The 260,604-nt window shown below is 39.1% G+C and overlaps 1 protein-coding gene across 50 annotated transcripts; it reads right to left on the bottom strand.

Annotated features, from left to right (window-relative positions):
• Nucleotides 1-17,060: 17,060 nt before the first annotated feature.
• Nucleotides 17,061-221,739, bottom strand: SORBS2 (sorbin and SH3 domain containing 2). 50 transcript variants are annotated; one of them, XM_070460042.1, is made up of 28 exons: nucleotides 158,814-158,869; nucleotides 114,919-114,968; nucleotides 109,565-109,657; nucleotides 106,503-106,529; nucleotides 106,140-106,264; nucleotides 104,717-105,358; nucleotides 96,974-97,009; nucleotides 93,815-93,953; nucleotides 89,872-90,044; nucleotides 84,798-84,864; nucleotides 83,843-83,887; nucleotides 81,140-81,326; nucleotides 78,926-79,040; nucleotides 71,233-71,391; nucleotides 70,462-70,545; nucleotides 68,436-68,492; nucleotides 63,993-64,042; nucleotides 60,651-60,838; nucleotides 56,783-58,363; nucleotides 54,400-54,488; nucleotides 52,987-53,033; nucleotides 43,237-43,351; nucleotides 42,314-42,442; nucleotides 40,982-41,185; nucleotides 26,120-26,209; nucleotides 25,430-25,479; nucleotides 21,551-21,657; nucleotides 17,061-19,198 (listed from the first exon to the last, which is right to left on the bottom strand). In XM_070460042.1, the coding sequence occupies exons 2-28, from the start codon at nucleotides 114,926-114,928 to the stop codon at nucleotides 19,137-19,139; spliced, it is 4,671 nt and encodes a 1,556-aa protein (XP_070316143.1). In that variant the 5' UTR covers nucleotides 114,929-114,968; nucleotides 158,814-158,869; the 3' UTR covers nucleotides 17,061-19,136. The 50 variants fall into 50 exon arrangements, with proteins under 50 accessions (XP_070316143.1, XP_070316147.1, XP_070316157.1 ...); XM_070460026.1 differs by lacking the exons at nucleotides 17,061-19,198; nucleotides 21,551-21,657; nucleotides 25,430-25,479; nucleotides 26,120-26,209 and adding exons at nucleotides 26,704-35,626; nucleotides 37,394-38,170; nucleotides 190,050-190,189; nucleotides 221,123-221,739; XM_070460022.1 differs by lacking the exons at nucleotides 17,061-19,198; nucleotides 21,551-21,657; nucleotides 25,430-25,479; nucleotides 26,120-26,209; nucleotides 158,814-158,869 and adding exons at nucleotides 26,704-35,626; nucleotides 37,394-38,170; nucleotides 117,217-117,286; nucleotides 190,050-190,189; nucleotides 221,123-221,739.
• Between the last annotated feature and the right edge of the window lie 38,865 nt (nucleotides 221,740-260,604).

Here is a 260,604-nt window from a genome sequence, read left to right as displayed (position 1 = left end):
CCTGTAATGAGTTTTGTTACCAAGATGCCTGCTGTTTCCATGCCTACAAGTCCTGTTTTCCAAACTGGCTGTTCTCAGGCTGGCAAGAGTGAACTGATTTAACTCCAGAAACATTTTCAACTTCCTGAAAGCTTCAATGGCCAGGGGTGCTCCCACAGATCCTCTGTGTTTTTTTTTTTTTTTTTTTAAGTTTCTGCTTTCTTTACAGACATGACGATTTTCTGTAACGATCTCTAAAATGTAGCATCCATCAAGGCTGTTCTGTGGTTATCAATAAAAAACTCCCTATCTCCTCCCTGCTCTTCCTTTCCAGAATCTCTTGAATGCTTTGATCTCCAGCTGCTTTTTCGGTCATTTTGGCTTCCAGAGCTTTTACCTGTTCTGGAGGAACATGTCATCCTTGAACTGCCTTGTCAATGACTGCCCATGGCATCTGACGCCAAAGACTAAAAATAGCAAGATGAAGCCTAAAGCATTCTCCAAGGAAGTAAAATTGAATAACGTAACTAGATTATTCTTGGTTATCTTGCAGATATCCATGTAACCAGACGTCTGCAAATGGCGGTGAGATCATTTCTAGCCGCCCTTTAATCTGTTGTCAGCTGGCTTCTGAAAGCTTCTTCGAGTTTTTTTCTTTGTTTCCCCCCCAAGCCAAAGGCAGCCAGCAGTACGTGAAACTTTCCGTACTGGATTGTCCTTTTGACTTTCACATGGACCTTTGTCAGGTCCCTTTTCCTTTCTTTCCTCATTTCAGGCTTGTTTTGGGGGTGGGGGGAAGGGAGCGTTCTACGTTTTCACAGTGGTTGCTAGGAAAGCATCTTCTCTGTTTATAGGCTCCTAACAAATAGTGACAGCTGAAAGACAAATATGGTATGGTGTTTGCAGGAGGAGGATGGAAGGCGGCCAGCAATTAGCAGCTCCAAGCACCAGCACTCACAATGAGGCCTTTGAGAGTGGGGATTGGCATTATGCTTCCACAGATTGCTTGCAATAATTTAAAAAGGTGCTTACTGCATGCCTTCAATCACAGACTTATTTCCAGAAATCAGCCAGGGTTGTATAACTTGATAGGGTTGTAAAATAACGTAGTCTTTTCTTTCTCAAAGAGGCCTTTGCTTATGAATGGGAGCCAAATCTCCATTCTCCAAATCTCCAATATCCATTTTCAGAACAGGGTTCTTGAACCTTCTAGTCAGAAGCTGGAGTGTCACCAGCCAGAAAAGGTAAGCCAGGTGTAGTTTCATTCATGTTCACCCTTTGTTTGGGAAACTTTACTCCATTCTGGTGGAGTAACTCTAGAGCAGGAGTTTGGAAAAGCATTATGCAAAGAAAAGAGAATATGCAGTTGTCTCCCTATCTAATACTGATATCTCATAGGTATTTGGGTTCTTCACTTCCTAATTTTACAGTATAAAAGAAACAGTTGTGTGTGTGTTGCTCAGTCGCTCAGTCATGCCTGACCTTTGCGACTCTACTGACTGTAGCCTGCCAGGCTCTTCTCTCCATGGAATTCTCCAGGTAAGAATACTGGAGAAGATTGCCATTTCCTCTTCCAGGGGATTTTTCCGACTCTGGGATTGAACCTGCATCTCCTGCATTGCAGGTGGATTTTTTACCACTGAGCCACAAGGGAAGCCCTCAAAAGAAATGGTTCAGGTCAGTCGCTCAGTTGTGTCTGACTCTTTGCGACCCCATGGACTGCAGCACACCAGGCCTCCCCATGCATCACCAAGTCCCGGAGCCTGCTCAAACTCATGTCCCTTGACTCCATCCATTGATGCCATCCAACCATTTCATCCTCTGTCATCCCCTTCTCTTCCCGCCTTCAATCTTTCCCAGCATCAGGGTCTTTTCCAGTGAGTCAGCTCTTCGCATCAGGTGGCCAAAGTATTGGAGTTTCAGCTTCAGCATCAGTCCTTCCAATGAATATTCAGGACTGATTTCCTTTAGGATGGACTAGTTGGATCTCCTTGCTGTCCAAAGGAATCTCAAGAGTCTTCTCCAGCACCACAGTTCAAAAGCATCAATTGTTTGGCGTTTAGATTGCTTTCATAATAAAGTCCAACTCTCACATCCATACATGACTACTGGAAAAACCAGAGCTTTGACTAGATGGACCTTTGTTGGCAAATAAGGCTTCTGCTTTTTAATATGCTATCTAGGTTGGTCACAACTTTTCTTCTAAGGAACAAGTGTCTTTTAATTTCATGGCTGCAGTCACCATCTGCAGTGATTTTGGAGCCCAAAAAAATAAAGTCTGTCACTGTTTCCACTGTTTCCCCATCTATTTGCCATGAAGTGATGGGACAGATGCCATGATCTTAGTTTTCTGAATGTTGAGTTTTAAGTCAATTTTTTCACTCTCTTCTTTCACTTTCATCAAGAGGCTCTTTAGTTCTTTTTCACTTTCTGCCATAAGGGTGATGTCATCTGCATATCTAAGGTTATTGATATGTCTCTGGGCAATCTTGAATCCAGCTTGTGCTCATCCAGTCCAGCATTTCTCATGATGTACTCTGCACATAAGTTAACTAAGCAGGGTGACAATATACAGCCTTGACGTACTCCTTACCCAATTTGGAACCAGTCTGTTGTTCCATGTCCAGTTCTAACTGTTGCTTCTTGACCTGCATACAGATTTCTCGGGCAGCAGGTCAGGTGATCTGGTATTCCCATCTCTTGAAGAATTTTCCAGAGTTTGTTGTGATCCACACAGTCAAAGTTTTGGCATAGTTAATAAAGCAGAAGTAGATATTTTTCTGGAACTCTCTTGCTTTTTTGATGATCCAGTGGATGTTGAAATTTGATCTCTGGTTCCTCTGCCTTTTCTAAATCCAGCTTGAACATCTGGAAATTCATGGTTCACATACTGTTGAAGCCTGGCTTGGAGAATTTTGAGCATTACTTTGCTAGCATGTGAGATGAGTGCAATTATGCGGTAGTTTGAGTGTTCTTTGGCATTACCCTTCTTTGGTATTGGAATGAAAACTGACCTTGTCAGTCCTGTGGCCACTGCTGAGTTTTCTGAATTTGCTGGCATATTGAGCGCAGCACTTTCACAGCAGGAGGGAACACAGCCCCACCCTTTAACAGAAAATTGAATTAAAAATTTACTGAGCATGGCTCCATCCATCAGAACAAGACCCAATTTCCCCCTCAGTCAGTCTCTTCCATCAGGAATCTTCCGTAAGCCTCTTATCCTTCTCTGTCAGAGGGCAGACAGACTGAAAACCACAATCTCAGAAAACTAACCAATCTGATCACGTGGACCACTGCTGCTGCTGCTGCTGCTAAGTCACTTCAGTCGTGTCTGACTCTGTGACCCCATAGATGGCAGCCCACCAGGCTCCCCTGTCCCTGGGATTCTCTAGGCAAGAACGCTGGAGTGGGTTGCCATTTCCTTCTCCAGTGCATGAAAGTGAAAACTAAAAATGAAGTTGCTCAGTTGTGTCTGACTCTTAGCAACCTCATGAACTGCAGCCCACCAAGCTCCTCTGTCCATGGGATTTTCCAGGCAAGAGTATTGGAGTGGGGTGCCTGCCTTCTCCGACATTGACCACAGCCTTATATAATTCAATGAAACTATGAGCCGTGCCATGTAGGGCCACCCGTGATGGACGGGTCATGGTGGAGAGTTCTGACAAAGCATGGTCCACTGGAGAAGGGAATGGCAAACCACTTCAGCATTCTTGCCTTGAGAACCCCATGAACAGTATGAAGAGGCAAAAAGATAGGATACTGAAAGGTGAACTCCCCAGATTGATAGGTACCCAGATACTACTGGAGAAGAGTGGAGAAATAATTCCGGAAAGAATGAAGAGATGGAGCCAAAGCAAACACAACACCCAGTTGTGGATGTGACTGGTGATGGAAGTAAAGTCTGATTCTGTAAAGAACAATGCTGCATAGGAGCCTGCAATGTTTAGGTCCATAAATCAAGGCAAATTGGAAGTGGTCGAACAGGAGATGGCAAGAGTGAACATTGACATTTTAGGAATCAGTGAACTAAAATGGACTGGAATGGGTGAGTTTAAGTCAGATCACCATTGTATCTAGTACTGTGGGCAGCAGTCCCTTAGAAGAAATGGAAGAACCCTCACAGTCAACAAAAGAGTCCAAAATGCAGTACTTGGATGCAATCTCAAAAATGACAGAATGATCTCTGTTCATTTCCAAGGCAAAGAAATGGTTATCTGAGATAAAATAGGATGTGGGATAATACTTACTGGAAAGGAGGCCGTAGAAGACCGATGAGGAAAACAAACAGTGATGTCAAGGAACACAGACAATGATGCGTGATGGAGGGGATGATGACAGGACCTCTTCTAATGTCCTTCACACATACATCAACTTTACACTCGTTCACACCCCCGCCCCGCACCCCCAGCCCTAGCGGTAGGTCTTGTAATGATTTCAGTTTACAAGGGAACAGAAGAAGGCGTACATTACTTGTCCAGGATGTGCAGTGGATGGTGGAGCTGTGGACTGAATCCAGGCGGCTTGATTCAGAACCATGGCTCTCTGTTGACTCCGTTGGGAGGCCTCCATTCTCCAAGCCTCAGCTTGGGTTCACCGTCTTTTAGTTTGATCAACAGCACTTTTGGTTCTGGGGAAACTGCCCAGAGAAAACTTTTCTACCGATTTAGTAGGAAGGACACCTAGCTTTCCTGTCTTCTTTTTCCGTAAGCCTCTTCTAAGGGGACATTACGTATGTAAAATTCTGGAATGACTTTAGAGAAGACATATTGATAGGACATGTTGATGTGGAAAGAATAATAAAACTCTCAGTGTTAATTCTTTTCCCAACTCAGTGTACCATTCACAATCTGAACGTCTCAGTTCAGTACCACCATCTTCAGATTTTCATGAACCCACAAGTGCCTGGATTTATTTTTTCTGGAATCTAAATTATGTCAGAAACCATCCACAGGCAGGTGATATCAGGTAATCAGTGGAGAAAAATTCAAGTACATATTGGAAAGATATCATTCCGTTGAAGAACTGAGATACATATTTGTTGACAGAATTGATTAGGCAGGGTTTGTCCTTGGCTTCAGGATGAAATTCAAATTTCTCATTGTCAAGGGCCGTACTTGCCTCTTCATCCTCTGGTGCAGTGCATGAGTCTGCAAATTCAGTTCTCTCTGCTTTAATCCCTTCTTGGCCTCTTCACTTAGGAACCTCTAGTGTAAATTTTCTCCTTTACTAACTCAGGTTATTAGGCAATACTTTAAATACGCACTTAAAAAGAAATTTGAAGAGTTTCAAATTCAATACTGGCTCTTGAAACTGGGGTTGAATGGAGACTTCTTTTCATTTTATACCCATATGATTATTTTGTAAAATTTACATATTATTATTTTTGAAAAGAAATCTAACTGATTTAAAATGACAAGGCTTTAATTATTTTGAATGTTTATGGAGTATACTTTAATTATTTCTAACTGGAGGATAATTGCTTTACAGTATTGTGTCAATTTCTACTAGATATCAACATGAATCAGCCATAGGTTTACCCATGTCCCCTCCCACTTGAACATCTCTCCTGCTGCTCTCCCCATCCCACCCCTCTAGGTTGTCACTGGACCCCTGTTTGAGTTCCCTGCGTCATACAACAAATTCCCACTGACTATCTGTTTTGCATATGGTAATGTATGTTTCCATGTTAGTCTCTCCTTACACCCCACTCCCTCTTTCCTCCCCTGCCAGCTGTGTCCATAAGCCTTTTCTCTACGTCTGTGTCTCCACTGGGGTATGGAGCATATTTTTTATGTGGCAAGGATCTGAGGGCGGCCTTGGGAAACTCCTCCCCTGGGCAGTGAGGGGCAGTGGAATTTTTATCGTGTGAGAGATGATACCCGTGCAGTGGGTTATGATACAGCCTGCTCCCCTGGCAGCAAGATCCGCTTGTTATGGGAGCACAGAAAAAGCAGTGGAGAGTGAGAAGGGGTGGCAGCATTAAAGAAAGGTTTGCAGAGGAGAGAATATTTTAGTTGGATTTTGAAGGATGTAGTCACCCACTCAAACAATATTGTTGAATGCCTATTCTCTGTAGGCTCCATGGCAGGTGCAGGGTATGAAGAAGGGAAAAGGCCCACCCTCTGTGTGGATACAGAAGCCAAGAGTTGGCATTGGTGGCTGCCGTGGGCAGTGATCTGGGTGGTGGGAGGCAGTGTCGGGCTCAGATGTCAGCGGCGAGGGAAGCCATCGTCTACCCAGTCCAGCGACGACCAGTTGTCCCGAGGGGCACAGATCCAGAGTCCAGCCTCATCAGGCTGCCACCCTGCAGAGGCCAGCGGAGGACGACGTGGCCCCCACCATTGCCAGGAGGATCCTCAGGTTTCCTGTGTACCCAGAGCAACTCGGGAAGGAAGAGGGAAGGGGAGGGAAAACTGGTTAGCCAGTGTGCTTTGTGCTTAATGAGTCTTTATCAAAATTAAATTGTCTTAAACCAGAAATGTCTGAGATGCTCATTGCTAAATTTGAGCTGAAGTAAATTTTTACTGCTGCTTGGGGCAGTTTGGTTGGCTACACAGTGTATGATCCAACTGATAAGAAATATCTGAAATAGGCAAATTCATAGAGACATATACACCATGGAATATTACTCAGCCATTAAAAAGAATTCATTTGAATCAGTTCTAATGAGATGGATGAAACTGGAGCCCATTATACAGAGCAAAGTAAGCCAGAAAGATAAAGACCATTACAGTATACTAACACATATATATGGAATTTAGAAAGATGGTAATGATAACCCTATATGCAAAACAGAAAAAGAGACTCAGATGTATAGAACAGACTTGTGGACTCTGTGGGAGAAGGCGAGGGTGGGATGTTTCAAGAGAACAGCATTGAAACATGTATATCTAGGGTGAAACAGATCACCAGCCCAGGTTGGATGCATGAGACAAGTGCTCGGGGCTGGTGCACTGGGAAGACCCAGAGGGATCGGGTGGAGAGGGAGGTGGGAGGGGGGACCAGGATGAGGAATACATGTAAATCCATGGCTGATTCATGTCAATGTATGACAAAAACCACTGCAATGTTGTAAAGTAATTAGCCTCCAACTAATAAAAATAAATGGGGGAAAAAAAATTCATAGAGACAGAAAGTACCATTAGGTACCATCCTAATCTGGTACCATGTTGCTTAACAGATTACATATAGCTTTACATTATTTCTACCAAAGAATAAACTTCTTAAAAAAAAAAAAAAACACAACTGGTAAGCATAGATAGCTCTGCAGAAATAAAGCAGTCCACAAGGTGTGTAAACTCACTGAGATGACACTTATAAAATAAAAAATTTTGGGTTAAGTCAGTGTTTTATCTTTCTGATTTCTCTTATGCTTCAAAGAGAACAAATGACATGTTATGTTCTAAATCAAAGTGCTTCTTATAGCTATTAAGTATACTGATTCAGAACAAATTTTTGAAAATTTTCATTTTTACTTTTACGTCTATTGATATTGTTATCACAGAAAAATTATATGTGGAAAATAAATTACCATCATTCTTTTTTAAGAGCAAGACTGGAAGTGGGCCATTTCTCATATTGTTTTTATTATTCCTGCAGTTGGCTTGGCTTGGAGCCGCATAGTTGTCACGGACCCCACCATTTCCTTTCATCCTTAACCCGGTCATTGGCCAAGTCTTGCTTATTTTATTTTTGTAACCCCTCTTACACGTTTTCCACTGCTGCGGCGTTACTGTAGACTCTCCTTTCCCTCACCTGGACCAGCATGGCTGCTGGCTTCTTGGCATCCATATTGCTCCCTCTGAAGGCTCCAGGGTCATCATCTTAAGCTTTGTGTCATGTCACCCAGGTCACTTCCCACACGCTCTTCACCATGCTTTCCTTGATTAAATCTTCATTTTCTGTCATACTTTGGTCTGTCTTCTTTACACAGCTGTATCATCTCCAACATTTCTTCCTTCTTTTTCTGTGTGAACTAGAGAGTTTACACCTTTAAATGCTTCTGAAAAGAAGAAACATTCTTTTCTTTTTTTGAAGCTCCTTAATCATATACCATTCATTTTTCCTGTAGGATGAGAGTTATCCTTGTCAGCTGCTTGGAATCCTTTCCGGAACAAGACAGCAGAGAAATAAACTACGGACATGGGTGCCTTAATTATTTATCCTGGTCTCCAGAAAGTGTTACGCCCATAGCAGGAAGATTGTGCGTTGCATAATTACTTCTCTGTGAAGCAACATGTGTATGTAGAGAAAGTACATGAAGTACACAAGGCATTTTCTTTCTTCTTCATCTTTATTGTTTTTAGAAGACAGTATTTTATTTTATTTATTTTTTGTCTGTGCCACAGGGCATGTGGAATCTGAGCTCCCTGACGAGAGATCAAACCCATAACCCCCTGAACTGGAGGTGCAGCGTCTTAACTACTGGACTCCCAGGGAAATCTAAGACATTTTAGTTTTTATCTCTCAAATTTTGTCTATATTTTGCACTGATTTCTCTTAATTCCCTTCATTAACATTCAGTTTCCTCCAAGTCTCTGTTCATCCTTTCCTGGCATCTCTCTGCTTTATCTAGGTATGTAGTAATATTTAGGCTGACTCTTTGTGTTAAATAGCTTTATTATGGAGATAAAATTTTAAAATATTAAAATTTTTGCTTTCTTCAGTCAAAAACCTTTGCTCCTTCTGCCCTCAGTATTCATTTAAATATGATTTCTATAGGAGAAATACCAAGAGAAAGGCCAAGTTAACAGTCATTATTAATATGATTGAAAAACAGAATGATATAAACTATTGTCTTGCAAGCATTTCCTTGAAAAAGTTTTCCTGCTTCCCATTATCAGATTAATAACTGACCATAGAGGCTTCAGATTAATTGAGCATTAACTGAGCATAGATGCTTCAGTTCAGAGAGATTTTTAATAACGCAGAGAAGACTGCTCAGTCATTTTAGTCGTGTTTGACTCTTTGCGACCCCATGGACTGTAGCCCGCCAGGTTCCTCTGTCCATGGATTTTCAGGCAAGAATACTGGAGTGGGTTGCCATTTCCTTCTTCAGCAGAAAAGAGACCCCTGCATATTTAACTGGAGTAGGTAGAGGGGAAGGGGCTGGGTATAATGGAAGAAAAGGAAAAGCCAGGCCATATTCTTTCCTGGGAAATGAAAGAAAGATGGAGAAGAAGAGAAAGGATGAAGAAAGTGGGATGTCTCTTGGTTCCCACTGGAGGCCTATGCTTTCAGGTGAATTAACTTAGCAGTTTGAACCTCAGGCACATCACAAGTAAGCTGGGCAAAGCAGTGTGATCAAGCAGACGGGGGGCCCTGGGTTTGGGTTTTGCTATGCCACCATTATTCTTTATCCGATAGGCTTGCAGAGTTGACAAGGGACAAATCTACAGTGGTGCACATGATGGTAAGGTGAGGTGACCTCCGAGGCAAAGGCTGAAGGAAGGGCATGGCAATTGTTCAGTTAGCCTGCAGAAGCTAACACAAGCCTGAGTCAGCCAGGAAGTGACCATCTGGAGCAAACCAAGGCAGATCAGATCGCTAGCCACACCATGCTCAGATTTCAGCCCCGAGGGCCAGGGGACACCCAGGGGACAAGGGACGCAGCCCTGGAGACTAGAAGAGGTAGAGCACATCCTCTCCCAGACACTGGATCTTTCCCACCGTCATGAGGATGTTAAACGCTCCTCCTTCCCATTCACCTGGGAAGGAAGCCTAGGAGGGGAGGCTCGCCTGAAGGACCAAGCGTTTTTATCCTGATGAATGATTCTTTGGGGAAACGTTTTCTGTAAAGACTTCATGGACAGCTCAGAAATGAAAGGAACTCAATGATTCCATTGATTTTCTTCATTTTATCAATGAGGACATTGACCTTTTGGCCAGTCCAGTAACTTTCAGTGTCACAGATCACATGAGGAAAGAATTCAGGCTCCATAGTGCTGTTCTAGACGTCTAGTCTGATTGTATGTCCATCACCCCCAGTCCCACTAGGGTTTCTGCAGATGGACTAGATCTCTGTGTTGGAACTGCCTGAGTAACTCATGGTTGGTAGCACTTTATCCACATTTCCTGCTCTGTTATTTTTCTGTTTCTAGCTTTTAACTCTGTTTTTATGTCATTTCCTTCTTAAGAACAATTAGCTTATATGACAGTTTTTTGTTTTATACAAAATATGCTTTAAATATTATTGATCTAAAATGTTTTTTAATGCTATATTCTGACTGTCTTCTTCAAACATCTAGACTCTGAAACTTAGTAGTGCAGGCAAGAGGTGTATCTACAAGTAAATCCAAATATTCGCTGCTAATTATAATCAGCCAAAATGGTAACTTCAAAAGGAAAGGAAGGACAAGAAACTAACCTTTATTTAGGGTCAACTGTGTGTTCAATTTTGCCTGTATATTTTTATCTCATTTACTTCTCAGATAAGCTTTATGTGATTTTTTAAAATTGTATCCATTTACAAGCTAACTGAATTTGTCACCAGTTCAGGGCAACTTCCTTAGAAACCTAAGCGAGTTTGAATTTGAACGATGTCCTTTTCATACTGTTTTACTGATTTGTGTTGGCAAAGCAAGGCATTCATTCTCTTATACTTTTTCTTTTGGTTAATCCTGAATTCCAGAATGATCCTCAAAAAATATGCCATTATCAGCACCTGCAGAGTCAAAAAGTTGCCACTTATGAATTTGAAGCTTACACCATGTTTCTTGTTGCTTCTTTAAATCTTTTCTTGCCGGGAAAAATAGCTCCTGAGGTAGGAAGATTATTCATGACCCCATTTAGAAAGCAGGTCATCTCATCTATGCATCATCAGTGTTGAGAAGTGTGCTGTGGTTTTCAATACAGCTGTCTAGTGATTTATCTTTAATAGTGAAAGAAATACCAAGCCCATTAATCTAGGGGCAGATGTCTGCTAAGCTTGTTGTCATATCGTCTGACAGCTGACCAAAGGCTAACTGTTTGTTGGGGGGTGGTGGTGGTAGTGGGAAGTCTAGATAGCAGTAGATCAGAGTTCATAAGCATTTTGAGATTCCTCCATTAGAAGAAAGAAGGAAGGGAAAGGGAGAGAAGATGATATTTTAGGGGCTTCATTGTAAATACTTTGAACAAATAGTACTAGTGTTTTTCTTAGGGAATAGATCAAAGATCAACTTGCTAGTTCCAACTCATTTCTGTCCACCAGTAACTATCTTTGTTAGCTGATGAGTTGGGGGAAAATGCCAGTAATTCTAGGCAGAAGCTTATGCTATCAGCAACTCTGATAAGCTATCTAACAACTGCCTGGTTTGTACAGGAGCAGACTTCGAAGGAGGGATTTTCTTACTAGCAAAGTAAGCCTACAGATGGTCAACAGACACATGAAAAGATGTTCAACATCACTCAACATTAGGGAGATGCAAATCGAAACCACAATGAGGTATCACATCACACCTGTCAGAATGTTTTTCATTGAAAAGCCAGGAAATAACAAGCGTTGGTGAGGGTGTAGAGAAAAGGGAACTTTTGTGTACTGTTGGTGGGAAGGTAAATCAGTGCAGCCACTTTGGGAAACAGTATGGAAGTTCCTCAAAATTATTAAAAAATAAAACTACCATCTAATCCAGCAATTCCACTTCTAGGTACTTACCTGAATAAAACAACAGTAATTTGGAAAGATATCCACACCCCCATGTTCATTGCAGCATTATTTACAATATCCAAGACCTGGAAGCAACCTAGGTGTTGCAGACAAATGCATAAAGAAGATACAGTGTAAATATGTAATGGAAGATTACTCAGCCATAGCAAGACTGAAATTTGTGCTATTTGTGATGACATGGATGGATCCAGAGGATATTATGCCAAGTGAAATTTGACAGAGGAAGAAGAATACCACAAGATCTCACTTACATTTAGAGTCTAAAAAACAAAACAAATGAACAAATAAAAACCAGACTTATAGACACAGAGAACAGATGAAGTGTTGCTGATGGGGAGAAGGAAAGGGGACAGGGCGTAGTAGGTAAAGGAGATTAATGGTTGCAAATTTTCAGTACATGATAAGTCATGAGGATGTAGTATGTAGCCGATAGTAATACTGTAATACAGACAATAATACCATAATAATTTTGAAGGTGATGAATAGTTACTAAGCTTGTTGTGGTGGTCATCTTGTAGTGTGTTTGTCCGATCACTAGGTTGTACACCCGAAATGAACATAATACTGTACATCAACTATGCTTCAGAAAAATTTTAAAAAGTAATCAAGCCTCATGTCCCAGGTCTGGCCTATGGTGACACACACATGTTCTGAATAGCTCTATGACTATGTATTTGTTTTGTTTTGAGTTAAATATCTTCTATCAATAATGAGTCCCAAAACGAGCCCAGTGCAATGATCAACAGGAGTCGTGTCTGGCCATGTCAGAGCTCTGGGTCTCAGGCCCCTGGGGAGGTTAGTTGATATTTTGACAGCTTGCAGTCAGGAATCTTCAAGCCAGGATGCCTTGAATGTGTGGTCTTGATATCCTCTTCCTTGTATCAGAGCTCATCTGCAGAAGAAAATCCAGGGGCACAGGCTCAAATATAGACTAGTGGTTTTGAGCAATGACAGTAGAAAGAGTACTATGGGTTGACATTGCATTAGAGACCCAATAAAGCCAATATTTATACCAGTCTAATCTTGAGACCAGTTTTAGTTGACATGGTTAAATAGTGAGTGAGTCTTTAGAAAAGGTATGTTGATTCATTGCCATTTTGTCTGAGGGAATTTCTCTAGGATAAATATTATCTGTAAACTCTTGAGCTTATACCTCATCATGGCATTATAAGTACTTACACCCTCAGGAGAAACATTGGTGTTTCATGAGTATCCAGTCAACAACTTCTGGAGCCAATAGCACCCCCATTTGTGACAACCAAAATTGTCTTCATATATTGCCTGATGTCCCCTCGGAGAGGGACAAAATTGCTCTTGGTGAGAAGCACTGTGCGAGTGCATTATGAACATGTTTTAGATCTAACTTTTCTGGAATATATCTACTTTCAAAATAAATTATTATCTGTTCTCTCAGTTTTGATTCAAAACCTGTGCACTCAGCTAACTCCCAGGACAGTTGGTATGTCATATCCAACTCCTCTGTAGTCCATACATTTCTCATTTTAAGCTCTCTCTTCCTCTAGCCACCCCCTTAGCTATAAAAATGCCTAATGCATGTGATGGTTTATGGCAGGGAGATAATAACTATTATTCCTTCTCTCTCTTTGTCTTTTCTTTCTTTCATCTACCAATTCCTTGGATTGCAGCAGATTTTCTAGCCTAGTGGTAATTCTGTAGTTCTTGCCTTGGCTTTGTGTTCATTATTTTCATGAATCCTGGGGTTGACTTTGACTTTTTCTCACCGGTTTTGTAAACCTTGGTAAGGTTGAATTAAAGCATGGTTTATTTATTTCAGAGTCCTGTTCAATGTTTCAAGTAATATGAAAAAGTATTTTCATATTTTCAAAGTAATTCCACTTTTTCACATACACACACACACGTATGCACACACACACAATAGGCTAATACACATGTGCAGGAAAACATTATGGAGGGATATGTTCCAAATGATCATCTTTACCCTAAATGAGATCCTTAGTGATTCAGTGTTTTTTCTTTCTGCTCATTTATATTTTCTAATTTTTCCTACAATATGCATTTTGCTTATAAATTAAAAAAGACAAAAATGTTTGCAAAGTCATTCTCAAGCTTTCTGTCTGATCAGTGCGAGTTGACACTCACCCACGGGTGTTGTTAATGGTAACCAGAGTTTTGTTTTCAGTGGCGCTTATTTTTGGAAGACACTAGGACAACTGAGTCACCCATCGTATTTTAGGGAAAAGGATGAAACAAGAAACCCCAAAGGAACAGGTGAAGATTCGCTAGGCAGATTTCTGTCTTGTACTGAAAGTTTTTTGGGTCAAGATATATGTACGTGCATGAGCTCAGATGGAACTTTCCTGAGCCATGGCGGGGCTGAATTTAGCCGTGAGCTAAGGCTCTCAGTCACTCAGACTGTCATCCAGCAGAGAATGGCTAGCGTATCCTGGGGCTTTGTTTATTGAAAAGAGGTCCAATGAGCACACCATGTTCTTAGAGCATGCTGGCCTTGCTCTTCTCCAAATGGCCTCGCAGTGCTAAGCATCTCCCTGAGCAGCATCAGCTGCTGATGTGACTCACTGTCAGCAGCCTCCAGGACCCTTCGTGAATCACAGCTCACCGGCAGGTCCATGCTCAGCTGAGACATGCCAGTAACTGAAGTTATAGCCTCACTGGTTACTGTGTACTTTTAGAAACCCAAATTAGCTTTCCTCAGGGAAACACTATGGTGGTGGGCAAAAGCAGACACCTCTCTCTTGTCATCTTGGGCACAGCTTGATGCTGCTATGAGTGGCTGGCTGTTGATGATGGCGGAGTTTGCAAGAGAGAAGTGATAGGGAGGGGGGAGCTGGGTGGATGTAGCTGTTTGACTCTTGAGTGCACATGATCTGATCAAAAGTGTTTAGCACCAGGCTCAGCTGGCTCAGAAGGAGTACAAGCTTGGTAGATAGACCCCAGAGTCTGAATGCAGCTTCCATTGCTTATTTTGTATTAACTTCTCATAGCCTCAGTGTCCTCATCTATAAAATGGGCACAGAGAAGATTTCCTCTTAGATCTGTTGTGAGGATAAAGACACAGAATGCTTGTAAGTGACAGTCTGGTATATAGCAGACATTCAGCGTTCCTTTCTCTCTAGTTGGTGTCCAGGTTTGTGACTGACAATTCGAATAGACCAGAGAGCAAGTATTTCAGGTTTTGTGGGTCAGGAGGCAAGACTGAGGATATTATGTACATATTTACATTACAGAGAGAAAACTAATTTCTACCAATTTTGAATTGATGAAATCCAAATATAATAACAGGATAGAGGTTCTTTAATATAGACCTACCAGTGAAAAGAAAGGGATTCTTTTTCTGGGGAGACAACATTTGACTTAACTGGGGCTCAAAGTCAGTGCTCCTTATTATCAGATCGATTGCCCATGTTGATCTGTACAAACCATTCTTAACTTGCAGACCAAATACACACAGGCAGCAGGCTGAATTTTGTCCGCAGGCCATAGTTTACAGTTTCTTGTAGACTCTCTACAGCTAATGCTGGTCTCTACTTGTGCTCTAACCCAATCACCCATGAGGAGTAAATAATTTGAAATCATAATTGCTAATTAATAAACAATAATTGGAGGGCTACAATCTGGAAAGGAAGATGAAATAATTCCATCTGTAAATAGGCTCTTGGAAGCTGACAAAGTGCTTATTTTATCTGATCCATTTGTGGCTGAAATCAGGAAAACAGTAGGAAGAAATGATCAGGCCACACAAACTGATCACCTACACACAGAGATCAAGCGTGGATCATCACGGAAACAGACACTCTATCAGGTTCTTTCTGCTTCTTATCAAATAAGAAGTGGACATGCCTATTTGTATTCATCCCCACCCCCTCCGTGCAAAGGAGGGATTAAAATTTGGCAGATAAAATATCAGAGGGTCCCTTCCTGCTTTCCTTCCCCTGACCCGGCTGGCCAGTTGGTGCATGGGTGTGAGTCCACAGCCCACTGAGGCCGACGAGTAGAGACAGTGCTCTACGGGGCTTGTGTGTTGGTTTCACAACAAAATGGATCCTATTCTACCTACCAAGGCAACCATTAATGGCATAAATGAGGAATTTCGTTGATGATCATGCATTGACATAAAATTAAGTAAAATAGGTCACTAAGCATCAGTTTTGGAGCAAAAAATAATTCAGCATTCGACCCAGAGTTCTGGCATCCACAGTGAGGAAGCACGGCAGGAGGGCTGAACGCGGGTTATGGCCAGTCTGGATCTGACAGCAGTGCTGGCATGGCTGTGTCAGACGTCTGGGCAAAATGCAAAGCTGTTTAGGGATTCTTTGTACCATTTTCATTCTTTTTTTTTTTTTCGCCTGTGCCATGCGGCATACAGGAATCCCTGACCAGGGATCAAACCCATGCCTCCTGCACTGAAAGCGCAGGTGTCTATCACTGGTTAAGAACCACAGGACCCCCAGGGAAGTCCCTGTTTAGGCATTCTTGAGCTTGGGCTTTGGCAGAATTGCTGCTGCATCTCAACAGATTCTGCAGAGAATCACAGATGATAAAATTCTCCAGTCGGACAAGGAAGTCCAGATTTTGATGCACGTGGTTTTATAATCCCAGATTTATATATTTAGCGTGCCGATCATTTGGCAGATTCTCTTGCAGAAAGTTCACCAACAGCATCCTGCGTTTGATCAGATTCACCTGGTTAAATTTCCCATAAATGTTCTCACAAAACCAGGGACTAAAAGAATAATACAGGGTGTATTCTTCCTCCAATGGGAACATACCTTTGTGGAAAGCTAATACATGGTGGAAACTGCCCAGTGGAATAGAGGGGATCAGGGTGGGTGTTAAGGTGAAGCTGCGTGATAAGACAACATTGATAACTAAACTGCCAACAGAGGAACGTCCGTGTTTCAGAGTATGCGAGTGAGTGATCTGGAAGATCTAGAAGCACGTAGAGCCTGAAAGGACTCCAGTTTATTAGAAAGTATCCAAGTGGGAGAGCTAGCTGCTTACTATCTGTTGAGATAAAGGAATGACACCCCATGGCAACACCTAATTTGAGATTCATTGAGCACTTGTGAGTATTAACCGTTTGCCATGCCAATGGTGATAAAGCTTTTTTGGGGCAAGGATATTGAACTGAAGATAGTTGAATTTGTAAAGTGCTTACAACTTCTTGTAATTAACTTTTCCTTAGACAAATAGCTATTTTTGAGGCAGAAATATTTTAAAATGTGTTGTTTTAGCTGAAGAACAATCTTTAGCCAAAGGAGCTTTGGTGATGGTTTTAAAAAATATTTCTTCTCTCAGCTGATCCAAATGCATCTTTTCTCCATTTGTGCGTCAAGAGAACACAGAGCAAATGCATTTTATCCGAGTTTATCTAACAGGTTGGAATAAAGTACACAATTCATGTAAGGATAAATGTCAAGAAGAAAAGCTGAAGTATATGTCCAAGCAAAATTTATTAGATGTCTATTCAAGAAAAACACAATGACCTTTGCTTGTAAGAATTTGAAGTCAATTACCTAAAAGCTTGGTATGAATATTTTTCCTTTTAAAATCAGATACAGAGAGTAGAAACATTAATTTTTCTTAAGTATGACAGGCAACAGATATTGAAGTCTTCTCTCATAAATGGCATCAAAGGTAATTATTCATTTATCAGCAAAGCTGCATGCAGTTGACCTAATTTCAAACCCAAAGCCTTTAAAATATAAAGCTGGCTGTGAACTTGACAATAATCAAGGTAGGCTACTCAAAGGTGTTTCTTTACCTTCTTCCTAGTGAAATTCCTCTATAATCAGTGTTTATATACATTTTAATTTGGCTGCTAAAATCTTATATTCATAAACTTTTGCATAAGTGCTATCTTACAGAATCGCACTGTCGAGTCATAATAATGATTTGTGGGAGATGTAAAGGATGATCTGTTGAAGGTGTTTTAGCTTAGTTTAAATGAAGGATAAAGACCAAATTAGGAAATTCCCCTGTCTTCTCAACAACTAAATAGTCTGTACAAAAAAAAGAGCAAATGTATGTACAAAATTCTAGAGTCTACGTACATTGTGAAAAGATCAATCACTGTCCACAGAAGAAATGCTGTAAAAAGTTTTATCTATAAGGTGCTGAAGATCCAAATATGAATAGTTCTTATGCAAAGTCATAAGAAATACAAAGCTAGTTCTCGGGGTATGCGTAATTCAGGCACTGTTAACCACATTAAATCTTTCAGGTCCCAATAACATCTTGTAGGTTTCTATTTCAGGGCAGAAAATATAACCTGAATGATTTAACATTGTCTCTAAAAAGTGCCTAATATATTCTGAGGAAATAGTTTACACACACCAGGAAAATCAGGCTCAACATATTCCTGTCCTCAAATGTAGCCAGGATTCTGAGTTCCAGAGAAGAAAAATAATTATCATAGTAAAAATAATTGTATTGATCATAATCCTTACTAAAACCAGCCTTAATACTTGTGATGCTTCCAAAGTACTCTATTTCTATAAAATAATGTGTGAGATTCTTCTACATTTCCATAAAACGTACAACATAGCATATGGATTGTCCTCATACAATCTCAGATGTGTATGTGTACACACAGTGAAATCTTACCTATGAATATTGCTTACACATATTTTCAAGTGTCTATGTTAGAATAATTTTTTGCCCCTGTCACTAACACTGCTTTTATTTAACTTTTATCAGATAAATAAAACACTAAGAGCTCATTGTTCATGATGCTGATTATTACATTTTAATATAAAATAGCAATGCAACTTTACAACACAATAGTTATTTTTTTTTGTAGTCTAGCTAAACCTCTTATATTCTCATGATTACTACCAAAGGCTCTTATTCACTTACTGTTTGCACTTCTAAAAAGTACAAGAAGAAAACCTGCAGGAAAAGACTCCTATTGGAAACTCACATTCAATTCAACAAAATCACACTCATTCGAATTACTTTCCTACTCTTGCTTTAGATTTTGTAATCACTGTGCATTTTACAACAAATAAGTGCAGGCAAACAATAGTTGAAGTACAGTTGTCATATCGTGTAAACCAGGACACTAGGCAAACTCGTGAAAGGAAAATATACTGCCAAGCTAAGAAGGTGAAAATGCAAACCACAGCACGTAGTAAGAGACAATCTTCTGGTTGCCTGAAGGGAGAACAGCTTCCAAAGTGGACCAGGGAGCCTCCAAGACACTTATTTTTTTGCCTCAACTGCTCAACCCTTATTAAGCATAGGGTTTTCTTTCTGATGCCACACATCCACTATTCCAAGTTTAGAGCAGAAAGCAGGAATATGCACTTTCACATGGAGGCTAATCCGCCCATCTTCCCCAGGGCGTGGCAGTTCAGTTGCTGGTGGTTTGGTGGCAGGTGGAGATGGTGATAGTGGGTGACTTCTGTTGGAAACTGGAAGGCATTATAGCAGGAGGCCGGCGGGATCTCTCAGGCAAGGTTATGCAGATGTGCTGCTGAAATGCGGCATAAATAACCAGGAGAGTGATTCACAGCCTCTTGACATAGTTTCCGGGAAAAGTACCAAAGAATTTGGTTCTTCTAGAGGTTCCTGAAAACAGAAATGATAAATGAAATGGGGCGGGGGGTAACAACCATGAGATATCAGTTCATCAGTTCAAGTGGGCTTGAAAACTCACTAAGAGAGCAAGCCCTCAGTTTGGAAAAGAAGAGAGACTCATTGAAGGGATGGGACAACAAAGTCGGCAGTCTAATCTCTACTGCCCGATGTCTTCATCACTTCTTAAGCTTAAAGGCTGCACTCCCATCAGTTCAGCTGAGTTCAGTTCTGCTGGCCAGTCGTGTCTGACTCTCTGCAATTCCATGGACTGCAGCACACCAGGCTTCCCTGTCCATCACCAACTCCTGGAGCTTGCTCAAACTCATGTCCATCGAGTCGGTGATGCCATACAACTGCTCCCATCACACCAGGCTAAAGAGAAAAGCTCAGCCTCTTGGTCTGAAGGGAGAGACAATCTTGCTGAGGAGTTGGGTTTTTAAGAACAAGGACACTTGAGTATGATGGGGCTCCATCACTGAGGCTGCTAGACAGGAGTGAGGAGCAGAAGAGGAAATGCATGTGGGTACAATCTTCTCAATAAAGATGGGGCTGGCCGTGGGATAGGATGGACTGGAAAAGGCCCACAGCAAGGCTTGGTTCTGTGAGCAGGAGGTCTGTCACGGCTCCTTAGCACAGTGTAACACAAAGGCTTTATCAGGGATGCCATCACCACCCTGTTTTGTTATTTCATAGAAGATCATGCTAAATACCACAGCATTCATTTACAAATAGCCCTGCCAGGGTCCTTCATAAAATGTAGAAAATTTGAACAACTTACTAAGTCACTAAAGGAAAAAAGGCATACCACCGTTAGCGGGCGAGGGTTCTATCATTGGGGATGTTTCTAATATAAGGAGTAAAACCAAATGCATAAAGGACCATCATGATGATCGCCTTTGGATTCAAATATAATTCCTTTGAAGCTTTTGGGAAGAGCAAGTGTATCAAATTCTTCCTTAGGTTTTCCAGCTCACATAGAGTGAACACAGTCTCTGTACTTCCCTTTCTCATTTACCCTCTAGAGCTTACTGTTCTGGTTTGATGACTGATCTTCTTTATCCCTGTGCAGGTAAGCCATTTTACTCTTCTCAGTGGGGAATTAATATAAACAGGCAGAGGCTTGTGGCTGCTAATGTGGCCTTTTTCCTTTATTTCCCGGCAGCTGGCCTGTCTACAGAAAGCCTTCATACCTCCAGCAGTTGTATCCTTCATCTTCCTACATCTGTTTCCTTTTCATCTCTTTCCTCTGTGACTTAGTATATGATACTCTTATCTACAAAAATTTTCTCAGAAAACCTCTAGTTTTCTTTCAAGATGGTAAGAATGGGGCTGTTTTGTATGTGGTAAGAATGGAACTTCTCTCTACTTGGACCACATATTGAAGCTAAGGTGGATCAGCGGACTCTTAAGAAAAGCTATGACAAACCTAGACAGTGTATTAAAAAGGAGAGACTTCACTTTGCCAACAAAGGCTCCTCTAGTAAAAATTAAGGTCTTTCCAGTAGATGTGAGAGTTGGGTGATAAAGAAGGCTGAGTGCCTAAGAATCGATGCTTTTAAACTGTGATGCTAGAGAAGTCTCCTGAGAATCCCTTGGACAACAAGGAGATCAAACCAGTCAATCCTAAAGGAAGTCAACCCCAAGTCTTCATCAGAAGGACTGATGCTGAAGCTGAAGCTCCAATACTTTGGCCACCTTATGTGAAGAGCCGACTTATTGGAAAAGACCCTGATGCGGGGAAAGGTTGAGGGCAGGAGGAGAAGGGGACGACAGAGGATGAGATGGTTGGATGGCATCATTGACTCAGTGACATGAGTTTGAGCGAGCTCTGGGAGATAGTGGAGGACAGGGAAGCCTGGCATGCTATAGTCCACGGGGTCGCAGAGTCGAACGTTACTGAGTGACTGAACAACAACCAAGGGCACCTCCAGCAGACCTAGTCATGCATGAGTTGTTCGTTTCATCTGTTTTCTCAGAGTAGACCCTCACTGCTGATGACCTGCATTCTCTGCTGAATAGAACATTCATGTTTCTCGTCTAAGGGACAGCTCATTGTTGTTCTCAGATCCCAGCCTTTACTGGTTGGTGCCATTTAGAGAAAATTTCTTCTTTCAGTTGACTTGGAAATAAAACCAGCAGGAAACCACATATACCTGAAGCAGTAATACTAAACTCTATTCAAAATGCAGTTGCCCTAGGATTACATTAATGCATATGGATGTATGAAAGATCAAAGGCATTAGGAAATCCAAGAAAGCTTGACTATCACTTCCAACCATGCACGGGAGCAAACATAAGCAAATTATAAAATGGCCAAATGCCTGAAAGGAAATGTACACATACCCACAAACCATCCATCATCACATTTTTCCATCACATCAATGACATCACTTTCTCTGAGCTCCAGCTCATCTTCATTCCTAGGAGTATAGTTATACAGAGCCTGAAACCTTAAACAAGACAAATGCACGTGTTAAAAAAATTTTTTTGCACCTCTATGAAACTACCGAAAGAATATAATATTTATTTTACTTTGAACCTATCCTTGACATGTTAATTAGGTAGTATAAGTCTTTGGTAAGGTTGTAAAGTAAGTAGAGGTAGTTAAGCTTTCATGAGAATTAGACCACACTAACAGCATCTCAGAACTCACAATGAGGAAAATTTATGGAAGATTCTAATATCCATGAGTTGTATTAAAACATTTTAACATTTATAAATTTGACCTGCACTTCAATTGTACAGTCATAGATAGTGATCATTTGGACATTAAATAATAATACAGAATATAAGAGAAGTGGTATGTGTACTTTTCAGCTATATAAAACAAGAAGGAATTGTAGTTTTAACTAGTCATATTCAGAAACAAGGAACTGCAACTTGCAAGTGGATTTTTCAAATGATTCTAAATCGAGATGTACAAAATGTCTCAGGTAAAGCTTTTATATTGCTATGTGGAAATTACTATAAAAGAGAAGTTTATTTATTTTTTTTTTACTGGGAGGAAGTCTTTAAAATAGTTTAATTTCATAGTTTGCATCAGTGTAAGTGGTTGTCTCAGGCAGTAGATTTAGAGACATAAGTTCTTTTTTAAAATGGGCCCTGGAAAAGTTGTTCTTAATGTAAAAACTCTCTCTTGAAATAACTGTATGTAAAAGTATTACTGATAGAATGCTGCCACTTTTCTTTCTTTCTTTGAATTCTTTGAGAGCATATATTTTGGTGGCATCAATCAGTAATAAACTCAGAGAATTTTGGGTAATAAAATAGCATGCATACTAATATGGACTGGCATTTTGGAAGGATACCAATTCTAGCAGTTTAGAGGGTCAGGATGCATTTGATATGCAGCTAACATGAAAATGTCATATTACTACTAAAATAATACCAGTATTGTGAGGGGGATTTTTTTTAAAATGAATTTGTTTCTGCTGTTCTTCTTAACAGTTAATGTATTTTTGCCAAAGTAGGAAATAAAAATCACATTTCATGGCACTTTGGATTTTTTCAAGCTAACTTTAAAAGGTTGATAATGGATATTGCTCAGGAACCAGAATGATTTATTTTGATTACTTTAGTCAAGAGAATCATCCTTTGGTAGAACAAAACTATTCTCTCACCTGAACTCAAATGTCATGTGACAAATCAGAGACAGGCTGTATTGGCTTCCCTGAACTTTTTCCGATTGGGGAAGGAGTGAGTCTGGATAAAGCTGGACTGGGGGAGGGTGTACTGGGGAAAGACCTGATAAGATGTGATGTCTAACAGCCTCACCTAGAAAACATTATCTTCTCTAGCCTGAGAGCAAAGCCTGAAATTCCAGTGTTAGAGATTTCTTCCCCTGTTAACATTTTTTTCTCCAGGTAAACCTTATTAGCCACTTGGGGTTTTGAGGTCTTCTATGGAGAAAGGATTCTGGTTGTGGGGAAGGGCTAAGAAAGATAGCCTAAATCCTAGAGCAGTGGCAAAATAGACAGGGAGGTCTTGAGTACCAACATTCCTTAATTTGGATGTTTGCATGGGGTGAACCCTGATTGGAGGAGTCAGATTATTTTGTTGTTCGATTTGAAGATGCTCAGGTGAAAGAATGGTATCTTTTTTCCATCCCTGGGGGAAGTTAGTTTCACTGCCATTCCTTTTCCGGTCTCACATTTGAGAGAGAGAGGCATTCCTGGGCTGCTAAATCTATAGCTATACATTGCATCTCTCACTTTGGGAAATGCTAGATCTCTAAGCTCTTCAGCCTTCAGCCTTCACCCAGGCCCATCTCCAACCACTCTTAGAAATAGGCCTATTTAAGGCCATAAATCCCAGCTGCTTGAAGAATCTCAAGGTCCCAAGAGCAGAAAAAAAAAAAAAAAAAAAAAGAACTGGCACGAACTCCTACTTCGCTTTAACATGATGAAAACCAGTGTGCTTGTCAAAGTTTACTTACCATTCTGGTTTAATTAGACCACCAAAAAAAAAAAAAAAAAAAAGAAAATTGGAAGTTTCATGGAAACATAAACAAACCTTTCAGAAATCCTCCTGCCTCTGTTGGCTTTCAAAATCAGTGTTGCATGACAGGAAATGCAGTCAAATTACAATTTTAAAAAATGCTATTTTGAAGGATGTGTTGGTGAGATGAATGATGGTGGTGGGGTCAGGATGCCTCAAAAAGAAATTTGTCTTTAAAACAGGAAATGGTCGGCCAATCATGAAACTCTGTCTATAACTTGCAGCTTTTTCTGTAACAATTTTTACCATACTTCTGAATTGGAGTGACATGATAACATTTTGTTCCTATTTTCAATCAAAACCTATTTCTTAAATGAGAGAGATTAAGTGATACCCTGCAGTCCATGGGGTTGCAAACAGTCGAACACCACTGAGCGACTGAACAACAACCTATCCTTGGCATTGTAATCAAATAGAAACTTAATAAAGAATTTTTATAATGTTCAAAGCAGGACACTGAAAATGTGCCTCCCACCTGTGAGCTCATAAACACGTGTGAGTATTAACTCCATATGACATGAAAATGTAACATCACCTATATCCTAATTCCTAAGTTGATTAAAAGTTGCTAATACAATGCATTGATGATGCAGTGCAGTAAACCTAATCAGTCTTGGATTTATCCTCTGTGATTCATCTCATAGTCAATTGTGTAAAAAAGAACACGAAGTCAACCTTTAGAATTATGAGTTATAAACTTTTTTTCCAAACTAAATGAAATTTTAAATGATCTGTTCCTCCAAACCTCTTCATTAACAAAAATTTCTTTCTAGCTGTACCCAGTGATGGGTTAGAGATGGTTTCTGAGGCCTGAGCTTTTCGCTAAGCACCAGATATGTGAGCAGTGAGGAGGGCCTGATGGCTGGGAGGTCACGAGGCTCTGCTGGTTTGCAGTGCTCCAGCCTGGCCTGCTGAAGTCCATGGGGTCACAGAGTCGGACTGGGCAACTGAAATGAATTGAGGGGAATGGAGCTTGGCCAGCCGGCAGGGGCCGCACTGTGTGTCCTCGGGTCAGCCCGACAAGGTTTAGTAATGCTCCTTCCCAGGGGGCTCACTCCTGACTCAGACAGGCAACAGTCAACAGGAAGTGGATAACCTCTGAATGTCTCTCTTGGGCAAAATGAAGCAGAAAGGCAACCTTCAGGGCGGCATGTGACACCTTCAGGGTTGATCTGACTTAGTATCAGAAAGGAGGTGGGGATTTGAAAGAAAGTGTGAACAGGCATTTTCCTGGCCCTCTGGGTTGTAAACATCACATAACTGACAATGCATGACATTTCCAACATTCTGGAACTTTGTAACTATGTCACTAACTTATCACTGTAGGTCTACTTTGACATTCTCTTGCTTTTCAAATATGTGTAAAAACAATGTTAGAACATTTTCAGTGTCTTAAGGCTGCAGTTACTAGAATCTACATGCTGAGTAGCACAAGGAGAGAGACAGATTCATAAATCTTAGGAATCACTGCAGCATTGGAAGGTTTTTCTAGTGCCTAAATCAATCTTTGCAAAATCATGGATTTTTTTCAAAAGTAGCTTCTGTTCTCTGTTGTGAAAGATGGAAGTTATTGCAATTACTCTTAATCTGGGAGGTCTTATCTCATGTTAGTTACTCTGGTCTCTTTCATGTGCAAAGTTGTACCATCCTCGCTTATGGTACATCAGTGGTCCATTATTCGGGTCAAGGTTAGTCTCAAATTTAGAAGATAAGAAGAATACTTACGGTTCCCCCCCACCTTGAATGTTTTCATGAGTAAACACAGGACGCTGTGGCTGAAATGAAATGATTTTCAATGTAATCAATGCTTAAACTGGTACTAATTAAAAGATAATTTGGATAATGGCATGGCACTTTTCTTGACATTTAATATTTCCTGTTGTAAAAAACCAAGAGGAAGAAAAGAAAAACCAAATAAAGGGTTTCTATAGGATTCATAATTAAAATATTTTGAAGGGTGCTTTAAATTAAGTAGAAATAACCAAAGTTCAAATGTTTGAACATATCTGCAATCTTGTCTGCTCAAGCTTTAAGGAAGACTCAGGGCTCAGTCCCATTGATTTTTCAAAGGCCAGGAACATGGCAAGAACATAGACACCAAATAACTAGACTGGGGAGTCTGGACATCTTCATTCAACCTTATTCTTCAGCGTTTTCTCAAACAAGCAAAAAATAAACCACATGTAGTCTTAACAGCAAAGTATCCACATTCATTCTAATATACTTTTCCTTCACAGACAACATTTTCACATACAGTACAGAGGAACATGTCAAGAGGCAGACATGCCATGCTACATTTGAATTAACACTCTCTGTTCTCAATGTGGAGGAAACACATGCATTTTTAAAAACAGAAAACAGAGAGTTTTAAATTGCATGTAACAAACAATATCCAGGTAACACGTAACATTTTACCTGAGAAGAGAAATACTGGTAGAAATTCCCAGTGCACTGAACTCTCAAAAGAGTTTCTTTTCTTTTTAAACTAAGCATCAAGACCAGTATCTGTAATAGATACTTATAATATTGGAAATGACAAGCCTTTGAATCCCATATATCCACATAAATACTTCAATGAATGAAAGTTAACATGTTTCTTGAATATGTAAACTCAATGTCATTTATACCAACTGTCTAAATGTTACCTTTTGGGGGGGGGGAAATGCATTACAGTTCATTCACAACACACTTCAAAACCATTCTCTTATAAATGATGGCTACATGGTAAAAATGAGATAAATCAGAATCTGAATGACAAATTGCATGGCAATTATAAAAGTGATTCCTTATTGATGACTAGATTTTAGATCCCTGACATTAGACTTCAGGGTCAGTTCCTGGATCCCAGAGTTATAAATGGATAACTGAGAGACTGGGAATTCCCCCCTGCAAACTGTCCATCAAACCTCCACTGGTTCAAGAATGGAGGGTGACTTTGGGGTTTCTTTCAGTCTAAGAGTCTATAAGCTGCTCCCTTCCTGCATTCTTTATCCACTTCCTTCCCATCCAAGCTGTCTGTCTAGCATAGAAGACTAGGTGCTTGTTACTATACTACTAAAACTTCAAGCTTTCAATTAATAGTAATTGGAAACTACTATTTACCAGCGGTATTCTTAGAAATTTCACTCAACAGTCTATGCATGGAATATATAAGTGTAAGATTAAAGAGTGGATAAAAATTGTTGGACACATGTATGGCTTAAGAGTATAATACTTAGCCTGTACATAGATATAAAATAACTAACAATGTATTTATTATTAAAATTATAAAATATACTATTTTAAGATTGATTAAGACTAAATCAATTTAATTAAACGAAGAGGTAAAGTTAAGTCATTCTTAAGCCTACATTTCTTCAAGTTTTCGTTCAGTCATATATATATGATATATTACATATATATCTTATATATATATAATTTTATGCAGAAGTAAGATTTATATTTATCAATTGCTATTTATGTTTTGCAATAATTTCCAGTCTCCTTTTCTCAGTCTTCTTGTTCATTTTAAATCACTGCAGAATAATGTTCCCTCACATAGGTATATATATTTGATTGTTTTAGTCATCTCTCTCTCTTTTTTGCTTTTGAAATTAAGATTGGTCTTGCCTTTTTCACTATCATATATATCAAAGCTATAAACATTTTTATACAAAGAGATATTTTCTTCTTTTGAGCTATTCCTTAGAACACATTTCCAGGAGTAAGATTTCAGGCCAAAGATTATGCATTCAAGTCACATGATATTGAAAATGTTTGTATTAGTTACTCAAAAATACTACATTTAAAAATGTAACTTAAAAACACCTAAAATGCCATATTTCAAATTTCTTACCAAGATAGCTACTAATTTGCACACACACACACAAAATCATAGCACCATTTGCAGTGCATAACAAAGTTATAATTAAGAAAATGTTCTTGCTTTAAGAGAAAATGTTTTGTAAAATATATTTCATTGTGCTCTAAAAATGTCATGCCTATTTTCACACTTTTAAACCATTCTAATAGTGTTGAGTTGAGTAAAATTTCACTTCTACATCATGGCATCAGTGCTTAGTAAAACTGGTTGGTCTAATTTCATTGCTCCCTATGTAAAAATGTGAATACAACTTTAAAATCAGATTGTTAATATAAAAAAATCTACTTATTAAAACCCATATAGCACTTTTCTATTATTGTCATTATAGTTCTACTAGTTTAATTTCTTTAATTCAACTCATTTCCTAAATCATTTAAATGAACCATCTCTTTGCTAATTATGAAAGTCAGGCTTTTGCAAGAACCAAGCGGCTACCTTAATTCCAGAGGCCTCTATGTCTTAATAATTTGTGTTCCTGGGTGTGTCAGCCAGTAATATCCTTGTTTTTTAACCAATCTTTCCCAATACTTCCTTCATATCCTTGAAAGGACCCACCCCCACTTTTTTTTTTTTTCTTCCTGAACCACTGGTTTTCTATACTGTTCACATACTCAGGCCAGGATTTATCATGGCTTTTATTAGCAGAGAAGTTGTGTATCTATTATAACAGACTTTTAGAACTTTTCTGAGGTTACCTTTGATAGGACTCCTCTCCATGTGAATGTGGATACCTGGGAACCAGTTTGGAGGAATGATGACCAGTTACAGCAACTGAAATAATTTATTTTAAAAGTATTTGGTCAACAGAGGAGTAAGCAGTATAGATACTTGTGAGGGCACGCTTGTGTCTTTCTGGCGTTGGCAGTGACTGACTGTGTGACCTTTGATACGCACCTCAGTTTCCTTATTGCTGAAATCAAGGAGTCAGACACGATGATGGTTTAGGTCATGTCCCCCTTGGGGAATCCATAAAGGAATCCACATTTCCACAGATGTCTTTCCCTTGTTACCCATTCAGTTGTCAGAGAGCCGTGACAACTGATGTTGGTTAATTTCCAAGTGTCTCCGTCACATAAAAGCAATTAATTTTAAATCAATAATGAAACTTCATTTTTCAGATCAGTAAACCCAAGCCCAAAGAAACTTTCTTAATACCACAAACAGGTAAGAAGAAGGATCTGAATTATAATTTTGACTCTCTATATTGGATTAAAGATGACTATGATGGAATAGACAGTGTGGGCTTATTAAAGTCACCATCTTTTTTTTTTTTTTTTTTTAGGTGCTTCTTTTTTAATTGAAGTATAATTGCTTTACAGAATTTTGTTGTTTTCTGTCAAATATCAACAAGAATCAACCATAGGTATTCTTGCCTGGAAAATCCCATGGACAGAGGAGCCTGGTGGGCTACAGTCCGTAGGGTCACAGAGTCTGAAGCAGCTGAGCACTTTGACTTGTGATAGGAAAGTTAGAAGATGCTGGATCTGGCTAGTTGCCCCTCCTTTAGGTCACTTAAGACTCTGGTTACATAATTTCCCTTGAAGGGCAGATTTAAAGTCACATCTTGATTTCTTCCTTTAGGCAAGTGTTTATGTTCTGTGTGGATACTCAACTGAACTGTTGTGGGAGGCTCTTTTGCTCTTCCCCTCCTGGTATTGAAACTGGGAGCAAAGCTTGAGGCAAAGACCTGTGTCTGCACTCTATTGCCGCCTAATGGTGAATAATGGCAGCAACATGTTAAAAAGTGTTCATGCCTTTGGACACTCTCGCCAAGTTTCCTTCAGCCTGGAGTCATTTTGAAAGGCTATTTTAAAGACCACAGAGCGATGTGGAATCGATATTCATCTGTGTTTCTGACCTGTCTCAGATTTTAAATTCTGGGAAAGGATCAGCCTTTAGCCACCAGTATTTTTGGCCTGTGTTCATTTGCATTTTCACTATCTGCTCAGGCATTTCTATTACTCATAACTTCTTAGCAGTTTTGTGATAAATATAGAACCAGATACATTAGTGACATTCAAGAAGCTCATATGAGCTGCGAGTTTTAAAGGATAGTTTTGTTAAAGGAAGTTAACAGATGACAGTGTGCTGGAAATCTTAAGTGAGAATTATGTCTTATTTATATTTCCTTAATGAGTCTTAAGAGCACAATAAAAATGAGAAAATTCAATGAAACATGATATTTTTGTAGAATCCTAAATATTAGCTTTTTCCTTGACAATGTAGCAATCTTTTTTTTTCTCTCCTAGTGTAGCTATTTTTTTAGGGATGTCAAAAGCAGATACAAGAGAGATAGGTTTTAAACACATGCTAATTTCAAAGCCAGAACCAACTACAAACCACTGCTCATAAGAAAGCTGGTTTGAAACATCCTAGAATCTCTGGTATCAGTAAAATACATACTTTTTTAGTTCAGATAATAAGTTTGTCCTAAAATTAGATAATTCTTACATAAATATTGACCATTACTTTAAATACTAATGTGGAAAAATCTTGGAAAGAGCTAAAAGCTGTTCTAGAGTTCTTTTTTCTTCCCCCAGAAAATGTCAGGTGTGGTACTTTCCAAGCAGAATTAGATGAAATTCTCTTAATAACAGTACCATGTTTATGTTTATAGATGTATTTTTCTTTCTTACATTATACAATTATTTTAATATTTAAATTATTTTTAAATTGCAAAAACACAATTTTTCATAGATCTAAAGAATATTTGTGTTTCATACAAACATGTAGAACATATAAGCACATAATGTAAAAATCTGGCAAAGAAAAAACTTAAGGTGACCCAAAGCATACCATCTCACTGACCCAAGGAGGTTTATGGATGGGCCGTATTAATTTTGGAAAATGCTTTCTTTTTGTTTTGGCTCTGGAAAGCCCTTCCATGAGACCTTTTTCCTAGTCAACATTCCTCATTCTCTATGGCAACAACAAATCTCTGCCTCAGAAGCAAAATCAGGACTTATGCAAAGCAAAAAAGCATAAAAATGGCCTAAACACAGAGAAGTATCTATATTTCTAAAAAACAGAAAAGGAAATCTTTGCCATCAAGCCCTTAAAAGCCAGCAGAACCACAACTTCATCATGTAATGAAACATGTGAGATTGAACCAGCATCCATCAAAAGAGAAATGGGAAAGGACTGACTTATGCAGAGATGAAAATTCTCAAACTCCTCCTCTGACATTCTCAGAACTGATGGCACCAGTTAGAATCAATTTATTTTCAAGGGCTGTTGATGCTACAGAGCTAAGTAGTCAAAGGGAACGTAATCTGACCTTTAAGCTCATTCAAAGCTCTCAAGAGCCTGGGAGACCCTGGAGCCCAGAGAAGCAGCGTTGGCTTGAAAGGGTCATGGAGTGAATTCAGCACGTGCCAGCAAAGCAAGAAGATACTTTACAACAAGGATCACGGATTAAAGGAAATCCAAATAAACTGAACAACCCGGGAGCAGACATGCCTGGAAGGGTGTAAGTTCAGTATGTGATTGGCAGCAGCTTTATTCTTTGCACTAAAAGTAGTGATGGAAGAGCAGTGATTTACACGAGGTGGAGGCACGTACCACGCCCTTTTGTGGACAGAGAATTGGGACATGTCTTTTTGGCTTTTGGAAGGCTTGCACACACACATAAAAGAGAAGCACATTGCCCACAGGTGCAGGATAGGATTTCCATGTTGATCTGACTTCGTAGCTGTTCATCATCAATAGATCATCTCCTTTCAAGGGTACATCCAGTCCTACTTCCCTGGCAAAGTACAGCAAAGACAACTAAGGAAGAGCCAGCCCACCGAGGGCGGAGGGGTGGCTGGGAGCCTGGCTCAAGATGGGGCGTTCTGACCCTACCCTGTGGGAACCGCCGAGCCCTCTGACAGGGGAGCCGGAGGTCCTCCTGGACATCACTGGGCTACGCGGAGGCTTACCCAGGACAAATAGCTCGCTTTTAAAATCAGCCTGGAAAAGCCATAAGAAGTTGATTAGTTCTTGTCTTCATTATCCAGCCTTCAGAGGAGCTTTCTGGTTTCTTTTTTTGCTCCCCCCATGCACACACAGCATGCCAAACTCCCGGGTAACAGAGCCAGAAGGTTAACAGTCTGCAGACAGCTCGCCTGGTGGCCCAGTTTTCACTGCACAAGCATCAGTTGCTGCCTTAACAAGGAACTCATGGGCAGAGCAGAGTGACATTTATGGAGGGAAATGGGTGTAGGGAAGATGTCTGAATGCCATGTGCATGGCTAAGAGCACCTGCAAGAAGTTTATGTCTATTGAAATGCTTAACAATTGGTTTCAAGAGACTCTCAGATCTGACCTGTTTTCTTTGTGTTTGTTTGAATAGATCCAAGGTACGATCCAGGGACATTTCACTTAATATCCATCAGATTTCATAGATGGTGTCAATCATTTTTCAAAGGCAAATTTTCTAGTAAGACACATATGAAGAAAATATGGCTTTTCTGGAGGAAATGGTGAAATATAATTAAATTCAGAATACTCTTCTATTGCCAAACACCTTGTGACTGTTTTGATGTTCCTTCAAAGTAACATTTTTTTAATACAACAGTGAAAAAGCTAACCTTTCTTGTGTGCCTGTCTGATTTTCTGTCCATTCATGGACTGAACCTAGCAGTGTGTTTTCTAGTATTTGATTTGGCTTATGGGAACTCTGGGCTTCCCTGTTGGCTCAGATGGTAAAGAATTGCCCACAGTGCAAGAGACCAGGGTTTGGTCCCTGGGTTGGAAAGATGCCTGGAGATCTTCCCTGGAGAAGAGAATGGCAACCCACTCCAGGATTCTTTCCTGGAGAATTCCATAGACAGAAGAGCCTGGAGGGCTGCAGCCCATGGGATCCCAAGAGTTGGATATGACTGAGTGATTAACACGTACTATACTATGGGAACTTTAGCAGGACTAAAGGACTTTTAAATAAAAGCATGTGGCTTTCTCAAATTTCATAATAATTTCGTAATGATTGACCCCCTATCTTCAATCTCTGGGGATGAAATGCATCAGGTACTTTTCTTCAAGTCTTGGGGCAGAGAATGCTTCACATTATCCAGCATCCATTCTCTTCGTTGTCATCCCAGTAATGGAATCCTGAATGTCAGGTAGGCACATGGCCATTCAGAATAAAGTCTATTTTCTAGCCTTCCTTGTGTCTAGATGTGCTCATGTGACAAGTTCTGACAGATGGGATCTGTGCAATTACTAGCAAATGTCCTTCAAGAAAGAAGGTATAAGCTCCCCTCCTCTTTTCTCCTTCCTACTAGCTGGTTTGAGGAAGGAACTGTTGGAGCTGCTGCAGCCACTTAGGACCAACAACTGGAAGCTTTTCACTGAGCATGGTGATTTGCCAAAATAAAATGGAATCTCCTGATCAATGTGGAGCAACATTCCAATCCTGGATGTCCTACATTTATGCATAAGACATATACACTTCTACCTAATTATTTTGAGTTTTCTGAGACTGCAGCTGCTCCAATCTTGACTAATACGAGGTTTCTATAAACATCAAGAGTCATAGAAAAAAAAAAAAGTAGCACTGGAATGATGTGGATAAACAGCTGGAAAGATCATCTGAACATATTAGGAAGAATCAGGGCTTAATTTCATGTTGGAAACTGTGTTCAAGGGGATCACCTTTTGCTGGGATGGTTTAAGGTGAGGAGACTTCCTTATGGTACCGCAATAACTGAGTTTCTTGGAAAAAAATGAAGAGTCTTTCTATCTCTTTACAAAGCATTTCCACTGCAGTTTGAATCCATGAGCTACATGGATTTTTACAAAAGAGTTTTACATAGAATTGGAAGTTCAACTTACATCAAAGCTGAGGATTATAATAATTCTTTTTTGTGAAAAAACATTATTTTCAAAAAGATGCTCAAAGACTAGAGAAAATGTTGGATTCTGATTTATATATCAAAATCATAATTTATATTTACATTTCAGTCTTCTGTCATCTATAAAGGGGTGGTAACTTTTACAAATGATTTTGCATTGCATGTGACAGACTTATATTATTTCAGAAAATACTTTAGAAGAATAAAACTGCATTAAATTAATATGGGTTAGGTAAAATAGTGGTTGATGAATGTTAATAAAAATGTAATAATGATTTCACACCTACTACACTATGCCTACTAAAACATTATTGCAATTTTATTTTCTCTTTGCTTTTAGTGCTAGGTTACTTTTCTTCTTTGTAACGAGCATAATTTTCAACATTCTTGAAACAAGAGAACTAGGAAGCCTTCTTAAAGGATTCACATCAATTTTTACTTTGTCAGATGTGGATTAAACCATAATAGTGGCCTAAAATTTGTAGTTGGTTCAATTTGTATCTACACTTACAAGCATAAATTCAGTTGATTTGTATTCTATGAATAAAAAAACTGACTTATAAGAGCCTCAAAAAACTCAATAGGGGATTAAAATGAACATATGCTCTCAAATATGAGATAAAAGAAAAATAACTTGATTTTTCTGGAATTAATTATTTAAGTATTCTTTGAAAACATAGTTACTATGAATATCTCCATGGTCTCATATCATTCTATGAACTGAGACATAAAGAATGTATGAGATGAGCTTGGTTCTTGCAGGAGAATAAACCTGTTTAAATTCTGGTTTTGTCCTTGACACTACAGTGGTGAGGGTTCCATCTCTTTAAATTAGAGAACACCAATTCTCAAGTTAACTTGCCCACTTATTTGCTAATCATAAAGGCTGAAGAACAGGTAGGGAAAGGCAAGGAATAAATATTTTGGCTCTAAAAGAAAACCACACACACACACACAGAGAAGGCAAATTCTTAGTCTTCGACCTTATCTAAAGAATTATTATTATTTTAAAAATTTCCTAATTATTTCCTTCTAAGATAAAACCTCAAAGGGCAAAGAGCAATTAGTCTTTAAAACATATTATATCTTCCCCCCAAAGATTCCTTTTCTAAGTAAGATAAAATTCACATAGATGGATGATTTTGGTGGATTGATTTGGTGACTGGGGTTTGGAAGATTGCATAAACGGCATTTCTCAGGTGTTGGTGCTTTCTATTAACAGTTCAAACATGGCCCTACCAGAGCCTTCATTTTGTTTCATTTTTTACTTATCTGAAGAGGCTCTCATTCCGAGTGGAGAAGATTACATGTGAGGATGAGTCATTATCTGAAGTCCTTTTGTGTAAGGGAAAAGGTTTTGAGGATGGTTCTGAACACAGAAGTAAAACTTTTCTGTGATGGGTTGATTTCATCCTGTGGTTCTCATTAAATGTCTTTCCGAGGTCAGTCATTAATTGTGTTAAAAATCTTTTATCATGGTATCCTAAGAGGGAGTTAAACACCAGCAGAGCCGCCCGCCAGCCTGCAAGTCTCAGAGATGGATGCTTTGTTAACTGCTACAAAAGAAGCCTCCTTCCCACGTCCTCATTAGTTTCCTGCAATTTTGTGGAAGAGCAAGGCTCAAGACAGTCAGTGTCAAAGATCATCCAACCCTCAGGCTCTGCTGAACCTGCTGATTAGTTGGGAAACTTGGGAGGCAAGGAGCCCACTAAGAAGTGACAGAAGATACAGGCACATAGCTGACACCTGATCAGCTCCTGCTGATCCCCAACCTAAAAAAAAAGTCTAATGATCACATTTTATTACTATACAAAGTTTAGCCTGTTTTTCTCCTCACTCTTAAGTATAGCTGCTGTGCAAATATATCTTTTCAAATTTTCAGACAGAGGCCATGCTAATGATGTTAAAAGTTAGCAACCAACATTGAATGACTTTTTAGGTCTTGTAAGATGACATGAATCTAAAGACATACATTTAATTAATGAAGTTCATTGAAAGACATGCAATAAACCACACTCAAGATGCAGTTACCTTTAATTGTGGTGAGCTTATCTCCTGTTGGTAAGAGTGTTTAGGAAGGAGCAGAGGTGAGTAGGGCTGGGTAGGCTGAGAGAGTGTGGGGACCGGGTCAGAGACAGTGGCCGAGGAGGCATGAAAGGGAGGGGAGGAAAGCAGACAGCTGGGGAAAGATGTAGACGTTCGATGTCCCGAAGAGAATGAAGATGGCTTAAATATTGAGGAAAGACAAGATGAAATTATGCTTGTGTCCAGAATGAGGTTACACACCTTTTAGAGAATACCCACCCCCCCCATACCTAGATATTTTTAAAGTTACTACATACCCTGGGTGTGTGACATTTATGACAACTTCTTGCTTTGAAAGCATTAACTTCTGAATTTGACTCAAAATTCCCAGTGGGTTTGATCAGTTTCATTTTTTTGACACGAGGGGCTGGAGATCAGAATTCCCATAGTCTACAATTTTATAAGGTATTTGTGAGGTGGGGCCTTCTGACCATGAAGGGAAAAAAATGTAAAACCCTGCAATGACTGTCTGAAGCTTGCTTGTGAAGTAGATCGCAATTTATGAAGAGTAGGTTTGTTACAAAGCTAGGCAAGCAGGACCTCTGTCTGTGCCTGTGTGTGCTTGTTGGGAACTGGCTGTAAAACTCAGCACCCCCTTCCTGAATACCATGCCAGTGGTGCTGCCTGCAGCCTGCAGTAGCAGTTCTTGGGAACCAAGCCACATATCTAATAACATCTTAACACTGATTAAATTGAAGGGAGAATAAGTTACTTAAGTAAGTGACTTAGAAATATTTTTGATTTACTGCAATGAATGAATGATCTCTATTATTAAAAGTTTGTTTATTTTATACAAATGCAGGCATGGCTGGGTTCTTTGTCCAGATGACATTTTCTCATCTGGTTGGGAAACTGCCAAGACTCAAGGGTTTTGTGGCTGTCCAGTGACCTAATGGACACTTAGCATCGTTTAATCCCAAGAATACCCCATATAGACCAAATACCTCTACATTTGTTATTGGTAAGGTCTTAATAGGAAATTAAGGTTTTCCTTAAAATGAGGTTTTAAAAATGAATTTCATGATGGAAAAATGTTTCAAATAAATGAAATGCACAGGGAAAAAAAAAGGTTGTCATTTAAAAATATTTCTAAATAGAGGAGCCATGGGAGAAAGTGACTTGCTTAGTAGCAGTAGTCACATTTGCTTTTCTAATTCACAGATTAAATATTTGGGATATCAAGTTTTGTTTTTGTCTTTTTTAGAAGAGAGAAGCTTACAAGAAGCTTAGAGATTTAGAGCATTTCTCTCTTTATTGATTAAAATCATTGCCCAAGGCTCTTTGTTGGTAAGGTGAATATGCAGGACCCAATTCTTAAGTAGTTACCAACTTAAAAAATTATGTCTTCAGAGAGAATTGAAAGGGAACTGGTGTGTATATATATTTTTTTCTTTTCTTTCTTTCTTTTTTTTTCCTTCCTTCTTTTTCAGACTGCTGTTATATCAAAGAAATGCTATTTAGTTTTCGCACTCTGGAGGTGAATTAATCTCTCTCTGTGTATATCAATTTCCTCATCTGTATAGTGGGGATAATAATAATATTACCCACCCTATTGAGTTTTGAAAAGTAAAGATGTATTGTTCTTAGAAAACTATTTGAAACTCAGTAAGACCTCAAATATTAACTATTATTATTAATATTAAAATTAGAAAGACTTTATAAACATGTTTAAATATGGATTTACAGTAATAAATAACAGAATAACAATACATATGTACATCATCTTAGTAAAATTTGATGTTTTTCATCCATCCTTCCACCTTGCCCTTATACTGCATGGTGCTGTGTTTATTGCGTGGAAACCTTCTAAGACAATGTCAGAATTAGTGTTTATTAATATGATTAACTGTCCTAGCTAATTATAGTAAGACTGGTTAGTTCTTCGGGAATTAGGCAACATTAAAATACCTCATCACTGGTTTTTGCTGCATTGCTGTCTTCCTTAGGGGCCCTAGGGCCTGTGAGGGTGGCTGTTGGATATCTCAGGCAGTCAGCTTGTCTTTCCTCTTCCTCCTCTTCAATGTGGAGGTGTGATGTCACCTCTGTGCCATCATGGCCATAGCATAAGGCATCTGGATGTTGAGATTCTGGCCCTCTTCGGGTGCCTGCCCTGACCCCCTCATAGACTTCCTCATCTTCCTCTCCAATGACAGGGAGGGTTTGGGGCCAGGGACCCACGCCAGGGTGTGTGCAGGTCACAAACTTGTCACCTAGGACCTCCAGTACCTTCTCCGGGCCTTCAGAGCCCTCTCTCGTTTTTGTCACATTTGCAGACTGGTTTGGAGGTGTCTTTCCAGAATCCTGAAGCATCGTGGCCTCAGGAGGCCGGGCTGCAGCTGAGGTCATAGCCGAGTGGAGCAAAGGCAGCCGAGAGGAGGGGCCTCGGGCAGGTGCGGGTGCTCGCGGCCACGGGGGGAGGGTGGAAGGGTCCTCCTTAACCTCAAGGCTGATCTCCTCCGGGGTATCTGGTTTGGCTGGGTCAGCTGGTAAAGCTAAGGCACCAAGCTTCTCTAATTCGTCCAAGAACTTGTCCAGAAAATGAGGCGGCGTTGGGGCTGAAGGATTTATCAGTGCACCCTTGGCTGGCAGGGACAGCCACCCTGGGGTGCTTCCCTGGAGAGCGTCGCTATCAGGGTCACGGGAAGCTTTGTGCAAGAGAGGGGGGCCTGGTTCACTGGAAGCCAGCTTAGAGATGAGCAGGGATTATGAAGTTACAGAAAAGATGAAAGTAAAAATAATGCATCAAGACACAGAGACAGAAATGCAAAAAGACATGGTGGTGAATATAAAAAGTATGTTATGCTACGGTGTAGATTGGCTGTTAGTTTTAGAATCTAAATACATAAAATCCTTAGCATATTAATTAAAGATTGATCTGAAGTATGCCAGCATTTGGAAAAGGCCCATTAAATGTCAAACGACAAGGTAAAGGTGTCATAGAGATTATAAAGACAGGAAAATATTTAGAGATTTAATAGTCAACTTCTTTCAAAATAGGTTTCTAGATATTGATTTAATATAAATAACTCTGGAATAATGTTAATGTAGAATGAAAACCAACAATTAAGCCTTTTTTTATTCCCAGAATTTGTTTAGTGTTCTTCCTGTGCCAAATCTTTTGAACTTTCATCATTTTCTCACTTACGGTTGCGAGGTGATTATAACATATGGCACATAATATTTTTACATCATTATATGTTAACACATTTCTAAATGAATAAGTTCTGAGAAAGATTTTTTTTAAGAAGAGAAACTTATGATCAAAATGAGACTGAACTTGCATAACTACTACTTCGAAGTTTTAAAAAATCCAGAGTAAATATTTATACAGAAAGGGAGCATATGTGAACAGGAGTAAACCTCTAGTAGGACTTCCATTCTCTTTTTCAAAAGCTTGACATTTTATGTAAACTAGTGGAGGTCTAATTTATGAAACTTGATCTCCTGAAGTAAAAAAAAAATGCTTCTGTATATCTTAATATTACTACTGCATTTTGGATGTACTGAACAAAACAGAATTTTTACTCATTAAAAGTTGTTCTTGACGTGTGCCTAGGAACATTCTAATACATTTATATATTGTTTTTGGACTAGGAAGAATGTTACATGCTGCACATGTGAAGTATTTGAGACAGGCTGGCGGAAGACATTTTACTTTGGCTCTTTCCAAGTAGACGATTGGGGTTTGGAAAGAAAAACATCTTCAAGAGAGATTGTACTTTCTGGCTGACTGTTTTGAATGACATGTCACTGGTGCACTCAGCACTCTTGGTCCTTGGGCCTTAGTATGGATGAGCGCACAGTGAATTCTGCAGTTAATTTTGAATTCTATCCTATAAGAGGAATGGGGTTTAATAGAATTTATCTAGATTTTTTTTTTTAAAAGGAAATGTGATGTCACATCACCATGGGGTGAAATAAACGAGACAAAGCGTCACAAAACATTTATGAGCATCCTTATAGAAGATTCAAGATTAAAGGCTACATAGCACCTTTTTGTGCCAGGAATATGATGTGGCTGAGGAAGAAAGGTCTTTAAATTCCATTACTGTCATGACTACCACTACACCATTACTACCACCGTTACTACCTGTTACTACTGTTACTGCAATGCCATTACCACCACCGTCACTAATACACATGTTAACGGTTTCAAAGTGCTTAGCCTTACCATGGGCTTGCTTCTACTGAAAGTTAAATCGAGTGCCCTGAGATACCTGTATCACAAAAAATATACCTGTGGTACAAGCATCATATAATTATCTTATCTTCTAAATGCGTTAGAATTGGATTCTACTCTACTAAAAGCAGAAATATCAGAAATAATACCAACTTACATTTGAACCTCTCCTAAATAAAGATAATATGTCTAAAGAAATGTGATCGGAGTATGTCCAAGAGTGATTCATAAATCATAGTGAATTCCCTCCTCTATTTACAAAGATCAGTTAGAAAATAGGATATTTAACATTTAGTTTGTTTTGGGTGTCGTGGTTTAGAAGTACATTACAGTTTTTTTTTTTTTTTTTTCTGAAAATGATTCAGTTCAAAACTATTAAGGAGTTTCCTTCATTTAGCCAGTGACATCATAGTATAGATTCCGGTTGGTGAACCATTACATATTTTTTTAAATTTAAGGACATAAGCTTTTTAATGTATTTTTCCCCAGCAGTGAGAATAAAACACTAATTAGTCATTAGTGAATTTGTACACATCTCTACCTGTGAAATGTAAAATATGATATCCTAAGAAAAACCTAGGAAATTGAAAATACATTTAAATCATATTCACAACAAAGATCAAAACATTGTGCTCTACACTGCCAATATTTATTAAGACTTCATAGGAAAATTTCTTAAATTTTAAATAAGCTTTTGTATATACACTGATTCTTTCTTATAACCTTTTATTTGAAAGGGCGGTCACTTTGAAATTTATCTGGTAGTTCTTTTAAGACGACTGAATGCTAGATAAGACAGATATTTAACACATAGATGAAGATTTTTTTTTTCTTTTTATCAGTAGGAACTACTGAAGGAAGGATGTTGCTATCTAAATGCTGAGCTCTAATAGTGAAGTAAACATACTAAAGAAGATTGTAGAAAATTTTATCACCAGTCAAACAAAATTAGCAAGTACTAAACTGTTTCACTCTCCAATGCTAAAGGATTGAGAGTAATTGCTCATAAACCCAGTCTTCAAAGAAAAGTAGAATAAATAAAATGCACAGCATTAGCCCTCTAAAAAAAAATGCTTCTCTTAAGATAGTAGATTCTCTATGTCGTTTCCCTTTGTGTAGCTTAAACCATTATGCGAGTACCCATAAGAAAAACTAAATTACACTGACTTGACCTGGCACTCACACCTTAGAAACACAACATGTAAATCTTTCATTTTGCCATAGATACGATGTTGTAGTCTAATGCCCTAATATGTACCAATTATCTTACTCTGAGCTCCCAAGTATTATACTAATATGCTAGAATGTCTTCTTACCTTATTTGAACTTAAGCTGTGGATTCTATCACTAGAATAGCTGTGGGGTATTGGAAGTTCAGGATAGTCCTCAGCACCTTTGGTTGTATTCTTCTTGACAACTTCTACATAGGAAACAGGGAAGATGCCTTGTCTGTTGGTTCCTGGAATTTTACCTTCATACCAGTTTTGATCAACTCTTTTAAGAAGAATAATTCTATCTCCCTGTAATGAATAGTAGGAAAATGCATTAGAAATAGACATGTGATAACATAAAAAGTTATAATTGTCTGTGTTTTTTAATAATAGTTTTCCGTCTGGGAAAGTCTTATACTTCGAGCATTTTGTTTTCGTTAGGAAAATGCAACTAAAGCCTCCAGAGCTCACTCTTGAATTATAGCTTATCAACATATATACAGTGTAATCATCCACATATTAGAATCTTTCCTGAGGATACTTGGGCTTTACACATGTTCAGATTGGTCCTGTGGGAAATGTCATGTGTGAGTTATTTCAAAAAGTACAGTAGTTTAACCTGCAGTGTGTTGATGACAAGACCATCCTCTGATCACTGATAGATTCAAGGGGATAAGCTTCAGTGGGCAGAACCTCAGAAAGTGCACCAGAGATTGCGGTGACGGTGTGTCTGAAAAGGGTTCCAGAAAGCACCCTCTGGGAGGGATGAAGGTGGATAGCACACCATTTTTCTTCTTTTATCTAATGCGCTGCATAGTAACAAAGGAGTAAAAGCTAATGGGATGGGGCATAGCTAGCATCCTAGATAATGCATAGCTGTGGCCAGGACTCACGTCCACCTGGTATGCATCAAGACAGTGTAATACCAGCATCCATTCTGACAGGTGTGTGGCCATGCCATAGTGGTCAGTAACGTTTTTCATAAAACCCCTGGCTTTGACAATGCTAGGACCTTCTATAGTCACTATTTCTGCGACCTGGAGGATCAAGCCAATGCCACAAAACCCAGTTTAAATTTGGAATTTGATATAACTTTTGAATAACAAGGCAGCAGAAGAACAATATTTTGAGGTGTACTAAAGTGCTATTTTCTTTTGATGTTTTCCCTTGTACAGCTCCTGATATTTAGCCCGAGGCACCCCTGGGAGACAATTTGGAGCTCCCCCAGAGGAAAAGTCTCTTGGCAAAGCTTTGCATCCCACAACGACCTCATCAGGAAGGACACAGGAGAGGTAGGTAGCAGTGACTCAGGGCAGCCTTACGGGGTCCTTTGCAGTAAATGAGGAAGATGCAAAAATTGTCTAAGGAAGAAGATGACCTGTCCTAGTTTTGAAACTATGCAGCCTTTCAAATGCACCAAGGAAGAAAGCCGCTTACCTTTCTCAGCGATAGCTCCACGTTGGTGTCAGCACTGAAATTATATTTGGCGACAGCTTCTCCGATTTCACCAGGCTGGGCTGGGGGAGGTGGTCTTGCGGGCTGTGCTTTTTCAGGAGGTGTGAGTTTCTACAAAGGAGAACAGTTCTCTTTATTCTTTGTCTTCTTTTTAAATTAAGTTTGATTGGTGTATAGTTGCTTTATGATGCTGTGTTAGTTTCTGCCATGCAGCAAAATGAATCAGCTCTATGTGTACATAAAGCCCCTCTCTTTTGGATTTCCTTCCCATTCAGGGCACCCAAGAGCTCAAAGTAGAGTTCCCTGTGCTGTAGAGTAAGTTCTCATTAGTTATCTATTTTATACGTAGCATCAATAGTGTATATGAGTCAATCCCAGTTTCCCAATTCTTCCCATGCCACTCCCCACCCCTCCTTGGGGGGAGTGTAAACTGATACAGCTCCGATGGAAAACAGTATGGAGGTGCCTTCAAAAATGAAACGTAGAACTAACATATGACCCAGCAATCCCACTCCTGGAGATATACCCAGAGAAAACCGTAATTCAAAAGGATACGTGCACCCTAACATTCATAGCAATACTATTTACAATAGCCAGGACATGGAAACAACTTAAATGTCCCATCAGCAGAGGAATGGATAAAGATGTGGTGCATATAGCTAATGGAATATTACTCAGCCATAAAAATGAATGAAATTGGGTCATTTGTGGAGACATGGATAGTCCTAGAGATGGTCATACAGACTGAGGTAAGAAGGAGAAAAACAAATATCATGTATTAACTCATAACTGTGGAGTCTAAAACAATGGTACAGATGAACTTATTTGCAAAGCAGTTATCTATTCTTGACCCGTGGTGACTCTAGAAACAACAATCACATAGAGGGAGAAGGGGAAGGGCTTACCTCTACATATGAGATTGGGAAAATGCCCACTCTCCCGTGATGCTCTCCCTCATACCAGTTCTGATCAATTTTCCTGAGGATGTAGACAGTATCTCCTTTCTTAAATGACAGCTCCCTGGAAGAGATACATTACAATTTTTGTGTGTGTGTGATGTACAGCAGTTATTCTTCAGATCAGCATTCTCACTGGATCTGCATTTGGCTGGTTAATGTACTTCTAGTATTGAAAAAAAGTCTGTTGAGCCCAGTTAGCTAAGAATGCTCCTTGAAAAATTTTTAGAATTCATTTGAAACATTATCATTTTAGAAATGATTGAAAAAGAGCAAATATAAACATCATGTCTGATTTAAATCACAGGCAGATTAATATGAAATTCAAAGGTGGGGACAGAAGATTGCTATCTACTCTTTGATTTATGGGAGAAGAGTTGTGATGCCTGCCATAATGCTGGGTTTAGTCTGCAATAATTTTTATTTGCCCTGAAGTTAGCTAGTTAGTTACTTCTCTCTCTTCTTCTCCTTTGTCTCCTCCTGTGAGCTCAAGCTTACAATGAGGAGATCAATATCATTTAGCCTTAGCACACAAGTGCCAACATGAGAAAAAATTTTATTTGTGGTTCCTTGAAGCTGGTTGACAGGCATTTAAGTAGAGTGTCTTGATAATGATTTTATCTTGTGGAGCAGAAAAGATTTTATACTTTGATTTTTCAGTGAGGTACAATGAGAAAAAATGTTAAAACGTGGAGTATAATTGACATGTAATATTATGTTAGTTTCGGATGTACAACATAATATTTGTGTATATTTAAAAATGACCACCACAATAAGTTGAATTAACAGTCACCACATATAGTTCCCATTTTTTTAATGTGAGAACCTTAAAGATTTATTAGAAACTTTCAAATATGCAGTACAGTATTATGAACTATGGTCACAAAGATCAATTTGTTTCAAGTGCAAAGACATGCACAGATTGCTTGTACCCTCCTTTATGTTTTTTTGGTTTTTAAATATAAAAATAATTTCAAGAAAGTAAGTATGCTTTTCCATTTTGACTGTTTCTAAGGAGACAGTAGGTAGATTGGGGTGTTTAAGTTATAAAGACATTACTCATCATGAATAATTCATGCCTAAATTCTCACCCTCACTGCTATAGTTTTTCATGGCTTCATCTCCCAGGTGATTGTGTCTCTGTGTTATTTTGTCTTCACAATTATGTCTCGTTGAAGGGTACTTATTTTGGATCTTTTGCCAAGAGCCCCACAGTCCCACACATCTGCCTTCCCACTCCCAAATCATCTGTGTTGTTTTGTTCAGGATCTTGAGTTGGAGCATTTATGTGTGCAGAGTATATAACACAGAGAGGTTTATATTAAGTGTAGAATATTTCACATTGATTAAAAGAATTAATTGAAAAAGGTCGCATAATTAAAAGAATTATCACACATTTAGAAGTGCTAAAATCTTCACAATGGAAGTGTGTTAAAATTTCAGTAACCCTAAAAGCAAAGAAGATTCACAGAGCCTTACATTCAAATACAGTACTTCCCTCTTCATGCATGTGCCTAATATAGAAAAGAAAAACCGAAGTGTTTTCATGTTTACAATCCAACAGTTTTATTTATACTAAGTACATTTTGTATCTGGAAATGAGATCAGAAAGCTTAGCTTTTAAAAAAGAGTAATTAAGAGACAGCTAATTATTTTTCTTTTAAATATGAAAAGATATCCTTTCTATGTGTAAAGACTTGTATTTAAAATTTTCAAGTCATCTGGGAAAAAAGGACAGTGGTCTCACTTTTCAGTTTTCAAAATTATGTTCATCTCATCTCAGAGCTAGAATTTCTAGCATTTGTTTGTAGACTTTTTGATGATGGCCATTCTGACCAGTGTGAGGTGATATCTCATTGTAGTTTTGATTTGCATTTCTCTAATAATGAGCAATGTTGAGCATCTTTTCATGTGTTTGTTAGCCATCTGTACATCTTCCTTGGAGAAATGTCTGTTTAGGTCTTTTCTCCACTTTTTGATTGGGTTGTTTGTTTTTCTGCCATTGAGTTGTATGAACTGCTTGTATATTTAGGAAATTAATCCTTTCTCAGTTGTTTCATTTGCTATTATTTTCTCCCATTCTGAGGGTTGTCTTTTTACCTTGCTTATAGTTTCCTTTGCTGTGCTAAAGCTTTTAAGTTTCTCCATTGAGAATAATGTTTGCTATAGGCTTATTATGGTCTTTATTATGTTTAGGTAGGTTCCTTCTATGCCCATTTTTTGAAGAGTTTTAATCATAAATGGGTGCTGAATTTTGTCAAAGGCTTTTTCTGCATCTATTGAGATGATCATATGATTTTTATTTTTCAATTTGTTAATATGGTGTGTCATATTGACTGATTTGCATATATTGAGAATCCTTGCATCCCTGGAATAAACCCAATTTGATCAGGGTGTATGAGCGTTTTGATGTGTTGCTGAATTCTGTTTGCTAGAATTTTGTTGAGGATTTTTGCATCCATGTTCATCAGTGATACTGGCCTGTACTTTTCTTTTCTTGTGTTGTCATTGTCTGGTTTTGGTATCAGGGTGATGGTGGCCTTCTAGAATGAGTCTGGAAGTGTTCCTTCCTCTGCAATTTTTTGAAAGAATTTTAGAAAGATAGGCATTAGCTCTTCTCTAAATGTTTGATAGAATTCTCCTGTGAAGCCATCTGGTCCTGGGCTTTTGTTTTTTGGGAGATTTTTGATCACGCCTTGAATTTCAGTGCTTGTAATTGGATTGTTCATAATTTCCATTTCTTTCTGGTTCAGTCTTGGAAGATTGAACTTTTCTAAGGATCTGTCCATTTCTTCCAGGTTATCCATTTTATTGCCATATAGTTGTTCATAATAGTCTCTTATAATCTTTTGTATTTCTGCATTGTCTGTTGTAACCTCTCCTTTTCCATTTCTAATTTTGTTGATTTGATTCTTCTCTCCTTTTTTCTTGATGAGTCTGGCTAAAGTTATGTTAATTTTGTTTATCTTCTCAAAGAACCAGCTTTTAGTTTTATTAATCTTTACTATTGTCTCTTTCATTTATTTTTTGTTTGTTTCTGCTCAGGTCTTTATGATTTCTTTCCTTCTGTTAATTTTGGGGTCTTTTTGTTCTTCTTTTCCAGTTGTTTTAGGTGTAAAGTTAGGTTGTCTATTTGATGTTTTTCTTGTTTCTTGAGGTAGGATTGTATTGCTATAAACTTCCCTCTTAGAACTGCTTTTACTGCGTCCCATAGGTTTTGAGTTGTGTTTTCATTGTCATTTGTTTCTAGAATTTTTTTGATTTCCCTTTTGATTTCTTCAGTAACCTGTTGGTTATTTAGAAATGTGTTGTTTAATCTCCATGTGTTTGTATTTCTTACAGTTTTTTTTCTTGTAATTGATATCTAGTCTCATAGTGCTGTGGTTGGAGAAGATGCTTGATACGATTTCAATTTTCTTAAATTTACTGAGGTTTGATTTATGACCCAAGATGTGGTCTATCCTGGAGACTGTTCCATGTGCACTTGAGAAGAAGGTATATTTTGCATTTGGATGGAATGTCCTGAAGATATCAATGAGGTCCATCTCATCTAATGTATCATTTAAGACTTGTGTTTCTTTACTAATTTTCTGTTTTTATGATCGATGATCTGTCCATTGGTGTGAGTGGGGTTGTTAAAGTCTCTTACTATTATTGCGTTATTGTCAATTTCTCCTTTTATGTCTATTAGTGTTTGTTTTATGTATTGAGGTGCTCCTATGTTGGGTGCATAGATATTTACAACTGTTATAGCTTCCTCTTGGATTGATCCCTTGATCGTTATGTAGTGTCCTTCCTTATCTCCTGTAATCTTCTCTTCTTTAAGGTCTATTTTGTCTGATATGAGGATTGCTACTTCAGCTTTCTTTTGCTTCCCATTTGCATGGAATATGTTTTTCCATCCTCTCACTTTCAGTCTATATGTGTCTTTAAGCCTGAAGTGGGCTTCTTGTATGGGTCTTTTTTGTATCCATTCAACCAGTCTGTGTCTTTTGGTTGGAGCATTTAATCTATTTACATTTAAAGTAATTATTGATATATATGTTCCTATTGCCATTTTCTTTTTTTTTTTTATATTGCCATTTTCTTAATTGTTTGGGGTTGATTTTGTATATCTTTTTTCTTCTTTTGTATTTCTTGACTATATAAGTCCCGTGAACATTTGTTGTAAAGCTGGTTTGGTGGTATTGAATTCTCTTAACTTTTGCTGGTCTGAAAAGTGTTTTATTTCTCCATCAATTTTGAATGAGATCCTTGCTGGGTACAGAACTCTTTGTTGTAGATTTTTCCCTTTCAGCACTTTAAATATACCCTGCCATTCCCTTGTGGCTTGCAGAGTTTCTGCTGAAAGATCAGCTGTTAAGCGTATGGGGTTTCCTTTGTATATTACCTGTTGCTTCTCCCTTGCTGCTTTTAATATTCTTACTTAGTGTTTAGTCTTTGTTAGTTTGATTAATATGTATCTTGGCATGTTTCTTCTTGGGTTTATCCTGTATGGGACTCTTTGTGCCTCTTGGACTTGATTGACTATTTCCTTTTCAATGTTGGGGAAATTTTCAACTAAAATTTATTTTTAATAATCTCTTCAAAAATTTTCTCATACCCTTTCTTTTTCTATTCTTCTTCTGGGACCCATATAATTCGAATGTTGTTGCATTTGATATTGTCCCAGAGGTCTCTGAAGCTATCCTCAGTTCTTTTTATTCTTTTTACCTTATTCTGCTCTTCAGAAGTTACTTCCACTATTTTATCTTCCAGCTCACTGATTTGTTCTTCTGCTTCAGATATTCTGCTATTGATTCCTTTTACAGTATTTTTAATTTCAGTAATTGTGTTGTTTGTCTCTGTATGTTTATTCTTTAATTCTTCTAGGTCTTTGTTAATTGATTCTTGTATTTTCTCCATTTTGTTTTCAAGGTTTTTGATCATCTTTATTGTCATTATTCTGAATTCATTTTCAGAATGAAATGCCTATTTCCTCTTCATTTATTTGGACTTGTGTTTCTGGTTTGTTCCTTCATTTGTGTAGTATTTCTCTGCCTTTTCATTATTTTTTTACACTTACTGTTTGAGTAAGGCTCAAGGTTGAATTCTTTCTTCCTTTTGGTTTCTGCCCTCCTCAGGTTGGTCCAGTGGTTTGTGTAAGTTTTGCATAGGGTGAGATTTGTGTTGAGTTTTTGTTTGTTTTTCCTCTGATGGGCAACACTGAGTGAGGTAGTAATTCTGTCTGCTGATGACTGGGTTTGTATTTTTGTTTCGTTTTTTGTTTAGATGAGGCACCCTGCACAGGGTGCTACTGGTGGTTGGGTGATACCAGGTCTTGTATTCAAGTGGTTTCCTTTGTGAGAGTTCTCACTATTTGATATTCCCTAGGGTTAGTTCTCTGGTAGTCCAGGGTCTTGGAATCAGTGCTCCTACTCCAAAGGCTCAGGGCTTGTTCTCATGTCACGGGAGGCTCATCTTTCTAGAAATCTCATTTTGATAAGTTTATTCCACCCCCAACCCCCACCACCTTTGAATAGTGGCCACTGACAACCGTTGGGAATAGCATTTTATCTCTTTTTCCTAGTTAACAATCTAGACATTATGTATTCAGTTAAAAAAAAGAGCATTTAAAACAGATTATTTGAAACAAATGTCTATCTCTTGTTTGTTAAGATGTTAGGCACAAGAAGTACTCACATTTCTTGCAGGACATTTTATCCTGCCCAAATATTCTGTAAGATATTTGGTTTCTGCCCAAAGGTCCCTGATACATGGTCCTGTCCAAAACCATTTGGCATGGACAGATACACTCATGGACAGTTTGGATAGGACCAGACTTCAAGGACCTCTGGGCCAAATGTCTGCTAACCCTCACATCTAGCTCGTGGTTAAGTGACTTCACAATGTGGCCAGTCCTCCTGAAACTTTCAGAGCTGTCTGGATGTGTGAGCCTTTTTTTGAAGCTGGATGAGTCATCCACAACTGTGATTTTTGTGTCAGGTATGTAACTACATTGGGGGTGATGCATAACCACTCTTTTACATTTCCTGAGAACAGAAAAAGAGGAAGGTCATTAAGTTGCAATCAGATAAATTTATTGATACTATGAGGGAAACAATTTTTTTTCTTACTAAAGAATGGGAAAGTCTAAGGATCTCTTCAAGAAAATTAGAGATACCAAGGGAACATTTCATGCAAAGAAGGGCTCAATAAAGGACAGAAATTGTATGGACTTTCTGTCCGGAAGCAGAAGATACTAAGAATAGGTGGCAAGAATACACAGAAGAACTATACAAAAAAGATCTTTATGACCCAGATAATCACAATGGTGTGATCTCCAACCTAGAGCCAGACATTCTGGAATGTGAAGTCAAGTGGGCCTTAGTGAAGCATCACCATGAGCAAAGTTAATAGAGGTGATGGAATCCCAGTTGAGCTATTTCAAATCCTAAAAGATGATGCTGTGAAAGTGCTGCACTCAATATGCTAGCAAATTTGGAAAACTCAGCAGTGGCCACAGCACTGGAAAAGGTCAATTTTCATTCTGACCCCAAAGAAAGGCAATGCAAAGAATGCTCAAACTATTGCACAATTGCACTCATCTCACACACTAGTAACATAATACTCAAAATTTTCCAAGTCAGGCTTCAAATTACATGAACCATGACCTTCCAGATGTTCAAGCTGGATTTAGAAAAGGCAGAGGAACCAGAGATCAAATTGCCAATATCTGCTGGATCATTGAACAAGCAAGAGAGTTCCAAAAAATATATATACTTCTGCTTTATTGACTATGCCAAAGCCTTTGATTTTGTGGACCACAACAAACTCTGGAAAATTCTGAAAGAGATGGGAATACCAGACCACATGATCAGCCTCTTGAGAAATCTGTATGCAGGTCAAGAAGCAACAATTAGAACTGGACATGGAACAGACTGGTTCCAAATAGGAAAAGGAGTACGTCAAGGCTGTGTATTGTCACCCTGCTTATTTAACTTATATGCAGAGTACATCATGAGAAATGCTGGGCTCGATGAAGCACAAGCTGGAAACAAGATTGCCGTGAGAAATATCAATAACCTCAGATATGCAGATGACACCACCCTTATGGCAGAAATTGAAGAACTAAAGGGCTTCTTGATGACAGCGAGAGAGGACAATGAAAAAGTTGACTTAAAACTCAACATTCAGAAAACTAAGATCATGGCATCCGGTCTCATCACTTCATGGCAAAACAGATGGGGAAACAGTGGAAACAGTGACAGACTATTTTCTTGGGCTCCAAAATCACTGCAGATTGCGACTGAAGCCATGAAATTAAAAGACTCTTACCTCTTGGAAGGAAAGTTATGACCAACCTAGAGTGAGTGAGTGAAGTCGCTCAGTCGTGTCCAACTGTTTGCGACCCCATGGACTGTAGCCCACCAGGCTCCTCCATCCATGGAATTTTCTAGGCAAGAGTACTGGAGTGGGTTGCCATTTCCTTCTCCAGGGGATCTTTCTGACCCAGGGATAGAACCTGGGTCTCCTGCATTGCGGGCAGACGCTTTACCGTCTGAGCCACCTAGATAACATATTAAAAAGCAGAGACATTACTTTGCCAACAAAGATCCGTCTAGTCAAGGCTATGGTTTTTCCAGTAGTCATGTATGGATGTGAGAGTTGGACTATAAAGAAAGCTGAGTATCAAAGAATTGATGCTTTTGAACTGTGGTGTTGGAGAAGACTCTTGAGAGTCCCTTGGACTGCAAGGAGATCCAACCAGTCCATCCTAAAGGAAATCAGTCCTGAATATTCATTGGAAGGACTGATGCTGAAGCTGAAATTCCAATCCTTTGGCCACCTGACGTGAAGAGCTGACTCATTGGAAAAGACCCTGATGCTGGGAAAGATTGAGGGCAGGAGGAGAAGGGGACAACGGAGGATGGGATGGTTGGTTGGCATCACCGACTCAATGGATGTGAGTTTCAGTAAACTCTGGGAGTTGGTGATGGATAGGGAGGCCTGGCGTGCTGTAGTCCATGGGGTCACAAAGAATCAGACACGACTCAGCGACCGAACTGAACTGGAAGTTCTGGGATGGGTTCCATGGGTGATTACTCACTCCACTTCTCTAAAGGTGCATAATACAATTAGATTTTATTGGCTGAGGAAGACCTTGGTGGAGGTAGTGCAGGTGCCCTTGAGAACAACTGTGTCATTTACACTCCCATGGGCAGTGTGCGGGAGAGTGGGTTTCCCCGAACCTTTGCCACGTTCACACTTTCACAATGAGGACTTGGCCATGGAGGAGGGTGAGGGGCTTGGCACTTGGAGCAGATGAAATCCATGACACAATCGCCACCACAAACACCTTTCCTCTGCACTGCACCTCATCTGTCTTCCGATGCTTGCTTCTAATTCAGATTTCTCAAAAAGCTTCTGAGCCCTGAGCATATTTTATACACCCTGTCATTCCTCAGGGCTTCACACATCTGAGGACACATTTGACTGTCATTAAAGAAGAAATGAAATTTACATGTTTTAAATCATTATTTTATAAAACTGACATGCCTTGTATGAATGATCACACCACACCCGGAGAATAGCAGTGGAGGCAGAGAAGACATTACTTCTGTCATCAGAAAAAAAGGCTGTAAGCTTTCCTTCGTGTTCAACATCTTCCCCTCTAAATAGCATTTTCTTATTCATTTCCAAATTTTGAGTGGTTTTATTGTTTATATGTCTTCTGCCAGAGATGAATTCTTTATTAATTCATATAATATGCATTTTTATGAACAAATGCTTTGACTGATGTATATATTCCATCTAAATGGCATAGTGTAATTTAATGCCAGCATCTTGAATTCTATTGGACACCAAAGTTTCTTAAGTTAGGCATGTGACATGGACCATAACAGAGCTGGAAGTCTTGCTCCTATTTAAACCTCCTCATGTGCTTACTATTAGCTTTCCCTAACCATGTGCCCATCTGATTAACAAGTTCCTAAAAAAAAAAAGTGAAAAATTCCAACACAATTTGTGTTGTGAAAACACCAACATTAAAAGACCACAGGATAGGGAATTCCCTGGCAGTCCAGTGGTTAAGACTCTGTCTCCATGCTTCCAGTGTGGAGGGTGGAAGGTTGTATCCTTGGTTGAGGAACTAAGATCCCACATAACCCTCATTGTGGCCAAATAAATAGATAAAATGTTAACCTCTTAGAAAAAGAAAAAAAGGCCACAGGATAAAAATGTACTCAGAGTCTTTAAGCTTTGAGTATTGAGAAATGGAGATTTTTACTATAGGAGTCTTTGTACACAGTTTTAGTCTTTAACCACAAACTATTCTTGATATAGTTGGATAAATAAATGTTATCAAATTCTCTAAGTGTTAATTACTCCCAAACACTTTATTTTTACTTCATTCTTGACATGAAAATTCTAGAAACAAAGATCCTTAATTTCATTTTGTTTTTCCTATCCTTTAGAACTCACTGTGCTCTAACATATTTAGGGTAATTTAAAACTCAATGTTTCTCTATGAAACTCAAAATGAAAATAAAATTACCCCCACATCCCAATGAATTCAAAAAGAACCATTTAATTAGAGTTGATTGCTGAATTGGGAACTAGGTCTTATTTGTAACACATCACAGTGCAATATTTGTCTTTTAAAGTATTATTTATGTATTTAAAGTCAACTTAAATCATATGATGAATGCTTATACTTACTTGGATGTCTGAGCCTTAAAATCGTAAACAGCTTTTGCAGGCAGTTTCTGAAAAGGAAGGAAATAGTTGATGTTAACTTAACGTTTTGGATTTCCTATTAAAAAAGCAGTTTCATATGAATTAAAGAGAAATGAAACTTGAACGATTGTTAAACATATACAATGTAAATCATATATGCAATTTATAGGCAAATCAGTTGGTTCTTTTTAGATAGTTAAACTATAACAGATGACCTATTCACCATAATTGTTGAATATCACGTTTCATCTTAGGGACTAAGGTAAATGTTTGCCATGAATGGGGAATAAAATGCCTGCAGAGGATTTGGTCCTAGGTATATTTTGGTTTTCCCGGGATAACTGTGGAAGGTCAATTGTTCTGTGTCTTAAGTATTGACACAGCTTCTGAACCATAATTAAAGGACTGGAAAAAGTCACAAAGGAAGTCCTTACTCCTTTTACTAAACACTTGTTAACACAGTAGCAAAGAAATATAGCCAAGTTATTGCAGAGAGGCTAGTTAGTGACCAAAAGCATGGGCTTGGTCATTTTGTATTCCCTGGGGAGTTCAGGAATCCTTTAGCACCCAGTAAACCAGCTGCTCATCTTTGAGTCCTGAGCAGATTCAACACAAGCCCACACTCGCGTTGTGGGGCTCACACATCTGCCTGGGGCACCAGTATCTACTCACTTGAGCTCTTCCTCTCTGATGCCAATCATCCTCTCACCTCTCTTTCCCTGTGACTCTGGTGTACTCTGGGCATCCTGGATCATTCCTGACTTTGGATCCTGGATCCACAGGCACTGGACCATGTTAGACACTGGTAGAGAACTTTCTGGAGTGGCTGATGGTCCAGGACCAGCCTTCTGTTTCCATCAAACATTCCTGGCTTCAAGATAGTACAAGCTAGACCATCAGCCCTGGCTCAGGACCACGGACAAGAGCCAGCAGGTTGGGGGTTCCCAGGAACAGCGGGTTTTTTCAGGGATCCTCCCCAACAAAAGCAGGGCAGCAAAAATTATTTCCATGGAATTGGTATTGATTTGCAGCACAGCTGATAGGACTGTCCCCTTCATCGCTGGGCCAGAAATCTGGATAGGGAAATCTTTCTTCCTCCAAGGGGTGGCCCAGCTCAAGACTGTTTCAGACAAAGCTATTGATTTACAGGTCAGGTCAAGACTCAGAGAGTCACTCTCAAAAATGGACTACAACTGGGGGAGACGTGCTGCTCAGGTTAGAATGCAGTGGCTTCAAATCCTTTGCTCAGGCTCCAGGGAAAACTAATTTCTAGTTTCTCCATCAACACTTTTATGTTTTTAATCTGGTCTTACTGGTTTTGGACATAACTTCAGCTGGCAAATGCTTTCTCAAGTATATTGTTGAAAAAGACTCAAATGCCACTAAGCAGGCTACCTCTTTTTCTGGAGTTCCTCTTCTTTCCCTGGGTGCGGTTCTTCCAAAATCAGTCAGTGTGGCCGAGTAACTCCTAGGGGACTCATGGTCTGTTGGAAAGGACAGGGCCAGAGTGAGTATCCACGTAATCAAAAGCAGACTTGATGAGCCATTTCCCCTGGGGGCAGCTATATTCCCCTTCAAATGTGGAGAGATACCACAATGGAAAGCACAGGCCTAAAACTCACAGGTAATTACAAAGATGTGATATAAGACACAAAACAGAGCACTTTTAGAGGAAAAGTATCCAAGATTTCAGAAGTATTATAAAGGTTTAATTGTTATGCTGCTGATATAATTATGCTGCAGCACCTACTATAGGTAGTTCAAAGTTACATGGATTTTTCCTCTCAAAGATTTAATACTTGCTGTTCTTTTTGCCACCAGTTTATAATTTCTATGATAGAGCCTAAAGAAGATGAAGATGGGAGCAACCATTTATAAAAACTGAAGCATGTTATGGAACAACTTAAGGATGCAGAAATGAAAAACAAAAAAATATGATGATGGCAGAACTACATCGTGGCCATTCTCTTCTCTCTTTCTCTCTGTGTTTAATGACTTATTGAGTCTGAAGATGACATCTTAAGGTTTAAGGCTTAATAGGCCATCATCTGTTTGCTTCCTTTGTGCTCAACTATCTTATTAGAAAGTGAATATCTATCCCCAGAAACAAAAGGATAAAAATTTTTTAAACAGAAAGTGTCGTATTGGTGGCCAGTGACTTATGAACTATTGCATCGTTTCTGTTCGCTCTAAAACAAAATATACATAATTAATTGCATTATAAAATAAAGATGCAAGTATCTATTAATGGTATCTTTATATCTTATACTTTTATATGTAGAAATGTAAATGACATTGAATAACTGGAAAAGGTTATTTATGAAAACATTACATTATGACCTGTCTCAATCAGTGAAAATTTCAAGTTGTTGACTTTGATTTTAAAAATGTAGATTTACTATTTTTGAAGCATGTCACATGGTATAAATGAAAACAAACATAAATACTAACAAGATAAGCAAATTTGTGCAATAGTTACTAACAGTCAGGTTATATATGTTACATTAATTTGAAATATGAATTATGACTCTTTTTCCCTATAGATACTCTGTGCTCAGATTCTGTGGCGTTTGCTCAGTGTTCAAATGTTCTGTGCTCAAATTCTGAATTGCATGAGTTTGAATCTTGTTTCTGCTACCTACTCATTGTGTGACTTTGGTCAGATTTCTTGTCCTCTCTGGGTGTTAATTTCCTCATCTGTAAAACAGTGCTTACAGTAATATCTATCATCTAGGTTTATGCCATGTTAAGTAGAAAATGTGTATAAAGCACTTTGGAATGTCTGGTGCATAAAAAATTCTGTGAACAATCTAAGTTTCAGCCTGGAAGATTCATTCCAGCTTCTTAAAATTTACACAGGAAACAAATGCACTTTAAGCATTAATGAAAAGGATTGGATAAAAATATCAAAACATCCTGTGTTTTCCAGTAATATATACCTGAAAAAATGTCCTCTCTATTTGAGTTGCTGTTTGTCCTTGTGTCCCACTTTAAGGAATCTATGAAAATGAAGTTGAGAGTCACTTTTATCCTAAATAATCTAATTCAAATGTCGGTACAGGATTGTTTTTAGCAGAAATAGAAAATAGATTAAATAATGAAGAGGAAGAGAAAATGAATAAATGAATGATGGAAATGAGACTTTTACATATACAGCTTAAAGATATATTCACAAAAATTTTATCAGTTGTATCTTTTAAAAGAAGAAAGTTATTAAACAAGTCCTATTTATTCTCTTTTAATCATGCATCAATTACTACATTACATATTTTGGTTTTTCTTCCTGAGTGTGCTGATTTTACATCTTCTATATAGAATGTCAGCAAATTATTTATTGGGTGAGTGACTAGAAAGTTAATAGAATCAAGGAAAAGATATTAAACTACTGATTTTGATTCATTTTACACAACAAAAAAGGAGCTAATGCAAAGTTGTCAGTTTCTTAAGGATACTGATACTCAATTATGATTTCTGTCTTGAAATTCTTATAAACTGATAAAATAAGTTTAATTTGTCATTTCTATGTAACAGTTATCTCAACCCTATCATCCAGCTGCAAAACTATTTATCCCTTTTGATTCTGAATGAGTAAATTTTTGTGATCACTTTAAGCCACACATCAAGTCCAAATATCCCAGGGACAAATGAGAACTATTCAACACATAATGAATCCAGGTGGTCACAGAGCTCAAGAATGATGAGATGTAGGAATGAAACATGAAAGAACTGGAGGGTGTGTTTGTGAACCACAAGGGAAAAGAAAGAAAAGTTGATCCACCTTGGAGGTTCAGTGCACTGTCATGGTCTTGGTGGTGGTAGTTGTTGTTGGTGTCGTCTTGGAAGGAGGCACTGTGAGGCATTCTCCCACAATCGTTCTGGTACAGCGGGCAATGAATAGCACCTTCTTGAGGCAGTGGGTGAAAAGGCTGGTGCATGGGGCTCCTTTTTAGGGCTTTGAGTGATGAATTCCTTTCAGGAATATCTGGCAGCAGTTCACTGATAAGACGGTGCAATATACTGTTGTCTGGCAAACTTCCCCTTCTCTTTTCAGCCTTAATTTGGTCACAGATGTCCTTAAGGGCAGAGTCCAGAGCCTCAAACACAGATGTCTTACATTTTGCCTTTTCCATCTGTTTTTTGGGAGTTGAATTTTTTTTCCTCCGGAAAGGCACAGGACTGACCAGAAACGCCAGTTTGGAAAGGCCAGGGTCCATGTCTTGTCTTCTGGGCTCATCAATGTTTTCATGTTTAGCTCTTTCGTGTTTTAACATCGTGGTAAATCGAGTGTAGGAGGCAGGGCATCTGCCTTTGCAGGAGCTGATGAGGTGCCGGTGATGATGGTGGTGATGGTGGTGATGATGGTGGCTGGATCCATAAAAACTTTCAGAGGATGTGAAAGAAAAGTGATCAAAATCACTCTCGCTGCAGAAGGACGATCCTTCAACGTGAATGTAATCACTGTGGTCAGACACAACTCCATCCTGGTCGCTATCAGAAAACTCCACATGGGTTCTCGGCTGGTCGTCACTGGTGACTTCAATGTGGATGGGCACCAGGGCTGTAGACTTGTAGCTTCGCGGTACCTGAGAAGGGTGTCTACCTTGATTCTCTTCCTCCAGCAAAGACTCAATGGAAAACCGCCTTTGGGGACACAAACCATTCTGTGGCGGCTCCAGGGTTACAGGAGATAGCATTTCATCTCCCAAATTCGGCATGGACTTTGACTTCTGGATCAACTTTTCAAATTCAGAAATGCGGGTGGGGACCATGTCCCTGGGCACCTCCTCGGTGGAAGACTGGCTCCATCCGTGGAGCAGGCCTTTGCGCTGCTGTTCCTTCTCATATTGCATTATTCTTGACTTGACGGAGCAGATGACCTCGGAGTTCATCAGGTCCTTGCGGTTGATGCGGTGCATTTTCTTGTACATCTTTAGGAAGCCCGGGGCGTCGTGGGCCGACCTGTGTCGGAGCCTTGATCTGCCGTTACTGCGGCCCTCCTGGATGTAGGGGGAAGCCCAGGTCACGGGGCAGCTCTCCTTGGGGTCCTCCTCGCATAGCAGAGAACCCATACTTTCCGACTTGGTTTTCGGGTCAGGCAAGCTGTCGCAGTCATCATTTAAAAGGTCATCGCAACTACGGGATTTGATTTTGGGGGAGACGGTCTCTTCAGTGCTGCTCCAGACCTCTGCATTTTGCCGGGCCATCTGCCAGCCGTTTTTGAAAGTAATGGCCCTCTGCGAGTCTTGCGGGACATCTAGATGCTGTCTGTAAGCATTACAGTAATCTAACTCATGGGAGGGGTGGCCATTGAACCCTGAGAAACTGGAAAGGGATGGACACGTTTGGCTATCGTCCCCACCTTCCAGTCCAAGGCAGCGTGGTGGAAGAGAGACATCGGAGAAGTTAAAAGGCTCCAAGAAGTTAAGAGGACAGCATGTCAGTTAGCATCAGATAGCACAGCAAAGAGAAAGCAGTTAGTGGGGTTCAGTCCAGGAACCAAATGTCATATGTGTAGCTTCAACTTAGAGAAAAACGTCTAATTCTAAAGCAATAAGCATAGCTTTGCAGACAATAGTTAACCAAACTGTGTATGGAAAGTAACTCGTATTGCTAAATATACTTATTTCCATTGCATACTTCATCCATCTTTCTGTGAATATGGTATGTCAAAAATCTAATAGTACCTTGTAAGCCAATAGCATGACCTGGTAGTGATTTAAAGGTTTTGTAATTAAAAATGTTATAGATTTAATCATCTTAATAGGATCAGAATTTGAGTCTTGTTTGACTTATAATAATACGGATGTAAAGAGTAATTTATACATTTTCATTTAATTAATACTCCAATAATGATATCAAATAATTTTTCATGGGCATTATATAGAAAAAGCTGCAAGACAGAATATTTTCCAGAATTGTAAAATTGAGTTCAGTTGCTGTGAACTACTGCTGTTAATATTTTTCTAAGAAATAAACCAACTAGCACCTTTTTAAACAAACAAATTTACTCTTTGATTTCTCTACTTTCAACCTCTTACTAGGCAGGTTCCCATAAGGATAACTGGATATATTATAAAACTTTGATCAGAAGTAAATGCACTTGCTTTTTTCCAGGAAAGTTCTTTTTAAAAAATCATTTGCAATATAATAATGTAGAGCTAACCCTGATGGAAATAGTTCTTATGGAAATAGTCTTTTCTTTTGTGTTGCTGAGTAAATTAATAAATGACAGACCACATTACATCTAACGGGACATTTTTTTCTTAAAAATAAGCCTAGTGAAAGAAAATATCTCTATTGACAGCTCCTGCCTTCCCCAAATTCTTCAAAAGTACATAAACACATTAAGTAGCTATATAGTATTTGGGAAAGGAAGTTAATACCCCCTGGGATAAGAGCAAATATCTAAAGTAATCAGAAAGAATCCTTTTAACTTTTTGCAGGAATCCAAGCATAGTGAGTCAATAGCATTTCATGACCTGTTGGTTTCTTTAGGATATTTGTTTGTATAAATGAGTAGACTCTGGTAAGGGTGCTTCTGATAATTTGAGGAATGGTATATCGAAAGGGACTTCCTCCCTCTGAATGCTGGAATCTGAATCTTCCAGTAAGTACAGCTTTACTAGGCCATGGACAAGAGTTAGCACCTCCTGCCTATACAGAGCCCCATCATCAGAACCAAAAATCCTTTCTCACAAACCAGCAAACTCTTAGCTTTAATTTTATGTGGCATCACTTTCAGTGCCTGCGTTTGGTATGTGTAGCTGAATCTCTGCTACTTTATGGAAACTTCATTTACAGCTCACTTTCTTTCACACTTCAAATTGCTTCTCTCTTCTGTTTCAACCCCAGACGGTTGGAAAAGACCTTGGGTCCCTAAATCGTAGGTACCTATGGATGCTGGTTCAATCCTAGGTTTCTGCTGTGGGATTATTCTTGTTACAGCTGCAGTAATATGTAAACAGAGACCTGAAGTAGTGACTGCTCCCTTTCAACACAATTCACTAAACTTCCAGAGAGGAGACAGGCCATATAGAAAAATGGCTTGGTGATAAACAAACTTCACAATTATGGACTGTTGTGAATTGAACACTATATTACATACAGAATGTGGATATTCTACTGTATGTATGAATACTGACCAAAGTATAAACCAAGTGATTAAAGAAACAACTTTCATAGGTTAGACAAACTTTTGTCTAGAATTAAATAATTTTTAAAAAACCAACCCAATTTATGTTTTAGGCAACAATGCTCTCTGTTGCTACTACTAATTTCTATTCTATAAATCTGATTAATTTTACTAGTCATAGTAACATAAGAAAAACCTGACAGCATGCAAATGTTTGTAAATGTAATCTTTTAGAAGCCTGACCATACATTTTTTGATACTTTAAATTTGTTTCAAATAACACATGTGATATATTTGGAGAAAAGAAAGCATTAACAGATGAGAGTCAGAGTCCTTTAAGCCACTCAGAAGATTCATCATCCTGACTTAGTCTGTGTATAAGGAAAGCTATTGTTTTGAAGCTATATTTTATTAAAATAGTAACCCTAACCATCTCGGGTGGTCATCATTGGACCAGCTCTCCCAAGGTTAAAACAAACTACTGATTATTTACATGTCATTTATTGCCGCTCACCTTTTGCTCTTGACGGAGAAGAAGGAGAAGAACTAATGAAGGACTTTGTCAGGGTGGTGCTTGATCCTGGGAGGTCTGCTCGGCCTGGGCTAGTGCTCCTTGCACTTGGGTCCCCCAGGCCCCTGGGCTGCCCCACCGCAGGCTCGCTCCTCCTCCTTTTCCTAAAGTCGCTGGCCATGCTTGCAGAACTGCAAGAAGGAATCAGCTTCAGTTTGGCTGGTGTCGCAGGGATTCAGATGTGAACCAGAAAGACTAGTGGAAGGTGCCGGAGGTGGCCATGGAATGACTCTCACCCTTCATCCCCCAAATTGCATTTTTTAGGAATTTGTTCCTTAATATAAAAAACTATTTCTTTACACTCACCTCTTTGAAAATTAACAGGCCCATCTGCAAAGAGTGACAGACTCATTTCTTCCTTTACCATTTGGATATCTTTTTCTTTTTTTTTTTTTTGTTTTGTTTGATTGCTGTGGTTAGGACTTCCTAGATGTTATTTTTCAGAGCAGTTTCATGTTTATAGAAAAATTGATTGGGAAGTACAGAGAGTTCCCATGTACTCCCTTTCTCTTGCATACGGTTTCTCCTGTTATTATCATCTTTTGTTAGTGCGGTACATTTCTTGCAGTTGATGAATCATATCAGTACATTATTATTAAATGTAATTAAAGCCCATAGTTTACATTAGGGTTCACGTTTTCTGTTGAATATCCTATGAGTTTGACAAATGTATAATGACATACATACATACATACATCCCTTACTGTTGTATCATATAGAGTAGTGTCATTATCGGAGACGGCAATGGCACCCCACTCCAGTACTCTTGCCTGGAAAATCCCATGGACAGAGGAGCCTGGTGGGCTGCAGACCATGGAGTCGCACAGAGTTGGACACAACTGAGCGACGCAGCAGCAGCAGCAGTGTCATGATCACAAAAATCCCCAGGGCTCAACCCCTTCATCCCTGCCTCCCTATGACACCTGGTGGCCACTGATCTTTTTACTGTTTCTAGTTTTACCTTTCCCAGAATGTCATGTAGTTGGAATCAACAGTATATCATGTTTTCAGATTAGCTTCTTTCATTTAGCAGTGTGCTCTTAAGGTACCTCCATATCCTTTCATTGCTGGATAGCTCATTTCTTCATATCATTGAATAATATTCCATTATGTGGATGCACCATTGTTTATCCATTCTCCTATTGAAGGACACCTTGGTCGCTTGCACATTTTGGCAATTATGAATAAAGCTACTGTAAAATCCATGTACAGGTTTTTGTATGAACATAAGTTTATAATCACCATTTAAAGTAAAAATTCTCCTATTAAAGTAATATTTTGTTACTGACAATTCAGTGTTATGATTTGTACCATACATCTTTTCTCCATATAGAGGAGTTGTACCAACATGAATATATCCAGAGGAAGGATGCCAAAATGGAAGAGATGATTGGAAAGAAGGAGGAAATCTGGTAAGACCAATTTCTCTTACTTCAAGCTTTCCGTAAGGCTTTTCCTAATCATTTTAGCTTTAAAAATCTTACACTGCAATTCCAACATTTAAGAATAACCAATAATCTGGTCATCAAATAAACTATTAGAGTCCTTTCACTTAGTTGTATTAAAAGATGTTGATAGTCTGTAAGGGCAGGGACTTTTTTTATCATGGTTCTGAGTATAGCATCGTTTAAGACAAACATTAATGAATGAATATATACATCACATAGTATGCTGTCTGTCAAATCATTAGATAAAATTCCACCACCACCAGCAGCAACAGTACAACAGGTCCTATGACCAAAGTATGCTATTTACTTTACTGACATTATTGTCTTATACAGCATGCATGCACAGTAACCTATGAGGTATTTCAGTGTTTTACAAATAAATTGAACCTACAGACTTTGCACGTATAAAGTTGGAGCCAGACCTCGGAATTTGTCTGCATTCTTCCCAAGAGGATGCCCATCTTGTATCATTATCCTGTCAGGGTCTGTGTGTCTTTATGGAAGTTAGATTAGAACTTTAAAATTCACATATTCTAGGTGCATACATAGTTGCACAAGATGTAAAAGGAGGAATTTGGCGAGGTCTTTTCTTAGTGACCTTAATGCTGTTAAATGGTACTTGTGAAACCAATGTACAAAGGATCCAGTTTACCAAGTTCTTCCTTTATGTTGATGGAAATTTGCAGAAGGGCAAATTATTCTTAAATATTTGTTGATGATATGATATGGCTGGGAGTTTGCATTTTTCAGTACTGTCACTGAACTGTGTCTGAAGTTCTGTAGTATTTTAAGGTAAGTGTGATATTGAAGGCCTACAGACAGAACTTGCCTTGGTAGTCTCTTAGGGCAGTTAGGACCTACAAGTAATTTGGGTTCAGTTATACTTTGTCCCTTGCTGACTGTGTAAACCTGGTATGTTATGAAGCCTAAGTTTCCATTTACTAGAGATAAAATGTAGATAATAGTACTTTACTCATAATTAAGAATTGAGTATATTTTATGTACTTAGAATGCCTGGTATATGGTAAGTCCTCATTTATCAGTTGTAACAGTATTTTGAGGACTTCCCTGGCAGCTCAGTGATAAAGGACACGCCTGACAATACAGTAGACACAGGAGATGTGGGTTTGATCTCTGGGTCAGAAAGATCCCCTGGAGAAGGAAATGGCAACCTGCTCCAGTATTCTTGCCTGGGAAATCCCATGGACAGAGGAGCCTGGTAGACTACAGTCCATGGAGTCACAAAAGAATTGGACATGACTCAGTGACTAAACAGCAACAATAGCATTTTGATTTGTGTGGTCAGAGTATAATGAACAAACCTATGCAGAATATAATTTATAAAATTGCTTATAATTTACTATAATTTAAAAAAATGTATCCTCATCATATCTTCTAACAGTATTGAAAATTAGATGTTTATAATCCTTATCTAAGGAGAAGAAAACTGAGTATGGAGGAGACAGGAAAGGCAAGAGTTTCTCGGCCTGTAAAGTGACCTAGAATTATTTCACTTAAACTTTATACATTCTTGAATATTTCCTCATATAAGACGATGCAGAAACAAGTTAAAACAGTTTCATGAATTATGGTGCTTAAAATAAAGAGGAAGGATAGAAAATTTATCATTACTATTTCACTGAAAAAGAAACCACTGGCATAAAATATTCTGGTTGCATAATGTAAGGAGATTTTTTAAAAATTTTCATTTGGAGAATAATTGCTCTACAGTGTTATGTTTTCACTGTACAACAATGTGAATCAGCTCCAAGTATACATATATGTCCTCCATTTGAGCCTCCCTCCCACCCCTCACCGCCTGTAAAGAGATTCTTACCTAGTGGGTCTTTCCAGGCTTCTGTCTATAGAAGATTGATACAATGAGGCCTGTTAAGACAGAAGGATAGTTAACATGAAAATTTTTACCATGGGAAAATTTTGTGTGTCCCTGGACATTAAATTAGGTATCCTAAAAAGAATCTTGTCAAAAGTGACATTAAAAATACCATTTATTATGGGCATAAAAATGTTTTCCCAAAAAGAAGTCATGCAGCCTAATTTCTACTTTCTTCTTACCTACTTTCTCATCTGATATACAGTCATCCTTTGAGGGCAGTTGGTTCCAGGAGCTCCCCAAGAATACCAAAAATCTGAAGATCTCAAGTCCCTTATGTACAATGGTGTACTATTTGCATATAACCTACCCACATCTTTGGTATACTTTAAATCATCTCTAGATTACTTATAAAACCTAATGCAATGTAAATGCTATAGAAATAGCTGCTAGCATGGCAAATTCAAGTTTTGCTTTTTGGAAATTTCTGGATTTTTTTTTTTGTGTGTGGGGGAAATATTTTTGTCCCTAAGTTGGTTGAATTCATGAATGTGGAACCTACAGATATGGAGGGCCAACTGTAGAACAGTACTTTTCTCTGTGTAACTAAAAATATTCATAAATCAAACATTGCCTAGGGTGAGAAAAAGAAAAATTGCCCCTTCATGTAGAAACAGACTATAAATAGAAATTTCTCACATAAAGAAATGGTTTGATGTTTAAAGAAGTATTTGTAGCCATCATTCAATCCTTATAAAGCATAAACCTTTATAAACTTTTGCCATATTGCCAGGTGTAATTTTTATGTAGACATAAAATTTAAGCAGAACTTCTTTCGTCTGTCAACATAAGCATGACTCTTTAAATAAAAAACCACAGAATTTGGTTTGAAATTAAACTACCTGGTCCTTGAATCAGGTACAAATTTGTATCTTTGAAATTATTTACATTCAGGGTTAGGTTAAAATAGAAGATTTAATGAATCAAAGTATAAGCTTTTCTTAAAAAGTGGACTTTTAATCTTTTAGTGAGAAAATCAGCTTTCAGTTGTCCATGGATATAGGAACAAAGAAAAATAGATACTATAAATTTGATAAATAATTACAAATGCTTATTGTATACACCATTTTCATACTGCTTCATTCTGAACAATACAGTGAAATAGATATTAACAATTTTTTGTTAGACATGGATTTGAGAGGCAAGTAGTTGTGGTATGATGTATGATGTCTGGGATGTCTAGGAAAATGCATACTAAGTATGTGTAGATATATACTAACAAGCCCCATTACACACAACTCTAAAATATCTTCTATTAACTATTATTTTCATTTAATTCTCTCTTACTGAATGAGAAAGGAATTGCCCCAAAACAAACAAAGCATCCCTATGCAAGAGAATACTACTCCCTCTTTTTAGACAGAGAAAAAGCATATTAGAATACTTTTAGTTCCTGTAAAATATTTAGATTCTGAGGTTCTCAACAAATAAAAAGATAGAAAAAAAATTGGTCTGCTAATCGGGTGAGTTTAAATGACTGTTTTAACTTGCTACTCTAAATTGGACACTGGAAGGGTGGAAAGATAAATACAAACAAGAAGGATGGAAAAGAAGTAAATAAATAAAACCAGATAATTATATTCTGATTTATAAATATTAGTTCTTCGTGTTTGCAGAAGAGTAGCACCAAAGAGCCTCAGAACATCTGTGTGGTTCACAGCTTTCATGGGACACCCAACCACAGTGCCCAGTTGGCCAAAAAAAGTGTCCATTTTTGGACACTGTTAGAATACCCTTAAAGTGATCAGAAATTTTGAATCACTAGCTTGAGATGAGCCTAAACACTATTGTAATATGAAATAAAACATAGTGTAAGAAGTGGAGACTCCATGCTGTTAAATTGTGTTTTAGACTTACACAAAGAAGCTAAAATTATTCCTCCTCATGCTGGTTTCCACAAGGTAAAATATACTGAAACCAGTATTGTGATATATGCTCAAAGGAAACGGTTCAGTATTAAATTATAAGGAAGCAATAAGAAGTTTAGATAGATGACTAAGAGAAAACTTTGTATATGATTGGTACTCATACTGAAATGGAAATTGTCTTCAGAAAGGAGGTACCTTGTTTTACCTATTATAAGCTGCTGAGTATTTACATGTTACCATTATTGTAATACATCAAATGAAAGTCATTTAGTAAAGTACAGACATTGAGTCTAAGTGATCATGTGTTAAACTTTGCTTAAAAATCCTTACTTGTTCCTTATTAATGTCAGTTTCTCACTGATACTTATGGACTAAAAATGTGTTATTCATGGCATATACTAGGCACTGAATAAATGGTAGCTAGGTTGATGTCCAATCAATTACAAATTTTACCAGAAATGTTTTACATGAGGTTATTAGAGACAGATTCAGTACCTTATCAGAGTATTTTTTAATACTGAAAAACCATGATGTGAAGTTAATAATATAGTTAATATGCTATCAGAACAAATAACACCCTCTTCTCAGTCCCAAGGAGAAGATGAAAAATCAGTTTAAATATCCAAGTGCGTCTATATGTGATATTTTTCATCACTACCATTAACATTACAGAATGCATAGAATTAATTTTCTCCTAGTTTTACACCAAGTATTATTCTGTAATATTAATTATAGGAATGTATTTTACAGAAATCTAGAGTTATTAAGGAATAGTATAACTTGTATAATAGTATAAACAAATAAAACAAATAATTTGTATCTAAAAGGTTTTAGTTCTTAGTACATCTCTTGGAAGTGCTAAGAAGTATGGTATAAAGGAAGGTTAGGAGATGTTTTTTATCTTTAATTTGCCATCATATTATCATCTAATTTTGGATGTGTTTCTTAAAACAGTTGGACTCTACTTTTCTTGACTGAAAAATGAGTGAGTTAGATACGGTGACCTCTGAATTCCATCTCAGTTCTCAATGAACTGCCTTAATAATAACCTGGAAATATTTGGCCATGATATCTAAGAGAAATATCTGACCTTATCGAATTCTGAAGTAAATCCTTTGACTGTTTGTATGTTGAAATGATACTCTTTCTTCAGACTCTATATTACTTTTTCTTTAATATATAAATATTTATACACTTCTCTGTTTTAACATACACTGTGATGCATACTTCAGGGAAAGTAATTTGGAATTGCAGATTGCTCTAGATAGTTGGGTATTTTGTCCTGCAACTGTGCCTGCAATTCCAGTTATCACCATCGTGTGTCAGTTGTACATGTGGCAGCATAGGATGTATCCTACTAGTTTTATTTTCTAGTTGTATATATTTAACTGAATTGAGACTTTTTGATAAAAATATTTATTGTTTTTTTCATTTATTTAGGATCACACAGAAACTACTATGAAAAACTACTGCAAAAGCTAGTTTACTCACTTTGCTCTCATCCTAGCTGCGTCTATGAATTCCCATGGGAGTTTTTTGTTTCTTATTAGCTAATGTTTAGACAACCATCACTTCTGCTTATGTCTACTAATGAGTCATAAATCTGCTTTCCAAAATAATTTCATTCTTCTTTGCAGAGAAAAAGCTTTTGGCTCTGTATAATTTCTGCCTTCTTCATATTCTCTTTGACTAATTCAAATAATACTTTACATTGCCAGGCATAATATTTTTTATGTATCAGATTCTCATGAACATCATAGACAGAGATGGAAAATACATTTCTTTTCATATGCTAGTGATAATCTATTATAGTGGCTGCCTGGATTACAGCATTGAGAAGGATCAGTAATGTCTGCCAAGGGTGTAGTAATGTTTGCCTGGGAAGTTGTAACATGTGTGCCAGTTATTTGCCAGTCCTATTCTTGATTTTATCTGATGTTAAAATCTAGAAATTGTATCTATGAAAAAGAAAAAATTGAAGTAAATTTTAGGAATATATGAGACATAAAATATCTGATTATGGGACTTCCCCAGTAGTCCAGTGGTTAAGATTACATGTTTCCACTGTAGGGGATGTGATTTTGATCCATGATTAGGGAATTTCCTTGTGCCACATGGTATGGCCAAAAAAAAAAAAATCTGATCATCTAAGAATCTAAACTGTCATTCTGTACCACCAAGCATGATGATAAAACGGTTCTGAGGAGATTTCCAGCTGTATTTTATTCAGTATAATCAGATATATGCAATAATGCTTTTTGATTATCACACTCAGATACCAGGATGCATTGAATAGTTCACCTGAAAGTAATGATTGGCATATTTTTCACCTAAGAGCCAACAACTGTGATGTAATTAATGTCCAAGCAGTGATACTGCATACAACACAATGATGTGAAGATAGATTTTCAAAACCAGGTTATAGACACTTTAGTGAATCGTAAAACATGGATGTTCAGAATCACAGTAACAGCTCCTAAGAAAGAAATCTGAAAAAAGAAAGTAATTTGTTTTTTACCTCATTGGAAACACCAGGAGAATGATCTTGAACATAGTCCAGAGCCTTTTTAGGAGGCTGGGTGTAGATGCACCACATAAGCGGAAGTGTAGAGATGGAATGGAGGAGAATCAATGGCAGCAAGGAATGACCATGTGGAAAAGGTGACAACAGTTAGAAACAGTGCTGACAGCATCAGATACACATAAAAGAGTGACATGAATGGAGCGAAATGGCGAGGCGGGGGCGGGTAGCCCAGGAGGAAGAGTGCAATGCTCATAAATATTTTCAAGCACTGGGCAAAATCACTAGTGATTTGATTAGTATAAACTCATTTCATCAAATCAAAATTAGCACTCCTAGTCTCTAGCCACAGAGGAATGCAAGGTACATTAAAGAAACACCGAAGGAGCAGGTGGATAGCATGCTGGTGAGTTTCCACGTGTAGCTGAAAATGCTTGTAGAAAATGGTGATAATTTAGGCTCAGAATAGAAATCGGTTCTATCTCCTATGAACTGTCTAATCAACAGTAACAACACATTTACATTAAAGCTGGGAAATTTTTTTCTCTAAAGTAAAATGCATTTATGTGAGTTGTTACTGCTTTAGTCACTATGTTGTGTCCTAATCTTTTGTGATTCCATGGACTGCAGTCCGCCAGATTCCTCTGTCCATGGAATTTCCCAGGCAAGAATACTGGAGTGGGTCACCATTTCCTTCTCCAGGGTTTCTTCCCAACCCAGGGATTGAACCCAGGACTCCTGCATTGGCAGGCAGATTCTTTTACCACTGAGCCACCTGGGAAGCCCGATTTATGTGAATACTTGGATACAAATTAGGGAAAATATTCTTCCTATTACTTATAGAAATTCTAAAAAAATATTTGGTTTATATTCATTTACAGTCACTTTTGATCCAGTTCAATAAGATGTAATGAATCTAACCAAGTCTCCTTTGCATTTTAATGGACAAAAGGGACTAACCACTATAACCACCTAGTATATAATACATGGTCAGTATATGAATATATAAATCAGTACATGATATGAAAAGAAAGATTTACTAAAACTTCTGTGCAGTGCATTCAGTATGTTCTTCAGGCATTTAAAATTCAGAAACACCAATCAAAGTATAAAAACTGTACTTGACAGACATCAAATGCACTGCTGTTGGCATCTGCACTTCCCCAATAAAATTTGAGTTGATAAGGGAAATTTTTATTTGAAGCTTGGGTCAACTCTTTATCCCAAACAGACTAAACAATTCATATTGGTGGGGTTTTGGGGATTAGAGATGTGATTTTCAGTAGCAGGAGGGGAAATCAAGGTTCACAGGGTTTCCTTGTTTTTCCCTTTCTTTTCATGCCTAAGAGCAAATGAGACATTTTATGGTGGTGATAGTCTAGCAGTATATTATAATAGGGATTTCCCAGGATGTTTGTTTTTTGATAGGTCTGGGATTAACTTCTGACTCTGCCACTTGTTATCTTGGGCAAATTAATTAACCCCTCTAGCCTCTGGTTTCTTCTTACTGGAGGGCTGCTGTGAGGTGTCTGTGAAATCACAGAGAACCGGCCCTCTGCAGGTGCTTGGTGATTCCAAAGCAGACAGGAGCTATCACCATAGTAATTTTTATTATTGTAAATTTCACAGGGTGCTCTTCTGATTGAATTAGACCTAAATGGACTGTAAACAAATACAAATCTTCTATAAAGAATTGTCTGACTATGGGAAGACAGATACTGGCTCATCATTTTGAATTTGCAATTAGATATAAAGTAATCCTAATGTATGATTTGGTGGGGAAAAGAAAAGAACTATATAGGCAGTGTCTGAACATGTTTAACCATTTGGTAGAGAAATGAGTGTGAGCTAAGCTGTACCAAATTTGTGCATATAGAATGTACTTTTTTCAGTGTTTTTTGGTGTCTATAGAATTCAGCTCTTATTCTCTAAATGATACCTATCTCTTCTGGTAACGATTATGTTTTAAAAATCAAACAACATTCTCCTAATCGTTTTATATTAACAGTCTAGCCTCACTTACCGGGCGTCCAAACTCCAGTTCTGAAAAGAATTTATACCAGGGCTCATTTTCTAAATCTATGTCATCTGGATTTATGCGATCAGTCTGGAGCAGATGTGAAGGAAAAGGGAAGGAAAAGTCACACTGAGCTAAGTGAGGGCAACGCTGTGAGGCATGAAAAACACACACGTTCGCACACAAACATGCATCAACTTTCATCCAACAAATCTCAGCCAGAGAGAACAGAGAAGGTAAAGTAAAATGAGTCAAATTAGGATATGAAGATTTAGCTTCGATGGCGTCACTTAAGCCCTAGTTGTTTTCTCTGCCATCATTTCTGGTTTTCTCCTTAGCTGGATGCATAAACTATAACAGACTCTCTGTGACAGTGAGGTTGAGGACTGATAGCCCAGCAAGGTATTAAAGCAGGCTCAACTCCGTCCCCAAGTAGCTCTTCTGGGCGAGTGCCTCCATCACCCCTGCCCTCCGGGGTCCCAGTGAGCGAGCCTGCCTTCTGCTCACAGTTGACTTGGGTCCAGGCACTTGGAGGACCTCGGGGAGGGAAGCGGGGTCGTGGGAAGAGATACAAGGTCGGGGGAGGAGTGAGCGTGCTGGGAGACTGTTAGCGGGTCCCTGGACATGAAGACCCCGGAAGTCTCGGTGAGAGAGAAAAGGGCAGCAAGGTGGGGGTGACGGTGAGTAGCCAGCCTCCGATTATCTTCTCAGCTTCTGGGGAACAAGGGCTACCCCTGAACTTCCCGACGACATGAGTTAAAGAAGGAAGGAGCTCACCCGGATCGGGGAGAGAGCCGGGGCGCACGGGCTTGGTGCGGGGATACTGGTCCTGGGCGGAGGGGAGGGGCTACCAGTTACTTCTCCGCAGGGTGACATAGAAATAGGCTTCCGGCCAGGGTCCCTTGGAACAGGTGTCGGAGTGGTTGGGAGAGGGGGCTGCAAGAAAAAGGGGTGAAGGACAAACTGATTGATTAGATAGAGCTTCTTGGTGGAAGCCAACAGGACGCCAGCTAGCAGTGCGTTGTGTCCTGCCTTAAGTCCGGCAGAAGAAAACGGTCCAGGAAAGTAAAAGGTCCCAGGGGCCCCCAGATAATTTAGGTCTGATCCGGAACACTGAAAAAAGTGTGAAGAGCCTTTACAAAGCGAAGAAAGTCACGTTTTATGATACCCCAAATATCACCTACCTGTCCACCTTGAGCTAGAGATATGGATGTGAGTGCGGAGGGGTTTTTCATATGGTCAGTCAAGGGTTGGGAAAGAGAGAAGAGAAAATCCAACCCTGGTTAACATTCTAGAGAAAAACTAAAAAAAAACTTTATAGTTGACTTTCACCCCTCCAGTGGTTTCTGAATGTCATATTTAAGGTACAAAAACTAGGACTATTAATATAAGCAGGTTGAAAAAAATATATACAATTGCTTTGATAATAGAAAAAAAGAAAAAAGCATTTATTTTACCCAGCAATATCATTAATGATTTTAAATAACACATGCCTGACCAGATTGATTCAGGCTACTGATTTTACATTCAAAAGGGATGCTTAAAGTACTACGTGTGGGTTATGACTTCTTTTGAGAATTCACTGTTTAGTCGCTAAGTTGTGTCCGGCTCTTTTGTGACACCATGGACCGTAATCGGCCAGGATCCCGTCTGTGGGATTTTCCAGGCAACAGTGCTGGAGTGGGTTGGCGTTTCCTTCTCCATCACATGACACTAATTAAATGTGGAGGAGCTGGAGGGTAGTATTTTAAGTCGGGGGGGGGGGGGGGGGGGGAGCTCCTGTTTTCTAAAAGCTATTCACCTGGGCCAGGAGAGGACATATTCCAGGAGGTCTGTGATGTGCTCACGGCCTCAAACTGGATCCTTAGATTCTCTTCCAAGCCCTAAAGCTCTCAAGGACCCGTACTGAGTAACTTGATGTCAGCTCCAGAAGAAATGCTCTACAACCTCTGAGGTACGCCATATTCAAACAGAAGCCATTGTTTGACCCTAGCTTGTCCAAGTGTTTTGTTGGCCTGTTGCATTCCCAGTAGTTTTGTTAATAACACACGGTTTGTATTTAATAATCAATTATATCCAAAGTCTTTTAACAGATGTGCTTTTTATTTCAGTATTTTCTGAGACTGTGATAGTAGTTACAGGCAGTGATAGAAAAAGTCTGAGACATCATCACAGAAGTGAAAGGGCCTACAATACCCAAAACATGTGGTGACCAAAGTGATAAAGACCATGTAGTAACCTTGTAACACACTTAATGATGGGGTGCTAAGTGAGTAAAAACAGACTATGATACTAGTTATGGCGGTGTCACAAAGCTTGTGCCTGGACAAACACAGTGCTGAGACTTCTTTCTTTTCAAATATTATCCTTTACTATTATAACATTATGGAAAACATTGTATGATTACTATGAAAAATGCTGCAGAAATCTTGAGATGTATTCTCCATTTAGTCAGCATTATATTTGGTTTACATTTCAGAAGTAATGAAATGGATAGAAAATATTCTGGTAAATAATTTACCATTTCTTTAATTTAAAAATTTGTTTTAATTTATTTCTGAGTCGATAGTGCAAAAGTAGTAATTGAGATTTTGATGGTACTAAAATATTATTTTTCTCCAATTGTCATTTAGATTATAGCTGCAGCATGTAGGCATTTTGTGTAGTAGTTTGGCTGGAGCTGATTTTTAGGGTAAATGATATTAGAATTTTCCAGTAATTTTATTCTGTGTGTAAGAGGCCCAGTACTGGTTCCAGAGGAGAATAATCCTTAACTTTTTCAAATCTTGCTGTTTCTTATGCTACACCTTTAATAACATTGTTAATTCTTGATTTTATAATCTCTGTTGTCATCTATGGTACTTTATTTTTGCTAAGGGGAGACTGAAACTTCTCTTAAGAGAAAATATTTGTTTAAAAAATGTTTTGAACAGTAGAGGGCAGCAAATTTACTAAACAAATAAGTATGTTTTCCAGAGGTTACAGCTTCACTCTGATTTCCATCGTAAAAGTATATATATACAGCAAACAAATATACCAAGTTCTGGTTATTAGAAATCTATTTCAGTGATAGACTAGGGAAAAGGGAAAATACTGTCTACCATCCCACATCCCACCTCAGAGCGGCAACTCCCATGACTTACAATTTTGTAGAATAAAGCTTCAATTTACTGTTTCAATGGGCACATGCTAATAGAAATTAGAAGAGAACCCCGCTCCCCCACCACATACCCCTGTCTACCCCCCCTCACCCCCACCCCCACACACAACGATCATTAGCAGTTATCCATAACTTTGGGACGTAATGAAAGGCACAGGCTTGAGCAGAGCCTGCCTGGTAAAGAAATGCTAAGTGGCAGAACTGGAATTTTCTCTTTGCTGCGGTTGACCTTTTGAATCCCTTTAGTCAGGCAACAATTAAATGTATTAGGTAGCAACCTAGAGTCACCCTAAGGCACAGAGGGGCCTCATGGAAGTCAGTAATACACATTCGGATGGTCAGCCCACAGACAGACAGACATACTCATGGTCTCACAAAACAGCTCTCCATGAGTGACTCGAAAGTGTTTTCAATTGTTCAACACAAATGTTAACATTCACAAATATTTAGGAAGCATAACCATGCTCATAAAAGACAACAGAAGAGCAGAGATACTGCTACACCTCTTTCTATCCTCTTTGGGTCTCCTCTCATTTTGAAAAACGCAGCACGCCTGTGCTCACAGTGAACGCTGGGTCATCAGTGCAAGAGGAAGGCGTGTAAGAAAACCTAAAACTACAAATCACATACGATTCTTATTTAAAGGTAACCTCTTTGTCAAGTTTTGTTTCCTACAGTTGAAAAGAAATGTGTTGCTTTTCAGGTTATAAAAATTCTACTGCTCTCAGTATTCTTATTGCAGGCATGGGGTTTCTGTTTGCAGTTCTGAACAAAAAGAAATTGTCTGTCATTTGGTTCTTTATAACTTATGCTCATTAGGGTTTTAAGCTTTAATGATGTTGGCTGCTGTGTTTTACATTTACTGAGATTCCACAGTAAATGCTTGACACATTGTTAGTCGGGAGAATTTTTTATGGTTTAAACCAACAGATGAAACTTTCCATTTTTATAGCTTAAGCTTCTAGTGACAATCTTCACAGAAAGAAGTTTAAGTTCACTGAGGGTTTAAATTGCATTTCAACCCTGCACTGTCTTCAGAGTTTGTTTGCTCACTTTTATCATGTGTGGGTTTAGTTACCGTAGAGAAAGATTACACCTCCACGTTATTTTCTATTTTCAAGCATAAAGGTGTTCTAATCCACTGCTTAATTGAATTTATTTTAACTTGGTTCACCTGTAAACATATCCAACCCAGAGAGGATGTAGAATTTTTATCAGTATAATCCCAGGAGAGGGTTATATGATTGTCTCATGGAATCGATTGTGGTTCAAGTCAGTATAAGATAAATTCCTGGTGATTGCAGAGTACTTTTTCAGATCAAACATGAGGGCCATTTAATCATCATTCCTGAATTTACAGTCAACTGAGTATGTAGGCTCTTCCAAAAAAATGTATTCATTTTTACTTTCCTATTAAAGAATATGAATGTACATTCCATTGATTTCTAAGGAAGAGGAGGATCCCTTTGGCCAGGGTCTGGGGGAGGACTTCTGTTCAAATAGCACTGTCTCCTCTCCCCACTGCATGTGACAGGGAGTTAGGGAACCACAGTTACCAACAGCAGCATGTGGGACCCCTAGTGTGTGCTTTGATGGAGACCAGGGGCGCCTTTCATCCCTAGAAACATACAGACTTCACAGATAAGCAACAGAACAAGGATTCCATCCCACCAGCTTGACCACTAACTTCAAGAGTAAGACCTATCCCCATTCCCTTATTATTAATTCAATGTGTCTTCACTGAGCACCTACCCTGTGCCAGGCATTGCTCTAGGTGCTAGGGATTCAACTGCTGCACCAGATATGGTCCCTGCCTTCAAGGAGCTTAAGTCTAATGAGGGACACAGACAAGTCAGCAGGCCATTTCAATTCAAGGTGGTGAGGCGCAGCGCGGTGTGCCTTAGGGGGGCTCCTCACAGCAGGGGAAGCTGGCACCTTGTGTCTAGAAGTTAGGGTGGTGCCCTGGGGGAAGTGAGCCAGGCTGAGCAGGAGATATAGGACTTTCCCTGGGAGGAAAGAGGTGGTGGAGAGAGCATTCCTGGCCGAGGGGCAGCTGGACAGAGGTCCAGGGAGGAGGGCGTGCAGAACTCTTTGTAGAGCTGCAAGGTGCTGAGACAGGAAGGTCTGGGAGATACTCAGGGCTGCAGAAGTCAGCGGGGCCAGACCACAAGGTTTTTTGTGTATTATGTTAAGGAACTTGGTTTTGCTCTAAGGACCCTTGAAAGCCAGGAGAAAGTTTTGAGCAGGAGGCTTTCTAAGGTTGTTGTAGCTATGGTGTGGAGACGAGATTGGAGAATTTGGGAAATGAGTTAGTGGCTGACATTCCAATCCAGGTGTGGACAGTGGTGGGCCAGATGGACAGAGAAGGGCAGTTGGCCCTTCTCCCAGGAGGCAGGACTTTGAGACGGTTGGGGAGGGGGGAATCCAAGATGACACTTGGGAAGACTGGGCAGACGATGGCATCATCTCGGAATTCAAAAGATAAGCAGAGAGTAACCTAGCTGTGGTGTATACCTTGCAGAAATTAAAGATGAAAAGAGCCAAGGAATGCTCACAGACTGTTTTGGAGTAAAGACATGAGAGAGCTAAACCCTGCAGTCCTTACCTGCAGTCCCATCCCTCTTATTTAGCAAACCTGCTCCCTATCCTCTCTCTCATGTGTCTAAGACAGTCTCAAATCTTATGTAAACTCTATCAAAATAGCAAGACATAGCCAATCTCTGCAACCCTGCCCTGCAGCAACCCCACCCCTCTCCTTTTTTTTCTGGTTTAGAGAGGCAATTGGAATGGATTCAGGGTTGATGAAAAGAAGATACTACACTAGCCGAGCCCTATAATAAAAAGCCTGGCCAAAATGATACAGATGACTGGCTGAGATCATCTTGCATAAGGCTGGCTCTCAGCAAAATTGTTTAGGAGGGATAAACATTTTGGTTCTTTCAGTTTCTTCATGAGATAACCATTCTCACTTTTTTCCAAGTTTCTAGGTTCCTTTCACGGCCCTTTTCCTGTGGCAGCAGAGAGCTATATCGATATCTGAATCTTCAACCACACCTGCCCTCCAGATCTTTCCATTCCTTTCAGAACTAGTTCAGTATATTGGGTATATTGGTTTTGTGTCTTAATTATAATACTCAGGGCCCAGGTTGCTGGTCAGATAAATCCAGTACACTAATTTATTATAAATGAACAAATTAACTGATGCTAAAAAATTTAAATAATCAAATCATCTAATTAAGGTGATGACGACTAGCTAAATGTGTTTGCAGTTTAGCATCGTGCAGGTGATGAAATGCACCAGGCATGAATCTGCCTGGGCTCAACTCCCAGGTGCAGTGCTCACCAGCCACAGGAAGCTGGGCAAGGTTACTTAACAAGTGTTCAGTCTCTCTATCTGTAAAATGGGAATTCCATACATTTACGTCATAGAATTGTTGGATCATTATATGGTAATAAGGCATGAATTACAAGGCCTGACATCTTAAGTAAGTGCTCAATACGGAGCTACAACTATTCCTATTGCTTTTGTCATTGCTGTTTTTAAACTTGGAGCCTTCAAGGCATTAACCCAAAGACATGACTAAAGTGGACATTTCATTCAGACAGGGCCTGTGAATAAGCTCTTGAGGGGGGCAAATTCATTGTGTGTCTCCCTTTTAATCACACCGGAGATGGTCTACTTCTTACAAATGTGTCTACTCCAGGTTCCTTGAAGTAAAGACTATGTCTTGCTCATTGCCATGTCACCTGCACCTAATACAATGTCTGGCACATAGGTGGTGCTTCATAAGTTTTGTTGCATGAGTAAATACTAGAAATATCCTGATGGACAGCTTCTAAGATCAATCCTATTTCCTGACACCAAAGCTGCAAAAGCATTCCAGGACAGTTACAACCCCCATTATCCTAAGGGTCTCAGATATTGTTAGAATGATCATTAATGTTTTGGTAACTACATTTAACTCTGAGACTCATATTGCATGATGGTTTTTATCTTTTCCATTTTATGCAATGGTGAATTCACGGTTCTCATCCTAAAAATTTCAAAGACCATGATATTAGTTCTCATCCTAAAAATTTCAAAGCTTATGATGTTAAATCAGATAACTTAGTGAATGAGTTACATGTTTGCAGTGGAACCTGCAATTCAGTGGTGTTCATTTTTTTTTCTTTCAGTTTTTCTGGTAAAGTCCTGTTACTTTAAAAGATACAAGTTAATTTGAAGAAAGGCAAAGAAGGTCTAGAAAAATATCCTGTATGAATTATGTGATTGTAAGGTTTTGGAACATGTTTCTCAAGAACATAACCATAAATACAGGGTTTGAAAACTAAATCAAGGACACTCATATTGGGTGTGGTGTGCAACAGTTTCTAATCAAATTTCAGGGCTGACCTTACATATAATGATGTGGCTTCCTGGGGTCTCGTAAAGGCACTAACAAAGAAAACTCTCTATTTCCTGTTCACTGACACCTAAAATTCTTTCAAGACAAGGACAAGAATAAACTGCACAATTGTTTCTCTAGAAGCAGGTTTTGATAGAAATTATGCAGAGGAATTTTAGAATTTCAAAGAGATCCTGAAGGCATTGGTCGAGGAGAGAAAGCAGAGGACTCAGAAAGGATGATTAGGGGAATTAAAAGAGGGCCAAGGAAAAGCCTGTTTGTTAAACTGCACTTTGAGGAGACATGCGGTTATTTTCAACTTTATAGATCTTTTCCTTTGCAGATAATTAAAACATATAATTGGAAAAAATGCTGCAAAGTTAAATATAATCTTGATCCATTAGATTGACAATCAGTCAGGAGACTTGAGGCTTGGTAACCTGAGAGAGATTTAATAAGAATCAATTAAAACAACTTGTTATAAAAAAGGGCATTTGGAAAATTTCCCTTGAAGTTAAAGAAATATTAAGAAACAAATAATGGAAATGAAGGGATGGAACTGCCTGATCCCTTTGTATCAGAGAGGTCCAAGAACGATTGTTCTCACTGGCAATGTAGATGGGCAATTCAGTGTGGCATTTGAGTGTTCTTTTACTTAAAAAAAAAAATTAAATTCAGGATCATGATTAGGCATAGTTCCATGCCAATGAGTCCTATATTTGGTGGGTAGGGACAGTATATTAGTGAGTGCATCTTTGATTCTGAGATAAGATGCACAAATCATGATATACAACAAACATGATTTTTTAATAATGCCAACTAATTACCTTGGTGATAAAAATTGCTAAACAATATGAAATTCAGGTTGATTTGGGAACCCAGGAAGCCTAGAGAACTTGCATTCTGTTTAATGACAAGTGCTTACTGGTCTTTCATGCTGCAGAATGGAGGACTTCCCAGGTTCATATTCAAAAATACTCCTCGGCTCAGAACGGAATTTCCTTGTGTCTACTTTTCTGTCTGGAGGATCCCAGTCATGCCTAGAAATCAGCAACAAGTTACATATTAAAATCATTCTCTATGCTTAAAGCCATTGTATAAAATCACTGAGTATCTGTTTTCAAAGTTAATTCTGATACAGACTTTTAATGTTACCCTGAAAAAAATAAAAGCACATTTATGTTCTGTTTTACATAAATGATTTAAAGAGAGCCATTTCTTTGCTTTCATGTTGTATGTTCCTCTGTTTTTTTCATACAAGGATGTGCCTCCTGCTGGTTCAGTAAGTCACATGAGGGGTCTGTGCAATAGATATGCAGTCAGTGATGTGCTAGTGAACCCTGGGGTCACAAATGGCAACTATGTATGAGTAAGTGGCGGCTATCCGCCAAAGTCCTGTAAGTTTATCCCATCACTCTGTGACCTGGTGTTCTTGATCTGAAGTGACAGCGAGTAATGCACATGTCGTGTTTGATCTTGTTTATCTTGCAAATGGCATCGTAGTTTGTCTGCAAAAAGTGCTAAAGTATCACTTTGGTTGCTGTCCATAGGAGCAAGTTGTTTGACAGGCTAGACCCTCCATGGTTTAGCCTTGAAAAACCAGAGGCTGGCATCTATTCTGCACATAGGAGTCCTTGGAATCAGCTCTTTTCCTTGAACTAACATCCTTCAAGAGGCAGTCAAAGAGGGACTTCAAAAGTAAAACTCTTCTAGGTAGCTGAGGCTGAAGAAGGCTTCCTTTGGGAGGATCACTTTTGAGGAAGAAGAATTTTCTGACTATAGATGGGGGCAGTTCTGACCCATGGAATGGGATGAAATTCCAACTCTGTGGCAGGTTGGAGACAGACATATTCTACAAGACAGGAGAGCTAGGGGAAAGCAGATCCTGGCTTTCTAGTAAATTGATGAGCACTATTCAGCAGAGAAGAAAGCATTCTAGAAAATTTTAAGGGATTATCATGTTTCTTAAGGAAAGATTAATTTTTACTAGACATATAGGACAAATAATACATTTAAGTCTGAGTTAATCTTGGTTCTTTATGGCAGAGATACTGTTTTGTGTCTAGACTATTATTTCTCAAATTTAAGATACCATACATGTAAACATATAATAGTCATGAAGAGATGGCATTAAAGTGAGAATCTCTTCACATATAACATATGTCTGTCTTTGTGCTGTCTTGTAACCTATATGATCATCAATTACTCCTCATGGTACAGCAGGGTATTGAATATAATTTCTGGGATGGGTCAGATAGATGGATGCTTACTAATTAAGCATATTAATACTAAATAATCCTTACATTTATATTTATTATTGCTAGTATAGAATGAGCTGTGGCTTTAGTCAGAGCCAGGTGTGAGTCTGGCTTGGGCACACTAGCTGCATGAGTTGAGCCACTTACTTTGGTTTTTGAAACTACAGTTTTTTTCCCTCTCTAAAATGGGTTTAAAATAGAGCATGTCTCATTGGGTTGTGTTCAGAATTAAGTGATACGATACAGGAAAAGTACTTAGATGAGTGCTCGTAGTGAGGTCTCAATGAAGGTTACCTATAAGTAGGGCTATCAGTCATTATCCTAATAAAAATGGCACAATAAAAGTGTGTCTATAAATTTTTATTTTTGTTTGAATAGTTTCTATAAATGTATTTCAGTGGGGAAATTAAAATTAGTGTGTGGAAATGAGTCACAGGTAGACACCTGTTAAATAATGCCTTACTTATGAATAAGCTTTTCTGTACTTTTGGATATCAGAGGGGAAATTTTGAATCATTGACAGTCCTAACAGTTCAAATCTAAGGAACCTGAAATTTAACTGCATAGTCTCTGACCTGCTATGCCAAAGGGAGTGGGTGCCCATTATTTCTGTTTGTCATATGCATTTATTGATCAAAGAGTGGAGATGGTGCTCTATTACTTCAAGTCTAACTAAGGTGACTAGGATATTATGAGGCAAGAGTATGAAACTGCTGCACTCTTGATAGAGGAGGTCACTTTACTGATTAATAAGATGATACGTATAAGGTTATACACAAACTATCTCAGTAAGGTAAGCACTGATTCTTCTGCTGAATGCCGTGTGGAATCAGTTATATCCTAAACTTAATACTGGACACTTTGTGGGGGAAAAGCCTTACTTTTCTGTTGAAGACCGATCTCTTGCTCGAAAGGGTGGAACTGGAGGAACAGGCGGGGGAGGGACGGGGGAGGAAGCATCCTTGAATGCATTGGTGCCATTGTCGGAGTGGCTCTTGGAGAGTGGTCTGTAGGTCTGGGTCTTGGCAGCAGGATGTGACTGAGTACTGTAGGGTGAGTTGTAGAGGCCTGTCAGGAAGCACAGGACGGCAGAACAAAAACAGAACAGAGACAAGTGACCTTTTTAAAGTGCATTACGCTATTTGTAATAAATGAAAATTCTTTTATTTATTTACAAAATATCCCATGATTTTACCAGATTATTATCAGACATATTCATAATGCATGCATTGAATGATATGCTCTTGATTGATTAATATGATTAATCATTATTGATTCATTAATGTGTTGTAGACACAAGCATTGGTTACAGTGAATCTTCATCAATTATTATGGAATTAGTAATAATTCAGATTGGTACCAGAAACAGACTTACAGATACTTAGCAAATTTGCTCCTGGATAATGTAAACTAATAACATGTTTCCAATTATCTTCTGTTACTTTAGAAGCTTTGATTTGTATATAGTAATTGACATGTTAATTACAATCATATAAAATATTGAACAAGTTATCTACATGCTGTGCAAGGCATAAGGAAACTTAAACCCTTAATAAGCTCATAGTGCATCTCTGGAAAAGAGACATGATTAGAATTATGATTGAAAATAATTGGTAACATATGATAAAGGCCACATGCGGAAACTTATATTAGGAATTAAAATTTTAGAAGATGGCAGATTGGTTGGAGAAGATATAAAAAACTGAGGGCACTAGAGTGAGCCCAGAAGGATCGTTTGGGCGGGTAGGGGAAGAGGTTGTGGAGATGGCAGAGGAAAAAAAGAGGCAGAAAGTGTAAAGCATAGAACAGTACCATGCAAGGTTAGTAAAAGGGGAAGATACTGACTATAGTTGCTTTGTCTACCGATTAAATGGTAAAGCTTTCTAAAGGGCTCTGTGAGTTGATAGGTAACTACTGTTCAATTTACTAATTATTCATGGATGCAAACCTCAGTATGAAAAATAATTATAAAAATTCTGAGTTTCCTGCCACCTCAGTCTTTGGAGCTATTACTATTTTCACTCTTCTGCTTCTCCTGGAAGCCCATGCACATTGGCTATGACAAATAAGATACAGTCTGTAAACTTTTGTTTTGCCTCAGTTCCACAGTTAGACTTCAACTGTAGTGCTTTTTAAGAACAAAACAACAGACCCAAAATGGAGTCACTCATGCTAAGCCCCACGTCACGAAGCCGAGACTTAACCTAGTTACAGTTATGACTCTCCCAGAAACAGAATCTTAAACCAGTCCATCAGGATTTGCCTGGTCAGCATGAGTTAGACACTCTGCCTCACAGACCTCTACCCTCCCCTCAAGGAGAGTGACCTGGCAGCAACGTGCTGGCTTTTCTCTTTGGTATAACTTCCTTGTTTCCACTTCCCTCTGCCTTTTTAAAGTCTTTCCTTGCATTCAGCTCCTAGGAGCTCCTTTCTGTATGCTAGATTGAATGCCACCTGATTCGTGAATCGGCATATAAAGTCAATAAGATCTTTGAAATTTTCTCAATTGGGTTTTGCATTTTAACAGGCTAAACCCAAGAGGGGAGTTAGTAGAACCTGTGACCAGCATATAAAAGTTGAGGGACTCTTAGGAGGCCGCCTGCTATCATCTAGGGGAGTGAGGGCTGAAAGCCAGATTCTTGCAGCTTGTTGAGCTTGTTCTCCTTGTATTTTTTTTCCCCCTCTATTTGTCCTTGGACGCTAGTAGCAGAATCCTCAACTGTTAAAAAGGCCTGAGTGCTGGCCTTCAAGTGTCACAGAGAGGGCAGCCTCATCTAGTTCAGGGGCCAGGCTGACCCAGGGGACCCTGACCGGAGGTTGCAGCTGCCAAAGGGGACGTAGGCCCCCGAGCCTGTTCTAAGAAGGGAATACAGACACAGTGCTGTAGTCCTGAGCCCGGAACTGGCAAGTGACTGGAGGCCCCGTGCGGGATCCCCCGACGTGATATTTAGAAGACAGCAGCGATCAGGAACATTTTTTAGGGGTCCCTCATTCCAGCCTGAAAGCATCCCCAAGACACCAACTCACAGAAACACTAGTGGAAATGCCCAGGGCTGAAGCCGTTCCATCATGACCACCGGCAGCTCTGAGTCAGAAGAGTGGTCCGGCAAACGGGGATTTTTAAAAAGCCTTCTATGAATGGTTGCATTTGGAGCAAAAGTATGGACAGGGTCACAAAATACTTTGCTTGACTTGTTTTACTGTGAAGTGTAATCTGAAAGATCTTACGCAATCATAACAATTCTCTACTGATAAAAGGAGACCTTTTTATCTTACTTTGTACCCCTATTACAGTATGTTCCTCCCTGCTGTCCTTCACATTTTGGTTAAGCATTCCTGAAGCAGAGAGAATAAACTAACAGTGGGGATGAAGGAGATATAATAGTATTAGTTCTCATTTGCATGAGAAAAGATCCACATTTTTTGTTACACATGCTGAGAAAAGAAAGAGGAAAAAAAAAAAAGCGTCTTCCTAATTGTAGAAACTGAAATCGTGCACTCAGAGTGGTTAAAAAAAAAGTGGGAAGTTCTTCCACGCATGGCAAGGCACAGTGTATTCATGGCAAGCAAGGAAACCAGCCTACCTGCATTATATGTATAAGGAGTATTATACATGTCTGTGTCATCATCTAGAAAATGAAACAAATATTATGGTAATACAGATTCGGTCGCCACATCCTATCAAGATGGCAGAACTTCAGGGAAACAACAGATCTGCTAGAAGGCTAACATGGTTTGCCAAGTTCATGATACCATTTCAAAATTTTCAAATATTATGTTTTGTTTTTGTTTTGCTGGGTCTCTGCAAATTGACTTCTCTGGTCTGTAACAGCTTTGCTCTGGCGCCCACTTTACAGCATACGGACGTCAGTCCCTTCCCCCCTTTCCACCTGTTCTGGATCCTGAATTTCCTTTAGTAAGTGCTTTAAAGATCTCTTATCAACTTGGTGAGACCCAGCTATGGCCCACTCTCTTGACATGGGGTGGATCTGTGTGGATAGAGGAATCATGAGTTTGTTTAAGCAGACAACAGCCAGGCTTGTTTATACTGTGAACAGGGAAGGATGAAAGGATAGGGCCAGAGCCTCTGGTGCTCCTCGAAGCTCATCTTCTAAGAGGCTTTCTGGCAGCTCAGGGGTGAAGAAGCAGCACAGGTCTGGGAATTGAGGGGTGATCTAAGAGTAGGGGCTTCCCTGGTGGCTCAGATGGTAAGGAACCTGCTTGCCATGCAGGAGACCCCGGGTTTGATCCCTGGGTCAGGAAGATCCCCTGGAGAAGGAAATGATAACCCACTCCAGTGTTCTTGCCTGGAGAATTCCATAGACAGAGGAATATGGCAGGCTACAGTCCATGGGGTCACAAAGAGTCAGACTGGACTGAGTGACTGACACTTAACACTAAGAGTAAGGAGGAGTGTTGAAAAGAAGGGAGGGCCGTGAAGTTTGCTAGAGTCTTGACATTTTGTGTGAAACAAAACTGCACAGGAGAGTACGTATTCTTCCACCCACAAGGACCTGATCCGAAAACAGAACTACATACCCGGCTTATGTACCATGTGGATTTGCTTAAACATGGTCTTGTACCAGTCCTTCGGTCTGTCAACTGTCTGTAAAAGAAAATGTCCAAAGGTTACAAAACTGGTCACAAATAGACCTTGTTCCTCTTTCTATATTTTATCTTTTTTCATAGCAGATTCTGTTCTGTGATACAATTTTCTCTTTATTATTTCATGATGACAACATTACATTATTGACCAGGGGATTTTTGTAGAAACTAACACTTGTGGCTGGTGATTTGTTATGTAAGTGAATATTGAAACACTCAGGTCAATAATGTTTGGGCAACAAAAGATGTATTAATACATCTCTGGTCAATAAGCTGATATCAGTAATTTATCCAGGCATACCCACACTTTGTAAACATATTACCCCTTGTTTGAGTTTAGACTGAGCTGGAATATTATATGCTATGGTTTTTTTTCCAAGTCACAGCTGTGCCTAGTCCTGGGTAATTGATATTTCCATGAGCTTATTTATATAAAATTAGCTAAACTGAGCAAATTCTGAGAGATAGTGAAGGACAGAGAGGCCTGGTATGGTGCAGTTCATGGGTTACAAAGAATTGGACCCAACTTAGTGACTGAACAACAACAAGAAGTTGAATCAAAGCTATCATTTTGTAATTATAGTTCATAGTTAATAGTTTTTTGTTTCACTCCTTTTGGTGATAATTATCACTATCCATAAAAACTTGTTAGTATACTATTCAATACATTATTTTTAAAATTAACTGGGGAATATTTTAGATATAAACTGTATTCTGATTATTGGCTTAGAATTAGAGAAATAAAATTTGATATTTACTAGTCTAAGTTAATAAAATACTGAATATAGTAAATAATTTAGTGTCCTGGAGCAAGTCCAAAAATATAGCTATTGCTTCAAAACTCCTCTAACATAATAATAAAATATTGGCAGTATCTGCTGTGCTAAACTGCAAGTTCCTTAAAAGCAGAAGCTTCTTATCCACTCTGCTTTTGACATAATATAAACAGTAGGCTACAGTGGAAAGCTGAGATTAATGTCAGATCAACCTAGATTCAATTCTTAGTTCCTTTAATTACTGTTTAATATTTCCCAGCAATGTGAATCTGGGCGAGTGAGGTAACCTTTTAGAGGCTCAGTTTTTTCTAAGATGAAATAATTATATCCACATCATAGAATTGTTTTGGAAAATGAAAGAGACATGTATGCAAAAAGATCTAGAACAGTGGCTAGAATATAAGAAATGTTCCGTAAGTCATAACAGTAGAAAGCCTCAAATATTTACAGAATAAAATAATGAATGACCCAGGTTTTTGGATAAAAGTCTAATAGTATACCTGTAAATGGGTACATATGCTTTATAATCATAATCAAGATTTTGCTTGTCACGATGTTCACCTCAGCTCTTCCAAGGTTATTCTGGTAAGAAACATGACCGTTCTGGATATGATAACTAAATATACCGATTTTTTAGATAGTTCTCTTCATATAAAACATTCTGTTAGGACAGCCATAAAAATAGCTGTGTGTTTGTTACACTGAACTTTGGTGTACATTTTATATCCTGATTTTTCTCTCCAGTGTGGTCATTGTGTTTTTCTTCTGGAAACTGAGAGTTTGTGCTATATCTAAATTTCTTTTGCTAAGAATATCTGATTCTGGTAATCACCACAAATATAGAGTAGCATCAGGGGCTACTTAACTTTGTTGGAAATCACTTGTTCATTCATTCTAGGCTCTTTTTACAGTGGAAATATTGGGTGGATCACTGGCTGACTTTATACTCAAATGGTGGGAGCTGTGGGGGAGGCAGTGATAAAGCAACAGTCTAGCTGTTATTTGCTGGTTTAAACAAAGTAGCTGAACTTGTATTTTTAAGGGACATTTAGTTTCATACAAGATGGATTTTCTTTTTTTTATTAAGCTTTAATTCCTTTGTAGTCTTTAGCAATAAAAAATAAGACATAACACTGTGTAAACATGTTTCCCAGTCATACCTGAACACCACCGATGGCAATGGGGAAGCTGAATAAGTGAGTTATATCACTGTATATGGCAAGGTATCCTGACAGACGGGATTTTTTTCCCTTCACTTGCCGGAGGGCACATATCAGGCAGGATCTTCGCTGTGCCATCTGCTAGCTTTATATGGTGAGCACTGAGATGCCAGAAAATGCCCGAGTTGGTTGACAAAGAGGAATATGAACCTGGTAAATGGGAACACTTAAACTCTCCATCTCTTTCTCAAAGAAGTCTTCTAAGCATGTAAAGTTCCCTTTATATATGTCCTCATGTAGGTTGTTAAGGCAAGTATTGAGATTAAGTAAACAGAAGTCTACTTTTTCTTATGTGTTCTTCAAAATGGTTTTGCCTGGACAGTAGCTATTAGTAAATCACTCTTTGGTTGTTTTCTCTAACTTGGCTGAATAAACCTGAAAATTTACATTCCTATAGTTTACAAAACATCATAACTTGACATTGATTTATCAGGCAGAGATTTCCAAAAAGGGAAGAGACACGTATTTTCTACCCACCAGTGTTCATTGTTCTGTTCTGTTTTTCCCCCTTTCCAGCTTTGAAAAGGCTCTAACGGTGTTATATTTGAAGTAGAAGAAAAGAATCTTGTATTTCACTTAACTAGTTGGCCTTAATTACACAATCTTGTGGGAGCTGGACCCCAGCGGGTTTTGTTGTTAAGGATGGCAGTAAAAGGCTGACATAGATGTCCCAGGTCACATGAGAGAGGGCAGTCTGGGGAGCTGCTCCCCTTCCTGCAAATAGCTCAAAGGTGCATTTGTTTAACTCTTGGCCTTCTAGAGCTTCTAGGTTACTTTACAAAATTCTGTTTCCTTGGTCTATGGAAATTGAGAGAGACAATGTATATAAAGAGACCTAGCACCACACCTAGAATATGTCTAAAATGAGCCTAGAGTCTAAAATGTCTGAGACCGTGAGACTATAAAATGGTACATTGACACAGCACTGCCTTTGGTGTGCACCCTGAGTGGAAAGCCCGTGTGAAGTAATGTAAATCAGATAATCATTGCTTTCTCTGCAGATGAGAAAGGAAAACAGCCTTGGAGATTCTTGGCCTGCTGTGGCTCCGAGATGGCCTGACTCCACATTTATAAACACAGCTATACTTGGGGATGTGCCGTGCGGGGCTGACAAATAAGAAATGTGAATGAGTCTTCAGACCTGTACCTTTTTTGTAAACTTTGAAACGTCTACAGAGGAGCCTGGCTGTACATAAAAATGCTAGTTCCTTATAAGGAACTTCTGAGTTATGCTTATATTTTATTTTCTGTTTTATAGAAGGGAAGCTTGCATCGAATGTCTAGTATATGCTTTTGTTTATGCATATCTAAACATGCTTTTCATTTGGCAGTAGATAAAATACTATAAAATTTTTAACATTTTTTGATTTTTCACTAACCATCTCTAACATCTCAGTTTTTTCTTTTTAAAATGTGAAAGCAAGGCCTTGTTATTTAAGAAAATTATATCTAGTGGATAAAAACAGTTCTAACTTTGCAGTGTACTGATTAAAAACACACCTAGAGATCTCAGATAAAATGAGTCTATATTATGTACACAGAATCAGAAATCTCTAATTTGTGTATCTATTATGTTTCAAGGGTCAGTTTAAAAAACACCAGTGACACTGTACCTGTCTGACACTGTATCCCTACTCTATTAGGAAAAATAAATTCTAATTAAAGAATTTGGGGTCAGAAATCTTAAAAAAGAAACATACAACAAAGCGCCACCACCAGAAACATGCAGTCACTGTAAGATTAAAAATGTCAGTCCCGATCCCGAACTTTTCCTGTCACTTAAATATGACAACTATTGGTGCCAACATAGATTTTTTAGGTCTTTAAAAGTAGCCACATTCAACATTCCCAGAATCTCATGAGTCTAAAGCCCTAGCAATGACTCTACAGACTTACCTTCTGACTTCCCTAATACAGATGCTTGGAATGATCAATTTTTAACTCTTATCTCAGATCGTGGGATCCATGTAATAAATGCAAATTCAAAGAGAGAGGAACCCCCACCCACCCCCACTCTCTGTCTTTCCTTCTTTTTGAGCAGATTCCAATTGCCCCGATCTCTTTTTCTGATCTAATGCCCAGTCTTTTCCTCTCTCTGACCCCCCGAGGTTTGCATTCCAAACCGGCAGCCCTCCGCAACCTCCCGGGCGGGTGTGCGGACCCCGTGGACACAGTTGGCGCCACGATCCCTCCCCGCCCCCCAGTTTCACCTGCAGAGGTGCTGAGGCTCTCATCCTGGCGCCCTGTCTTCTTCCCCGCAGGCTAGCACAAACCTCCTCTCCAAGTGGACTGGCTCAGCAAGCAGCTGCCTGCCCGAGCTCAGCCTCTGCCGCTGCTGAACTTTGCCAGAAGGGGCTGCCCCAACACACTGAACAACGGTCTGGCAGAGTTTACAGACTGGAGGGGAAAAAAAAAAAAAAACCAACCCAAACACTTTCACTGATCGCCCCAGAGAGCTCTCGGCAGGCACAGCCGAGGAGGGACACTCAAATGTGATGTGTATTTTCCGCGGACAGCTTTTCCTTTCTCTGACATGAACTCCCTTCCCTCCAATCATCAGGCTTCTCAACTCCCAATCCAGGGCTCCCAATCTCCTGGCGGTAAGGCACGTCCGTCCATCTCCAGACACAAATCACTGGCTTATTCGCAGCGCACGTGAGACTTAAGTGCAGCCAAAGAATTCACATTTAATTCTCCCTTCTCTCTTCTCTCTCTGTTGCCCTAACTCCCCTTGGTAAAAGGTGAAGGCAAACAAAGCTTACTTCTGTCATCTCACAGGATCACAATTTTCGTGCTTTTTTAATTGAAATAAGAGAAATAGATTGGGTCATTATCTTCAATGGACAGTTCCTTTTCTCTGCCCACACGCAGCATAATATTCATGAGAATTCAGATGGCACAGTGGGCAATCCTCATTATATAAGAGTGTAGGAATGCACAAAGCCAGCGACAATCCATCCTTTGTGGAGGCTTGCACAGCCCCGGAGCAACGCGGGCGCTGGCATTTCCTACCGTTCTGATTGCTGTGGGGATTCCGGATTCATCCACCGGCCCGATCCCTGGGTAGTGGGGTGCCTTGATGACTGTCACTCTCTTCTCCTCCTCAGAGGACCTGTACAGGGGTATGGAGCTGCCCACGCTGCCGTCCAGAGACTGGGCATGCTGGGGATATGCCTCCGAGGAATCTGCGGAGATGTGATGAAATATATTTGATGCACAAGGAATCAGATTAATGGAGCCTCATATTCATGCCTACTATAATATAGTATATTATAATTATGTGTAATTACATAGTTATATGTGATTAATTATGCATAAATATATAATACAATGGTGCTCGCTGGTGGCTCAGACAGTAAAGAATCTGCCCGCAATGCAGGAGGCCCAGGTTTGATCCCTGGGTCAGGAAAATCCCCTGGAGAAGGGAATGGCACCCCACTACACTATTCTTGCCTGGAAAATCCCATGGACAGAGGAGCCTGGTGAGCTACAGTCCATGGGCTTGCAAAGAGTCAGGCATAACTGAGCAAATAACACCCATATATACTACATTTATAAATAACTATAGAGTGTATTTGTATCAGTATATCTTCTAGCTCATTTATCTTAAATTTGAGTCACTCATTGTTAACATGTAGGTATATATTAAACCAGTCTCCTCTGTCCATGGGGATTCTTCAGGCAAGAATACTGGAGTGGGTTGCCATGCATTCCTCCAGGGGATCTTCCCAACCCAGGGATCAAACCCAGGTCTCCTGCTTTGCAGGCAGATCCTTTACCATCTGAGCCATCAGGGAAGCCCAAAAATTTGGAATACGTAGCCTCTCCCTTCTCCAGGGATCTTCCTGACCCAGGAATAGAACTGGGGTCTCCTGCATTGCAGGCAATTCTTTACCAGCTGAGCTACCATGGAAGCCCCATATTATATTTATAAATAAATATAGAGTGTATTTCCATCACTATTTCTTTTAACTCATTTATCTTAAATTTGAGCCACTCATTGTTAACATGTAGGTATATACTGCTTGGACCTCTGAAAACAAGATCTTCATCATCCAGTGACAGGGGCTAAGGGGAAGAATAGTATTTGTTGAAAGATCATGTGGCCACCACTGTGTTAAGAAAGTGCTTTTGAGATTTTCCTGGTGGGTCCAGTGATGACGACTTCCTAATCACATCAGGAAATCTTCACATCCAAACATATACTTGAATGTTAAGGCATATGAGTAAAGAAATGATCATAAGGTATTAATTAGTATTAATTTTTATCTAAGACTCCATGACGGCCATAATAGCTTTGTTTTTACTTTTTTGTTTGTTTTGTTTGTTTTTACTTTAAAGAAGCAAAAATCATGACCTCTCACCCCTGGGATGTGAAAGTTGCCATAAGCATACTGTTTGGTTGAGATTTATCACATTCTTATTTTCAAGCCATCTTTGTTAACTTTTGTACTTTTGTAAGAAACAAAGAGGACATAGGTGTACTATATATTCCACTTACAGTATACAGGTATTTATGAAAATCTACATTATTATCATTTATTTAGTACAATTGATGATATGACTTAATGTTTTTCTATAGTATATTTCAAAATTTTGCTGACCAAGTATGACTCTCAGCCATGGTTTGCCAGGTCTGTTACTCATGTAAGTTGGGTCTTTTTTTTTTTTTTTAATGTAGATAAGGAAGTCTTTATGTCAGGGTAGCAGTCATTGACTACATATAAGTATAGATATAGATATAGCAGATCTAAAAAAAAATCTAAAAAGATACGACTGTATTTTGTGGCAGAACTTCATAAGATATTTAAAAAATCTGACTCATCATTATAAGGATAAATAAAGACAAGACCTCTTCAAACTAAAATCCATTGTAACATTTATAACTTCTGTACTCTGATTATGTTTTAGTTTGCAACAGAAAAGCTTTTCCAATCCACTTCAATTCATGATGAAGGATAAATGAGGCTAAGAATAAAACTGCTTTATGCTATTGTATGTAAAAGTAATATCTTTCCCAAGAAACTCCAAATTAAGATACAAAGTGATATTTGACTCTGATTTTCCATTTAATTATGGAAAGGATTTGAGTGGACAACCACAATGCTAGTATTTCTATCAAATATTTTTTGAGCACTGAGTATGTGCAAAGTCCCAGTCTAAAGAGTGTTAACTCTGTCTTAATATGTGGTTCATAAGAATCTATGAACTAATAGCTTACATAATACAAGTTAGCCTTGTATTTTATTATGCTCTTATATGATTCACTAACTCTCATTTTCAGTCTTTTTGTCCTCAACTTTATAAAGTTCCTTCAGGGTAGAATAGTTCCTCTAGGCAGAATTTGTTCAATATTTATCTACAGAATTTCTTTCTGTGTAGTATAGCTTATATGTAAAATCAACACATTGATATGTTCTAATATAAAAATCTGTCCATTCTCAAGTATTTATATATTTTATTTGTTGGAGTGGGAGGGACAAAACTGTGTTCATTAAGAGAGACAAAGAGGACAGTCTAACTTTGATAATAATTATTTGGAAAAATATTATGGCAAGGGTAATTTGTAGAATTTTACTATAGATGTGTGCTCATGCATAGCTCCATAAAGAATCTAAATATAACAGACTCCTATTATAATACTACACCACAGATTGCTTATATAAGGGCAGTGTTTTGGCACAAAGATGTTCTACTGTCTTATACTCTAAAAGGACATCATTATAAGATTCACAGATGATCCCAGGAGCAGCCTTAGAGAAGGAGCAAGTATATTTAGACTTCTGCTTAATGAGTCTCATGGCTCCATGTAAGTCTTATAATTAGAGAGCTTTTGCTGGCCACAGAAGTTTGAGTTGCATAATCCATAGGCTGGGTGTTCCTGGGTAAATTAATACCCTCATTTTCTTTCAATACACAGTGTCAGGGATGAGAAGATGCTGTCTACTGTCAATGAAGACATGGGAGTTAAAGCCCTGTCTAGTTCCTTTCTCTTTGCTGCTTGGTGGTGTCCAGAGGATTGGTCTCCTGCTTTTCTGAGAGGTAGGTTGAGGTCACGTGGCCCTCTGCCGGTTTCCCTGTTTCCGGCTGTCCTTCAGGCCTTCCAGTTGCTAAGCATGGAACCTTTTTCAGCTTCAATTCAGATGATGGTTTGATTTGGTCAGTTTCCCAATGTTTGGGTTTTTTCTTTACCTTTTTAAAAGCCAAGAAATACTTATTACATTATCTTCTAAATTGTCCTAACATATTTTGCTGCATAAAAATATTTGTAGAGTTATATAGCACAGCTTCTTTTCCAGGAGGTTCTAAATGAAATTATGTCTTAAAATTTATGTGACTGTTCTAATGTTCATTTCTTTTTCTGGAGGAGAGTTCTATCTTTGACTTAATTCACCAAAGACTTAGAAATAACTTCCTATAAAATTCTGGAATCATTTAAAGGAACTCACATCCCTGTCTGATGGTCTTCTGGTCTCGGTTCCACCAGCAGTTTACTACTTTGTGAGGTGCCTGTCCCCTTGTTAAGCTGTTTTAATTGCTAAACCGTTCTGTAATGAAAGCTTTTCCATGAAAGAAAGGGCTGTCTCGAACATAGATGGTATTTGTCCCCCATGGAAACGCACTGCCTCATGGAATGTTCTCCTGGTACATGTGCACTCGCTTCTCCCTAAATGGCCATCTCTTTTTTTCTACGCCATCACCCCAAATATCTAATGGCCTTCTCCACACACACACATAGATGCAGTCATCGTCTTGGAATAGCTGGGTGTCTATTTTCTCCAGTGTTGAATCCTCTGCCTTTAATTCCTCTCCTAGGATAGGGTCATTAAAAAAGTGGAGTGTTGCATGTTTCTTCCTTTTCCAAAAATTATTTGGATGCTTTATGTATTCGTCATGTGGTTTGTACCTGCTATATTGAAATTGTCATGAAAATCATGACTATCAGATGACTTACCAAGTGACCGGCCATGCTGCATGATCATGCTTGAATTGAGTGAGCCTGGTAGCGAGTAAGCAGAAGGGGAAAACGGCCTCTGATAGTAACTCATTGGACTCACAGTGCCTCCAGAGTTTCCATTCACCGTTATCTGGCTCTGAGAAAAGTGCAAAGACATCCTGTTAAGGCACGCATCCCCCTATACGCCTCACTCCTTTAGATGGCAATAAAGACTTCCACTCACATGACAGGAATCAGCTGTCACGTGTCTGTTTACTTTGAAACTGTTGTCGAGAAGGGCATGGCACTTTTTTTCAGTGTCTTCTCTATCTCCATTTACTTTGGAAATCACTCCCTTTTTATGTCAGAGACCATAGGAGGTGACGAGGGGAATGGAAGCAGCTGACCACTGGGCGCTCTGCCAACAGTGATGTCCAAAGATCTCATAGGAGTCAGTTACAATACACACGAGGGTGAATCTGTTCTTATGTCATGACTTAAGTAGTCCGAACACTGTTCATACTGCTCTGCGTGTGGGATTTGAAATGAATGTTCTTTGACAAGAAGAAAGGGATTGGCTCTCAGGTTTAATCTTGGATGTATATCCTCTAGTGAATCAGTGTTTCCAGGGCAAGGTGACTAACAGAAGGAGGATAATTGTTTGGATTTATAAGTCCTGAAGCAGTCTATTCTGGAAGAATCAAATACTTGGCAAAGCATCAGAAAGATGTGTTAAATCTCTGGCTACTTCCTGCTCTCATCTCACTTTTTAGCCCTTTATAGTAATACTAATTTGTTGTTTTGATTGCTTTATATCTGAGTATTTTCATATCCCCATTGGTGTTTCAAGACCCCTGTTGGAAATTGTGATATATATGCTTTCTAAACATATTTTTTTTTCTGTATAACATGCAACCTGGGGCTAATAGCATAGTAGATATTCAGTAGATACATATTAAAATTGAATTGAATCAGCTCAGTTCAGAGAGGTTGGGCTCACTGCTATTAAGCTTGCCTGTCTGTCCACAATGCAGCACTGGGCACTGTGCAGATGGTATAATGCGTGCAAATAAGATAAAACGTCAGCAAGAGCACTTAGTTAAAATACAGCTGAATATAATACACACACAACACACATATGCATACAGATAAAGAACCATAATTTGTGAACTTAATCTTATTTGAAAGCAATTAAACTTTTGTTGTATGCCTGAAACATAGGTAGTCAATTAATTTCACATTTCTATGATTTCTCACTTCAAAGCAGATGTTTTCAAATCATGTTGAATTAATCTAATTTTGTTACTTTCTAGCCATGCCACAGCTGTCCTAAAGTCAGTAAGCATTTCATTACAATGAGTATGCTTAACAATGAAGTACTTCTCTGAGCTGTTACAGAAATTACTCTCATATTATAATCAACTCTGTCTTGAGGGTCTTCTAACTTAGAGCACATGCCATTCAAGTAAGTGTGATGCACAGATCTCCCCAAATGCTTCAGAATGCTTATATACCTTTGATGAATAATTCAATAATATTTTTGCCCCGTGGTCCAAATCCAGTTTGGTTGATCTTTGTAAATATATTTTCAATATTATTGTTATAATGTGTTTGAATTAATGTTAAAGGTAGGAGAACTAAAACCTATCATGTTTTGTAAGTAAACTTAGGAAAGCTGCCCTTCCTTCTATCTTGATGGTTTCAATAACAATGGCTATGGGTTAAAAAAAATAAACACTGCAAATAGATTTACTCTTTCATCATGTTAAATCAATTAGGATTTTACTAATTGAATACTACTATTAGAACTTTATAATGTATTTTATTGTTATATGACATGATTATTAGGAAAGCCACCTCATGGAGAAAGTATATCCAATTTATGCTGCTTAACAAGCCACTTAAACTCAGAATCTAAAACAATAAACGTTTATTATTGCACTGCAAAGAAAAAAGTAAGTTCAGTTACAGTTAGCTCCACAAGGATATATGTATCCCTTTCAGGCATACATGCAGTATACGTAATTGAAAATCTGCACCATAAAATTTTGAAGCACTTCAGTCATTCATAAATCATTTATTAGGGGCTGCTTGTCAAATAGACATATGTAAATGATATAAATATGTATGGAAAATATTTATATTTAATCTAAATGGAAGACAAGTTATTGCTATATAAAACAATAAATATTCATAAATGTCTATACTGGAATGGCTTGGGAAACTGGTTCCAAAAAATTCATATGGCTGAATTTCTGCAGTGTAGATTAAGATTATTTACATTTTACTCCTGTTGGACAAATGGGTTCAAAAGATGTAACTGTTAATGAAGGGGCAGCAAGAATTAATATCATAAGTGAGTAATCTTGTATGTGATGAGTAAGGAGATGTGAACTGCTTACACAGGGCACATTCATATGAATCTCTGAAGTAAATTATTATCTACCAGGATTTAGACTTTGTAATCTAATCATCATAACATTATATGGATATCTAAATTTTTGAGAAACCTTCATTAAGGTAAATCACTGCACAACTCCCTAGAGCAACACAGTGTGAATATAAGTGACTCTAAAATGAATTAAGAGAATATAATTGACTTTTTCAGCTCAAAATGGGCTTATGAGGATGATTCTGATGGAATTTTCCCTAATAGATGATACAGGATTGGTTTAGATGAAATCAACACCTATGCAAATAAAAATGCTCAGGTGCAAAATCAGATGGCAGACAAGAAATTGGTCCTTTTGGCTTTTGGAGATCTGTTTAAAAAATGATGAAGCACAGGAAAGAGGAGTAATTCCATTCATGATAGCAGGGGTGGTTAAGATGATGCCATCTGTCATGGCAGGCTGCTGACCCAAGGTTGGGGAAGGTGTTTCAGAACGGTCAGTGGCGTCGGAGTCAGCTATCTGCAGTTCATCTAGGGTGGCTGAGGAGGACTCCCTGGAGGAACAGGAGGAGTGCTCGCCCCGGGAGAAGTGCGTTATAAAAACAGTGTGAAAAGGTTGGGGGGGGTCGTTGCAGGTGTGAAGACCCCAAATCAGTAGGTGGTGGCAGGGTAAGTGAGGCTGGGCTGGGGCCACTGTCTTGTGAAAAAGAGGTTGGGTTACAAGGTACCCAGAAGATGGGCATGGAGCAGAGGCTTCTGGTCAGATTTGTCTGTGAAGCATTTACCTCCAACACATTGGCAGTTAAGTTCTGGTTTCCAAGCTGAGTTTGAGGAAAAAATAATGAGAAGAGAGATAAATTATCCAATTAATAAAAACATCTCTTTTTTTTTTTTGCAATGTGACAGAGAAGGCAAAGCACAGATTTATTTGCAAGCACTTTAAGGAAATATATTTAGAAGGATTAGGTGCCAACGACACAGTAGAGGGAAAGCATGTAAACATGCAGAAAATGAATCCAGTGCTTTTTGTAAATAAGAAAGACCAGTTTTCACACAGCTTTCATTTGGAGTAGCGGTTTAAGAGTGTTGGCATGATGGAATTTTTTTCTCCTAATTTTTAGTTTTTGTACTCGTGACAGCAAATTAATACCTGGTTATCCATCGGTTGGCAGAATTAGTTTCCCTTCACCAGAAAAATCTTATAGCAATTTTCTCCTACTGCCTCCTTCTTGGAAAGTGTCCCCCAACTATAAATCAGTTTGCCTCATGTTATGGTGATTTACAGATCTAGAGACTGATCGAACTAAACACAACTAAGTGGAAAGGGAATTTTGTTTCCTTTCCACTCATTCAATCTCTACTTTGATTTCACTGTAAGATGCTAAAGGAATTGAACTTTAGGTATCCTAGCAGTGAAAACAGTGGTATCTTTGTGTGAAAATGGAAAAAACAAAAACCAAAAACCAGCCATTGATGATGTTAGAGTACATCTTAGTTGGTTAGAACTACTGTTGGCTTTAAATCTTAGGTAAAGGAGAAAGAAACTGAAGAAGAAAGAGAAGGTTTAATACCTCTAAGGCCATACAACCCAAGAGGCTAAACATGGTGGGAAGGGTGGTCTGTAAAAGGAAGAGATTGGATGGCCCATTAAAGGTAACTATTCATCCTAACCATGTTATCTGACCACACAGGTCAAATATGATGATAAATGTATTCACTCAACATGAGTAAATGAAACTCTGAACCAAAATATTTTTTCTTACTCCTCACTCTGAAACCCCCATCTCCAGAATAGAGGTTTTTTGAGTATTTGGTATGGTGCCAGTTGTAACATAGATAGCCAAAGTATTATATTAATACAAGGATGGGGAATACAGTAAACAGAACTGTATAAACTTAAAAATCTTGCCTAGTAAAGATTTAAGTGGCTCTTGGCCAATCGTCACATTCATAACAGTTGATCTCATGTAGACTGCTGATCTCATAAAAAGTTAAAATTAATTTTCTCCTCAGACTTTTAGTTGAAGAATTTTTTAAAAACCCACCATATAAAATGATCTCTTGGTCATAGATGCCTTGAAAATCTGAGTGCTATTGATCCTTCTCAGGAAAAACGCACAAATTCATAACATTTCATGTCGACTTTAGGAGTTCATGAATACTCAAGAGCACATCTTTAACAGGTTAAGAAACTCTAACCCTGAATAAAAGTCAGATTTTTCTATTCTAAGCTTGTGTTGTTGTTGTCTAAAGACACTCATTTTACCTCCTTTTCCCATTTAGGTTGTTACATAATATTAAGCAGAGTTCCCTGTATATACAGTAGGTCACTCTTGGTTATCCGTTTTAAATACAGCAGTGTGTACATGTCCATCTCAATTTGAAAAAGAATAGTTGGGTATGTGCATAACTGAATCGCTTTGTTGTGCACCTGAAACTAACACAGCATTGTTAATCAACTATACACCAATACAAAATTAAATGTTTATAAAGTAAAAAAAGACACTCATTTTAAGTGATACTTTTATACTTGTATAGTTTTAAGATCTTTAGGATTAACTGAGAGAAACCTTAAAATAACCCAGAACTTAAAATGTCTTAGAAGGACTGCATCCTTTCTATTAGTAAATTTTTAATCATAAGTTTTAAGACATTTTCATATAATATAAATTTCTTTAGTCCTGTTTATGCTAAGTAAATTTTAAAAAAATTAAATCATTCAAAAAGATTTGAGTAATCTGCATAAAGGAAGTTTTTTTTTTTTCCTTTAAAATAAAGAGAAAAATTTAGTGATTGTACCCCTCTTGGGACTGGCTTGCCCATTTTCTTTGGATGTGAAACATGTTAAAAGCTAAAGCATATCATCTCTAAAACCATGATTCTTATGGGGAATATGATCAGTTTGTTTGTAAAGCATTGTATCTAGGAAGGGTCCTTATTCATTGTTCTTCTAAAGAGAGTGTCTACAGAAAACAGAGCTATCTCACTTTCTGAATTTCTCTCACAAGCAGCTGATATGCTTACAATTTCCACGTGTATGTGTGTGTAGATAACAGTAAAATGCCTCTTGTTGATTCATATCACAGTTAAATTTCCAGGGATAAAACTCAAAAGTTCAACAGTCGATTGGGCACCCACACAAAAACTTTGAAATATCTTGGGATAAAGATGTAACTTTTCCCTTAGACTAGCTGGAGCTTCTTTAACATAACCCTGATGCCCACGTTAATGAAATACTCTCTTAGACACAGGGGGAGAAAGAATCACAATACAAATGTTTCCCTGAAGAGAACGTTAAGAGGAGGAAGATGAGAGTATGAAAAGGGGAGGGAAGTGTTTTCTCATTCTGAACTACTTTTAAGTAGGAAAAACTAGTTTAAAACAAGAGCAGATTTTTTTTCCCCTACTGAGTTGGTGGCAGATAGATGACTGCAGAAAATCATCATAGTTGTTTTGTGTCTCTGTCTTTTCATGACCATGTAAGGTTAAAGTGCTTGAATGCAAGTCAGAGGTCACCAATATTTTGTGAGTATCAGTTTGTGGGTGTAACGCTTGATCAACTAATCTCATAACAAACTCATACAGAAGAAGTCATGACATATTGGTTGGCCGTCCTAATAGAACACACGAGTGACTGGGGCTGGTGTTGATGGGATTGGTCCGGAAAGTATAGTCCGTATTCTCTACCTTTTCTAGCATCCCACATTGCTGGCATTTATTCGTTATCAGCCGTCCTTCACATTCTACATCTTGACCCCAGGGAGCCACAGAGATGAGTTCTGTCCGTCTTCTATATGACATTGAGACAGAGTCCCCTCTGAATCCCTAACATTTGTGCATCAGCAGCTGTGAAAGTAAAGCTTTGGCAAATGATTGATAACATTATTTCATAACAGATTTGTTATATGTATCATAAAGTTTATTGTCCTCAAGCAAAGGACACAGCAGTAAAAAATGCCGGAGAAAATGTGTGAGGTGTAGATTTTGCTGTCTTTCAAAGCTTCTGACTTAGACTTGCACTTTTATCTGACACTGAGAACAATGCAACATTTTTAGCAACAGGATATCTGTTCACATAGTGGCAGAGGGTAACATACCCCATTTTGTGTTCTCGCTATACATAAATTTGCAGGAGGTAAATTATAACATATGCAGCTTATAAAGCAATGTGTTATATTATCAAATATGGAGAGAATGAAAATTCCTAATGGTAGGCTATAGTTTTTTTCTTACACTAATAGTCAGACTTTAATAAAAACAGGAGAAGTATATAAATGAAACTTCTAGAGCACTAAAGTTTCCTTGTTACTCTCAATAGAGCATTTTTGTTTCTTGGTACTGCTGTTTTCTTGGGAGGATGATTCTTTATAATAGGGCATATATTTGTCTGATTTATGATGTGTAGCTGATAGCTCTTGGAATTTACTGAGACTTTCTTACAGGAATATGGAATGTGGGTATTTAAAACAAAAGGTCACTGCTGTGAAAGGCCATTACATGGCAAATGAGACTTAAAGTCTATCACAATAGGCAAGATGTGGAAACATGTCTAGATCCTCATCAGTGGATGAAGGGATAAAGAAAATGCAGCATATACAGGCACGGGAAGATTATTCAGCCTTAAAAAAAGGAAATCCTGTCCCATGAGATAACACAGATGATATCCAAAGGCATTATTCTAAATGAAATAAACCAGTCACAGAAGGAGAAATATTGCATGGCTCCACTTTTATGAGGGATCTAAAACAGTCAAGCTCATAGAAGCAGACAGTAGAATGGTAGTTGCCAGGAGCGGGGGAGATACAGAAATGGGAGTTGCTGTTCACAGGAGGAGTTTCAGTTATGCGAGATGGTGACGTGATTACAGTCTAGAGATCTGTTGTACAAAACCGTGCCTGTAGTCAATGATATATATATTGTATACTTTAAAATGTGTTAAGTGGGTGGATCTCAGTTCAATATTCTTACACAATTAAAACAAGTCAGAACTGCAACGGTTTTATACCACTTTTTGACAAAGTGTTATAAAACAAACTTCATCCCACCCATTCAAAAAATGTATTGTTGAAAATAATGTATTTCCTTTCCCCAATCAGATGCACAGTTGGAAAAGGGTATTTAAAATAACCACAGTTACTCCATATTGAGGGATTATCCTGGCAGTCACTGTACCCAGCTGCTTACAGGCAGTGTATTATTCAAACCTCGCAGCAATAGTATGGGATGAATGCTACATTATTATCCCCATTTTACAGATGAAGTAAGTGAGGCTCAGGAAGGGTCATCATTCAGTGAAAGGTCTAACATTAATAACCCCTTAAGGAGCTGACTGTCCAAGTTTTCTTCTCCGAGTCTCTCTAAAGCTCAGGGGAGAGCATGAGAAAGCCCCCTTCCCCCCTTCTAAGTCAGTGGTAGTTTAGCAGATCTCATGTTACACATGTACCGGCAGCATCAGTTGTGCAGTTAACCACCTCTTCTTAATGTGCTTTCCCCACTTGGCGTTCAGGAGGTCACATCTTCTGGATTTCCTCGTCCCTTAGCAGACACTGCCTTTAGTCCCTCCTTTTACCATCAGGACGCCCTTGGGCTCAGTCCTTGGGGCTCCTCCTCTCTTTGCAGCCATGCCCTGGTCATCTCATTCAGTCTCATGGCTGCAAAAGCATCTATAAGCTGATGGCTTGTATCTCCAACCCGGGCCTTTCACCGGATCTCTAGACTCCTATATCCAGTTGCATCCTGGACCTCTCCACATGCATGTCTAAAACCCACCTCAAACTTATCAGGTCCCAGATGGAACCTCTGATCTTTCCCCAAACCTGCTCTCCCCACGGTTATCCAGTCTCAGGGGACAGAGGGTGGCAAATTCCATCGTTTCCCTGTTGCAAAGATGCAAAACTTTGAAGGCAGCCTTGCCTCTTTTCTTTCCCTCACCTCCCACATGCAATCTGTCAGGAAGTCCTATGTACTGTATTTTCAAAATACATTCAGAATCCGATTTCTTACCACCTCGCCTGCTTCCACCCTGCTCAGATCCACCACCATTTCTCACTTAAGCTGTTGCTGTTGCCACCTGCTTGGGTTGCCTACCCTCTGTCTTACCCTCCTGTAGTCTGTTCTCCACGGAGCTGCCAGGATGATTCTGTTAGACTGTAAGTCAAATAATGACAGCCGTAGCCTTAAATCCCCCCAGTGACTCCCATTTTCATTGAGAGTAAAAGTTGAAATCCTTACACTGGTTTCTTAGAACTTCTGCCATCTGGCCTCTGTTACCTCGGACCTGACTTCCTCTTACTCTGAGCCTCACTTGATTTCCTTTCCTTCCCTGATGGTCTTTGAGCAGCCCTAGCGTGCTTCAGCCTGAATGCCTTTATACTAAATATTTCCTCTGTCTGGAAAGTTCTTCCCCCTTCAAAGCTGCTCTGTCTGCTGCATGAGGGCCCTTTGACTACCCTATTTAACATGGACTCTGCTCCCTTCACCCCTGCTCAGTGCTGTTTAGTTTATTGACATAATCTCCTTCTAATGTATGCGATCTGCTTATCTAAGTTTCTATTAGTATTGGTTCCCGCTGCCATCAACAAGCCTTTAATCATCAGTGGTTTCAAATCCAGCTCTGTGGCTAGAATAGACAACACACACCCAATAAATATTTGTTGAATGAATAAAGTGCGTGCTGAGTTGCTTCAGTTACATCCAACTCTTTGTGATGCCATGGACTGTAGCCCGCCAGGCTCCTCTGTCCATGGGATTCTCCAGGCAAGAATCCTGGAGTGGGCTGCCATGCCCTTCTCCAGGGGATCCTCCCGACCCAGGGATCAAACTGGCATCTCTTATGACTCCTGCACTGGCAAGCGGGTTCTTTACAAGGAGGGTCACCTCGGAAGCCCTAAATGAATCAAAGTGACAGCATGTCAAATCCTGATTTGTGGATCATGCTGATTCCCTGGGGACTGTATAATAAAACCAGCTGTCTCTGGTCAGCCTGGATGGTGACAAAACCATAGGAAAGAAAGTTCTCAAGTTACGTTTCTAAGCATAATAAAGCAATTTTAAAAAGCCAGACTGTCAGATGCGTGAACTGAGTTGTGAATGTGGTGGTGTCCGCTCTGACTTCTACATATGCTCCCAGGGACACGTTCTTGGACACAAGTAAGTCTGCTCCCTGACACTAGCCCATCCCTGTGGTGTCTCAGCTTGATTTTGCTCCCTACCTCATGGGATTGTGGAAGTTGTTAATAAATGTGAATGGTTTGGAACAGTACCTGCATATAGTGAACTCCTGGTATTTGTTAGCTGCTATTGTCATTTTTACTGTTTTTATTATTATTTCATAGGGGCTCTCAGAAGATATTACCTTAATTCAAAGAATTTGCACTGACAAAGGAGGTATTCTAGTAGGAACACCCACTTGTCTTTTTAATCATCTAAGCTTAAAGTTTCTGCTTTATGGGTGGGTGTGTGTGGGAAGGATGTTGATGTCAATCAGAAGTCTGTTGAAGACGTTCTGTAAAGATAAAAAATACATTGCTTCAAGGATATGTCTTGGATGACTTTTAATAGCACAGCCACAGTAGATGCCATTATTCAAATTATTGACTCAAGTACGAGTGTTTTCTGGACTCCCACTACTGCTGCAGTTCCTAGTACGTCCTTATAAATGGCTACCATTTAAGCAGAGCTTGCTGAATCCTAAGTAATTTACCTCTACTAACTTCCTACTCTTATCATAGCCTATGAATTAAGGATTAATTAATACTCTTATTTCTACGTTCAGACTCGCAGAGAAGTCAGGATGGTTGCCTTATCACATAGCCAGTGATGGAGTTTGGATTGGAGTCTACAGTTTAGCCTTAAAGCTTATGCTCTTCCCATTACATCACAAGCCAAGGAGAGGAACACATTTCTCTTCTAACTAGATTCATAAATGTCAGCAGAATGACACTATGGGAGAATTTAACATATAAGAAAATATAGATTTACTTCTGAATAGTCTGAGTACTAAAGATTTATTAACATACTTTCTGAAATAATAGACTTAAAAACATAGAAGTTTATCGAGTTTCAATGAAAATGAATTTTGAACTGCAAGAAAATAAACTCTGCTAGAATTAAGGTAACTGTTTCTTGCCAAAGTGAATTATAATGGACAATTATTTTAGCAGATTTTACCCATGTAAATAAAGTAAAATCTAAGTACTCAGAAATCTGGCATGAACAATATTTCTTTAAAACCTAAAAAGTACTTTGCAGTCTTAATTGTTAACCAGTCATCAATGATTTCTAATAAATACCTAGAAGGAAGAAGTTTATAAAACATGATTTCTGGGTAAAAGATCTGTAGATTTTTTTAATTAAAAGATCCCTAGAAATTTACTGATGAATTTGGTGGGGTTTTAAATAGGAAGATGGTTTCTTTCTCCTTTCCTGATTGCAAACTACCAAAGCATCAGGTTATATAAGAAGCCCAAACCAAAGGAGTTAGGGTCTCTACAGAATGCTGTGAGAAGAGATTGGAAAGTGTAAGGTACCACTTGGCAGTCTGAGGACTGGGAGGCCGCAGCAACTGCAGGTCTTTGTCTCTCTGGCTGAAGAGGTATCTTTGCAGTCTCTGGAGAAAGCTCAGGTGGCTGTTTGTGGCTTTCAGGATCGTGTCCCGAAAGGGGAGCTATCTGAATGGAAAGAGATGCTGTGTGTTTCTCAGGCACTGGGTTAGCGGGCGGTGAGCAAGGCCTTTTGAGAAATGATGGTACTTCAACAGATTTGGGAAACTGTGGAGGACTAAAGGTGATGCTGCTTCCTGGATCCTGGTTATGGATTAGTTTCAATGTGGAAATTCTCCGAGTTTGAGAATCTTGGGTATAGTCCTCTTGGAGAAATGGGGTACTCATGTCAGCTTTTGGTGGGGGACCTGTGCTGGAAGGTGGTGGTAGTGGATTAGTGATTTTTTGTGTATATGACACAGTTGTGTTAGATTCTTCAGAATATACAATTGTCTGGCTAGAATCATCATTTGAATACATAGTTCCCTGGAGAGGTGTTTTGTTAGTAATGAACTCTGTACAGGATGGAATTTGTGTGTTAGTTACTAATTGGTCTAAAATGTCACCCTTTGTATGGTTGGTTATCAAGGAGCTACAAAAGCTCTCTTTTCTGGGTGGTGGAAGGGGTGCCTGGGTTACCAAAAGCATCCGGAGAAAGAAGTAATGTTGAAGGAAAAACAGAGAGAAAGCCAAAGTTAATCATTAAAGAAACCAGTGTTAACTCTACCCTTTAAAGAAAGTAAAGCAATGTTACACCTTCTTCTTATGCTATACATTTTGTTGGCCAGATTGAATGATCGTGTTTATTTAGAATGCATTTTAATTTATTGTCAATAGTTGCCTTCTGGGGGAAAATAGTTTCATAGAGAATACGTGATCCAGTTTGTCTCCATCTACTTTCTGGGATATTAGGTTAAAAGTGAAAATATTTTCTCTTGGTATATTTTTAGACCTTCAGGTATATATACAGTATTTACTCACATCATTTTGGTAACACGTTTCATGCCTGTGACAATTTTACTAATATCTCCAACACTGAGTTTCTTTCGTTAATTTAATTAGCAGTTGCATAACTCATATTTATTCAGTAAATAATATATTGCTGGCCTCATAACTTTGAAATCCAAATCATCAACTGACTGTTTTTTAAGAATTAGAAAATATTCTGAAAATTATACCAGAAACTGTTGTGCTTTTATCAGCTGAATCAGAAAAAAAGAAAAATCAATAAACTGTTTTCAACTTAAGACTTGTCTTCCATGTTGTAAATACAAGTCAATATAAATATAAAAACAACATATTAAAAATAAAACATATCAAAATATGCATGTTATTAGAAAAGAGACTCTGGAGCAGTGGCCTAATAACCATGCTTTAAAATAACACAGTGGACATCAGTGTGCAGGATTACCTGAGTTGGTGATTTTTTTTCTTGTAGGTTTGGTCGAACGCTTCTAAAACCTTTTGCTGCAAGAGAGGAACATGTAGCATCTCCATTCAGTGTCTCTTGATTTCGATCATTGTAACATCTCCAAGCTTTTATTAAGAGAAAAGAAATCGGATACAAAAATATCTACATTCACTTTTAACATATTTTTTAAATAAAATTTATTTTTATTTCCAAAATTGAAATTTTCTTTTTAGACATTAAAAATGCATAACTGTGTATGCAATTTAAGTTTACTGTAAGAGTAACAATGTGGCTATGAATATGTTTAAAAAAAAAAAAAACTCTCAACAAATGTAGTAGTTATTCAGAATAGTTTTTTGGTACCTGAGTCTGGTGACTGAGAATCACGCCCTAAAAGAAAAAGAAATGTTGAAATTAGTTCTCTGGTAAAACGAGCAATGCAGTAAAGATCTTTTGGCAAAAAATCGACATACATTTTGTTTTTTGGGCAAACATTATCTTAGATCTAAAACTCTGGTTATATAAAATATACTAATGGAAGGTTGTGCATTTGTTTTTACTTCAATTAGATTAGAATTAATTAAATATGATATATAATTAAAACATATATCAAACACTGATTTTCCCCTCAGTATTATTGTAAGAATTCAGTTTTATCTTATTACTGCTTAAGGTGGATATATGACTTTTTAAATAGCAGTTTGAAGGATCAAAAGTTTGGTAAACAATGAATGGTTCTCCCAACAATGAATCAAACCACCAGATCCTTAGCTTTCAATGCCATCAATTTTTTGTAGCTTTAATTCTTCTTTACTTTAAGAAAGTGTAAAATACATTGCCATATTATATGATATTTTCAAATCATTCTCTAGACTTTGAATTTTCTTCTTACTGCTATTTAAGAGTGATTTTATATTCAACAATGAAAAAGCTGTTTCAAGTATTCTACTGTCTTGCAATAAGCATTTCATTACTAATAAATTGCTTTATATAATACAGCTGGAAAGCAGCCCAATGACATATTTACTCTCAGTTTTATTTGGAATTATACTCTCAAGAATCTCCTATAAGTTATGCACAGTTTTAGGTAATCAGTTGGTATTGCTTGGCTCTATGATACCACAGGGCCAACTTCACCTGGAATCATAAAGCCTTAATTTTAGAAAGGCTCTTAGAGGTCATTCAGGCTAATCTTCTGTCCAGGTCCTGGACACTATTTATTCAGATTTACTTTTAAGTGGGTGGTCCTTTAAGGAGCCTCAGGTGTACAAATATTTCAGTTTCTTTAACATAAATCTAATTTTAGATATATAAAACGCCAGGTGCCAATTTGCTACTTTACTAATATCGTAGTTCTTCAGAGGAACTGAAAGTCATACCGCACCCCACATGGTCACTGTTCACCAAAGCTCTGTTTTTATTTCATCCCTGCCAGGAAAGCTTAGGAAAGGGAGGGCAGGTGTGGTTTGGAGTGGGTAGTAAGAAGCATCCTAGACACATGTCAAGTAAAGAGAATAGAGCTTTTTGGTTATTTTTTTAAGAATTGGGCAGGTAAATAACTTGGCAGATGCTTGAGAAAATGGTTTTGTGTAATATCTTGAACACTCTTCATGACCATTCACTTGTGGAAAAAAACAGCTAGAATTCTAGGGATCAGAGCCTTTAATTTTTAGTATATTTTAGTGGGTGGTCATTGCTTCTTTGAAATTTTAAGAATGAGTAAATGGGACAGATTTAATGTTCCCTGGCTGTTCTGTGCGTGAAAACAGTCTTTGAGAACTGAGAACTTGAACTGCTCTTCCCTCTTACAATGAGCACCACCTGTGTGCTGCAGAAGGTAGTGAACACGTGAGAGAAGTCAGGGCTTTCCTGGCCTGGTGTCGGGGACTGCACTTGATGTCCTTAGTGGTCCTTTCCACCCTTATGATTCCAATATTACGATTTTTTATGTAGCTGTGTTTGCAGTACCCCCTGCCTCATAGTCTCTACTCTTGGGTTTTACTTAAATGTCCTTATGATGCTTTTCTTTAAAGTTATGTTGATTTTAATTCTTATAGCCCCTTTCTTTGGAGGGTTCAAGTGCCTTGCAAGAATTAAATGTATTAACTAAATTCAAGTTAACTAACTGAATGGCTACTGTCTTTGTCAGTACTATGATAAACCTGTCCATTTATTTTCTTCATTTACCCTCATTTAATTCTGAAAAATCCTTATGAGTTGGGGAAATGATTGTTTTTCTAACATTTTCTATGCTCACATACACATGAACAAACGTGTACAAATACATATATAATTTTTTTCAAACTAAAATGAGATCATTACTACATCCATTGCAATGCAATTTACATTTTTTTAATAAAGGTAACATATTATGGAAACACCTGGCTTTGTATTTAAACTTAGACATTGAAATCTATTTATGGATTGAAGGTGGTGGGCAGGAGTGGGATTCTCCACATGGAAGCCTGATTTTTCCTCAACAAAACTGGATAGTTTAGGGTCAAGTGGCTTTAAAGTCAAGGACATCCTGAATAATTGACTAATAAATGCATGTGTATAAAAGACAGTAATACGCACAGTGAGAATTAGAATTATTTAAATATCCTTCATCCCTTTCCCACTTCTGTTCCAAAACTCATGAATATTATTTAAAAAACCAAAGGAAACCCCAACTAACCAAGGAAAAATAAAATTGACCAACCAACTAACCAGTCAGGGTATATTTCAAGGTCTAGAGAGACTAGGGTTGAAGTCATGAGAGATTATTTATTATAATAAGACACACTTCAGTGGATGCTGAAATATCACACTCCCAGTTACTTTCTAGAGTATATTTATACTTGTGAGTTCATGTTAATTTTAATTGGACCAAGATGTTTAAAAATATATATTAGAAAGCTCTTTGTTGATTGGATTAAAGGAAGATTAAAAGTCTCTTTCAAAGTTAATATTCTATCATTTTATTTGCAATCTTTGACTAAGAAGCAAATTAATAAAGATTCAATTTCCTGCAAATCCCACTTCTGCCACTCTGTGCCTCCACCCTCAACAGTTTTTAGGTAAAAAACAAGAAAAGTACCTATGAGTTATCTTAATTAAATATTATGTTACTTTAGTTCATGCAATACAAAAACTTAGTTAAAACTTGCAGCTACTTAACACATTTTTGGCAAGTGACTTGTTTTTAATTAGGTTTTTAAAATATTTTCTACAAGATATCAGTTCCCTTTGACATTTTTTATTTTTAGAGCAAAACAGTCATAAGGGATAGGAGCTATTCTTGAGACAAGAAAAATAAGAACTTGTGGGGCATTAGAAAGGTATTTACAGCCACTTTCATCATCCAAACAGGATAATTCTGGAAAGAGAGAAAGGTCAGAGAAAGCCATTCAAATGTGACATTCTGTGAGTTAGTGATATTATACCTGCAGCCAATAGGTTTGGAGAACTCTGAACTCTCTTCACAGATGTTAATGTAACAGACATGGCGGCACGTTTGCGAGCACACCCACCGCTATCTGGAAGCAAAAAAATGACATAGCAGAGGCCACAGCAAAGGAGAAAGCACATGCAGTATCATGCATCTCAGTGAAATGTGACAGACATCCATGAGAGAGATGAACAGTCAGCACTGGTAACCATGGGATACATCTGCAAAATTTACACCCACCCCAAACTAAACCAAAACAAAACAAGGAAAACGCCAGGGTTATGTCTTAGAAACAGATGCCAATGATTTAGTAAAAAAAACAAAAAAAAAAAAATCAGATTTTATACTTGATGTTTTATGGTTTTTCTTTGAGGAACACCATGTATAGAACTGAACTTTGTTTTTACCATTTGAATTCAACTATTAAATTTACAAGCAGTGTAACTAGCTTTTAGAGTTATGAATATCCTGTATTTCAGGATTAAGAGCTATGGTATAACATACTTTCATATCCATCATTTTAGGTTTTACTGTATTCGAGCTATTATGATTCCTGAAGATAGGTCAAAGGATCTCTTGAAGTAAAAGTTCTTACCTACCTGTTATAGGCACAATACATTTGATATATAAGATTCATAAAGAAAAACATTCTGTGTCTTCCCATAGTTATTATTAGTTATGGGAAATTTTGCCTAATTGAGGTAAAACAATATTGATATATACAGTACTGAAATGACCATGTTTAAAAAATTAGTTTTCATACTTTTGAACAATAAGTATATGACTTATGTATTTACACTTAATGCAAATCACAGCACGAAGTAAAAGAAGTGAAAATGCATCAGCTATTTTAATATGATTTGAGAAGCTTAGCGTAACAAGACTTCTAAAATTGGAAGGTTAATGTTCTATTTAGGAACAGATTCCAATTCCATTCCCACATTCCTTTGTAGCTGGAATGTGCAATAAATAGTTTTGCTCATTCCCCTGGAACCAAAAGAACTTAAATTTAATTCTTTTTGAAAGCTATAACAAAAGATATATTAAAAAAAGAGATAACTTCTATAACCACCAATATTATAATTATTATATTTGGCCACATGCTAGTCTTGCATATTGCTTTCCTTTATTTCTTAAGGAGTGTATCCATTTCGTTTATTGAACATGAGGGAACTGAGTGCTGAAAGTATGATTTGAATTAATTGTTGGTAAAATAACAAGTAGTAAGGTCAGCAGAACTTTAAATTGATAGAATGATTCTCATGTCAAAATATGTTTTTAAATATATACTTAAAATAGCAATTTTGTAATGAAGATAATAAAACAGAGAAATGGGACAACAAAAGAAAGTAAATCAAATAAACCAAAGACCAAATATAGAATGACATAAACGGTAAAAACATACAACCAAATGTATCTTCAGGAGAGGCACCAATAAGATTTTAGCAAACTCTGCAAATGGAGAATAGCCATGGGTGGGGGGGGGGGGGGTGAATGTTTCTAATAAAATAGAGGTAATATTATTGAATACGCAATATATAGCAGCTATCAGGGTCTCAAAAGGTTAAGTATTCTGGTGTGTTGACAGTGTGAATGGAAAGCTCTCATTTACTAGAGATTACATTTTCTGGTTCTTTTAATTCTGAACATCTGAGGAACAAGCAGAGATGCAAAGGGAAAAATTCAGAATAAAGAGACCCAAGGTCGCTGGTTAAACCTTTGGTTTCCAAAACTCTGTATTAAGCACCCACCACAGTGGATTCACAAGGGTTTGTGAACATAGTTCACATTTTTGAGGAAAACAGAGTGATGTCTATCAGACAGACACTGCATCCACCACTAGCCTGAGGCAGTTCCCAGTTTCAACATCAGAGATCCTGTTATCTTCTTTTAGATGAGGTCACATCTTTGTAAATCTGGGTTTTTGGTGATTGTTGTGGTGGAACACAAGTGCCCTGTCAAAGTAATCCGGGCCAGTAATTGAGAGAAGTGAAATACAATCTAATTCTGAGTCTGAGAAATTTTATAGCGCCCAATACACACAGGCATCCCAGTAACAAGTAACTGTGGTTATAGGGAATTGGATAAATGATTATTTTTTTCAATTGAAGTATATGAAATGAAGTGTTAGTCGCTCAGTTGTGTCTGACGCTCTGCAAGTCCATGGACTGGGGCTCGCCAGGCTGTTCTGTCCATGGGATTCTTCAGGCAAGAATAGTGGAGCGGTTTGCCATTTCCTCCTCCAGGAGATCATCCCAAACAAGGGATCAAACCCGGGTTTCCTGCATTGCAGGCAGACTCTTTACCATCTGAGCCACCGGGGAAGCTCTAAAATAACCATGGCTGTTTGGAGCTGCCGGGGAAGTATATTGAAGTGTGTGATTTTGTTCAGATTGCTTCTGAGTTGATAGATCATGAGCACTTACTAAACTGTCTGCACCTAACTGCTTAAACAACTATCAGGTACTTTTGGCTTGAGGGTGCATGAAAAATTACTGAGCTGTCTTGGCCCTGTCAACCAAGAAAGTGTGGGAACCTCTGGGTTAAATAATTTTTATATTCTATGTTACTCTAAGAACTCGGTAAAATGACTGGAGAATTTTTCTTTATTAACAGTTTAGTAAAGAGCTTAATTTGAAAAGTTGAGGCATTGATGAAAGTGCTGGAATGAAGAAATCTATCATATCCTGTTTCTACTTACTTATGTGTTGATACTTTCTGCTCTTTCCAAAGATATTCTTTTAGATCTCAAAATGAGGATGCTATCTTACATATTTAGGTCATCCAAAAGAACCCTAATGTTGCCCTCACCTTCACACTCACTCATAATCTGCTCACACTTCCAGGCCTTGGCAAGACCCTCGGTAGCTGCTTCTACAGCTGGAAAACACTCACAGGAGTAAACCATATACAATGCAGCATTTGATGTCTTTTTCTCACTCCTCCCCAGCAAAAATTTTCCTTTGAAAACAGTGGACCAAAAATTCCAAGAGTACAAATACAACATGTTTTGTATATTTTATACATTATTTAAATACTTTAGTATGAGAAATGTGTCACAGTTCCCTTGGCAGGTTTATTATGTATTGCGCTAAAAACAAAGAGCTGTTTTGAAAGAATCTTATTTTTTTTTTAAAAAACTTTAGTGACGGACACATGAATACTGAAATAGTAATATTTCTCTGTAATGATTGATAGGTAGATAATGGAGACCTGTTTTATTTATTGGTATTTGGGAACTGATTTCTACTTTGTTTTGAGATACAGTGACAATGCTTTCTTCAATTTCCTACAGTGTTGAAAAACTGTGTGTGTGTGCACACACACACACGTGTAATTCTGTGTGTGCATGTGCTAAATCACTTCAGTCGTATCCAACTCTTTGTGACTCTGTGGACTGTAGCTCTCCAGGCTCCTCTGTCCATGGGATTCTCCAGGCAAGAATACTGGAGTGGGTTGCCATTTCCTTCTCCAGGGAATCTTCCCGACCCAGGGACCAAACCTAGGTCTCCTGCATGGCAGGCAGATTCTTTACCACTAGCACCACCTGGGAAGCTCTTATAGTTGTATATATATTTTCAAAAGTGGTATGTTTTATAGCAACATTATAGTATTTACTGTGGCATTTTAAACAAAGGGTTTCAGTCACTTCTAATTAATTTTGTATGTATATGTTTTAATAACATATTTACATGCATATATAGATGTGTAAATTCACTCATATAATTAAAATATCTGCAAATTAACATCCCATATAGAGCCCAGCTCACTCATTTTAGTGAGGATGCTTTAGAGGGTTATATTCATGCTACTAGAGCCATAACTTTATTCAAGTACCCTGGAGAACTAAACAAATTTACAAATTTCTATTTGCCTACTTTGTTATTGGGGATTGAATTCTATGAATAGGAAGGTTAATTATTGAGTGCATTGTAACGAATATGATATACTTAGTGTAATCACATATTATACATCTGTCATAATAAGGTTATAATAAATAGGAAAATTAGACTCCACAAAATGAAGGATATTGAGAAATTACATTCAACTTAAGTCTGCAAGAAGATGCTGCAGAACAATTGGTGAATACAACTTCCTCGTGTGCATGACCGACTGGGGTGACTGTGCAGTTTCACAGTATGACTTAGACAAGCTCAGTGATGGGCTCTCTGTTCTATTTGCTTTCTTCAGTCTCCTTTGCCTAATAATATTTATCCTTTCATTTCCCATGTGTATAATTCTCACATCTCCAACTGTCCAAATGACTACTTGGTTCATTTCCAGGGTTACAATTTCTGTTCACTTCTAAGCCCTCCTTGTCCTCGTTGGCTGTCTCCAATGTCCTCATCTTGCCTGCACACCTATGAGCTGACTGCATAGGGGCCAGCTGACTTCAGACTCTCAGAGGTCGGTCCCAGCTGGTTTCTGCTAAGGGGCAGCCGCAGAATCACATTCAGAGCGCATGTCTCTACACTTGATCTAGGGATTAGGTATTGGATCTCACCAGTGGTTGTTAATCCTCCCTCGAGGCATTTTGATAACAAGAGACAGCAAAAAAAAAAACTGGCTTGATTTGAGAAAAATATCTTCCACCATGCTTTCTCCTTTGCTGTGGAGTGATCACTTATGGGTAGGAAGTGATATTTTCTAAACACAGTTGAAAATTACAAAATTTCAACTTGCTTTCCAGAATTATTCAATACTGAATATAAGAATTTCAGGAGGAGAAGGTGAAAATGTAAGCTAAAATAATTATATTATGGGGAAAAAATCATATGTATTTAGCAAGTACTAAAAAATTTTTTTACAATTAATCTGTATACAATATGGGGTTCAGAGCACCAATGTTAAGCTATTTGGAGATACTGTTCTCACATCTAAAAATATAATATTTAAGACTCTAAGTGTATTATGTCTATTGATTAATTAAGCTGATTTCCTATGAAGTTTTGGCACTACTCTTGCTGTCACGTAAAATATTTATAGAATGGAGAATTTTAAATGTTCTCTCACTAGAGCAACCTGCCTATGAATTTACCCTATTTTAAGTTAGAGTTTTCAAATGTATGCATTGAATGATATACTACCTTTTCTTAGGGTTTATAGGAGTTAATGTCATGATATAATTACAGAAAAAAAGGAGTAAGAACAGACAGCAAAACAGAAAATTCTACTTTTGATAGCTGTAAGATTGAAGTACAAAAACAAAGAAATCAAATAATGAATTCGAGTATCTCAGAAACTCAGTGTCACATTTAGGATCAGCTAAGTGCTAAACTAATGATTTAGGGCCAAGATGATTTTTAGAGAGTGAGGCTAAAGAGTTTAAAACTAACAGAGACAGCATACCTGTGTTCATTTTGACCTTGGAGGGTTTGTTATTTAAGTCTTCAGTTTTCCTGTAGAAAGAAAATGATGTATTAATTTGTTCACTAGTGTGGGGAGCAAAATATCAAGAAAGTGTTTTTCTTTGGTCTTGGTGTACCTGTGAGCTAATATCACATTATCGTTAGTCTTATTTAAATGAAAGTTTAATAAAGTGGGCAGAATTTATAATTCTATTCAAGTTAAACTTCAATTATTATTGGTCTTATTATCATAAACATAAACTCATGTTTTTGTTTAATGGTGATCGTTAATGGGTGAAAATGGAGTAGGATTTTCATGGTTAAAGATTAAATTGCTTTCACAAACGTTTATAGTAACAGTTTTTGTTCTCTTAGCAAGAAACGATCATTGATGGTTATGTGCCCTCTTCCAGAATTTTAAAAAACACTCTGATACTTTGAAATCATTACTTTACATTATTCAGTTTATTGCATTATTTATTTTATTTGAGATTATTACTTTACATTATTTAATTTATTATATTCAATTTATTATTGAATTAATTTATTACCAGGGAATATTTAATGTATTTAAGCAATGTACTTGCTTGTATTTTGAGCAAGTAATCAAAGGTAAGATTCATCTATTTTTACTAAAGTGAAAGAAATAAATGATGACTATTAAACCCAGTTCTGTTTCAGTATCAGATGTGGTGGTTTTCCCCACTGGCGTGCTTGCTGTATGACAGCTGAGATTAATTTATTGGAAATGGTTGGGAAAATGGTGCTTGTAGAAAACAAGTTTCAAAATATTTATGGTGTTGTTTGATGTGTAAGATGACTTAGTTCTTTCCCTGGCATATTCTCTGAGCCCACTTTTAGAGTTTCTTAGTTCTCTATACCCTGGTAACCAAAGTGAAAGGATAAGCTCTTCAGGAAGCAATTTTTCTAAGGGGAAGAGCTCTCTGAGAGTTGTTTAACCCTGGTCACTTTGCCTGAGCTCCTGAGTAGGGCCTATTGTCAATGAACGTGAACTTCCCCTACACCACACATTGAGTTTCCATGTACATTAGCACTCTAATATCTCATAGGTTAAAAAAATTATCTATACCTCACGGATCAGTAAATAATAATAAAATTAAAATGTCCAATTGGGAAGACTGGACAGCTACATCGAAAGAATCAGACTGGGCTACTTTCTCACATCATGTGCAACAATAGATTCAACATAGATTAAAGACATATATACAACTTGAAACCATAAAACTTCTAGAAGGAAATAGAGGCAGTACGCTCTTTGACACTGGCCTTAGTAGTATTATTTTTGGATATGTCTCCTCAAGCGAGGGAAACAAAAGCAAAAATTAACAAGTGGGACTACATCAAACTAAAAAGCTTTTGCCCAGCAAAAGAAACTGTCAACAAAATGAAAAGACCACCTACTAAATGGAAGAAGATATTTACAAATAATTTATCAGATAAGGGATTAATATCCAAAATATATGAAGAATTCATACAACTCAGCATCAAAAAATCAAACAACCCATGTAAGAATGGGAAGAGGATTTGAAAAGCCTTTTCCCCCTAGAAGACATACAGCTGGCCAACAGGCACATGAAAAGACACACAACCATCACTAATCCTCAAGAAAATACAAATCAAAACCACAATGAGATATCACCTCACACCTGTCAGAATAGCTGTTATCAAAAAGACAACAAATAACAAGTGTTGGCAAGGATACCAAGAAAAGGGTGTCTTGTGCACTACTGGTGAGAATATAAATTGTTGCAGCCACCATGGAAAACAGTATGGAGATTCCTCAGAAAATTAAAAATAGAACTAGCATAAGTTCTAGCAATTTCACTCCTGGGTATTTATTCAAAGCAAACAAAAATACTAATTAGTAAAGATATATGCACCCCTATGTTTGTTGCAATGTTATTTACAATAGCCTTTTCATACTGTTCATGGGGTTCACTAGAAGGACTGATGTTGAAGCTGAAACTCCAATACTTTGGCCACCTGATGCAAAGAGCTGACTCATTGGAAAAGACCCTGATGCTGGGAAAGACTGAGGGCAGGAGGAGAAGGGGACGATAGAGGATGAAATGGTTGAATGGCATCACCGACTCAATGGACATGGGTTTGGGTAGACTCTGGCAGTTGGTGATGGACAGGGAGGCCTGGTGTGCTGTGGTTCATGGGGTCGCAAAGAGTCAGACACGACTGAGCAACTGAACTGAACTATTTACAATAGCCAAGATATGGAAGCCACCCAAGCACCCATCCATAGATTAATAAAGAAGATGTGGCTTACATGTGCAATGGAATATCACTTAGCCATAAAAAAGAAGGAAATCTTGCCGTTTGTGACAATGTGGATGGACCTAGAGGATATAAATGAGTAAGTCAGGCAGAGAAAGACAAATAGTGTATGACTTCACTTATATGTAAAATTGAAAAAACAAGATAGGGAATTCTCCGGTGGCTCAGTGGTCCACACTTTCACTGCTGAGGGCATAGGGCTAATCCCTGGTCTGGGAGCTAAGATCCCACAAGCCCACATGGCGAAGCAAAAAAAAAAAAACTTTAATAAAAAAAACAAAGCAAATTAACAAATGTAACAAAACAGAAACAGAATCACAGATACAGAGAACAAACAGGTGGTTGCCAAAGCGGAGAGGGTGGCTGGAATAGAGAAATAGGTCAGGGACATTAGAGGTACAGACTTCCAAGCAGCAAAATAAAGGTGTCATGGTATGAAACGTACAGTGTGGGGGATATAGTCAATAACTATGTGACATCTTTGTATGGTGATAGATTCATAACTAGACTTAATGCAGTGATTATTTTGAAAGGTATAGAAATATCGAATCACTATGTTGTGTAACAGAAGCTAATATACTATATTGTAAGTCAGTTATACGTCAACAAATAAACTAACAAACAAACTCATAGAAAAAGAGATTAGATTTGAGGTTGCCACTGGTAGGTGTAAGGGAAATTGGATGAAGACAGCTAAAAAGTACAAACTTCCAGTTGTAAGTAAGTATTAGGTATGTAATGTACATGATAAATATAATTAACAGTGCTGCAATTATATATGAAAGTTGAGAGAAAATCCGAACATTTCTCAGCACATTGAAAAATATATTTTTTTCTATTTCTTTAATTTTGTATATAAGATGATGGATGTTCACGAAACCTCCTGTGGTCATCATTTCCTGATGTATGTAAGTCAAATCACTTTGTTGTTTACATTAAACTTATACAGTACTGTATGTCAGTTATATCTCAATAAACTGGAAAAAAGTTTATTTAAACCTACAAAAAATTTTAAAATGGATACTGGCTAAATAAAATGATACCTTCTTCCCAGGGTAGAGGGAGAATTTGAGAAATAAATCAGCACGAAAACAATACACTCAAATGATATGAGATGTACATATGAGCCAAGAAGAGAAGGATTTTATCTTTTTTATGTCTACATTCAATTACTAATATCCTGGTACTTATACTAAGTCAGTTCAATTGTGTCCGACTTGTTCCAACCCCATGGACTGTAGCCCATGGGGCTTATCTGTCCATGGGGTTCTCCTGGCAAGAATACTGGAGTGGGTTGCCATTTCCTTCTCCAAGATCCTGGTACTCAATGAATACTACACAGCAGTGAATATATAGAATAGATAAAATGATAGTACTGATGTTCACCCCAACTAAATTTTTAGAGCTATACACTGAAAACAACACAGATGACATCCTCATTACATAGTGTTTTGGTATCACCTGACTGTGTTTAGTATTACATTCTTGCCCATCCACCCTGAAGGATACTGCAGCTGCCATATCCAGGACTGAGAGAGTCATGACATTACACTGAATTCTACTGTAAAATTTCACGCCAGTTGACTTTAAATAGTGATTGCAGGACCCTTTATTATGATGAGTTTTAACTCTTGTTTTTCAGCTAGTATAAATAAAGAGGCAGGGTTCTATTTTCTTTTTCTGAATACAAAAATAAACGCGGTACATAGCTAAGGAGCTCAACTCTGTAGTCTTAATACCGCCTGGATTGAGGGGATGCCAGTGAAGTCAGGCAAGAAGGCAGTGGTCAGCACAGGAGCCTTGAGAAAGCCCCAGATGTATTTATTTTAATGTCTCAGTAGCAAAACTCCTAATATGTTAACCTTAAATGGGCAAAATAAATAGAAAAGAGAAGCCTCAGGGGATGTCTGTGACCAAGGCTGAAGCAACTGCTAAAACAAGAAGGAATAAACAAGCCTGCAGAAAAATGAGGACTGGAAAGACATTTCCCCAGTTCTTTTCATCACTTCTTTTCAAAACACTGGAGGTTTAAAGCTGTTTTAAGTTTTTCAAGTGGGAGGGGACATAGGTAAACCTGTGGCTGATTAATGTTGATGTTTGGTGGGAACCAACACAATACTGCAAAGCAGTTACCCTTCAAATAAATAAATTAGAAAAAAGAAACATGGTTTTAAGTTTTAAAACTGAGTCACAAAGACAGTGTGTGAACTGGGATAGTAATAAGTGCTTCAGAAAACATCAAACTGAAGGAAGGTTAGTTCTCAAAACATGAAACCTGCTACTATAATAATGTTTTTATACCAAGTTTAGGGAACTAATTATCAGCATTTGTTGTTTGAATTCAAATGCTGATATTTACAAAGTATCTGACACTCAAAAAGTAGAATAGGATTATTGGGAACAAAGAAAGGCGCCAAAAATCCTTGAGCTTGTCATCTTTAAAGTGATGTATCCTGTTACTTATAGATGTAATTTGTGAGGGTTTTTTTTTTTTTTTAACTTCACATTGTTTTAGATGTCAAAACGTGAAATGACTAACTTCCTAATCAGGAAAGACATTTTCCAAGTTGTTAAAAGAAGAGTCACAGTGACTGAACTCTGCAGAAGAACCCGAAACCCAAGGCTTCTTTGGTGACTAATAAAAATGCGTGATTTGATTTCCATTATTTGTGCTAAAGCCATTAACAAGTCTACAGCTGAGAGCTCTCTTTAGACAGTTAGAACTAAGGCGAATCTAATCTCTTTTGTTCTGTTCTGAAAAAGTGCCTTTGATGGTACTTACATAACAAGCACAGATTATTCTGGAAAGCATCGAATTCCTGGAGTGTTTACTTGCTACTAGGAGAGACAGTATTTCAAGTATTCTTTTAAATTGGAATTATACTAGGGCCAAGACTATGAAAACTGACCATAAAATGCAGGCTACCTTGAACCTCAGCAGATAATCCACAGAGCAAAGGCCTATCTGTGCATTTGAGTGTCAGAATGAGAGTCAAAAGGTGGTGTGGAGCTCTATTTTCTTAAAGTCAGTTCTTGCTGAAGTTTTTGTATAAAAGGCAACATAAAGACTTCCTTGGTGGCTCAGATGGTAAAGAATCTGCCTGCAGTGTGAGAGACCTGAGTTCAGTCCCTGGGTTGGGAAGATCCCATGGAGAAGGAACCTACTCCAGTATTCTTGCCTGGGAAATCCCCTGGAGAGAGAAGCCTGGCAGGCTATAGTCCACACAAAAAGGTCACAAAAGAGTCTGACACAACTAAGCACTAAATAACAACAACAACTTGTACATGGCAGTGGATTTGTTTTTCTCATAGGTCAGAGGGCAACGACATGATTTTGTGGCTATGGTCTCTTAATTTCCCTTGAATTCCTTTCAATTATCAGATCTCTCACTCTCTCTCTTTTTTTAATGGATCAGAGTAGTCTTTATTTCCAACATGACAGCAGATTGGGTCATTTAAGCTTTGAATGAGGATCTTAAGATGTTTGATTGCTCATTCATGGGCACCAACATGACTTTGTGCTTGAATTCTTTTGATTATTGGGCATTCCATTCTGAAGAGGAGCAGGGTCAACGTCTCTCCTCAATTTTGCCCAAGAATTCTGTTAGTTATGTTATTTTTGTAGACTTGAATTTAAGCACCAAGGCCAATTGTACAACTTTGGACTACATTTTAGCTCAGTTAATATGAGGATTTTAAGACTGGAGCCTGAAAGATTTTCCATGGAATAATTTTAATCCAGTAAATTGCTAGGTTATTTTTAAATTATTCAGAGTTCATATATAATTCAGAAGGTAGGACACACGAAGTGGTGGGAAAACACTGAGGAATGTTAGATTTTTTTTTAAAGAGATATATTCTAAACACAAAAATAAAAATATGGTGCATATTAATTTTATGCACCAGAGTTTAGCCTGAATTTACTTTGAAATGCAGTCATATGTAACCATTCTTTCTGCATAAACTACCCTGAGTGGTCAATGCATTTCTTTCTCTCTGTGGAAAGATTAGCAGTATTCATAAATGCCAAATGATTTCACTCTTCAGTTACAGCCAAATGACATAATTTAAGTTGTTGACATATATCCTTTCTACTGTATTAATAGGCTGCTTTGAAATGTTCACGGGAAATACCCCAAGTTGTTTATTATGTTCTTTACAATCCCTGAGCTTAGATAAATGAGAATACACGTCAACCCCTTTTCTGAATGGTTTCTCTGAGTTGACAGCCAGTCTATGATGCCAACTCGGGGGCTCCTTTGCCTCTGAGTGGGTGGCACAGATCATCTCAGTCAATAATGAGGGCATAGTTGTCCCTGCTCACCCTCCATATAAGAACTTAAATCCCTCTGAACAGTCCTGAATGAATGCTGCCTAAAGATGGGTCCTTAGTATGCTGACGCCAAATTACCCATAGCATTCGCACATGAATGCTGGGGTCAGAACACATTTAGCGTCATTTCATAGGAATAAGACAAAATCATTATTGTGAACAGTGATGAACAAAAGGACCTGAGGTCATTGATTATTTTCAGGAAATATTGATTATAAAGATAATTGATTATAAATTGATTATAAAGATAATTGATTATCTTCAGGAAAAATTTCCTGAAGACTCACATATTATAGGTGAACTGAATGGTTCAAGAATAGGTCTTGAAGTCAAGTGGACCTGTATTCAAACCCAGTTTTGCCCACATGTTTTTCAAGGAAATTAGCAATTTTATTTCTGAGACTTTACAATGCAAGCTAGTCCAAATATGTACAGATTTTCCTTAAAAAGTATGCTAGTTCAAAGTCAATCCTTGTAGATAATTTTCTTCCTATGCTATTCCAAAGTTCCAAAGTCTGTAATTTACTCTCTTATTTAATGATAAAAGAATATTGGTTTCTTTTTGCACTAAAAGATCAAGTGATTTAATATTGCTCTAGTATCCTACTTTCATGATATCTTTTACTTTTGTAGTACTTAAGAATGATTATAGAATACATCTAAGTACTTACAAATGCATTTTTTCCTAAGTCAAAGTTATTGATCAACTTGGTAGTATAGTACTAGGAAATTTCTGTTGGTTTCTATTCTGTAAATCAAAAGCCAAATGTATTTCTAATGAAAATAAACCAGAACCCTAATGTGGACCTGGTAAGTCAGACACATCATCAAAGAGACATGTAAAGAATTAGACTTTAGAAACACATGTTATAGGTGAACTGAATAGTGCCGGAACGATAGGTCTTGAAGTCAAGTGGGCCTGGATTCAAACACAGTTGTGCCCATTTGCAGCCATCTAAATAATTTATTCGCTCAGTGGTGTCCAACTCTTGCGACCCCATGGACTATAGCCCACCAGACTTCTCTGTCCATGGAACTCTCCAGGCAAGAAAACTGGAGTGGGTTGCTATTTCCTTCTCCAAGGGATCTTCCCAATTCTGGGATAGAACCTGGGTCGATCTCCTGGATTTCAGGCAGATTCTTTACGGTCTGAGACATCATGGAAGCCCTTAAAAATGATTTATAGCAACATTATTACCATCTTCAGCAGCAGCGACCGCAGCAGGATTAAACACCTTCCCCCACTGTTGTGAACCATCTCCAGATTGGTTAACTGGCATCATTCCCATTCACCAATATTTTGAGTATTTTGAGACATACCTTTACCTTTGATTGAGTTATTTGAATGTAATCAACACTCTCCTGAAAATACACAGACTTTATTTCATTGCTTTAGATTGAACTAAGCCACCACAGTCTATAAAGTTAATTTGTGTGTGTTTTCCCATTACTCAATTATTCCATGCCCAATTTAGTGACATATTGGAATTGAAAAGGAATTCTGCTTTCCAGGCAGCTTTTCTTTCTTCCTTAAACAGAGCCTTCTTTTAACTGAGATTCTCCCCAGGCCCTCTGCCCACTGCAGTGAGTAAGAGGAGACAGACCCAAATAAATAGCTGAATCAAACACTAGCCTCTTGCCCCAGTGAAGTCCTTACTACTGAACCTAAGGGGAAGGGACACTTAAAGGTTGTGACAATTAGCTTTAAAAAAAGACTTTCCATTATCTTTGACAGCTTATAACCCAAGGTGATGGTTGGAGGAAAGAGATGTCTATTAAATGTCACATAAAGAATTGTGTGGCAAATTGCAGAGTGATAACATCCGGATGACAGCCATCCTTGTTTATTTCACTAAGCAAATGTGTCTCCCCTGCCATCCACCATTGCAGAGAGTACCATAAATTTCTACTTTGAGAAGAAAATGTATGATCTTTTAAAAGAAACACTTCTTTCTGATTTGAAAGAAATAAAACTGTCTCTATTTGCAGATGATTTGATATCACATATGGAGACCCTAAAGATTCTACCAAAAAACTGTTAGAACTCTAACTTAGTATAGATGCAGGATACAAAATCAGTGTGCAAAAATCAGTTGCATTTCTATCCACTAATCACAAAATATCAGAAAGAAAGATTAAGAAAATAATTCCATTTATAATTATGTAAAAAAGAACAAACAACTTGGAATCAATGAAACCAAGGAGGTGAAACACTTGTACACTAGAAACTGTAAGACATCAGTGAAAGAAATGGAAGAAGCTATGAATAATGGAAAGATATTTCATGCTCATGGCTTGGAAGAATATTGGTAAATGTCTGTACTACCCAGAACAATCTATAGGTTCAAAGCAATCTCTACCAAAATTTCAATGGCATTTTTCACAAATAGAAAAGAAAATTCTAAAATTTGTATGGAATCACAGAAGATCATGAATAGCCAAGGCGATCTCGAGAAAGAAGGACAAAATTGGAGACATCATACTTCCTGATTTCAAACTCTATTACAAAGCTATAAAAAAAAAAATGGTATTGGCCTTAAAGACAGACATACAGACCAATGGAACATAATAGAGAGCCCAGAAATAAAACCCGTGCAAATATGCTCAGTTTATTTATGACAGAAGAGCCAAAAATATATGATGGGGAAAGGATAGTCCCTTCAATGGTGCTGGGAAAACTGGACAGCCACATGCAAAAGAATAAAATTTCACGCCTATCTTAACCCATAACAAAAATCAACTCAAAATTCATAAAAGATCTGAATATAAGGTCTAAAACCATAAACGTCCCAGAAGAAAATACAAGGCATAAGCTTGACTTAGGTCTTCACGATTATTTTTTTTTGTATTTGTCAACAAAAGCACAAATACACAAGTAAGAGTATATCAAACTAAAAACTTCTGCACAGAAAGGAAATCATCACAGAAGGAAAAGACAGCCTGCAGAATGGGATGAAGTACCTCCTAGTCATATATCTGATAAAGGGCTAATTTGCAAAGTATATAAAGAACTCCTATAAATCAACTGCAAAAAGCCAAAACTCAAAAAAGACCAATTTGATTAAAAAATGAACAGAGGAACTGAATAGACATTTTTCAAAGACGGACATACAATGGCCAACAGGTACATGAGAAAGTGTTTAACATTACTAATCATCACGGAAATGCAAATCAGAACTACAATGAGATTTTTGCTTCACACCTGTTAGAACAGTTACTATCAAAAAGGTAAGAGATAACAAGTGCTGGTGAAATGTGGGGATAAGGAAACCCTTGTGTGCTGTTGGTGGGAATAAACTGGTGCTAGTACTACAGGGGAAAATACAGAGGTCCCTCAAAAAGTTAAAAATAGAACTACCATATGATCCTGGTATCCCACTTGAGGGAATATATCCAAAGGAAATGAATATTGAAGAATATTGAAGGGATACCTATACTCCTGTGTTCACTGCAGCATTATTCACAGTAGTCAAGACATGGAAGCAACTTAAGTGTCTGCCAACTGATGAATGACTAAAGATGTGGTGTATTTACACAATAAAACATTATTCAAGTGTGAGGAAGAAGGAAGTATTGTCATTTGTGACAACATGGATGGGCCTTGAGGGCATTATGCTGAGCAAGATAAGTCAGATAAATACTGCATGCTATCACTTATATGTGGAATCTAAAACAGAAAAAAAAAAACCCACAAAAAACGTCAAACTCATAGAAACAGAGAGTAAGAAAGTGGTTGCCAGGGGCTGGGGGTCGGGGCAGGGAAATAGGGAGAGGTTGGTAAACCGGTACAAACTTTGAGCTGTCAGAGGAATAAGGTCTGAGGGTCTAATGTATGACATGGTGACTGTAGTTGGTAACAATGTATTACAGAGTTGAAATTTGCTGAAAGTAGAGGGCTTCCCTCCTGGCTCAGTGGTAAAGAACCCGCCTGCCAATGCCGGAGGTCCCTGGGTTGGGAGGATGCCCTGGAAAAGGAAATGGGAACCCACTCCAGTATCCTTGCCTGGGAAATCCCATGGACAGAGGAGTCTGGCCGACTGTCGTCCATGGGGTTGCAGAAGAGTCAGACAGACTTCGTGCCTAAACAACAACAGAGAGAGTAGAACCTAAATATTCTCAACAAAAAAAGAAAAGATTAATATATGAAATGATGGATATGTTAACAAATGGAGAGAATCCTTTCACCGTGTACACGTGTCATCTCTATGTACACTTGCAACAGCTTAACAATTGTGTATGTCAGTTATAGCTTCCATAAAGTTGAAATTTAAAAATGTTAATTACAGTTATGTTCAATGTAAAAAAACAAAAGAACCATATTTTTTAAAAATTTGAACTTTGAAAAATTTCCTGTTTTCAAAATTTAAAAAACATTATCAAAGCATAATTGATTTACAATATTGTGCTAATTTCTGATGTACAGCAATATGACTGAGTTATATACATATATACATTCTTTTTAATATTGTTTTCTATTATGGTTTATCCTGGGATATTAAATATAATTCCCTCTGCTATCCAGTAGGATCTTGTTGTTTATTCATAAATTTCCTCCTATTTTTATTTTAAACCTTTCATCTTAATTTTTATACACTGATATCACAAGTCAGCAGATATAAAAGGAAATTAAATAATCTAGTTTAGTTTTGTATAAATCATATTTAGACTTCAAGTGGAAGCAAACATTAAATGCTGTGGTAGTAAGGAAGTATCATTTTATGTGTGTTTTACTTTTTAAATTTCAACTTCTGAAAAGGACCTGGGATCACTCATTTCAATTTTTGAGATTAGGCTTTTGGGGATAAGAGAAATGACTGCTTCAAGATCAAATAGTAACAAGTTGACACTCAAAAATGACTTAGCTCTCTTGACAGTGAAGAAAAGGCATCTCCTTTTAAGACGTCTTCAAATGTAATTGAAATCAAGCTGCTTCCCCTCAACACATTACAGTTAATTATAATACAGTACATTAGGCATAGTGCCTAATTGAGTGCTGAATCCTACCTACACGGCAGGGGCTAAAGGACAGACATATATGTACCTCCTACATGTCAGGAAGTGTGGCAGATTCTATAGATAAAACACAGACCTGGTTGATGAATAAGTAAGGACTGTTAACAGAGGACCATAGATTTATTCTTCTAGAACTAACATGGAAATAATGGTTGCTTATGACAAGGATTTCTTTTGCCCAACTACTGCACAAGCCTAAATAGACAGCTTTATTTAGGCGTAAGCCTAGATCAATAACTATCGCTTTTTTTTTTTTTAAGGAAACCTCAGAATTTTAAATATTTATTTGAACATATTTCCATGGCAATGTTATTTTATGAAATAACTACCTTTGAATAATCTGCTTATTGTTAATTGACTATTTAAGAGTCACATTTTTTCTTTTGATTGAACACACCTGCGTCCTGAACACCTGAAATAATGTTTGCATAACTTAGCAAGGGCAAAAATCCTGCTGTATGCCACCAGGAGTAATGCAAACCTGTGTTTGTGTGTGTCTCAGATATGACATGGTGAAACTCTATTTGCTACTCTATCTGGGATTTGAATTTGGGGGTGCTGGTGGTGGTAAGAACTTTGCTCTACTTTGGTCACTTAACATTTAAATAATATTTCTCTTGCAAAGTTTATTTAGAATGAAAATGTATCTCAAATCAGTTCACAAACACCTTAAGGTAACTGGACTAATTTGTGAAAATCCAAGGAAGAAAATAAGAGGCCATTGAAGGAAAATACTGCCTCTGAAGAAACCCTGAATTTATTAAAAGTTGAAACTTGGTATTTTTGCTGGAGTGGGTAGTTTATGACACTATTCATTGGAGCCAAAGAAAATAGATAATAAAGACAGATCTCTTCTGTTTTCATTGTTAAAATTATTGACTTCTTATATCCAAATGTAATATTCAGAGTGCAAAAGTAGTTCACTAGATCTTTAGCAAGAAATCTGGCAAAATGCTTCGTGACATTTCTATGTACTAATGTGAATGTGTTAGATGGAATTACAGATGAATGAAAAAGCATTTTCAGGAGCACCCTTCCCTGGCTGGGTGTTTTCAACATTTTTATTTTTGGGGAAAATAACTAGCATGCTTATCAGTTCCATAGAAGGCATATACCCAAGAGAGGACTAGGTAACGAGTAGAAAGACTTTATCTTAACAGGCTGAGTTAAACTTTAACAGGGATAAATAAAAAGTCTTGCAACTCTGCTATACCAAATTATTTCATGATAAGGTTGAAAAGATTGATTTCTCAAAACTTTGTCTGAAATATGTCTGCGAGCTTTAGTGGGCTGTGAGCTCACTGTGACATAGGGGTTTAAAAATGTGATTGTATCAATTAAAAATGAGTAGCAGTTGTAGAATTCAAGGAAGATTATGACCTCGCTTTTACATTCATGTTGGCACCTCATGACATCAATTAAAAAAAAAAAATGTTCTTTTGGTTTTTCCATGAGCCAGCCTGCTGCGGATGTGTCTCCCCAGATTTTAGAGGCTAGCCCTGCATGCTGAAGGGAAGTGGAGAGGCCTCTGAGTGATTCGGTGGAAAGTGCTGTCACGTGAGTGTTAGCAGGCATAAGAAAATTATTGACAGTGCCCTGATTTTCTTGTTTGTTTGCTTGTTTTTTCATCTCAGAAATCATCTCGGTGGCTTTCAGGATTAATACTCTTAAATTATTCACACTTAGGCTTTGCAGGGACAGGGAGAAGAATATCAGTTGTAACTCAAAGTTTCAGTATCCCTTAGGCTGTACCTGAAGTTAAGAAACATGATATCCAGATGTTCCCTGGTGGCTTAGACTGCAAAGGATCCTCCTGCAGTGCAGGAGACACGGGTTTGATCCCTGGGTTGGGAAGATCCCCTGGAGAAGGGAATGACAACCCACTGCTGTGTTATGTCCAGATGCAACTATTTCTCAATGCTGGGTTTTTAACAATCTGGTTTACAACTCTCATCAGAAAGGATATAAATAACTCCATCCTAGAACTAAGGGCTTTAATAATTCTGCATTATACAACAAAACTGGAGTTGATATCTGTTACTCTTTTGCTCAACAAGATGCCAACTCAAATGACCTCACTTGCAGGTCTTACCCAAGTCACATGTTCCCAGCCTTCTTCACTTTTTAATACCTAATATAGTCCTTCATACCCTGCCACTATTTAAAGCTAAAACTTTCACTCAATCCACCAAAAATAGGCAAAGAAAACAGCATACTTAAAACAGCATACAATTTATACTTAAATTAAACATTGGGGAACAGTGAAAATTATTTGAATAGAGATTTTGTCCTTTCATAACACCTTTGACACACTCGCTACATCTAGAAATGATTGGAATACTCTTTAAGATGATTGCTGGACATATTTTCACACACACAGTTAAAGTCTTATTTGATCTGCCCCTTGTTAGTCTTCCCTCCCCCCTTTTATCTATGGGAAGAAGTTCTCTACTTTCTTCCTTTTGAGTTTCGGCTGCTCTTTGAAAAGCAGAAAAGACTTCATCTTGACTTTCCAATGGCTGGAGGATAGGAATTCTTTCAGGGCAGGCTGGGTTCCCCTCCAGGATCAGCTGTGGCGTGGGGTCATGATCTTAAGAACCCACACTGGGCTTTTTGTGCACATCATATAGACTCTACTGTGGACTCCATCAGGTTCACAGACAGACTGTGTCTGCAGTGAACACCCCATGACAAAAACCTGACACTCCCTGACTTCAGCATCATTTCTTCTCTGGTGATGGAGAGCAGGAGCAGTCCTTCATTTCTCCTGCAACATTTGGAAACCTAGAAACTGTGTTGTGATCACGTGCCATCATACTGATTCTAGCAAATGTAGTTGAAGAGAGAATCACACTTCTGTTTTCTAATGTGAGCTCATTGGTTGGGATGTTACCTGTCTGCCCTTCTATGTCAGGGTGAGAAATGGAGCCCATCATATTATAATTCATGTCAGATTGTACACCTCAAACTTACAAAATGCTGTATGTCAATTATAACTCAATTAAAAAAAAAAGAGAAAATATAGCTCATATCAGGAGGCAGCCAAAGATAATGGGTGGACCAGAAAGTTAGCAACTTTCCATTTTGTGGGAGGGGCAACTTCAGAAATATATTCATACATATACAGTCATCAGTAGCTAGGAAGTGGCAGAGTCAGGATTCAACAACCCACGTTTCAGGGAACTTTCAGGTACATGCTCTTTAACATTCCCTCAAGGTCTTCCTTGTATGAAAGTGAGGGGCAGTATTCAGTCTTCTGTGTCTATATGTGCTTGGGCAAATCTCTGCACTTCTTGCTGCCTGAGTGTTCTAACTTATAAAATGAAAGGCTTATTTTAAAATGCAAAAGCACATAAGGTCCTTCTGTGGTCTGAAATTTTCCTAAATCCAAAAAGGGTATGTTTAGTTAATTTATATTATTGAAAGGCACAATCCAGTATCCTTACTAACATGATTGTATATGATATAAAGCAGAATCTTATTGGAAGTCAGTATTTTAATGACTCATTTACACATTAAAATTCGGAAAAAAAGATTTTGAAAGATCTGTATTTCTAGTAGCATCAGTATGTGATAGATACGTATTAATACAAGTCTGAACCATCATCCATGACTGCTTTCCTCTAGCTGTCCCGTTTACTTAAGTCCAGGAATGAGATCCATAGCACTCATTCTATATGACATGTCTTCCCATATTATCTCAAGTGCCTTCCAGTGGAGATGATCAATTTTAAGATTTCATGTGGCCTAAAACAATTTCCATTTTATAAATGTACATCCAAAACAATTTGTATGAAAATAAAGTTCAGTCAATAAATTATCATCACCTTTTTAAAGCTTTTTCCATTACGGGTGGTGTGATGGTGTCAGGGACATTGAGAGTGAAAAAGATCATTGATTTTGGGGGTTTTCTGTTAGAGTTTGCAGTGGAAAAAACAGATAAGTCAAGAATGTGGTTTCAAATTCCAAATGTTACATTATTTTGCATATCTCGTATTTCCAAGAGTAAAGTCTGTTGACCTTTGAGGAAACAAAAGGCTGACAGATCTCAGCACACTGTGTTCCAAACTAGTATTTTCATTACATTTTCTTACTGCTGAATCAGTCATGTCATCACTTGCTAAATTATAATAGCATGTGAAGTACAGTGGTATTTCACATGATTTTTCATGTGGAGGTTGCCATTATATGCTTTGGTTACTGTGGAAGTTTGACATCAGGCTCACAAACAAATTGCCAAAGTCTTATGACCCACAGAAATTTCAATCAGCCTGTTCCTCTTTTCAGAAGCTTTGGAATTAGACTGTTCACTTAGCATAAATTATGATTTTAGGATATTTGATTATTTATATGGCAACTGTATGATACATGTGTTATTGAGTTACAGTTGTCTGAGAAAGAAAATTGACTTAAGGAGAAGGATGAATTAGCAACTGTTTATGAAGAAACAATTTATTTCCTTCAAAAACATAGATTAACTCTAGGTCCAGGAAATAATGCCAAAAAATGGGTTCTTTATTTTAATAAACATATAAGAATGACTTGTGCATGTGACATCAATTTACATGTAGTAAATGTTTCAAAAAAGGCTTATTTTATGTCATGTAGGTATTTATGCTAGCATTTTCTTTAAGAACCTAGCTTTTAATATCATCAAAAGTAAATGCAGCCGAGACCTTCATCCAATTATCCTCATTTGTAAATTGATACATCTAACTTACATTTCAAATATACTTTATTTCCCACTTCATGCTGGGTTCATGATTATTCCCCTCTCCCCAAACCTCATCCCATTTTTTAGCATTCCCTAACTCAGAGAACGTCTCCATTCATTCACTATTCAATGCATTAATTCATTAATCAAAACATTTGAAAGGCAGGCACTGTATAAGCAGAACTTGGGGGAAGCTTGTCCATTCCATCTCTCAACTCTATGTGTTTGAAATTAAAGAGGAAACATTTAGCCCTGGAAAGGACAGTATGCTTCTATCGCAGCCCCACAGGAAGAGATTTGGGTGTGAGAGGATAAGCATTTTTAGCTCTCTGAACTTTATGTGGGCCAAATACAGGTAAGGCATAATTTAACATCCAGCATCAGGAGTACATGAAGGTTAATGGTGATGCACGGATGAATATTATTGCTTCATGTACCTATGACAGCAGTGAACCCTAAATGATGATCTTCCAGTGGTATATAGGTAGGGGGCAGCAAGGCAGATGATATCAGCTCTTTGTATCTAATGTACTACTCCTTATCGCAACCAAACTTAGATCAACACAAAGCAAATCAGTAGTCCCTCAACTGACTTGTTAGTTATCTATTTTATACACAGTAGTGTGTGTGTGTGTGTGTGTGTGTGTGTGTGTGTGACTTCCCTGGTGGATCAGGTGGTAAACAATCTGCTTGCCATCCAGAGACCTGGGGTCAATCCCTGAGTCGGGAAGACCCCCTGGAGGAGTGTATATATGTCAATGTCAATCCCCTAATTCATCCCACCCATCCTTTCCACTCTTGGTGTCCACACATTTGTTCTCTAATTCTTTGTCTCTCTTTCTGCTTTGCAAATAGGTTCTTCTGTCCCATTTTTCTAGATTCCATGTATAAAAGCAACATTATGTAACAGTTGTTTTTCTCTTTCTGACTTCAGTCTGTATGACACACTCTAGGTACATCCACATCTCTGCAGATTTTGATGTTGAAGGTATCACTGCTTGCCGCACCAGCCCAGTGGTCGCAGCTCTCAGATGCACTTGTCATGTCTCTCTACATCTTTGCATCGCTCCACGTGACAATCAGAGGAGACTCATCTTCTCAATCACCTTGCTTATCTTCAACCTCCTTTAAGGTGCCCATGTGTGTGCATGCTAAATCGCTTCAGTCATGTCCAACTCTTTGTGACCCCATGGACTGTAGCCTGCCAGGCTCTCTGTCCATGGAATTCTCTAGGCAAGGATACTGGAGTGGGTTGCCACGCCCTGCTCCAGGGAATCTCCCTGACCCAGGAATCGAACCTGTGTCTCTTACATCTCCTGCATTGGCAGGTAGGATCTTTACCATTAGCACCACCTGGGAAGACCCCTTAAGATGCCCAGGCTTACTCTATGCCTTGATACTTAAGGGCACAGTCTGGGCATTTGGTGACTCTCAGGGAATCAAATAATGGTCTTAAGGCAGAGACAACTTGGATTCTCACTTCCTAGAGAAGATGTTCCTACATGAAGAGCAAAATGCTCATGGACCAGTAACACAGCATCCTCAACAATGAATGGATATTCTGGTAAGCGATGTGTCGCATGTCTGTCTTTAAGTTTACATATGTCACTACACAATAACTCATAATAAATTTATTGGGTCAAGAAAGACTATTGCCATAAATATACATAAAATATCAGAGACAGGAAGCACAAATAGCATTTGATTCCTCTACCAGCACCAAAACCATCATCAGAGCCACCCTACATGGCTCCATTAAGCTCTTGTTCATCCTGATTCTGAAGGTTTATTCTCAAGAGGAAGAATGAGCCATCAGATGGATGAGTCATATTTTAGTTATAATCACAGGAACATTCAAAAATGAAATCATTTTATTCAGCTGAACAAATCTTATAAAAAGTAAATTACTTCATTTACCTTTGGCAAAAAGACTAGTTTAGCTATTTTGAGTTCTCCCTGGAATTATCTCACCCTATTCTTTTCACCCTCTGTGACACCTGCTTCCATCTCTCCCCTTTCCCAGTGCTTTCCTGGTCACACCAATAAAACAGGAAAAAAGCAGGAAATGTGGCGCTGACAACCTTCACATTATCAGGGCAGGAGGGAAAAGGCCCCACAATCGGCAATCTTTTAAAAGCAAGCATCTTTCAAAGAAGCAAATACTTTTAAGACAGTTTAATATTTTAATCTTTATTGTTGCTTCTTTATACCATCTTTGAAAATCGAACTAGAACATTATTTCTGGGTTTCCAGGCTTCAGCTGTATCTCTGTCTATCTCTACATGTGTTTGAGTATACATGCCTCTCCCTTCACTCCAAATTCTTCTTACTCCAAATTTTCAAGATGGAGCAAAAGTGTTTTCCCCTATATTTACTGTTTAAGTTCTTTTCCACACAGTGGCATGATGCCTGTATTTTTATTATGGCTGTTAGTTTCCAGCACTTGAGTTGTTTTTGTTTCAGCCTTTATTTTCTGTGTAAGATACACAGCTGCTTCTGTGCTGTGGGAGCCCTCATCTTATGAGTTATGGATTTTGTGTTGCGCGTTATTGATGAGCACTAACGATAAAGTGAGCATCACCAGTCTGCTGCCCACACTGTGTGGGAGGCAGGAAGGCCTGGCGGTGGAGATACAGAGAGACCGTGGACCTGATGGGGCTGGGAGAAACCAAGCTCTTCGGGTAAACACTGAGGGACCCTAACAGATGCCAAACTGAGTCACAGCTCTATTCGTAAATTGCACACAGGTCTATCCCCAACATAACAAGGCTCCTACTAATTAGATATTTGGAATTATTTTAAAACCAATGAAATGCCTTCTACAACAAGATAGAATTATGTAACAGATCTCAACAACTTTTTATTACAGACATTTTGCTTCTCAAGTTTAGGTAGAGCAATTTGCAGAAATATACAGGTCTAACCAGCGTTTCCATTCACGTAGTCTCTTGCTCATCCAGGTAAGCTCTGAGGGTCAAAGCACCTGCTAGCGAGGCAGAGCGGGGCAGCACATCTCTGGTGTCCTTCCACCCTTGTTCCGTGTTTTTACTGCCATCATCTTTTTGTATTATTTTGTTTGTTTGTTTGTTTCATCACAGTTGGGTTTATACTAAGCCCAAGCAAAATTCCCAGACTTAATGTTGGGGTTTAGGCAGTCATCCTTGAAACAGTAGCAGAGTAAAATATGAATGTGTTTGAAAGAGAGACTGTGTAACTTAAAATTACAACTATTTGAAGATTCATAAATTTACTTCTCAAGCCCCTATCTGTCCTCAGCGTGCGAGGCTTGGAACATTACCTGCCTGTTGATCATGTCCTCCTGGATGTCCACCAGGCACATCACCCTGACCTTTCATTTCACCCTCTCACCCACCCTCTCTTCCTTTCACTTCTTCGTAAACGGCATCACCATTTCGGTTGCTCAGACCGACAGCAGTGACGTGATATTTGACTTATATTTTCTGTTACATCCCTGACCCTCATTTATGAGCAGACTCTACTATCTCTGCCTTCAAAATATATCCAGAATCCAAATGCTTTTCATCACCTTCTCCACGACAGCCTTTCACTTTAGTCTAAGTCTGAACTATTTCAGGAGGCCTGCGACTGGTCTCCTTTCATCTGCTTATATCACTTGCATTCTGCTGTCCCCAGAGTATTCAGAGCGATCTCTCTAAAACCTGAGCGCTGTCGCTGAGTCCCGGGTGGAAACCCTCCAGGGCCTCTCATCTCCCTTGCTTGCCAGAGTCCACAGGGTCCTCCCTCAACCTCAGGTCATGCTCCCACTCCCTCCCTGCTCTTTCTGCTCCAGGCTTGCAGACCTCCTCCCCGTGAATACATATGCCAAGCTCAAACGGCCCCAGGTCTTTGCCTTTGCCTGGAACACTCCCTTGGTATCTGCAGGTCTCTCCTTTAGCCCTTCGGGTCTAAGCTCAAACGCCCTGTTGTCAGAGAGAGCCTTCCTAACCATCCATCACAGCATTCCCCCTCCATATTTCCTTTACCCTTTACAAGCCTTTTTCATCAGAACCCTTCTTATCATCCCTCACCTTATGTGTGTTTATCATCTCTTTCCCACCCCAAGAACATAAGCTCAGAAGACCAGGGACTTTTCTCAGGAGAATGTGATTCAGAGGCAGGAAGTTCAGTCATGGGGTGGAGTCTCCAAGGCAGTTCCACCAACACGCCGGCCTCCTGTGGCCCCACACAGAGAAGTGTGGGGAAGTGATGAGCGCTACAGATTCCTGAAATCAATCCCCCCCCCCCTTTACAGTTAGTGCAAAGAGATAGTCGAACATTACCTCTTAGGCAGCAGTGGGAGATTTTGCTGTTATGAACCGGAGTACAAGAAAAAGAGTGGACCAGATCAGTGTTTTATAATTGGATCAATAGAAACTCTAATCATTATTATTTGTTAATTGCTTCTCTGTCATTATGCAGCAGCATCACACACATCAATACTGCTGTCTGTTCATTCTGAGCACCATTATTTGCCTTTGCTGTCTTCTCATGTGAAACTAGACAGACAGTCACCAATCAAGTTTGGACTCTGATCACGGGCATTGGTTCCAAACAACGCTGACGCAGTTCGCAGTTCAGTGAAATTTGGAATCAGTACCACTACTTGTGATCTTAACTTTCAAGTCTAAATGGGACAGGTAGCTACCACCTATAGTAAGTATAATGAAAAAATTACTTCCTTGGTGGGAAGAACCTTCATTATTTAATTGGCTATATGGCGGATGTTCTATCTTACATTATCAAAACATCAAGTTTTGTTAAGGTTTTGAGTGGTGAGGTTTTGACTTCTAAAAAGAACACATTTAAATTTTTAACAGGTTGTCTTTCCTTTATTTCTAAAGGAGCATCCCAAATAATGGGAGGGGCCAACAGGCTAGACTGTAGTATATTTTTGGGCAGTGTCTTACAAGTGAGCCTCAAAGCACCCCATAGCTAGACCGCAGATTCTATACTTGGTCTATTCATGGTTCATATCAGGTCAACTTGGAGTTTCATGGATACCCTAAGCTGGTGTCATAAAGAATGATGGCAGATTGTACAAGCTTAGTGTTTATTTAAATTTGCTTTAGGTCCTTTCCTCATCTGCACACAGAATGTATCCTGAAATTTGACAGAGATATGTTTTATAACAGCAATAAGTAATACCTTCTTGCTACCTGTGTATTTCAAATGATTTTAGGTCTTCACTTACGACAGCTTCAGAACGTATGACTCTATGACAAGATAAGGAGTTGTGTTTCTGGACTACAAGTGAAAGGCTTATAAGCCAGTGTCAAAAAAAGAAAATCTACTTTACAGTGGCAGTTTTCAAGAAAGGTTCTAGGAAATAAGGTTTTCTGGTAGGTATACATGAATTCTTGGAAACAAAAACAAATGTACTTAATCATTAGCTTTACACTACTTTTGGAAAGCATGTCTGTATAATTTGTCTAAATAGAGCAGTGCTAAGAGTAAAAGGGAGTGTTATTAATATTTATGCTGACATAACAGGCATAAATTGGAATTATCCCAGATAATAAAGCAAAAAAGGGACTTAACAAGATTCATTCTATTTTAATATTAACTTAGTCTCCAGCAATTTATAGCTTTTCAATCTAAGAAATATCCCTGCATTCTAAGAAAAAGATAATGAAGTTAAGAAAAGGCACATAATGAGGTCAAAGGGACAGATGTAAAACAAAATAACTTTTCAGATTAAAGAAGAAAAATTATAATTCAGCCCAAATAATCAAGGTTGAAAAAATGGGACTGAAATGTTAAAATCAGGAAAAACACTGGTAAAATTAATTCTACTTTTTCCATAAGACCTAACTTAGCAGGATTAAAAGACACTCCTTACACTTCAAAAAAATTTTTGATAAATATAGATGAGACACCATTTTATATAATGAGTAGAAAATTTCTGGGGATCAATAATTTGACCTATAAAGACTGAAAATGTAGACAGATTAGAATCCTCACAAGTTTGCATGAGTGACAGTCCCATTCATGTTTCCCTCTTGACTTTAAATGGCTTAAAAGACAGAGATCATAAATAATAAATGAAAAATACCACATGCTTAACAGATAAATAATAAATACTAACCACTCATTAAATGTTTTTAGAATATCTACAGAATATTTTTAAAAGAAGGCTGTTCATGCTCACTGAACAGTGTTCTATAATGTAACTCTACTTGGGATTAAAGTTGACTACGTAGTTTTGTCTGGTCAGAACAGGAATACATTTCCAGTATAGAAAGCACAGCAAGAAACCTAAAAGATAACAGCCCTCTTCTTTCTCTTACTAAATAAAAATGGACTTAATTTCTACATCAGAGGATTTCATGGAAAAGGCTGGAAATAGACATAATTTCTGTATCAGAGGATTTCATGGAAAAGGCATGTTAGAACTAATGCTTATGATCCAAATTATGGGCATTTTCAAGAACCATGTCATCATTACCTTCTGCCCTTGGTTTCCAGACAGAGTTGGGATTGGCACATGAGAATGCCTGCTGCTGGGGCGGGCTGGTGCTGTGATCGAGTTTGGGGCCAAGCCAGCTGGGTTAAAAGCCCATTCTACCATATCCCCAGATAACTTCAAGAAACTTATAACTTCTCTCTCCTTGAACCTAATGGAGCTTCCCATTCGATAAATAGGAGTGACGATAGTGCCAACCTTTTCGCGTTGTTTGAGGGTCCAGTGATTAATAAACATCAAGCGTGCAGACGTGGGTCTGGCACATCCTGCCAGTAATGTTACTACTTACTATCCCTGCTATGAAAAAGCGAGTGTTTCTTTGGTGTCGATTCCTGTGACTTAGCGGCTGACTCCTTCCAGAAGAGGGTTTCTTTCTTGCATGGTCATCCATTCAAATGAATTCTCTAGTCAGGTTTCCTCTTTTTATCAATTAAAAATTCGAAAGGAGCGCACTAACTCTTGGTTTGAAGAGCTCAAATGAATTCTGCGAGTCACAGTTGCTTCCTGGAGGCACAGATGGCTGAGTCAAATCTGCTCTGACGGCACCTTCGTTTGGCACACGGCGGCTTCCTCAGACTAACAGGAGCCGATGTTAAGTGACTGGTCTCATCAGCACAGCAGACTGTGGGGGCAGAGAAGGAAGCCCCCGCTAGGAGGAAACACCCGGGAAGGCAAGGCTTCCATGACGCAGCCCAACCCTAGGCGACAGATGTCCCTTTATACAGGAGAGTTGGGGAACAGGCGTCAGCAAAAGGGGAACCTGGAGCTGCAAAATGATCTTGGTGCCTAGTGACACTGCACTGCGATGAGATTTTTTTTTTTAACGACAACGAAAAAGATTATAAAACTCTTTCAGTGTCTTTCACATAAAACTGCTCACGCTTGGGATATTTTAGTGTCTGTTATTCCTGCAACATCATCAAAAACAAGTTCACTGTATCTGCAAGATACGGAGAAGAGTTAATGGCCAGGGCAGGAGCTCGGCTGGCTTCAAAGTTCAAAGTTATGTGTGCTCCGGCTCAGCCACACAAATTATTCCCTGGGAGTAATCTTCAGTGAGTTGCTAGGAGATGACCAGTTTATGTTTTCCTTTGATTACAGGGCATAACTGCCCCACTGTCAGAATGCCAAAAGTTAAAAAAAAAAGGCAGTGATTGCTTAAGAACCATTTTTTCCTGTAACTTGCATTGAGGTATTGAAGCCTGGACCATTTTGCATGAAGAAAGGAGGGTAAGGGAGCCATGATAATGAATGTAGTAGAATCTTAAGAACTGTTATCTGAGCAGGGCCAGTAACAGTTGGCATAGTATGGTTGGCATGTCACCAATGTCTGATACATATTATTTGTTTAATCAAATGGAATCATAATTTTTAGTAATTTCTTCAAAAATAGTATCATGCATAGGTACGGTAGGAGGCTTATGTCTTAAAAGAAGTGCTTATACATACATGAAGGAGCGTAACACGGGTCAAAAGAGATACAGTGTCACAAACTGAGGAGGACAATTAGCTCAAGCCTCTGGATTGAAGTAAAATAAAAAGAGGAAAGACTGTAGCCCTTCTGGCCCCAAGACTAGGGCTCATTTCATTATGCCACACTGTCCTCTTTACATACTGTATATATATATAGATATATATGCTATGAAGTCTAGAATTCTTTTTCTATGAGAGCTAATATGTTGTAGCAATTGAAACTGACAACTTACTCTTACTTCCCTGGGGCTCAGCTGGTAAAGCATCTTGCAATGCAGGAGACCCTGTTTGATCCCTGGGTTGGGAAGAGTCCTTGGAGAAGGGAATGACAGCCCACCCTGATATTTTTGCCTGGAGAATCCCATGGACAGAGGAGCCTGGCAGGCTACAGTCCATGGGGTCATAAAGAATTGGACATGACTGAACAACTATCATACACACTTATTAGCTGGGGGACTTGGGGTGAATTAGTTACAATGCTCTGTGCCTTGGTATCCACAGTCATAAAATGGGGGACATACTAGTACATACCTCACAAGATCTGTGTGAGGATGAAAGGAAATAATATATGTAATATACTTAGAAAAATAATGTGCTTAAGAAAGTCCCTGGCACTAAGAATCATTAAGGGAATATGAACTATCAAAGAGCCTCTTGATGAAAGTGAAAAAGGAGAGTGAAAAAGTTGGCTTAAAGCTCAACATTCAGAAAACTAAGATCATGGCATCCGGTTTCATCACTTTCATGGCATATAGATGGGGAAAAAATGGAGACAGTGACAGACTTTCTATTTTCTTGGGCTCCAAAATCCCTGCAGATGGTAACTGCAGCCAGGAAATTAAAAGATGCTTGCTCCTTGAAAGAAAAGCTATGAACAATCTAGAAAGCAAATTAAAAAGCAGAGACATTGCTTTGCCAACAAAGGCTCATTTAGTCAAAGCTGTGTGGTTTTTCCAGTGGTCATGTATGGATGTTAGAGTTGGACCATAAAGAAAGTTGAGTGCTGACAAATTGATGTTTTTGAACTGTGGTGTTGAGAAGACTCTTGAGAGTCCCTTGGACTGCAAGGAGATCCAAGCAGTCCATCCTAAAGGAAATTAGTCCTGAATATTCATTGGAAGGACTGATGCTGAAGCTGAAACTCCAATCCTTGGCCACCTGATGCAAAGAATTGACTCATTTGAAAAGACCCTGATGCTGGGAAAGATTGAAGGCAGGAGGAGAAGGGGACGACAGAGGATGAGATGGCTGAATGGCATCACTGACTCAATGGACATGAGTTTGAGCAAGTTCCGGGAGCTGGTGATGGACAGAGAAGCCTGCCATTCTGCAGTCCATGGGGTCACAGAGTCAGACACAACTGAGCGACTGAACTGAAGCTATCATTTTCACTATGTTTATGAGCATTATTCTATTGTTCCCAGAATACAGCTCATCACCACCCAAAAGTTAGAGAATCAGGTATATGAAACTTCAAAAGGTTGGAAAGCCACACGTTTAGATAAAAGGGGTAGACTAACCAAAGTAGGAAAGTGTCAAGGAAGCAGAGAGAAAGCTAAAGTTTTCTTAAATCTCCTGTGTTGGTAGCTGCTGATTCTCACTGTCACAGTGACAGTTACAAATTTAGTGTGTACATACTCCAGGCTGCCTAAGGTTAGCTATGTATTAGTCAGATTATGTGCACAAGGACATCTATGTTTATTCCACTTAAAAGTTATGTGGTCCTAGTGCACTTCTGTGGGGTTTGGGGGAACGTGGGATCCAGGTTCTGTGTTGCTAACTATGTGGAATATCTGTGGATTTCTCTGTGTCCTCATTTGCTAATGAAAGTTGGACTTTTAGACAATGTTTCCTAGATCTCCACAACTCATAATTTTCTGATCCCTCTTCGGAAGAGCAGTCCAGTACAATAATTTCTTTCACAGGTTAGCTCTAAGCAAACCTGCCAGTGTGGAAACCCAGAATTATAAATCAGGAACAGTCAGATGATTTATTTTTGCTCTGCAAATGAGCAAATGCATGATCATATTCCATTACATAGCATGTTTGCCCAATGACTTTAAAAGAGAATTCGGTTTTCAAAAAATCAACTTGTCTGTTGTCTACTGCATCAAGAAAGGTGTGTCATAGAGTTGTTAAATGTTGCATTTAAAAAACTCCTTTGGCAAATCATTTTCTTAGAGAGAGGTTACCAAACAAAGAAAAAAAAAAAAAGAAGAGGAAAATTCAGTCTTTCTGATTTGGAGAAGCAGCAGGTGCAAGTCACAGCTCTGGTACTAAATTGAGACAGCTCCTTAGAGAATGACGTATCCAGACTTGCCTGTAGTATTTTTATAAAGGCTCTCAAACCAGCATGAAAACCACTGTGATTAATTATTAAATGTGATCCAGGCTGGGAAGTCCATGCTGGGAAGACAATTCAGATCTGTTTTGCTCTCCAGCCTTTGGTTATGAATTATGGGGATATATAGAGTAACAGTCATAAGGATCAGTTTCTGCAATACCATCCCTCAACCTACTTTTATTGTTAATAAACCAGACTGTGGGGCGGGGAAGGCAAAGGGGGAAAGTGCCATATTTCAAGAACATTTGTCTTGATATTTTAGTGACAAGCTTAATCTAATTAATTGTATTTGGCTCTGACTAGCTTAGCATAAGGTGTGAGCTTTCAGCTGTGAGAGGGCAGCTCCTGACAAGGTGAGAAATTCTCTTTTGATTGTTGAACTCGTCCAGGGTGCATCTCATCTGTTTTTGAAAATGAAAGCTCGAGTAATATGTGATTTTAAAAAAAGATGCTTTTCTCATACATGACTCTGAGTTCTGTGGTAGAAGGTTATAGCATGGTTACTCCATGTGGCAGAGATAACTAGGAGGCTTCTTACGCCAGTCTCTCCTCCTTACCCTATAATTGAAGTTTTAGCTGGGCACAAGGCTTAAGCCAGGTGAGGATTCCATTTCTCAGTTTTCCTTCCTTTGTGACCAGCCAGAGTTTGGCCAGTGAGCGAGAGACGAATCATATGTGCGCCCTCCAAGGAGAGGTTCTTACAGGGACGGCATGCCTTCGGCTTTCTCTCTGCTCTCAACAGACCTGGTGTTCGGATCTGGAGCGGCCATCATGACCATGATCTCTTGTATCTCTTTTAAAGATCTTATTTCCTTCCTTCCTTCTGTTTTCCCTTCCATTTTTCCCTGAATGTCTTATCATCTCCATTGGATTATAGATTCCTTCAGGTCCAGACCTACATTCCATGTTCCAGAGTTTACTATCCCATTTTCTAAACACAACGTTTTGTACATAAAAAGTTCAGAGTGAGCCTTTGTTTAAAGAGATACTCCAAAGACATGCACAGAGCTGTGTTAATTTTTAACACACCATGCATGTAATTGAATTCCTAAAATGAATTTGAAAACAAGTGCCTAAATTAACTATAAAATTAGATTTCTAGGTTTCCAGACAGATATTATTAATCGTTAGTGATAACACATTAAAAAAAAAATTCAGTGGCATTTTAGGTGATTCAGTACCTCAAGAAACAGCCCTAGACACAACAAAGAGTAGCATGATGTATTAAATTAGATGAAATTCTTAAAGCCTTTAAGTGTAAAGCACTTCATGCCCAATATTTACTCCCTTATTATCACTTCCAGTAAAAATTATTTAAGGGTTAAAAAGACCAAAAACCATAAAAGGCAAAATATCTACGGAATGTCCTATAGGAAACAAAATGATTTATTCTGAAGTTTAGAAAACAAATTTTTTGAATGCCTTAAATTTCTCACATTGTCCTGAATTCTTCATGTTGCCTGAGTTGATATTACGACAGTAGATTCTGATTATCCACATGTAATATAAACATTCTTTACAAGTCAGAGAATTGCTACTGCCAAAAGAATAATCAAGGTACATTTTACCTTGTGTGTACTGCATTAGGTATAGATTGTATTCTGTCTTTCCAGTACAGAAGCAGGCCCAAAGTTAAGGTTTCTAGACATTTGGAAAAAATTTTCAGAAACATTTCTCAGCCAAGAAAGGCATCACCTATGCAATGGGGATGATGCTACAATTCCTGATCTATCTCCCTCATGGGGAGACGGAGACTGAGGCTGGTCAGAGACTAAAGTGAGACCATTTTGGACACCGTACACTAAGAACAAAAGAACTATAATGAAAACTAACTTCCTAATAACTTCTCTTACTTCATCCCCTGCCCCACACTCTTTTAAGTGTGATAGAAATGTTTGATCTCTAACCTATTTGTAGATAAAAATCACCACTCTAATTGAATCGGTGCCCTAACTCCCTTAAAAAATAGCAACAGGTAGCAGGTCTTGGAAGCTAGTATAAGAACACTTCCTGGAGCAGCCAGTGAAAATCTTGCTCTCATCCCTGTTTTGCCACATTTAATGGGAATTTTGATCCAGACATGAAATGCAAATGGGGTTGAGAACCAAACAATTATGGAGAAAGAATTCTGGAGATATAACCAGAAAATGAACCCAAGATCCCAGTTTCAAATAAGCAAAGTATTTTACTGTAAAGTGAAAGAGAAAAAAAAAAATACCCAGATCTTTCTGTAAAGTAAAATGGTTTCTGTACTAATACGCACTGAGAAAATGGGGAAAACAAGAACTTTCTTTAGGAGATGAAATCCGTCACTTGAGGAAAAGCCCTGTTCCAGAGAACTGAGGTCTTCCTCTTAATGATAGGCTTTTGTTCCTGTATTGCTCAACTTCTAAATAATTTAGGGAAAACTACCATGTGAGATTAATAATCTTTATCCAAAACAACCTTCTCAGTGGTAGTAAAGTGTAGTAAGGGAGAAAATTGAGAAGTTGTTCAAATTTTAGCCAGAAAAACAGTTAAAGTCTCAGGATGTTATATAAATGGGTACCATTGATACCTGTTGACAGGTCATGAATTCTGTAACAGCTGTTAGAATAAATCATACTTCAGAATAATCCACAAAAAATAAATAGAAAGGAGATCATGTTTTGCCACTGGGCCCAGACAGGGTGATGAAAAAGCCATGATCATGTATAACCTTTATCTGCTTATCTAGAGAACAGTGTTAAGGATGGATGTGTTATTTGTGTGTGTGTGTGTCTGTGTTACTTTTTGAGTTGTTTTTTTTTTTTAATGAAAAATATCTATGAAAGTCTAGTCTAATGAGACAGAAGAGTTCCTAATTCTTTGAATCTCAACTTGATTCTTCAGTCCTAATCAGCTATGAACAATTAGATTTCAGTTACTATTATTATTCACATGAATATTTAGTTAGAAAGTGGTATTATTTGGAAAGGACTTCCCAGGTGGCACAGTGGTAAAGCATCCGCCTGCCAATGCAGGAGACACAGGTTCAATCCCTAGGTCAAGAAGATCCCCTGGAGAAGGAAATGGCAATCCACTCCAGTATTCTTGGGGAAATCCCGTGGACAGAGGAACCTGGTGGGCTACGGTCCCTGGGGTTACAAAGACTTGGACACGACTAAGTGGCTGAGCATGCACACACACACGTTATTTGGAAAACTGTTTCTACAATTTATTCTAATTGAGTTTAACATGAAGCAGCTATGTTGCCTTTTTGAATATTTTTAGAGGTGTGAAAATGCTGAATATCACTTCAGACTTTGAAGAGCAGAATGACATTCTGCAATGAGTCTGTCTGTGGCATGGGATTGGTGATAAAAAATAATTAGGCATGGAACTTCCCTGGTGGTCCAGTGGCTAAAGACTCCAGGCTCCCAATGCAGGGGGCCTGGGTTCAATCCCTGGTCAAGGAACTAGATCCCACGCTGCAACTAAGAGTTCAAATGTCGAAACTAAGACCCAGGGCAGCCAAACAAATAAATGTGCTTAAAAAAAATCATCAGGCATGGATCATAAGTTATTCTGGGACAGAATTCTGAGAACTATTGAAAACACAGGACTTGAAGAGACGATAAGGCTACTTTTCCTTCATCCCTGTGTTAGGTTTAAGAACTTCATCTCCCTTTTCTAATGGCCAAAGCATTGAGAATAGTGTTGATATTAAGTATCTACTAACCAGAAATGGTATGGACCTAACAGAAGCAGAAGATATCAAGAAGAGGTGGCAAGAATACACAGAAGAACTGTACAAAAAAGATCTTCACGACTCAGATAATCACGATGGTGTGATCACTCACCTAGAGCCAGACATCCTGGAATATGAAGTCAAGTGGGCCTTAGAAAGCATCACTACGAACAAAGCTAGTGGAGGTGATGGAATTCCAGTTGAGCTATTTCAAATCCTAAAAGATGATGCTGTGAAAGTGCTGCACTCGATATGTCAGCAAATTTGGAAAACTCAGCAGTGGCCACAGGACTATAAAACGTCAGTTTTCATTCCAATCCCAAAGAATGCTCAAACTACCACACAACTGCACTCACCTCACATGCTAGTAAAGTAATACTCAAAATTCTCCAAGCCAGGCTTCAGCAATACATGAACCGTGAACTTCCAGATGTTCAAGCTGGTTTTAGAAAAGGTAGAGCAATCAGAGATCAAATTGCCAACATCCGATGGATCATCGAAAAAGCAAGAGAGTTCCAGAAAAACATCTATTTATGCTTTATTGACTATGCCAAAGCCTTTGACTGTGTGGATCACAATAAACTGTGGAAAATTCTGAAAGATGGGCATACCAGACCACCTGACCTGCCTCTTGAGAAACCTATATGCAGGTCAGGAAACAACAGTTAGAACTGGACATGGAACAACAGACTGGTTCCAAATAGGAAAGGGAGTATGCCAAGGCTGTATATTGTCACCCTGCTTATTTAACTTATATGCAGAGTACATCATGAGAAATCCTGGGCTGGAAGAAGCACAAGCTGGAATCAAGATTGCCGGGAGAAATATCAATAACCTCAGATATGCAGATGACACCACCCTTATGGCAGAAAGTGAAGAGGAACTAAAAAGCCTCTTGATGAAAGTGAAAGAGGAGAGTGAAAAAGTTGGCTTAAAGCTCAACATTCAGAAAACTAAGATCATGGCATCTGGTCCCATCACCTCATGGGAAATAGATGGGGAGACAGTGGAAACAGTGTCAGACTTTATTCTTTTGGGCTCCAAAATCACTGCAGATGGTGACTGCAGCCATGAAATTAAAAGATGCTTACTCCTTGGAAGGAAAGTTATGACCAACCTAGATAGCATATTAAAAAGCAGAGACACTACTTTGCCAACAAAGGTCTGTCTGATCAAGGCTATGGTTTTTCCAGTGGTCATGTATGGATGTGAGAGTTGGACTGTGAAGAAAGCTGAGTGCTGAAGAAATGATACTTTTGAACTGTGATGTTGGAGAAGACTCTTGAGAGTCCCTTGGACTGCAAGGAGATCTAACCAGTCCATCCTAAAGGAGATCAGTCCTAGGTGTTCATTGGAAGGACTGATGCTGAAGCTGAAACTCCAATACTTTGGCTGGAAAAGACCCTGATGCTGGGAGGGGTTAGGGGCAGGAGGAGAAGGGGACGACAGAGGATGAGATGGTTAGAGGCATCACTGACTCGATGGACATGAGTTTGAATAAGCTCCGGGAGTTGGTGATGGACAGAGAGGCCTGACATGCTGAGATTCATGGGGTCGCAAAAAGTCGGACACGACTGAGCGACTAAACTGAACTGAACTGAACCAGAAACACCTGAGCTTTTCTTAACACCCCTTGACTCTTACCCAATATACTACCCAAAATAGGCACCAAAGTGCCAGGAAAAAAAGCCAGTTTTTGAAGACTCCATGTAATTTTATTTTGTGTAATAGCTGAAGTGGGCCAGAGTTGAATTTCACATCGTCATGGAGGGAAGAAGGAAAACATCTAAGAAATTAATCAGCCCCAAAGCCATTTAAAGGTATATTGTATTTGGAGGCACAACTCGGGCCATAAAGGTGAGCACCTGAAATAACACAAATGCCTTCTTGCTGGAGGGTAGCGGCAACTTCACCGAAAACATGAAGAAAAGGACTCTTTTGCTCCATCTCCCTTAAGGAACTCTGGAAACAATTTTATGTTTTGGAGAATAAGACCAATTTAGTTGAAATACAGATCGTATAGAACATATAAAGTATGTTCCAATAAGCTGAAAGCTAAGCAACAGATGTTAACAGAGCAATCTATTTCAATGAGGATCATGAGAAAATAATTATGAAGCTTTGCAGGAAGCCAGGAGGCAAATAAAAGATCCAGGGTACCAGCATCAGTGTGTTCAGATATCCAGAAGGAGAGATGCTGATTTGCTTCAAGAACTACCGAGTCTTATTCTGTTTCAACTCCTGAGAATAATTTCCAGTGTTTGTTAAGGCATATGGAAGGAATCTGGAGGCTCAAGGTAGAAAGTGTGTCTTAATCACACTGGAAATTTCATAGCTTTGGGGAGTTTAGTAATGCTTCTTTTTTAAGCATGCATCTTTCTAGTTCAGTGATCTCTGGAGCTGAGGGAGAAGCAGTCGAGTTCTCAGTCACAGAGCAGGGCATTGACCTTGCTTCTGTGACTGTAAAGGCCCTGGGTTCACAAGGAGTGGGGAGAGAGAAAAGTATATAAATCCATAGACTCCAGCAGGTATTGCAGCCTCATATTTTTAATCATTTTAGTTACTTTAAACTTTTCTTGTATGCTACATCCGCAAAGGGCTAAGCTAATACCCAAGAAGTAAGGATTTTCAGTGTTTCTAGCATTTATATATTAGCAGATTACTTGAATACTCCAGGTAGTTCCACTCTTCCATGCTGAAGGCCAGTTTCTTTACAATTTGAGTTATTTGAGTAAGTTATCTTTCATTGTTTTAGCTCCCAAATTAATGATCCAAGAAGCTTTGTATTAAAAAAAAATAAATAAAAGATCTTGGGGGGAAAATCTTGGGCTTCTTGACTTACATATAGGCATCTCTGACTATTTTTGAGGATGCTTGGGTGTTTTAAAAGATTTTAAAAAAAGATACTGTACATTTAGATCTTAAACTGTGCTAGGACCACTTTGGTGTGTTTTTCTTGACTACTTGGGGGTATTTTTTCATGCACAGACAGTGAAAGAGGAATGAGCAGCGAGTTAATGGTCTTCTTGGCTTCTAGAAGGAGCTAGTTATCCTTCAACAGCAAATGTTTGCTGGTGTGCTGCCATATTTGCAGAATTGACCCAAGTTTCCTAATATAGCATCCAGTGGTCAGATCCATACTTTGAGATATCAGGGAGGGGTACCTAACCTAACTCCTCTACTTCTCACCATCATTTGCACTATTGCCAGAGGCTCTTCCTAAAACCTAGCCCAATCATGCCACTCCTTCTGAAGCTTTTCAGGGCTCTGGTTGTCCCAGGTCAACTTCTAACAATTCAGTGCAACCATAAGGCCATCCTCTGATCTGATGCCATCCTCATTTTCCAGTCTCCTCTTCCACCACAGCCCTCACTTCAGCCGTGTCTGCCTGTTCTTTCAGAAAGTCCACCATGGATGGTTATGCTGTTTCCCCAATCTGTGTATAGAATTTCCTTTTGGAAATCTCTTGGTTTCCTCAAATCTCACCCATTCTTCAAGGCTTCTGTCTCCCCACTTAATTACTCTTTCTGTGCTTTTAAAGGTGTTTTTAATCTATTCAAATCCTGTAACATACAATTTATTTTCCCCCAGTCAGGAGATGGCCACCCACTCCAGTGCTCTGGCCTGGGAAATCCCATGGACAGAGAAGCCTGCCGGGGCTATGGTCCACGGAGTCATGAAAAGTCAGACTAGACTTAGTGACTAAAACAACAAAAACAACAACAAATAAACAGTGAAAAATAGTCTCTGAAACCATGCGTGTATTCCTCATAGGCTCCAACACAGAAACAGGCTCTAAAGCCAGCTTGGTCCTATGCCTATTGCATTGACTGTCATGATTCTTTTTGCATGTTCTCAAAACACACTCCTCTGGCAATACTGGCATGCTTACCTATTTCGTGTCTGTCTGTTTCATTGACTATCATACATATGAGATTAAGGCTAACTTCTTTATCACTCTTTATTCCACATTCCATCTAGTTCAGCACCTTGTGCATCTTATGTGCCTAGTAAGTTTTTAAAAAGGTGAATCACAAATAAGATTGTTGCCGGTTTATATTTTAATGGAGAGTTTTAAAGCAGTTATAGTAAATCTTTGACTAGTTCCTTAAAAAGATTTAGACATCTATTTTTGAGCATTTCTCCTGTTAATATTTACAATGAACTTCAGTTTTCTATGGGTCAGCAGCTATAAACCATCACAGCCAGCTCACATCCAATATTTACAAAAGCATGGAAATTATCCTGCAAAAAAAGCACCATGCTGCAGAGATTCTGGTTTGGAATTACTACCACTGGTGCTGAATATTCGAGCTAATCATTTGTATTCAAAGGAGAAGCTGCATTTGATAAAGCTTCTAAAACTGGGTTTCTGACACCTACCATGTAGAATTCTATTCCAGAGGATCAAACAAAATGTGGCATCCTAATATAGTTTCTCACAGAGTTTCTCTGAGGAAGTTACTTAGTCCCTTCAAGACTCAATGACCTATAAACTTGTGAATTACAACTTTGAAGTTAGAGCTAAGAGGTAAATTAACAGACATTCTGACCTTGTGCCTGGGTATAGCATTGATCATTAAATATTAGCTATTGTTAATGTTTATTATTTTTTCTATTGTTCATAGAGTTCTTGTAACTATTGCTATTAATTTCAGGATCATTATTTCTGTTATTTTAATTTCATTTTTGCAAACAAATTATCATTTTAATCTTTTGATTCATTTCCTATCTCTAGTTTTCCCTCTGACCTCTCTCAGTCTCTCTCTCTTTTGGTTAGATGGTGCAGTGTTGCAAGGTTTATCTTTTGACAAGGACCAGTGACTTCACATTATCTATTTATACATTCCAAATCAAGCCCAGCACAATATGTTCCCATCCTAATCTTCAAGATGTTCTATTCTATTTCCCTTCTCATATTCTGTTCTTTAGCCAAACTGAACTTTCTGCTGCTCCTTTTTATACACATTTTATGTTTCAACTTTCATATGAGTTTAATCGGCACATTTTAACTGGGCACCTCCCATGTGTCAGGCATAGTTCTGAGTCTCAGGGGTGCCCAGATCATCAAAACCCATCCCTGTCTCCCAGGAATGCGTGACTGGTGTGGTGAGGCAAATACGATTTTGAACCACCTTTTATGATATCTTTACTTAACTGGCATTACTCCTAATCACTCTTGAAATCACACTCATTCTTGGAGGTCCACCAAAAAGTTGCCTGCTGTGTATATGACACAAATTGCCCTCTTTAAGTGAATATAATTCCTTGTCTGTACCATTTCATCTTGTCTTACTTTCTGTTATCTGTGTTTATGTTTTCTTGAGGGCAAGGACCATGCTTTATTCACTTCTGTGTTCTTCGTTGTGCCTTAAAATTATTAGGTTTTCAGCTAATACTGGTTGAATATCAAATGAACTTATCAGTAGAATTTTATTTTAAATAGAAAAATACCCAAAGTCTTCATGGATCATTCTTTAACCATCTATCTGCAAAGATACTTCACCCAAAGAAGCGTTGCTGTTGTTCACTAAGTCGTGTCTGACTCTTTGTGACCCCATGGACTACCACACACTAGGCTCCTCTGTCTCCCACTATCTCCTGGAGTTTGCTCAAACTCTTGTCCACTGAGTTGGTGATACTATCTGACCATCTCATCCTCTGCTTCCTGCTTCTCCTTTTGCCTTCTGTCTTTCCCAGCATCAGGGTTTTTTCCAGTCAGTCAGCTCTTCACATCAGGTGGCCAAAGTATTAGAGCTTCAGCTTTAGCATCAGTCCTTCCAATGAATATTCAGGGTTGCTTTTCTTTGGGACTGAGTGGTTTGATCTTGCAGTCCAAGGGACTCTCAAGAGTCTTCTCCACACCATAATTCAAAAGCATCAGTTCTTTGGTGCTCAGCCTTCTTTAATGGTGCAATTCTCACATTTGGACACGACTGCTGGAAAAACCATGTGTGTGTGTGTGTGTGTGTGTGTGCACGCACATGCTCAGTCTGACTCTTTGTGGCCCCATGGACTAGCCCACCAAGCTCCTCTGCCCATGGAATTTTCCAGGCAAGAATACTGGAGTGGGTTGCCATTTCCTACTTAAGAGGATCTTCTCAACCCAGGGATCGAACCCTCATCTCCTGCATTAGCAGGCAGATTCTTTACCACTGAGCCACTGGGCTACCAGGGAAACCCATACACATACATACCCGCACACATTTTACTTGACTAGATGTAGGTTAAGCAAATAAGGAGACTGATTGTCCCCCCCCTTTTTTTTTGACGTTCTTTTCTTATCTGTTTGTCCTACAAGTGTATACGTATTCACATATTAAAAAAGTTTGGAAACAGTTGTAAGATAAATAGAAAGACACAAATATAAAGATAAATATAGTATGGGATCCTGGAGATGGACCAGGGCTTTCAGAAATAGAAGTTGTAGAAATGTGTCTGGGAGGAAGGTCTGTTTTTAGCACATTAGGGCACACGTCTTTAAATATGAGACACACTTCTGAAAAGAACATGGGGTCCTGTGAGTGAAGTATTGGGTTGCCTTGTTTTATATTTACTTGAGGCTCTTCCAGAGAAACAACAAAAGTGGGAAGGGAAAGCAAAACCACATGGTTCTGTGAGACATTAAGTGTGCGTCTCACAGATCTGGATCCCCGAACAGATGTATCCACAAAAGCAGCAGCGTCTGGAAGCCTGCACACACGTCAGACATTCCTCCCTTCATACTCCCGGGCATCATCTCCATGGTGACTAAATGAGTTATTCTCTTCAGTCAACCCTGATGTGATAGAAATAGCTTCATCAGAGCAAATTCTCTTCCCCTCGGAAAAGTTGACAGATTTATTGAGGAACTTCCTCAGTTTGCATCAGTGATCCTGTAGCTTCAATAGTTAAAATTACACAGTCACAGCTAACAGAACAGGTGTGTCAGAGTCAACATGTTGTGTTAATTACAACACATGTTGTAATTGTTAACATGTTATGTTAACATGTGTTAATTATTACACTGACAGTGTAATAATGTTCACATACAAGAGGAAGTTAGGAGGATTTTAATAAATCAGTAACTGACTCTTTATTATGCTCTTATATGGGGCATTTAAATGAACCAAATCTTGTTTATTTCAATACTTTTTAGTTTTTTAAAGTTAATGAAAAATTAATGATCTTGTTACCAGATTACCAAATTAAGCCTTTTATGGGATCATACCTACATTAAGAAAGAAAAGCCTAAAGAGATTCATTTCAATAAGCTCCTTTAACTAAATGTGTTCATTAGGACACAGGCTTATTTATCATGGTTATTAAACCATTATGCAACAATAAAACTTGATTTCCAAAATAATGTCCCATAATTAGGCTTATTTTATTTTGATAAAACCAGTTTGCTATACCTTTTAAGATAAAGCAAGGGGAATAGCTTGTTCAGGAAAAATAAATAAACAGAAATAAAACACTTCAATCCTCAATCACTGTTTTGAATTAACCGGTTAATATTCATTCCTGGGCTTCCCAGGTGGTGCTAGTGGTAAAGAACCTGCCTGCCAATGCAGGAGAAGTAAGATATGCAGGTTTGATCCCTGGGTTGGGAAGATCCCCTGGAGCAGATCATGGCAACACCCTCCAGGATTCCTGCCTGGAGAATCCCATGGACAGAGGAGCCTGGTGGGCTACATACAGTCAATAGGGTCACAAAGAGTCAGACACAACTGAATTGACTTAACACTCACGCATTCATTCTTAAATCTGCTCCAGACAGGTTTTATGCTTTCTTTGATGACTAACTCTCATGGAAATATGATTTGCTTTAAATATTAAACACATCCTAGTGGTATAATCCTTGACTAAGTGTTCCAATATTAAAAAACACTTGAAATATAGATGGTCAATGCTTTCAAATTAGTTTGAGTTTTAGTAAACCTAAGGAGAATAGCTTTTCTGGACATTATTTAAATGTTCAAAAAAAGATTTTTATTTCAAAAACAAAGTGTTTTGAGTTTTGGGTCTGTGGGTTTATCCAGTCAGTCCAAGAATAGGACTCAGATAAGGTTCTGTCTTCCTTTATGGGGACCAGAAGATCTATCATAGTGGCAGTGGCTGCATCTGTAGGAAAGCCCACTGCATAGTATACGGAAAGAACGTGGCTGCAAATGGATGCTTTCAAGCTCTGGTTCTACCATCTGTCACCTAGGCAAATGTTTTCACCTGCTGTGGCTGAGAAGAGCCCTTGGCTTGACAAATCAAACTGTATTTGTGAATGGGGATCACTTGAAAATATCTTGCTAAGGTCCTGTCTTTGCCATTCTTTCTAATTCTGGTCATTGTGATGAACCTCGTGTTCTAGGTAAATATTGGTGGTGCTTCTTTTACTGTAAGCATTCTTCTCTCTTCCATGGCAATCTATAAGACTCTTTCTGGTAAAGCAGCAAAACCTGAGGGCTTTATTTCCAAATCTGGTTAACCAAACATCTCCTGCCTCAACTCATCATCACAGAATAATTCACACTCGCACTGGTTATTTTCATTCCAGATTCCAAAGTTAATCACAGTGATTCTCAACTCAAGAAGAAAATTAATGAAGATGCAGGGCTATTTGCTGGTCTCCTGTGAGACTACACAGATTTCTCTATTAAATAGCACTGTTAGTGTTGGGTTCCATGGTTTGGAAATGGGTAGATGGATGCAATGGAGAAGGCTATGGCACCCCACTCCAGTACTCTTGCCTGGAAAATCCCACGGATGGAGGAGCCTGGTAGGCTACAGTCCATGGGGTCGCTAAGAGTCCTCGGACACGACTGTGCGACTTCACTTTCACTTTTCACTTTCATGCATTGGAGAAGGAAATAGCAACCACTCCAGTGTTCTTGCCTGGAGAATCTCAAGGATGGGGGAGCCTGGTGGGCTGCCGTCTATGGGGTCTCACAGAGTCGGACACGACAGAAGTGACTTAGCAGCAGCAGATGGATGCAAATCCCTGGCTGCTTGGGGAGGCGGCAGAGGTAACGGCCATGCTCCCAACCTCATCTCCTTCATTCAGACCACACTGGCCACACATTAGGAGCCAAATACATGTTCTGTGAGGGAGTAGGTGGGGGAATGAATGAAGTCAGCCCTCCGGTCTCTCCTTCCTCAGCTGTAGAATAAAAACGATTACATCTGTTTACCTCCAATTATGTGAAAATTAGATAATATGTGTAAAGTGTCGAGCACAGGGCACTGCGTATGATGAGAATTCTGTGACTGGTAATTGCTGATCTTCCTACATGGAAGTCATGTCTCTGATTCATAGAATTCACTTATTTTTTACTCTCCTGTTTTCTCATGTGGTAAACTGTAAGTTCTATCAATATTAAATAAGTATACTCACAATAAAGCTGCTTTTAAGTCTGTATCCCTGAAAAATGAAAAGACTCTAAGATGTTTCATTGACTTCCTACCCAGTTCTCTCTGGGCCGGCTGAGCAAATCTCTATTCTTTCAGAGGACTCCCCTCTAAGGGACTGGAGGCAGGATGTTCTTCTGCCATTTCCTCTGTACTTCTAGTTTCTGAATAAGTGAAGAGCAGAACTAGATGCTTCGTGCCGTCTCTGTCTGTCTGGTCCTTATGTTAAACTGATTCGAGGAGAACACCCCTCACATCAGGCCAGCTGATGGCCGTAGTTCTGCAAGCACGTGGGTTACGAATACTCAGGGTCCGTTAATCCTACAAAATCATCCAATCTAAAGTTTGTCCAGATCCCTAGTTTCCAGTCCGTGAAATACAAGGAATAATACAGATCTTTGGTTTCCTGGAAAAACACCCTATTACTCTTTCTCTTTTTCTACTTTAGTCTAATGATTCATATTCCAGGTGGTTCTGCCCAATTTTAGAATTATCATGATTTGCTTTATAAGGGAAAAAACCCATCGTGTTTCATGTACAGTATAACTTATGTAATTTTTTTTAGGGAATGAGAAAAATCTAACATTCAATGCAGAATTTCTGGCTCCTTTAACATTAAGAGAAAATTTTAGTTTTTATCATTGGGTTGTATTGTAATATATTTATTTATTATGTAACCCCTTATGTCACAAATTAATTTACATTTTTCAAAAACATTTCATGAATGGAAAAATACTCTCAAAACAATGATGTAAAATGGAAGATGCAGACCAACACGGTGTAATTCCAATTTTGGTTTTTAAAAAGGTCACTATGAAATTTTTTTAAGGACAGGGGAAAAATATCTCCAAATGTTCATTCCATCATTCCTCGGATGGGTTGAATTTTTATAAAAGTCATCTCTCAGTTTTGAGAAGCACGCCTTCTTCCACTCAGGGGGACACTTCAGGACAGCCAAGAAACTTTAACAAGTCATATTTTGGCTCTTACGAACCTTCACAAATAAAGGCAACATATGTCTGTGATGAATTGTAAAAGAATACTAATGACTCAGCATTTCTGACAAGTAGTGCTTGAGCTAGTCCCTTTTAAGTTCCTTCAAGAAAGGACAAAGATTCCTCTTGTGAACTGCTGCAACCCAGGCTGCAATGGGCAGTTTAAGCTAGAATCCACAAATAATCGCTCAGCTCAGGGCCCTGCCCTTAGAAGTCACAGGCTGGAGGAGGTCCAGGCTTTAAATGCTGTCCCACTTTTGAAGCTGGGCTCCCAGGCACCTGCCTGCCTGCTGGAACAGGTGAGCAAGTATCAACCATCTTGAAACCTGGAAGGGGCTTTATCCTGACTTAGCTGCAGTGTTCTACCCAGATTCCATCCTTATGGCTAAAAGGTCAGTTTTTAATTGATGTTATCTGCTTAGTGGATATCTTTCCTATCAAAATCACTAAACAGGTTATTCTCTTCTATTAAGTAACAAATGACTCATGCCACTCATTATTTTGTATCTTTTTCTTATGTGCAAGTATCCATATTCTTTAAAAGGCTGTTTTAAAAACCAAGTCCCATTGGTTAATTTAAATCCTTCCCTGAGGCAGGGTGGGAAGAAGAAAGGAAGAAATTAGGACCTCACTATAATGATGGATCAAGTCTAAATTAAAAGTAGAAGCAGCAGTAAAATAAAATAAAATAACTTCTAACTTCATCTCTGATACATAGAACTTACTTGGATACACAGTTTCATCCGGACAGATTCAAATACAGACTCTCCAATACTGCCCTCCTAATATGGGAGGAGCTGGAACTCAGAATAGAACATTTCTCCAAATGGAAAACAGCTCGGATGGTTAATGCAAATGAGGAATTTCAGTTGGCTTTGGACATAGCATAATGCAAAATTACCGTCTCACAAATCACTTTCTCCTGAATCTGTGTATCAAAATATTTATAAAATGTCTTGCATAATCATACCTAACTAAGCCTCTTGGTATTTACCTTTTCAGTAGGATTCTCTTTGTCTTTACACAGAATGCAGTGACTAAGCAGTGACTTTTAGAAAGGGGAATGTCTCTCTCATTCTGCTCCCGTCTCTCTCTTCCCAGATATACTTTCAAATCAGTGTGCAAAGGACTAAAAGTATTGCACAGATTCTTATTTGTAGATCGTGGATAATAAATTCCACAGCCTGATATCTGTGCTCTGATATCTGATCTGCTTTCTTGAAAAAATATGCACATTTAAAACCTGATTTACAGGGGGAATACATGTAAATCCATGGCTAATTCATTTCAATGTATAACAAAAACTACTGTAACGATGTAAAGTAATTAGCCTTCAACTAATTAAAAAAAATAAATAAATAAAGTAATAATGAAAAAAAAAGAAAAAAAACCTGATTTACAATTGAGGAAGTAAAAATTTTCCTTTTAGAAGTAATATATGAGTAGAAAACGAAAAGTTCAATGGAGATGGGTGATCTTATAAGTTGTCTGCATAGGAATAAGTATCTCCAGGGCATTCTGCAGCCCTCTAAATTCAGAACAATCAAGGGGACCCATGAAGTTTTAGGAAAACTCATTCCCTTGTAAGATAATCTCAATGTTGTGTATGGATTGGAAGGGCATCAAAGTGTGACAGAAAGACTGTGAAGAAAGAATGATCTATTACATGGATGGTCCTAGTATTTAGGAAGAAGTAAGTTGTGGGCTTAAGGTTCACGCAGACCAAAGCTCCTGAATAATGGTGATGTCCTCCGGGCTCTGACCTCACTCAGGAATCACCTGGACCAGGTGGGCCTGTCCTGCCAGTGAGACATTGGACCATCACCCTCTGTGCTCCCCGTGGAGCAGGTCAGTTGCACAGATGTGGGAGGGGGTGAGTGCTGAGTCTGGGACTGAAGGGTCACCAGCTGGTGACCCACACTTGAAAGATACTTCTTACTCGGACATGACCCATTGCCCAGAAGTGGTGATCCTAGGGTGAACTGGGTCCCCAAAACAATATGGTGAAGTCCTAATCCTGGTACCTACGCAAGTGACCTCACCTGGAAATAGGCTCTTTGCAGATGTCATCAAGTTAGGATGTGGTCAAACAGGATTAAGGACATCAATGGCTGGTGTCCTTATAAGGACAGAGATTCAGAGAGAGACAGACACACAAGAAAAAGGAACACCGCCATTGAAAGTAAAAGCGGAGACTGGAGCGATGCTGCCATTGGCCAAGGGATGCCAAGCATTTCTGGCCACCACCTGGAGCAAGCAAAAGGTCAAGAGATGTTCTTCTCTAGAGCCTTTAGGGGCAGGGTGACCCTGCTGACCCCTTGACATCCAGTGGTGGCACCTTGCTGTCCTGTCCACCCCCGGCGCCCAGTGGAAAGCCAGCGAAAATTCATTGGTAGGTGGCTTGGAGGGCCTTAGAAGTCCTGCTCTCAGGGGCGTACATGGCGGTCAGGGCATTCCCGTGCCCTGTAAAGTGTCAGTGAGCAAGAGGCATCCTCTCTCTATAACAAGTAGGACCATGTGGGCGTAGCTGTAACTGAGAAGCAGCAAGTCGGGAGATATTTAGGACAAGGATGAGGTCCGACTGGAGAAGGAAACGGCAGTATTCTGCCTGGAAAATCCTATGGGCAGAGGAGCCTGGCAGGCTACAGTCCACGGGGTGGCAAAGTTGGACACAACTGAGCGACTAAGCACAAACAAAAAGCACGTGGGGCCCAATTAGTTTCCTCTTTAGGACAAGGATGGGGCCTGATTATAGTTTCCTCGCAGCATTCCTAAGATTCCTTGTCCCCACCCCCCTCACCCCTACCCAGCACAATATCCTACTGAGAAATAAGGCAGTCAAGAATTCCAGAACCATCACTCTGGCCTCCCCCCCACCCCCAAACTTCCTCTGATTTCCCCACTGGCCTCCTTTACATCAATCAACTTAAACCAAGGGCACCTCTGAAGACTCTCAGCAGAAGTGCTGCTGGGACATGAGAGGAATGAATATCAGGAGAGGTCGGAGCAGCCTCAAAGGGTGCCCATCTTTTTCCTCCCCCCCACTTCCCTGGGAAATCTTGTTAAAATACACGCCAGACCTTCCTCCCAGCCTTATCAGTCCCACACCCGGGCAGCCGCAGTTCCCCATGAGCACAGCGTACCTTCTGAAGAAATGCACCCAGATCAGAATGGTATATGAGTCTGTCCTATTCTGGCTCTAGAAAAGAAACGTTACAATAAATAGGTGGGTGGGATCAGCTCCATGATCGTGAAAGCAACCAAAATAGCAAGGAAATCAAACTCAGGAAAGCTTAACTTTATCGTTGCATTGTGTATACCCTTCTTCCTTGACCAAATTTGATACCTTGTTCTCGAGAAACAATATGAAAGGAAATATTTGGGCCAACCCACCTGTCGTTATTTTTAGTTTGTGACACACAGCAGCTAGTTGCCAGAATAACACAATAGGGTCGATCGGGGCTGTTTAACCCACGGTGGTCTCAGGTTGGGGGTGAAGCAGGCAGTGTGACTTCGGCAGCCCTGAGTTGTTTTGCTGATCCATTTCCACGTTCCTTGCCCCATTTATTTAAAACAAACTTTCTCTAACAAAGCCTCATTACCATCAATGAGTATTTTAATAGAATGGAAGTATGTGGGATAACAAAGACTATAGTGTCAATATATCTTGTATCCACCATTCCCATCTCCTCTTCGCTCTTCCAGCCTTTTCCAAATCTGCATGGAGCAGGATAGGAGAGGTGGGAGGTTTAAAGGGTAGGAGGGAGGCAACCCCACTTCCTGCAGGATCCAGGCAGTTCTCTGGAGTGTCCCCCACCCCCACCCTCACTTGCCACGTGCGTTGCTGTCTGCCTTCAACCCACAGCCAACTCATCCTGCGAGGAGACCCCATTGTGTCCCCTCCTCAAAGGGTCTCTCCTCAATTGATTCACCAACTCTCAACCCTTTCCTTACAGTTCAAAATTTAAGTTGCCTAGATGCTTTTTACAAATTGAAAGTCACCTTTCTGGGTTTGCTCGCTGAATCTTAAAGGGGTACAGTAGTGTATCTGACCATTTAAGGCTCTGTGAGATGCTAACAAGTTGAACACACTCTCCTCTTAGTAAATTCTATCTTAAGCAAGTTCGTCTGTGTTTTTGAAACATAGGATTGACCCTGTGGGCAAGAATTTCAGACCATCCAGGAAGTGAGGGTCATAGGAGGTGATAAGCCCCTTGGAGGCCAGTGGGAACTTCTCTGGGGTCTTCCTATCTTGTCAGGAGGCATTGCCTAGTCAACCTGTTTCTAGGGGAGGCCCTGATTTTCAGGTGAGAAGCAATACTTGTTTCTGCAGATAAATCAGTCTCTCACAGTGATAAATACTCCTTTTTGACATTCTAGGAGGTTTGTTTCAAATGAATCATAGTAAGCTATTTTTTCCCTTCTGGGCAGAATACTATTTGCAGACATCTGCAAATTTGGGAAGAAAGCTTGTTTCCTAAATGGAACCATTCTGACAGCAAGGAAAAAGGCAAACTGCACACACAGACACACACACACACACTCTCTCTCTCTCTCACACACACACACATACTCACACGCAACCCTCCCCCCAAATCTCACCAAGTCTTCATTTTGTTTAAGCTACCTGTTTATAAATAACATCTGATGAAACCTCATTAAAAATGCATCTGCTGTTGTGTTAAACTTTAGTTAAATTGCCATTCCTGGACTGTATATTTGAAATATTTGTGTGTGTGTGTGTGTGTGTGTGTGTGTAGTTTTGTCCTCTTCATCACTGATGGGTCAAAATAAATGATTTACCTGCAGAAAGCTAAAATCCTGTGTTTTGCGTGTGCCTTGGTGAAGTTAACAGTTGCAATGAACAAATTTTTTAGAAAGTGTTCACAGAATTTGATTTTTCATACTATCCTAATGTTGCTGAATTTCCAGCAACACAGTTATAGTATCTATTGCATTCAATGTGTTCTGTGTTCAAGCTCTTTCCCAAAGCGTTTCTATTAATCCTTTCAATAATGCACAAGGCGGAGCCATGGACAGGTGCCAAGTTACCCAGGTCTAGGTGGGGGATGGGGAGCTGGGTCTCCCACACAAACAGGGCTCGGATGTTCTCTGCTATGGCTGTGTTAAAAGTGGCCCATTCTAACGGTCCCAAAGCATTTGCTCATCACGGCTTCTTGAGAGCTTGGAATACCGAGTCAATCAAGAACCATCTCAACAGTTGGTCAGCCTGAGAAATCACCAGCTTTCATGCAGGTGCAGTAGTGCAAGTCTGGGGTTTGTACTGAACGAAAAGGAGAAGTATGCTTTGCATCTAAGGCCATTACAGCCTATAGGTCTTGTCATTTAGAAGTGAAGGCCAGCAGAATACACTGCCCCAAGTTACGATGCTTCGATATGTTCATTATTTTGAGCTGTGGGCTCTTGAAAAACAGCAAAAGCAGGGAGAGGCTTTTTTCTGAGTTCCCTTATCTGCCTAAAGACAGAACCTCCAAAAGAAACTCAATGGTCGCGGATCCCCTCCAGGAGTTTCATCAACGAGGGAAGAGGGACTTGTCTTTGGAGACTAGGATTGGCATCATACCACACACATCATCATCACAGACTATCGTGACTCCTGCCCACTCTTCTAAGGGCCCCCTCATCTTCCTAAAAGTCATTTACCTTTTCCTAAGAGACCCGCATCTTCCTCCCCTTTCCCTGCAAAGATGGCAGTTAAGCCTGAATTCTAAGCCACCCTGGGGAGTTTCTCATTTTTCCCTGTGTACCTCCATATATACAAGGCATGCAGGTTAGTAAACTTGCTTGTTTTTCTCTTGTTAATCTGTCTTCTGTTCATATTGCAGGAGCCTTAGCTAAGAACTCAGGATGGAGGGGAGGATAGAGGGATATTCCTCCCCTACAAAAGCCTTCCCTTGCCTGCAAGTGTCCTGGGATCATTAAGGTCAACGTAGAAGTCTGTTCATGAAGGAACTGGGTATTCTGGAGGTCGCTGGGCAGACCTGGGACCCAGGAGGAATAGGGACGTATGGTGAGCTTTAAGGAGAGGTTGAAGCCAATGACGTTCAGTCATCACAGCGCTCGGCTCTGGGTACTTTAACACAAATTCGGAGGATGAGGCTTCAGACAAAACGCCTTTTGCAAAGGAGCCAAGGCTGCCTAGTCACAGCTCAGGGTTTGTACTGTGGGTGACCCCCAGCCCCCACGAATCTCCAGGTGTTCCCGGGTGTCTTCTTCAGCCTAGGGCCCCTCTGACACAACCCACTTAACCCAAGGGTCCTCTAGGACTGGGCTCAACACCCGTTCACTCAGAGATGGTCTTCCCACACAGTGGTGCACTCTTAGCAGTGACTTGGAATCAGGAATTGAGCCCACAGTGAGGTTAACTGGAGGGTTCCCCAACAAGAAGGCCTGATCCATTTTACCTGAGAGTACAAGCTTACCTGGCAGTCCCGTAATTTCTCCCTTGGCCCCCATCACTAACATATTTACTTCAAGTTACAAGTTGAGTAAAGCACCGTAAGGATGTCTGAGTCCTGGGTTGCTCTTTGCAACACCTACTAATCTGAGCTTCTCCCCTCATGTACTAAAGGACAGGAACCAGGCTAAGAGTGGTCAGTGTTCATTGCTATTGAGATTGCCCACAATTTCTCCCTTTTTAGCAATTATTTAAGGGCTTTCAAAGCGCTGCTTCTTTCACTGTGTTTCAGGGTGAGATATAAGGAGAGGTTGAATTTCCAGTGATTGTTAGCACTTTGCATTTACAAGTAGAACTTCCACAGCATTCAGGTCTCAGGATTGGGGCTTGAAGAGGCAGGGCAGGAAGAGCGGTAGCTGTCCAGCCCGACTGTGGCTGACACCTGCCCAGCCCGGGAAGAGGGAGGAGGAGGGGGAGGACCGAGGGGCTGTCCTGCACCTGGGTCTCCCCTTCCCACGAGCAGAACCAAGACTGAGTCTGCTCCTTTACCACCTGTGCTTCCCCTGGAACGGCCCTACAGTTTAGGGGGGCCCGTGCTGACAGTAAGGTGCAATTCAAAAGAAATGAGGCTTTCTTAAGGGAGAATGGAAGGGAACTCTATCATTAAAACAAACGTAATGTTAAAACATCGTGTGCTCAAAGATTAGATGGTCTGTAAGACCCTTGACAGTGTGAAGGTTCTGATTCTTGGGTGGGAAGGTAAGGAGCTTCTGGCTGTCTCCCCAGCCTCAGGCAAAGAAAGTAGGGCATCTTTGTGAGGATTTACATTTTACATCGTGGAAGGAATTAAAGGCCTCTCCCACAGATAAAGCCAAATCTCCCCCCAATCAGGTTCTGTCTGCTGCCTACCTCTTATTGACCTCGGAGGTAACATGGAAAAAAAATGAATAATACAGTGAAGTTTCCTTTCAATAAACCAACCTTTCCACTCTCCACTCAGTGGACAGAAACACTCTTTGTTGACTCCAGATACGCGACCAGAAGAGCTACTTTGCTCGCCACTTAATCTATCTCAGTGAAACTGCTTCAGGGAATACAACACCCTAGGGGACAGAAAAAAAAAAAAAAACCAAAAAACCTTGGAGGGAGAAAGGCTGTGGCATTAAGCGGGAGAGGGAGCAGCATGCTTCTGAGCGGCCCACGCGGTCTTCGCCAGCCTCTGCCTGCACGTCTGAGCCAGCCAGGGCAGCTTGTTTGTGAGCGGCTTTCAGCACACACAGACTCCACGGATCCGGGAAGAACACGTGACCCATGTTTGAAGCAATTTTTGTATAAATGATTGTGCTGTTAACCTCCGGGGGTCATTCTCATATTTTCTGAGAAATTGGCTGCTTTGGCTTCTTTCTCAGAATGCTGTGTGTCTCATTCAGGGGGGCAGGACAAATGACAGCTTAGGCATTCCAACAAGAGCCGAATTAATGTGACTAACCCCCGTCAGGAGAGGGGACGTGATGGGACTCAGAAGGCCATCCCAGACGAGGCTTCTCCTTCTCCCCGGACAGAAAAGCAAAACATGCTGTGTGGTTTTGCAACTGGTCAAGTTGGGAAATATTTCTAAGCTTTCTGCTTTGCCAAAGCTTCAGGAAAAAAAAAAAAAAAGTATTTTCTTTCTTTTTCCTGCCAAAACATGTTCCCCCTTAAATATTTTTTCCCATATCTGGCTACATGTCCAGGATTTCTTCTTTTCTAAGAATAAATAATTTTTCTGGAGTATAAAAATGCCACTTGCTTTATCAGATTAAACATCTCTTTATATAGAAAAAGCATCTGAAACATTTCATCAGTGGTTCAAAGGGAGGATCCTTACTTAATATGATTTTGTTAAATTAATTTTGATTAAATATTTGGTCTCTGAATTCGTCTTGTGATTCTCACTGGAATGTTCAGGCTTCTTTTGTAACACTTTCAATACTACTTTTTCTCTCACTGCCCTCATATGATTCCCTTTTACTAGAGAGCATTAAACATGAATTAATTTCTGTATTTGATGAAAATAAATACCTTGGAAATGATACCAATGCAAGGGAACCCTCTAGGTTCCATTCTCTATTTGCATACTTAGCTGAAGTTAAAAGGGTTCAGCTGTCAGGGTTTTAAGAACTCTAGCATTAAAAAAGTGTGAACGTGCAAATTAGCTGTCAGGTTTAATACGAAGTAGACACTGTAGCCCAGAGCTGCCTTGCTTCCCTTCCTGGTGTCCTATAGATCTTGCCGTTAGGTAAAGCACAGACACACAGGAACACTGAAAGATAGCAGTTCACATGGGTTGGTTGGGTGTTTTCATTTTTGGCCAGCTGAAAATGGCAATAACATTCACAAAACCAAAAAGCTGAATAGAGTCAGAGTCGACAATATAGGCCAAAAGAAAAACAAGCTTGAGAAAGCAATAATAGCCGTATACCTGAAATGTGATAAATATTCATGTGGAAATAAAGAGCATTAACTCTCATAAAACCACAAATGACCTGGTGAAATACACTACAGATTTAAAGCTTAATATTGGGCAACAAATACAGTCATTTATTATTGACATTTAGTGAATCAATCTACGTAAATCTAGTGTAAGTCCAAAGCATTCTAAGTTTATATATAATGCTATTACTAGTTAGCTAGTTAATGTTTAAAATCTCTTTATGTTGTTAGTGTGTGAGGGTGTGCGGAGTGTTCAGTATGGGGGAAGTGGTTTATGTTCCTTTATAAATGGTCCTCTTTAAATTTCCTGGTTTGCAAATCTTTATCACTCTTCGTAGAGAAGTCTAAAAATGCAAGCTTATTCTATTTGGAGAGCATATAAAGATGAGAATATGCAAACATTTCAGAGACAGCACATGACAGTATGATTCTGAAATGTCACAAAGCTGCCTCAGAATAAACTAAGATTCTCTCAGAGGTTAATAACATACTGAAAAACTGGAGGTTGCCGCAAATTCTTTTGCTCATCTTCAAACCCACTGTCATCCTGCCACCAATGGTACCAAACAAAATTCCCATCCCTCTCCCATCTTATCACATGGCCCTTTGCCCCTCATGTGTGGGGAAGTAGATATTTACATTTTGAAAATACCAGGCATCTCAAAACACTTACGTTTTGTTGAACTGAGTCTCCCATGGTAAAGGTTAAAAGCTAACTCAGCAAGCCTGCTTCCCAGGAGGGGCAGATCAGCATGGTGATGCACCCGAGCCAGAAAGAATACCCTTCATCTGCTGCAGCTGGTTTAGTATCGGTGCTATAAAAAATAGATGATGGAAAACGGAGCCTTGGACGGAAATACAAGTCTGCCGTGGGTGTCTTCTACGGCACTGGAGCAGAGCAAAATGCTGGTCTCGCCTGTACACTGAACCTGGACTTGGCCTGCGTTGGCCAGCAGCCACACGTGCACAGGGTACTCATCAGGGCACCAGCGATGCGGGCTCAGCAATGCTGCCTCATTTACATAAGTGCCGGAGAGCAAGCACGCGTGAGGAGTCCGCGGGCACAGAGGCTTCAGCCTACGGAGTGTCACCAGGGTGGACAGGCCAAGTTATCTGTGCTGCTTGCGTTTTCCTCTTTGCTTGTGCGAAAAGGTGGTTTCAAACCCAGCAGTGATCTGTGGGCATTAAGGAAAAGCTGGCAGGCGGTGAAATGAAGGCTTGAAGGTCAACTTGTCTGCACCGCAGCATGGAGTGATGCTGAGAGGCCAGAAATGCCGAAGAAGCACCTCAGACCAGTTGCCACTGCGTGTACTGGTCCCTTGGCTAAAAGAATTAGAACCCAAAAATTGGTAGAGAAAATCTAACTCAGAACTGCCAAGTTAGGGCCTGTAGTCCATGCCTTGCCTGAATACGGACAAGGTCTATAAGACATGAAAGAGAAATGTTGGCTGAAGACTTTATATAAAGAGAGGACGAGAGGAATCATGACGGAAGAAGACAGCGGAGGGGAACAGAGAGAAGTGCATGAATAGTACCTTTCATTTCTGCAGCCCAATCACTGCTTCAGAGCCAGGGTCATGCCCCAGACCTGCCCTCCTCCTTACTTTCATTACGACTCTTGCTTTTGTGGCCCCGATTGGACACTGTGCTAGACTCTACACAAAGCAAACTAAAAATACATGTTTTGTTTTTGTTATCTGCTTTATCTCTGGTCCTTCAGGTTGGACTAACCCAGCCACAAATCACACAGTGGCCAGCGGACGAGAGCGAACTTGAACGCCTGACTCTCAAGGTGGTTATTAAGATGCTCCCCGCCTCCCGCCCCACCTGCCCTCTGCCTGACCCTGATCCGTACTGGCTCCTCTTGTCTCCTACATCTCAGAATCCTTCCGGTTTGATGCAGCCTCTAGTCCCTCCGTGGTTGGCAGCCCTTCCCAGTGCTCCCACTTGCCTTTCTCAGAAATAGGTATCTCAGCTCCCTCGCATTCTTCCTGATTGAACTCGCCCCACTGACTTCTTAATTCTGCTCATTCTTGGTGAAGAAAATAGTTTCTACTTCTTGAGGATGCGTCCCTGGCTCCAGGAGTTTAGGTGTGGGATTCAGACAACCCTTCAGAATCCTGTCTTTCAAGCCTGCCAGCTGGCACTTTAGGACGACTCAGTACCTAAAGCAAGCAGTGAATAAAAATACAAAAAACACACCTTGTGTGAAGGTGGCATCTGTACGCATCAGAAGCGTACTGTGGGCACAGACTGCCTGGCTCCGTGTCTTGTTCTCACCATTGATTGGCCACTTTTCATGTTGCAAAATGGGAATAATCAGAGGACCCGCTTCATAGGCTGCTCTTTCACTCATTCATCCATTTGTTCATTCCTTCAGCAAAAATGTATTGAGTACCTACTACTCCCTCCCCCAGTCAAAAGGAATTCAGATAAGAGTCCATGCCCTCGTGGAGTTTATATCCCAGGGCACTTTACTTCCAGGATTGAATAAAAGAATCCACCAGAATGGTTCACCATCTTGTCTTTGACATAGGAAATACACAAGAGTTGTTAGCTATCATTATAACAGTAAACTTATAGCCAAAGTTTAAAATTAGAAGTAAAGATGTATCCACTATGGCAAAAAGGACAGAAAATATAGGGAAGTCAGGAAAGAGAAATAGTTGCTAAAATCATGCATGAATTTGGTTTAAGTGGACTCTGTTTCCTAACCCGTGAGCTGTGCTATTGGATGGGCGTTACACAGCTGGAACGGTGCATTTATAAAGTCCTGCAGGGTTGCAGACTGAGTCGGACATGACTGAAGCGACTTAGTGTGCGTGCACATCTGTGTGCTCACAGTCTGACCCCACTGCCAGCCACACAGCCTGCGGCATGTGTCAACACCTCCCCCACCCCCACCCCCACCAACTCTAAAGGACCCCGGGGAGCATGGCGACAAATGGCCCTGAGTCCTTGGGACACAGTTGGTACCAGCTCCAGTTTCCTGAGGAGGCATCTCTTTTACCCCCATCTACGAAGCAGCCCAGATCTGAATGTCAGATCTCAAGATCAGACAGCGGGTAAGACTGAGCTTTGGTGCTGATACTCTTTAGGGTATACACTTTCCTTTTTAAGTGTATCTTAACTGCATTTTTATGATCATGCTCACATTACTTTTTTTGTAGCATCCTCGTGAGCAGGCTTGTTTTATAATCTGCTGCGTAGAGGGAACTTTCGATAAGTCGTTTGACCTCTCTAAATTTCAGCACAGTGGGAAAGCCTAGAGTGATGAACTCGCTGTCTTGTGAACCCACTGGATCCTGGATATTGATGCTGACTTTGCATAGGCCGCTCACTTTGCTCCTTTCCTGCTACCTAGGAAGCTGAAGATCAGGACTGGTAACTAGACTATGAGGCTTGTAATTATTTCTTCCCCATCATCCTCTGGTCCTCAGGATAAAGTGAGGACATGGAACTAAAGAGTGTGATGTGCAATGATTTATTGCCTCCTTGCAGGATGTACCCCCCCAGTAGCTGAGAGCTCTTGTTTCTTGACTTCATTATCTACTCAATTACCCTGCCTTCCCCTCTCCCATCCCCGCAAGTTCAGAGAGGCTTCAGATATCAAATGGGTGATGGGACAATGCAGACTTAAGATTCTTCTCTTCCCTCTCCTAATTCTTCTTCCTCTTCCTCTCTTCCTCCTGTTCCTCCTCGCCTTCTCCTTTTTGCTTTATTTTTCTGTCTCCCACTTTCTCTTCCTATGAGTTCACATGGCTGGATGCTATTGTAACTGTACAGTTACTCTATGATCATGTCAGTGCCAGTGATTTCAAAACAAATACCCTATCCTATAGGTTCCTGCATTCCTGTGGGATTTGGGAACATAGTAGTTCCATAAAGCCCTTTCCAAGGCTCCCCAGAATACTTGATGAATATGGAATCCAGTTTCTTATATCAGTCGATCAGTTCATTAACCTACCTAGAGTATAGGCTGTGATATTTAGTAGAATATGAGCTTAATAGTTGGTGAGAATTTAAATTTAAATATTATTTTCATAGATAAAGAACAAAGTAGCAAAAGACAAATAGCGTTTCTCTTTTTGGTTCTCTTTAGATGGTACATTTTTATTTTTAAACATATACTACCCCCACCACCTACCACCCACACACACTTTGAAGATACCAACTGAAGCGCATATGATGAAAGTCTGTTTCATCAATCTCTTGGGTTTCTGTCCCCTGGCCACGACTCCGCCATTTTGGCCTTCCTGAAAAGTGGGGCGGCCCCAGCTATCCCAAATAAGTCTTCCTGGTCATATTTTTAGTTGTCTCCACTCATCGGCAAGACCTCAGCCCTATCTTTCTACATTATAAGCTATGGAAAAGATAGCAGAGGGAGAAGTCACAGAAGGCAGAACAAAATGACAGACACTTGGGGGAGAAACAGCAAGTGACTTTTCATCAGGGTCGCCTTTAGGTAAGATTTATAGGCGAGAATGTTTTCTCTACACTTAAGTGACTTGACAGGTTATAGAAAGATGATTCCCCTGGTGACATAATTCAAACACATTTTGTTGTTTCTGAAAAGTCTGCCACTGACATCCCCATGAGGCAGGTTTTGGGGGTTTGTTTTTGAGAAATGTGATGGATTTCTGTGGATCCACACAGTCTCTTTTACCTCATCCGAGTTACTTAAGTGAGAATGGAGGCTGTGTTTGAAGGCCAGGACCAACCATGACAAGCTGTGACAAGCTGAGTTCATCCCAGACGGATGCACAGTTAGGAATGCCTGGTAAAATGTCCCTGTGTGGGGAGATTTTCTTTCCTCATCAACCAGACTGTCTCCTAAACTAGTTGCAGCCTGTAGGCTTTAAGCGGTAAGTAAGGGATGCACTTTTTCCCTAATGCAGTAAATTGAACTTATTGCATATGTCTGGCTGTGAGCGCAAACAGGCTTTTGATGATCTGTGTGATAGGAGAGGCCTGGAGGCTGGTAGTTAATGGGCTCTGTGTTCAGGATGGCCTGACCTCTCTCGATAAGAGCCCCACAGCATCGAAAGCATTCTGTCCTCTCTTGCAGACAGCCAGAGGTAGCAGGTTGTGCCATCACTGGTCCCTTCCTGAGCCCCAGATGGTGAATCAGACTCAGAGGCAATCAGGGCAATGGCATCCCCTTATCCTCTCCCAGAATGCACTGCTCCCCGTCTGGAGGAGGAAAATGTGGTCTCTGCCACCTCCTGGACCTGGGATTCTTACATGTCTCCCCAGGTTTGGTCTAAGATGCTGTAAGAGCTGGTTACAAAGCTGTCTTCCATTCAAGGCACATTTTGTGAATTCTGCGGTGGTCTGCTCTGAGGTAGAGAGGGCTGTTCTCGGTGGTACTGTGTAACTGGGAAATTAGCATTAACCCTACAACATCCGATGGGCTTCTCCAGTGACTCAGCGGGTAAAGAATCTGCCTGCAATGCAGGAGATGCAGGAGACGTGGGTCGGGAAGATCCTCGCATCGGGAAGATCCCCTGGAGTAGGAAATGGCAACCCACTCCAGTATTCCTGCCTGGAGAATCCTATGGACAGAGAAACCTGGTGGGCTACAGTCCACGGGGTCACAAAGAGTCAGACATGACTGAGTGACTAAGCATGCACACACTACAACATCCAGGCCTGTGGCCTTGGCCTCATCCATGATGACTGGGCTCTAATGAAGCGAACTGTGGCCCAGGGCCTCAGGTGTGAAGAAGAGTGACTGAGAATGACAGGCTAGGCCTTCTGGACCTCATACGAATCCTCCACGAGTCCCACCCGAGGAGGCTTAGTCATTCAGCGGAGCTCTTTTTAATCATGCCGCCTTTGATTCATGCAGTTGGTTCTTGAACATAATTTCAGGATGTGTCCATCCATCTTACCCTCTGCTACAGACATCCGCTTTTGGGGTTTGAGATGAAGGGAAATGGGGAGCAGAGTGCTGAGACCCTCTGAGGGGTGTGTCATCTCCTTACACATTAAAGCAGGAACACCCTCCACAGCCTTCCCTGGGGGGCTTCCCAGGCGGCTCAGATGGTAAAGGGTCTTCCTGCAATGCAGAAGACCCGGGTTCAAGCTCTGGGTTGGGACCATTCCCCAGAGAAGCAGACAGCTACCCACTCCAGTATTCTTGGCCTCGGAAATCCCATGGACACTACAGTCCATGGGGTTGCATCGAGTTGGACACAACTGAGCAACGAGCACTTTCTTCACTTTCTTTCACCCTCCACGGCCAGTCCAGGGTCTCAAGGGAGGGCCTGGGGCAATTTTAAGGAGCTAATAAATGTATGGGAGGGATTTATCATGGGCCTTGTGTCTGTAGTTTTGATATTAGTGACATTTGAAGCATAAAGTTGATGTGTTCACCACCTCAAAGTAATCTCTGATGCTATTAGAGTTCGTTACTGAGTTGATTTATCAGTGTTTTTTTTTTTTTTTTTTTTGGTAATCCAAGTAACATATTGAAAAATGATAGCCAAACCTGGCTTATTATTAGAGCCGGTTCACCTTTTACCTTTGGCAACTATAGGATTTCCTTGGACTGTTTCTGGAGCCTAATTTATTGATGAGCTCCAGTGCCCCACTGCAAGAAGCAGCAACTTTCCACCTGTAAAAATGAGGGGCTGCACCCTTTGGAACAGAACCTGAGGAAGAATGAGAAAGAATTCCAAGCTAAGATGGTGTTATTTTCTCAGAGGGGAGCAGACAAAGACCAAAAAGATGTTTGGAAACACAGCTCTGCTTGCTGTGGTTTGTTTTTTTTTTTTTTAAATGCATATTTAGGAAACTTTGAGTAAGGCTCTTTTAATAAAAACTGGTCCTTGATAAAGCCATGGAATTCCACAGCTACCAGCAGGGATCAGCCACCACTGCATTAGTCAGCCTCCTGGTGGTGCTGAGGATACTCAAGTGCCCAGCCTCCCTGGAAGCAGAAGTTGCTTCTGACCATCTGGGAAGGAGAGGAACACTGAAACAATGTAAGTCACTGTTGCAAAAAGCAGGGCTTTATGGGAGTGACCCTAGCGCCACAGTCAGGAGGCAAGATGGCATGGTGTTGCCAAGAGCAAAGAGCGCCCGGGAATTGACCCTGCTCTGAGCCACCCTGGGAACAGCAGACTGTCAGAGGAGATTTAATTACTTTGCGTTTCCTGCCTTGTTGACACCCCACCGAGAGTCAAGCCTTGAGGGAGACAGAGACAGAGCCCTCATGTTGTCTTAAGTAACAAGAAAGAAAAAAAAAAAAAACCTTTTTTTTTTCACCTGAAATCTTAGTGAGATTGGATATCAGAGCTAATTAGATACCAACTAATTAACACATGGACCTCTGATTCCTGGCCATTTGGGGCCAGAATTACAGAGACAAATGAGTGAAGCTGTATAACCTTAGAGTAAATGGACTTTTAGGCCAGCGAAATTTTAGGTAGGGAAGAAACTATATAGATGAGTTAGTTAATGTATGTGTTGACGGATGAGGAAATAATTTTGGAGATGTTACAGAGGCCAAAGCAGAATGGGCCAGAGTAGACTCGTTTGCCAGGAGTTTACAGATCTAACGGAGGACTTTCTGTTGCCCGTGTAGACAAAACAAATACGAAAATGGAGATCAGAGCCTTTGATGCAACCCAAAAAAGAAACTGCATGCCTACTGAGTGTATGCCCATTAAACTCCTTATAAACCAAAAATTAGTTCTTTGGGGAATTGTTGCTCACCTGCAGCCCTAACTGGGTGCTGTGGCTTAATTTTCTGTCTGGTGGGGCTGGTTGCTAAGTGTATCCACTGGGGAAATAGTAAACTGTTCAAATGTAACCATTTATATGGCTACTTGCAAACACCTCCTTTTATCTATCTACTAATATGGAGTGATTCCCTGCTGTCAGTGGGCCGATTTGGGTGCTGGAATGTGACACACACCAGGTTCAAATCCGGGCTCTGTAACTCACTAGCCCAGGGACTCTGAGAAAGTTAACACTTCAGAAGCTCTTCCCATGAGTAAATGAAAATGATAATACAAAGCATCATTTTAAGAGTCAACTATGTGTATCACATACGTGCAAGTTATAAAATCCAGCTTCATTTCATTATCAAACCAGAGGTCTAAATTTCCTCATCATCCCAGTGATACTGTCTCTTTCCCACTGGAAAATATCAAGAATATAGACAGCATCTGTATTCAGAACCCACACACTTGAAATCACATATTTGAAAAGAATTTAAGCAACAATTCATTGTGGTTAGACTTTTATACATTTACTGAGAGACTTTTAAAAGAATATATTCAGTTTCATCACCCTTTTAAAAGAATAAACTGAAAATACTTCCATCAAAATCATGCCAGAGGAAAGCAATGATATTCTGAGCTTAGTCCTTTACAGAAAGAATTCAGATGTAATGAGTAGAAAATTGCCTTAAAGAAAAAAATTAAAAGAAGTGACAACTTAATTAAACTCAGCTACTGGTCCCACTTTATATCTGTCTTTCCAAACTGCTAATGAATTCTGACCCATTTAGTTATGAAAAAATGTATATCCTGAAGAATCTGTATCCCTTTCGAGGTAATTAATGTATATCTATTAGACAAAATGTATGTCTGTTATTCATAATATTTGATCTTTAAATTGGCATTAATATGCGACATTTAGACTAGTAAGGGAAACCCCAGCCAAATTATATAAAGCAGCTACTGAGATGAAAGACATTCCACAAAGGGGGACCCAATCTCAGAACCAGTGAACACAGTCATGACTACTTTATGGGTTCTACAGTGCATTAGCCACAAACAATTTCCATCCTAGGAAATACACTCAGTGTAGCTACTGGTGCATAATAAACATTTGATCCTAATTAGACCTAATGAATGAATTTTAACTCTATATCCGCTGTGCTTTGTAGGACACCGACCCACGAATACCAAAATAAGGTTCTGGGGGAGTGGATATAGAACCATGGCCATTCAAACACCAGCACTATGGTTCATTTCCCTAAGTCATTTAATGATGATGAAGAACTGTCTGTAAGTCTTTTTTTAAAAATAGGTTTTGGTAAAAAACACATCAGGGAACTATAAGTTGTATAAAGATCCAATAAGATCTACTACTTTATAATAAGAAAATTTAAATTCCCTTTGTTTAACTTATTTTAATACACTGAGGAGTTCAAGGTAAAATATGCCTCCTAAAAATCTAATCTGGAAAATTTTAATTTGGGTACTAATTTGGAACTTGACAAGTTCAAATCTGTTTTTGAAGATTATTCATAAAAATACTCCTTTCAGATGAAGTAGAAAGGATAACAGTTTCATTTGGGGGAACTAAAAAATTAATATCTTGTGGATTTTTCCTTGTGTTAGAATAACTCTTATCCTCCTAGAAAGAAGAAATATTTAATTAGCATTGTCCAAAAGACATATATATGTAACTTACATACTTTCAAATGAAATTAAAAAGTTAAATTCAATGATTTTTTAAAAATTCTTTTAAGATCATAGTACTATTGGATTTGAGTTTCTGAAATTATTCATGTATCTTTTAATAATACAAAAATTCAGAAATATATCTTCATATGTAATCATAAAGTCTTTTAGGCTATGCTGGCATATTTCACTATGGATTCATGTAGCTATATAGTTTCACCAACTGTGTAAGGTTGGCCAGTGTCTATAATTGACAAGCCCTAAGTTTTAGTGGCTTAACACAGGAGATTAAATATCCAGTGCAGGTCAGTGGAGGGTGGGAGGGAGAGTGGGAAGGGGAGGTGTCTGTCCCACCCAGTCATTTAGGAACAGACCTGGTCTGTTATCATGCCCAGACTACACTCTTGATCTTCTGAGCAATCATACTCCTTTCCTTCTGGGGTTGACAGTCTTGCTTCCAATAGCAGTCCTGTCCAGTTCAGGGAGCGATCTGATCAGTGTCCCCGCACCTCTGTCTTAACACGGGGAAGAGTCACTGTGACCTGGAATGTGACTGTAGACTGCCATTCGCTTGTCATTGCTGTTGTTTTTCAGTTGCTAAGTCACGCCCGACTCTTTTGCGACCCCATGGACTTCAGCTTGCTAGGCTCCTCTGTCCATGGAATTTTCCAGGCAAGATTTTAACTGGCAGACATTAGCAGAGGAGATAAAACAACGAAAATTGTCAAAGAGCTTGAAAGTAGCACCAAGTCTTAAAAGCTGGATTTGACTACCAAGAGCGGCTAAAGCATTCATTAACTTGGATCACAGTGGCTAAAGGTCTCATGTGGACCTTCTTATCACTCATCAAACATCACTGCATAGAACATACCATCAATGGCTGACTGAGGTAAAAATCTTTCATTTGTTTATCTCACTGATCCTGATTTCATGCCCAGTTACATGTAGTAAAAGATCAAGTTTAACTTCAAATGTTAGAAAACAGATCTGCAGTAAATATCAGTGTGTATACTATCATATGTGAAACAGATCGCCAGTCTGGGTTTGATGCATGAGACAGGGTGCTCAGGGCTAGTGCACTGGGATGACCCAGAGGGATGGGATGGGGAGGGAGGTCAGAGGGGGGCTCAGGATGGGGAATACATGTACACCCATGGCTGATTCATGTCAATGTATGGCAAAAACCACTATGATATTGTAAAGTAATTAGCCTCCAATTAAAATAAACAAGTTAAAAAAATATATCAGTGTGTGTGTGTGTGTGTGTGTGTGTGTGTGTATTTAAGCCGTACAAAAACTCAAGTTCTACTCATCATTGAATGTGGCCTTAACTCTATGTAACTCTAATTATATGGGGTCAACCTACAAAAATTTATCTACTACATGTGCTGTTAGGTAATACAGTAATATCTAGGCCTGGGTCCTGAAAAGGCTTTCCATTTCTCCACTTTGGGGATGGTTTCCTTATTGAACTGCATGAGGTGAAAAACAGGAGGTGCAGTGCCCAGGAGGCCTGATCTTCTACTAGAAGACTTTAAGATATTGTCAGGTTTGGTTCATTCCTCTGGACTTCAGCGGCTTCTAAGATATTTAAAGTTTGCAAAGCCCCTTCAGGAAACATGAAACATCCTATTGATTATATTATCATTTCATAAGTAGCCTCAGCAATAAGATAGGAAATTCATCTAAGTGAAGGAGGAAGACCAGGGCAAAATACCCTTGAAAATGAAAGTTGCTCAGTCGTCTCCAACTCTTTGAGACCCCATGGACTATACAGTCTATACAGTCTATGGAATTCTCCAGGCCAGAATACTGGAGTGGGTAACTGTTCCCTTCTCCAGGGGATCTTCCCAACCAGGGATTGAACCCAGGTCTCCCACACTGCAGGTGGATTATTTACCAGCTGAGCTACCAGGGAAGCCCAAGAATACTGGAGAGGGTAGCCTATCCCTTCTCCAGTGGATCTCCCCAACCCAGGAATTGAACTGGGGTCTCCTCCATTGCAAGCAGATTCTTCATCAGCCAAGCTACCAGGGAAGCCCCATACTGAAATTTGAAGAGCAAAATACCCTTGCTGCTCTTCAAATTTTTATTTCTGGGTAGGGAAAATACACAACTAAACTTTATATAAAATTTTAGTCTTCAACTGCATATTTGAGCTTTTAGAGATTTTTTTGTTAATTTCCTTTTCATTGTTAACCTGATATTTTAAAGATTTCAGAAACTAATGCTGTTATAAAATAATTTCAAGATAGGAAAATAGCATTTATCTTCAATGTCATTTGCTACAATGCAACATCACAATTCTATTTTAATGGTTATCCTGAGTCCTTAGAAATTAAAACACTGTTTTACCTTTTTCAAGATAACATAATCAAACACAGAAGCACAATAAAAGTCTAGCAGAGAGAAACCTGTTTGGTATAGGACTGCATTGTATAACATATCACACAGATTAGAGTGTAAATTAGTTCAGCTATTTCAAGTCCTTAAAGAAAAAGCAGATGCTCTCTCTGATAAGATCTACACAATGAGACGGTAAAATTCAGGCTTAGGTGTTTAAAAATGATTTCCATAATGGTGGTTTTCTTATTTTACTTTTATTATAGGAGTTATTTGCAAGACAGCTTGTACAAATTGGCTGATTCACTCATGTGATTGAATGTAATAACTGGAAACCATTATAGATTGTTAACATGGAGGGTGATAACCAGAGTATCATGTAATTCTTCACACAATTAGTAAGATTGGTGGTGCAGAAACTCTCAGGTCCTAAACAACAATTCACAGATTGCCAGTAAATCTGCATGAATTTGCTTGTGTTATACCTCATTTTTTTGGAGTTAATATGTTTATCAATGCCGATTTTATATAATTCAGTGATGTAATCTATAAGTATAAAAGCATTCTTATTTTGGGTATCGCCATGGTCCATGTAAATACTCAGCAGTCAGAAAGTGCATCTGCAGGAAGCACTCCAAGTCACGTGGTGAGGCTTACTGACCTGAAGACACGTATTTCATTAAATACTGGCACTATGTGCTTAAGTGGTCCAGTGACTTTGGAATCTGTGACTGCTGGGCATGTGGAGTAAAAATAGTGTGGAAGCTTAAATCAATCAAAAAGCTATTACCCACCAATAAAAACACTTCAGTTTTTTTAAAAGTAAGTATCATGCCAAGGACCTTCCAGAATTATACCACTACCAAGTTGCTCTTGTCAGGGTCACTAATCACCTCCAATTTGTGAAATTCACTAGCCAAGTCTCAGTTGTCATCTTACTTGATCACGCCTCCTCCTCTGATACAATTTCCTCTCTTGGCTTCCAGCACATGGCGCCCTCTTGCTTTTCCTCCTGGCTCTCTAGATATGTCTTCTCAGGTTCATTGATTGGTTTCTCCTCTTCATCCTGACCTCTCAATCTTGGAATGTCCTAGGGATCTAGATACCCATGGAGAACCAGCCACTTCTTGTCACCTCTTCCATCCCCACCCTGCCCAAAGCCATCATCTTCTCTCATTTGGTTATTGCACTAGCTTCCTACTTGGTTCCCTAGCTTCCACCCTTCCCTTGCAGATTTCTCTCAATGGAGCAGCCAGAGTGTAAGTGCCTTTTATAGTTTAAGTGCCTCTCTGAGCTCATCTTCCACTTGCTCTCTCCTTCTGTCTCTTGGCTGCAACTGGGTCAGGCTCCTTGTTGTACCTCAAACAGGGAAGCCTTGGCTCCTCGGGGGCACTTCCTTCTGCCTAGACTATGGTTCCCCCAGAGATCCATATGGACAACTCCTCACCTCCTTCATATTCTTTGCTCCACATTTAAAATTCTAAGCTGCAGTGTCCTCAACACATTCTCCACATCTTCCTTACTCCGTTTTATTTTAAAAGCACTGTTACTTTCTCACCTACTATGTAATTACTTATTATATTTATCTTCTATTGTTTGTTTTTTTTCATGGGAATGTAAGCTCTTTGGGGGCAGAAACGGTGATCAGTGTTGTTCACTGATGTGTCCCAAGAACTCAGAGCAGCGCTTTGCTCTTAGAAGGTACTCTGACTGCATCTGTCTGAGTGAATGGCGGTGCTATTAATATCTCTAGAGAGACAAGGAACTCAGTATTTCTAAGTCTAGAAATGAAACATGTCCTATGAGGCACCAAATGCCAGAGGAAAGAATGGTTTCTTGGTTAAGAGATGAAGTAGGAGTTAAAACTATGTATGCCTAATGGGAGGAAAGCACCTTTCAAGTAACAGTGACAAAGAGTTGATTGCTTTTTTCTCAGTAATTCTCTTAATACCAAGCATTGTCAGGTTCATAGATGAGAGTAAGGTTTTCCATTTGATATATGTAGAAATCAAATAAGATTTGTGTGTGTGTGTGTGTGTGTGTGTGTTGGAAGGGAAGAGGTATGTATTTTTCTAAGTGCTGACCTACCTGACTATAGGATAGGACAGATTTACTGACAGTGAGTAAAGAGAACATGGAGAAGGAAATGGCAGCCCAGTCCAGTATTCTTGCCTGGGAAATCCAATGGACAATATTCTAAGTCAGCTTCAGTAATCACTTAAGGTCAAATCTTTAACTTCTATAAAATACTCTATGCCACAGCCCTTTCATATTCCTATGAGGCAAATTTCCGTTTCCCACTGAAAGTTGGCTCATTCAAGAATAGCACAGTTTAGGGACTCCAGCACATATTCTGACTCTTCTTTTTTCAACATATTTCTATTGCCCATGAATGCCTAGATTTCCTGGTTCTTGGGTTTAAGGCTTACATTAGGAATACAATACTCATTGAATTGGAAGTGCTTTGTGTAATACTCTTTGAACTGGAATTTCATTGTTTATTGCTCTCTCTGATTCCTTTTTGTTACTGTTCTTGGTAGCATGAGGAAAGAATAACCTGAAAAATTAACAAAACATATCTACACAGATACCCACTTTGTGATTTCAAAAAGCGCTTCTAGAGCAATACTGATCCCCGGAAAAGAAATGTTATAAATGTGCTCAGCTACCTTTTACAAGTATAAGTTTATGAATATTTCCAGAAAAATTCCCTGGTGGCTCAGTGGTAAAAATCTGCCTGCAATACAGGAGATGCAGGAGATGCGGGTTTGATCCCTGGGTTGGAAAGATCCCCAGGAGGAGGAAAAGGCAACCCACTTCAGTCTTCTTGCCTGGAAAATTCCATGGACAGAGGAGCCTGGAGGGTTACAGTCTATGGGGTGGCAAAGTGTTGGACACAACCAAACACAGTAAATACCTGAAATAAATAATGCATTAAAAACCATGTTTTTCTCTCTTTTTTTTAGTTGCATGCAGGTATTTTTGTTTGAAAACCTTGAAATTCTTAAAATAAATTAGTCTTATTGCTGATTTTGAAAAGTGTGAATTAAGGGTATAAGAAGCAGAAGAAATATTGTTATCAGTATCACTCTGAATAATATTATTAAAGCAGAAAATATTTTATTTTAACTAGTTTCCATTTCAGATACATAATAAAAATTAACAGATATAACCCCAACCATGAGATTTAATTCACATTTATACACATATTTGTGTTGGTGTATGGAGGAAATGGAGGAAATGGAGGAAATGTTTTACGTTGAAATTATGTATTTCTTTGAAATGCAGTTCAAAGTCAGGAAGAGAACTTTAAACATTTTCTTTCACTTTTAACTCCTTATATGCCTCAAAACAAACACCTGAACATATGTCAAAATACTTGAATTCATAGCTGCAGTCAGTAAGGTCTTTATTCATTGAGAAATTTTGCTTCAATATCCCTCTTGTTAGACATTTCCTTGGATGTTTATCTTGAAAATCCTACTCAAAGCTCAAATAAGTTTTTCTCAAAGTCACATTCATCTTTCAGAAATCATTTCAGAAATCATACTCCTTCAATATTTAAGTAGGAGCAAACACAACACTATATAATACATGGAGAGTTTATATATATATAAGCTAGGAGATATATATATATATATATATGTATATGTATATATACATATACATATATATATAATATATATAAATTAGTTTGTGTGTATATATACACACATACATATAAATTTGTGTGTATGTGTATATATATATCAATTCGTTTCAGTTCAGTCACTCAGTCGTGTCCGACTCTTTGTGACCCCATGAACTGCATCACACCAGGCCTCCCTGTCCATCACCAACTCCTGGAGTCTACCCAAACACATGTCCATTGAGTTGGTGATGCCATCCAACCATCTCATCCTCTGTCGTCCCCTTCTCCTCCTGCCCTCAATCTTTCCCAGCATCAGGGTCTTTTCAAATGAATCAGCTCTTCGCATCAGGTGGCCAAAGTATTAAGAGTTTCAGCTTCAACATCAGTCCTTCCAATGAACACCTAGGACTGATCTCCTTTAGGATGGACTGGTTGGATCTCCTTGCAGTCCAAGGGACTCTCAAGACTCTTCTCCAACACCACTATATATATACTAGCACAGCTAGCTATCATTCTAAAGATATTTTTCATAGGAGAAGAAGTCCATCACATGCACTCACTTGAATCTAGAGGGTGGATGTTCACAGTGATGCCTGATGTGTCTATTTTTGGAGGAATCGTGTCCATCTCTTCATTCTGTACCCTCAGTGATTGGTAAAAGGGACCATCATTCTCGGCACAGGAAATGCTACGCAAGTGACTCACCTTCCTAATGATTTCAGACTTCCAAATCCAGCTGTCTTTTTGTCCTTGACCCTTGGTCCTCAAAGTTGTGAATTCTGCTCGCCTAGCGTCCTTTATCTTTCTTTCATGGCTCTTATTACAGTTTTAATTATATGACTATTTGGCCAATTACCTTTCAATAACTATCTCCTACTGCTCAGGGCTAGAGGGTGGGGTGGGCTAGTTCTCAGGGACTGTCACAGAGGCCAGAACAGACAACCGAGTAGCCTCTTAATAAACGATTACTGATTAGATGACTAAAGATCAATGGTGTCAGAAATGTTAAAAGAGTCAGAAGATCGGTATTTAGAATTTCACTCTTTACATCCTACTATTCAGATAAGGTTATATTCACTATAATTATGACAATCATTCAATGAGTGGGACCTTTATGCTGTCCCCCAAAACAACTCCATTCCTTGTTTTTGTATTTTTTATGGACTACTGAAGCTTGGTACATTTAACACTTGACTGTGCTTATGTTTAAGAAGAGTCTTCTTACATATAAATCAGACAAGAAGGAAATTGGGAATTTACTGGCAAAACCGATTGGCAATTTAAGTTACCATGGATGATTTTAATACCTTGAGTGATTTCATATTTATTGAGTGAAATATTGTTATAAGGATCTTTTTATATTATTTCAGTCATTTCTTTGTTTTCTATTTAGTTCTGAAGGTATTTTAGAGTTGAATGGCTATCATCAAAAAGATAAGAAATAACAAGTTTTATTGAAGATGTGGAGAAAGGAAACCCTTGTGCACTGTTGGTGGAAATGTAAATTGGTGCAGCCTCTATGGAAAACAGTATGGAGGCTCCTCAAAAATTTAAAGTCATTTATTTCTCAAAGACTTCTTCCACTGTCACTTATGAATCACATGGGGTTTCTGGCTTAAAACTTTGTATTCTTCCTATGGTCTGTTTTTTGTTTTTTTTTAAACAAACTGTCTATCACTTAGCCTTTGCCTACAGCCATCACATTGTACATAATAAGTGCCAATGAAACAGGTGATTTGTGAACTACTGTTAGAAGGAGAATTGAGGGGAAAGGATTTTTTGAGAGAAGTAACTGGACTGACTTTGGATCTCTGTTCCATGGCTGGCACAGCAAGCCACACCTTTTCTTACTAATGAGTCTGGAAAGGTTGCCAACCCTGCCTTTTGTCTGGGAAAACACAAGGCTATTTATGTCTGAACACCATGTACTGAGTTTACTTCCATTGGCTGACATGATCATCTTTCCTGGTCCCTCAAGCCTGAGGAGAGAGCAAAGTGAACGTACTTGCTATACGATAGGGGAGTGTGGTGTATGGGCAGTCTACATACCAAGCTTGTTTATTTCAACAAAGCAACTCTGGCTTCAAGGGGTTAGACTGGAGGGCAGAAAATATGGATGTCAAGAGTGATCAGGACAGTACTGAGAAATTCTTAGTCAAGAATGTTGCAGTGCCTTTTAATCAGGGGCAAGGGGGGATATTGAAGTTGTGTGTGTAGGTAGAATCAACAGCAATTAAGTTGGTATGAAGGAACACTTGAATGCTTGTTTAAGATTCTAATTCTGAATAACTGGGTGACACAGTTATTAAAACCGAGCCCTGGGGAAGAAGAGCAGGTTGGGAATTGGAAGATGATGAGTTTTAGAAATACTGAGTTTGAAACACGCTAAAGATATTCATATGGGGTGTTTACCATTTCCTTATAGATGTGAGGCTGGAACTCATGAAAGAGATGAGGGATAGAGGCATAGATTTTACGACTCTCATAAAGGAGGATAAAGGTGAACTGAGGGGAGATTTGACACGAGGAACAGAACCCCAGGGAACACCTTTAAGGTCAGGCAAAGGAAGATTCACCTGTCAGTGGAATTCAGGAGTGATCAGAGACTGGAGGAAAATATTGCAAGGAGGCACAGGTGGCAAAGGAAACTGATAGTGTCTAATGCCAGAAATCTAAAAGCCTCTTCCTCACATTTGTTTACAAGATATTACTCTTTTGTTAATTATATAATAATTGGTTTTGCAGCTTTAGTAACAATGGCATGAAGAAATTCAAAGTTATTCTCTGTGTTATCAGAACATCACAATTTCTTTGATGAGTTTATTATTTACAGTTCAAATGTCTTGATAGGCTTTGCCTGGAAACCTAGGAAATATATTTTCTTCGAATTCTGTGATTTAAAATAAGGGACTTTTGGCTTGTACTAAATTTTCAGACTAAGTACAAAATCACTTGCAATGAAAAAAAAAAAAAGAAAAAAATTATTCAGTATAATCCATCATTCATCAAACGTCCTAAAAAGATAGTGCTGCCTGCCAGCTTTTCCATTTTAGCATTTTGAAATAACTCTGTGGATAAAACAAACAAACAAACAAATTGGAATGAAAATTCTCATTTGGCAGGTTCTGCCAAATAATCATGAAAAGTCACTGGATTTTTTTCCCCTCGTGATGTCAAAGTGTTAGTGTGAAAATTAAGGAACAGTTGTGTGTATGTAAATTTTTTTAATAAATTAAAATTTTTTTAATAAATTAAATTTTAAGAAATGTGTTATTAAGTTACAGAGTGAAGTCTTTATATTAAACACAGTAGTCCTTACTTTGCACAGGATAACATTAACTGGAAACTCATGCATATCAAACCACTGCTGTGGTCCTGTGGCCACTAAGAGGTTTGCCTATATGTTATAAAATCGCTTTTCACTAAAATTAATATTGTCTTCTCAAGATTAGCAGCTGAGAAATATATTAAATTTTCTTTCAGTATATACAATGTTTATATTAAATTTAAGGCATGGAAGATGCCGGCATTTACTCAGACATTCAAAAGATAAAAGGAATAATATAAAAATATCCATGTACCCATGATTCATCTTAAAATATAAGACATTATGAATTCAATTAAATTCTGTGATACACGCCTCTGATCGAAATATCTCCCCTATGTCCCCCAAGGTAACCAGAATCTGAGAATCATATTTTTTAGTGCACCTTTTATAATACAGGTTTTTAATTGATGCTTTTTTTCCTTTAAGGTGAAAGCAATTCTTTCCTATGTCTGGTTGTGAATTTTTAACTTGAAATGTTGTTTTGGATTTTATCAATGTCTTCTACCTTGAGACTGATCAGTAGTCAGAGTGTCAGAGTGTAAAGTTTTAAACCTCAAGCTCCATATGCTTTATATATAGAATGTGGCGGGAGTCTTTAAGACGCAAATGACTGAAGCCATATAAAAAGATCTTTATGACAATATTCACTCAACAAATGTGAAAATGCTTAGGATATTAGAAGTAGTTATTTGTGGTCACTTAAAACACCATTTGCATTTACTGGTAACCTCTTAATTTCCTTCCTTTTTGATTTATATGTAATATCATTCTTCTTAAATTAAAAAGCACATCATGTGTTAAGTAAAAGAAGCTATAATGTTCATTGAAAAATGCAAACTGGTCTTCTGCCAAGTGTTTTTACATGTAATTTTTGTATGCTCCTATATAGTCATTCAGAATGTTGATTAGGAAAAGGATGCACATGATTTAGGCACAAGTGATTTTTAACCTCAATGCTTTTTGTTTAATTTCAATATACAAAATAGGTAAAATATTATAAAGAGGATAAAAATCTCACTGCAATCAAATTTTCTTACCTTTGCATAAATATTATCACCTCGTTTCCAGACAAGTTTTTACATAAACTATGGCTATTAAGTGATGGATCTTACCATGTGAGACAAAGTGCAAATACCAACTTTAATTTTGGAATATAAAATCCATCCATTCATTTTTAAAGTAAAGTAGCTTAAACACTAAAATGTAACATATTTTATATTGAAAACTAGTAGTCATCTTAAAAAAAGTTTTTTTACAAAGTCAACATTCATTATTTTTTCTACAAAAAATTGTCTCTCACTGAATTTACCATTTCACTCAGCTTTTCAGTCTTTTGCTTGGTTTTTAAAAGTTTCTCATCATAAGCCACAGCCTTTTGTGATATCAATATAAAGTTTAGAATTTGTTTATTCCTACTTTTGGTTTTATTTTGCTTTGAATGAAAAAAGTCATATTTGATATAAAAAAGAAAATTTCAGTGATTTAATTTTATGCCCCATATCAATAGTAAATTGTTGAGTTTTGTAGCAAATAATTTATAAACAATTGTTTATATTTTATAAGTAAAATAATTTATATTTCAAATTATAGAACATTTATAAATAAATAGAATGAGTTTATTTAAATTTTTAATTGAATAAAAATACTAAAAAATTTATATTTCAAAGATTTTTATTCAAAGCAATTTAATTTTTTTTTTTAATCTTAATCACTAAGAAGTGATACTATGTAAGCTATTTACTTCTTCCCAAAGTTATCATTTTACTGCCCTGTACAGTCAGGGATAATGACCACTTCTTACATCAGAATGAGGTGTGGATCTCTTAGCTTGGCATTTAGCATCCTTCTTGAATTAGTGCAAAACTTCCTCCTTTATCTCCAACACTTCCTTGCTGAATCCTTCAGTACAGACCCACTGTTCTGGACTATTCACAGATGTCCACGTGAAGGTCAACCAGATGCCAGACAATACCTTCAAACACTTGGTTTTGCTAGTACCACAAGGATGTGGTTTCTAGTCTAACTGCACATTTACTCAGCCATATTTGTTTTGGGATAGATTTCCATGCTTCTCTTTTCTTTTCTCTTTAAGAGAATTTTTTGGCTACACCCTGCGGCTTGTGGGATCTTAGGTCCTCACTCAGAGGTTGAACCCGGGGGGAACCCAGGCCCCCAGCAGGAAAAGTGCAGAGTCCTAACCCCTGGACTGACAGAGGATTCCCAGTTTTCTGTTCTTAACCATGATCTTTAATCCCAGTATAATAAAATTTTTTTAAAGAGTGAATACTTTCATAGTAAAACATATAAATGTGGAATAGAAAATAGCTTTGATCTACAGATCAAAACTGTATTTGTTAACTATATTTGGTTGTATGCTCATTAAATTTGCAGACAGTGTACCTATACATAACTTTTTCAACATTCTTAGGTATTTTTAACACTAGGAATTTGTTCTAAAGTTGAGTGTTATGTGGCTTTAAAATATTTAAATGGTCAGGTTGAACAAACACAAAAGTTCTGAACACTGCTTGGAGCTAAATTCGAAACCAACCAAATTTCTTAGGTTTGCAAAATTGCACAAGAGAAGTACCACTGAGCTGAATGTATGTCAAGAGCAACGGTTCCACTAGAATTAAACCAATTCAAAGTTGTGCTTGGACCAGGATTTGTATCAGGTCAAAGTAACCAAAACACAATGCTTTAATAACACAAGCTGTACATGTGTTTTTCCATTAAACTAAATTCACTTTCTTTTTTCAAGCCCAAATTTATCTTCAGAACAAGAGATTAGTGTTTCTGTCCTATCTTTTCTAATACTGGATTGACCTTTCAGTAGCAAGTACATTATTTTATTTAAGCTGTTATCAAGTTACTAACCTGATTCTTTTCACTGACCTGAGTCTTGTTTTGATCACCAAGTCATAACTTTTGGTTCATTATACCACTGGCACATGCTTGTCTTTCTTTGTAATCTTCATCCCACTTTTGATTATTAGATTATTATTTCTCAGTGAAGTATAGAAACTCAGAAATTGTTATGATTCCAAATAGCACTCTCATAGCTCAGACTAACCATTTTCTTATTATCCTTTGGTTATTATTTTTAACTTGTTTTATATCTTTGTATCATGTAATGAGATGGAATGGTACACTTTGAAAACTCCTGATATGAGAGCCAACCTGCCATTGGCTATTTTCTAGGGATGTAAAATGGATACTGCGGCAACTTTGGGGATCAGTGTCCTCACCTGTACACTGGGAACACACTGCCTGCATGACCAACCCCATATTAATAGGAATACCACTCTACCTTAAGACAGATGATCCAGGAAATCAGTTATTGAATGTGAAACAACTATGCATGGGGTGAAATAAAAACACAGTCTATTATCTGTGATAATCCTGAGTATTAATAAAATTGCAGGTGTGTGTATTTTGCAGGTAGAGTTTTAGTCTCTAGGACAAAGTCAAGTTAAAGAAGTCGCTACTGAACAGTCCTGATTCCTCACCCTCTGCACCAGATGGTCTCCTCTTACCTCCAGTGCTCTCATCTTTGTCCCCTTCTTCTTCTCGATTGTTTTTCGTGTAAATGTAACATTTGCTGAACGAAGTTTACAAATCCCACCTTCCTTTCCAGCCACTCAAAACACACACACACAACTTCACAACCCGGCCCATTTGACCGTCACACAACAGCTCGAGGTCAAGCTTTTCTGAAGAAAATTGCCTGCTGAGGATTCCTTTACCCTCAGTGTACATTACAAGGAACAGTACTAAACTTTTCAATGCTTACAATGTTCCCTAGGAGTGTGTCAGTTGAGCAGGCCAAAAAAAAAAAAAATCTGTAAGTTTATTATTTTTCCACCAATATATTTGACACCACCTTTGGAGAACGAACAAAAGGCATACTGTCAAGCAGACAGATCCGGACAAAATGTTACTGTTTGTTCCACATGAGCACAGAGGTATATTTCAGCAAAGAAAGCCACTCCATCACTCTCCTGGGACTGACGTCCTTCAGCTGAATTATACCAACATGTTCACACCACTTGCTTCAGACTGTGTTGGAATTTAAAAATGCAGACTTCTATTTGCCAATTGCTTCAATACCCCAGCAATAAAAATTCATGTTAGGATTGAACCTGGCTTTAAAGTATCATAGAACAAATGGAAGTTTATTGCAAAAATGTGTGTATACATGAAATTATAGTCAGAGATATGAAAATAAGGGGTGCCCTTGTTTGACAGATTCTATACTTCTACAGGACAGCCTCAAAGTCACCGGAAGTCACCTGGCTTGGGATTATGTTTCAAATCCAGGCTCAGTGACATTCATGAAACTTTTGGCAAAACATGGGCCAAGTTTCGAGCAAGGCTGGGTAGAATACTTCTTTCATGTGGAACCTGTGTGAAACTCAGTGGTTTTGGCTACGTTTCTCCTTGAGTTTCATATTCAAACAAGCCAAAGTTTCAAAATAAAATTAAGAGGCAAAGGGAAACAACAAAAAAAAAACAAAAAAAAAACAAAAAAAAAAACCCAACAGAACAGGAAAAAAATGGCTTGCTCAAGAATGGAACGGCCTCTATCATTCCAAACAAATTTCATCCATTGGATTCTGCAACTGAACTAGCATTGCCTTTTTAGCAGCACATTTCTCCTTAGCAATGCCAAATCAAGAATTCCTAGTATTAAAGTGAAGAGTATTCTAGACCGCCCCCCCCAAAGGTAGTGAGGTATATGTTCAAAATGACCGGAGGATTTCAAGCTTTGACTATACACACATCACAGAAATGAGACTATTCAAAAGCTCTTATGATGCAGATCTGAAGAGAGAAAGTTAGTGATTAAATGTCCTGCTTTGGGAAATTAAAAAAAAAAAATTAGACTGAAAAGCTCTAGGTTTTCCTACTATCTCAGTCCCAGTTCTAGAGATCACATTGCATCTACTTCTAACCCACAGGGACGTCTCCCATGACTTGCTCCCTAGCTCCACCCTCTGAACCTGAGTCCGTCGGCCACTGGCTTCCTTCCTTGTCAGCATGATGCAGAGAACAGGGTGCGTCCTGCATCAGCTCTGAAGAGCCAGGGTCCCTGCCTGGCCCTTAGTCTCCTGACAGGATTAGGGTCGTCCTACTGTTCACCTTCCCCAGGACACAAGGCCAGATTGCCAGGAGACAGCAAACTGAGTATCTGGCTGAGGACTTTGAAAATACCCTTTGTTTGCAGTAGAGAAGAAAAGAGTGACAAACTAATGTGATATACCCACGAATTTTCTCTAAAACAAAAAGAACATCTAAAAGTTGACAGAATGGCTAGAAAGTGCTACACTCTGCCTATTTTAGGAAATACATTTTTTTCATTCCTTATCCCTCATTCAGCAGAAGTTTCACTAGCATAACAGACTTCTGGCTACAGAGAATTTTTTTTCTCCTTTCTTTTTTTTTTCTAGTTTTCCTTTTCTAAATGTTCTTTTATTTCTGTTTAAATTTTTTTCTTCTTTTTCTTTCTTTTTTGAAAAAAAAAGAAAAAAAGAAAGTTGCCCGGAAGATGTGTGTTTAAAATGCATGTTTTCTTTTGACATATGGTAAGATACCAGTAAACTTCGTTGGAAATAAGAATCTCTAAATTCCAAGGATTTCAGTGTCCATGTTAAAAAGCAACAGTAAGGCCCCAAGGCATATGGCAATTTAGAGGCACTTACATGATAGAGTCTGTGCACCATTATTTCCTGCTTGATTTTAGACATCTGCTGAGCATGGAGCAGAGGACTGTCATAAATTTTTTGATGGTCAGAGAAACCTGCCATAGAATAGTCTTTGCCTTTCTCTTGGTGGTAGGGGCGGGGGGTGGGGGGTGGGGGGTGGGGGGGGGGTGGGTCCCTGTACTAATAAAACAACACATATCAGTAAGAGAAAACCAAAACCCAATAGATTATTCCAAGGAAATGATATAAAAGTGTTAAAAAAAAAAAAGAAGATGACTTTTTAACTGAACATAGTAAATACCCACAATCAAAGTAAATGCCGTGTTTGAAGTTCAAGTCCACAGATCAAAGTGCTTTGCAAGACGTCAAGACTAAGCATGAGGTGGGGGAGGGGGAAGCACAGAAAACCCTCCAAAGTATTATATTGTCACAGTGGAGCAAGAAACCTGCCAGCCAAAGACCATCAGCTAGGTAAGGAAACCTCAAAACGGAGTCACTGAATTGTGGTAGGAAGATACAATACAAAAGCAAACAAAAAATTGTTCTAATTCCACAGTAGCAATGAACAAAACAGTGGTGAAAGAAGGTAATAAGATAGAGCCGTCTCAATGTCCTTAAAGAATAAATTACTAATCTAGCTCCTTTACTCAGGTAGTTGCATCTTTTCCCTTAAAAAAAAAAATGCCCTTAGAAAGTTAAAAATAAGTAAACCCCGTCTAAACAAGAAAATGAGGGGATCTGAAAGGCTCTGGGATGACCCTGGCAAGGAGGCTTAGTTAGCGTTCTGCCGCAGCTCAGGCTCAGCCAAAGACAGGTCTGTTCTGCAGGTCAGCATTGTAGGGAGCGCCTTCAGCCCCGTTTAAAGCTGCAGCCACGGAAACGCACGCTGGGTGCTTCTGGACTCTGGCACACCATATCTACCTGGATGGCGTTCAGCACCCCCAGCACCATCCGCACCACCTCCCTGCTTATTTTCACCATTGTCAAGTTATTTAAAAACGTTGAGTCCATGTCATAAACCAACCAAATAATTTCAGAATTAAAAAAAAAAAAATCTTACCTACAGGCAGCCAGGTTCAACAGTTGCTCTGAAGACAGGAAGTAGGAGTCAGTGGCCTTTTACATGTGGAGGTTGTTTATTTAGCCCTTTTTAAAAGGTCTTGAACTCCAGAGGTTTAAGATTAAGTCCAATCCAAGTGTCTGAAAAAAAAGGAGGGGGGCAAGAGAGAAGGCAAGTGAGAGGGAAAGAATCTCAGCTGCTGGGTGGTGCTACTGTTCTGAGAGCATTTGAGCTATTTTCAGCATTTAACAGCAGCCGGGGTTGTCTGCAAGGGATGAAAAATCCTTGCCTGGATCGCCACACCCCGCCCCCCCAGGGGGGTGTGTGTTGGGGGGGGGCAGGGACACAAACCAGGAAACCCATAACAACTTGCTCCACTGTGCAAGTATTCATTTACATTTTGAGGAAAACTGCCAGCATGATTGAAAGCAAAACACACAGTAACAACAACAAAAAAAACTTAACTGGAATCTTAAAGCAACATAGTACTTTGCCATAATCCTTGTGTTTTCAAAACGATTCACGAGATTCGTTGAAAATCAGATGTCCTGTTTATGCCGTATTGAGAGGAAAGACTTTTCTTCTGATAGTTCCTGGTCTGCTTATATGGGTCTTAAAAAATGTTTTAGGTTTCTCTCTGGGAGGAATAACTGTTGTCAGCCTATCCTCCTTAAGACTGAAGACAAATGATTTATTTCTAGCCCACACCCACATTTCCAGTCTCATCAACCATGCTATTTTTGCAAGCTACTGGGTTAAGCTGTTGACATTTCTTATCTCTTGGCAGAGATTGGGGGCCATTCAGTGACAAGACGCAGACAGGCACCCACCGCTGCTCTCTCCCCACTCCAAAGGCCAGTGAAGAAATACTTCAGACTGGGTCACCAACAATGACTGGCAAACTCGGAGCTTTCATTTTGTTTGCAGAATGATGAATTAAGATCTGGAAATTGTAGTCATTCATTCAACAAACATTTTTGTGGCAAGAACATCTGATATGCCAAGCACTCTGAGAATACAATAGTGGACAAAATTAATTTCTTTGCCTCGAAAGGTTTATAGCACACAAACACAGCCAGAGTAAGGACAGAATCTGTTACAGACTTTTACAGCTTCTTTTCCACAGGCTATTTAAACCATGGCAACTGGAGATGTGGAGATCTCTTTCTACTCTGACCCAGGGAATATATGCGTCATCAGACCACTCCTGACTTCCATTGCTTCATTAGGCTTTTTGCAACATCCCGAGAAAGGAAAATTAGTTACTTCCTACCAAGGAAACACTTAAGTATTTGTATAAAAGCCTCTGTTCTAGATGAAATCCCCAAAACCTCTGAACTCTCTATTCTTTGTAACAAAGAAAATGCTTATGCAGTCAGGAAGTACTGCTGAGAGATGAAAGAAGATTCCCTGATCTTAGTCCATTATAAAAACCACCTTGATATGTTTTATAGTTAATATTATGAAGGCTGGCTACCAGAGGCTCACATCAAATTTAGTTCTTTCCTTTTAAGTGATTAGAGAAAATACTGAGCAAAGAAATAGGTGAGACAGATTGAGGTACAAACTTCCAGTTGCAAGATAAATGAGTCACAAGGTGTGAAATGGACAGTGTGGGGATTATATATAGTCAATAATTATGTAATATCTTTGTATGGTGACAGATGGTGACTAGCCTTACTGTAGTGATCATTTTGAAATGTATACAAATATCAAATCACTATGCCATGTAACAGGAACTATTTAACTGTTTTTCCTTTTTCTCCTTATAAGGAAAATACATTTAAAAATGGACCTTCCTTGAGAAACTGTGGAAGTTAAGGGAACAGATAAAGATTAACTATTTGAGTACTAAGTCAACCATTATTTTTAAATTTCAAACTGGGTGCTTCTCACACCAATACTGAGAGAAGCCCATTGCTTCACGTTGAACTATTTTTAGAGTCATATTATGCCAATCTGCACTTGAATGAACAGGTTACGACCCAGCTCCGTGTTCCATTTAGGATGAGTCCTACCCTGCCAAGTAACTCACCTAGAACTCCTTTGTTCCCCAAAGATCTTGACTGTCCAGACAGCCTGTCCATAAGTACTTTTCAACAGATCTGACATCACAGAAGAGTGCAAACTGAGGCATATTTTTAAAGGTTAGAATACTTACCCAACTGCTATGTCTTTTGTAAGTTATCAATACAGTAACAATTGTATCAACTGTACTGTTAATGGTTTTATTTATGTCTCTCTTGTTTGTGTTTTTTACCAAAAAAAAAAATTGATTTAAAATCATTTGGAAATGCTTATATTAGAGTGGGCTTCTTATATTGATGAAACATTTAATAGGCCTTTGGCATAACTCTTCTGTATAAGATGGGGGTAGGAACAATGCCAATCCATAGAGTTGTGGTTGGGTTTATATGATTACGCACATAAAATTCTTAACCAAGTAATGTCTGATACACAGAAAGCATAAAAGTTAATGATATTATCACTGTGAAGTCTTGTTTTTGCTGTTTGGTCGCTAAGTCATGTCTAACACTTTGCAACCGCATGGACTGCAGCACGCCAGGCTCCTCTGTCCGTCATGACTCCCACAGTTTGCTCAAATTCATGTCCATCGAGCCGGTGATGCTATCTAATCATCTCATCCTCTGTCGTCCCCTACTCCTCCTGCCCTCAGTCTTTCCCAGCATCAGGGCCTTTTCTTATGAGTCAGCTCTTTGCATCAGGTGGCCAAAGTACTGGTTCAACATCAGTCTCTCCAGTGAATATTCAGGACTGATTTCCTTTAAGTCTAGAGCCTGCCTATCTAATGTGGTGGATGCATGTGGCTGTTGAGCCACATATGGTTTGTCAGAACTGAGATGTCATATAAGTGTAAAATATATACCAGAATTTAAGTATGAAAAACAGACTGTAAGAGAATTTTTAAAAACTCTTGATCATATGTTGAAACAGTATTGCAGACATAGTTCGCTAAATAAGATATTTTGTTAAAATTAATTTTACCTCTTTTTATTTTTTAAAATGCCAAAGCCTTTCATATTATAAATGGGACTTGTATTATATTTTTATCGGGCAGTGCCATCTAGGCCAGTGGGTCTCAAGCTGTACTAAGCATCAGGGTCACCAGGAAGGCTCGTCAAAACACACATTCTTGGGTCCTATCCCTAGTTTCTGATTTAGTATGTCTGGGGAGGGGCCTGAAATTTTGATCTCTAACAAGCCCCCAGGTGATTCTGGACCACACTTTGAGAAACACTGCTCTTGATCCTTGCTACTTAAATGAGTGGTCCACAGATCAACATCTAATGCTTGGAGGAATTAGGACACTTCACGAGATGCCAGGCAGCATTGCAGGCTCTGAAGAATAAGATAAAAATCTAGTTGCCCTGGTGCAAGGCATGAGTGGGACCAGCCGCCATGTCCACTGAGATTCTTAAGCTCTCCAGAAGGACAGGCTTGGCTTCAGAGGCTAGAGCAGGAATAATCTTTCAGAGATGAAGAGGGAGGGGGGGAAAATGAACCAAAATGTTGAAAGTCAGTGTAGCATTTCATTTCTTTTTCTCCCTCCATAACACACAAGAAATACTGACACTGTTTTCAGCTAAGTATTGGTCTAATCGAAACTGTAACTAAGGCACAGTTGATGTAGAACAAACCATCCTAGAAGGTATTTATGTCACAAGAAAGGATCTTAGTAACTCAGATAACCCTCCCATTGTTAGACGCACGAGAGATTGGCATTTTGGAGAAGAGAGGCTTCCGCTGTCCTCTGCCTCACCATTAAATAAGTGAACACATTATTTGGAAGGCTCTCACCAGTTTGCCAAATGCCTTCTCACCTCTTCAGGTGGCACCAAAGCCTCCTGAGCTCAAAGGGCTTCCTAAAAATGAAATCCTCATTGTAAGAGAAAATGTGGACCTACACCGGTAATATTTAAAACTCCCAGTTCTGTATGAAGTGACCATCTGTAGATTTAGGTCTTACTGGTTGGTTGATTGTTTCAGAAAACTTTAAAAAGTGGGTAATGCTTAAAAGCAGAGAGTCTGGGACAGTGTGTCTGTCTGAATCCACTTTGGTGTGACCTTGGGCCAGTTACTTCACTTCCCTGTGCCTCTGTTTCCTCTTCTTTAAATAGGATTTATCTCAGTAGGCTGTTGTGAGGATTAGAAGAGTAGTCATTTGAAAGGAATGTAGTAAAGTCTGGCATGTTGCAAATGCTATTAATGTTATTGGTTAAATAATTAAAACGTAGTAGAATAACTGTGCAGGTTTCCTTTTATGGCCAAACATAGTAGTTTGTTTTCAGATACCGTGATGATTTCTAGGGACTTTTATATGCGTGGTTTCTTGAGTACATGCGTTTTGAGGGCTTAAGAGTTGTTTAAATTTTTTTTCCCCAAGAGAACTCCAAATTCTCATTTGATTCCTCATCGCTTCCTATGATTTGAGAGGATCTCAGTAGGAAGGAAGTGAATGTAGTTTTCCCATGAATATTGTTTTCTAGGTTACACATTTTCCCCCACCCCCCGAAGTCCTTTGAAAAGTGAGTTGCACTATAAATGTTTGAAGGCTTTCATGGTCATGTCAGTTGGGTAGCATTGTCTAATTTTCCAGGAGAACAATGCGTCATTCTCTTAGATATTTTAGTGTTTAGGGAGAGGCAGCAGGACTGCCTGAAACATGGCATGAGTTTCAAAGATGTATTGAAAAGGCAGTCAGATTCTGATACTATAGAAATGATAGAAATCAGATAACACTGATGAAAGGAAGGGGCGGACCCCCGAAGCAGGCATGTTGGATGCAAAATGAAGGCTCGATTAAGTGTACTGACATCTTTTACAGTTGTCTGCTTCAACCACATGAAACAGAGTGAACCACGCATGTCTGCAATGAAACTAGTGATGCTTAGAAGCATCACACACTCAGTAAGGGTCAGCAGGGTCGTCTCCAGGAAGTTCAGTGTGTTGAACAGTGAATAAATGCACCAAGTGGGGAAACCCAAGCCCATGGGTTGAGTGGTTTCAGACCAGTCATACAAGTCCTCTGCACTGATACCCTAAAATGGAGGCAGAAACATTGAGCTATATAAACCCTGTTCCTAACTCGAACATCTCCACTTTTGCTTGGACTGACAGAGATCGCATTTGGCCATTCCTGCTCACCCCCATGATCTACATCTGCAGGTATAATTATTTTAAAGCTGTCAAATCATATGTCACTTATTTCTGCTCCCTGGCTTACTGACGTGAAATGAAATGTGACTTGCCATCCCATTTGCCATTATGCAATCTGGGACTGGATTTTACTAAATAAGGTGAGAGTCTGAATGAGCAATTTAGACTAGAGATTCTAACAATCAAGTGCTAGAGATTCTATAGAAATAACTTCTTAAAACCTTTGTTACAACTCACTTTTCTAGTGAAAACCTTATTGTTTTTAAACTGACTGTCTGAACTGCATATGTATTTAGCAAGTGCCTGTGCTGTTTCATATAACTATGACTTAGTTCTCGATATTTATATTCCATTGAAATTGAGCATATGCAACAGTTGCTACATATGGTAGAAAAATCATCAAGATAAGCCTTCATAAAGGGGCCTATTTAAGGCTCCGTGCGATCTGCTGCTTCTCATCCCCACCCACACCTCCCTCCCTCCTCTAGCTCCGTCTCTTCAGGTTTCCCTGGCCTCCCCTCAGTTCCTGGGCTGGACCACCGTCGGGGCCTGTGTGCGCTGCATTCGCTCTCCCTGCCGCCTGCCCTGCTCCACGTGGATGCCAGCACCCTTCAGCTGTCAGCCCAAGTGCCTTTTCCTCAGGAAGGGTTTCCCTGCTCTAGCCAAGGTCAAGCACTTTTAACTCTTAAAGAATCATGTTCCTTGCATTCCCTCCAACATCAAACGTTGCCTTTGAGTGATCGATTCATGGATTTCTCCTCTGATTTCCCATCAAACCCCAGACAGGTTTGTTATATTTGTGCCCGGTGCCGAGGAAGGGCTCAGTGTGCATTTGTTGAATAAAGAAGCAATTCAATAAGTTCTGCTTAGGGCATGAGGCAACACACGATGGTACTTTTGTTATACATAAATGAGAGCTTATAAAAGTATCTTATCTTCTAAAAAGCAAAAACTGTATTCTGATTAAGCAGCTGTTTCCAACCAAGAGGATTCTCTGAATGGTATTGCTTTGTGGTTACATATTTGATTTAAAAGGTTTTTAAAGAATCAGCACTTGTTTTCCTCCTTGGGATATAATCTATTATCTTAATAACTCACATTTATCTTCTAAAATAGGCTTGAAATAAATTGATACCTGCATTCTTGCATCATCTCTCCAGATCTTTTTAAAAATCATGTAATACTCCATTAGGGTGTATTAATCACTCAACTGGGATCCCTGATCAAAATTTCTTTTGATTAGGGTTATTGAGAGAATGATGTATTTGTGTATTACTACACAGTTATACCACATGGCTTCCTGCAAGCTGTACCTGATGCTTTTTATAGATACTTGATGAGCAGACAAACAGAAATGAATTATCTCACCAACAGCACTGCCTGCTCAGGCCATTGTCATTCTCGTGGCATGAAACCCTTTGTCATGTCCATATAGTGCGTTAGTTATAAACACACCAGGAATTACTAGCCATCGAAAAACTGGGAGATTTGTGATCTTGTTCTCTGGCAGAGGAGAGGAAAGGGAGCGTTGTGTGGCCTGGAATACAGAGCTGAGTTGGAGACCGGGGGCTGGTCTTTGCTCTGTTGCCTGGGAAGAGGCTGTGAAACACTTTCTTCTACCATGGGCATAAGGACACTGATTAGAGCCTAAGAATGTTTGAAGATGTATTATTTTGTACATTTGTATATGATTTTTGTACACATGTAAGACACTTTGAAATCATCACGGCAGAGCAGGAAAAATATCTTTTCTGAGGCATTCAGAAAACAAACTAATTAACCCAACCATCTATGGCATATTTCCATCGTTACTATGGCCACAAAAGTTAATTTTGCAAGGAGAGGCATACATAAATAATAATACACAAAATGTTAGAAAAATTTCCTTGAAATCCACAGAGATGAAATATGAGTGAAGAATAATAAGGAAGAGTTCCCAGCATTCAAGGGTTAGAAGGAACTGTATAGATTTGTTATATCAAGTGCATAAGAAAAACATTTTCCTAAAATGAATGTGGGTTAGAAATGGGAGCTTTCAGATATTGGACGTGTTAATATTTTCTGTGTTATCCGTCCTCCAATTCAGACCTTCCTACCCCTCTTTGTGTGGCCTGTTGATGTGTCCTGGGTGGGTTACAGATGTCGCTGCAATATTGATCCCTTTAGTTGTCACCTCGCTAGGTGACACCCAAGGCACCTGGAGCTTTGGGGCCAGTCACCTCTGGCTGTTAGCAACCTCATCTGTTTAATTCACTGCCTACAGATATGCTCATCTGTCCATGTGCCAGAGATAGACAAGTTTGGGTGGGAACGGTCTAACCAGCAAGGTCAGCCTCCTAAAAACAGCAACAATAGTCTTGTTAACAAAGGAAACGCAAGAAGTGAGATGGTATGGGAGAGGCATGTTAGAAATGTCGAGAAATGAGTAATGATAGCTCAGTTTTACCAAAAACAGGGGGGGAAATCATTGTTCAGATTCTGGGCTGAGCCAGGACTGGCCTGGTCTCCAGAGGAAAGTGCTGGACGGTCTGTCCCGTCTGCAGCTGTGGGTAGTGCGTGCTCAGGCAGAGGGGTGGGGAATGGACGTCTGAGCCAAAGTAAATGCATGCATTTTCACCTTCTCGTGAGCTTCCTCTTTTTCTCAGCCAGGGTTTCTTTAAGGGTCACTTTCGAATGAAGTTTCTCTCTGACACATTTCATTTTACAATCAAGTCACTCACTATATCCAGACTCATGGCTTGAAAAGAAATAAATACTGTAACACAGTCATGGCAGATGCAGCTTTCTACCTATGGAGGATCCATCTTTGCTTTCTACTTTGCTACAAAATCCTGGTCACAGGTCTATTTAAAATATTTCACTCCTCTTTCTTCCAATCCAGAGACACCAACTCTTTCAAAAGCCATCGTAGGACTTAGATCAATGTGGTTTCTTCATCTGGGAAGCCATCTATCATTCATTCCCTCACTATAATTTTTCAGAGTAGCTTTATTCATTTTCTATTTTATAATAAATGTATATACAAATTGCAAAGAAATTCCAAACACAAAGATGAAAAATAAAGGTCATGCACACATACACACACAAAAAAACCCCAAAACTTATCTTCTGGGATTCCCTGGTGGTTTGTTCAGACTGATAAGCTACAGGCAAGACGTCTCACAGGTGCGATGCTAACACAGAGCTTCCTGAGGAGTGGGTGCTCTATCACCTAGTACTGCTCCTCTGAGCTGATGGAAATGCAGATGCCCTTCTGGGAAGCACCTGCTGAAGCAGCCTTGAACCCACCCTGGGCTCCTTGTTGTTTCAGGGAAACCAGCCCCTCACCTGGTTAAAAGTAATCTGGTCTCTGGACACTTAGAGGCATACCAACACAGTTACTCAAGTATGAGTTTCTCATCTCAGGCTGGCTGAAAGCTGAAAACTATTAGGCTGGCTATGAAGCTAGAGCCTGTCATACAGAGTGCGGTTAACTCAGAAAGTGAAAACCAAATATAGTCTATTAACACGTGTATATGGAATCTAGGAAAGTGGTACTGATGAACCCATGTGTAGGGCAGGAATAGAGACGCAGACGTGGAGAGTGGACTGGTGGACGCAGAGGGGAAAGGAGAGGGTGGAATGAGTTGGGAGAGTGGCATTGATGCATACATACTACCATTTGTAAAATTTACAGCTGGGGGGAGCTCCGCTGGGTGCTCCGTGATGAACTCTCGGGGTGGGATGGGCAGGGGTGGGAGGGACGCCCCAGAGACAGTCATACATGCAGACATATAGCTGATCCCTGCTGTTGTGCAGCGGAAACTAACAATATTGTACAGCAAGCGTGTTCCAATAAAAAAATAATAACAATCATCACACACAAAATAGTTTCAGAAGTTCTGAAAGTACTTCTGGACATCAACAGTTAGCCCTCACCTCTTGTGAGTTGCTGTGTTCAGTTTCAGGCCCATTATCATTTTCTAATGGGCGGAAAATTACCGTGAGAAACAGAGCCGATACGTTTGAAGCCCAAGGAGCTGCAGCGTTGGAACCTTTTCGGCTTTAAACAAATATAGTCGAGTAGTTGGCTCTTTTTTCCCCTAAAACTAACAATTAGTGATCAGTGATATCAAGAGGAATAAGGACATTATAAGAGTCTGCAGGAAATAGAAAACAGGAACCCATTGTTTACCCTGTTCTCAGTGGCCATTGCCAGAGCATTGTTCAGAAAACTTTGAGCAGGGTCACTGCAGTGTAGTTTACCAAGGTTTCAAAAGCTAAACTGAATGATGGAATTTGTCCTTGGTACAAAAAAAAAAAAAAGTGATTTTGAGAAGATGGCAAGGAATGTATTTGAGTATTAAATGATCTTAAAATTTTCTACTTAGGATTTCTTAAAATTGTAAATGCTCTCAGTCATAAGTAAGGCGAAAGCATATTGGATTAGGAAGCCAATAATTTTTTCAGTTTCAAATAAAACTAAAGATACATGTACAACGTGGAAATTATTTTAAGCATTTTTATCTCATGGCTTCTGGTTGTACCATACATTGAAGAAATGAATATAAAGTATAAAACATTCCATTTTATAACCATCAGTCACGTATAACCATTTTGTCTTTCTGTCTATATTGGTGAGGAGCTTGATGTTCAACAGGAAGGGTCTGGAGGCTGTCTGCCACCAGGGAATCTGACACCACTACCTTCAGTAGCGTGGTTAACAAATCTCCTAGAGCTACAGTTCTTGTGTGAAGAAAGTAAGAATTATTGCAGCACTTAATGCACCTGATTGGTATGAAGACTGAATGAGTTAATATATGCAAAGGTCTTAAGACAATACCTTGTATACAACAGGCATAAGTGTTGGTTGCTGCTCTTGATATGATCATTGTCTCAATGATGCATGACACACACAATTAAAAACACATGCTTTGAGAATAAATAGTCCTTAATGAACTTGCTGGTTCTGCCCCTTATTTGCTCCTTGGTTTGGGCATGACCTCTGAGTCTCAGTTCCCTCGGCTGACAAGTCGCTGAGTTGTCTCTTACTCTTTGTGGCCCCGTGGACTGTAGCCTGCCAGGCTCCTCTACCCATGGAATTTTCCAGGCAAGAATATTAGAGTGGGTTGCCATCTCCTTCTCCAGGGGCTCTTCCCGACCCAGGCATGGAACCCATGTCTCTTACATCTCCTTTATTGGCAGGCGGATTCTTCACCACTGGGGCCACCTGGGGAGCCCACTTAATTACCATAGAGCATTATTAAGGGGACAGAAGAAGATACTGCATGAAAAGCCATACCTGGCACACAGTAATCATCAGTTATTTTAAAAATCAGGTAGAAAAAAATTATTTGTCAATGTAGTAATTGATCTTTGCAAATATGTTCTTTTAGTTTGCGAATGGGGGAAAATGAAATGGATAGGACACACGGACATTCTGAGTTTAATTTCCTTATAATTCATTTCAGAGAGCTCACATTCAGACTTTTATGGGGCTTTAAAAAATTTTTAATTTTAAATAAGAATTCATGGAATTGTTAAACAGATGGATTAAGAAAATTCCCTATCTTTGCTAATGACTTTGCTAATGACTTTCTCTATGATTGATATTTTCCCCTTAAAGCAACAGCATTATCATCTTATTTGGTGAGTAACAGGTTGATGAGGAAATTTATTATCATTAAGAGGAATAAACCAGAAGAAGCAAAATAAAAAAAAGAGTGGACTTTGTAAGTCCCTTTAAGAGTCTGTCGTTCTCTTAGCAAGTGGGAGGAACAGAGTTATAACTCTATCCGTCTTTGCTAAAAACAGACGCACACTAACTTATATCCATTGACTATAATTTCAGTAAGTGATTAATTTAAGTATAAGTACCCCTATTATAGCAGTAAGTACATTGCTGGAAAAAAGATTCAAGGTTTGGAATCAGACTTAGCAAGCCCTGTCACTTTTAGCAAGTTACTCAGTCTGAGCCTTAATTTTCTTTATCTGTAAAAACAAACAATATTCCCTGCCTTTTGAGAGGATGACATGAGGCTGTGGGAAAACCAGTCGGTCAGGCGCCTGTTGAGGAAGAGTGTTTGATGTGTTGTTGCTGTTTGCTGTCATTTTCCTACTAGACCGCAGGCTGCTTGAGGACTGGCCTCCCTTTAAAAACACAAGTATCAGGACTTCCCCGGCAATCCAGTGGTTCAGACCCTGCACTGCCAACGCAGGGGCCTTGGGTTTGATCCTTGGTCAGGAACTAAGATCTCACACGCCACGCGTGCCCTGCGGTGTGGCCAAAAGATTTTTAAAAAAAAATTTTTTTTAAGCCCCACAAGTATTGCCAGTACCCAACACAGTGTCTGGGCCTCAGAATTTTCTGAGTGAATATTTATCTAATGAGAGGGGTACCCTGCATGGGGAACTGAAACAGCCATGATAATATTTGGTAAGCTTGACTTGCTTAAGTGAAAGAGATAGGCACTGACCAACTGAACCACTGTTCTAGGGAACAGTAAAAAAAAAAAAGTAAAGAGCTCCCCTGGTGACTTGGTGGTAAAGAATCGTCTTGCCAAGCAGGGGACATGGGTTCAATCCCTGGGTCGGGAAGATCCCCTGGAGAAGGAAATGGCAATCCACTCCAGTATTCTTGCCTGGAAAATCCCACGAACAGAGGAACCTGGCGGGCTGCAGTCCAAAGACTAGGGCACGACTTAGTGAATGACAACAACAAAAAAAGTAATTGAAAGACAGCCTCATCCTCACACATTTAGAAGGGAAAGGCAAGCTGTATGGGACAGAGAAAGGATTGTTACCAGGATCCCTTTGCTAGCTGAAGGGACTATCAATAATGTTTTTAAGTGAAACTATGTATCACCTATATTTTCTTCCTTTATTAGTTCATGATTTCTGTGAGCATTGTCTGATTTCTTCTTTGATTCATAGGAGTTTTTATAAAAACCTCAGATCTCCTGATTTCTCTTTGATCCCCAACAGTATTGCTAAACAGCTATACTCCAATGTAAAATTTAAAAGTTAAAAAAAAAGAACACTGGGGCACAGAGGATCACTTTATAGAAAATCACTGGGGCCAGAGCCTGAGAAACCCTGTCCTTGTGAGGCTGAAAGGTCAAGCACAGCATCACCAGCAGATTTGAGACCCAAGTTGGGATGAGCAGCCCCACTGTGTCCTGTCGGTCTGTACCATGAGCTGCAGGGCTCCTCCATCACTAACTGCTGCTTTCTTTTGCTGGGAGCTGCTTTGATCGAAACTTGGATTCAACCCCTCAGTGAACTAAATTAGAGTGAATGCTATCCACAGTAGTCGACTCATTAAAGTATCAAGTGATGGCTTCAACTGCAACCAAAATAGGTTTTCAGAGAGATAAGAAAACAGATGCAAACAGTAGAGAAGTAGAATTATTTGCAATAATTCTAATGAGAAGGGATTCAGTGGAGGCAAGATATTAATAGACTGTCTCCTAAAACAGAAACAAAATTTGGAGCTTCAAAGTTCAATATTAGAGCTATGTCAATTGAGGCATAGGCAGACACGCAAGTAGAATAAAGTGATCTTGGAATCAATCATCAAAGGAGAAGAATACCATTTAAGATAATTAGAAAAATGACTCGAAAAATGAGATAATTCTCAACAAGTAATTATTTTATGAATGTAGGACTCACTTAGCCAAACTCTTCTAAAAAACAGAACCCTGAGTTCATTTAATAGCATTACATTAGGGTGCACTTATTTGCCCAGTTTTACAATTCTACTCTGTAAATGAATCCTACCTGCAAAGATAGATAAAGAGGGCTAAAATCAGGTTGCCTTTAGGTTTGCATATACAACGTTGAGTAAGAGAAGAAAGAATTGGAAAGGTCTTAACAAATGCTGCCCATCACCTGTGGCCAAACCAGACCTGAGCTATAAATTGCAATGGCTTTAACATTCTGTAACACGAACTCTGTTTGCTTGTTCCTGATTAAGATCTATCCACCTGGCCTCTTTTTAAAGACTTGTGCACATTTGAACACACCTTTGAGACTCCAAACTGGACTTCTGTACAACGTTCTATTTTGGGTAACCACAAAGGTGCTGGAAATTTCAAGTAGTAACAAACACCACAACCTACAAACTGAAGAACATGATCTGGTGAAAACCTGATCCCCTGGGCCATGGGCTCCAATTATTCTTTGGAGTGTTTGACTTAGAGATTTAGACCAGGTTAATCATCTTTGCTGTGATGATTTTATTCTTCCAGCTAATATATCATTGCTCTTTCATTCCCCCTATAACCACAGTTCAGCTTACGGCCATTCTTAAAGCTTGCTTTTGTGTTGCCCCGAGATGGGTACTAAGTCCTTTCTCTGTTCATATGAAATGATGCTGTCCACTTTCCACTGACCATTTCCATGGAGAACCTGTTCCTATTCATAGGCGGAGCTCATCTATCTGGATTTTAATTGAACACAAGGTTATCAGAGAGCCTTCATGTTTCATGCATAACTTGTTCAGAATGTAGTCATAATAATTGATTGGCCAAAATATAATTTATCAAATCAGTGATAAATTACATTTATAATTTATATATAATATAGTTACATAAATCAATACATTTATAGAAGGAAACCTTTGTGTGTTGCCTTCAGAATATATTAGTTTCTTACGACAGAATCATTCGAGACAGACATAACATTGAATTCGTCTTGATTTTTAATGCAATATTTCATGCATCTCCTTCTTAAATAGTAAAGAATCTTGAACACATACAAGGTGAGGAATGGTTATGTAAGTTTGCTGCTATTCTTGCTTCTCAACTGTCTCCTCACTGTCTTAGTATATTTAGAAGTTTGGAGTTTGAAGTGTCTTCCTACACATATAAATTCTTGCACAGTTTCCAAATCAAAGTGAGCAGTGCCTCAAGGGCTGTGTTTGCCATTTCTGTTTCAACGAAAAATGATATACATACAATCGTTGAAAGGTTTATGAACGGTCCTTGCTAACTTCTAGGCTGATGAAACAGGGCTCTAGCTGCACACACTTCAGCAGGCAGGATATTCAGGGTCTTGTTTCTTACTACTTATCTCCACTGTCTGCTTCAGTGGTTTTGTTACCTTTGTTCTCAAAGGAACTAGCATTGGGTTAAGATAGAAAACACAAGAACAATGAAGTGAGTAAATCAGTCTATTAACACATACCGATTAGGCCCACACTAGTACACAGAAACACACTTAAACTAAAACGTTCCTGATTCTCACTTACATGATAATCTCTGTGGCTCTACAAGTAAAATAAGTGTATCTTTGTCGTTTCATCTGTTGGCCATGTACTAATGGTTTCCTCCAAATGGATAAGGGGTATAAACTTTGAGAATTATTACAAGATACCTGAGTAGCTGCGTGACTTGAAAATTGGAATGATTTCCACCTTCAAAGAGTCAAGAAATATATGGACTCGTATTTCACTCCATTTATCTGGATAGCCAGTCACAGTTACAGATGGTCTCTTCATGTAAAAGAAACTTTAACATTTTTAAAAATTGAAGTATAGTTGATTTACAATATTGTATTTGTTCCAAGTATACAGCAAAGTGATTCAGTTATATGTATATGTAATCTGTACATATTGTTGCTGTTGTTTAGTTGCAAAATTGTGTCCAATTTCTCCAGGCTCCTCGGTCCTTGGCATCATCTGTATATATTAACATATACCTGTACAGGGCTTCCCCGGGGTCTCAGTGGTAAACAATATGCCCCCAATTCAAGAGATGCAGGCTGAATCCCAGAGTAGAGAAGATCCCTTGGAGAATGAAATGGTAACCCGCTCCAGTATTCTTGCCTGGGAAATCCCATGGACAGAGGAGCCTGGTGGGCTAACGTCCATGGGCTTGCAAAAGAGTCGGAAACAACTTAGCAACTAAATAACAACAACAATATATACCTGTGTGTGTGTGTAAAATCTTTCTACCATAGGTTATTACAAGATGTTGAATATAGTTCCCAGTGCTACACAGTAAATCCTGTTATCTGTTCTGTATATGGTAGTGTGTATCTGTTGATCACATACTCCTGATTTATCCTTCCCCGTTCCTTTCACCTTTGATAACCATAACTTTGTTTTCTATGTCTGTATGCTGGTTTCCGTTTTGTAAATAAATTAATTTGTATTATTTTTTAGATTCTACATATAAGTGGTATCATATAATATTTGTATCTGTCTGACTTATTTCACTCAGTGTGATAACCTCTGGGTCCATCCATGTTATTGCAAATGGCTAAGTAGTGAGTAGTCCATTGTGTGTATATATATACACACACACACATATACACATATGTATATATATATACATCTACACACACATATATACACACATGTATATATGTATACACACATGTATATATATACATCTACACACACATATATACACATATGTATATGTGTATACACATATGTGTATACATGTATACATCTATACACACACACACACACATATATATATATATACACATCTTATCAATTCATCTGTTGGTGGACACTTAGTTAGCTTCTGTGTCTTGGCTATTGTAATTGTGTTGCTATCTTTTACAATTAGAATTTTCGTCTTTTCCAGATATATGCCCAGGCGTGGGATTGCTGGATCATATGGTAGCTCTATTTTTAGCTTTTAAAGAAAACTCTATACTGAGAAACTTTCACATTTTAATGTCATGAATGTTAACTTCCTTTTTCTTATAATAGTCCTCTGGGTGGGTAGAAAGCATCTCTCATTTCACATACAATAACTGTAAAATTTATTTATTACCTAACAACTGGCTTTATTAATTTAGGGCAGAATTCAAGATTCCCTGGTCACATTTTCCTGAAATGAATGACTTTTGTAACTTAGCACTGATTCTGTATCATTGAAATTGCTTTCCTCTTTTACATCCCATAAATGGAAAGAAGAGCTGATTTTGGTGTTTGGTTATAAATATTCCATAATGTTTATCCTCTGAAAAAGTTTGAACATTGAGTTGGAAACCATGAATGTGGGGAAAAGCAATAAAAGATGTCAGTGTGATTTAAAGGCATAGCAATATACTGTTTTTAATGATGCTTATTAAAATGGCAAAAGTATGCTTATTTTCAGTGCAACTTAAAAATGACATCTATTTAAGTTAGAATGAGTACAGTTTGCCAAATGCACCATTTAATTACCATCCAATGGGATGCATACATTCACCATCTACATTAGAAAAAAATTGGGAAATATATTTATGAATACAGTAATTGTTAAAGAAAATTTTCCACACTTCATATCATCGTATGTTTTGTGTGTATAGGCTCACACATTCGTGAATTAGGCCATTCAGCTTCATATACAAAGTATAAATAAACCTCAAGACTGTAAGCTCCACAGGGAGAAGCACTTCTATTTTGTTCACGTTAGTACAGGAGTAATACAGTACTCACAGGAACAAGCTCACTTAATGCCGGTGGAAAGTGAATGACAGAATAACGAAAGGACCAAAATAGCAAGACAGGCCATGTGATGTATATTGAACAACGAATGCTTTGGAAATGATTTTTTGAATTTGAAATGATCTTTTTTCGTCTTATTTTTCTTATTTTAAACGTTCTGGATCTATTTCACCTACTGTGTTAGTACTTACAGGTTAGGAGTCTTATGGCTACCTATGGTTCTAGGTCCTATCTTAAAATATGAAAGAGACAAGATTGTCTTTCCCCAAAGTACCCATACATGCTCTCAGAGTGGCCACTTCTCCTTTAGATCACAGTGACCTGGTTAACAAAGGGAAATTGTTCCACGTGTACATAGCCACAAGATCTTAATTCTTTTCGAACTCCAGTTGAACTGTATTTGATTCCAAAGTAGAACTAATCATTCTTAATCCGGAGGTAAAACCATCACTACCAGTAAACAGGCCCACTGACATTGAGAACAAAAAATTCAAGCTGGCAGTGATCAATTTCTAGTGGTACATCTTCCAAATAGTCTCCCAAATTAAAGTGGAAGCAAATTGTGACAATAAAAGGAAATTGATAAATATGTATAACCAGAGATTCATTTTTTTTTTGTTCTACGTTTCTATTGCTTTGCTTTGCAACCTCAGATTGAGATGTCTAAGCGCCTTTGGTGCCCCACAGATTTCCTTCGGCCCTCACCAACATGCATCTCCTTATTTTGAAATTTTCAAAACTCAAGGTTGATTTAGAAAATATGAACAAGCAAAAGAAGAAAAGAAAATTTCATCTGCAATCTCACCACAAACAGTTAATCCTTATTTGCCTTCTAGATTGATGTTTTTCCCCCTCCTTAATTCCATTGTTGTGTTGATTCTGGTCTTTGAGAATAAAGATACTTGGTATAGTCTGGTAAATAAATATTTCTATAGAATCCACAAAGAAAAAATATAGAGAGGAGGATAACATGGGAATTATAATATTTTGGGGGGAGCTAGTCAGAGGTTCCCACAAAGAATCAATCTAGAAAAATGTTAGAGCACCGGTTTGGAATCTGGCCGGCCCAAGTTTGATTCCTCCCTTCCCCACAAGTGTGACCCCGTACAAGATGTTTAACTTCTCAGACCCTGTTTCCTCTTCCGTAAAATGAGAATAATACCCTCATCACAGAGTGTTTTTGTGAATAGTCAGTGAGAGGTATTTGAAGAATTTGGCAAGCTGCCCAGCACAGTATGCATTCAGTAAATGGTAGCTAACATTTATAAGAAAACTTACTGTTATTTTACATTCCTAACTAACAGTTGCAGGTCACTAAGCTCAACACCACGTGACTTGAAGATTAATTTTAGATCAAGAAAAACATAATTAAGCAGGTAAATCTATTGGCAAAAGACCCTACAATGCATTCTGAAGCAAGTCCTTTGGGATTGTAGGGCTCATTAAAATTCTTCTCTATTAGCTCAGTTAATGGCGGGATGGCTATTTGGAATTAGGATCTTTAAAAATAATGATCTCCCCCATTCTATCCTAACACGGTGTTTTCACTTAATAACTCTGCGAAGTTTGCCTTGGCGTGAAATAATTCAGTGATAACCAGAAGATACAAAAGTATGTGGGTTAGATTCTTCTAAAAGCTTCTTTGAGTTTTAAAGGTCAAATTTAAGAACTATGTGATCACTGAAAGTCTGGTGGGTTTTATACTAAGATGCTTTACATTATCTGTTGTGGAAATTCATTTAGATCATTTTGCAGTACATAGTTTTTGTCCCGGGCCCAATCCAGGTCTATTATGTAAAGATCTCTCTGCTAGATCCCCATTTCTCTTTCATCCCAGGAGACTTTATGGCAGAGTTGTCATTTATTGCGAGCCAGTTATGTGCTAGGCACTGTTGTGGGTACTTTTGCATTAATTATTTCATATTTCAGAACTAATGGGCCTACGAGCCAGGCATAATATCCTCATTTACCTGGTTCCAGACCTGTGGTTGAAAGATGTTAAATCACACACCTGCATGTACATCCCTTGAAGGCCACGCCCATGACCGGACTTCCCAGGCCTGCCTGGCTCATTCTTAAAAAAAACTGGAGGGACTTTGAAGCAGAGTTAGAGAAAATTTGTCTCTGACAAGGCTCATACAAAGGGAAAAGCAGTTATGGGCTACTGAAACTTTAAAAGTACTTAATTCATACTGTAATTTACTGATCTTTAAAAATCAGCAACCAACAATAAAGAGCATAAAATTGTTTACTAAATACAATTAACTGGGACTTCAAACTATAATGTGGATTTTTACAACAACCACATAAGGAAACAATATCAGACAGGAAGGAGAATGGAGACATGTGGAGGAGGAGGAGGAAGGGCAAAGTGGGATCAGAGTAGGGGGTCTTGGGGGGCACACTCACGTTCCTGAGTGTCTGGGGCCGTCTTGGCACCTGGCGCTATTCAGTGAGGCAGATCCCTGCTTCCATTTGTGATATACTGCAGGGAAGGTCTGACACTGATCAGTATGTTGACATTGTTAGGGTCGAGGACCTTCCACTCACAGAAATCTATAAACACACAAATCCAAATGCATCTTCAAGCACTGGCCTGGACCTAGAACTGCAGGCACACAGCCCACCCCAAGTTCCAGATTATGCTTCCTTGACCCAGTGCTCCTTCCCCCATCCTCTGGGAAGCTCGATCTTCCCACTTCCATGTTGGAATGCCCTCTTACCATGGGAGAGGGTGGGAGAGTGGGTTTTCTAGAAGGTAGAAGATAAATGAGCTTCCAGATCCCTCCCATGTTGGGAACTTCAAGGGCCCCCTTGACATGATGCAGGGGTCGAGGTGACGGTGTTCTCATGACCAAGGTCCTACCGTGTGGAGTATGGGAAGGGTATGGCAGGACTCACGCATCCAAGGGCCCCAGCCTGTGGAGATGCTGATTTTCCTCTAGCCAGGAAAAGTGGCTGCCAGTAGTGATACCCCCACAGTAGTCAAACTCATTGTTCATCTTATTAAGTCCATTGAGTTTGATGCACAAAAGGCAACAGTGTTCACATATGATGAATAAAAATGGAAGCTATGTGCAGGGTTGGCTTTATGGGCCTGTGGTGCCTCAGGAGTAAAGAATCCACCTGCCAATGAAGAAGACACAGGTTCAATCCCTGGTCCAGCAAGATCCCCTGGAGAAGGAAATGGCAACCCACTCCACTATTCTTGCCTGGGAAATCCCATGAACAGAGGAGTCTGGTAGGCTACAGTCCATGGGGTCATAAAAGAGTCAGACACAACTTAGCAACTGAACAACAACCTAAACATTTATACCTGGTTCTGTACTTAGAAAGGGCAGATGCTGGGTTTAATACTTTATGGTCTTCATCTTGAAATTATCAATAATTTTTTAATAAGGAGTCTCATAGTTTCATTTTGCATCAGGCTGTGCTTATTACATGGCAATTCCCATTTGTATGAAATTTCAACACAGATAATCAAAGTTTCCTGAAATTTCTGAAACTCCAATGTCATGTTCCACATCCTTAAGGGATAAAAGGTCAAGGTCAGGGGCAGTGTTCTTCCTGTAATTTGCACCATCCTCTGTGAAATCCTTGAATTTAGTCTCACCACCTGCCCCTACCCCAGTTGCACTTTATACCGGAATAGAAGTTTTATAATGGAAATCTTATTACAGTATTTCACCTTCCTGTTTTAACTCTTCCAAAGCCTTCTCATCTACCTGAGCGTGACACCTGATGCCACCGTCTGGCTCTGCTGTTCTTGTCCGTGTTACCTTCTCTCTGTTCATGTCAAGCACCCTGTGTTCCGAGCACACCCAACGACTTGACTTTCAGTACTTAGGACCCCTCCTTCTTGCTCTGATGCTTCAGCACACACTGTTCGTCAATCACAGAACTCGGTGCATTCCAAGGCAAGAGCCCACATATTCTTTATGCCCTAAATGTTTCCTCGTTGATGCCTCGGGAGCCCCTCAACAAGCACAGTAGATCCTGTGATGCCCTACATTTCCATGGATGCCATACCACTCTGAGTGAGAATCACCTGTTTTCAAGTGTTGAGCAGTCCTTGTTTGAGATGCATCCCAAACGCTTAGGTGAGTTGATCTGAGTGTCCCCTCACCTCTGTACTGGTATTTGTGATGCTCTTTGGTCATCATCAGCATCCTTCCCCTCATCCCTGAAGACTGTGAACAGTTCTTAAGAACTGAGAGTTTGGCACGTCACCACTGAACTTGTAGAGCCTGCAGGATCACAGCACATGCCTCTCTACTTAACTTGTTTATATATACATGATTGCTAATAATATTGGGTTGGCCAGAAAGTTCATTCAGGTTTGTCTCTAAGATGGTACCGAAAACCTCAATGAACTTTTTGGCCAATGCAATATTGCTAGTACTTCATGAGCATTTTCTACATGCTGGGCCCCATTCTACACCCTTAACCTTTATAATCCAGTTAAGCCTCAAAAACCCTTTGAGATAATTTATTTTTTTAATCCTTATTTATTTTTCCCAGCAAAATTAAACTGGTAGTGCTCATAACTTCAATAGGAAAAATAAATTTTGCTCAATATCAAACTACACAAAGGCATGTCTTTTGAGGAAATACATAAATGCATGATTATAATTCCCTTATAGTACTTATCACTCTTCATCTTCTAATTATAAAAATGTGTGTTCCTGACTTATCTCTATTACTAAACTATAAGCTTTTTAAGTGTCTCTCTGTTTCATTTTCTTATCTTTTTATCCATGCTAAACACATTGTAGGTCCTCGAGGATGCAATAAATGAAAAAAATGAATGATATGAAAATTCAAGAATGATTTTTAAATATACAATTAAAACTTTGGTATTTGTATTTGAGTCTGGTCTCTTCTTACATTGTTCTCAGAACTTAGCATCTCTCTCATCCCCTATTTTCCCTATCAAAGCCTTCTTTTCAATATCAGATAAAATCAGATGCCAACTAATTGATGTGAACATACCAGCAATTGAGACAACAATCTTCAGAAGTCTGGGAAGAAAAGGGAGTTAGAGACTCTTGTCAGTGTGTGGTTAAGACCAGCTGCAGGAACAGGGGACTCTAGATATTGTCGTCTACTTAGCAGTTATGGACTCGTGGTTCTGATGTGTTTGCTGGGCAAATCTAGTTTGAGGATAGTTTTAAAATTGTCTGTCCCTGACATTATACTTGTCAGATGCAGTTCTGATTTTATTTTCCTAAAGAATGCACTGACCAATTATATAGTCATCTGACCTTTTGGGAACTGATGTTTCTTAAAGTTAGACAACAACAAACCATTCGTTTTGTTGGCCAGATAAAATACTGTCACTCTGTGAGGTGCATTACATAAGAGTGTGCACGGATTTCTCCAAAAATGCTTTATACTTCTCATAACACAAAATAACATACAGGGAGCCAAACAACAGAATGTTGGTTCTGTATATGAACTGTACAAGTATTTCATTAAAGAAGATTGAGTAAGTTGTCATGGAAATTGTTCTAATTTGAGACTTACTGGATACATCAATATTTCATTTCTGTACCTGCCATATCTCCCTAAAATGTAAGACATGAAGCTTCATAGGAACTCAGATTTTGTTGTAAAAGGGAATAGCGTTGGTCTAGGTCTTTGTAACAGTTAGAAGAGGAAAAGAGCATAAACGGAACTGTATTTCGGTTTCTGTCATTAAAATTAGAACTTGATTTCAAAAGAAATGCTTTACTTCTGGTTGGAAATCAGAACATGTGACATTTCCTAATTTCTACTGAACTCCTAGCTCTTTTAGTTGAATGACCTCATCCAATAGCAAATACTTGAAGGACTGGGATCCTCCTGGGTCCTAGTTGTTAAGCTGCTGTCCTCTCCTCCCGCCCTGGGCTTTCTCTGGACCGTGGAAGTCAGCACTTCCTCTCGCAGACTGGGTTATAAACAGAATGCAGAGGGGTCTGGGAGCAAGGCAGTTCGTGAATGGAACACTCCCCAGGAAGCTTAACTTTATGATCGTAATCTTTCAGTTCTTGACAGTTGCAAAGTTAAATGTTAGTGCCAAGAGGAGTGAAAAAGAGTTTCAGGGATATGCTTTCCCAGTTCATCCCAAAGGTACCAAAAGTTTAGGGTTCAAAATGATTATGAAGTGTTAATACATCACATAATAATACATACATCAGGTGCAATTATTTTACCGGAGAACTGTCAATATGAGCGGACATTTGGGACTTTGGGTCAAAAGGAAGGTGATTTTCAAATTAAATTAGATTATTCATGGCTTTTTCATTTACTTTTATTTATAAAATGAGAATGACGAAACTCCTCTCTGCTGCCAATAAATCTAAAAGTTAATTTTAGATGTATTAAAAGCACGTTGTTCACTTCAGAAGGAAGGTTTTTTAAATTCAAGAAACAAGTCATATTAATTATATAAATTAGTTATGTTAGTCTTCTAAAATTAAATTTATGTTTGAAAGGAAGTCAGTAATATAACTGGCTTGTAGACTACACATAATATAAAAAGTCATGTTTTTAAGTAAAGTCAGTGTCAAAGAATTCAGAATATATTACCAGTCATCTGATGTTTTGATCTAAGAAAAAACCCGTTTCCCAAAACAGATGTATTTTCAACAAGTGAATAATAGTTTTTCTGGTAAAGGAGATAAACGCTCTTTCCCACATTTTTACTGCTTCCTTGATTGTCAGAGATACAAACATATAGTTAACTTGTTCAGGAGATTAAATTCTGGGGGAAAATTCTAAAGTGGTTTAAGTGAGCAGAAACATTTTTGGTTGTGTCATGATTTCATCTATTGAGGAGGTCCCCTGTATTAAGAAGGATGGCTCTGACATTTAACTTAGTGCTTTAAATGAAAAGCATACTAACCAAAAACAAACAGTAAAACCATAGCAAAACAAAACAACAAACATTTAAGATATATAAACTGAATTCTTCTCATGATGGTTACATGGAATCACATACAGTTTTTATTACCTTGACTCCATCTGTTTTCCTTGGTGTCAATTTTATTTGTTGAAATTGATTGAATAGACTACTTGGGCTAATCATTCAAACTCATCTACTCTTGGCCATTCCCATGACAAGTTGATGGAGGTAAAAATGTACATAAAACACCATCACTCCCTCATGGAATTCACTTTCATATGGAAAGATGAGATATATATAGGGAAAAATTCATTAAAATTAGATAAAAACAACATAATTTACAAACTGATATGAGAGCATCTTAGAAGGAGCAACTAAATGTGCTATTCATTCAGTCCCTCTTTGGGGACTAATTTAAGATCCCATTATGGAAAACTCCAGTTAAAATACCCTTAAAAGCTTCATGAATTCTCAGATCCTTCATTAAAAGTTAACATATGTAAAGTTCTTGGGGTCATAGCTAGCAGAGTAAGCTCCAGACACAGTAGCCAGATACAGTAGCAACCTAAATGTCCATCACAAGATGAATGGATAAAGATGTGGAATATGTGTGTGTATCTATGTACATATATATGTGCATACATACACACAGAGAGAGAAATATTATTCAGCCCTAAAAAAAGAATAGAATGTTGCCATTTGTGATACCTATGAATGGACCTAGAAGGTCTAAGTGAAATAAATCAGATACAGATAGACTAATACTATATGACTTCACTTTTATGTGGAATCTAAAAAACAAAACAAATGAGTAAACATCACAAAGCAGAAACAGATGTCATAGATACAGAGAACCAACAGGTGACTGCCAGAGGGGAGGAAAAAAAAACAAGTGAGGAAAACTAAGTGGTACAAACTTGCAAAATAAATGAGTCCTGGGTATGAAACGTACAGAGTGGGAAATACAGTCAGTAAATATGTAAAATCTTTGTATGGTGACATATGGTAACAAGAACAACAACAAAAAGCTAATATATGTAAAGCTCTTCAGATAGTAGCTAGCATGAGTAAAGTCTATGTAAGTTTTTATTAGTAGTAGTACCTCTTGGATTGAAAAAAACTGAGCAATTTTTTCTGCAGTTTATTGAAATCTTAGTTATTCAGTTTTCATTGTTTTCTTGAGTTTAATCAGAGCAGATATTTTCTTTGGCCATGGAAGGTCTCCCAGTTCTTATGGTTTTTAACTTGAAAAAATCTCCCAGATGGATGTCTTTTTCTGTCTTGAATTCTCTGTTTAACTATAGTCTAAAGCTTTAAAATAAACCTCTTAATTTTTGTAACTCTAGGTTTTAACATTTTTATCTTGTGCTTACCTAAAAGGCACAAGATACTCTTACTCTTTAGTATTGATCATATTTTGATGAATGTGATGGTAACCAGAGATTTTAAGAAAGTTAAAAGAGTGGAAATCAATTTCTCTTGGTGTCTGAATTAAATGATGTGTGTTCTTTGAGTTTTATCTAAGCTTCTGGTTATACTTCTGCTTTATATCATTGTTATAGTGCTTCTCATCAGAAAGACTATATTTTATTTTTAAAACTAATAGCATTTTAAAATTTTTCCATCATTTTTTCCATCTCAAATTTCATGATTTCTAAAAAAAAAAAAAAAAAACCTCAGAAAATCTTGTCAGTGACCTTTAAATCTTTAAATTCAAGCAACATCTTCTGATCAACATGTTGCCATTAGCACAACATCAAGAGGAAAACTGTGATCCATTCATTCAGTCCACAAATACTGACTGAATATTTAATAAATCAACTTGTCTGCCTACAAGCTTCCAGCTGCCCTTGCAAAGCAAGCTGAGTTGTCCCTGGAACCTTAATTCTGCGCAAGCAATCTGTACCTTTTCCTGGTCTTGCTACAGCATCTTCTTTTAACTAAACCGGTTCAAGCCAGTGCTCGAGGTGTATCAGCCAACACAAGTCTATTCACTCTGCTCCAGAACAATTAAGTTATAAAATTTTTATCTTCACTACTAGTAATGCCATACTATTGACATATACATCTCCACATCTGGATACTGAGAGCCAAGTTCTTTCAAAAGTTATTTATCCCCACAGGATATAATAGTATTTATTCTACTGCAATTATATACCTGACAGATGAAGTGTGCTTGTTTCAGAAAGTGCTCAAACAGTTCACCAGATGACGTGGTTAGCACAAGAACAGCTGAAACTGTTATCTAATCTCTTTCCCTTTGTGAACTGTAGCACAGAAATTTGAAATCTTTTGATGTGTGAAGACATCTTGATAATCTGTGAAAAAGCTCCCTTGTAAACAACCAAGCATTGCTTTCTTAATTTTTTTTGGTTAACGTGTAAAGTGAAGGAAAACCTTATTAAACATTAAGATCTGATCACAAAAGAATCCAAAGAGGCAGAAGTAGCTGATGTGTCCACAGGTGGAGGATGACTCCTCACACAGTCAAAAGCTTAAGCATGTTTCTTTCCATCCGCCACCTCCGTGCAGGACTAAATATTTCCAAAGAAGATAACTACCCCCGACTAGAATTAGCAACAGTGAATTTAAAGAGGCAGATAGAATGAACATTTATACTAATACATTTTCTGCAACATGGCCAGTGTCTCCTTAGAATGTCTCATTTGCGTATATTTCTGTGGCTACATTAAAAAAGTTTTCATTCTTTATACTATTCCCTGCCTGGACTCTTAGGGATTTTTGTAACAAGTGCTCTTGATTAGAAGCCTATTTTTGGTACAGTTTGTTTGGCTTCCTTTTGGCTGATCCTTAAAGCCACATTTGTCTCTAGAAGATACCAAATTCAGTAGAAGGTCAGAAAGCTTGGAGCCTGAGAGTTTTATTCTGCCCCTCACTTTCAGCCATTCCTGAAAAATTGATCAGGAAAGGAAATCTAAAAGGAAGAAGTATTTCTAATTGGTTGGATTCACTTTCCTACTTAAAGCAGAGGATATGATTCATTATAAGAAAGTCTTCTTGGCGTGTAATTTATACCAACTGTTGAGGGGACATCTCAAAGGAAAGTTAGAAGAACTGAATGTCTAGGTTACTCAAAAAGTCAAAATTTTTAAAAGTAGGCAACAGTGTGCATTAAAAACCCAAAATATAACTAAAACTTTAAAATAATGTTCTTATTAAAAATAAAATTTTCTTAAATTCTAATGTGGATAGAAAAAATTAGGAAATATAGTAAGAGTATGGCTAGATTTTTTTTTTTTTTTGAGGTAGGAAATTTTTCTTTGAAATTTCAGTGAAACTTTTGCTTAGAGTTAGGAAAAGTGAAAGATTTCTGGATTTTGGCTCAAATAATGCTTTTCAAAGCTACAAAATTAATCCTGGATCTATATCATACCAGACCTGCATGGGGAAGAAGCCACTGTCTTTTTGACTTAATTCTTGGTTGGCAAAGCTTCTGTTTAGCAGACGAAGGTTAAAGTATAATACAGTTCTATACGGATATATCATTTTGCTGAAACTCAAAATAAAACCCTCTTTTTGATGATTCTTTGTCATATATTCAAATAAGATCATCTTAAACGAGCTTAACCTAGAATGAGGGTTCTTATCCATCAATATTTAGAACTCAATTAATTATAGAAGTGTTCCCTTATAGCTAAATGTATACATCTTAACTTTCTCAGAAATGTAGATAAAGAGATCATGAAAATCTCCATATAATTCTTTGCAGTAACAATTTAGGATTTAATAGGCATCTATGATTAAATTATCTGAGGAACTTTTAGAAAATTATCTAACACAATTATATATTACAATACTTCATTACAAAATGCAAGGAGCGCCTTCATTTCATTTGAATGTCAAATACTTAAATGTTGACATTCAACATAGTTACTTAAAAAAGAAAATCTTTAAAATGTTACAGAAATACTACGGAATCATGTTTCCTGAAATCTAATTACTATATACAATTTAAAATAATTGCTTTAACACGGTTAGTCTTTAAGACGACTAGAATCAATTTCAACTTTAGCTATTATTTAATTAGCATGCTATACATTAATAACAGCTAGAAGATAGTAAAAATAAGCCTTTCAAGGACAACAAGATACTTCAGAGTTACTATATATCTTATGTTGATTATAAAGTTCAATGCTGGAAAATAGTGTAAAAGTGTCCAGAAATATGAATTTAGGTGGTTTCCTAAATATTTGGCTTAGTAATTACAAACATTTGGATATTTTAAATTCCCTAATCTTTGCCACTTTATGTACAAGAACTCATATTATATTAATTTCAACTTTTGCTTTTTAGATGGGTATCTTAGAGATGAGGGATTATATTCATTCTTAATGTAACTTTTGATGCATTCTCATTTTTATTACAACATTGTGATAAATTTTCCATAAAACAACTGTAAAAATTTAGGCTATAAAAAATAACAATCATGCCATCTAATATAGAAAAAAGAGTGGGAAGTCTCTTATAACCAAACGCTTACCTGTACAAGAGTGTAACAATTCTCTCCATCACCCAGGAACTCAAGTTATGGGAAAGTATAATGTAACTAGTTATTATCTGTAACCTTTCAGGTTTATACGGAAAATCAAAAGAAATTCTGTTATTGTAGGCATTAATCCTTTGATTTCTTTCCAGTTCATGGCCTCTACTTTCCTCTGACTTTAGTATGGAAAACAATTCCATAACTAACATTTTTATAATCAACTGCTAATCATCATAATCAATTCAATATTAATTTTAAATGACCTGGTTTTATAGCATATTTCTAATAGGGATTTTTATGGTGCTTATTTCCCCCTGCAAATTCTATAATAGCTACAAGTAGAAAAACAGTATCTTCTAGATATTAAAGCTTTTAAGTTGGTTTTATTTAAAACTTACATATTGTAAAATTTTCCTTGAGAAAATTCTGATGTATTACAGGAGATGTAGTCCTTCTATTAAATTGTGATCTTGAAGTTACAGTTTCAAATCAGGGAAATTAAAGGCTCATTGCTGTTTTTAGATGTTTTGAGTTTCTCTGACCAAATGCAGTATAATGGATAATAGGACTTCCGTTTTAAGATCAAGCCCATATTTATGGTAACTAATAGGAAAACAGTGAAGTCGAGGTTACCAGTACAATGTCAGAATGCCACGTTCTAGACACTCGATAAAGTACGTTCAGAGGTCAGTAATACTCTGGAAGCCCTTGATCAGAGACAAGTGTGATCGGGTGCAGTGGGCAGCACTACAGACAGGATCGGATGGAGCTGAAGCAGAAGTGAGGAAGTGTCAGGGGAGACATTCTAGCTGGATTTTGCAGTGTACCTGGCAGGTGGCTGCCGCTGTGGGGGTGATTTAAAGAAAAAAATCTATACAGAGGAGATGGGCTTTGCCCAAGTCTGGTATAGTGCATTTGGGAAATTACGAAGTATTTGCTGTTGCTAGCAGGTGAGTTTGGGAAGCAGCAGAAAACAATAAAAGGGGCAGTCTTGAAAGATAGGGATTTACATCTCTGCATCTGGTTCTCAAAATTGTTGCATTCGTAACTATGCAGGTGTGCTGTGCAGTAGTGGACTGAGACTGCTAATCTTTCAGAGCACATCACTTCAAAGGTTATTAACGCAGGAAGAAAGCACAGGTATGAAGTCTGCGCACCCTTCTTCCCAGAGCCTGACTCCCGTCACATATGGTGCCACGCAAAGGCAACAGGACACAGCCTTCAGTATGTCACACCTGGTTCTTCTAAAAACTCCCCCAAGAAAAATTAATACAAGATCTTCTCTTGCTGCAGCGCTTTTCACTGTGTTAATTCTAAAAATTCCTTTTGCCATGCAAATCTCCAACAGGAATTAAGTCGATGAGAGACTTTTCCCACCTTTCCTTTTGCTATAGCAGACTCACTTTCTTGGCTGATGTTATTTATAAAATTTGACTCAAAACTAAGTCTGTTAGTTCAACTTTGCTTTGAAAGTTAAACGTAAGTGAAGTACAAGGCTATCACCTCACTATTTTATCCTATACATTGTCTCACACACACAAACAAACAATATTCCTAGTTAGAGCTCTTATCATTAAATGTTTGGAGATGATTTTCTGGACTGAGATTGCTTATATCTTGATTTTTTTTTAATATTTCTGTATCTTGATTGGTGACATTTAGAATAGAAGTTTCTAAACTATTCTTGTGCTCTATAACTCTCTTATCTGAGGGCATAAGGACATTGCTATATTTGTGAAACAGGTGATATACACTCATACATAACTATGAAAATTATATTATCATACTTAAAAGGTGTATCCTGTGTCACGCACAGGTTGGGTAAAAGGATAGCAAATAAAGATATATTTCTTAGAAGTAGATCTCAGATCCTATTTATTTTACACTTCATGGTAGATTTCACCTTTGGCACTTACAGGTTTTTATTCAACATTTTCAACACAATATTTTTCCTTAAAAATTTTCTATAGCATTGTAAATGATCTGACATTTTCCAATAGACCAAGAACAGAACTGATTTACCTAAAGCTGAAATGTTGCTGAAATAGAACTTAATCATCATTTGATCGTTTCCTTACCAGGTATTTCGATTTGACTGACCAATTTCAACCCACAGTAACAGCTTTGTTCCTAAGAGACTATACTCAGTAAGGAGCAATTCCTACTGCAATTCAAAATCTGTGCTATTATCATGTAGCAATGGATAGCAAACATCCACTGCAAATATTAGTACATCTGTCAGAGGAGTGTTGTATTTTTGGTTTCACTCTCTCTCTCTCTCCCTCTGAAACCTATCTGCTTGTGAGAAAAGTTGTGCAATAAAAGAAGTTTTACCGTCACATAGTAATGCTGTGCTTGAACTCAATGCAGCAATTCACTTCCTTTCTTTGCCTGGATTCCAAGCTAGGGCGCACAACGAGGGTGTTGTGTTCTGGGCTAGCGTGGCATGCATGATACTCAGGGAGGATGTGTGAGCAGCTTCCAGTACCTACACTATTTGCTTTACAACTATCCCCAACTAAACCAAACAGCAAACCAAGACTCCGCTCAGAGTTAGCAGGGGGCATGATCCACTGGCTGTTATGACCTACATAGGGAACAGAATTCCTTAATATAAATGTATATAGAGGTGTGTTAAGAGTTAAATACATCATTTCAGAGGCTTAAAAATAAATGCTTCACAGTTTTCCAGCCCCGATTTTCAATGTAATTATCTTAATGTATGTCAAAGTGCAGGTTATAAAAGCCTCCATTGTTTCTAAATGGGAAAGGTTGTTGATTATGAAGGTTGTCCAGAAGGACAAGCCATCATGGTGTGTTAGAACAGCAAATTTTTATCTGAAACCCCAAGGCATATTAGGAATTTTTTTTAAAAAAATCGCTATGATTTCTATTATTATAAGTTCATAATCGCTATGAACTTACTAAAAAAATTCTGTCTCTGACACTATTTTATGTGTGTGTGTGTGTCTGTTGACTTGGTAAGGCCAAAGGACCAACAATGAATGTAAACGTCTAGGTGAAGTTTTCCCCAGAGTTATTGTTAGGCTGTGCTGGAGAAAGACAAAAAGGCTTACCTCTGTCAGTCAAGTGGCTACGCGGGACCCTCCTTCTCAGCCTCGGCCTCAGTGTGCAGGCAGATGCTCTCTGCGCCAACAATCTGTTAACAGGAAGCAGGTAAGCCCGAGCGCTCCGCCCGCGTTACAGTCCAGTGCCCATCGGAGCACACACCTGCTTCTTCAGACCTGCCACTCAGACGCAACAGCCACGCAGCGGACCGGTGTTTGCAGCCGGAAACACCTCCTGCGTGGTCAGTAGTTTTCAGGGTAAGCAGCTAGAGAGCTGCCGAGATAACACTGCAGGCCAGGCGAGCCTTCCCAAGACAAAAACCTTTCCTGCTGTGTGATAGCAGATAGGCAACGTTATCTCCTTGCATTCCACGTTCTCAGATCAGCTACTAGGAAAAGCAGTCAACAGCTTGTCCAAACGGCAGCTGGCAGGCATGCCTGGCCGTGCTAATTGTATACTAACATGCCCACCGCTTCTCTTTTCCCTCAAATAGATTTTTTAAAAAAATGCTTCTTCCAGGGTAAAGCTCGGCAGAATATGCCACCCTGTTTTCCATAAGTAAAATGGCTGGTCCTTCCAGCAACTGCTTGCAGACAGCTCATTGGGTTCCACTGGCTTTTCGTAGTCATAGCAACAACCAACAGACAGACTTAGCAAGCACGGCTGATCACGTGCGACGCCCCGGCACAGCTTGTTAATTTCTTTTCATCGAACTCATCATTTTGGGAGGAGGGTAGCTTCTGTGATCATTCTCAATATTTCACCCATAAGACAAGTGCTCTTGAGTTTTCACCTTTCAAGAGGAACTTCTGATATCGGAGCCATGTGACTCTGAGCCAGGGGAGCCCTTCTCAATACGCAGATTTGTGTCTATCCAGGTTAATAACATGCAAATCACCGTAGCAACAGTAATTGAAACCATTGTCAAAACGGGGTTTACCTTCCTCATAGCCTCAAGGAGACTGGCAAATATGGGCAGTTATGTCAATTCTTTCTGTTTTTCAATGATAGTGTTGTAGCCTCTCAGCTGAAACAAAGTCCTTTGACTCATTATATGTGGCCAAAATAACCAAACCAGTTAGGATATTTTAATGAGGTGTTGCTTATGGATTCCATGTATTATTTTAATATACTTCTCCATAATACAAACTTTAAAATAAAATTCTAAAAATTCCTATTGTCTCCTACTGTGGAAAATGACTCCTTAACTCATTTATGATTTATTCGTAATATTAAAATACTTCAGAAAATCCAAACCAAATTAAGACTCTTTCGCTTTAAAACTATCTTCAAAGCAGGAATAGTTTTACTTCCTCAGTTAGATGGATCTCATTCCACACTTCCTTAAAATTTCACCTCTTCAGGGACGTTCCCCTAATACACACCATGAACCATTTATACTTTCTGCAAAATCCCCACCCTTCAATACTATCACCAGTCATATTCTATTTGACATACTTTCAAGACACCATCCTGTTTCTTTTTGTTTCTAGCAACCTGATTGAAATAGTTGTATTAATACTTTGCACTTACAAGCACAGATACTTCCTTCCTTCGCTGGTAGTCATTGGTTTACTGTTTTGTAACTATTGTGTTTCCCTTCCCACTTTAGGGCTCCTGCTTCAGCAGTAATTACCAACATGACTGTGCATAAGACTCCTGTGCATGCAGATTTGGGGGTCCTGTTTTCATTCTGTCTTCAAGCATATTCAAATTCGGTCGGTTTGAGCCTGCTCAGGTTATCATGTGTGCTGCAGAAAAGTCGGTGGGTTGTTCCCACTTCACATTATTTTCAGCCTGCCCTGATCTGAGTTCCTTTCCCTTAAGTTGTTTTGAGTTTCTGTTCCTGAACTTGCCCCTGCCTTCCACTTCAGCCTCAGGTTCTGTTCTTCACTCCCCATGTTTCAGCAGTTTTGATTGACACCCCATTTCTTGCTTCCCAGCCTTGCAGATGTTCCAAAAGCTTCTCCATCAAGTCCATCCCCCCAGCACCTTCTGCCTGCATCCCAAGCTGCTTCCTAATGTATCTTTCCACACCTTGCTCAAATAGACCCCCTCCCTAAAGACAGTCCTGGATGGAGTTTGCAGCGGCCTTCTCTGTGTCTCCACTGTACCTGGAATCTGCCTCTACTGTTATATCTTTGTCATGAGCTCTAGATTATTAGCAGTTTTCCTTTCTTGTCTGACTCTTCTACTGCTCCATCAACACCCTGAGGCCAACCTGGTCCACGTCTCATTTATCATGCTTAGAATATTCTAATTTTTCAGTACACTTTTAGTGACAACCTAGAACACTGTCTGAACAGATGTTGAAAGACTGTATAGTGTAAAGTCTGGCTTTTAATTCATCTTTTCAATACCGGCCTTTACTGACTTACTATAACTTCAGAAGAATTTAAGTGATTTTGATTAAATGTTGTCATTTTTTAAAAAAATCATCCTGAAACATCCTGAATTCATCTGGTATTTTAGGGTGGATTCTTATTACCTGTTCAAGAATGTCTTTATTCTACTTTCACATGTGATTGATCGTTTAGATAAGTTTAAGCATCTTTGAAGTCATTTTCCTTTTAAATTATAAAGGTCGTCTTTTGTTTTGTCTTCTCGCCCCAATACACCCCCACTATCCTCCACTGAAGGGGAGAGCTAGAGAATACCCACAGCCGCACAGGATTAGGAGCAGGGAAGCAGGCAGGAACTGAGATGGATCATTTTGCTCCCATGGTGTCTCTCATGGCCCCTCTGTAAATTGTTATAAACCCACTCTGTGCAGCGGAGGATGGGGAGGTGGGTGGGGGTTTGCTGTGTTCTTTGCAGAATCAGGCTTCCTCACCTGCCCCAAGCCTCTCCCCTCATTGCTCTGACTGCCCGGACGCATCGCCCTGGCCCTCTGATTCTGCTCTGCCTCATCTGACTTTTATTCTCCCTTCTAACTTGCTCATTGCCAAACACAGAGACCCAAGAAACAAACAGGCTTCTCCCAGCTCATCTTTCTGAGTCAGATGAGATACATCATAAGTTGCTAGTAACTGTATACCTGGCCGACCCTAAATCAGATTCCATCGCCAGCTGGAGTAGGGACCCTTGGCATTATATGGCTTTCAAAATCTTGCCAATATAATAGGTACAAAGCAGTCACTTATTGTTGTCTTAATTTGCATTTCTTTAGTTACTTATGAAACTGAACTTCTCATGTTCAATGCTTTTTTGAGTCACCTCTTCCTTACATTTCCTGTTCATAGCTCTTGCCTGTTTTCTCTATTGAGGTTTGTTGTCTTAGTATAGAATTTTAAACAAAATGCCTGTGAAAAGCATTTTTAAAATTTTTATATATCTAAACATTATAATTAAATTTGTTACATAATTAATAGTTAATAAGTTATCCTATATAAAGGGAAACCAGCAACTCACTGCCAATTGTTTTGGTTTTTATTATGCAGAATGTGGGTAAAAATCCACGTTCGTAATTTTGAAAATTTTTTTCAGCATGAATGTGTATACTGCCACACTACAATATGAAGAATGATTTTTATGAAACAAAAATCTAAAGTCATATAAATCACATTCACCTTTTAAAATGTTGTCAGCAAAAGTGCCTTTCAAAATTACTATTACTTTTATCTCTAAAATAGCAAGTATCATTAAAGAAAAAGAAAGGGTGAGGAACTGTTGTCTGCAATGAACATATATTGCTTGTAAAATTAGAAAGAAAACAATAAGTGTCTTTAAAAATGAAAATAAAAGGTCTGAGGAGCTGATGCAGATAAAAGGAGACTTAGGAGACAGACTGAAAGCCACGTGTGATCCTGGATTGGGCACTAGATCAGGAAAAAAGATTCCATAAAGTCTACTCTGGAGACAATTTGTACATTTGAATATGGACTCTGATATTTAATGGTGGTGTTCCCATTCTGTATTATAGTATGATTTTTAAAATGTATGTCTTTGTTCTTAGGAAACATATGTTGAAGTATTTAGGGTAAAGGGCCATGGACGCTGCAACATACTTTCAAATGGTTCAGCAGAAAGAATAATAATGCATGATAGTTAATATATTTGTCTTTTTTTTTTTTTAACATATCCATCTTAGGCGTGCATGTTCATGGTACAATTTGCCACTTATAAGAATAGATAGGGACATATGTATACTTATGGCTGATTCTCATTGTTGTATGGCAGAAACCAACATAACATTGTAAAGCAAGTATTCTCCAATTAAAAATAAAAATTGGGACTTCCCTAGTGGTCCACTGGCTAAGACTCTGAGCTCCTAAGGCAGGGGGCCCAGGTTCAAACCCTGGTCGAGGAATTAGATCCTACATGCTGCAACTAAGACCCAGCACAGCCAGATAAAAAATAAATATTAAAAATGAAAACTAAAAAAAAAAAGATAGATGACAATTAGATTTATGTAAACCTATGTATACATCTATCCATCAACCTATCAAAGGCTAACACACTAACACCTAGTGAACCTTAGGGGAAGGGTATTCCAGTTTATTTTATTATTCTTTGTACTTTTCTGTAAGTTTGAAGTTATTTGTATTTAAGATAAAAAGTTTTAAAAGATGAAATAAAAAAAGTATTTAGAACAAAAACAGATTTAAGGTAAGATTACTTGATGAGAGACAAAGTTAAAGTTATTAAGTTCTGGACTAAGATGATAATGATTAGTGTTAGGAAAAGGCTACTTTGGTAGAGAGTATTAGAAACATTCTGTACTTTCAGGGAAGTTTATTGTTTCCCTACATTTACTGCTTTCCTATATCCTGATAGTAAGCCACATATCCCTTGTTTCCCATGTAGAAATCCTTCTTAATCTGGTTCCTTCACTGCTGTAAAAATTCAGCAAGATCGCTGCTGATTGAAGCAATATTCTGCGGTCACACCTAGCCCAACAGCCTCTGCAGCTGGGTGACAGTCTTCCAAGGGACCCCATCCCTGTTGTAACAAAGAAGCTCTTTGTACACTAAGAGAACAGAACTTGAGCATGGTTTGTTTAATGGGACAGTACAGACTGTTATAAAGCTTAGACTGAATTTTTTAATTCCTAGCAACACAGAGAATATGCCAAAGAATCTTTCTAAATCTTGCATAATTAGTTATGTTAGCAATAACATGAGAAATGTGCTTTTAAGTGGGACCAAGATGGGAAGTGTGACAACTACCCTGGATGGGATTAGAAAGAGGCTTGGGGTACCTCTGTTAAGCAAATGGGATTTATTTCTAAACTTCCATCCTCCGAGAAATATATGCTGGGAAGCCAACTGACTCACAGGCTATTAATCAATGCCTTCATATCCTCTGAGGAAGTCTAAGCTTGATAAGGACCCAGAATGACCTTGATAAATCAGAGGTACCTGGAACCAAAACAAATCCAGCAGAGTGAAGGCTTTATGGACATCCATGTACTGACTGAATTACAAATGAGAAAATTATTACAGAAGAATAAAATCTTACTAGAGGGCAAATGATAAGAATATAAATATCAGCTACATAAAAATGTTTTTAAAAGCTGAATATAAAGTGAAATCTGTTAACACAGAAATACCATATGTGTACCACAGAAGTAAATTCCACTGGTAGTTATGAGAACCCACTAGAAATTCTGTATCCCCTCTGGATGAAGAGGAAAGAGGAAACTGGAACAGAAGGTACAGAAAGAAGATTTGGCCAGGCTTAAATACAGGGAACATGGTCTTCACTGGCTAATAATAACAACGTTGTATTAAGCACTTCAGGTTTGTCAAGCTCTGGGCTTGCAGATACCTTTAATTGCAGGTGCTTTCAAGTGTGACTTTATCTGAAAATGTTCATTAATATGTGTCAGTACCAGGTGGGGGGAAGAAATAGTGTTAGCCAATAGCAGAAGGAAAAACCTAATCCACAGTGAACTTTCCACACCCGCCAGCCCCTCAGCCCCGGCAACCCCCACCCCAAGCAAATACATCTTGCTTGTTCCCCCTTCCAGCCTTTCCTCACCCGCAAAGAAAAGCGCCCTTGGCTTTTATTAAGCCCACAGTGTGAGGGATTCGTCCAGCTATTCGTATAGCAAAGGCTGCACTTGCTCCCAAGGAATTTGACTGTTTGTCCTTCATAATGATAAGCTTGAAAAGCTACCTAGAAAGAGGCGGCTGGCGGCTTTTGCTCTCCTACGAGGGGCCGGGCTTTGTTCTCTGGGAGGCTCTCTGACCAGATGAACAGAGTGTCTCTCGAGGGACCTTTTCCACCTCCCGCTGTTTCCTTGTGGAGACAGCGGCTCCCGGGCACCTACGGGCTACGTGGCACAGCGCCCGACCCCACAGCAAACCACGGGGCTCAGGCGTCACCACTTGATTGAGCTAGTGACGAAGCCCCATCAGCCTGGGCAAACAACTCCCGGAGAGAAGCCCTCTAAAGCAAATGCCGCCGGTTTCACCTGAGCCTCCGAAACAAATCATGAGGCATGAGGTGAAACTTGGCAGGCTCCGCGAGCTCTGAAGAGGCAGTTGCCAAAGCCCTTGGCCGCCAAACACACAAATCTCAGAGGAAGGCAAATTAGCGGGGGTCGCCCTTTGCCCTCCAGACCTTTTTTTCTGATGTAACTGTTCAGCAAGATTTATTCATCAAAGTGAACAAATAATGAGGTCTGAGTAATACATGATTTGGTACATATTTTAGAATCCAAGTGTTTGATACCAAATGAGAAAAATGTTGAAAACAAACTAAAACCCAAAGGCACAAAATGTGCTAGACTTAATAGATGCACAGTTGAAAGCCTCCCAGGGACGGCATACACGGCCAGAAGAAATGAACAACCTGTGTGCCCTTGCAGGGGCTTCCTGGGTGGCTCAGTGATAAAGAATCCACCTGCAATGCGGGAGCCACAGGAGACACGTGTTCTGTCCCTGGGTCGGGAAGATTCCCTGGAGGAGGGCATGGCAACCCACTCCAGAATTCTTGCCTGGAGAATCCCATGGACAGAGGAGCCTGGCGGCTACAGTCCATGATGTTACAAAGAGTTGGACATGGCTGAAGCGACTTAGCAAGCATGCACGCAGCACACTGGATGGGAGCCCCCTTTTTTTCAGGGTAGAATTGTAATCCAGAATGGTAATTATTCTACCAAATCTACCCAGAGCAGAATTCATTTCTCATGCTGTCTGAAGTCCTAATTGCCAGGATAGTTCCCTTGAAATGATAGTTGAATAGAATGTTCTCCTTTTGGGCCTTTTCTACATCAAAGGAAGATGATTAACTCTGTAAACAGTCCTTGTGGATTTAAATTAGCACAGAATATCATTTCATACCAACTTTACCAGAGGAGGGATAAAGAGTTGATACCTGAACTTGAAAGATATGGAGGCCTTGATGAGGGAAAGACAAAAAAAAAAAAAAAAATCTATAAACCAAGGGAATGACATAAGCCAAGTGTAAGATAAACAAGGGACCTTGGTGGATTTTCTTTCATAAATTGAGTGAAGTGAATGTATCCCCTGAGTGCCTCATAGGACTTTGATGAGGATCAAATTAGATACTATGACCCAGCTCAGGATGGCCCTTTCAGGAAAGAGTCACATTTTCCTTCAAGGCTTCTACAACTGGACTTTTGAAAGTGATGCTGCTCACCGACAAGGCCCTGGGGCACCCCAGTTCCTGCTGGATTATAAACTTTGTCAGAACAGGAGTAATTTCTGTTTCATCGTCACCCTGTTTCCATTGCTTAGCATAGCACCTGGCACGCAGAAACAGACATGATGGCTGAACAAATGAAAGAATGAGCGGGCAGGGGAAGTCCTGGGTTAATTGCATCTTCCTTCACGGCCGCCCCTCTATTCAATGCAACAAACATCCCTCTCACCTGTACTACCTGCCAACAACCTCATCCGGTGTCAGGTTACTAAATTACAGCTCTCCTTCTGAGAGAGGAGAATACAAGTGACTCAAGTAGTTACATTACAATGGGACTTGCTCTCAGGTACAATTATGCCCAGGGAGCCAGAGGAAAATGACCAGGGGCTGTACTCGACCTGGGCTAAGAAGACTAGGAGGGGTTTTTCATTCTGGGAATTGGGGGACAAGATAACCAGCAGAGCTCAAGAGACAGCTCAGAGATAGGAGAGCAAGTGTGAAGTTTGTAGGACCTCAGTTGAGTGTGGAGGAAACTGGCCCGGGGCAGGCAGGGGAGGAGATGAGACTGAAAAGGCAGCCGTGGGGCAGTTTGTGAAATACCTCGTTCCGCTTGTTAAGGACTTAGGACTTTGAGGAAATGGGAAGCCGTAACAGAGTTTTTAAAAGACCAAAGATGTGACCATATTTGTACTTTAGGAAGATAACTCTGGGACGCATTTACCGAGGCGATACATTTTCGTGGAGCAACTTCTTGAGCTGGCTGTTTTGATGACTTTTTATCATCAGACCTTTATTGAGTATCTTCTTTATGTGAGGTATTAGATCAGGTGCCAAAGACTTGCCAGCAAAATGAAGGACTCATAAATCATAAGACATATCCTTATTTTACATTCCTCTAAAGAGAAAAAAAAAAAAAAAAGCTTGCCAATAAACCTGGTGACACAATGTTCCATTTTATGTTTGAATACCATTTGTTGGAAGAGTTCTTTTAAATGGATGCGGAGTAAATATCATCTCTCACTCTGGGCACACAAAAGAGAAAGAAAAAAAGTAGTTAAGATATTCTTAAAATTCCTCACGTTCAGTGTTTAATTCCTCTGAATGACATTTAGATGCCCTCCTTCCCCGTGACACACACAGTATTGTCACCTGTTTAGTGTAATTTTAAAAACTTGGCCTTTAACCTTGAACCTTGCAGGTCTCCACTCACCCTCTGCCAGGAGCTGGGGCAGGAGAGCGGACTTGGGATTGCTGGCCCAGCCCTGCCAGGGAGCCCCTTCTCACCCCCACTGCAGGCTCACCACCTTGCCTCTCTGCCGAGATAGTTTTCCTTTCTTTTGTGTGTGTTTCTATGTTCTTGGTCCCCAAGCCCTCCTGCCACCTTTGTGGATTAAGGTCCCAACCACAGTCAGAAAACAACACCGTGTACAGTGGCACACCTTGACCAGTCACTAATTTTCACTGTTGTGAAAGTGATTGGATTTAGAATGAAACAAATGGTTTTACATTTGAAAAAAAAAAAAAAAAAAAAGCTTGGCCAAAAAACCAAAAACTTGGCCAGTTTTAGAATCACTTAGAAAAGTGGTAAAGACAGAGCCCCAAGTCATGCTTCATTCTGAAAAGCCTGGGCTTCCATGTTCTCTGCTATTATTCCAGGAAATTCAAGGACGCCTGACGTTTGCAAATCACTGCTGTATGCCACCAGGAGAGCTGTTGGCACAGGAGCACCGCTTGAAGTGGGTGTGCCTCTTTTGTGTTCAGAACACTCCCGGGTGTTCAGTGAGTGTCAATGTCCACACACATGGCCAGAGTGTCAAGATTGCTGCTGCCTGGCTGAGAAGCATATGGTTTTCTGAAATGTTTCAATGGAAGAAAGCATGCATCTTCGAATTATTGAAAGACGATTATTTTCTTTTAGAAATAGAATGGGAACTTCCCAAAGTAGGCGGGGAATCCATTAAAGATAACGATTTCTTGAATTCTGTCATAGGGAAGTGATTAAATTGATTATGGTTCTTCTACATCTAGGGTGGCTTAGTGTTAAAGAATCCACATGCCAATGCGAGAGAGCAGGTTTGATCCCTGGCTGGGGAAGATCCCCTGGGATAGGGAATGGCAACCCACTCCAGTATTCTTGCCTGGAAAATTCCGTGGACCGAGGAGCCTGGCGGGCTACTGTTTATGGGGTCACAAAAGAGCTGGACATGACTGAGTGACTGAGCAGCCTACTCCTTTACACTGCAGGATATGTTTAGAGTTTAACAGTAATTATGTAGTGTGGTATCTACTAATGTGTTCTATGAGAGGCCATCCCAAAAGGGCCCCACAGGCCAAAAACAGTGTGGGAAACGCTGTGAACTGTGTCTCTTTGGTAGTTTCATGGTGTAGTTGAGCATTCTGAAAGACATGAGAAGAGGAATCAAGATCCTATTTGACTTTTAATATAGAATTGTCCTATTTATAGCACAGAAGACGTTCATATTATATTTAAACAAATAGCAATAGCAATAAACCCATAAAAATATGCGGTAGCACAATTTCATTTTTGTAAGTAAAATTTGGAATATATTTTCATGGAAGAAATACAGGATTTGTACTAAACATTACCCATATTTAATAATGAGTGATTGGATTATATACAAATTTTCTTTGTGTTGCATTGTATACTCTTCAATAAATGGACATATTTTCTATAAGAAAATAGTTATTGAACTAGGAATAATGAACTGACAATATGAAAACATCAAAGAAAAATGTGAGTTTTACTGATCTGTTCTCCATGGGAAGCTTTGATGTATATAATTTCAATGAGAAGGTGGAAACCTGTTTTATGAGACTTTTTCAATTCACATCAGACTGGGAGGGGAGTGTTAGTCATAAATTATAGTAAAAGGAGAGAGGAAGAGAATAAACATAGGCATTGGGTGTGATTCTTATCTGGTCTTTTTCAAGGTCGTATATTTATGGAATGAGATTTTGAAACAAATGAGTCAGACTTTGTCTATGGTTTGGTATAAAGGCCAAGTAGAGAATTCAGTGTATTGGATCTCAAAATTCTGTTCGGCTGTTGAAGAGAAATATCCCGAAATGAGCAGTCTGCAGCTTACGCTGCTGCTGTGTATGCTCCGTCATGACTGAGCGATTGAGCATGCAGCACACACCTGTTTGGGGAACACAGTTCAACCCATAACAGTTATGGTGTTGTAATTATCATTTCTTTGGAGCAAAAAGTTGTAGTTCTCAATCCAGAGTTGGGGCTGCAAAGAACTGAAGCATGGATAATATCAAACAGGATGTTTATTTAGATGCCTTTTTTCCCTCGACTGAATTGCCTAGGAGATTCTTCTACCAGATATAGACTGAATCTACCATGATAAAATTGAAACAGCGACAACACAAAGGGATATAACTGATATGTTGACGAGATCCTACCAAATCTCTTCCAGACTGAATGCTTTTTTCCAGAAGAATCTTCCAAAGCAAAACTCTCCAGGCCCATATATTCTCACTTCAAAATGTGTCCCCCTCCCATGTGGCTGTGGACAGTCTGATGCCCATGTGTGGATTCTGAGATCCGCCTGTAGGCTTCCATGTTCTCTTTAGCCATTGATTTCTGAAAACACATGTATGATTTCATTGCATCTACAAAGGCAAGCATTGCTTCTTAATCCAGACTCTCTCAGACTTTACGTCATTGTCTGGTTATAGGTCAAGTATAGCAGCTTCGGACACCAGTCATCTAAAGCAGTTATTGCACCTTTAAATGTACCTAAAATCTCAGAGAATTATCAGGCACATGGAGAACATCTTTTTGTTGTTCGTTTTGTTCAGTGGGTTTTTTTTTTTTTTCTGTGTTGAAAATCATTTGCAATTTCAGAGCATAGTGTAATGGTCCCTTTGCGGTGTCAGTGTAATTTATTGAGCAGATTACCATGTGCCAGGCACTATGCTACAAGTTTTATAAATATTAAATCGGTTCCTCATAGAGGCCTGCCAAGTAGGAATTATTTTTATGTGAGAGATGAGAAATTAGGCTTCAAAAATCATGATGTCCAAAGTCAGAGAATTACATGATATTTTTGCCATATGAAATTTCTTATTGAAACATTTTGTAAATTAATTTTCTGTAAATGTAGAGACTCCTGTGGTTTGTTTGGATCAGATTACTGGAAGTTAGCTATAAAAAATGGTGATGTTTTCATCAATTTTTTTTTTTTGGCCATTTATCTAGGATAAATCATTTTGATCGTTCTCATTATAGTTTCTGCATCATAAAATATAAAGTATTATATTTTTTCAATGCTTTGAGGCACTCACATAGGACTGTGGTGAGGGAGAAAGCATATTAGACTTTAAATGCTAAGTTATTTCACTAGCAACAGTTATGACTTTAATATTAAACTACAGAGTTGCTCCTGACATGAATGAAACAATTTCTGCTTCCAGCTGTTCTATACACTTGGTCTAAGTCCACTGTGAAGAAAGAGGAATAATGGTTTCGATTTTCTCTCAGCTGCAGTGACTTCACTTGCTTAAGATTTATTCTCTCTGCTATAGAACATCTTCCTCTAAAACCCCTACAAAGTGAAATAACTTAGGTCACCCCAGGGAGTCTTCTGCAGTTAATGAAACAAGCTAGCCCGAAAGCATTTCAAGTCCATGGCTTAAGAAGCCAAACAAGAACTTAATTCAAGCAGAATCAAAGTAGGGCAGCAACATTTTAATCAGCATTATTTAAGTCAGTGACACCTCATCAAATGTGGACTCAAATTCTTGTAAATTCTTTCACCACATTCATGCATGTACAATGGGTTTCCCTGGTGGCTCAGAGGATAAAGAATCTGCCTGCAATGCAGGAGACCTGGATTCCATCCCTGGGTTGGGAAGATCCCCTGGAGAAGGAAATGGCAACCCTCTCCAGTATTCTTGCCTGGAGAATTTCATACATTCTCCATGTGGTGCTGGAGGACTCTTGAGAGTCCCTTGAAGAGCGAGAAGATCAAGCCAGTCCATCCTAAAGGAAATAACCCCTGAATATTCATTAGAGGGACTGATGCTGAAGCTGAAGCTCCAATACTTTGACCACCTGATGCAAAGAGCTGACTTATCAGAAAAGACTCTGATGCTGGGAAAGATTGAGGGCAGGATGAAAAGGGCATGGCAGAGATGAGATGGTTGGATAGCATCACTGACTCAATGAATATTAGTTTGTGCAAACTCTGGGAGATAGTGAAGGATGGGGAGGCCTGGTGTGCTACAGTCCGTGGGGTCGCAAAGAGCCATACACGACTTAGCGACTAAACAACAACAGTGTGTGTATATCCTAAGAAACATCTCTTAGCGCTCAGATGCTCTACAGAACTAGGGGAATTTTCTCTAATGTTTTCCTTTACATCTAGGACTTGGTAGAAATACTTTTTAATCAGAGTGACCCATAAGGTACACTCATCAAGCCGAGGTTTGTGCATTTATTGACTACTAATACCTGTTATTCAAGTTATACTGGTTTATGATAGACATCAATGCAGAAAAACAGCACAGTATGTCAACATGTTGTGGAAATATTTCTTGAGTTTCCTTTTGAAAATTTTCATTTTCTTTGCCCTTTTACATTATTCATATACAAGTCATATTTTCTGAACAAAATAAATTTGTTCTGTTAGCTGGTGAATATAAGCAGATTTATTAAAAACAGAATTCAGAATACTTGAAATTACAATTATCTTGCAAAATCAGATAACATTCTACCTTTGCCTGATTTGCAGGGTCAGTGGGAGAAAAGGAAGAATGAAAAAGCCAATGAAAACACACTTATTTACCCAAGAAGCATTTCCTTGAGTTCTCTGAAGTGGGAGAAGAGGAAGAGTAAAAAGCCAGTGAAATCACACTTATTTACCCAAGAAATATTTCCTTGAGTTCTCTGAAGTGTCAGGCACTAACATTAGGTGAAATAACATTAAAATGAGAACCAGAAGACAAGATTTACTGTAAAATTTATCCCTAATTCTGGGATCATGGACACATCACCGACTTTAAGTTTCTCAATTTCCTTCTTTATAGATTGGGGATTATTTCGGTTCCTACCCATTGCATGTTATTATGAGGATCTGAAGAGTCTTTGCATTTACTAGTACAAGGGATAATGCAAATGAAATGCAGTTGGTTCGCCTTCTCCACTGCTAGCACTACCTACCCGTCCCCCATCAGCACCATCTTTGTCGCCATCATCATCATTAGTGCTGTGGTTGGTTCTCTAGAAACAGATGGTAAGGAGGGGCTTTACTCAACAAGGTTACTGGGGAGTACCCTTAGTTATAATACCTGTAGGAGAGTGGAAGAAGGAAAACAACGAAGAGGGAAGGTGAACCCTGATGAAGTGTCCGCAGAAGACACAGGAAGCTGTGGTGCTAAGATTATGCTTTCCGTGTGTGCCAAGTAAAGCCAAGGCGGACTGGGCCTTTGTACCCCTTCATCCAGTCATTGCGTGCAGGCTGCCTACGTGTATGTGTGCTAAGTCACTTCAGTCGTGTCTGACTCTTTGTGACCCCATGGACCATAACCCACCAGGATCCCCTGTCCATGGGATTCTCCAGGCAAGACTACTAGAGTGGGTTGCCAAGCCCTCCTCCAGGGGATCTTCCTGACTCAGGGATCCAACCTGCATCTCTTACATTTCTTGCATTGGCAAGGGGGTTGTTTACCACTGGCGCCTACATGAAGGGGGCATAACTTTGGGTAAAGGCATTTGTGGAAGGAGACTGAGTTGTAAGCCTTCAACAATATACACTCTTGGGGTGGGGGTGGAGGGCTGGGTGGAGGAGCACTTGGTTCTGAAGGGAAGATAGGAGGGATTTTTGCATCCTCTAAAATTATCATCATCATCATCTGGAGCTTGCAATGACCTTTAAGAAATCCTTGAAAGACACTGTCATTTCATTTTTCTTCTATAACACAAGGAAAGAAAAGATAAAGCTGCTCTGATAGCAGTTAAGCACCACATGATAGCAGAACCTCAAGAGCATCCTAGAATAGCAGGGAATTATGGTTCACCCACAATCATGGCAAGATCAGGTCCCACATGGCCCAAGAAGCAGACACATAACAGAGTACATCGATTCCATATTAAATATCTCTTGTCTCCGCATTGATCACCCTTCAATTTCCATTTCTTTCATTGAATGATAGATTCTCAGGGTGGGAGAGGTCTTTGCAGGTCAATTGATTGAAGTACTTGCCTGTACTTGAGCTCTGCTTAGAACCCTGACAAAGCCTACCAGCCTTTATTGGCTGGACCGACTCCTGTGATGAGGGCCCCTGCATTCCTGAGCAGCCTCCTCTGTTGTCAGGGACTTCATGTGTGAGTGGGGTCTGCTCTCCCAGTTTCTACCGATGGTCCCATTGCTGTGGTATGAAGCAACAGAACAGATCTAATCTATCCACTTCGTGTTCTATACACATACTCTTTTTGAACTAACTGTGCCTAGTCCCTAAAACTTGTGCCCAGTTTATAATAATTTTAAAATCATTTCAACTGTCCTTTGAATATCTTCTTTTCACTCTTAAACTGTTAAGATTGCTCTAAATTTTCTCTAACTCATGCAAAGGATGAGACAGTTATAGTTCTTGTTACTGCCTCTATTAATGTGGCCTCATATTAACATACTAGATGCTAAGATCCATGCGTGAACTGTGTAATACAGTTGCTAAATAAAGCTCTGTTTTAAAGCCATTTGCCTCTTAGCCTTGTACAGTGCAGCTGGGTTTCTCTGAAGGTTAGTGTATGACACTGCATAGACCTTGGTAAAACTTAATTTTGTCTCTCATTCCATCTCTTTGAGATCTTGGTGGACCCTAATTTTGTTCAGGCACAATTGTAATTGCATATCCCTTGATTGCACATTTATACTGGCAATTTTGCAAGTCACGTTGGATTCTTTTCACTTCTTCACATTTTTTTTGTTATTTCCATTTCTTTGATTACTATTATTAATTTGTTTTTGTTGTTTTAGTTGCTAAGTGGTGTCTGACTCTTTGCGACCCCCTCCGCTGTCCATGGGATTTCCCAGGCAAGAATACTGGAGTGGGTTGCCATTTCCTTCTCCAGGGAATCTTCCTAACCCAGGGATCAAACCCACATTTCCTGCACTGGCAGGTGGAATCTTTACCACCAAGGAAGCTTTTCGCTTCTTTTTCACATTTTTTGTTATTTCAATTTCTCTAATTGCTATTATTAATTTAGATGTAGAAAACTGAAAGAAAAATAGTGAGAAAATTCACCTTCTGGTTGGCCATCTAGATGCTCTCAGACTTTAGTTTAGAGAATGAGACACTAAGCTATTGAAAGTTTCCTGATTAATGAATCTGCCAGATAATCATATAAAGGCAGGAACTCCAGCATACATGTTGAGGGCCTATGAGGTGATAAAGCACATTTTTGCTGAATCGTTCTTTGAATTACCCAGTATCTAATTTTGAGTCTGCAAACAGAAAAGAGTTATGGGAGGAAACAGCTGAACAAACACGATCATAAACATTGAAGAAATAAGAGCATGTCTAGTGTGTTGGAAAGATTTCCTTTTGATCTCTGAAATGCAGTCTCGTCCAGTTTAAGGAGAGTAGTTTCTGTAGTAAAAGCAAAGATGCTGAGGTCCACAGGATAAAGAAAAAAGCTTCTCAGGATGGAGTCTTGCTGGTACTAATGCTTATTTTTTTCAAGGTATAACCTGAATAACTCAGATTACTGCTCTTTGTCTCAGTAACATAGTTAATTATTTACCTTTCTCATCAGTGGTTCAGATTCTTTTCTTATCAAACTGCTATGCCCAAACCCCAAACAAACAACCTCCCTAGAACAGTGAGTGATCATGTTAAACTGGGTTGGTGTGATGGTGACAGAACATTCTTCTATTCTTTCTCTCATGGTTTCTCTTGTTTCCCATAACAGTTCTGCTGGTGAAGGTCAGGTATGATTTGTGTTCTTAAGTTGAGGGGACTTAGAATTTGCTGTGACTTGGTTCTTTCTGATCTTTTAAACCTGTCCTTTAGACCTCATCCCTAATTTTTGAGCTATTCCAGTTTCTCCATTCATTCCCCCTTGTGTCTCAGAAGGTAAAGAATTCGCCTGGAATGCAGGAGACCTGGGTTTGATCCCTTGGTCAGGAAGATCCCCTCTCCATTCAGTAGAGTATCTCAGATTTCACTAGAGAAAGCCTGTTTTTTTTCCTATGCATGGCTTTTCTGCTGTTTGGACTTCTGATTATATGCTCTAAAATGGACCTAACGTGATCATCTAGAACTGGAATGATTTGATGACTGTAAATAATTAGACAGCAAAGCTGTAATTTGGGGCTTTTTCTTTTCTCCAGGAATCCTTTCAGGTGCAGAATGCTCTGCCCAAATTGTGGCATTAGAGCTGGTAGGTGGGGTGGTTGCTAGCAGACGCTCCTTTTCTATTGCAACTTTCAGTCTAAATTTCATGCTCAAATGAAGCAGCTATTCTTACCCTTGACTTTAGATCTGATTTTTCCTACTTAAGGTACATCACTCTTAATCTTTTATCCTTACTTTAAAGGTCTTATGCAGTTGTACCTTTTATTATGACATCTGAAATCATTAGTGGAAGTAAGGAAGATACAAAATAGGAAAGAAATAAAAGAGTGGAGCCTAGAGGGTGGGATGTTTCAAGAGAACAGCATTGAAACATGTATATTATCTAGGGTGAAACAGATCACCAGCCCAGGTAGGGTACATGAGACAAGTGCTCGGGCCTGGTGCACTGGGAAGACCCAGAGGGATTGGGTGGAGAGGGAGGTGGGAGGGGGGACTGGGATGGGGAATACATGTAAATCCATGGCTAATTCATTTCAATGTATGACAAAAACTACTGTAATGATGTAAAGTAATTAGCCTCCAACTAATAAAAATAAATGGAAAAAAAAAATAAATAATGGGAAGAAAAAAAAAAAAAAGAGTGGAGCCTAAAGGGATTAAACAACTTGACTGAGATTATACACCGAGTTAGCAGCCCATTCATTCATTCGGTCATTCTAAAATGTCTCATTAAGTATTTATTATGTCACAGGTATTAGGAGATGTGTGGGCATAGAATGGTAACCAAGATAGAGGCCTTAGGGAGTTTACAGTCTAGAACAGAATGCAAGTCTCTTGACTCTCAAAGTTCTGCTCTTTCCACTGTACTCTGTCGTGTTATTGGTGCTGAAAAAATGCATTCCCTGTGTGTCTACCTGGGGCTGAACCGAAACAAAACTGTAAAGCTATAAAGACCTTAATTTCCTCATCTCTAAATTGGAACTACTAATAACGTCTAACTAGCAGGGCTACAAATTAAATGAAATAATTCCTATGAAGGGCTTAGCACAGTCTAGCACATACCATCTGTGCAATAAATGTTAAATGTTATTATCACTATTACTGATGTTCTCTGGCTAGTCAGTTTTATCATTATCCATTTTCAAACTCTAAGTTGGAAATTGTTGCTGAACCAAACGAAACTCCTCATCATTAATCATTAGTCAAGTGTGATGGTTGAGGTTTAAATATTTTCTGAAAGTTGTCTTCACTTCTTTGAAAAATTCTTTTCCTCTCATAATAGCAGAGGTTAGCAGTTTTGATATTTCTAAGATCTCAGCTTTCTACCTGTTAGGGAGTATTAAAACTGTTACAGTACAATCTGGAACATTTTTCTGAATTATGTTGTTCTCATACATGGTCTTAAAATGGCTAATTCCAAAGAACAAAGGCTAAGTTATCCATGGAGAATGAAGTCATAATTTTATTTTTATCTCTCCTGTCTGAGTATCTACAACAGCACATCATGTCCAAGTAATGCGAACATGTCTGGTTGGCACAGCTACAATAGCAGGACTGATAAGTAACTGATCAGCTTATTCACAGCATTCTTTTCATGGGGAGGTCACTGTCCCCTTTGTTCCTGAAAGTTCCAACAAAGCTTAAACATTCCAGAAACTGGTCATTGAAATTAATTAAAGGGCTTCATGTACACTGCTCCTGGATTATCTCCTTGTAATACGGTAGCTTCTGTGCTTTTAAGTTTGCCTAATTAAATCCTTTCAAATGTGAGGAGTTAAGCAATTAGCACTACTAAAACACGTAATTAATATATGCCTTAAACATACTTTTAAAAATAAAATGGTTTGGGAAAGAACTATTTTGAGTAATAGATCACTACTACATATGAGATACAAAAGAATTATCTATGTCTACAACTATATGACTGTGGAATATTATCTTAATGTTTCTTCATATAAAAAATGGGAATTACAGCACTTAATTCACAGGCTTTTATAAGGATTTTCACAGGGCAGTCCATTCAGTTAATATTTAATCTTGATGTTTAATTTTCATTTAATATTCTCAAATAATTTTTCTTTCAATTAACACAAAGCTAAAATGTAGTAAAATTCAGTACTATAGTTCTAATGGAAATAACTACTCTTCAGTTTGATTCAGAAGGCACTTGATGCTTTTGTATCACATGGATAATGTCTAACTCCCTTACTGGACTGTAAGCCTGTACCATGCAGCACAGTTCCTGGCACATAACACATGCTCCACAGATAGTTCTAGAATTAACCAACGGATAATATGAATATAAAGTTGTGACATTGGAAATGTCAATTAAGAGATAGTCAGATGATAAAATAATGTGTAAACCAACTTCTACATCCTAAGTAAACACAAAATATAAAGGTATATACATGAGACCCTAATTAGATGGACATATGTATCTTACAGTGTCCTTTTAGCTTATGTTCATTTCTATGAGATGTTTATGAGCAAAATATGCCCCCTTGCTCTTGAAAAGTTTATTCATGAAGTGAAGGAAAGTATACACATATTATTTTCAAATCAGGCAGCATTCGAGCAACGTTAAATGTGTACACCATTCTACTAGGGGTATATGCTACCCCTCTGTATTCTACTAGACCCTAAATGAGAGTTACTCTTCATTTTACCAAAATAGTGAATATAAATATTTCTATATAAAATAATTTCAGTGTTGGGCCTCAGAAATTTTAACCCCCAAAGTGACTTAATTTGGATATTATGGAATATCAGTATACATTTGATTTTTTTTGGACATGATAAAAAAATAATCATTTTTGCTAGCAACTGCACTACCGTTTTTCAAACATACTCCCGAAGTAAAAATGTTTATCAGTTATAAAATAGCCTAACCATGGAAGTTATTATAAAACATCAAAAATATCTTCAAAATTAATTGGCAATAACTTTATGAGAAGAGATGGAATGAAATAAAGCATGTAAGTGACTATCAAATGTTGCTAGTATAAGGAAAATAAAGGAATATTTCCATTCCAGTGTAGCTTAAAATTTTATTGACTTGTTTATTAAGGAAAAGGAGTAAAACCATGTTATATTTGGTGGCCCATAGACATTTTCTCCTGAGAAATATAGACTACACTAGAAAAAAGAATTTGTCAACAGAACATTAGAATATGCTTACATAAGTAAAAATTTTATATGAGCATTGCTCAAAATAATGATAAAACAGAGAGATTTAAAATACACGTGTGTGCGTGTGCATGCGTGTGTGTGCAGTATTCAGCTAACGGGTGCTAAGTGATAGAAAAACACTTCCATCAGTTCTCCTCCACCCAGAAACCAACATAATGGCACAGGATTCAAATCTGAAAGCCTCACTTGAATGTGGGAGACTGGCTTTCTTCACAAGACAAGGGATTTTGGAAGAGGCTGAGCCTGACCCGTGGCCTTGAAGTTCCATAAACAATCTATTACAGATTCAAAGGAAAATATGAAGCCTCTTGACATTTTCATAGTTGAGGTTTCTAACTATGATAGTGAAGTTTAATTCTGGGAAACCTAAGCAAGGATGTAATACACGAAGACCTAAAGGTTCAGGTAAAGAGCTACAGCTGCCTACCTGGAATGCGATCACGAATTCATGTCTAATTAAAAAGTATAATCCTAGATCATTTCACTAAAATAGTTGGGAAACTAATGGATTGAAATCTATACTGAGCCAATGAAACTAACTGAATGATCATGCCCTGAAGGTTTCCCCATTTTACATCCTCTTAGCATCTCCTTCTACAAAAGCTTTATTTTCCACTTTGAAGCAGCAACTACACAGCCAGGGTTCTTCCTGATCAGGGCAGATTAGAGAAGAGGCCATGTGATGTACAGAGGGATGTACAGAGGGATTCTAAGGGCAAGTATTTTATAAAATTATCTCACAATTGACACAATAATAATAATTTTTAAATCAGTATTTATTAAGCGTTAACTATGTACTCATCACCAAGTGCTTCATAGAAGTCACTCATTTCATCTTTACAATGAATCTAAGAAGTGGGCATGGTGTTTATCCCCATTGTATAGACCAGGACACGAAGACTCAAAAAGTTATGAAACTAGCAAGTGGCAGAGCCTTAATTCAATTGTAGCTCAGAGCTGGACACTAGCATGTCCACTCAAGGACTGAGCTCTTCTTAGCCAAATAATGCCACGGGGGGAAAAAAAAATCTTATTTTGAATCTTAATGCCTGAAAGCACAGAGATAAGGAATTACGTGAACAGAAGTTTGAAAAGATGCATGTTTGCCTAAAAGTGGGTCTGTGACCTAAGGACATTCATTCAGGATCTCTTGAATCCAGTGTACTCGATTTACAAACATGGCTATGCTCCTAATTCTAAAAGTGTATGGTGTTTATGTCCACACAGCACCTGAAATAAACACCAGTCACCACCTCTTAGTAATGGATATTTGATTATGAGTCTGTGTTACCCGCAAGGTGTTAAAAAGAGATCTTAAGTTACTCCTGTTATATCTCTTGCTTATGCATGTAAAGTTGTTGATGAATTCACACATATATATATATATATATGCACACATAAATATGTAAGAAACAAAATTATATAACTCTAAGTAATCCTGCTTATATGCAGAATTTGTTAAATTTACATGAATTTTTTGAATTTTACATAAAACATAATTCATCAACTCTTTATGCCCAAAGAAATGCAGGTCCACAGATAAAGGCCAAAATATTCTCTGAAGGTTGTCATGCCATTTACTTCTGAGCCAAAATGAGCCAGGGGATCTCAACCCAAAAAATGTTTTTGAAATTGTTGATTTTTGGCTCTAGTGTTCTCCACATTTTATAAACAGGGAAGCTATTGGTTTCAGAGCTCTTATAATAAATACTTTTTTCCCTTAAACATTTCAAAAACCTCAGAAGAAAAGCCAAGTGTGAGGAAAGTTCTCATACAATCCTTAATCAAATACAACTAGGTTGAAATAAGATATATACTGCTTTGCTGAAGTGGCTTTCATCCTAATTAAGTTGAGGTAGATCATTCTTCTTCAGACTTATGAACATAACCCCTAATATAATTGTTAACATTCCTGCAGTCAGATTGTTCCATGTAAATATAACTCCTGGAGATATGTTGAGATATTGCTTTTGAAAGCTTATAAATTTCTATGTAGTTAATCATCATAAAGGTATTAAAATATACAATCATAAATATGAAAAAGCTCTAAGAGAAAAATTATCTAAATTACTCAGACTATCCCCAAAATGTACAGCTTTTTTAATTAAAAAAAAAAAAAACTAAACTAGAAACAAAAACCAGCATTGCTTTGAGAAAAGGAAGGATGCTGGATTCTTTTGTGTTCTGTCTGGGCAAGTCATAACCTCTTCCATCTGAAGATTTTTTTAACGTGGAGATGGTCTCTAACAGCTCCTCCGCTGATCCCACTCTAGGAGTCTGTATCCCTGCTGAAATTTTGCATCTTCCTTTATGATGTTTCCCAGTTGATGCTGATTTCCGGCACCCCGGAAGCTGCACAGGACGCCTACCATAGTCACCCCAGGTCTGGTTGGCCCCATCCACCCCATCTGCCTCGGTTGTCTTCCTCCTTCCCAGCTGCAGCGGTCCAGCCACAGTCACGCCATTCCTGTGGACGTAAAAATACAGCCGCAGCCTTTGCCGTCTCATCTCCTAACTCACAGACTGCCTCTGCCTCCCCGGGGGGCTTAGGCAAAGCTTCCCTCATACACAGTAGGATTAGTGGTCACAGCAACTCACCACCCAGGTCGGGCCCCACTGAACCACAGACACCATGGTTTCCCCGGAGGCTCAGGTAGCAGAACCCGAGAGCATGGAGGGGTGAACGCTGACCGAGGGAGAAGAGAGAGAGGAGGAGCCAGCGGAGATGAGACGAAGGGCTCACTCCACGTAACCTAACAACCACCTGTGTTTCCTTGAGAAACTCTGCCCTGCTCAGTAATGTATCACCTCCTCTTTGCTTTTCCTCTTTCCCCCCATCACTTTCAGTTTTGCCTCCCATCTTCCGACTTGGGTTTGCATATCACTGTCCCTTCCCCATAGAGTAATAGCTTAGCAGGTATGCACTGCCGGGCTCTGGGTTCTAGAAAAACTGATTAAGCCCTAGTGATAGCAACCACCCAGACTTCTCTGGTGTCACCGGACATAGGCCCCCTTATCGCTTAGAGCTCACCATGAGGACCTGCAGCTCCCGAGGAGGCATCTCGTATCTGCCCACACACAGGTCTGCTCAGCTGCCATGGGGCACCTGGGGGTGTTGACTTACATGATATACATTTTTGTCCTTCCAGCAGGTCCCACTGTCTTTCATGGGCCGTCAGCTGGGTGTCCCTTTCTTGCCCTGGCTTTGAGGCACTAAATCTTTAAGGTCCCAGTGCTACTTGGTGTTATTTTGCAAGTGAAGACAAAACATTTGTCTTTTTTCTTTTGTGCCGTCTGTCTCTAGAGAGGGCCAATGACAGCAGGGCTCATGCTCTGTTGTGAAAAGAAATGTTTTAGGGGGACTTCCCTGGAGGTCCAGTGGTTAAGACTCCATGCTTCCACTGAAGGGGACATGGGTTCGATCCCTGGTCAGAAAGTTAAGATCCTGAATGCCCAAGCATGGCCAAAAAAAAAAAAAAAAGTTTTTGTTTTTTTAAATTTTCAGAAGGGAACTGAGTCAGAAGATAAATTCAAAAAGCAAATGTCCAGGGTAACTCAGATACAGTCCTGGGATTCAGTCTCTATCACTGGCTCCAGGCAGAGAAAGAGGGCATATAGAAGATGAATACATTTCTGAGAATTTCCAAATGAGTCTCTAAACAAGGATGGAAGCAGATCTGGGAAAGTCACGATATTCTACCCAAGATTCATGCCCCTGATGCTCTTCTGGGGACGCTGGTAATGGCCCCAGGGGTCAGGTTAGGAGAGCTGCAAGAGACTGTTTTTATTGTTTATTTTCTGGTGATATTTACAATATCCATGTGTCCTGCAGTCCCTAAAGCACTACGTGTTCCCCAGGGAAGAGGCTGGGAGAAAAATGAAACGTCTTCTCATGCACAGCAGTGCTTCAGTGCTATTGGACTTGTTTACAGTGTTGTCAGGACTTGTTTTTTGATGGGACTGTCTTCCAAGTCTTGGGCCATATAGGGTACACTTCCGAAACTCTTAAAAAGCCAGTGCACCAAAAAGTAAAAACAGTTTGTGCAAATTAAAGTGCTGTGTGCTTTGAGTCTGGGGAGGTGAAACAAAGATTTCATAAGTTACTACCTAGGATCATTAGGCACTTGGTTTGATCACAGGAGGGCCTTCAGAGGGGCAGAGTCATAAAGGCAGGGGGCATGGCACCAAAGACAGTGGAAAGCATCAGTGAGCAAGTAGAGAAATGAAGCCTCGTGAAATGTGTCTATTAGGTGGGATATAACCTGGTGCTCCCCAGGCAGTACTCCTGCCAATGCAGGAGACACGAGAGTCGGGTTCCACCCCTGGGTTGGGGAAGATCCCCTGGAGGAGGGCATGGCAACCCACTCCAGTATTCTTGCCTGGAGAATACCACGGACAGAGGAGCCTGGTGGGCTACAGTCCTTGGGGTCACAGAGTCAGACATGACTGAAGTGATTTAGCACATAATAACCTGGGGCTCACCATGCATCATTTCCCATGGAAGAAATGGAAAGAGTGGAGAAGGGCAGCTTGTGGACGGAGCTGCTGGATGCGGCCCGGGAACACAGGTGTGTTCACCAGTTGTGAAGATCGATAAGGAGGCTCGGTGCTGTGTAGCTTATTGGTAGAGTCAGGGTATTTTGTGGATGAACAGGGCCTACCCGTTTTAAGCATATTGTTGAGATAAACGAACAAAGGTCAGATCTTCCTGTATTACAGAAATGCTCTAAGGAGAGGCAACGTCACATGAATGGGTCAAAAAGAATGTCAAAGTATTAAATGCCTACGTATTTGTAGACTGAAAACACCTCTCATTCAGGCTAGATGGAATCTGACTGGTTTTTGTCTTGGTTCTTTTCTAAGCATCTCTCTTGTGTGGTTGACTGCTTGTGCTCACAAGAATAGGAATGCTGCTATCTTGCGTATCTGATCTGCCACCCCTGCTATTAATTTCCTCCAAGCATGTCTGTCAGCTCTCTGAGCATACAAAACCCTTTTAGTTCCTTTCCAATCTTCTTTTTCCATCAAATGCAAGTAGGCAGGAGGAAAGAAAACATGTTACTCTTGGAAAAGAAATCAGAGATGGTCTTTGAGAAGTATGATGTCCTTGTCCCTTTTTATGTGCAACTCTATTTCATGTCTCCAATTCTTTCTTTGCATATACTCAGTCTTTGAAAATCATTAAAGGGACCAGATGCATGCAGTACTTACGCATGCATGCATTCATTCATTCAACCATTCATCAGATGTTTTCCACGTGCTCTGAATCGTCAGGCACTCGGTGCTGAGACAAGGTGGAGAATCCATCCTTGGAAGATGATCACTGTCTTGCAGGGAAGACTGATCCATAAACTGACTTGATCATTTGATAGAGCATCAAGTTAGAGCTCCTAACTCAGATGGGGTGTGAATGACAGCAGAGGGGGATGGGAGGGAGGGACGCAAGGTGTCCTGGGGAAGGTGACACCACAGCAATGTCTTAAAGGAGAAGCATGCAGTAAGTGGAAGAGGTTAGGAAGCACAACCAGACAAAGTGGATGAGATGAAGAAAGGCCAAGAAGTGAAGAAATGGGTGATATGCACAGTGTTGCAGAAGAATGAAGGAGGTCAAAAGACCAGGCCTTCCTCCCTGTTATCCAACTTCAGTTTACCTTGTAGGTGATGCCCAGTATCTAAGACGTTTGGTTTCGGAATAATACAGAGCTGTATTTTAGACAGATTAGTTTAAGAAAACAAGGCTGAAGAAAGGAACATCAATTAAGCTGTTGTAAAAGATAATGAGGGCCTGGAAGGAGGCGAGATGCTGAGATACGTGAGGGAAGTGCTACAGTGAAGGCTCTAGCAGCTTCTGCTGTGTGTTGGAGGTGGTTGGGCTCATGGCTGGATTGTTAGTGTCTCAATGCTGTTCTTTCCTTCTATTTTCTTCCCCTAGATTGGAGGTGTCAGAGCCCCTACATTTTGGTCACTCTTTGGCCATCAGAGTCTCCTGTTAGGTTTCCACAAATAGTACTCAGGAAAGATCAGAAGGCAGAAGAGAAGGAAAACCTCCTATTATCCCAGCAATGGTGGGTAGGAGCATGAGCTTTGGCAGATGACAGAATGAGGTTTTGAGAGTAGTTTCTGGGTCATTTCCTGAGGACCACTCCCTTTGATGTTGTAGACAGCTGAGATCTTTGGTGGAAGTTCTTTGAGATTCCTGTAATCTGTTTTCTTAAAAGCTAGCAGTGACTTCTCTGACCTTTGCTTCTGTAGAGCTTCTAATTGGTTCTGTAGTTTCCTAGTTTCCTGTATTAAATTCTTTCCTGCTTAACCTATCTAGAGTGCTTTCTGTTTTAGTAAGCTAACTTTTATGGATGATACCCAGGTTTCTGGCTTACATGAACAGGTGGATGGATGAGTGAATTATAGAATTCACCCATCCATTTAGCCCTTCAGTTTCGTTCCACCCAGGCATTGATACAGATACTACAGATACAGTCACTACTACCAAAATGATCAGTGAGCCTGCCCTCGTGGAGCTTACCTTTTAGAGGCAGAAACAGAAGAGTGCAGGAGACAAATAATTAGGCAATGTCATTTCAGATGGTAGTAACTGTTAGAAAGAAAGTAAAAGGATCATAGGAAAGAGAATGTGTAGGCAGTGGAGCGACTAGACTGACTAGAGAAAGAAGTCACTACGGAGGTCACATTGCAGCCTGAATGACCTAAGTGACCAAAAGCATCTGTGTTGCAAAGATTTATTTCTGGCATAAGTAACAGCAAACTTGATTGACACAAGGTAGAGAACCGGGGGGCCATGTGGCTGAATTGGACCCTGATGAGGAGGAGAATATTGAGAGATGAAGCCTGAGAATTAGGCAGGAGTCAGGTCACATAGGGCCTTCCCAGGTGGCGCTACTGGTAAAGAACCTACCTGTCAATGCAACAGACATAAGAGACGGGAATTCAGTCCCTGGGTTGGAAAGATCCCCTGGAGGAGGGCATGGCAACCCACTCCAGTATCCTTGCCTGGAGAATCCCGTGGACAGAGGAGCCTGGCGGGCTACAGTCCATGGGGTCACAAAGAGTCGGACACGACTGAAGCGACTTACCATGCACGCACACGCAGGCCGTGTAGGGCCTTCTAAGCCTGTGTGAGTTGTTTGGAACCAGCCTTCAAATGGTTTAAGCAAAGGAGCAGCATAATCAGATGTGTGTTTAAAAACAAAACTACCACTAGAGAAAACAGTTTGTAGAGGCATATGGAGAAAGTAGAATTAATGGAGTAAATACTGGAAATATTAAATCTGACATGCCTCTGGGACATGTAATTGGCATGCAACTGGATAAATAAGTGTGCTAGAAAAGGTCTGGTATTGAGTATGGCATTAGGAGTCATCAGCACATAAGGGGCTTTGGATACTTCAGGAGTATGAGGCAACATGGGGAGCGCATGTAGAAAGAACAGAGCACCTGGTTAGGCAGACTTTGTGGAATCTCTAAGGATAGCTGGAGTAAAAAGTTGCTACAAAAGAGACAAAGGAAGAAGACCCAAAAGGTGTAGGGTCACAGATGTCAGGAGTTTCAATAAAGGGAGTGACTGCCCAGTGGTATGGGGTTTCCTTTAGGAGTGGTGGAAATGCTTAGAACTAGATTATAGTGATGGTTGAGTAACACTGTGAGTTTACTAAATGTCACTGAAATTATATACCTAATGTAGATAAAATGCTAAGTTTTATATTTTATGTAGGCACTAGTGGAAAAGAACCAGCCTGACAGTGCAGTAGCCATGAGATGCAAGTTTGATCCATGCATCAGGGAAGATTCCCCTGGAGAAGGACATGGCAACCCACTCCAGTATTCTTGCCTGGAGAATCCTATGGACAGAGGAGCCTGGTGGGCTACAGTCCATAGGGTCACAAAGAGACACAACTGATGTGACTTAGCACACCACAATTAAAAAAAAAAAAATGAAGCTTCAGAAGAAAACAAAGGGGAAAAATACTTTGTAGTAATAAATATGCATTAGAAAGAAAATTTCTTAGATAGCACACAAAATGCATAAGCCAGAAAAGGAAAATTTTATATACTGAACTTAATAAAACTAAAAGCCTTTGTGTTTTCTACTGCAACGGAAACAAAAATTCATAGACTAAGAGAATTAATTTGTACAATACATGTATGATAATAAGCTGGTATCTAGAACATATAAAGAACTTTCATAACAGAAAAATTATGAGATAACCTATTTTTTTTAAAAATTAGGCAAAAGTTTTGAACAGAAATTTTACCAGAGATGAGATATAAATGGAAAATAAAAGGATGATAATATACTCAATATTATTGGTCATTAGGAAACTGTAAATGAAAACAACAGTGAGATATCCCCACACACTTTTCAAAATGGCTAAAATTTTTTAAAACAGAAAAAATGTAATACCAAATGCTGGCATGGATATGGTAGAGCAGTAACTCTCAATCTCTGCTAGTGGGAATCCTAAGTAATACAGCCACTTTGGAAGATAGTTTGGCAGTTTCAGATATAGTGAAACATAAATTGCAGGTAACCCAGTAATTCTACTCCTAGGTGTTTATCTAAGAGAAATGACAACTTTTGTTCACACAAAAGCCTATATATAAATCTTTCTAGAGGCTTCATTTATAATCCCACTAAAACCTGGAAATAACACACATATCCATTAGCTGGAGAATGGATAAATCACTGGTGGTACATCCATACAATAAAATGCTACTCTGCAATAAAAAGTAAAAACTACTGGTGTATCCAACAACAGGGACAAACCTCAAATGTGTGATGTTAGTGAAAGAAGCCAGACACAAAAGCCTCCATATTATATGTTTCCATTACTAGGACATTCTGGAAAAGACAAAACTGTAGAGACAGAAAATAGATTAGGAGTTGCCAGGGACTGGAGGGTGGGAGGGCTTCCCTGGTGGCTCAGAGTTTAAAGCGTCTGCCTGCCATGTGGGAGACCCGGGTTCGATCCCTGGGTCAGGAAGATCCCCTGGAGAAGGAAATGGCAACCCACTCCAGTATTCTTGCCTGGAGAATTCCATGGACAGAGGAGCCTGGTAGGCAACCAGTCCATGGGGTCGCAAAGAGTCGGACATGACACTGAATACAGAGGAATGCAAGGAACTTTTCTGGAGTGATGGAAAATTTCTGTATCTTGATGTGAAGAGAGTTACATAACTGCATGCCTTTTTCAAAATTCCTATCACTGTGCACCTAAAAGGGTGAAGTTATACATTTATAAGCCTGACTTTGAAAAATGATTGGAAATACCAGTTGGTTAAACCAAATGAAAATGCATTGGCAGTTCTTTTGAGAGCAGTTTCATTGGTCAAGCCCAAAGCAAGATAGAGATCAGAGCATCCATTTATTCAACCAAGTAGAGAGCAAGGCGTTCTGTGGAGAATGAGAGTGGGCCTCTCCTGAATGCTACATTAATCAGTTAAATTGCCATGTGTCTTTTCCTCTAAGCTTGTAATTCAAAACCAGTAAAGTGTGAGGTGTTGGCAGAAGGAAGGGCTTGTGGGGTAATGATTCAGAATCTCCAAGGGCATTTGTGTTTGAAAAAAATCTTATGATATTAATTTGGAGAAAGAACTCTTTTCATCCAATAAAAACTAGGGAAAGTAAAGCTTGACAAAATCTTTTTGTTTGATGAGAATACTCAGAAAACAATAAAAAATGGCTCACTGTGGGGTCATGCCCACTATGAGGATTCTTCAGTGTGACTTGAGTGGTGATGGAGATGAGATATTTTATGACACAAGGGAGCAGAGGCTAAGACAACTGGAGAACTTCTGCTCCATAATAGACGCAAAACTGATATTATTTTAGTTCTTCTCACCACCTCATATTTAAGCCTTAACTAACAAGAAACAGCTTGTTTTACAATAAGAAAAAAAAAAGAGCCCTAATTTTATTTCTACCTACTCAGTAAATGGTGAATTCAGTCAGTTTCTTTGGGGTTGGAAGAAATGATCTGATCTGATTTCCCTGTGAAAACCCCTGCCGAATCTTTTGGATCAAGGCACCAAATTCTCACCCTGCCCAGCCATGGAGGTGACTTCTGAGTGCTGAAATGCTGGTACCATAAAATCAACCCCAATGAGTGAGTCATGGTGACCAATTATAGCTCAGGCCCATTCTCACAGGATCTGGGGTCCCGGTGTGTGGATCGGCCAATCCCTTGTCCCCTCCTCCCAACGGCAGCCGGCTCCAGCCAGACCTCGCAGGATGAGTAAGCGACACTTGGCATGTGTGAAATTCCTCCCCGCTCTGTGGCCCTTCCCAGAACTGCTGTAGTGACGATTATAGTAACCTTGACTCCGTAAGGAATGTGACAACTTAAACCCCATAGACTACTTAGCAATGCGTTTTTCCGGAGCAGTAAGTTGTACCCTAGGGACCTGGAATGATGACTAAACTGTGGAAACTCACGTCTAAGGAGACATGTTCATCAGGCTTAAGAAACAGTGACTGAAATGTCTAGAACAGGTGGTATCTCTGACACAATGGGAAGGATTTTTTTTACTATCATTTTTGATGGCTAGTCTCATCAAAGTATAGTTGACTCAGCTTTTGCATTAGAACTAACTGGTTCTTTGCAGGCTTCTCACATTCATGCTGGGATGCAGGGCTGACCTGGTCTGTACTCTAAGATCTGAACCATCCAGAAATTTCAGAATGACAAATTTTGCCCCTAAGTCAAGGCTTGGGATTGGGCACTGTAGAGAATTTGATTAGCCTCAGAGACCCCTGGGTACTATGCTTTGAGCTCTAGCCTCACATACCTCCAAATTATACAGGTACAGTAGAATGGAAGTATCTTTAGCAACATAGCAATATAGGGAGTTGCTATGGCAATTTTTCCATAAGCGCTCTAGGATTCAGGTCAAGTTTAATGGTCTCCATGGTGATTCAGGGTTTCAAGGGCATTCCTGGAAAGTCATGTGTCATATGGGTAACAGTCAACCTATATTTCAACACAGATCGCCTAATACCATGAAATGAAAATGGAAGTGAAAGTCAGTGCACTGGGAGGTGAGGGTGAGTGGTTTTTAACCCCATGAAATCCCACTGTGACACATGGGATTTTGCTTTAGTCATTTATGTTTTCATATCAGTGACTTCTGTGACTCTGTGACTCTGAAACCAGGAAATCAACCTGAATACAAAGGGAAATTCAAACAAACACAAATTTATAAGAAGTGAGCTTTTAAAAGTATTAGGGAAATTGTTGCAGAAATGAAGATTCTCATGATTACACCCAAGTTTTGAATGTCCTTTATATAAGGACATCTATATCTATAACTTTTTACAAGCTTCCCTTGTAAAGTCGAGTTGGACACGACTGAGCGATTTCACTTTCACCTTGTGCCTCAGATGCTAAAGAGTCTGCCTGCAATGCAGGAGACCTGGGTTCAACCCCTGGGTTGGGAAGATCCCCTGGAGGAGGGCAAGGCAACCCACTCCAGTATTCTTGCCTGGAGAATCCCATGGGCCAAGAAGCCTGGTGGGCTACAGTCCATGGGATCGCATAAAGCTGGACACGGCTGAGCAACTAACACCTTTTACAAGAGTTTGGGTCTCTCTCCTCTATTAAATCCAGTGCGTGCAGTTCCAGGCTTCGTTCCTATAGGTAACATATTCTAAACATTTTCAAGTTGTTTGAGATCATTAGATACCCCAGATGAAGCAAAGTAAAATATGTACTGTGACATTTTTACCACAGTGACTTATCTATATCAAAGAAGCAGATAATAGTGCCACACTCACGTCATAGTGACTTTGCTGCTAGCTGGCCTGGAAAAGTTCTGTTCTTTTGGATAATGCCCTTTGATCATGAGAGTGGTATCTGAACCTTAGTACAGTGATCACTGGTGTTCCATTTGTCAGCTCTACAGAGCTGTTCCTTTCTACACAGGATCTTATAAAGACCCTTCCCCTTGGCATACACTGGTTGACCCTGTTGCCAGATTCTGGTAGATTCTTGATAGATTCTGGTAGCATTCCCATGATAAAATAAGTCATCTCCAGTGCGAGGATACTCGGAGAAGGCAATGGCACCCCACTCCAGTACTCTTGCCTGGAAAATCCCACGGATGGGGGAGCCTGGTAGGCTGCAGTCCATGGGATCGCTAAGAGTTGGACACGACTGAGCGATTTCACTTTCACGTATTGGAGAAGGAAATGGCAACCCACTCCAGTGTTCTTGCCTGGAGAATCCCAGGGACGGGGGAGCCTGGTGGGCTGCCGTCTATGGGGTCACACAGAGTCAGACACGACTGAAGTGACTTAGCAGCAGCAGCAGCAGTAGTGCAAGGATAATTCTTCATTCATATACTCAGAAATTCTTGTTCCTATATAAGCCCTTTCCTGCCTCCAAGATTACTCTTTTAGATGCAATCTTTGATGCTTCAGCCCCCACTGAAGAGTCAGGCAATAGCCCAGAGCACCGTGCTCTCACAGGGCAGGCCTGGGTCTTTGCCTATAAAAATGGAATGTTAGCAGCCAATTATTTCAGTTCCAATGAATGTGCTAGGACTATAAGAGGTCTTATTTCATCTGGTCCTCTTCACAGGAGACTGAAAGAAGACAGGCAGAATGTTGATAGCCAAAATCACTTAATTTCTATTGAGATGAAAAGAAAAAGAACAGATCTAGGTTGCCAGAAACAGAAGATAGGCATATGGTTGTTAAAATTACACAAACAACTGGAGTCGAGAAGGCCATCTGCTCTTGTGGCATCAGGGTTTCTACGCTGCCTTTTGATCCACACTTACCCTGGTGATTCCTGCCCTGTATAAGCCTTCAAGTCTTCAAGACTATGTAGATACTAACTTATACTTGGTCTCTGGTTTGTTATCAAATGAAGCTTGTTCATGGCATAAGAGAATCTGATTTGAAGATGCCTAGGAGACTTTTCTTCTCATCCTGACTCTCAGGCATGAGTCACCATTTCCTCCTAAAATAAGGAGAAGGACTAAATTTGGCTTGCATGTGGGTCGTACCACTGGTAATGTGTTGGGAAAAGCGCACAGCTCCCTAACTACCCATGTGTCGTGGGTTCTCGTTGCAATCTTGAGAGATGCTGAGCTGTCACAGGAAATTTAAGATTCTGCTCCACTGACTTATCCCATATGTCACGTCTAACATCTTTGTGAGAAAGTTGCTGGAGAGAAAGAGGACAGTTTCTTCATGGTTGTCAGAGAAACACAAGCATATGACAGTGTGTAGTTCTTTAATATCCTGGCATCACTGGTTTTAGAAAACCCTTATTCCCAGTCATAATTGATGATAGTTGCCCAATTCAAAACCAACCCAAAAAATGGAGTTTCAGATAAACATATCAAAATTCTACCACCATCCATTTGGCAGGTATTATACAGCTAATTTAATGGGAGAAGAAACTGAAGCTAAAAGAAATAGTATCACTTCTCCAGAGTTTTATAGGATGAAGTATTTATGCTTTCTAAACACATAATGCCTAACCAGAGAGTATGTTATCCTGGTATTCTTTGAGGCATGATCTTGGCTTCATTTATTCATAGATTGGATTCCTACCACACCCCAAATGTGTGCAGAGGGGTGGGCTTGAGATCACTGTCCAATGGTGACAGATGAAAGCAGCTGTATAATTCTTTCTTGTGCGTATAATAAGGATAAGATACAAGGGGTACATTTATGAGGTATATTTCCTGTCCACCTTTGGGGAGAAATATGCAAACATATAATTTTTCAACATGAGATATAAAGTGTCAGGATTTTTTTCTCTGTATTATACTTGTAAAAATCCTCAAACACTCTTCTGGATATATGCATATGGTACTGTCACATCATCAGATGAGGAATAGAAACCGAGAGTGTGCCAGAAGACTTCTTTTTGATGGAGTTGAAACCTAGGAACTCTGAATAAGGTCTAAGGAGGAAATGGAAGGAAAATCATTTTTGTATTTTCTCTGCTGAAGGCAAGGTTATGGAGCCTTTGGTTTGTGTTTTGGGTTTTTTTCATGCTCTTGATGACTTTATTATTTGTTTTAATTGAGGTATAAATGACATGTGTCTAGGACTTTTAGTAAGGCTTTCAGTCAGCACCAAATAGGTAAAAAAAAAAAAAGAGAGAGAAAGAGAGAGAGATGTTATTCATATGTTACTCTTAAGTTTCTTGTAGCAGTCAGCCATCTGTACTATTGAGGCTTATCTTTACACAAGAGTTTAAGAAAATAGTCTCTGGAATGAAATATTCAACACAGAAATTATCCATTACAGTCTTTAAGTGTGTGTGTGTGCTAGTCCCTCAGTGGTGTGTGAGCAACTCCATGGACTGTAGCCCACCAGGCTCCTCTGTCCATGGGATTCTCCAGGCAAGAGTACTGGAGTGGGTTGCCATGCCCTCCTCCAGAGGATCTTCCCGACCCGGGGATCAAATCTGGGTCTCCTGCATTGTAGGCAGATTCTTTACCAGCTGAGCCACCAAGAAAGCCCACAGTCTTTAAACAGGTAACTATACTAAAGAGTGTGATAAGTGCTTTATTCAAGCATGAGTCAGTGTGAATGTTAATAAGAGGAAGGAATTGAGGGAGGTGTCCCAAAGAGAGCAGAAACCCAAGCTGAGTTTTTAAGGTGAGCAGTAGCTGGCCAGCAAGGGTTGGGGATGGGGGGAGCAGGAGAATGGAGGGCAGACCCAGAGTCACAGGAAACATGAAAAAGAGTAATGGCAATGATTTCTTGGTTTGAAATTTACCTATGAAATGCTGTGGTCCCATTTGAATTGAAATCTTAATTATATAAGATCACTGAGATAGATATATTGAATTTTCTTTACCTCATCCTCCTTGGTGGTGGGGGAACCTGTTACCCCTCTAAATGCTCACTGTTGTAATAGCACAGCGTATTCATGCCACAGTGAACCTGACTGCCTGGCTCCTGCTGACTGCTTCAGGGAACAGCAGCTGTCCCAGGCCAGGCAGGGACGGGATTGTTGTGGTAATTAACATCTGGGATTCTACTTCGGCATTCAGATTTCTTTTAATCACTTGAGGTAAACTTGGTTCTGTCATCAAAATATGACAAGGCACTGTCTTGGTTATCCATTTTGTGGAACAAATCACTGCGTTTTAAACAAACTGTGTCTGTTGTGAATCTAAATTTGGACCTGAAAGAATGTAGTCTCAAAATGATTCTCTTGAGGAGAGAGAGACATTCTTGTGGTGCCAGAGAACTCCTGCAGAGGACGGAGGAAGAATGAAGAAGCAGCTCAGAGAGAAAGAGAGAAAGAAAGAAGAAAAGAAAGAAAGAAGATAAGAGAGGGAGAATGAGAGAGAGAATTTGAGTCTCTGATTCTAAAAACATCCTTGCCCTTGGGTGCCACGAAACTTTTCCCATTCATTAAAATGCTTTCTGCTAGTTTCAAACTATATAATACTAGCAGGTTTCTCATATTACGGCATTTTATAAGCACACATTTGTGTGAAGCCATCTTGAAGACTGTAATCTACATATGTATAAGTGTATTTAAATGATGGCAGAATAAAGATGGGCACAATAAAGGACAGAAACGGTTTGGACCTAACAGAAGCAGAAATTAAGAAGAGGTGGCAAGAATACACAGAAGAACTGTACAAAAAAGATCTTCATGACCCAGATAATCATGGTGGTGTGATCACTCACCTAGAGCCAGACATCCTGGAAAGCGAAGTCAAGTGGGCCTTAGGAAGCATCATGATGATCAAAGCTAGTGGAGGTGATGGAATTCCAGTTGAGCTATTTCAAAACCTAAAAGATGTCACTGTGAAAGTGCTGCACTCAATATGCCATTATGCCAAGCAAATTTGGAAAACTCAGCAGTGGCCACAGGACTGGAAAAGGTCAATTTTCATTCCAGTCCCAAAGAAAGGCAATCCTAAAGAATGCTTAAACTACCATAAAATTGCACTTATCTCACATGCTAGCAAAGTGATGCTCAAAATTCTTCAAGTCAGGGTTCAACAGTACATGAACAGAGAACTTCCAGATGTTCAAGCTGGATTTAGAAAAGGCAGAGAGACTAGAGATCAGATTGCCAACATTTGTTGGATCATTGAAAAAGCAAGAGAGTTCCAGAAAAACATGTACTTCTGCTTTGTTGACTACCCCAAAGCCTTTGACTATGTGGATCACAACAAACTGTGGAAAACTCTGAAAGAGATGGGAATACCAGACAACCTGACTTGCCTCTTAAGAAATCTGTATGCAGGTCAGAAACAACAGTTAGAACCAGACATGGAACAATGGACTGGTTCCAAATCGGGAAAGGAGTATGTCATGTCTGTATATTGTCACCCTCCTTTTTTCATGCAAAGTGCATCATGAGAAACACTGGGCTGGATGAAGCACAAGCTGGAATCAAGATTACCGGGAGAAATATCAATAACCTCAGATATGCAGATGACACCACCCTTATGGCAGAAAGCAAAGAACTAAAGAGCCTCTTGATGAAAGTGAAAGAGAAGAGTTAAAAAGTTGGCTTAAAATTCAACATTCAGAAAACTAAGATCATGTAATCTGGTCCCATCACTTCATGGCAAACAGATGGGGAAACAATGGAAACAGTGACAGACTTTATTTTCTTAGGCTCCAAAATCACTGCAGATGGTGACTACTGTCATGAAATTAAAAGACACTTGCTCCTTGGAAGAAAAGTTATGACCAACCTAGACAGCATGTTAAAAAGCAGAGACATTACTTTGCCAACAAAGGTCCATCTAGTCAAGGCTATGGTTTTTCCAGTGGTCATGTATGGATGTGAGTGTTGGACTGTGAAGAAAGCTGAGTGCTGAAGAATTGATGCTTTTGAACTGTGGTGTTGGAGAAGACTCTTGAGAGTCCCTTGGACTGCAAGGAGATCCAACTAGTCCATCCTAAAGGAAATCAGTCCTGAATATTCATTGGAAGGACTGATGCTGATGTTGAAACTCCAATCCTTTGGCCACCTGATGTGAAGAACTGACTCATTGGAAGAAACCCTGATGCTGGGAAAGATTGAAGGCAGGAGAAGAAGGGGTCGACAAAGGATGAGATAGTTAGATGGCATCACTGACTCGATGGACATGAGTTTGAGCAAACTCCAGGAGTTAGTGACGGACAGGGAGGCCTGGTGTGCTGCAGTCCATGGGGTCACAAAGAGTCAGACATGACTGAGTGACTGAACTGAACTGAACTGAGAATAAAGACTACAGTCTAAGAGTTTACTCATCCCTGCAAAAATGATCACAGGTGATCAGTTTCTCTATAAATTAACTATTTTATTTGGGGCATAGCTTTTCCTCACATTAACTTCTGACATTCTCTCCTCCATTTTAGGAGCTAAAATGAAAACTTTTTAGTTCTTTTTAGGTTCACTGGGATGGCATTTCCTCTCTGAAGCCCTCAGACTTTTGAAGAGCTCATTTAGGGATGTGCACATGGTATATTTAGCTCTATCTACACAGTCCAAGTGGAGGATGTCCATAAAGCTTTTGCTTCAGTACTTTTTGTGGACATGCAAATGCATCTATTTTGGGGGCCAGCTTTATGTTTGTAGCAACATTTATGAAGTGTACCTCAGAACACATAAAACAACAATAAGCACTTTACAGAGAAAGCACTAGATTTTATTAACCACTTGAAATCCCTAGGGGGAAATGTCATTTCATTAGGAGGCTTCTTGGCGGCTAATCAAGGACTTTTCATTTCCTTAAGCACATTGATCTGGTAGCAACTTTCCTTCTCCGCAAGACAAACCATTCGGGGAAAGCAATTTCTGAGAGGTCTGTTTGTGTTTGGTAAATATAAACACTGAAGAATCATCAGAAATCAAAGCAGAATAAAAACAGCATCCGTGCCCTGATTAGATGTCAGCATTCACACTGCATCCTTCCCCAATCTCACTGCCCACTGCAATGCTACCTGTGACGTGTGCTGCTGTGTTTTATACCTGGGATCCTTGTCTGGCATGCAGGTGCCATTGTCTCCCAGGCCCTTGACGTAAACTATGTTTGGTTGTCAAAAGCTGGTAAGGCACTGCCTTGGTCACTGGGCTTGTGAAATGAGCCACTTTTTTAAATGAGAAAAATATGCCATTGTGATTGTCAGCACATACTCAGCACTCATTAAATGTAAGTCAAATATTCGTCTTCATGGTAGATTACCATACACTACTGCCACTCAGATTACATGAACACTAGGATGGATGGAGGAGCCTGGTAGGCTGCGGTCCATGGGGTCGCACAGAGTCGGACACGACTGAAGTGACTTAGCTTAGCTTAGGATACTAATCAGTGCATTCTTACATTCCTTTCTGTTACTCATTGAGTGCAAAGTCCAGTTTAAATCGTGCAATCCAAACTAGGATGTTCCTCGTTTAGAATCAGAAGCAGTGTCATAAGGCAGAAAGATCACAGGTTTCTGGATCAAGCTGGATTCCAATTGCATCTCCCACACTGCTGTGTGTGACCAGCTCAGGTTACTGACTCCTTGACTTTTATTCATAGCTTCCTTATTGGTAAAATCCCAATTGTACCATCAGACTGTGGTTCAAAATCATGGCAAATAATAAAGAGGATTATGAATCAATATGCCCAGGTCACTGCTGACATGCAGAAGACACACAGCAGAGTTACTTCCTCTTTCCTCCCACCTCCTGTCTTTTAACTAACCTCTTATCTAGCTAAGACCTTTGTGAGGCTCATAATCCTCTAGATTCTTCACTGCTGGCACCACTAGCCACTCTTTTCGTCTGGCAGCACAAGTTAAAATACTCTGTTTTTCTTTGCTACTTATTTTCATATTTCCTATTCTCACCCTTTCTCCACATTCTCCTTACACAGCAGAAATGAAAAGGCTTTGGTAAAAATAAGGCGCTCTGGATTTGTTGGGGATTGCAGATTGCTATTTGACACATTTTCTTTCCAGCAGGTCCATAAATTGCACTTTTTTTTTTTTGGCTGAGGTTGCTGTAAGCACTGGTTTCTCTTAGGCAAACCTGCATTTCAGAGCATGCTGCTCAAAGGGGAGATGCAGGAAAGATTTTAAAGGAGCTCACGTCACGCACCACGTGTAATAAGATCAAATCTACCTTTATGCAGAAAACTGAATACATTTTTATCCAAAGAATTAATTGGACTAATTGGCTTCGTGAACTTACTCTATGTAATAATTGGAGAAAAATCCAAAATGTATGGGCAACACGTGACAACTTTCTGATATCTTTCCTTGTGACAATTTCATCTATTTTTACAGTAAAGTAAATGAAGCTTAGACCATCAAAAGGAGTCTATATATTTACAATAGTTTCCAATGCCTTGAAATTACTAATTATTTATTGATTTC

This window comes from Odocoileus virginianus, chromosome 32 (assembly GCF_023699985.2).
Source record: "Odocoileus virginianus isolate 20LAN1187 ecotype Illinois chromosome 32, Ovbor_1.2, whole genome shotgun sequence".
In the NCBI taxonomy this organism is placed as follows: domain Eukaryota; kingdom Metazoa; phylum Chordata; class Mammalia; order Artiodactyla; family Cervidae; genus Odocoileus; species Odocoileus virginianus.
Note: the sequence above shows the minus strand (reverse complement) of the source record. Positions and strands in the feature narration are given on the sequence as shown.

What these genes read in the sequence shown, in the direction of transcription:
- SORBS2 (XM_070460022.1), bottom strand. An exon ending in TCCAAACCTATTGGCTGCAG is followed by an intron (nt 106,530 to 109,564) that starts GTATAATATCAC and finishes TTTTTCTTTTAG; the next exon opens with GGCGTGATTCTCAGTCACCA. An exon ending in CAGTGCACTGAACCTCCAAG is followed by an intron (nt 54,489 to 56,782) that starts GTGGATCAACTT and finishes CCTTTCCAACAG; the next exon opens with ACCATGAGTCCCCTAGGAGT.